Source organism: Elephas maximus, chromosome 20 (genome assembly GCF_024166365.1).
Source record: "Elephas maximus indicus isolate mEleMax1 chromosome 20, mEleMax1 primary haplotype, whole genome shotgun sequence".
NCBI lineage: Eukaryota > Metazoa > Chordata > Mammalia > Proboscidea > Elephantidae > Elephas > Elephas maximus.
Genome location: NC_064838.1, coordinates 34,585,377 through 34,844,409, shown reverse-complemented (window position 1 = coordinate 34,844,409; position 259,033 = coordinate 34,585,377). Strand labels below are relative to the sequence as shown.

The following is a 259,033-nucleotide window of genomic DNA, read 5'->3' as shown; positions in this document are numbered from 1 at the left end:
TGGTATAGTGCTTTCTCAAAAAGCTAGAAGTAGAAATATCTTATGATCCAGCAATCCTACTCTAAGGTTTATATCCACGAGATATGAGCAGTGACACAAATAGACATATGCACACCTATGTTCATTGCAGCATTATTCACAATAGTACAAACATGGAAACAACCTAAGTGCCCATCAACAGACGAATGGATAAACAAATTGTGGTACATACATACCATGGAATACTACGCAACTATAAAGAATAATGAGGACTCCACAAAATATAACATGGATGAATCTGGAGGACATTATGCCGAGAGAAATAAGTCAATCACAAAAGGACAAATATTGTATGGTCCCACTATTATAAAAGTCAAGAATAGATACACACACAGAAAGAAACATTCTTTGATGATTACCAGGGATGGGAGGGGGAGGGGGAGAAATCACTTTTTAGGTAGTAGACATTTCTTATTTTTGGTGATGGGAAAGGCAATACCAAACATGGGCGAAGTCTGCATAACTTGACCAAGGTAAATGAAGACACTAAGAAGTACACGAGAAAAAGGGACAACTTTGGTAACTGCTATAACATATACAATTTTGTAACAACATTAATTTGTTGCTGTTAGGTGCTGTCGAGTCGGTTCTGACTCATAGTGACCCTATGCACAACAGAATGAAACACTGCCCGGTCCTGTGCCATCCTTACAATTGTTGTTATGCTTGAGCTCATTGTTGCAGCCACTTTATCAATCCACCTTATTGAGGGTCTTCCTCTTTTCCGCTGACCCTGTAGTCTGCCAAGCATGATGTCCTTCTCCAGGACTGATCCCTCCTGACAACATCTTCAAAGTATGTAAGACGCAGTCTCGCCGTGCTTGCTTCTAAGAAGCTTTCTGGTTGTACTACTTCTAAGACAGATTTGTTTGTTCTTTTGCAAGTCCATGGTATATTCAATATTCTTTGCCAACACCACAATTCAAAGGTATCAACTCTTCTTCGGTCTTCCTTATTCATTGTCCAGCTTTCACATGCATATGATAACAGTGAAAATACCATGGCCTGGGTCAGGCGCACCTTCGTCTTCAGGGTGACATCTTTGCTCTTCAACACTTTGAAGAGGTCCTTTGCAGCAGATTTGCCCAATGCAATGCGTCTTTTGATTTCTTGACTGCTGCTTCCATGGCTGTTGATTGTGGATCCAAGTAAAATGAAATCCTTGACAACTTCAACCTTTTCTCCGTCTATCATGATGTTGCTCATTGGTCCAGTGGTGAGGATTTTTGTTTTCTTTACGTTGAGGTGCAATCCATACTCAAGGCTGTGGTCTTTGATCTTCATTAGTAAGTGCTTCAAGTCGTCTTCACTTTCAGCAAGCAAGGTTGTGTCATCTACATAACTCAGGTTGTTAATGAGTCTTCCTCCAATCCTGGTGCCCCGTTCTTCTTCATATAGTCCAGATTCTCGTATTGTTTGTTCAGTATACAGATTAAATAGGTATGGTGAAAGAATACAACCCTGATGCACACCTTTCCTGACTTTAAGCCAATCAGTATCCCCTTGTTCTGTTTGAACAACTGCCTCTTGATCTATGTAAAGGTTCCTCATGAGCACAATTAAGTGTTCCGGAATTCCCATTCCTCGCAGTGTTATCCACAGTTTGTTATGATCCACACAGTTGAATGCCTTTGCATAGTCAATTAAGCACAGGAAAACATCCTTCTGGTATTCTCTGCTTTCAGCCAGGATCCATCTGACATCAGCAACGATATCCCTGGTTCCACGTCCTCTTCTGAAACTGGCCTGAATTTCTGATAGTTCCCTGTCGATATACTGCTGCAGCCGTTTTTGAACGATCTTCGGCAAAATTTTGCTTGCGTGTGATATTAGTGATATTGTTCCATAATTTCCACATTTGGTTGGATCTCCTTTCTTGGGAATAGGCATAAATATGGGTCTCTTCCAGTCAGTTGGCCACGAAGCTGTCTTCCGTATTTCTTGGCATAGACAAGTGAGCACCTCCAGCGCTGCATCTGTTTGTTGAAACATCTCAATTGATATTCCGTCAATTGCTGGAGCCTTGTTTTTCGCCAATGCCTTCAGAGCAGCTTGGACTTCTTCCTTCAGTACCATCGGTTCCTGATCACATGCCACCTCTTGAAATGGTTGAACATCGACTAATTCTTTTTGGTATAATGACTCTGTGTTTTCCTTCCATCTTCTTTTGATGCTTCCTACATTGTTTAATATTTTCCCCATGTAATCTTTCACTATTGCAACTCGAGGCTTGAATTTTTTCTTCAGTTCTTTCAGCTTGAGAAATGCCCAGTGTGTTCTTCCCTTTTGGTTTTCCATATCTAGCTCTTTGCACATGTCATAATAATACTTTATTTTGTCTTCTCGAGAGGCCCTTTGAAATCTTCTGTTCAGTTCTTTTACTTCATCAGTTCTGCCTTTTGTTTTAGCTGGTTCACGCTCAAGAGCAAGTTTCAGAGTCTCCTCTGACATCCATCTTGGTCTTTTCTTTCTTTCCTGCCTTTTCAGTGACCTCTTGCTTTCTTCATGGATGATGTCTTTGATGTCATTCCACAACTCGTCCGGTCTTCGGTCATTAGTGTTCAATGCGTCAAATCTATTCTTGAGATGGTCTCTAAATTCAGGTGGGATATACTCAAGGTCATATTTTGGCTCTCGTGGACTTGCTCGGATTTTCTTCAGTTTCAGCTTGAACTTGCATATGAGCAACTGATGGTCTGTCCCACAGTGGGGCCCTGGCCTTGTTCTGACTGATGATATTTATCTTTTCCATCGTCTCTTTCCACAGATGTAGTCAATTTGATTTCTGTGTGTTCCATCTGGCGATGTCCATGTGTATAGTCACCATTTATGCTGGTGAAAGAAGGTATTTGCAAAGAAGAAGTCATTGGTCTTGCAAAATTCTATCATTCGATCTCCGGCATTGTTTCTATCACCAAGGCCATATTTTCCAACTACTGACCCTTCTTCTTTGTTTCCAACTTTCTCATTCCAATCACCAGTAATTACCAATGCATGTTGATTGCATGTTCGATCAATTTTCAGACTGTAGCAGCTGATAAAAATCTTCTGTTTCTTCATCTTTGGCCCTAGTGGTTGGTGCATAAATTTGAATAATAGTCGTATTAACTGGTCTTCCTCGTAGGCGTATGGATATTATCCTATCACTGACAGCTCTGTACTTCAGGATAGATCTTGAAACGTTCTTTTTGACGATGAATGCAACACCATTCCTCTTCGGGTTGTCATTCCCAGCATAGTAGACTATATGATTGTCCAATTCAAAACGGCCAATACCAGTCCATTTCAGCTCACTAATGCCTAGGATATCGATGTTTATGTGTTCCATTTCATTTCTGATGATTTCCAATTTTCCTAGATTCATGCTTCGTACATTCCAGGTTCCGATTATTAATGGATGTTTGCAGCTGTTTCTTCTCATTTTGAGTCGTGCCACATCAGCAAATAAAGGTCCCAAAAGCTTTACTTCATCCACGTCATTAAGGTTGACTCTACTTTGAGGAGGCAGCTCTTCCCCAGTCACCTTTTGAGTGCCTTCCAACCTGGGGGGCTCATCTCCCAGCACTATATCAGACAATGTTCCGCTGCTATTCATAAGGTTTTCACTGGCTAATGCTTTTCAGAAGTAGACTGCCGGGTCCTTCTTCCTAGTCTGTCTTAGTCTGGAAGCTTAGCTGAAACCTGTCCTCCAGGGGTGACCCTGCTAGTATCTGAATACCGGTGGCATAGCTTCCAACATCACAGCAACACACGAGCCCCCACAGTATGACAAACTGACAGACATGTGGGGGATTTTGGCTGTTAGAGGAGCTGAAAAACTTCAGGGTGGCTGAAGCATTTGAAGGCTGCAGTAAAGAGTAAGGACTCTATTCCAGGGATATCGGGGAGCCATTAAAGGATTTAACCAGAAAAGTGACATAGTTTTGCATTTTTAAAAGATAAGTCTAGTTGCTGTATGAAGAATGGGTTGAAGGAGGCCAGGACAGAAGCAGGAGAGCCATGTGAAGGCTACTGCAGTAATTCAAGCAAGTATGAAGGTGGCTTGGCCTATAGGGTCACTAAGAGTTGGAATTGACTCAACAGTAACGGGTTTGTTTTTTGGGTTTTTTTTGGTTTTTGGATTAAGGGGGTAACAGTGGAGAGGAACAGGAAGTTTTGAGCTCCTTGGGATTTAGCACTGGAGGTGGGCAACAAAAGCAAATATGACCAGCAGGGGATCACATGTAGAGGTAAGTCTACGTGTCTGGGATCTGGGAAAGAACCCTTAGGCTGGGTTCTCTTTTTTTTTTTTTTGCAAAACTAGTGAAACATATACATAGAGAGAGAGAGAGAGACAGAGAGAGATTTATATCAAGGAAATGGCAGTTACAGAGGCTGGAAAGTCCCAAGTCCATGGGTCAAGATGGAGGCTTCTCCTAACTCATGTAGCTGCAGGGGCTGGCAAACCCAAGATTGGTAGGTCAGATAGCAGGCCTCTGGCTCACTGGCTGAAGAGGCCAATGAACCTCAAGATCAGCAGGTAAAGTGCTAGCTCAAGTTCCAAGAACCAACGGTCAAATGAACAGGAGCCAGCTGCAGCAGCCAGAGCAAGCAAATTCCACAACCGTTGGCAGAAAGTCCACCTATACTGGATGTAGGCCACACCCCCAAGGAAACGCTCTTTCAACTGATTGGCTGCTCATAACAGATCTCATCATGGAGATGATTACATCATATCAGATCTTATTATGGAGGTTATTACAGCATTACATAGCTGACAAACTACATCATAACTGCCAAACCACTGAGAATCATGGCCCAGCCAAGCTGACACACAACCTTAACCATCGCAGCAAGCAAGAAGAAATCAGCAACGTTTATTGAGTACCTACTATATTCTAGGCATAGTAGTACACATGAACTCATTCTCTCTTGCCAATACTCTGGTAAGGTAATTACTTTCATTGGCATTATCTTACAGAAGGGAAAACTGAAGCTCAGAGAGGGGAAGTGACTTGTCCAAAGTCATACAGCAACAGAGCTAAGATAAGAACTGAGACCAAGGTGATTCTAGGACCTGAGATTTTTTACTACCAGGGCTGCCCCTGATTGAGGGAAAACTGAGTGAGTTCAGGACCAACTGAGGAAAATTTTAACTTTCTGGGGACATGGGCTGTGAATTTCTGTTCCCTCTCTCCATGCCCTCTAGAATATCCTTCCTTGTCCGATGGGTCCTGCTGACCCTTTAGGACCCATCTCACTACTCCAGCCAAAATCACCTGCTCCCACATCAGCTCCCACAGGTTTTGGTCAGTAGGCTACAATTTTGTTAAGCCAGGTCTAGGACCATCTGTGATAGAATCACCCAGGTGCTTGTCAAAAACACAGATTTCTGGGCCCCACCCTTACCCAAATCAATCAATCTCCAGAGTTGGGCCTGGGAATTTGTATTTTAATTTGAAGTTGACTAGGTAATGCATTTACATGGTTCAAAAATCAAACAATATATAATTTATGCACGATAAGCCCATGGAGACATGCTCAATATCATTTGCCAGCAGGGAAATGAAAATCAAAACCAGTATGAGATGCCACTTCACACCAACTACTATAAACCAAAAAATCCAAACCTGTTCCTGTCAAGTCAATTCTGCCTCACAGCGATCCTATGGGGCAGAGTAGAATTGCCCCATAGGATTCCCAAGGAGCAGCTAGTGGATTCAAACTGCTGACCTTTTGGTTGGCAGCCATAGCTCTTAACCATGACACCACCAGGGTTCCCCAACTACTATAGCTAAAATAAAAAGACAGGCAGTAACAAATACTGACAAGGTTGTAGAGAAATTGGAACCCTCATACACTGCTGGCAGGACTGTAAAACGGTGCAGCCATTTTGGAAAATAGTTTGGCAGTTCCTCAAAAAGTTAAATATGGTGTTACCATGTGACCTAGTAATTTCATTCTTAGTTATATACCCAAAAGAACTGAAAACATATGTCTGTACAAAAAGCTTGTACACTAACGTTCATGGCAGCATTATTCACAATAGTGAATCCAAATGTCCATCAGCATTGGGCGTGAGATTTGTAGTCTGGACAAATAGCTCTACAGTCTGGACATGACAAGTAGATCTACAGTCTGGATTCCCAGGAGTAGCATTGTTCTTAATTTTTTTTTTTTTATTAACTTTTATTGAGCTTCAAGTAAACGTTTACAAATCCAATCACTCTGTCACATATAAGTTTATATATATCTTACTCCTTACTCCCACTTGCTCTCCCCCTAATGAGTCAGCCCTTCCAGTCTCTCCTTTCGTGACAATTTTGCCAGCTTCCAACTCTCTCTATCCTCCCATCCCCCCTCCAGACAGGAGATTCCAACACAGTCTCAAGTGTCCACCTGATATAATTAGCTCACTCTTCTTCAGCATCTCTCTCCTACCCACTGTCCAGTCCCTTTCATGTCTGATGAGTTGTCTTCGGGAATGGTTCCTGTCCTGTGCGAACAGAAGGTTTGGGGACCATGACCGCCGGGATTCCTCTAGTCACAGTCAGACCATTAAGTCTGGTCTTTTTATGAGAATTTGGGGTCTGCATCCCACTGATCTCCTGCTCCCTCAGGGGTTCTCTGTTGTGCTCCCTGTCAGGGCAGTCATCAATTGTGGCCGGGCACCAACTAGTTCTTCTGGTCTCAGGATAATGTAGGTCTCTGGTTCATGTGGCCCTTTCTGTCTCTTGGGCTCTTAGTTGTCGTGTGACCTTGGTGTTCTTCATTCTCCTTTGCTCCAGGTGGGTTGAGACCAATTGATGCATCTTAGATGGCCTCTTGTTAGCATTTAAGACCCCAGACGCCACATTTCAAAGTGGGATGCAGAATGTTTTCATAAGAGAATTATTTTGCCAATTGACTTAGAAGTCCCCTTAGAGCATGGTTCCCAAACCCCCACCCTTGCTCCGCTGACCTTTGAAGCATTCATTTTATCCCGGAAACTTCTTTGCTTTTGGTCCAGTCCAATTGGGCTGACCTTCCATGTATTGAGTGTTGTCCTTCCCTTCACCTAAAGTAGTTCTTATCTACTAACTAATCAGTAAATAACCCTCTCCCACTCTCCCTCCCTCCCCCCCTCGTAACCACAAAAGTATGTGTTCTTCTCAGTTTATACTATTTCTCAAGATCTTACAATAGTGGTCTTATACAATATTTGTCCTTTTGCCTCTGACTCATTTCGCTCAGCATAATGCCTTCCAGGTTCCTCCATGTTATGAAATGTTTCACAGATTTGTCACTGTTCTTTATCAAAGCGTAGTATTCCATTGTGTGAATATACCACAGTTTATTTACCCATTCATCCGTTGATGGACACCCTGGTTGCTTCCAGCTTTTTGCTCTTGTAAACAGTGCTGCAATAAACATGGGTGTGCATATATCTGTTTGTGTGAAGGCTCTTGTTTCTCTAGGGTATATTCCGAGGAGTGGGATTTCTGGGTTGTATGGTAGTTCTATTTCTAACTGTTTAAGATAACGCCAGATAGATTTCCAAAGTGGCTGTACCATTTTACATTCCCACCAGCAGTGTATAAGAGTTCCAAACTCTCCGCAGCCTCTCCAACATTTATTATTTTGTGTTTTTTGGATTAATACCAGCCTTGTTGGAGTAAAAAAAAAAAAAAAAAAATTTTTTTTTTGTTGGAGTGAGATGGAATCTCATCGTAGTTTTAATTTGCATTTCTCTAATGGCTAATGATCGAGAACATTTTCTCACGTGTCTGTTAGCTGCCTGAATATCTTCTTTAGTGAAGTGCGTGTACATTTCCTTTGCCCACTTCTTGATCGGGTTGTTTGTCTTTTTGTGGTTGAGTTTTGACAGAATCATGTAGATTTTAGAGATCAGGCGCTGGTCGGAGATATCATAGCTGAAAATTCTTTCCCAGTCTGTAGGTGGCCTTTTTACTCTTTTGGTGAAGTCTTTAGATGAGCATAGGTGTTTGATTTTTAGGAGCTCCCAGTTATCTGGTTTCTCTTCGTCATTTTTGGTAATGTTTTGTATTCTGTTTATGCCTTGTATTAGGGCTTCTAGGGTTGTCCCTATTTTTTCTTCCATGATCTTTATCATTTTAGTCTTTATGTTTAGGTCTTTGATCCACTTGGAGTTAGTTTTTGTGCTTGGTGTGAGGTATGGGTCCTGTTTCATTTTTTTGCAAATGGATATCCAATTATGCCAGCACCATTTGTTAAAAAGACTATCTTTTCCTCAATTAACTGACACTGGGCCTTTGTCAAATATCAGGTGCTCATATGTGGTTGGATTTATATCTGGGTTCTCAATTCTGTTCCACTGGTCTATGTGCCTGTTGTTGTACCAATACCAGGCTGTTTTGACTACTGTGGCTGTATAATAGGTTCTGAAATCAGGTAGAGTGAGGCCTCCCACTTTCTTCTTCTTTTTCAGTAATGCTTTGCTTATCCGAGGCTTCTTTCCCTTCCATATGAAGTTGGTGATTTGTTTCTCTATCACCTTAAAAAATGACATTGGAATTTGGATCAGAAGTGCATTGTATGTATAGATGGCTTTTGGTAGAATAGACATTTTTACTATGTTAAGTCTTCCTATCCATGAGCAAGGTATGTTTTTCCACTTAAGTAGGTCCTTTTGAATTTCTTGTAGTAGAGCTTTGTAGTTTTCTTTGTATAGGTCTTTTACATCCTTGTTAAGATTTATTCCTAAGTATTTTATCTTCTTGGGGGCTACTGTGAATGGTATTGATTTGGTTATTTTCTCTTCGATGTTCTTTTTGTTGATGTAGAGGAATCCAAGTGATTTTTGTATGTTTATCTTATAACCTGAGACTCTGCCAAACTCTTCTATTAGTTTCAGTAGTTTTCTGGAGGATTCCTTAGGGTTTTCTGTCTATAAGATCATGTTATCTGCAAATAGAGATAATTTTACTTCCTCCTTGCCAATCTGGATGCCCTTTATTTCTTTGTCTAGCCTAATTGCCCTGGCTAGGACTTCTAGCACGATGTTGAATAAGAGCGGTGATAAAGGGCATCCTTGTCTGGTTCCCGTTCTGAAGGGAAATGCTTTCAGGTTCTCTCCACTTAGAATGATGTTGGCTGTTGGCTTCGCATAGATGCCCTTTATTATGTTGAGGAATTTTCCTTCAATTCCTACTCTGGTGAGAGTTTTTATCATAAATGGGTGTTGGACTTTGTCAAATGCCTTTTCTGCATCAATTGATAAGATCATGTGGTTTTTGTCTTTTGTTTTATTTATGTGGTAGATTACATTAATGGTTTTTCTGATATTAAACCAGCCTTGCATACCTGGTATAAATCCCACTTGATCATGGTGGGTTAATTTTTTGATATGTTGTTGGATTCTATTGGCTAGAATTTTGTTGAGGATTTTTGCATCTATGTTCATGAGGGATATAGGTCTAAAATTTTCTTTTTTTGTAATGTCTTTACCTGGTTTTGGTATCAGGGAGATGGTGGCTTCATAGAAGGAGCTGGGTAGTATTCCATCATTTTCTATGCTTTGAAATACCTTTAGTAGTAGTGGTGTTAACTCTTCTCCGAAAGTTTGGTAGAACTCTGCAGTGAAGCCGTCCGGGCCAGGGCTCTTTTTTGGGGGGAGTTTTTTGATTACCGTTTAAATCTCTTTTTTTGTTATGGGTCTATTTAGTTGTTCTATTTCTGAATGTGTTAGTTTAGGTAGGTAGTGTTTTTCCAGGAATTCATCCATTTCTTCTAGGTTTGCAAATTTGGTAGAGTACAATTTTTCGTAATAAGCTGATACGATTCTTTTAATTTCAGTTGGGTCTGTTGTGATGTGGCCCATCTCGTTTCTTATTCGGGTTATTTGTTTCCTTTCCTGTATTTCTTTAGTCAGTCTAGCCAATGGTTTATCAATTTTGTTAATTTTTTCAAAGAACCAGCTTTTGGCTTTGTTAATTCTTTCAATTGTTTTTCTCTTCTCTAATTCATTTAGTTCAGCTCTAATTTTTATTATTTGTTTTCTTCTGGTGCCTGATGGATTCTTTTGTTGCTCACTTTCTATTTGTTCAAGTTGTAGGGACAGTTCTCTGCTTTTGGCTCTTTCTTCTTTTTGTATGTGTGCATTTATCGATATAAATTGGCCTCTGAGCACTGCTTTTGCTGTGTCCCAGAGGTTTTGATAGGAAGTATTTTCATTCTCGTTGCATTCTATGAATTTCCTTATTCCCTCCTTGATGTCTTCTATAACCCAGTCTTTTTTCAGGAGGGTATTAAATTTTTTTTTTTTATTGTTCAGTTTCCAAGTATTTGATTTCTTTTCCCTAGTTTTTCTGTTATTGATTTATAGTTTTATTGCCTTGTGGTCTGAGAAGATGCTTTGTAATATTTCAATGTTTTGGATTCTGGAAAGGTTTGTTTTATGACCTAATATGTGGTCTATTCTAGAGAATGTTCCATGTGCGCTAGAAAAAAAAGTATACTTTGCAGCAGTTGGGAGGAGAGTTCAGTATAAGTCAATGAGGTCAAGTCGGTTGATTGTTGTAATTAGGTCTTCCGTGTCTCTATTGAGCTTCTTACTGGATGTCCTGTCCTTCTCCGAAAGTGGTGTGTTGAAGTCTCCTACTATAATTGTGGAGGTGTCTATCTCACTTTTCAGTTCTGTTAAAATTTGATTTATGTATCTTGGAGCCCTGTCATTGGGTGCATAAATATTTAATATGGTTACATCTTCCTGATCAATTGTCCCTTTTATCATTATGTAGTGTCCTTCTTTATCCTTTGTGCTGGATTTAAGTCTAAAGTCTATTTTGTCAGAAATTAATATTGCTACTCCTCTTCTTTTTTGCTTGTTGTTTGCTTGAAATATTTTTTTCCATCCTTTGAGTTTTAGTTTGTTTGTGTCTCTAAGTCTAAGGTGTGTCTCTTGTAGGCAGCATATAGACGGATCGTGTTTCTTTATCCAGTCCGAGACTCTCTGTCTCTTTATTGGTGCAATTTAGTCCATTTACATTCAGCGTAATTATAGATAAATAAGTGTTTAGTGTTGTCATTTCGATGCCTTTTTATGTGTGTTGTTGACAATTTCATTTTTCCACATACTTTTTTGTGCTGAGACGTTTTTCTTAGTAAACTGTGAGATCCTCATTTTCGTAGTGTTTGACTTTATGTTTGTTGAGTCGTTACATTTTTCTTGGCTTTTATCTTGAGTTATGGAGTTGTTATACCTCTTTGTAGTTGCCTTAATATTTACCCCTATTTTCCTAAGTAAAAACCTAACTTGTAATGTTCTATATCGCCTTGTATCACTCTCCACATGGCAATTCTATGCCACCTGTATTTAGTCCCTCTTTTTGATTATTGTGATCTTTTACATTTTGACTTCAGTGATTCCCTGTTATGAGCATTTTTTTTTAAATTAATCTTAATTTGTTTTTGTGATTTCCCTATTTGAATTGATATCAGGATGTTCTGTTTTGTGACCTTGTGTTGTGCTGGTCTCTGATATTATTGGTTTTCTGACCAAACATTATCCTTTAGTATTTCTTGTAGCTTTGGTTTGGTTTTTGCAAATTCTCTAAACTTGTGTTTATCTGTAAATATCTTAATTTCGCCTTCATATTTCAGAGAGAGTTTTGCTGGATATATGATCCTTGGCTGGCAGTTTTTCTCCTTCAGTGCTCTGTATATGTCGTCCCATTCCCTTCTTGCCTGCATGGTTTCTGCTGAGTAGTCTGAACTTATTGATTCTCCCTTGAAGGTGACCTTTCTTTTCTCCCTGGCTGCTTTTAAAATTTTCTCTTTCTCTTTGGTTTTGGCAAGTTTGATGATAATATGTCTTGGTGTTTTTCTTTTTGGATCAATCTTAAATGGGGTTCGATGAGCATCTTGGATAGATAACCTTTCATCTTTCATGATGTCTGGGAAGTTTTCTGTCAGGAGATCTTCAACTATTTTCTCTCCTCCCTCCCTGTTCTGGAACTCCATTCACACGCAAGTTATCCTTCTTGATAGAGTCCCACATGATTCTCAGGGTTTCTTCATTTTTTTTAATTCTTTTATCTGTTTTTTTTTTTTCAGCTATGTTGGTGTTAATTCCCTGGTCCTCCAGATGTCCCAGTCTGCATTCTAATTGCTCGAGTCTGCTCCTCTGACTTCCTATTGCATTGTCTAATTCTGTAATTTTATTGTTAATCTTTTGGATTTCTACATGCTGTCTCTCTATGGATTCTTGCAACTTATTAATTTTTCCACTATGTTCTTGAATAATCTTTTTGAGTTCTTCAACTGTTTTATCAGTGTGTTCCTTGGCTTTTTCTGCAGTTTGCCTTATTTCGTTTCTGATGTCTTGAAGCATTCTGTAAATTAGTTTTTTATATTCTGTATCTGATAATTCCAGGATTGCATCTTCATTTGGGAAAGATTTTGATTCTTTTGTTTGGGGGGTTGTAGAAGCTGTCATGGTCTGCTTCTTTATGTGGTTTGATATTGACTGCTGTCTCCGAGCCATCACTGGGGAACTTGTTTTTCCAGAAATTCCGCTGACTGGGACGCTGGCTCCAGGCTCCGAAAACAGTCGCTGCTTCCCCGTATTTGTTTGTTTTTCGTCTCTAAATCTGTGTTTGTTGTTCAGGGTTCGTAGATTGTTACGTATGTGATCGATTCACTTGTTTTTCCGAGGGATCCGGGGTAGCGTCTACCTAGTCTGCCATCTTGGCCCCGCCTCCTGTTCGTAATTTTTATGTTTGTAATTTTGACAGATCTGTCCAAATAGCCTTCCATACTGATTACACCAATTACTTTCTCACCAGCAATGTCTGATTCCCTGTATCCCCCGTGGCCTTGCCCACAATGTTAGTCTGAGGGGTGAAGAATGGCATTGCAGTATATTTCTATTTTTGTAAGTGAGATTGAGCATCTTTTCATATGTTTAAAGGCCCATTTGGTTTTCATTTTCCTGAACTATGTTCATATCCTTTGCTCATCTTCTGATTGCGTTGTTGGTCTTCTTAATTTATACATACATACATACCCATGGAGATTGAGAGGAGATTAGCTCCCTGTCTATATTACTTACAATATATTTTCCCCATTTATTATATGACTTTTGACTTTGCTCATGATGTTACAAGTTGAACACGGAGGATATTTTTTAAAATATCATTGGATCTATCGATCTTTTGTTTTATGGCTTTACAATTTTGAATCGTACCTAGAGCCCTTCTCCATCCCAAGGTGTCTGAAATGATTTTTATTCACTACAGTGTTTAACAGCCACACTCAGACATCTGCCTCCCTGACTAGAACGTGCTTCCCAAAGAGAGGAACAAGAACTGAGTCATCTGTGTCCCTAGCACCCACAATGGGCCTGGCATAGTGTAAAAGCTCAAGAAATGGTGGCTGAATCAATACATTCCAACTGAGGCAAAATCATCCTCTTCTTCTAAGCACTGTAAGAACCCTCCTAGCCCAGACATTCTCTGGCTTTAGCTTGTGGCTGCCTTTGCCTCTTCTGTGTCTGCTTTCCACGATGCACTGGGTGCTTGTCAGGATCAGGCTGCTTCTGAGTCATGCATTGGCCTGCCAGAGTACACCAAGCACACACTGGATGTTCAATAAATATTTAAGGCACGGATGTCTGAGGGAGGGGCCTAACCCTTTCCCCAAAACTTCCTCCCTAGAGTATTTTCCCTGTAATTTTCTCCTGGAGCCTGGTCTGTCTTAAAGTCTAGCTATTTGTGTTCCTGTCTACTCACCCTGCTCATCCCCTTTTCAAGTCCTTTTCCTTGACTGTTCCCCAGAGCTTCAAAAGACTGGCTTCTCCCCACTCAGAATTTAGTTTTAAAGCTCACCTCCTCTGAGGCCTTCCGTGTGCCACAGGAGAATCTAGCTCCCCAGCCATTTGCTATCATGGAACGTTGTCATTTTCTTCCCAAAACATCACTATCTGAAATTATTTGATTTGCTTATTTATTTGTTCATGGTCTGAGTTCCCCCTACCCCCAGAAATGTTAGCTCCTTGAAGCATGTGATAAGGCTATCTTGTTTCCTGCTGTATTCCCAGTCCCTAGAAGAACTGGAAGGAATGCAAACAGTTAAAATGCTTGGCTGCCAACCAAAAGGTTGGAGGTTTGAGTCCACCCAGAGGTGCTGCAGAAGAAAGGCCTGGTGATCTACTTTGAAAAATCAACCATTGAAAACCTTATGGCACCCAGTTCTACTCTGATGCACGTAGGGTTGCTGTAAGTCAGAATCAACAGCAACTGGTTTTGAGGGCAACTGGCACACAGTAAGTGCTTAATAAATATTTGCTGAATGAATGAATGAATATTGGTTGCCTGAGAGCTCCTCCAGGGAAGGATTTGGGTCCAACTTTTAATAATGATAATTAAAAAAAAACAAAAACCTGTTGCTGCCAAGGCAATTCTAACTCATGACAGCCCTATAGGACAGAAAAGAATGGCCCCATAGGGTTTCCAAGGAGTGGCTGATGGATTTAAACCGCCGACCTGATGGGTTTAAACAGCCAAGCTCTTAGCCACTGTGCTACCAGGGCTCCAAATAATAATACTTGCTATTTATTGAGTCCTGAAGGTGTACTGGGCTCTGTAGAAAGTACATTTTATGATTATCTCATTTAATTTTAAAGGCAACCCAATAGGAGCTATTTTTATCCCCATTTTTCAGATGCAGAAATTGGAGCTTATAGAAGTTAGATCACACAGCTCACGCTAAAGCACTGGTTCTCACAGTGGGATCCCCAATCAACCAGAGCATCAACACCATCTGGACGCCTGTCAGAAATGCCAACTCTTGGGCCCTATCCCGGACCTGCTGAGTCAGACACTCAGGGGTGGGGCCTAGCAATCTGAATTTGAACAAGCACAGCAGGTGATTCTGATGCACTGAAGTTTGAAAACCCTGTACTACAAGGAAAGCTGAGCTTAAGCTTTTTTTAAACAGATGTATTGAGATATAATTTACATACCATACAATTCTGCTACTTAAAGTGTACAATTCCATGATTTTCAGTAGAATTCACAGGGTTGTGAAACGGTCACCACAATCTAATTTTAGAACATTTTCATCCCCCTAAAAGAAATCCCTTACCTGTTAGCAGTCACTTCCTGTCCCCCCAAGTCCCTGGCAACCACTAACCTACTTCGGTCTCTATGGATTTGCCTATTTGGGGCATTTCTTATAAATGGAATCATACAATATATGGTCTTTCGTTGACTGGCTTCTTTCACTTAGCATAATGTTTTCAAGGTTCATCCATGTATCCTTTTTATTGCCAAATAGTATTCCATGGTATGGATATACCACATTTTTTATCCTTTCATCAGTTGATGGACATTCAGGTTGTTTCTACTTTTTGGCTATTATGAACAATAGCTGCTGTGAACATTTGTTTGCAAGTTTTTGTGCGGACATTTGTCTTCATTTCTCTTGAGTATATAACTAGGAGTGGAATTGCTACATCATAGAGCTTATACTCTTAACCACTGGATGTTTCAACTAGTCTTAGCCTCTGCTATTATTAAAGAATTATATTACCAATAATACCAATAATTGCTTCCACCTATTGAGTGCTGCAAAGCCCTTGACTTTTATTATCACTAATCCACCCGACAACCCTTTAAAACAGGAATCATTATCCCTGTTATACAGGTAAGAGACACTGGGGGTCACAGAAGTAAGGCAACTTGTCTCAACTTAAATAGCCAATATGAGGTGGAGCTGGAACTACAACCAAGATCTGCCTGTTTTCTGTGCCCTCTGTGCTTGATATCATATCCTGGACCATATCCTTTCAAAGCTTTCGAAACATGCCCCCTCCCCTCCTTTCAGCCTTTTCTGGAAGTCAGGCTAAGCTGAAATCCCAAGGGTGAGAGCTGCAAACTCACTACCCATGCTCTTTTCCCCAGCTGGGGCAGAAGGCCAGGGGAGGGGCTTTATTGGGAGCTGGAAATAAAATGGAGGGAGGGCTGAGCTGAGCAGGGCAGTATTGCAAGGAGGCTGTGAGAGGGAGGTAAGGATTTTTTTTTTTTACTCTTGGAGAGCAGGTGAGGTGGGACTTGGAGTTTGCTAGGGACAGGGAGTGAAGCCAGAGCGTAGTGGGCTTTGGTAGTGCTAAGGGGGAGAGGGCTTTCTGGCCTCTGTGGGGGCTGGCCTGGGGTGTCCCTCAAGTTGTTAGAAGGAGAAAGTGATATTACCTGACGGAAGGCAGCTTTCACTCCGTGACCATCCCTTGAGTCCCTTGTTTTGTGCCAGACCTTCCCTGTGCTGGAGGCTGGAAACAGGGAGAATACCTCAGAGCCAGCCACTGGGAATTGGGGGGCTAGAGCAGAAATGGACCTTGAGGTGCACTTGGCTAGGAAGGGCAGAATGAAGGGGTACTTCTGTGAGCCGTCCACCTTTCCAAAGATGGAGCAATGACACTGGGGCTTCAAGGCTGCAAACGGTTAGCCCCAAGCCAGAGGAAGGTATTGAAGGCTGAAGGAACTACCTGAGCAAAGTCTTGGAGCATGGAAGGGCTGGAGAACAGAAGTTTTGGAGAAAAAATGGTGGCAGGTGAGATCATGTCTATCAGCCGAGGCCCATGCCATACAATATGGTCACCACTAGCCACGAGGTACAGTGGCTACTTAAATTGAAAAAAATGAGAAATTCAGTCCCTCAGTCATACTAGCCACATTTCATGTGCTCAACAGCCACATGTGGCTAGGAGCTACGGTATTGGAGAGTACAGACATAGGACATTTCCATCATCACAGAAAGTTGTCTTGGCCAGTGGGAAGCCTCAGGAGGGGTTCATTCCCCAAGGACCCACGGGAGAGAACAGGCTCAGGCCGGGCAGCCGAGCATGGACTACAGCTGTAAGGCTGTCCTAGCCTGGTTAGGTCTCTGGACTATAGGTGATAGGACGGTCCCCAGCAGAGTGAGGTGGTATCTTAGTTATCTAGTGCTGTTATAACAGAAATATCACAAATGCATGGCTTTAACAAATTTATTCTCTCCTAGTTTAAATTCAGGGTTTTGGCTTTAGGGGAAGGCTTTATCAGTTCTGGAGGAAAGTCTTAATATCTTTTAAGCTTCTGCTCCTGGGTAATCTTCACATGGCTTGGCATCTCTCTTCTGGATCTCTACTTTGGCACCCTTGTTTAATCTCTTTTATATCTCAAGAGATTGACTCAAGACACACCCTACACTAATCATGCCTCATTAACATAACAAAGACAACCCATTCCCAAATAGGATTATAACCACAGGTGTAAAAAAAAACAAACCACTGCTGTCCAGTTGATTCAACTCATAAAGACCCTACAGGACAGAGTAGAACTGCCCCACATGGTTTCCAAGGCTATAAATCTTGACGGAAACATCTTTCTCCTGAGGAGCAGCCGGTGGCTTTGAACTGCCCTACCTTCCTACTTTCCAGTTAGCAGCTGAGCCCTTTGACCACTGTGCCATGAGGGTGCCACCACAGGCATACCAAAAACCAAACCTGTTGCTGTCGAGTCGATTCCAACAGACTCATAGTGACCCTATAGGACAGAGTAGAACTGCCCCATAGGGTTTCCAAGAAGTGACTGGTGGATTTGAACTGCTAACCTTTTGGTTAGCAGCTAAGCTCTTAACCACTGCGCCACCAGGGCTCCAAGTACCACAGGTATAGAGGTTAGCAATTGTAACACATATTTTGGGAGGACACAATTCAATCCATAAGAAGTGATGTGACTAATCTCTGCCTGGGCCACCTCCTGCCAGCGTAATGTGGACTCTGCCCCAGGGACAGTAACTAACCAGGGAGGGCCTCTTCAGCCCCAGCTTGGGATTCCTCATCAGTGTGACCAGAGCCAGGGTCAGAGAAACATGGCGTGAGTGGGGCTGGGGAGGGCAGAGCAGCAGCTGAGAGGGCCTAAGCCTGAGGACAGAGGGGTGGTCTCTGGCTTAGTCACAGCTGGTGTGCATGGGGTTTGGAGAGGAGAAGGCTGGGGAAAGCATGTGTGAGGGGGGATAAGAGACCAGGGAGGAGGCCTTCTGGATGGGAATGGAGTCACATTCTGTCAAATGATGAGGGAGAACCCTCCCACCCTCACCCTAATGAGCTGTTTCTGCCTCCTTCCCAGGTCCAAATCAGTCCAGCTGACAAGGATGGAATATGCCATGAAATCTCTCAGACTTCTCAACCCCAAGACCCTCTCCAGGTGGGAGAGACAAGGTGGAAAGGGAGTGGAGCTACCTATGAGCTACAGACCAGGCCTTTTCAAAATTTAATGTCATATGGGTCACCTGGGGATCTTGCTAATATGCCGATTCTAGTTCAGAAGATCTGGGGTGGAACCTGAGATTCTGCATTTCTGATAAGCCACCAGGTGAGGCTAATGTTCCTGGTCCCTGGACCACACTTTGAGTAGACAGAGGCTAGATATTATGCTTAATGCTTTAATTTCTGATATCATTTAAGCCTCACAAACCTTTGAGAAGTGAGAATTATTATTACGCCAAATTAATAGATGAGGAAACAGGTACAGAGTGGATGCTCTCAAACCCCCAAAAACCCACTGCCATTGAGTCAATTCCAACTCATAGTGACCCTATAGGACAGAACAGAACTGCCCCACAGGGTTTCCAAGGCTGTAAATCTTTCTCCTGCAGAGCAACTAGTAGGTTCCAACCTCTGACCTTTTGGATAGCAGCTGAGTGCTTTAACCACTGCGGCCACCAGGACTCCTGGGTGCTCTCAATCACCTAGCAAATTGAGTGGGGCCAGGATTTGAGCTTGGACCTAACTCCAAAACTCAGGTTCCCTTCATGAGTTTGGTTCTGCATTGTCTACCTCCAACCCATTGTCATCGAGTCGGCTTCGACTCAGAGTGACCTTATAGAATAGAGTAGAACTGCCCCATAGAGCTTCCAAGGAGCACCTGGTGGATTCCAACCACCAACCTTTTGGTTAACAGCCATAGCACTTAACCCACTACACCACTAGGGTTTCCTTGTCTACCTCAGAGCTCGAAAATATCTTAAATTGACTTCAGGCTTCTTTACTTCATCCCACTTTACAGGTTAGAAGAGTGAGACCACGATAGCAAAGTGGTAATTGAGGGGTGGGGGATGGGTCTTCCATCACCTTGCTACTTGTCTGGTCTGTTTACCCAGCAGGATCAGCATCACCTGGGGACTTGCTAGAAATGCAGATTCTCAAGCCTCACCCCAGCCTACTGAACCAGAATCTGCATTTTAACAAGATCTCCAGGTGACTCTATGCCCACTAAATTTTGAAATGTACTGATTTAGAGAGGCTAGGTGGGAGGGTAGGGGAGGACTACGATGAGCGCCCTCTAGAGGTCACCATGAGTCTGGCCCACTCCAAGGCCACTGGTTTTGGCCTAGAGGGGTGGGGGAGTGAACTCGGCCCGCAGTCGGGGGAGGGCTGGGAGGCAGCAGGCAACTCATCTAGATGCTACAAACCTCCCCCAGGTATGTGGCTGTGAGTACCTCGGTGATGACCCAGCAGCTGCTGTCAGAGCCCGGCCCGGAGGCCCCCAGAGCCCGGCCCTACAGAGTAAGCAATGCCGACAGGAGCCTGCGGAAAGGCATCATGGCGCACAGCCTCGAGGACCTCCTCCACAAGGTGAGGGGCGGCCGCCTCGGCACAGCCAACCGCTGGGGCCTGGGCTGAGCAGGCCCTGTCAGCTACCTTTGTCTTCCGGGTCAGGAGCGGGGAGTTCAGCAGGTGCGGCGTTCATGGCATCGACGATGAGATGGTTTCCGCTCTGGGGCCAGCTCCAGTGGATTGGTAGCGATTGCGTGGAGGAGAGCTGTGGCCATCAAGCAGTAATGTATGTCTGGTGACAGGAGGCGAGCAGCATTTTGCCATTCCACGTTAACGATTCATCAGTGGTATTTTCAGAACGTATGTTCTTGTTCTTACCTTCCCTTTTCCAGTAGTTCTTAAGCTTGAAGAAATGCCTGAAAGTTGGGGAACTGAACAGGATTTTAGAAATTCCCTTCCCCATTGCCCACCTTCAGCCAGGGCAAAACAAAAATAAACCAACAAAAATCGTTGCCTGAGTCAACTCTGACTCATGGCAACCCCACCTGTGTCAGTAGAGCTGTGCTCCACAGGGTTTTCAGTGGCTGACTCTTCAGAAGTAGATCGCCAGGCCTTTCTTCTGAGGCACCTCTGGGGTGGACTCAAACCTCTGACCTTTCAGTTAACAATAGAGTGCATTAACCATTTGTACCACCCAGGGACTCCTTAAATCTGTCTTCCACATTGACCTTCTATGTAAGACTTTAGTAACTGAAAGATTTTCTTGGATCAGGCATATTTCCAGAGGTACAAACCAAGGTCACACAGCTATTGTGGATGCTATTCTCAGCTGGGAGGAATGCTAGGCTTCCCCATCTCCATCCTCCCTCTTCACTCAGTTGGAAGCGACTTTTCCCTCTGACTCTCCTACAGCCTCATCTACTCTTATTATGTATTAGTCATGTGACCATGTGTGTCACTGCCCCGTTAGTTTATCAGTTCCAGGGACAAAAACCCACTCACCTGTAAGCCTAGGTGCCTGGCACAGATCAAGCATTTGGATTAGACTTCCAATTACTAGTCTGTTTAATGCATAAAAATAATAGCTGACCTAACCCCATATTCTAGGCTTCCTCCCACATTTCTCTTTATTAGGTCTGTTCTTCCTGGTAGCCCATTTCCCACCCTTTTTGAGGCTTCTGAGTATGCCAGATTATATTTCTTATTCCTTGAATCAAAAGGGCTCTTTCACATTTTAGTTTGGACCCAGGATTGTTGTACAATTTGGGGCCTGGGAATGAACCTTGAAAACATTATGCTAGGTGAAAGAAACCAGACACAAAAGGCCACATATTGTATGATTCCTTTTATACGAAATGTCCAGCATAAGCAAATTTATAGAGAAAAAAAGTAAATAAGTCGTTGCCAAGGGCTGGAGGAAGAGGAGAATGGGAATGGCTGTTAATGGACATGGGGTTTCTTTTTGGGATGATAAAAATATTCTGGAATTAGATAGTGGTGATCGATGCACAACCTTGTGAATATATTAAGAACCATTGAGTTGTACACCTTAAAAGGGTGAATTTTATGGTATGTGAATTATCTATCAATTAAAAATTATATATGTGGCCCCTATTATACTTTTATTGGACAGTGCCGTTAGAATATTTGCCATGAAGCCAGGTACCAAGAGGTATCATGACAGAGTTCTTGGGTTGTGATCCCACAGCTGAGAGCCTGGGTTTCAGTTCCATCGCATAGTGCCTGGCTCCCTGTTCTTTCTCTACTAGGTCACCCTTTGCCCTGACAGCTGAGGTAATGTGGGTCTCCCCCCATCCCTGTTCTGTGGCTCTATGGGGATGGCAGAAGCAGCATTGACCTTATTCCCCAGGTCCGAGACACTCTGATGCTGGCAGACAAGCCCTTCTACCTGGTGCTAGAGGAAGATGGCACAACTGTAGAGACAGAAGAGTATTTCCAGGCCCTGGCAGAGGACACAGTGTTCATGGTGCTCCAGAAGGGGCAGAAATGGCAGTTCCCATCAGAGCAGGTGAGGGCCTACCTGTAGAGAGAACAACTGGGCACCTGAGAGAAAACCTTGGGGGGAGCCAACCACCTTCTTGTCTTGATGCAGCGGGCTAGGTACCAACTCTTCCTCTCCCATAAGCCTGCCAAGAAGATCGATGTGGCTTGTGTGACCTTCGACTTGTACAAGACGAACCCTCAAGACTTTATTGGCTGCCTGAGCATGAAGGCGACTCTCTATGGCACATACTCTGTTTCCTACGATCTGCACTGCTATGGGGCCAAGCGCATCATGAAGTGAGTGGATTGGGGTTAGCTGGAGACAGGGTGGGTATTCAACAATGGGAGAGCCCCTATCTGCTCACAACCACCTCTACCTTCTCAGGGACTGGGGCCAGCTTAGGTGCTGAAAAAGCATAACAGTATTTGTCTAATACTTGAATGGCTTACCTAAATGCTTTGGATTACACTATTGTATGCCAAAGGGCTACACATACTTCTCCTGGTGGAACCTGGTCATATTTAGTTAGTTTGTTTTTGTGAATGTTAAAATGAATTTTTATTTCCTAAAACTTACTAAAACAAACAATCCCGTTGCCATTGAGTCGATTCTGACTCATAGCAATCCTATAAGCAAAACTAAACCAGTTGCTTTTGAGTTGATTCTGACTCATAGTGTGACTCAAGGCTGTGACCCTCAAGAAGCAGATTGCCTTGCCAGGCCTTTCTTCTGAGGTGCCTCTGGGTGGGTTCAAACCACCAACTTTCTGCTTAGTAGTCAAGTCCTTAACTGTCTGTGTCACCCAGGGACTTCTGCTATAGTGGAAGGTATTTATAAAAACTAAATCTATCCAAAAATAAATAAAAATCACTGTGATTCCACTATACTTAAAAAAAAAAAAAAAGGCAGGGGGTGATGGGTCTGAAGTCTAGGCTTGGTTTCCTGTCATTCTCAGGTCTCAATTATTATGTCTCTATGAACAGCATTTAAGGGGGAACTATAAGGTCACTGGAAACCCTAGTGGCGCAGCGGTTAAGAGTTATGGCTGCTAACCAAAAGGTCGACAGTTGAAATCCACCAGGCGTTCCTTGAAAACTCTATGGGGCAGTTCTACTCTGTCCTATAGGGTCGCTATGAGTTGGAGTCGACTCAATGGCAATGGGTTTTTTTGGTTACAAGGTCACTGGAGCCCTGGTGGTGCAATGGTTAAGTGCTACGCCTGCTAACCAAAAGGTCAGCAGTTTGAATTCACCAGCTGCTCCTGGGAAACCCTATGGGGCAGTTTTACTCTGTAACACATGGGATCGCCATGAGTCAGAATCAACTCCATGGCTACTGGTGGTGGTGGTAGTCCACTATAGCAACTAATTTTTTTTTCACTCAAAATAGTAAGTTCTCCTAAATGGTATTCTAATCAACTTTTTAAAAAATGAACACGTGTCAAAGATTTATTTAACTCATTAATAAAAGAACCAGCAAGAATTTTCAGTCAGTTCAAAGCAGAATTCAAAGTCCCACACGTATATAGGTTCATCAAGAATGCTAAAATAAATTTATAAATAAGTACAAAACTAGCTTTTTCCAAGGAAGTGGAAGGGATGAATATCAATTGCCCCTCCATAAGATAGACTTTATTTGGATGTCTGTAGACAAGAGTCATTTGTAGTCTCTAATCAACTTTTTTTTTTTTTTTTTAACTTTTTCTTTAAAAGGAGTCTTGGTAGTGCAGTGGCTAAGACCCCTGCTGCTAACCAAAAGGTTGGCGGTTCAAATCCACCAGCTACTCCTTGGAAACACTATGGGGCAGTTCTACTCTGTCCTATAGGGCTGCTGTGAGTCAGAATCAACTCGATGAAAACAGGCTTTCTTGGTTTGGGTTTATGTAAAAAGTCGACCAAACTTTTTAAAGCATCACAGGAAGCATGAAAAAAAACAAAAAACCAAACCTGTTGCCGTCGAGTCAATTCTGATTCATGGTGGCCCTATAGGACAGAGTAGAACAGCCCCATAGAGTTTCCAAGGAGCACCTGGTGGATTTGAACTGCCAACCTTTTGGTTAGCAGCTGTAGCACTTAACTACTACGCCACCAGGGTTTCCCAGGAAGCATGTAGAAAATCATAAGACAAATACTATTGTGGTAGTGTTTCCCAAGTTTAACTGCTCCTGGGTTGCTTTTAGAACATTCTTACCCCATTAGGTGAGTGTAGCCACTGAGACTGAGGTGATATAATTGGTCCAAAGCCACAAAGTTAGGGAAGAGCAGAGCATGGTCTTTAGGCAGCTTCTTCTGGTAGCTTCCACACTGCCCCAGTTGCTAGATGCCAAGTGACTTCGAAAGGCCTGGGAGTCTAGGAGAGAGTGTCACGAAGGGCAGAGACGTGCTTTATAGATCAATCTGACAGGTCCAAGGGAGTATTTAAAAAAAAAAAAAAAAAAAAAGCCTTATTAAATGGGCTTGAATTTTGCATGAGAAAGTAGGGAGGTTCCAGACATCCGAATGATCTTATGATTGCGTGTAATGCCTGTAGACCCTTTCCATTCGCTGAGGCGAGGCAGCATGGGTTCCTGTTTGCATATCACTCTGTAATTTATAAAATGTTTTTAGTCCTACCACCTCAGTGCCATTCACAATTCACTGATGATGCAAATTACCAAAATGAAACAGATTTCTTCCAGGACAGATTGGGAGTATAAGGGTGGAGGCATTTAAGGGGACGAGGGAGAGGTATTGTTCACGATTTGTCCCAGTGCCTTCTCTTTCTACCCAGGGAAGCTCTTCGCTGGGCCCTCTTTGGCATGCAGGCCACGGGCCACTTATTGCTTGGCACCTCCTGTTACATGCAGCAGCTCCTGGATGCCACAGAGGAAGGGCAGAACCCCAAGGCAAGGCCTTGTCCCTCATTTCGCCCTGTCTGAAGATACTGCAATGAAGACTCAAGTCCTTGGAGGCCTTCGCCTGCCAAGAGCTATGCAGGGGACCCTATGCTCAGCCTCAGAGCCCATAAGCCTAACAGCTAGCTACAGAGCTTCTTAACTCCCTACACCTTCCTCAGCTCACAGGACATGAATGAGAAAGCAGGAGGAAGGGCTGGAAACCTGGAGTGGGCTGGCCGAAGGAGAACAGCAGGTTCAGGCTTTGTTCCTTCCTGCCCAAGGTAGCTTAGCTGACCAAAAACTGGTCACCAGCAGGCTATAGCGTGAAATGTGTCCTTCGGCAACCTGTGTTCATGTCCTACACTTTCACTCCCTCCCTCCTGAATCCCCTATCCTGAATACTCCTGTGTGAACTGTCAAGCCCGCTAGTGTATAATATTAGAGTATGCAATAAATTATTTATGCTGATACATATTCTTTGCCTGTGTTCTTTGAGGGCGAGGGTGGGCTTCTGTTTGGGAGGCTGCAAAGGCCTGAAGAGAAGAATCTGTTCTCAAACCATTTACCATAACATGAGATTTAAAAAAAAAAAAAATGTTAACGCTGACTCATGGTGACCCCACATGTGTCAGAGTAGAACTGTGCTCCACAAGGTATTCAGTGGCTAATTTTTTTTGAAAGTAGATCACCAGGTTTTTCTCCCGAGGCATCTCTGGGTGGACTTGAACCTCTAACCTTTCAGTTAGCAGGCAAGTGTGTTAACTGTTTGTACCACTCAGGGACTGCAACATGGATTGTAGGATTATAGGAAATTGACAGTACTTTCTACAAAAATAAAAAATTGTGGCTGATTTTGGAACTAAAGTCTGTTTAATCTGAGATTTGAGCAGATCATGTAATCAATATAATAAGTGACAATTTCCCAGTTAAATTGCCTATCAGAAGGTTTAGAGTGGGAAAATGGGATTAAGGCTCTCTTCTAGTTAAGTGTTTAAGTTGGAATGCACTAATCAAGCTGTAACACAACTCTCCATCAATGCTTGCCTTAGCTTGCCAGTCAGTTTACCTTTTTTGCATTTAGAGCTTTCAATCTCAGGATTTCGAAGCAAGCTGTTAGGGAGCCACAAAGAGTATTAGTTTCTCATCAGTGTAAGCTGGCATTTCTCCAGAATGGGCAACTCAAGAGAAACGTGGAAGGCTGGATGTGTAGGTGACTGCTTTAGTCTGTGACTCTCTGATTCAAAAACTGTCATTTTGTGACCCTAACTATAAACCCAAGGAGCCCTGGTGGCACAGTGGTTAAGCATTGAGCTGCTAGCCAAAAAGTCGGTGGTTCAAATCCACTAGCGGCTCCAAAGAGAAAGATGTGGCAGTCTGCTTCCATAAAGATTACAGACTTGGAAACCATATGGGGGCAGTTCTACTGTCCTTTAGGGTTGTTATGAGTCAGAATCCACTCGACAGCAATGGGTTTGATTTTGGTTTTTACTATAAAGCTTATTTGGGTTTACTAAATATTAAGACAAAGGGTGGGTAGTAGTTAAGTGCTATGACTGCTAACCAAAAGGTCAGCAGTTTGAATCTACCAGGCGCTCCTTGGAAACTCTATGGGGGAGTTATACTCTGTCCTATAGAGTTGCCGTGAGTTGGAATCCACTCGATGGCAACAAGTTTGGTTTGATTTTTTTTTTTAGACAAACCTAGGTTATCAAAGCTAGAGTCTGGAGACTTAGTGCAGGCAGCTGACCCAGAATCCTGCAGCTCTGTGTGGAAGGAGCTGCCAAAGCTGGTAGAGAAGCACTTGCTATTCTGGGCTCTCCTGCTCTTGCAGTTTTTGCTGGAGGCCTGGCTCAGGGTCAGGCTGCCTCCATGGGCTGGCCTTCTTGCAGGAAGCCCCAATGTTTCCCCAGCACAGAAGGTATTCCCATCAACCCTTGCTGAAGCCGTGGTCTGCCTGTCCCTCATGTGAAGTTACTGATCGATGATTTAGGTTAGGGTGGGGGTGGAAGCTTGGCATTTGTCCCAAGCTCCTTCAAATGAAGAAGAACGCAGCATCAAGATTGGATGAAAACTTATTAACAACCTGTGATATGCAGATGACACAACCTTTCTTTCTAAAAGTAAAGAGGACTGGGAGCACTTACTGATGAAAATCAAAGACTACAGCCTTCAGTATGAATTACATATCAACATAAAACAAAAATCCTCACAACTAGACCAATAAGCAACATCATGATAAATGGAGAAAAGAAAATGTGAATCATTTTACTTGGATTCACAATCAACACCCATGGAAGCAGCAGTCAAAAAATCAAATGACACATTGCATTGGGCAAATCTGCTGGAAAAGACTTCTTTGAATGTTAAAAAGCAAAGATGTCGCTTTGAGGATTAAAGTGTGCCTGACCCAAGCCATGGTATTTTCAATCGCCTCATACGCATGTGAAAGCTGGACAATGAATAAGGAAGACTGAAAAATTGATGCCTTTGAACTATAGGGTCGCTATGAGTCAGAATTGACTCGACGGCAGTGGTATTTTTTTTTTTTTAATTATAGTATTGGTGAATATTGAAAATACTATGGATTACCAAAAGAACAAACTAGTCTGTCTTGGAAGAAATACACCCAGAATGCTCCTTGGAAGCAAGGATAGCGAGACTTCATCTTATGTGCTTTGGACATGTTACCAGGAGGGACCAGTCCCTGGAGAAGAACATCATGCTTGGTAAGGTAGAGGGTCATCAAAAAAGAGGAAGATCTTCAACAAGATGGATTAACACAGTGGCTGTAACAATGGACTCAAACAGAGGAGTGATTTTGAGTATGGCACAGGACCAGGCAGTGTTTCATTCTATTGTACATAGGGTCTCTATGAGTTGGAACCAACTTGATGGCACCTCCCAACAATAACAATCACAGTATAGAGCCCATGATGTACTTTGCTTTTTTTCACTTATCTTCTCATTTCTCCTCATTGCTCCCTCCCTCTGCTTACCCCTTTCTTCTCCCCCTCCCACACCTTTTCCTCCTGGTGGATTTTTGTTAGTTCTTCACAAGTCATCTCAGATGGCCCTTTGCTTGGAAGCTTTCTCTGATCTGTGATTTCACCTCTGCCCATCATCGCACTTCTCTCAGCGTCTCCACAGCGTTTAGCAAGGTGAATTGTAATGCTATGACCCCAATCTTCTGTCAACTCAATGACCTTCTGTAGGCAGGGCCTGAGTTTTGTGGATCTGTGTTTTCAGCACAGAGATTGCAAGGGTCTTGCAACCAGCATAGAGTTTGTTGTTGTTGTTAGGTACCCTGCAGTTGATTTCCACTAATAGCAACCTAATGTGAGTGGAACTGCCCTGTAGGGTTTTCTTGTAATCTGTATGGAAGCAGTTGCCAGGTCTTTCTCCTTCAGAGTTGCTGCAGTGGGTTCCACTGGGTGGGTTCAAACCACCAACCTTTCAGTTAGCAGCCCAGCACTTAACCATTTTGCCACCAGGGCCCCTGGCATAGAGTTAGCATTAAAAAAATATTGACTGACTTATGTATTAAATTTATTTTGGAAACCCTGGTGGCGTAGTGGTTAAGAGCTAGGCTGCTAACCAAAAGGTCGGCAGTTCGACTCCACCAGACGCTCCTGGGAAACTCTATGGGGCAGTTCTACTCTGTCCTATAGGGTCGCTATGAGTCGGAATCGACTGAAAGGCAATGTTTTTTGGGGGGGGGAGAAGGGGGGTTAATAGATTTCACCACTGGACAATTTGTTTCCTAGTTTTGAAATTTGTTTTATTTTGCTTTGACAAGTAACGCTGTAGTTAATGTCTTTCTGCCTTTTTGGCCTTTTTCTCCGTTTGGATTATGCAACAGGCTGTGTTCTAGGGACAGGTTTACTGGACCAAAGGATGTGGGATTTTTTTTTTGCCAATTTGCCTTACGAAATTGTGCTTCAGTGGTGTTTTTCTGAGGCCAGGAAGCTCCTAAAAGTTGGAATGATGATCAGAGAACCTTGAACTTTCGTCCCAGTTTTGGTCCCGCCGTGCGCCTCAGTTTTCCCGAAAGCACAAAGTACGGATTTATTTATTTCCTTCTACCGACTCGACAGTAGTGGGTTGGTGGGCGGACCGGCAGAGGCAAAGCTCCGCCTCCTCACGGTTCTGAGCGCAGTCTCCTCGCTTATTCCGATTGACAGCCAATCTGACCAATCAGCGCACTGCAGGTGTGTGGGGCTGTCCTTCTGGACACACATGCGCACTGTCTTCGCAGCGGAGATGGTGGGCTGCTGTATTTGGGGCCGGAGCTGGGTTGGCTGGCGGCGGGGCCCTGGGGTCCGTGCAGCGCTCGCGGCCGCAGGCTTTGGCACCAAGGCTGGGTGATTACGCTCTACCCTCGTGTCGGAGAGAGGCAGGGGCGGCTCTGTGCAGGATCTGGAGCTAGATAGACATGGACTCTAATGCCGGCTCTGCTGTGTGCCCCTAAGCTAATCATTCGGCCTGAGTCTCAGTTCTCTCCTCTATAAAATGGGGCCAGTTGAACCAGACTTTTCGGGAAGCTCAGCCCAGGCATTCTGAAGAGGAGGCAGGGTTTGGAGAGAGGTGTGTGGAGATAGGAATGCGGCACCGCGAAACATCCACCGGTTGCTTCTCTCATCCTTTCCAGGCATCAGCTGCAACCTCAAGGCTCCAGTAAACGGTCGGGACCCCGCAGGGACCAACCATGTCCCGGGCTACTACGGCCAGAGGACCTCAGTCGCGAGGAGCTGGTTGATGTGCTGACAGCAGCCGTGGTGGATCAGAAAGGTGAGGGGTGATAAGCACAGCTGCACAGAGACCCGCGAGGGGAGCCTGCGGCTTCGAGCCTTCTAGGAGGCTGGCTGGGTTCGAGAAGCCCTGCGCTCAAATCCCAGTTCTGCCTTCCACTAGTAGCACGAGCTAAGGCGAGCAACGTAACCTCTCTGAACTTCATCATCTTGGGATAGGGGTGTGTGTGTGTAGGGAGTGGGTGTGTGGAGGGGATGCAAATAACTAGAGAGCCTTGCACTTACTAGGACTCAGTTATGGGAATTTCTATAGTAATAAATTATTTTTTATCGACAGACAAAACCCAGGCTTTGGAGTCAGATATCTAGGCTCTATACCAGCTTGCTATGTGGCTTTAGGAAAATCACTTAATTCCTCTGAGCCTCAGCTTCTCCATTCAGTGATTTATTGATTTTCTTAACTACTATTTTTGAGCACCTGCTATGGTCTGAGCACTGGCTGTACAGTGCTGAACAAGATAAATATGGTTTCTGCCCCCAGGGAGCCAACATTCTAGCAGGAGAAATGGATTAACCAGAAAATAAATGAACAAGTTACTTAACGGCGATCAGTGCTATGAATAAACTAAAACAGGGTGTTGTGATGGTGAGGGGCTGGGGAGGAAGGAGCAAACATTAGATTGGGGCTTCAGGCCTCTTTGTGGTGGTAATATATGAGCCAAGATGATATAGTAGGAGCCAGACATGTAAAAATCTGGGGCAGAGGAAATGGCAAGTGCAAAGGCCCTGAGGTGGCCTCAAATGGCATATTTGAGGGACAGAGAGAAGTTCAGTTTAGGATGGGGTTGATACCTCTTGACTGAGAGTTGTCATTGAGCTCACATGCTAACATACATGAGAAAGTGCTTTGTAAACTAAGGGTTGCACAAAGGTTAACTGTTGCTTTTGCTTCTGCCAGTGGTCATGTAACATCATGTATTTCAGGACCTCTAGTGACAGTCAACAAGCCACAGGGGCTGCCAGTAACAGGTAGGGATAGAGGGCAGGGGAAGGGAATGCTGTGAAAGGGGGTGTGACATCTAGCTATGGCCTCTGGGAGCAACCTGTAATTATCCTTCTTCTTTCCCAGGGAAACCAGGAGACCTGACACTGCTCTCAGTGCTGCCAGAGCTAAGCCAGTCACTGGGGCTCGGGGAGCGGGAGCTCCAGATTGTCCGAGCACCTGGGAAGTAAGTGGTAGGGGGTAATAAGAAGGTAGAAACAAAATAAAAAGCAAACCCATTGCCGCTGAGTCGATTCTGACTCATAGAGACCCTATAGGATACAGTAGAACTACCCCATAGGGTTTCCAAGGAGCGCCGGGTGTATTCAAACTGCCAACCTTTTGGTTAGAAGCCATAGCGCTTAACCACTACACCACCAGGGTTTCCAAAATAAGAAGGCAGGAGGCCAGGAAACCCTAAAAAAAAAAAAAGGTAGGAGGACAAGGAGCCACCTGGGGCGAGGAGACAGATGCTTGGGAATAAGCAAAGACAATTTCCAGACAAAGGTTTGGGATGACAGAGGTACGATGTGAGGGCTATGAAAAAGAGCAGGAAACCGACAGATCTTGGGTTCAAATCCCAACTGTTTTATTTACAAACTGTGTGAACCTGGGCAAAGAACAGAACCTCCCTGAGCCTCACCTCAGTTCCCTTAACTGTAAAACAGAGATAATAATACCTACCTCATGCTCACTGTGCAGGCATTTTCCCAATGCCATACCCATGGCAGGCATTGTTGGTCAATCCATGATACTCTTTCCTCCAGCTACCGTCAACTAGAGATGATACTTGAGATGAAATCTTTCTGCAAGTCCACAAACTCATGGGCTTGTGAAGAATTTGATTATTTAAGAGCTAATATATAGACCCATCAATCCCAGTCCTCAGTATATACCCAAAAGAAGTGAAGGCAAGAATGCATACAGATATCTGTATACCAGTGTTCACTGCAGCAGTTTTCACAATAGCCAAAAGTAGAAACAACCAAAATGTCCATCAGCAGATCGACTGATAAACAAAATGTGGTATATACACACAATGGAATATTATGCAGCCTTAAAGAGAAATGAAATCCTGCTGCATGTCACAACAAATGAACCTTGAAAACATTATGCTGAGCGAAATAAGTCAGTTGCGAAAGGACTGATCCCACTTATATGAAATAAGCAAATATATAGAAGCCAAAGATTTTTAACGGTTACCAAGAGTGAGAAGAGGGTGGAAGGGGGAGTTTTTGTTTGGGCGGCACTGGGTTTATGTTAATGGTGGTGGAATATTTTGGAAAAGGGTAGTGATAATGGTGGCCCAACCTAAAAAATATAATCAATGTCATCGAATTGTAAATATGGAAGTTGTGTTGGCAAATGTTGTAGTGTGTCTATTTTCATCACAATAAAAAGAAAAAAAGACCTAACATGTAAAATTCCTAGTACAGTATCTGGCATGTGGCAGACACTCAGCCGTGACCCCATGTGACAGAGTAAAACTGCTCCATAGGGTTTTCTAGGCTGTCATTTTTACAGAAGCAGGTCACTATGTCTTTCTCCCACAGAACTGCTGGGTGGGTTCGAACTACCAACCTCTCATTAAGCAGCCTAGCGCTTAACCATTGCACCACCATGGCTCCTTAGACACTCAGCAAATGGTGGTAATTTTTATGACATTTGGCTCTGAGCTCCCTGGTGGCCAGGGCAAAATGAGAAAAACATTGAGGTACACAGTCTTGTTATCAAACAAGGGGAAGCCTTACCTGTTCCTCAGGAGGATATCTGGGTTATTATAGTTCTGGTGTTACTGTTTGGCCTTCAGCAGGTCAGTGCCCCTTTCTAGGGGTCTCCTTTTTTGTGGGTGCACCCCTCAGAGACTTTAAGTTGTGTGATTTGTCCTCTTCCTCCAGGGATTCCTCTGGGCTTGTACTCCTTTCCAGTTGTCCCCAGACTGCAAGTCGCCTCCAGAAGTTCTTCACTCACTCATGCAGAGTCCAAAGACCGACAGCCACCTACTGGTGAGAAGCCCTGGGAGGCTCCCAGGGCAGTAGGGAGGTCCTAGCAGGCCACTCTGCAACCTCCTCCTGCCTTTTTCTCCCTGCAGTGCCATCACTGATGGGATCCCAGCTACCTCTGAGGGAAAGATCCAAGCGGCTTTGAAATTGGAACACATTGATGGGGCCAATCTTGTGAGTAAGGGTCTGACTGAGGAAGAGAAGGGTCCTTCCAGACAGTGTCCCTGACAGAGGAATCAGGGGTATAGACTTGGGGTGGCTGGCTCTCCTGTCCCCTAAAACAGGTAAGTGACCACTGCCCACACTGTGGCCCTGTCCTGAGTCTGCTCAGGAAGGGTCTGGGTATAGCTCCCAGTCATGTGCAAAGCTTATTTATTTTGGGGGGCTGGCATTGCAGGTAGTTCCAGTGAAGCCTCCTTCCCGGAAGGACATCCTGGAAGGTGTCAAAAGGACTCTCAGCCACTTCCGTGTGGTGGCCACAGGCTCCGGCTGTGCGCTGGTCCAGCTGCAGCCATTGACAGGTGGGTATGGAGCTCCAGCCAGCCTTTGGAAGTGTATTTGACTGGGGGAGGTAAGAGGAAGGTGGTGGTATTCAGTGACAGCCTGGGGAGCATTTGATGGACCCCAAGGGTATATGTGACCAGACCCAGCTGCAGGAGGTAGCACTTGTGATACCAGTCTAATCATCGTTAATCTGTTTTTTTCTTCTGTTATTTATGGCTCTCAGGATCTTCTCTTTGTGGTGTTCTGCAGTTTCACTATGATGAATCATAGTGGATGGATTTAGTTTTATTCATCCTGATTGGGATTCACTGTATATCCTGAATCTGAGGATTATTATATTTCATCAATCCTGGAAAATTCTCTTTAAGTGTTGCCCCCTCTTCATTCTCTATTCTCTTCCTTTTAAATTCCTGATGGAGATGACTGACCTCATTTTACTCGCTATGCGTCTCTTAACTTTTCATGTTTTCCATTTATCTCTGCTGCATTCTGGGTAATTTCTTTAGATCTATCTTCCATTTGAATAATTTTCTCTTCATTTGGGTCTAATCTGCCAGTTTAATCTGTCCATTGACTGTATTTTTCATTTCCAAAGTTCTATTTCATTCTTTTCCAAATGCAAAATTTTTTTAAGAAATGTAGCACTTTCTCATCTCATTTTTTTATATCTGTAATAATTTTATACATACTTATATTCTATTTCTGATCATTTCATTGTCTGAGATCCTAGAGGGTCTAATCTTACTGTATTTCCTGATGACTCTCACACTTAGTGGGCTGTTTTTTTCATTGTTCTGTGATTCTGGAGTGTGAATTCATGTTCAGCTGGGCCTTTATCTATGGGAATATTTTGTTACCTGGATTAGAGATGGGGCCTTCTCAAGAGGTTCTGCCTTGGCTTATGCTGGAAGCCCCAGGGATATCATTACTCCAGAGCCTCTCTAAATAGTGTCTTAGATTGTAGTTCACGGATCACTCAAGTAGTGTAAACTTTAGCCCCAAACCTATGTGAGAACAGGCCTGTGGTTGTGAATTCTCAGGGGAAAACTTTATTACCCCATCCAGACCTAAGGTGATCATCTACCTTCATTGGTGGCTGGCTTTTTCTCCTGGTCCAATCTTTCACTGAAAATGTTGTCCCTCTAGGGTTTCATTTGGGCACAAAGGCCTCACCTCTGGCCCTAGGTAACTATTAAAACCCAAGCCCCCTGGATGCCAACTTTGGCAACACCCCTAGGAGAGGTAAAGTGTAGTCTGTCTTTTGTGCCCTGGGTTTGTTTTCCTTTTTGTGTTTTGCTCTCAGGGACCTTACTTGTCTGTGTGCTCAGCTGTGTATTTAAAAGGATGATTGTCATATTTTCTCCAGTGTTTCTAGGTAGTTTGTAGCAAAGAGAGTTTTTGGATTGTCCAGTTGCCATATTGCCAGAAATGGAAGCAGAGTACAGGTCCTAGGTTTCAATCCCAGGTGGTAGGCAAGACGCTTTTTTGTGACCATTAGTTTTTCTCTCTGTAAGATGGGAATGATGGTAGGACCTGCTTTATAGGGTTGTCATGAGGATTAAATAAGTTAACATATATGAAGCATTTTGTACTATGCCTACCGTATAACCCCCCCATTTCTGTGTCTGTCAAGGTACTCTTGGTTGCAAATTTCCTCAAAAGCAGTTCATATTGGTGTAAGCCAATAAAGGGAATTATTGGGTCACATAAACTGACAGTTCAGGAATGGCTGGATCCAGGGGCTCAGAGAATGTCATTGGGAAACTGTTTCCCCATTTTTTGGTTCTTGCTTCCAATGTTGGCTTCATTGTCCCCCAGACTCACCCCTGGTGAGGGCATAAATGGCCCCCAGCAGTTCTAGGCTTACATCCAGCCAGTTTAGCCACCTCAGCAGGGAAGAGAGTTCCTTAGTCCCAGTAACTTCAACAGTAATTTCAGGATTGGGTCTCATCATGAAGCAATCACACGGGCCAGGTGGATTGACTGCTGTGACTGTCCTGACCTGGCCATGCTCTACTCTCTGGAGGCAGGGTTGGTAGCATTTCCCTCACTGAAACCACATGATCTGAGAATCACTGAGTGTGGGGCAGGGGCTCCCCAAAGGAAAGGGGAGGGACAATACTGGGTGGGACAGAAAACAGCTGCCCACCATCTGTCCTGTCTCCTCTCACCCAGTGTTCCCCAGTCAGCTACAGGTGCACATGGTTCTGCAGCTCTGCCCTGTGCTTGGGGATCACATGTACTCTGCCCGTGTCAGCACTGTCCTGGGCCAGCGCTTTCTGCTGCCAGCTGAGAGCACCAAGCCCCGAAAACAGGTACCTAAGCCCACCTGCTTGCTGCCTTCTAGAGGGGTGGGGGCAGTGGGCAGCATCTCCAAACATTAGCTGTACAGCCTGGGACTAGGCAGCAGCCTTCTTGGCTTCCAAGGCTGTCTGTAGCCCCTGTCTTGATGTGTCACCCTGAACAAGTGACACGGCCACCCTTGGGCCTTAGTCTGCATATCAGTTCAAAAAGGGAATTGTACTGGCTGATTTCTAAAGGCCCTTCTGAGGCTGTCACTCTTTGAGTCCATGCAGTATAAGGGGAAGAAGAGGTTGTGTGTGTGTGTGTCTGTGTGTGTGTCTGTGTATTAAGGTAGCTCGATCTGCTGTAACAGAGTAACCTCAAAAGTACCAGAGTCTTAACACAATAACTTCCCTCTCATGTTAAGTCTAATTAGTGTGGTGGGAGTGGGAGACTTTGCTCCAAGCAGTCACTCAGGGATCCAGGCTGTTGATATCAGCCAGCAGGTGAAGTGAGACAGTACAGGTTCATGTAGGAGGTTTTTTTATATACTTCCATTCACATTCCATTGGCTAGAACTCAATCATGTAGCCTCACCAAAGTGCAAGAGGCTGGGAAACGTAGCTTAGCTCTATGCCCAGGAAGAAACTGATTTGGTGAATCCCTAGCCAGTCTCTGCCACAGTGTGAGCATGGGGGTGTGTGTGTGGGTATGAGTGAGTGTGTGGATGTGAGTGTGTGGGTGTTTGTGCGCAATGAGGAAATAAATATAACGCCACACAAGGGAGGCAGGGAGGGAGAACTTGCCTCACCCATTTCAGCTAGCTCTGAGTACTCAGCTTGTTGGAACATACATGGCTATATGCTGACATGCCTCTCCCACCCCCAGGTCCTGGATGAAGCCCTCCTCAGATGCCTTCGCCTGACCCCCTCCCAGGCTGCCCAGCTGCCCTTGCACCTCCACCTGCATTCTCTCCTTCTCCCAGGCCCCAGGCCCCGGGACACCCCCATTGAACTTCTAGCGCCCCTGCCCCCTTATTTCACTAAGACCTTGCAGTGCCTGGGGCTCCGCCAACAATAGTCATCCCACTGTCCCTGACACCCTCTGGAAGGGGAGAGGGGACCTGTGGCCAGGCCCATGGAAAATGAGATCAGTGCTTAGCATGCAGTAAGGCCATGGTTTATGATGCTGGGCTCTGCAGGCAGACAGACCTGGCTAGGCCACTTGCTGTGTGATGTTGGGCAAGTGACTTCACCTCTCTGGACTTGAGATAATAAAAGTATCTACCTCATGATATTGTTTTGAGGATTTGCTGAGAAAGTAAATGCTTGCCATGGACTATACTTTCTGCTGAGTTGAATATGTGATGTTTTTAGTTGGCTGTTTCTGACCCCACCCGAACTGGGAGGAGACTGGTTAGCTTTTTTACTTAAAAAAATTGTGAAATGTATCAAACATACAGAAGAGTGCATAAAACACATCTCTGTATTTTAAAGAATAATTATGAAATGATACCCATATAGCCGGAAACCCTGGTGGCGTAGTGGTTAAGTGCTACGGCTTCTAACCAAAGGGTCAGCAGTTCGAGTCTGCCAGGCGCTCCTTGGAAACTCTATGGGGCAGTTCTGCTCTGTCCTATAGGGTCCCTGTGAGTTGGAATCGACTCAACGGCACTGGGCTTGGCTTGGGCTTGGACCCATATAGCCATCACTTGGGCCAAGAAATAGAAGCATCCCTCTCCTTCCTTGTACAGCCTTTCTCATCCCTGGCCCCACATTGGAAATAATGTCCTCTGCTGCTAACCAAGGTTGGTGGTTCGAGTCCACCCAGAGGCACCGTGGAAGAAAGGCCTGGAGATCTAAGAAATCAGATATTGAAAACCCTACTCTGACACACATGGAGTTGGAATCGACTCCATGGCAACTGGTTTTTTATCCCCCTGAGGAAGCTTAAGAAAATCCCTATGCCTCTCATGATTCTGTACCCCAAAGGTTTGGGTTTAATTGGTCTGGGGTGGAGACCCTAGCATCTGCCTCGGTGAAATCTCCCCATGGGGTTCTAGTGTTCAATCTAGGTTGAAAACCATTGCTCTGACTTGGAGTAATGATTTCCTTGCTTTTATATGTATCCCTAAACAATATATTTCATTTTTCCTGTTTTTAAAGTTTCCATAAATGGAACCATGCTGTATATATTCTTTTATGATTTGCTTTTACTCCACATTGTGAAGTGCATCCCCATTGTATTGCGTGTAGCTTGAATTCCAGTGTTTGAGTATACCGGTTTACCCCTTCTAGTGGTTTTGTTTTTGAATATCTTATTGGGGTTTGGGTGAAAGTTGACGGGGTAAGCCTTTTCCAGCTTCTGGCAGTTTGTGACTGCATTGCGCCAGCTTCTGCCTCTGTCTTCACATAAGCTTCTACTTTGAGTCTGTCTTCTCTTCTGTCTCTTACCAGGACATTTGTCACTGGATTTGGAGCCCACCCAGATAACCTAGGATGAACTCATCTCCAGATCTTTAACTTAATCACATATGCAAAGACTTTTTTTCCAAATGAAGTCACATTCACAGGTTCCAGGTAGACATATCTTGGGGAGCCACCACTCAACCCACGACAACTAGGAAGTACTACACTTTTTCAGATGGGTGCGGCTTGTTGGCTATTTCATTTTCAGGTGACTTTGGCCCACTGCAAAGGAAGAGACAAGTCCACACCCCTTGGAGAAGGGGTCTTCTCTACGTGTCATGTTGTAAGTGTTTCTGTGCCCATTAGATTTCATTCTGTCATGAGTCCTTGCCTCCTGTTCACTGCCGTGTGACCTTGGGCGAGCCCCAAATTTTCTTTCAGACTCAGTTTCCTTATCTGTAAAATGAGACTTATCTCCTCATCCCCCACCCAAGGATCAGAGATACCATGGGAGTGGCTAAACCGGAAGACCCATGTCTTTGTCACTAAGTAAGAATTCTGGAGTTGCTCCATGCAGAGTCCCTGATGGCCTCTGGCTCTCTAGGATGATGGCACACTAGGACTTGGAGTGCAGGCTCCTGCCTCCCCTCCCCCATCCTCTGCAGCCTCCAATAGAAATGGAGCCAAGCCCAGATGACTTTACTTGCTCCATTTTATTTGACCCTGAGTCCAGGACAGGGGCAGTGGGGACTGAAGCAGGGGCTTTTCTAGCCTCGCATCCCCCATGCCCCCCAACATCTGTTGGGCACCAATAAGGGGTAGAGGTTTTGGGTGGCTCAGCCCCTTCTTGAGGCATGCTTCAGTCATGGGTTTGTTGTAGAATGTGTCCTTGAACTCGCCTTTGGCCTTGACATTCCTGTGGGTGACAGGAAGTGCTCCAAGTTCCAGGGACAGAGGCCACAAGGCACTTACAGGACGGAAGCCACGAAAGCTCTGGGGTACAACAGCCTCGGTGTGAAAGGAGGGGAGAGGGAGAAGAGACATCAGGCAATCTGCCTGGGAAGGGAGTTCCAAGGGAAACAAGCCCTTCCCTTGGGGCTCCAGCCAGCCTAGGAGCTGCCCTCTGCCTTTGCCCTCCAGCCCCGACCCCAGTGCTCAGCCTTGCCTGCCAGCATGCAAATCACAGTTGGAGGCCCACCTGGCTTGGTCTCTTGCTGGGTGCTGGCCTGACCTCAGGCTTAGGTGGGAGGACAATGAAAACCTTGGCCATAGGTAGAGTCATCAAGGCCTTGCCTGTGGTCGACAGGGCCGGAGAGCCCACCAGCTTGTGCTGCAGTCTGAGGCCCCGCCCCTGGGGTCGGAATACATGGGGAGAAGGCAGCACAGCCTTGGTGTGGAGGCTGGGGAAACGGTAAGGGGCTGTGGGAAACAAGGGAGGCTATGAGGGCGGGCCTGAGGAGGGCCCAAGGCTGGCCAGCTGCCCCACAAAGTAAAAGCGGAGGGCAGGGTGGAATGGGGGCAGGACAGGGCAACTGGAGCCCTCCCAGTTCCACCTCCAGAGAGGCCTTGGGAAGAACACAGGGTTTGGAGTCCAACAGACCTGGGTATGCATCCCAGCTCTGCCCCTTCTGAGCTGTGCAACCTCGGGCAACTTCCTTAAACTTCCTGATTCCTCAGCTGGAAAATGTGGATAAGAGCACCTACCTGTCTAGGTTGTTGTGAGGACTAAAGGAGCTGATTAGGTGGTGACCCAGTGTAAACTATAAAGTGCTGAACAAATATTAGTTCCTATCCTCCAGAGGCAACTTTGCTTTGCATGAAGGCAAAGGCAGAATACTGCAGCAGCAAGAGCTTGGGCTCTGGAGAGACAGCAACCTGTGGTTGAGTCCTGGTCTCTTGGAAATAAGTATAACTGCCTCGCAAGAGCCTGCTTTGAAGGGGACAAGACTCACTTGGTTGTGTATTTTAAAAAAATACTTAGGAGGTGATTCTTGCTTGCTGGGTGGTTCCTGGGTGGGGGTGGGAGACATGAAGGTCATTGGCAGGGTCTTGGAGAGCAGGAAGGAATTGCCTTGGGACCCTGGGGGGTTTGGGGGCAGTGGTCTTACCCAGGGCCTGGGGGTTCTTCAGACTCAGTGGCAATCTGTTCAAGGGGTGGGGTTGCCTGTCCCCACTAGCAAAGGTCATGGTGAAAATGTAGCCCATCCTGACGCCAGGGGGTTCCCACTTCCGGAGATTGGGGCAGACCAGAGCTGTGGCACTTTTCGCCTTGCCTTTCTTCCCCTTTCCGCGGGCTGAGGTGGTGGCAGTGGAGTCTGGCTTCTCAACGTGCCCCAGGCTCCTGGCCCCAGCAACTTTCCTAGAAGCTGACCTGTGGGTGAGGGCCCCTGAGTCCTTGCCTTCCCCAGAGTCTTGCTGGGTGAGCAGGTGAGGGAGAGCCGGGCAGATCGTCATCCGCCGGTGTGCTGTGGGCTTCTTAATGGTGGAGCCCTCTACCAGGAGCCGGATACCCACATACTGGGGCACCTCCACAGCAGGCTGTGGGGAAGAAGAGGAATTGAGGCCCGCGCAGACAGGACCCAGGGCAGACACAGATGGAATTAACTTCTCAGGGCCTCTGGTCAGGAGACGTTTCTGAGCTGAGAAACAGGAAGCCCACCTCTGTCTTCCAAGGGATCTGGCCCTGGAGGCCTGAATCTTAATCTAGAGGGTCTTGCAGCTGTCAAATGAGGGCCTCAGGGATTGGTAACCCAGAGAAGGGGCGAGTTCTAGCCATGCCCCCACTAGCACCCTCCACCCTGCTGCCACCCGGTTGTCACAGGGTTCCACTCCCCTGGCCCCTGCTTGTGGACAGCTTCCTGAGGTGAGCCAATCAGATTCTCTGCAGGGAGAAGTTGAGTAAAGACACCCAGACAGATAAGAGAGCCCTGGAGCCTGTCTAGAGCCTTGCATGAATCCAAGTTATGGGAGAGCAGACACTAAAGGCTTTAAAGAAAGCAGTCTGGGGAGAGGACGAAGGAGCAAAGAGTAGAGGGAGGCAGAGAAAAAGGCCCAAGAGAGGAGCTCTCTTACAGTTCTGAGCTTCCAGTAACCCACACTATACTTCCCGCAGCTGTGCTCCAGAAGAGTCCCTACTCTTGCTAACAACCCTCCTTTAACCTTGAGCTAGTTTGAGGCATTTCTGTGTCATCAAAAGACCCTGATTCAACTCTAAGTATTAGAATCACTTGGAACTTGCTAAAAAATACAGATATCAGAGTTCTTAAATAGCCCCAGATGATAAGGGAAAGCTTATCTTAAAAAAGAGGAATCTTAGCTGATAAATGTAGAAGGAAGAATAGAATTAGAAATTTACCATTTTACAACTCTTAATAAAACAGGCAAGAATCAACATTGGATATCAAAACAATTAGGTGAAAAGGATGACAAAAAAATGTGTCATGTGTATATAGTCAAAGTATCCCCTTACGAATGAATTGGTAATTGCAAAGGAGAGGGTGTGGCTTACAATGGAGAGAACAATGGAGAGATCTGGTAGCCACTACCTTAAACCCACGGTCAGACTTAGCATCACCCACTGTGAGGCCCTCTGACAGTACCTGCCTCGTGATGCCGTAATGCTGTATGAGGTACCTAGCACCACTCTGAAGCATTCTTGCCAAAAGTGTTTAACCTGAGCCTCATCAAGCTTTTTGACCTAACTTCTAGTTTACAGGACATTGAGATGACAGAAGAACAAGTTAGACACCACTACAAGGAAACCATCAGATAAACCCAGAATGTGGGGCAGTTCTACAAAACAACTAGCCTGGTCTCTTCAAAAGATCAAAGCTATGGGGGAAAAAGTGGCAGAGCTGTTCTAGATTAAAAGAGATTAAAGAGACAAAGCAACCATTGCAAGGCGTGAACCTTGACTAGATTTTGGCTTAAAAAACAAAAATAAAAAATCAGCCACAAAAAACATTTGGGGGCAACCAAGGAAAGTTGGCAAATGTAGATGCGTAGTCTGTCCCCAAGCCAGGCACTATATATGGCTTAGTCTCCAGAGGTAAGCCCTCCTGGCATCCCCGCTTGTAGAAAGCGTCCCAGACGATTCCAGCCTGTGAACCAGCATTGAGGGAACCAGTACACTGCAACATTACCTTCCCCTTGCTCTGTATTATTTTCCTGTCCTTATATATTTCCTCATTTGCATTTTTTGAAACCAACATATTAATTTAAAATACGATCAGTCTGTGACAAAGACCAGGACACTTGGGTCATGTGATCAGCATGTTCTCTCCCTGTAGCCAAACTTTGAGGGAAGCTGAATCCTAAGCCAAAGCAACTTAATTAAACTGCCACAAGAAATTATTGCCACAGAGCTCAGAAACCCTTAAAATAGGTTTTATGATTGAGTTTTTAAAAATCTTATCCTATTCCATAAGTGGACTCACTTTTTTTTTTTTTTGGAATAATTGCAAGATGAGTAAAATAATAATAATAGCAGCTAGCATTAATTGCCTGGGCAACATATATGTAATGCCATTTGCCATGAAACGCCTAACAACTTTATTAGGTAACAACAATAGCTACACCTTGTATGGCGTTTACTCTGTGCCAGGCACTGTTCTAAAGTGCTTTAATTATGTCAACTCATTCAATTCTCACAATAGCCTTACGGAGTAAGTACTACTCTTATTTCCACTTTACAAATGAGAAGACTGAGGCCCCATCAGGAACGTGTCCAAAGTCACACTGCTTGTAGTTACTGAGCAGGGGGATTTGTACCTAGAGAGGTCCCAAAATCCATGCCCTTAACACCACACTGTACTGCATCTCTGGAGTCCCTGAGTGTTAAAAATGCCTAATGTGCTCAGTTGCTAAATAAAAGGCTGGAAATTCGAGTCCACCCAGCAATGCCTCAGGAGAAAGGCCTGGCAAACTACTTCTCAAAAATCAGCCATTGCAAACCCACATGTTCTACTCTGACACGTACATGGGGTTGCCATGAGCCGGAATCGACTTGACAGCAACTGGTTGTACTGCTTCTCTAAAAATATTATCCACATACAATACTCAATTCATCCTCCCAAATCTCATGAAAAAGATAGTAATATTGTTTCCATTTTACAGATGAAGAAACTGAGGTTCAGGGAAGCGAAGTGGCTGTAATAAGTCACTGTGGCCAAACTGCAGAGCCCTTGTGCTTCACTATGGGGCTGCCTGGAAGAGGGGGCCGATACCTTGGGGAGTGTGAGACCAGAGTCCTATCTGGGCGCGGCCACCTCACCTGCTTGTAGATGAGCTCAAAGGCTCCTGTGTCACAGTTGCGGTCCTGCCGCCGGTCGATGACCACACGCAGGGTGTCGGCTTGCACGCCAGCACAGAGCCGAGCTGTGACCGCCGTGGAGGGCGCCATGGTGGGGCTGGCATTGATCTCAATCAGCCAGGGCTGGAAGTCCTCCCCGAACACAAAGTCTGCACCGTAGAGCTCGAAGCTGCCCTTCCGACATTGCACAGTGTCCTGGGAGGTCTGCAGCGCATGGATCACAGCAGCCTTCATGCCAGGCACAATGACGGTGGACCAGGCCTCCGGGGCCCCCATCTCCCGCAGGTGGGCCTGGAATTTCTGGCTTGACCACATGTTGTCTGGGGGCAGCTGGGGATGCCGGTGGCATGAGTTCTGCAGATGTTTCTGGATGGAGTTGTTGCACAGGTGCACCGAGCTGGGGCAGAGAGCAGAAAGCTGAGACACTGGCCCATGGTGCCTCTGCCACCCAAACTCAGGGAGGGCAGGTAAGCCGTGGAGCCAGCCCTGGGCCACCCTTGACCACTAAGCTGGAGATGGAGCCCTGCAGGGAGGATTAAGGGGGAAAAGGCAAGCTTAGGTCTGCTTAGGGCCCTGGGCCCCATGACACCTTTCTGGGGCCAGAACAAGCTAACTACAGGAACTGCAGTGTTAAGTGCTTTGTGCAACTCAGTTAACCCTCCCAGTGCCTGGAAGATAAGAAAGTGGATCTTATGGATTGAATTCTAACTGCTGACCTTTTGGTTAGCAGCCAAATGCTTAACCACTGTACCACCAGGGCCCCTAAAATATGTATTAAAGTCCTAGCCCCTGTACCTATTGTGATCCTGTTTAGAAACAGGGGTTTTCTTTTATTATGTTAATGAGGTCATACCAGAGCACAGTGCATCCTAAACTTAATCACTTCTGAGTGATAAAAAGCAGAAGGGACACAGAGACACACCCAGGGGGAAGACAGGTGCCAAAGAATGCCAAGGAACTCCTGGGGCTAAGGACAAGGTAGGACCCTCCCCTAGAGCGGGATTTGGACTTCTAGCCTCCAAAACTGTGAGACAATAAATTCTGTTCTTTAAATCACTCACTTCGGTATTTTTTGTTGCAGCAGCACCAGGTAGCTAAGATGTTGTAAGAGGCCTGTAGTCACCAAGAAAGGAGCCCTGGTGGTGCAGTGGTTAAAGCACTCAGCTGCTAACTGAAAGGTTCGTAGTTTGAACCCACCAGCCACTCTGTGGGAGATAGATGAGGCGGTCTGCTTCCATAAAGATTTACAGCCTTGGAAACCCTGTGGGGAAGTTCTACTCTGTCCTATAGGATCACTGTGAGTCAGAATTGATTTGATGGCAGTGGGTTTAAGTCATCAAAATGTGTTCAAGTCTCATCTTCACCACTTATTTGATCTTAGGCAAGTCATTTAACCTCTCTGAGTTCTCATTTCCCGTCTGTGAAATGTAGGTAATGATAGTGCCCACTTCACAGGGTTTGTGTGAAGAATGACTGAGATGATATGCATGGTGTCCCCAGCACCTGTCACAGACGAAGCACTCAATAATTGATAGCTATACTTATGAGTTCATATTTCTGCCTCTGTTCTTCAGCTGTGGCAACTGAGGCTTAAATAAGCTTTTGCTTGATCAAAGTCACACAGCTTGGACACTGCAGGCATGGAATTTGTACCTAGGCCTCAACAAGGGATCTTCTCACCTCCCAATTTAACCCTGCAACTTGTCTCCTCTGGTGCTTCTCCTGCTGCCTCCTTTTACCCTACTCTACTTTTTCTTCATAAGATGTATCACCGTTTAACATATCAGATCATTTTACTTCTTATGTGCATTGCTTGTCTGTTTCTTCCTGCTAGAATGTGAACTGCTTGAGAGCTGGGATCTTGGTTTGCTCACTGCCTGTTTTAATTACCTGGAACTGCCATAACAGAAATACCACAAGTGAGTAGCTTTAAAGAACAGGAATTTTCTCTCAGCTCTGGAGGCTAAAAGTCCAAATCAGGGTCTTGACCATGTTGACCAGTTCTGTGAGCCTCTCTCCTTATTTCTGGTGACTGTTAGTGATCCTTGGTGTTCTTTGGCCTTTAGATGATCCTACATGGTATTTGTCTTTCCATGTGCGTGCGTGCGTGTGTGTGTGTGTGTGTGTGTGTGTGAAAGAGAGAGAGAGAGTTCTGCCAAAATATCTATTTATAATCTGCAGGCGGAACACACCCTACCTAGGGAAACCCCCCTTTCAACTGATTGATTGATTACATTAGATGCATTATGGAAGGTAATTTGTTTGCTTAAGGCCAACTGATTTAATCACATATAACTACTCCATAACACTAGACTAGTGTTTCGCCCAACAACTGGAAACCGTAGTTTAGCCAAGTTGATACAGACATTACTAAGTCACTGTGGTATCCCAAGTGCCTAGAACAGTGAATGGCACATGGTACACAATAAGTATTTGTCAGATGCCTTTAAGGACAGTTGGATGGATGGATGGATGCCTGGCCTGGCTGCCTGCAGAGTCTGAATTTGGGGCCCCAGTGCTGTGTGATTCCACTGTGCTATAACTGCCTGTTTGCCTGGCACCTCCCTTCCTAGACTAGGAACTTATGGGAGGTGAGTGGTGAGGCTCACTTGTCCAGGTTCTTCAGGGAGAAGGGCTGCGTTGAAAAGCGGATATAGCTATCACGGTAGAACCAAACAGTAAGCGGGTTCCAGTCGGTCACCAGGAACCACTGTCTCAGGTCAAACTTGGTGCCAAAGATGAGCAGGGGCCGCTCAATGTACTTCTGCACCACCCATTTGCCGTCTTTCATTATCATGGGGTTGCAGTTGACCAGTTTCAGCATCTCCTCCAGGTGGTCCATGCATATGATGCCTAAGGGGGAAAGGGGCAGCCTCAAGTTAGGGGTCAGGAGATCAGGCTAGGCCTGGAAGAAGGGTCCAGGACCATGGTCTGCTCACCACAAGATCTTATCCCCACAAAAGGATAGGGTCAAGGAGAGAAGGCTGCCTCCCTCAATCAGACCCCTTCCTTTTGGGAAAGTGGAGAACTTGCCAAGAATTTTATTTTAGTTTTTAACTAACTAGTTTGTTTAATTGAAAAGGAATATATGCACAGATAAAAACTCAAACAGTATTTACTCTTGAGGTTTTTTTAATCATGTGCATATATTACTTTGATTAATCTCCCCCACAGCAGTTAACAGAATATAAACAACAACAAAAATCAGGCAGTATGAAAGGATATACAATAAAAAATAAGTCTCCTTCCCCAGTGGCAGCCAACTGCTGCTTTCAAGTCCTTGTGGATATCCTCCCAGGTCATGTGAGTGTCTATGTGTGCCTCTGTTTCATAGGACTATGTACATGTCAGGGATTTAGAATAGGCTTGGTACATGGTAAGCATTCAGTGACTGTTTACTCATATCACCGTTATTATTCAGTATCGGTAGAACGATCAGGTTCTAACAGTAGAATTGCTGGCTCCAAACGTATGTGCCTTTTTCATTTTTATATTATTAAATTGACCTCCAAAGATGTTCTATCAATTTTCACTTCCAATAAGAATGTATGAGGTTGTCTGTTAACCACCACAGCCTACTCAATATTGTCAATTATTAGGTTTTTTTTTTTCTTTTTGCCGTCTCCTAGGTAGAAAAGGGTATCTCATTTTTAATTTCATCTCTTTTATGCTTATACGGCATGAGATGTTGGTAAATAGCAAAACCACTTTACAAAGCAAACACACAAATCAATCTCATTCCTTCATTGTTTGGACCCATGAAGCAGCCAGATCACCTGCCAGTGGTACAGAATAATTTGTGCCAAATCCTTTTCCAAATGATCAGACTGATCCCCAAGATTCCCAAGAACATGCTGCTTTGTGTAACAAAAAATTAAGGTGGTTCAATTTCATTTCTAGTAATTTATCCCAAGGAAATCAATGAAACAGGCCACAGAGATATCTGCACAAGATGTTCATCACAGTGTTGCTTATAATAGCAATAAATAAATAAGTAAAAAATCTAGGGAAAATCTAAATGCCCATTAGAAGAGGATTAGGTAAATGCATGACAGTACATCCAACAAGATTAGACCATGAAAGCTGCAAAAAATAATGAGGGAACAGATACACAACTGTGGTATATCCATCAATGGAATATTATTCAGCCATAAAGAGAAATGGGATTCTGACACAGGGTACAACATAGATGGACCTTAAAAACATCATACTGAGTGAAATAAGTCAGATACAAAAGGACAAATATTATATGATCCCACTTAAATGAAACAGGCAAATGTATAGAGACCAAAGTTCATTAGTGGTTACCAAGGGCTGGGGGGAGGGCAGAATGAGAGCTGCTGCTGAAGGGGTACTGGATTTTGGTGTGGGGTGATGACAAACTTTTAGAAATAAATAGTGGTGATGGTTGCACAACATGGTGAATGTAACTAACACCACTGAACTGTACACTTAAAATAGTTAAAACGGTAAATTCTGTGTCATGTATTTTTTACCACAATAAGTTTAAAAAGTAATAAAATAGGCAACCCTAATCTATGGTATTATGAGTCAGGATAGTCGCTACTACTGTGGGGGAGGTAGAGATTGGAGGAGTCATGGGGGGGATGTCTAGGGTCCAAGTATGTAATGTTTTGTTTTTTGATTTTTATCTCTGGTTACATGAGTATGAATCCATTAAGCTATATACTGACAATATGTGCCCTCTTCAAGGAAGTATAGCATATATACATTTCAATTACATTTTTTAAACGGGGAGGAAAAATAGGCAAATCTACAAGAAAGCAAGCAGATTAGTGGTTGCCAGGAGGTGGCGGGAGGGAGAAGTGAGGAGTGGCTACCCCACCAGTATAGGTGTTCTTCTGGAGTGATGGAAAAGTTTTGAAACTACAGAGAGGGAGTGGTTGCACAGCCGTGGGAGTGCACTAAAGACCACTGAATTCTACACTTTAAAACGGCTCACTGCAGGTTATATGAATATCACCTAGATTTTTTTAACTGGAAGGAAAATGTTAAAATTTGGTCATAGGTACATGGAGATTTATTGTATTATTCTCTCTATTTCTGTATATGTTTGAAAGTGTCCATAATAATAAGCTAAAAACAGGGGAAAAAATAAAGCAGATCTAAACTGAAACCCACTGCCGTCGAGTTGATTCTGGCTCATAGCGACCCTATATGACAGAGCAGAACTGCCCCATAGAGTTTCCAAGGAGCACCTGGTGGATTTGAACTGACAACCTTTTGGTTAGCAGACGTAGCTCTTAACCACTATGCCACCAGGGTTTCCAAAGCAGATCTAGATGTACTGAAATGGAGTGATCTCCAAGATTATTGCTAAGAGAAAAGAAAGAAAGGTGCAAAAAAAGCAATGAGTTATACTAACTGATATGGAAAGATACAGTAAATGGGAAAAGCATGTTCTTATTTAAAATACACACACATACACATGTATACCAAATGCACAGAAGAACGTGTAGAAAGAAACACACCAAAGGGTTAATAGTAGTTATCGCTCAGTGAAATTGGGGGCCGGGGGGAGGAGAGCAAGAGGGGTGGAGAAGAGGGGGCTTTTACTTTCTTCTTTCCACTTTTCTGTATCATCTGATTTTCCTTTACAATGAACACATACCGTTTTTACAACTGGAAAAAAACAACCCAGCTCTTTCTAAGGTAGAAAAAAAGAGAGCCTGCTGCTGGTTTTGAAGTAATGTCTGTAAGAAGAGTTTCTCCAGAGTCTGGAGCTGAGGCAGCTCCACTGGGACATGCATAGACTCTTCCAGGGGCAGGATTTAAAGGAATCTGGTGCCCAAAGTATGTTTTCTGTCTCTCAGGAATCCTAAACCAGTCTTTATAAGGCTGGGCTAATGCCCCCGGCTCCCCTTTTCAAATTTCCTTCATACTTGCTTGAGCAGCCAGGGTAACAGCTAATAATCATAGCCCACAAATATATAGCAGTTACTATGTAAAGGCACAGGATCTAAGTACTCTACATATCTTAGCTCATTTAAGCCTCTCAGGCAGGTATTACTGGCTCCATTTTACCAAAGATGAAAAATGAAGCACAGAAGAGGTTAACTAACTTGCCTGAAGTCTTACCAAGACCAGGAGGCAGAGCTTGGGTTTGAACCCCAGCAGTCTGGCTTCCAGCGTCCATGTCCTTAACTCCTGTGCATACCTCACGTGGATGCACTGATCAAATCTGTAAGCCCTTAGATGACAAGGACCTGCACGAGTCATACCTGAGCATCACCAGACTTCTAAGGCATGAACCCAAACTCTGAAAGCAGGTGAGGAGATGGCATCATCATTACAGCCACCAGTGTTTGTGGGGTGCTTACTCTGTGCCAGGCACTGTGCTGAACTGAAAACATACTTTCTCATTTAGATGTACTTACCCCATTTCACAGAGGAGGAAACTCAGGTTCAGAGAGGTGATATAACTTGCTCAAGGTCACATGGCATATTAGTAGCAGAGCTGGGATTCAAACCCAAGCAGTTTGTCTCCAGAGCCTGCACTATTCACCTCCCTGGCCTCTGGTGGGGGAGGCAGGCTGCGGGGTGTGGGTACACGAAGCAGCGGCTGACCCCTACCTCGTCCACGCGACTTGGCTCCTGGCTTCACGATCCAGATGTTGCGATCCCCTTCCATGTCGATCTGGGGTACCACGGTCCGCAGCTGCTGTAGGATGTCCTCGCAGCGCTGGACCTGAGTGTCAAGGTGCTTGAGCTCTGCCCCCTCACTGTGGGGAGATGGGGGGACTTGGGCAGACCCAGGCCTGGGGGGCAGGTGGGTGGACAGGGCAAGGGGAGACATAAGCCACCCCCCCCCCCGGCCATGGTCCAACCTTCTTTGGTCGTGTCTTCTCCCCAGAGATCTGGACAGGCTGCTCCTAAATCTCTGTCCCAGCCCTCAAGCTGGCCCCAAACCCTGACTTGCCCAGGGCTCCGTCCCAGGCTGCTTGGATGGGAGAGGATGGGAAAATTCCACTTACTGCACCCCCTCCCACTGCAACATTCCACCTTCCACCACCTCCCTTCCCATTTGATTAAAACTGCCTTTGGCAGAATATAAGCATGGCAGCTCCTACTGATGGTGCACCACTATGCCAGGCATTGCACCAAGGGAGTGACATATATGATCGCTAAGCCTCTCAGTGGTCCCATTTCAAAAACCAGTGGTTGTCGAGTCTATTCAAGCTCATGGCAACTCCATGTGTTACAAAGTAGAACTGAGCTCTGTAGGGTTTTCAGTGGGTGATTTATTGGAATTTTAGATCACCAGGCCTTTCTTCCAAGGCACCTCTGAGTGGACTCGAACCTTCAACCTTAGTAGCCAAGCACAAACCGTTTATGCCACCCAGGGACCTTCATTTAGAGGATTTCATTTTAAAGAAGTGTAAGCTGAAGCCTGGAGAATTAAGGGACTTGGCCAAGGCCACACACTGAGTTCAGTGGCTGAGCCACAATTCAAACTTAGTTCTGCCTGGGTCCTCTACCCAGAGGTGCGTTTTGGGCCCACTCCCCTCCTAATCTAGACCTAACATTGGTTGATAAGCGTGTGCCTTCCTCATCCAATCCTAAGCACATCTGTCTCATACATCTCCTTGCTTCATTTCTCTTCCCGTCACGTATTCCCACCTGGCACATATGGTTATTTGTTTATTGTCCGTCTCCCCTCATGAGAATGTAAGTGCTACAAGAATAGGGACGTTTGTTGTTGTTCTCTCTTGTATTCTCATCACTTAGCACCGTACCTGGCACTTTAACACACGCTCCCTAAGTGGTTGTTAAATGAATGAATTGTTGGCAGGGGGTCGTCTCAGCAACTAGACTATACAAATGGGGGCTCATGGACCAAGAAGGACCTGTTCAGAACTAATCAAGGCACAAAATACTCTTCTTCCGACTCAATAGGAAGAAAGCCTCCTTCCTATGTGCTAACCTGTCTTTAACATCTTAGCCCCTTGGACTGTCTCCAGCCATGGAGCACTGCTGACCACTCTCTTAATGAGGAGGCATCAGCCTCTGTAACAGTGCCAGGAACAGGCAGCAGTCAGGTGGAGGGGCCTGGCAAAGCCTCCTGGGAATACTCATGCTAAGTCCTGACTCTGATGGAAACTTTTCCCATGGCCGGTAGCATAAAGCAGCTGCTTAGTAAATCTATGATTCGGCCCAGAGAAGTGTCAAATGCAGGCAGCAGAAGCATGTGTCATTTGAAAAAGTATATTCAATAATGACAATATGATTTTATATTTAGCAAAAAGAAAAAAACAACCAGTGTTTTTGCGGAAAGTCAAGCATGACAGAAGCCTGGCTGACGAGGCATGAATTATTAAATTACAAACAAAAAATCTGAGAAGCATAGCTGTAAATATTGAATGAAATAATCAATGCTACTTTCTTAATTGGGGCAGTGATGTTTCAGTGGTAGCATTCTACCCTTCCATGTGGGAGACCCGGTTTTGATTCCTGGCCAATCCATCTCATACACAGCCTCCAGCCATCTGTCAGTGGAGGCTTGTGCATTGCTAGGACGCTGAGCAGGTTTCAGTGGAGTTTCCACACTAACTAAGATGAACTAGGAAGAAAGGTCCAGCGATCTACTTGCGAAAGTCAAGCAATGAAAACCTTATGGGATTCAATGGTCCAATCCACAACTGATCATGGGGATGGTGCAGGACCGGGCAGTGTTTTGTTCCATTGTACACAGGGTCACCATGAGTCAGGGGCCGACTTGACAGCAGCTAACAACAATAACATGTTCTTAATGATCTGCACTAAGCAACTCAACACGGTATATAACTGTTATGTGATGCAATATTTTATGTAATCCCTGTTTTCGAGAGGTTGAGTGGTTTCCTAGAGCAAGGACTTCACCTTGTTTCTGGAGTCTAGCACAATGCTCAGCACATAGGAGGTGCCCAGGAAATGCCCGCTAAATATTCTCCCTGCCTCTCCAATCCCTCCCATACACCTCTACTAAAGTTAACCTCCCTGAGACAGCACCAGTCTCATCTCTTGATCCTCCCTCCTCCTGCTCAAGAACCTTTTCCCAACATGTGTTCTGAAAGCCCTAACCCTCAGGATGCTCAGAGGGCAGGACTGGGGCCACATAAGTACAGGATATACTACACACTCTACCTCTCTTGGAGGTTTACTCCACTGATTACATATTCAAGGTTCGGAGAAGTCCTGCATTGGGGACACCTGTTCAACTTTGTTTAACCCAATGTTTTCCAAACTTGATTGACCACAAAAGCTCTTTGTTCGTAAAATCCATTTATAACCTGTAGAGCTATCATCCTGTGCAACACATTTTCAGAAACACTAGTCTCCAGGATAAAATCTAAGTGACTTAGTAGATTTCTATTTTGTGAGTCACTATGAGTCTGTTTTGAGCACATAACACAGGTTTTCCTGTCTAATCCTACCTTGGAGGTAGATATTATTTTCAAGTCTATTTTATATTGAGAAAAGTAAAGCTCAAAAAGATGAGAGATGTTCGCAAGGTCACAGAGCTTGGAAGTCACAAAGCCAGGACTTGAACCATGATCTTGATGACTACACTCTGCCAAGAACCAGGAAGAGTGGTTTGAACCCAATCATGAAGGCAGTGGGAGCTCTTGAAGGTTCTTGAGCAGAAGAGTAGCAGGGTGAGCAAAAGGAGAGGCTTGGGGAAGAGGTAGGGGCTATACTGGACAGAGAAAAGGTCTGTGCCTAAGTATCAAGTCAGAACATGGAAGACCCATGTCCACAGCCCTGGCTGCAGGGATACTCACTGGACCACTTGGTAGTAGCGCTGGAGGAAGAGGGACCAGCCCTCAGGACTGAGGTACAGTGGGGCCTCCAGATCCTTGTCAATGTCCATGTGGGCCAGGTTGCTAAGGTGCTCCTCACATGCACACAGAGCCTCGTCCACAAACTCTGGGGACACTGTCACTGGCTTTTTCTCCTGTTTCTTGTGCTGCTTGCCTCCTGCAGAGATAGGGAGAGACCTGTCACTACACCACATGCACGGCAGGTAACCTGACACATGCCCTGGCCCCCACTAACCCGAGGCCTGTTATTTATCTGAGGTCTCACCCTAAATACATCTGAGGCCCAGTACATGCCTATATCCCCTACTCCCCAGGACTTGTCCCTTACCTGATGCTTCGTCCTGAGTATACCTGAGACCGAGCATATACCTATATCCCCTATTGCCCTGGGACCTGTCACTCACCTGAGGCCTTGCTTTAAATTCACCTGAGACTCTAGTGCTCACCCTCAGCCTCACTATCCCAGGACTTGTCACTCATTTGCAGCTTTATCCGAAATGTCCCCAAGGCCTCTATGCCACCTATAGCCCCAGGACACACCTTCAGCCCCTCTGCCGCTGGGACCTCTGACATGCCTAAGGTCACCTTAAAATGCACCTGGGAGCCTTAGCCTAAATGAAGCCCAGATATACATGAATCCCTCTCCCCAATCTGACATGACTTCTTAAGTTCATACCCACCCCTGACATTCTACCACATACCAGAAATCTGGAGCCACCCCCAGAAGCCTGAAACATATCTATAATCCTTAAGCCACTAAGGTGCTAAACTACATGTGAAATACTACCACACCTGAGGCCCTGACACACACCTAGAATTCTGACACACTGTACAAGTCCTGACACACACCTGAGCATGATACACTAGAAACTGACACCTCAGATGCACACATAAAACCCCGACATACACCTGAAAAGCTGTGGTCCTGACTCACCCTGAACATCTACCAGGCTCCTAAACTCCTGATGCACAACAGAGGCCCTCTGGGCCCTGGAGCCTGACCTGCGCCTGGGCCCAACACCATGGGAGCTTAAGCACAGGGTCTCCAGTTCATACCTGAGGCTCTCGTGCCCCTGATCTTGATATGCAAGAGTCTTCCTTATATGGGGAGCACACACTCAGGAGACAGCATGGGAGAGGTCTCCCTGCAGAGAAGGCAAGTACTTTCCACCTCCAGCAGAACTGCCCCATACTTTCCTGAATCCCTAACTAATGGGACCCTGGGATTTCAGGACTGGGGGCTTTGAGGTAGGAGCTAAGTCCAGAAATAGCAAGCAATGAGTTGGGCCAACATGCAATGAGGCTTCCTCTGTATCCCTGTCCCCTGCTACTTCCAGGTGTTCCTGATTTTCAGTCACAAAAGGTCCTCAGGCCATGAGTAAATTGCCCAGGTTGACTGCTTCCTCCTCCTCAGAGAACTGAGCTCCCCATGGGCAGGGGTGGACCATGGCTTCTTAGTGCGTCCTCTCTAGAGTGCTTGGCTACATGCTAGGCCCATGGGAGGGTGAATGAGGCAGTGGACCAATTAACAAATGGATAGGAAGACAGGTGGGTGGGTGGGTTAAGAGAATGGAGGAGTAGATGGACTGGAGGATAGATAGGTGGTGGATAGAAGAATGAAAAAGTAGGTGGACAGATGGGTAGATGGATCTGTAGAAGGATAGGAAGGTGGCAGAGTCAACAGATGGATGGGACGTATGCAGCTGAAGAAAGAAAGGTGGGTGAGTGGGTAGGTCAACAGTGCGTGGACAGGTGGGGAGATGGATGAGTAAATGGATTGATGAGTGAATAGACAGACAAATGGATGGAAGGATGGATGGGGGATAGGTTTATGGATGGGTTGGTGGAAGTGGTGGATGGGTAGATGGATGTGGATGGTACATGGATCTGTGGATGGATAGGTGGGCAGGTGGATGAATAAATGGATGAGTGGGTGGGTGGGTGGGTGGGAAGAAAAACGAGTGGGGAGTGAAGGAATCCATAATACTTACCTGGGGCCTCTCCCTCTTCTTCCTGGATAGAGTATGGCTTCCACTCGGACTTCACCACCAGTTTGAGAACGTTGCGAGCAGCTGTCAGCCAGAAGTCCTCTGCTCCCGGGGCAGGGGATACCCTGCTCAGTCCCTAAGCTCGAGGCCTGTTCTGGTTCCGGAACCTGATCATGATCTGCCCCATTTTGGATCTGGAACCTGACTCTACCTTTTCTGACTCTAGAACCTTGATTAGAACCTGGCTCCTATTTCAGTTGTAGAACCAGCCCTAGAATCTGACCTCACTTGGCTCACATTCTGCCTTGAGAATCTGGCCTGAACCTCTTGCCTAATTTCTCTCTTCTGTTCCGATCCACTTTTGATACTTACTATGCCCTCAAAACCAGATCTTGGTCCAAAACCTATTTAAGATTTGGAGTCTATTTTAAACCTATTATCTAGTCTGGACCCAAATTTTGGCCTTAATTTAGAACATATCTAGGCTTGGAAATGACCCTACCTTAGAAACCCGAAGTCTAGAGCCTTGTCTAGATTTGGAACCTGATCTAGCCAATAGAACTTGAATAGGCCTGGAATCTATTCTGGATTCCAAACTCCACCAACCGACCAAGTTTTTTAGAACCTGCTCTAATACATATCTGTCTAACCTCTTGTGGAGCTCTGGGCTGACCAAGCTAGGAGACTCATAAAGGGAGGGCACATTAGGAAAAGGTAAGGATCAGAGATGGAGAGGAAAATCTGCTGGGGGTACAGGAGGGCATGAGAAAAGGCCCATTCTTCTCAACCTGAGCCAGGGCTTTAGCTCTGTCCCTGCAGCCTGAAGGATCCAGGTATGGGGCTGGAGGTCTCCTTACCTATGAAGGCTCGTTTGTCATCTTCAGCCCCCAGGCGGTAGCAGCGTGGGAAGAAGGAGTCAGCATCAGCCTCATCAAACCAGGGCAAATTCCGGAGATTGAGACATAGACCCACCTATGGAGTTAGCCGCTGAGGGGGCAGGGTGGGACTTGCCCAGACAGCCTCCAAGGGATTCTGCCACACTCAGCACCTACATGGACAGCTCAGGGAGACTCTGCCTGCACATTCTCAGAGCCTCTCCCCACTTGCTGTGCCTGCTTTGCTCATCTCCATCCTCATATGTTTGTCCTCTAGCACGAGTGCCCCACATCCCTCCTGCCCACCCTTCCACATTCATAAAGACCTGCCTCTTCTAGGCATCCTTGCCAGCCCACACCAATAAAAGAATAGCAGGGCCCAATTATAAAGCCCCTCAACCTTGCTACAACCCTGGGAGGTAGGTCTTACTGTTATCCCCATCTAAAGATGAGGAAACAGGCTCAGAGAGGTGAAGTCATTTGTTAATAAACCCAGGTAAGATAAGAATGTATCCATCAGCCAGATCCATTTCCTGCTTAAGGGGTAAGGGCCCTCTTGCTCACAGTCATTGGATTTGATGTTTCTTCTGTTTCCAGTTTGAGTTCTAAAGCCTATTTTATCCATTATGTCTGCACATACCAGGCACTGTGCCTGGGGTTGGGTTTGAACGCAAGCCTGACTTTAAATCCTGCTGGATGATACACCTTCTCCTCTCCGAAGAATTCTTCTCCAGACAAGAGGAGCAGGGATCAGGGATGCTAGCCCAGTGATAGGCGGGTGGGAGGCTGCCTTGCCTGCTCCCCCTGTGGGGCCCACCTTTGTGGTGAAGGAGCCGGCCCGAGCGTAGTGGTTGACCATTTGATCCTTGGAGAGAAGGCGACAGTCCAGCACATCGCGACGAGTGGTCCAGATGAAGTAGGGGGTCTCATTCCGAACCATGCGGGACTGGGGAGTGGGGGTGGAGACAGAGGAGGCTGGTGTGAGCAGCACAAGGCCTGAGGGGGCTTCTCCCTGCCCAGCTGAGCAGGCAGGTGAACAGGAAGGAGGGTAGGGTTCCAAGGTGGCCTCCAACACCCATGCCATCTTTGCATATAGTAGGAAAAGATAGCTCTTCTTCCAGGGCACACACTGGGGGAGCAGAGAGCAGGCTGGCTTTCAGCCTCCCTTGACTGAGTGCCCCTAAGCAATGACCGAGCTGTACCACTGTGCACTGCACCCTATTCTGGCCCGTGGACATTAGGGACTTGCCCAGGACAGCAATTCCAAGCTGACGGGCACACAGCATGTGACAAACACCATCTCTCAGACCCTGCCTCTCCACCCTCCCTACAACCCTGGGAGGTAGGATGATTAATAATCAATAACACCATATGCCAGGCCCTGTTCTAAGCACTTTGCGTGTCTCAATTCACACCACAACCCCAGGAGGTAGGTGCTTTTGTTATCCCCATTCCACAGATGAAAAACTGAGGCACAGGGAGGGTAAATGGAAGGGCTTGCAAGGGCTCACAAGCTATTAGTAGGTTGAGCCATGTGAAATTGCCAGCTTTCAACCTTTCCTGACATTTTTTATAGTCCAACTTAGAAAGCGGTGGTGCCAAGATTTAAACCCAAGTGTCCTCATCTCAGCATGCATATCCTCTACACTGTCCTGTCAGCCTCTTCCCGAGCTCTTTTAGCCCTTCCTTCCATCTAGCCTTCACTTGCCAAGGGCAATGCAAGGGAATGAATTGTGGGGTTATATTTGGAAGGGGGATTAGAGGCTATGCTGGCTTCTGATGCAACTTAGCAGAATTCTGAATCCCAGGCTAGCCTTGTCTGAGCCCCGCTTCGTCTCCCCAACTCTGCTGGCCCATCTAGCCCTCAGGGAAGCCATCTGTTTTTACAGTGGATGGGGAAGCTGAGGCCCAGAGAAGGACAAGAACTTGTCTGAGGTCACCCAGCTAGATGCCAGCACTCTCTCTCTAACCTGGAAACCTCCTGTCACTCCCTGCTTCATCTTGGCCCCCAAGACCCTTACCATCAGAGCATGGGTCCCATCCAGGTCATCAAATTCCAGTAAACCATTGAAGTCAAAAAGCTGTGGTGGCTGGAACTCCTCATCTTCATCTTCATCCTCTGAGGATGCAAAGCTTAGGCCTGATGAGGCCCCAGTCCTTGACCCATATGCCCGTACCAGGGCCTCAGCCCTGGCACCATGGGAGCCACCGAGGGAAGGGGATGCAGGAGGGGCAACTGGGGAATGGGAGGGACATGCTCACCATCCTCGGTGGTGTCACTATCACACATCACTGAGCTATCCAGATCCTTCTGGGGTGGTGGCAGGGTGGTGGTACCTGTGTGATGGGCCATCTTCTTCTCCACCCAGCCCCTCTGGCGCAAGAGGCACCGGATCACTGGGTAGCAGCCTTGGATCATAAAGATTTTCTTCTGCTATAAGGTGAGAAAAGGATACTTGTTCAATAAACATTGCCTAAGTGCCAGGCATAGGGGATATAATGGTGAGCCAGACAGTCATGGTCTCTACCCTCAGAACATTTTTATATTCCAGAAGAGCAGACTAAACAAGCATAAATAAATAAATGTGTATAGTAATAATAACGCCAATAGCTAATATTTACTGAGCACCTACTATGTGTTAAGCACTTATATACATTACTACTACTAATAATATGCATTTTAATAGGTACTATTATCCTCATCTTACTGGTAATGAAACAGAGGCACAGAGAGGTCGAGAAGCTTGCCCATGGCCACACAGCAGTTAAGTCGAAGAGTAGGCTGGCTCCAGAAACTGAATATTTAACAGGCACCCAGAGAAACTACTTAGAAACACATGGTCAGGGAAGGTTGAAAAGGAGACATAAACATGCAGAGCTGGGGAAATGACAGTTCAGGCAGCGGGAATAGCACATGCAAAGGCCCTGAGGTTGTAATGAACTGAAGGAGCTAAAAGGAGACCAGAAAGAATAGAATATGGAAAATGTGGTAGGCAATGGCTAGACTGTGGCAGGCCCTGTAGGCCTTGGAACGGACTTAAGGTATTATACTAAAAGTAGCATGATGCAACAAAGGTAAGAGAGGGAGTGACATGATTGTGTGCCTGATAATCACTATAAGTTTGGCTTGCTGCTGTATGGAGAACAGATGGAGGGGACAAGGACGGGAGGTTAGAAGGCTAAGTGAAGACGGGGAGAAAGTGATGGAGGTTTGTGTTGGAGGTCGAGATGACTGGTTTTACCAATGGAATTAGTGTGGGATGAGGGAACAGAAAGATATTTCTGGCCTGAGCAACTGGGAGATGGGGAAGACAGAGACTAGGGGGGAGGATGTATTTGGACAGGAAAACAGAGAATGTGGTTTGGGACAGGAGTTGGAAATGCCTGTGAGTTCTCCAGGTGATGTCAAGGAGGAGTCTGGAGTGTGTGGGTATGGAGTTCAGAGCAAAGGCTGGGCTGGAAAGGACATTCGGGGGCGGAGGTGAGGGAGAGTCCCCATGCTACTGGACTGGGGCAAGAGGAGAGAGGAACTTGTAAAGGAGAGGCATGGGCAAGGACCCAGGAAACCACAAAAAAGCAGCAGCCAGGGAGGGAGAAACGAAAACCAGGAGTCTGCAGTCAGCCAGCGGAGAGGGCGGGGTGGTCAGCGTGGAATGATACCGAGTGGCCATCTGAGATCAGGACAGAAAAGGAGCTTCTGGATTGGGCTCCTTGGAGGTCACTGGGTAACCTTGGTTAGCGTGGCGTTCAGTGGGAGAGGGGAAGGGGCAGGGAACCAGAGTGGAATGAGCTGAGAAGGAGTGAATCCCAGGTAAAGAAGTAGAATTGTGAGTGTAGACAATTCTGCCAAGAGGTTTGGCTGTGAAGGTGGAATAAAATATGGGGAAGTAGTTGAAGATTGGTGTGGGGTCTGGGTTTTTTTTTTTTTTTTTTTTTTTTGGTTCGTTTGTTTTTAAAGGACAGAAGAAAATAGCGCAGTAACGCAGGCTTAGTCAAACCCAGGGCCCTTTCTGGACCTCTTCAGCCCCCTCCGACCTTGACAGCTCTCTCCACGTGGATCTTGGCATTTCTGAGTCGGCCCATGTGGTGAGATGCCTTGGAGAATCCTCGCCAGAGGACGAACGAACCTGCAGAAAGACGGGGAGGGGGCGGCTGGGGGCTTAGCTTAGGCCTCTCCCAGCCGATGCCCACACCTCCCCTCTTTCTCCACCCTTCATCCGCCCACCCTCTGGCACTCTCCTCCCGACTCCCATTCCTCCCACCCCATCGTCTTCTCATCCTTGCAACCACCATGGGCCAGCATCCCCTGTTGCCTCCCGGAGGGCGGGCCCCTCTGGGCCTCACCTTCCTGCGGTTGGGGATCATCCAGAGCCGGGGTGTGCGTGGGCCCGAGGGGGTGGGGATCCGCGGCGCCCTTGGCTTGGGCGCTGCGGGCGAGCGTTGGGAAGGCGCAGTCCAGACGGAGCGCAAAGGCGGGGCTGCCGGCCTGGCCTTGGCCGCCTACGCTGGCCCCGTCGGGACCGGCGGAGGCGGGTCCGGGGCATGGCAGCGTCCCAGGCAGCCGGAACTCGGAATGGTGTGCCCAGGGCCACGGGGCGGGGGAACCGGTGCGCTGCTCAGGCGGCTGCGGCTTCTGCGACCAGCTGCACACGGGGCCGCCCTCCTGGCGGTACCAGGAGGCAGAGCCCGGGCGCACAGACCCCAGCTGACCCCCGGCCAAGAGCAGCGCGGCGCCGGGGCCCTGCATGCGCCCCTCGCCGCGCGCGCCCTCCCAGAGCCCCTGCGCCCGCCACCGCTTGCGCACCGCCGCCTCTTTAGGGAGGTTCCTGCCCAGGCCCCAGCTGGGCCCTCCGTTCCGAGGCCCCGCCCTCTGTTTGCTGTCGCCTTGGAAACCATTCCCGGTGCACAATCAGAAGAGAGAGGCGGGTTCCGTTCCCGGGCGGCTGTGGGCCCCGGGAGTCGGGCGCCGGATCTCAACTGCCCCAGTTCCCTGATGAGCGAGACAATGAACGTGGAAGCGCAGAGCACTGAGCTGCTACTTATCAGTGTCATGGTTCCTTACCGAGCGCCTCCAGGGTGCCAAAGGCCCTGGGGGTTGGGCTACTCCACATATTTATAGAGGATCGCGTGGTAGGCTCTGGTCTAGGCGCTGGGGACCCGCAGAACAAGACAGGTCCCTGACCTCATGGAGCTTTCAGCCCAGTGGGGGTAAACAAGCAAAAAGCAAGCAAACGAATAAAACAGTTGCAGGTATGATAGTGGCCACAAACAAGCAATGAGCTGAAATCAGGAAGGGGACACACTTTGGGTCAGGTGGTCAAGGATGTCGTCTCTGAAGAGGTGACGTTTAAGACGAAGCCTGCAGAATACAAGTAAGTCCACCAGGGGAAGAAGGGCAGAATAGCATTCCAGGCAGAAGAAACAGGCTCTGCAGGGTCTGGCACATGGGGCTAGGGTAAGGCCGTTGGGAATAGATCTGAGAGCCAAGGCAGTATAGAGAGCAACACTGATAAAGTGCAGATTCCTCCCCTCTGGTCCTCCCCCCAAAAACCTTAGAAATAGAAAACTGGATCATCGTTTGAATCAACTGAGGAAGAAATCTCATAGATCGTACAGATCTCAAGCCAAGACTAAGTAAACTTAAGGCTCTGAGATGTTAATTTGCCACATATCACACAGCAGAGCCATCATCAGAACCCACGTCTGACGCTAAAGCCCCATCCTTTAACACTAGGCTATGTTGTTTGATCATGGAAGTACCAAACAGACAGTCTGAGGGGTAAGCTCTACCAGCGCCCGTTCAAGCAGTCTAGGGAGCCAGAGAAACCTGGTCCAAGAAACTGCATTGTCAGTCACTGGGCAGATCTGTTCCTATGTGGGGTTGGGTCTCCCACCTTGCTGGAGAGATGACTCCAACCACTGAGATCCGCCTTCCCAACCCCATTTGGCTGATGACTGGGCTTCCCACAAGGCATGCCCTCAGGAGAGGACAGGGTGATCAGTAACCACTCAGTCCACAAATCTGGTTTTAGGGGCTCTGGACACTGAGAGGTGGATCTGTGACAAATGAGGGTTCTGGCCAGCTCACCCGGGCAATGCCGTCCTGTGGGGATGGTTGAGTAACCAGCTGCCATAACCCTAGTGGGCATCCAGCTTCGCTGTGAGCACCCTTAATATGAACACTGCAAAGCCAGAACAGAGTCATGTGGCCAGGAGGACACACCTAACTCTGCAAGGTGGAAGGGGAGGTCACAGAGGTAATGTCACAAAGGAGGTGACAGCTTCCAAGCTGCCCCCACCTCTAGCCCCTCCTCCCTTTAAGAACATTACTTTGTCCTCCCCTCCAAGGGACCCCTTTAGCCATCTGGAGAAAACCTCTTTTTGAAAGCTCAGCTCCAAGGCCACCTCTTAAAGCTTTCTCTAACACCTCCTGTAAATATACGTCCCAGAGTTTCATCGGGGAGTATGAAACACTTCAGCGTGCCTACCTACCCACCTAGCTCTTTTACCCCAAGTGTCTTCAAGGCAGGGATAGCATCCTCTGTGCCTAGCACGCTGTAAGTTATCAGAGTTCAGATACCGAGCTGGTGGGAAGAACTTGTTTATAACATGCCTGTGTGGCAGGTACTGTGCCAGATTGTTTATACTCTTTCTCTTTACAGATGAAGAAACTGAGGCACAAAATAGCAAGAACTTGCTCAACTTCTGCAACAAGAGTCAGAACACAAAGGCTTTTTTTTTCTTCCCTAACTTCAAGGCCTCACCCAACAGGTCTAGCCCTGTCCAACAGAACTTTCTGTGATGACGGAAATGTTCTATAAGGGTGCTGATATGCAGCCACTAGTCAGTTGTGATTACTGTGGCTAGTGGGACTGAGAAACTGAATTTTGAACTTTATTTAAATTAGTTTAAATAACCACACGTGCTAATAATGGCTACTGTATGTATTCGACTGGATTTGAAGTCTACCTCTTGTTCACTGGCTGAGAGATTTGGGGCAAGCTGATGCATCTCACAAAGTGCAGTTGTTCCCACAAGGCAACAGTGGGAACACTTCCTGAAGTTACCTTTGGGCCCACTTGAGATCATTACGTGAGAAACGCTAAAGCTCTGTATCAGCAGAGAGTGCAGTCTCAAAAGTGGATGGTGCCTAGGCTGCGATGAAGGGATATCTGAGTTGGAGCCCTTGGCAGGGATAATGTCAGGATCTGCCTTGGGACCCAAGTACCAGCCACATGGCCTTAAGGAAGAAAAAGCTTCACCTCCCCTCCGTTCACATATACACACAGGGCACAGACCTCATGCAGCCCCAAAGGGGCAAGAAGAGACTTTAATTAGGGGAGGAACGATCCATCAGATAAGAAAAGGTACAGCTAGCGCAGGAGCAGAGGAGCTGGAGCAGGGGGAAGAGGGCCCGGCCCGGAGCTCTGGAGGACTCACCTCTCCACGCCCAACTCAGGCACTACACTGACAGACAAGGCGAGACAGTGGCCCCTCTCCACTGGGAGGGCGTGAAATGGCCCCAGTGGCCAGAGGTTGCCTGGCTTTCAGGCCCCAGCTCCTAGGCATAGCTGGTAGCCACTGATTCAGTTCTTTTCCCCAGAGTGCTGGGTGGCCACCTTCAGGCAGAGCTCAGGAAGCCAGCAGAGGGTCCCCACAGCTTCTACTTGGCCCAACAAGGCTTGGAAATAAGAGTGCAGGGGAGAAAAACTAGAGTCTGAACCCTCCCTCCCCACCTGGGGCTGCACCCGGGAGGAACAGTAGCCGCCTTCTGGCTCCAGGCCCGCCTAGACCCACAGCGACCAATAAGGTACAATCACTGGGACCAGTCACAGTCACTGGAGGTGGAGGTTGTTTGTTTAAAAAAAAAAAAAAAAACACAACAAAAGGTTACAGTCTCCTACAAGCACAGAGTATAAGTTTCAAGACATTAAAAAAAAAAACCTGTCCCAGCCCAGGGGACTGAGCATCAGAAGCCAGCCTGACCAGGCACGTGTGGCCTTGGGGCAGGTCCACTGCTGCTTTCTTGCCCAGCTAGCAAGCACACCACCCCCCTCCCTCATCCAGTGCCCACCCCGACCCAGCACCCCACTCCCGCTGCTGTTGCTGCTGCTGCCACGGTTCCGGGAAGCAACTCCAGGACGCCTTCGCAGAGACGCGGGGGAGGCGGAGAGGGAAGGCCACGAGATCCAGCCAGATGGTTTAAAACTGTCAAGAGAAACAAGAGGCAGTGAGTGGTAGTTATTATTATATCCTGGCAGGCCTGCTCTGCAAAGGTGGGCTGATGTCAGAGCAGCCACTGTGCTCAGATCTCTGAGGGGCGAAGCTGGGTCCCATGACACCTGGCAGACATACTCTAATTGAGCAGTGTTCAGCAGGGATCTATGGGGCGCTGGCCCTAGACGGAGCACTAGACCAGGAAGAACACTTAAGGGCAATGTGGGCTTCTTCACAGCTCCCCTTGGCCTTGGCACGGAGGCTGCTATAAAGCCCTGATCCACTGCTTTGCTTAGTGTTACCCTGTTTGGAGATGGAGGGCTCATACAAGGGGCTTGGTGACAGGAGCCCATGATCTGGTTCTTTGTGTTAAGCTCTGGTTGATCCCCAACTAGAACAGGGCCTTGAAACTTTTCTACCCTCAGGTATCTGCCATGATGCCTAGAACAGTACTGAACATTTTGTAAATCAGAGATTGTAAACTGATGGCTCATGGGCTGAACTCAGCCCACAGAGGAGTACTGTTGGGCACACAGAGTGGTTACAACAATATTAATCACGCAGTTGCCAACTTTCAAAACATGCCACATACGAATCCAGATTTGGAGATTCTTTTGAAAAGTGGGACAATGAAGCTATGATGGGCTACAACTGGGTGGCAGTGATCCTCTTTAGACGAGGCATGTGCTCACCAGTGCCCACCTACCCCGCTTCACTCATGTACGTTACCTGCCCAACCCCCGCGTGCACCTGAGTTTGTGAACCCTGTCAGGTGCTGTGGTGCCATCTTAGTTCTTCGAGTCAGAAAACCTAGCTTCAAGCCCTGGTTCCTCATTTATTGGCTGGGGGACCTTGGGCAGGTGGCTTAAATTCCCAGAGCCTCAGCTTACTCTCAGTATTAAAGGAGACCTGTGAATGTGCTTTTTTAGCTGTATTAACTCTATAGAAATACAATTATAATAACTAAATGGCTGCTCAATGAATGAGCATACTAAATTAGCACGAGAACTATTTTTCCTCAAAATAAAATTTTGGTGCTACAAAAGATGGAAAACTTACTATGTGCCAAGTGCTATGCTTTACATATGCAGCTCATTTAATGTTAAACTACTCTGAAAGGTAAATACTATCCCCATTTTACAGCTGAGGAAACTGTGTCGGTAGTAGAGCCAGAGTCTGTGTGATCTTAACCACCACACCATCCTGTACACACAGTACAGCTACTTTCTACGCTGGCTGCCCTCAGTATAATTAAACCCCCAGGGAAGTGGGTGTAATTTCCATTTTTAGGACTCTAAGCTCCTTCTGGGCTGGGTCTGTGTGCTCTGGTAGGAGTAAACACTAAGTCTACCATCTAGGGATCACAGTCAGCTCTGAGTGGGACATGTCAACAAACCAAAGATTGTTTGGAAGAAAAAAAAAAAAAAGGAGGCATGTCCTGAATATCAAAACGAGAACAACTATGTCTTTATTTCATCAGTGTAAACAATTCCTCCTCTTTGGAGGACTGTAGTCCTTTCAGTTAGAAAGGCACAAACAATTTAAAGGGGATCTGGAGGACTTAAGGCATGAAAGTGATGGAAAGCAGGCTGAGGAAATCATGGCCTTAAGCCTAAGAAACAGGCACTGAAGGAAAATATTCAAGTCTGCCTGAGAAGTGCAATTACATCATGATTAACTGTTCTATATTCCTAGAAAATTTGCATGTGGATTACCTTACCTCACTTGGGTTTGAACTAGATATAGGTAAAGACTTTGTGTACATTTTGAGATGTGAAATAAGCCACACTAAGAGAGGTGTCGCCCAGACACCCAGAGATGGAAAATTGCCTCCAGCTCCCAAAGCTGAACTTCAGGTCTTCTAGCCCCAAAGCATCTGGCTGACCTGCCACACAACAGTCCTGGGGCCCTCCGGAAATATCAACACACCACTTTCCTAGCAGAGCGGATGCCCCACGGGTCCTCCCACCTCTGGAAGGAAGCTGAAAAGGCCTCCCGCTCACATTTTTGAGGAACTCCTCAGCCACAATGCGCGCTCGGGCATTGACTGACAGCTTCATCTCACTGATCTCTTTGTCAATCTCCTCCATGAAGTGGATTACAAAGTCCACCAACTTGTGTTTGTACATCTGCTCTGTGTGGAAGTTGGTAATCAGAAAACTGATGTCATATCCCTAGAGAAGGAAGATGATAGGGAAGAGGAGAAACAAGAGAGAATTAGCATTCTTGGAGCACTTAGCCAGCCATGTCCCCTACTTTCCCTCATCCACATACTTCCAGGTGGCGGTGATCCTCTTCCAAGCTACACACCATTTCAGTCATCAGCCCCTGCTTTGGTGGGGTGCCTATGCTGGATCTGAGTGACAGAACGCAGCTTTGAATTTTTGTGTATAGATGTCTCTAGAAGACTATGGCACAAACAGTTGCATTCAGAATGAATTAGAGGACTGTAAAGGGTCTTGAAATCTTATTATAGAAGACTCGAATCAAACAACCGCAAACGTTAAGTCTAGAGAAGAGATGATATGGGGAGGGATGGGACTGAGGTCTGGAACTATCTGAAGGTTGCATGTGACACAGCAACTTTCTTTATTCACCGTTGGCCCCTAGAGGTTAGATCTAGGACTGGCAGAGAAAGTTTTGGCTCATTTTAAGGAAGAACTTAGCCAACGTGTCTGATGATGGCATGTGCTGCTCTGCATGGTACTGCTCAGTCATTGGGGATTAAGTCGAACTGGTAGGGAGTCTGTGCAGAGGATTCAAATATAAAGTCACGCAACAAAAGATCCAATATCATCTGCAGCTCTGAGACACTATGATTCGTTGGTGGTAGAGCTCAGAATTCCTAATTTTGCTTTTTCTACGCTGGATGGTAGGCTCTGGAAAGATGAGCAATGCATCTTTTTTGCCTTTTCTGTGGTTGAGGTGGACCCAGTTTCTCCTAAGCTTCTGACTCACTTTCCTCTATTCCAGTTGAAATGAAAGCCAACTCTCAACTCAGTCAATGGGTGCCCTACAGCCAGAGAAACAGCAATTCTGGGTCTATACGCAATCTCAGACCAGTGACAATGAACTCAGAAACCAAGGCTGGTCTGATGGAATGCCTGGGTATTACAAATATAGGTCACAGGCCACTGGGAGACAGCGGTGAACCCAGGACAAAAGTTCCAGTCCCACTGGGTCTCACCTCCACTGGTTTCCTTCGAAGGATAAAGAAGTTCTCTGCTCGCATCATCATGAAGCGCATGAACTTGTGGCATAAGATCTTCTCGATTTCATCAGCCTGGGAGGGCAAAGGAGAAACAGATTTCTCTAAAGTGCCATCTGAAGGCGACAGAAACCCATAGCCTGGTCTTCAGACTCCAAATTCCCCCAGGCTTGATGAAGGCAGAGGGCTTTGGTATCGAGAGCCATCACTGCCTGAAATGTGGGGGAACTGGATGTCAACTGAAGAGGGTCTACACAAGGGTTTCTCCAACTCAGTAGGCTATTATCATGATCTTGTCTTCCCTCATTCCAGAGAGGTAATTCTGGCAGACCTGAGTCTTTTACCAGCTCCTGAGTCCACACCTACGTTCGAAGCTGCGAAGCTGCCTCTCTCTTTCTCACTTCACTTTCACATTCACTAGTATGCAATGTGTATCACCTGGGGTATCAGACATACTCTTAGGTGGCCCCCACTTTAGTTAACACTCAACATCAACCATCCCCAAAATTTCTCCCTTCTGAATTCTCCTCCCATAATTCCAAGGAAAAGACTTTGCAGCTGGGTGCTGGTATGCCCTTAAAAAAAAAAAACCCAACACATACTTTTGTGGTTACGAGGGGGGGAGGGAGGGAGGGAGAGGGTTTTTTATTGATTAATTAGTAGATAAGAACTGCTTTAGGTGAAGGGAAGGACAACACTCAATACATGCAAGGTCAGCTCAATTGGACTGGACCAAAAGCAAAGAAGTTTCCGGGATAAAATGAATGCTGCAAAGGTCAGCGGAACAAGGGGGGGGGTCTGGGGACCATGGTTTGAGGGGACTTCTAAGTCAACTGGCAAAATAATTCTATTATGAAAACAGTCTGCATCCCACTTTGAAATGTGGCGTCTGGGGTCTTAAATGCTAACAAGCGGCCATCTAAGATGCATCGATTGGTCTCAACCCACCTGGAGCAAAGGAGAATGAAGAACACCAAGGTCACACGACAACTAAGAGCCCAAGAGACAGAAAGGGCCACATGAACCAGAGACCTACATCATCCTGAGACCAGAAGAACTAGTTGGTGCCCGACCACAATCGATGACTGCCCTGACAGGGAGCACAACAGAGAACTCCTGAGGGAGCAGGAGATCAGTGGGATGCAGACCCCAAATTCTCATAAAAAGACCAGACTTAATGGTCTGACTGTGACTAGAGGAATCCCGGCGGCCATGGTCTCCAGACCTTCTGTTGGCACAGGACAGGAACCATCCCCGAAGACAACTCATCAGACATGAAAGGGACTGGTCAGTGGGTGGGAGAGAGATGCTGATGAAGAGTGAACTAATTATATCAGGTGGACACTTGAGATTGTGCTGGCATCTCTTGTCTGGAGGGGGGATGGGAGGATAGAGAGAGTTGGAAGCTGGCAAAATTGTCACGAAAGGAGAGACTGAAAGGGCTGACTCATTGGGGGAGAGCAAGTGGGAGTACGGAGTAAGATGTATGTAAACTTATTTGTGACAGACTGATTGGATTTGTAAATGTTCACTTGAAGCTTAATAAAAGTTAATAAAAAAAAAACCCAAACCAAACCCAGTGCTGTCAAGTTGATTCCAACTGACAGTGACCCTACAGGACAGAGTAGAACTGCCCTATAGAGTTTCCAAGGAGCAGCTGGTAGATTCGAACTGCTGGCCTTTTGCTTGGCAGCTGAGCTCCTAACCACTGCACCACCAGGGCTCCCTTAACACTTCCCAGTTCTTATTAATCTCCTCTTTTAACAAAGGCAGCAGGCCCCAAGAATCAGAGCTTTCTATAGGCAGTAGTCTCTAGTCTGAATTTAATACCACTGTTTTGTTTTCATTGTGTTTATTTTTAGAGTTGTCCTCTATTTGTGGCATGTGATTCTGTTTTTCTATTTATGGTTAATGGCATAAAGTTTCTTTTTCTAACAAATTTAAGTAAAAGAAAATAAGCCCATTTAAAGAAATCTTTTTTTTTTATTAAATAAATAACCACCCAGATGGCTATAAGTTTGGCAGAAATTATGGGGGTTGCAGGGACTGACAGACATTTATGAAATGTCGCCTGAGGAAACATGTAAGAAATGACACTTTGTCTATTTTTTTTTTTTTTTACTGTAAATCTCAGTCTGTATCCAGCTATCAAATTGGTACTGTTGCTGCTTATTTTTCTGAACTGGACTTACTTCTCATTCCTTAGGAACAAATCTCTGATCTGACACCTAACTGGTCCCGTGGACTAAGCCGCTGTATTTCCTACATTCTCTACTACAGCAAGGCCTCAAAGGTGGACATATTCTCTCTCTCCTTGCTTTCTGTTCTACTGATCTGCTCAGTTTGGCAAATCATATCCTGGGCATATTCCAGGAAATAGAACCTAGATTTCCTGCATCCTTAATCCGGGATGCTAACCTCTTGGATGGGGTCCCCAGCTTTGGAGAAAGCTCCCAACTTCAGACCTCCTGGGGAGGTAGGGGCCCTGTGGTGAGCTCACCTGTTTCACAGCGATGCTGACCCGGACAGAGTTGATGGAGCCCTCAATCAGAACCTTTTCCTTCTCATTCCTGCTGATGGTCACAGGTTGCAACAGGAGCTCTTTGCTACTCCTGAAAAACAATGCCACAGAGGCCTCTGTCTACAGTCACGGAAACCTCACAGCAGAAATCATGATCTGAGATCACTGACTCCAAGGAGTAGGAAACTCAAAACCAGGGGTGTTCTCAGATTGGGGCCAAGGAGTGTATTCTCCAGTAGAAAGAGCACAGGCTCTGGAGTCAGGGTGAAAAAGTTTTGAGACTCAGCCCCTCTGTTACTTTCCTTGGGTGAGTTACCCTGCCGGAATCTCAATTTTCTCATCTGTAAGATGACTCTGATTCCTATTTCACTGGTGAGGACTGATGGAGATACAAGAGAATCAAGTGTCTACTAGTGTGTCTGGCACATGGCAGGAGTTTCACAGATGATAGCTCTTATTTTAATAACTACACGCAAACTCATCTGCCATTTAGGGAGTGAGAAGAAAAAGCCTACTTTTAGAGATAAGGACAAATGAATATGGAACTGCTTCTTTAACTATTGATCCAGAATGGTTTACTGTTTACCACTGAGATCCCTCTCATCTGAGGCCTCACATCAGTTCTCTGAATCCTAAATATTTGTAATGGTAGTTAACTGTGGTGGTGGTGTCTGTGAGCTTTCCTCAGCATTTCAAAATGCCTAGTGGAAATCATACATGTTAAGCAGCAGAACACGACACATCCTAACTACCACGTCAGTTATTCATTTCTTTAAAGTTAAGCATATCTAGTCAGTTATATAAATCTCTGATTAAATTTTAAAAGGGAAAAAGAATAATTTTTTACAAAACATAAACTAGATTAAAAAAAAAAAAACCTGAAACATGAACTATTTAAAGTAGAAGGTGAGAGATAAGAAATAAGGCTCTAGGGAAAAAAAACACCTTGGTCCTGAAGTTAGAAAAGTATGGCATTAGCACCTCAGATACTGAATTTCTCTATCCTCTCTTTAAATTACTAGTGGGTTCAATAACGACACAGGAGATGCTACACAAGCAACCCACTCTGCAAAGCCACACCTATGTCAATCAATCTTGGTTCCAAGGTAGCTTCTCCCCTGGGTTTTGTCCTGCCAACCCAGTGACCCTATTTTCTGAACTCCAGATCAAGAACCATTGTTCAGCTGGTGGCAAGACAAAATATGTGAACTGCACTGTCCTGACAACTCCAGGACCCAAGTTCATGGTATCCTCTAGACAACAGCCACCCCGGCCTTTTCCCTCCCTACCTGACTTCCACTTCCGGTTTGTTGTGTCGTTCCACGACCTGGGAAGAAAAGTTCTCCAGGCAGAGGGCAGCCTGCAGCGTGGCCCGCACGGCACTCAGGTAGGGGCGGAGAGTGGCAGTCTGTAGGAAAAAACCCACGGAACAGGGAGGGTCAGAATCCATAAACTCCCCCCACCCAAAGCCACTGGTAGTCTCCTCTCTAGCTAACACTGGAGCCAGACAGTACCAAGGGTGCTTGCATATGGGTCCCTGGCTCTCAGACACCACAGTGAACAGAACGGGCCTGGCCCTCAAAGCACTGAGTCTAGAGTGCTGGTGGCAGGGTTTTGCCCCCAGAGGACATGTGGCAACACTGCCGTATATTTGATTGCCACAACTGGGAGGCGGGGTGCTACTGGCGTCGGGTGGCTACAGACCAGGGATGCACTAAACAGCCTATGATGCACAGGACAGCCCCCACAACAAAGGCTCAGCCAGCCTCAAATGTTAATAGTGCCAAGTTGAGAAACTCTGTTCCAGACATAAAGGTGAGCGACTGTGTCCTCAATCTGTCCCCTGAGCCAACAATGTATAGCTCTACTACTCTGTGCCAGGCACTAAGCTGTTGTGGTCTGCCATCAGGTCGACTCCGACTCATAGCAACCCCCCGTGGCAGAGAAGGGCTCCACAGGGTTTCCTCGGCTGCAGTCTTTATGGAAGCAGACTGCCACGTTTTTTCTCTCCCACAGAGCGGCTGGTGGGTTCAAACCGTTCAGTTAGCAGCTGAACTCTTAACCATCGCACTGCCAGGGCTCCTTACACACTGAAATAGGTGCTGGGGATTCAAGATGATCGAGACCAGCTCTACCTTCAAATTTCTCTCAACCTGGTCGGGGAGACACCGAAGTAAATGACTATGATACAAAGAAATGTGAAATAACTAGATTTATAAGTAATCCACCTGCAGAAGAAACTGAGTTTGATTTGAAGATAGAGATAGGATTAGCAGGATTTAAAAGCAAAAAATAGAACAAGAACGTTCCCAGTAGACCTTCCAGGTACATTGGCCTATCTTCAGTTCCTTACATTAACCAAGTTTTTCCTCACCCCAGGGCTTCCCACATGCCGATCCATCTATTGATAAGACATTTCTCTTCTCTTTGCCTAACTACCTTTCCACCTCCGCTTATTCAAGAAAGGCCTCTCCACTGTATTCAATCTCATGTCTCAGGTTTTCCTCCTTTATAGTATTTATTACAATTCATGATGGCACATTCTTCTTGTCTTTTGTAGTTTTTCCTTCACAAACTCTAAGCCTCATGAGGGAAGAGACCGTGTCTGGTTTATTCACAGCAATATATCCTGCATCTAGCTCACTACCTAACACAAAGAGCCTTACTCATTCTCTGTAGGGTGAATGAATGACAGCGATAACGTCAGCAGTATCTAACACAAAGAGCCTTACTCATTCTCTATAGAATGAATGAATGACAGAAATACCGTCAGCAAAGTTAGAATGACACAAAGGGGTATTAAGAGTTCCAGAAGTGGTAATGACTACAATGTTGCTGTATATGGGAATTTGATTCTGTAAAAGAGGTGGCAAGATCGTGGAGATTTTCAAATGCCAAGTTACTGAGTTCAGCTTTTTTGGGGCAGTAAGGACTGTTGGGGCTTTCTGAGGAGGAAGTTACATGACTGCAGCTGCATGGTGGCTCTGCAGAGAATGGATTAGAGGGGGAAGTGAGACATAACGCAGAAAGGGGTATTTAAGAAGTGCTGTTGAGAGCCTGGCCTGGGGCAGTGGAGAAAGAGGGTATCACAGAGATTAGACTAACAGATGTAGAGCATAAGAGGATCAAACAACTGCCCAAAACTGTGCTCCCATATGATGGAACACTATACATGAATGACTTCCAAATGTATTATGGGAAGTGAAAGAAGCCAGACTAAAAAGACTACAAAATAAAGAACTCCATTTATACGACATTCCGTAAGAAATAAACCTATACAAAAAAAAAAAAATCAGCAGTTGCCTAAGGTGGGGGGGAAGGAAAAGACATTATAAAGGGGCTTAAGGAAACTTTTTTGAATGACAGAAATGTTCTAAATGTTGACTGTGGTAGTGGTTACATGCCTGTGTTTGTCTAAATTCACACATGGTAAAAGCCACCACCTGTCAATTTGCTGTACTACTGCATCGGTATTTGAAATACCAGAAGGGGCACCCATGATAGACAGGTTTCAGTGGACTTCCAGACTAAAGAAGACCAGGAAGAAAGGCCTGGCGATTTACTTCCAAAAACTAGCCAATGAAAACCTTATGAATCACAAAAGAACACTGTCCAACATGTCATCAGGATGATCAACAGCTGAAAGAGAACATCACGTTTCGTGAAATAGAGGGCCAGCAAGACCCTCAGTGAGATGGACTGGCACAAGAACTGCAATGATGGACTTGAACATGCAGATGATTGTGAAGACGACGCAGGACCAGGCAACATTTCATTCTGTTCTGCATTAGGTTGCCTTGAGTTGGAGTCCATTCGACAGCAGCTACTTATCTATCTAAACCTAAAAACGGTGAATTTTAGGTGGCCCGCCCCTGCCCTTTCGTTAATAAAATAGGCATAGTTTTTTTCTAATACCTCGATAAACTTGCTTTAAAAGAGCCAATTACAAGAGTTAAAAAAACACACAAAACCTCGCAGGTTCTAGCTGAGGTCCGAGAGGACACAAAATTAGGAAAGAGAACACAGGTGAAGATCAAGCAAGTTTAGGAGGGTAGATGAGTTTTGATCTGGAGATCTGATTTCCAGGTATGTTCAAGATTTCCAAAAGAACCTTGATAGAGAGGCCAGAGCAAGGGAGGCAGATTCAAGACTCACCAAATACACAAGGTCACTGAAGCCATGAGACTACACAGGTGTCACCAGGAAGTGTAAAGAGAGGAAGGTAGTGAGCCAAAGTCACAACTCCCAGAAACGACCACGTTTATCAAACGGAAGATCTCCAAGGAGGGAGGGATCAGCAGTATCATATCCTAAAGTAAGGCTGACACTGTTCAGTTCTGACCAGGGCCGGGCCTGAGAGGAAGCAACACAAACGGATCCTTCAGTGGGGTAGCAGCAGCGCTGGGGTACCAAGAAGAGTGGATAAGGAAGTGTGAACGCCTCCTTTGGGAAATGGTGGGGTCAACTGGCTAGGAGACGAAAAGTTATGTGTACTTACTGCAGTTCTACTATGGGTGGGGAGCTGGCCCTTCTACATGCCTCAGCGGCCCTACTACGGGCTATGAGGCCTACTACGTGTCTGCCTTCCACAGGCCTAGGAGGTCCCACTTCCGGCTTCCTCCCTGCCTCGAGTATTCCCGACCTGCTCCGGGAGCCGGACCATGAAGCGACAGGCCTGCTTCCTACCAGGGCGTCCCCCTCAACCGCTCACCTCCTCCTCACAGCAGCCCCCGCCCCACCCTCTTTCTCCCAGCCCCATCGCGCCCCCACACTCCCCGGTATCCCTCGGCCCCGCGCCTCCTCTGCTGCAAAGCTGCGTCTCCCCTAGACCCAGAGCTCTGAAGCAGAACGGCGGGGGTCCCTGGCCCGGGTCCCGGCTCTCTCACCATCGCGGGCTCTGGCTGCGCCGGAAAGCGGAAGTGCGGAAGTGGCCGGCCCAGCGACGCCTGCCCTTTCTCGAGAAGCGCAGCCGCAGTCTCCGCCCGGACTTCCGGACGATACTATCTCCGCTCCAGAGCGGGGGGAGGAGGATCCTAGGAACACTTAGATCCTTGGCAAGTTTTCCCGCTAGAACTATCATGGTATTGGACTACGGAAGTTGCAAATCGAAACTCAAGCTTTTCCAGGTATCCATATAGTTCTCGCTTATGCCTTTGGCCTTCTTGTCGCCTTAGCCACAATCTCTTCCTATAGTTATGCAATGGTACATCCCAGTCTCAGGTTGGGCACCATATTAGGACAGGGTGAGGAGGTGAATCCTTTCGTTCCTTCCGGTTCTGCGCCCCTATCCTTTCTCCCGGCTCCTCCTACCTGCAGCCCCCGGGACTAACTGCCGCCTGGCGCCGAGATCCCGGCCGCTGAGCCCCGCCCCTAGCCCCAGGCTTTCTAGGGTACGCCCTAAGGGTACCATTCCACCCGCAGTGGCCTTGCTGGCGGTCTGCACCCCCTCTTGGAGCCACAGTGGGATTGCCCGAGCCGTCTCCCCGCCCCCGGGCGAACTGCAGGGGGCCCGCCCATCGCCAGTTCCGGGGCGGTTGCTCCCACCGACCGGAACTCCTCTCCCCCTCCCGCGGCCCCGGGCCGTAGGAGGCAGCAGTGAGGAGGTAGAGGGGGCGGGGGCCGCGTTAGAGGGTACCTAGAGGGCGGGCACGGGGCGACCCATGGGTGAAGCCAGTCATTATAACAGTCCCACTTTTTCTGTGCCAGGCACTGAGCTGAGCTCTTGACGGGCCTCATCTCTTAATCCTCAGAACATCCCAGGGAGGTATGTACTGTTGTTATCCCCATTTTACAGACTGGGAAACTGATTCAGAGAGACAAATAGACTTGTCTTCTTTTGTCCCCATTTTACGGATGGAAAAAGATTAAATAACATGTTCAGGGCCACAAGCAGAGAATGGTAAAAGCTGAGCTTGAACTCAGGGCTGCTTGGGTACCCAGCGCACATTCCTGACACTATCAGGGACATAGATAAAGAGAATTGGGTAAGGGGAGGTGGGCAACGGAGAGCATGGGAAGCACAGAAAACTTTGTAAAAATGAGATGCTTGGAAACCAGGAGAGATGAGACAAAAAGGAACAGTGTCAGGAAAACAGGGTACATTGTATTGTTGTGATTAGGGCCACAGACATGAGACTTCCTGGGTTCAAACTGCATTTCTGTAAGCTTAGGCCTGTGCCCACCCTTACAGAGTCTCAGTTTCCTTGTCTGTAGAACAGAGATGACAATGGTTGTTGCTCCTGGGGTTGGGTGATGAATTCCACAAGATAAGCCTATAAGTACTCTGCACCTAGTTTGGTACACAGTGGGTACTCTGTGAGTAGGAGCTGAGCCACCAGCATTGTCAGAAGGTACTGAAATCTGACTTCCTTGTTGAAGCTCTCTCTAGTGGAAGGAGCCCTTGGGCTTTTCTCGTGACAGTTTGTCCCTCGTCAATCTTTACTCTCCAGCTACACAGGGCTCCGTATCCTGGGCCATGAGTGAGCTGAAGGACTGCCCCTTGCAGTTCCATGACTTCAAGTCTGTGGACCACCTGAAGGTCTGTCCCCGCTACACGGCAGTGCTGGCCCGCTCCGAGGATGATGGCATTGGCATTGAGGAACTGGACACCCTGCAGCTGGAGCTTGAGACTCTGCTCTCCTCTGCGAGCCGGCGCCTACGGGTGCTGGAGGCAGAAACCCAGGTGATACCCCACCTGCTGGACCTTGTCATGGAGCGGGGGGATTGCCAGGGGTGGACTGTGACAAGATAGCAGGATGGGACATTGAGTTAGCTCCACCTGCTGGGGCTTGGGGTACAGGGCCTTATGGGGGTGTGTAGACTAATACAGGACCCAGCACGTTGGGGGTTGGGAGGTAGAAGGATGGGACGTGGGGGTAAGGTAAAAGCTTAGTGAATTACAGGTTTTGCAGTTTATGAAGATCATGCACATTCATGCGTATTGTATCTGCAAGATTGTGCGTGATCCTCATAACTTGCAAGATTTATAATTCACTAAGCATTTATTGGAAACTCTGGTGGCATAGTGGTTAAGTGCTACGGCTGCTAACCAAGGAGTTGGCAGTTCGAATCTACCAGACACTTCTTGGAAAGTCTACGAGGCAGTTCTACTCTGTCCTATAGGGTTGCTATGAGTCAAAATCGACTCGGTGGTAATGGGTTTGGTTTTTTGTTTAAGCATTTATTTACCCCCCATTATGAGCTGAAGGAGCCCTTGTAGTGCTGTGGTTAAAGCACTCGGTTGCTAACTGAAAGATCAGCAGGTCGAGCCCACCAGCCACTCCTAGGGAGAAAGATGTGGCAATCTGCTTCCCTAAAGATTTACAGCCTTGGCAACCCTAAGGGACAGTTTTACTTGGTCCTGTAGGGTCCCTGTGAGAGGGAATCCACTCCAGGGCAATGAGTTTTTTTCTCGTTTTGAGTCATGTGCTAATAATTAAAGGAGTAATTAAGACAATTCTGGTCCTCAGGCAACTCGCCAGTTAAAGGGTGGGGGAGGTCAGACACGTACCAGATAACGTGTTGTAGTTAGGGATACTAGGAGAACCGGAGCAGGGAGATCTGGATTTGAATCCTGGACTGAGCTCTTGCTACTGTTGTTGCTTCCTAGTTATGTGACCTTCAAAAAGTTACCTCACGTTTCTGCTGAGCATCCATTTCCCCGTCTGCAAAATGGGCTCAGTAACAGGACCTACCTAAGAGCATTAAAAAAAAAAAAAAAAATTTTTTTTTTTTTAGTGAGGATAAAAAGAATTCTTGCAAGGACTCAGCTCTATGTCTAACACTTAGGAAGCATTTCAAGTGTTATTTATTGACTCTACTTTGATTATTTTTATTCACTATATAAATGTCTCTCAAGTCCTATGTCCCAGGCACCATGCCAGATCCTGGGCAATGGAGATAGTGAAGATGAGCTTCCAGTCTCTAGTAGTTTATAATCTAGCTGAAGTGAGAGGGTGTGCCATATTCCAGTATGACCAAGCAACATGTTTGGGTCTGCAGTGGAGGTCTGAAGCACCAGTCTCACAAAGGAGGGGGATGCCATTTCCACTGGGCCTCACAGGATATATAGATGTAACTTGTGGCCCTTGGGAATCCATGATAGATTTTGAGCAGGGCTGTGGCACAGAGTTATATTTGATCATCTAAGAAGTTGAGTGACTGGTATGATGAACACTTCCCAGCTGTGGTGACGTTTGAAATAAAAGGTTGCTGGGAGACTTGCTTGCCTTCGCCAAAAAGTTACCACCAGAATACTTCCCCAGGGTTAACATGTCCTGGGACGTGAACATTTATTTGACTCCTTTACTAAACATGATGTGCCTTGCTTGGGTGAGGCAGAGAGGAGTCAGAATAGAGCTAAACAAGTGAATGGAACAATAAGTATGTGAATAAAGTCCTGTGAGACAAGGGCAGAGAAATGAAATTGGATCGTGAAGGATGAGTAGGAGGATGGTGGAAAGACTTGGAAGCCTTATTGGTTTCTAGATCCTAGTTTATTTATTAGGGAAAATGTCCTTTGTCTTTCCATCTCCCCCTGAGTGATAAGTCTCTGTGAATTTCAGATCCTCACAGACTGGCAGGATAAGAAAGGTGATCGACGATTCCCGAAGCTAGGTCGAGACCATGAACTTGGCGCTCCTCCCAAACATGGAAAGCCCAAGAAGCAGAAACTGGAAGGGAAGGTGGGACATGGGCCAGGCCCTGGCCCTGGGCGGCCCAAATCAAAAAATCTTCAGCCCAAGATCCAGGAATATGAATTCACTGATGACCCCATCGACGTGCCACGGATCCCCAAGAATGACGCCCCGAACAGGTTCTGGACCGGAGGACATAGACGGGACCTCAGGATTCTGGGAGTGGAGGGGTCCAGGGCTGAGGCTGATAGGGCAGGAAGTGCCCATTCAGGATCTGCTTTTCTCCGCAGGTTCTGGGCTTCAGTGGAGCCCTACTGTGCAGATATCACCAGTGAGGAGGTGCGCACGCTAGAGGAGCTACTGAAACCCCCAGAAGATGAGGCTGAACATTACAAGGTAGCAGCCCTGGACCTCAGTAGACATGGTAGAGAGCAAGGGTGCGTGAGAGACGCGTCAGAGATCAGACATCAAAGACATGTATCACTTTCCTTGTCCAGCCCTGCCCAGCCTCTGTCCCTAAACCCATCCAGACTCCATGCTCGACCTTGACTTTTTCCTTGTGCACGCCTCCCCTCAGCCCCACCCAAGTGGTCTCCACCTCCTGCAGTGTCTACATCAGTGGAGTCCTCCTTTGTGCCCTCATCCTCTTCCCTTCTGTTTGGTTCAAGCCTTCATCAGCTTTTACCCATACAGCCTCCTAACACCATCCCTACTTTTAGGCTTCCAGGGGCTTTTTTTTTCTTTGTATAGGTATAAGGGTTTATTTTTTGTGATGAGAATAAGGCACGTTTCGCTAAATAAAACGTGGAAAATACAGAGAAGTTGCGGGGGGGCTCCTATAGGTCACCTGTCATGATGGGATGTGCTCATGACCCAGCCCTGCTGCCAGGCCTCCCCTGGCTCCCACTACCCACAGGGTGAAGTCCAAGTGTCTCATCCTTGGCAGCCCAGCCCCAGCCCCAATCTTTGTTCCTCAGCTACACCCTTCTCTGTGGCTGCGTTCACCACCTCCCCAAGCACCTTGCCCTGGCTCCAGGCTCACACGGGCCTTCAGGGCTCTGGGTCTCTACACGTGCTCTTCCCCACTTGACAGACTGACTCACCCTCAAGGCCCGGATCTTACCAGAACGCTTTTTCAGGGTTTGCAGCGGCAAGTTGGTCTCTCTTTTGTGCCGCCACAGCACGTTAATTATCTCTTACTGATTATCTGAATGGTTTTTTAAAAAATCTACTTGATAAAGCAGTCCATATAGGCAGTAATAAGTTCAAACAATACAGATGGCAATTTTCTCTCACCCCTCACCCTAAGGCCCCTGGCTCTCCTTTCTAGAAGCCACGGCTGTGACCAGGGACAATCCATGTATGTATACTGTTCTGTGAGTGTACAGATTTTATCTTCCTCATCTCTTCTTACTTATATCTGACACAGGCCCCAGCTCTGGGCTAGGTACTGGGGAAACGAATGAATGAGGCAATGAATGAATGAAGAGCTTACTGGCAATGCCCAAGTGCACTGAGAGCCCCCACACACCCCAGGCATGGCTGGCCAGTGTCTACCCCTTGGGGCTGGGTGGGTCTCCCCACAGATCCCACCCCTAGGAAAGCACTACTCCCAGCGCTGGGCACAGGAGGACCTGCTGGAGGAGCAGAAGGATGGTGCCCGGGCGGCGGCTGTGGCTGACAAGAAGAAAGGCCTTATGGGGCCACTGTCTGAATTGGACACTAAAGGTAGGCCCCTCACCTCCCTGCCCACCCCAGGCCAGGACTTGAGGGCCGTATGTGCTGATTCCCAGAACTTCAGCCCACATGCCCTCCACTTCTCTGCCTGCCCCAGATGTGGATGCCCTGCTGAAGAAATCTGAGGCCCAGCATGAGCAGCCGGAAGATGGGTGCCCCTTTGGCGCCCTGACGCAGCGTCTTCTGCAGGCCCTGGTAGAGGTGAGCACCCCAGCCTAAACAGGAACCATGTTTACTTCCTGTTAGAATTTTTTTAAAGTCTTTGTAAAAGTATGTCATGTGTTTAGAAAAATGCATAGATTATAATCGTACAGCTTCACAAATTTTTACAAATGAGCACACTTATATAACCAACCCTAAGATCACACAATGAAACATCACCAGTATTCTAGAGCCTTCACTCATGCCCTTCCAGTCTAACCTCCCCAAAGGTAGCCACTATTCCACAGTTACTTTTACTACATGTTGGCTAAGGGCTGAGCCCTGTGCAAAGGGCTTTCCACACATCTCTCAGTGGCAGCAAGGACAATGTTATATATTAGAAGACTGAGGCACAGTGGAGGGAACTGTGTGCTTGAGTTCACACAGCTAGTAGAGGCAGGATTCAAACCCCAGGTTCAGAGCACCTTTCTTTGTACCCACTGGCTGACCTTAGATACATCGCTTCACTTCACTGAGCCTCAGTTTCCTCTTCTGTCTCAAATACAACAGAAGTCTATTTTTCTCTCATGTAACAGTCTGGGGCACATGTTCCAGATTGGCTTGAGGTAGGAGGTCAGGGCAGGACTCTGTTCCACTCTCATCAGACAGGGGCCTCAGCTGATTATAGCTTTGCCGTCTTAAACATGTGACTTCCAGGGTAACGCTGGGCGTGGATGCCACTCCAAGTCCACAGAAAAAGAGTATGGAAATGTGTGAGGCAAGTTTTATGGGCTATGACTGGCTGTGGCTCTTGTCTCTTCTGATCACTTTCCACTGGAGAGAATTTGTCACATGACCACTCCCGTGAACGCAGGGGAGGCTGGGAAATGCAGTGTAGCTGGGCAGCCATGAATCCAGCTACTATGAAAGAAAGGAGAGAATGGTGTTTGGGCATCTAGCACCCTCTGCAACCCCATGCTTAACGCAGTGCCTGGTGTTTTGCAAATGCTTCACAACCCTTAGCTATTCTCATTACTGTTGTTGATTGTTATCACTCTTCTGTGCTTCCTTCTTTCTGTGGAAATGCAGAAAAAAAAGTTTTAGAATGGTCAGAGCTGTTTGAGATCAGTTTGGGAAGACTTCCTGGAGGAGGTGGGATGGGAAACAAAAAACGATATTTCTGGTTTGCGAAGACTGTCCATGTAGGTTAGAGATGAGCAGGAGAATGGAAAGGCTACACCTCTTTTTTTACTCCACCTCCTTTTGATGGTCTTCCAGGAAAATATTATTTCCCCCATGGAAGATTCTCCTATTCCTGACATGTCTGGGAAAGAATCAGGGGCTGACGGGGCTAGCACCTCTCCCCGTAATCAGAACAAGCCCTTCAGGTGAGTGGTGTCCTACCCATACCCCACAATCCAGCCCTCACGTCTGTCTTCTCTTCCTGTCCATCTCGATGTGAGGAGGTCCCCGCTAATAGAGAGCTGGGGGCAGTTCGGTGAAGCCCAGTAAAGTCTGAAATGGGAGTTCTGGCCCAGCATTTCCACTACACGGACTTGACCTGGGGTTGTTTATCGCAGCACCGCTTGTAATGTAAACAGTGGAAAGGGTTTGGTTGGCCAAGTTGTTTTAACACCACGTGGTGAAATAACTTGCATTAATCATATTAGAGTAATTTACTTAATTGACATGAAAAGACAGAGAGTGCTGGGTGGAGGAAATGTCAGTTGTAGCACAGTACAGACAATATAATTCTGTTTTCACTTAAAATATACTTAAACATACGCACATAATTAAAAAGCTTGAAATAATATATAACAAGAAATTGGGAAGAACATACGACAAAACCTGAGATACGTATATCAATAGCATTTAATGAAATAACAGTTGTTCTCTCTGGGTTGTGATACACATTTTTTTGTGTTTCTGAAATTTTGACGATAGATACACGTTATTCATGCTTAAAAACAAGACCAGATGTGCCTGTCTTTTTCTATTTTTATATCCAGATAGAGGGAGGGGGCCGACAGAGAGAGGAGGGTGTTCACTAACCTTAGGAAACCCTGGGAACCTCTCAGGTGGACCCCCTCCGAGCTGGCCCTTGGGCTGAGGAGGCTATTGCCCAGAGGCTGAGGGGGCTGCCTTCCCCTGCAGTGTGCCGCATACTAAGTCCCTAGAGAGCCGCATCAAGGAGGAACTGATTGCCCAGGGCCTTCTGGAGTCAGAGGACCGCCCAGCGGAGGACTCTGAGGATGAGGTCCTTGCTGAGCTGCGCAAACGGCAGGCCGAGCTGAAGGCGCTCAGCGCCCACAACCGCACCAAGAAGCACGACCTGTTGAGGTGAGTGTCAGTGTGATGCGTGCTCCATGGGGTGGCTGAGGAGGCCTTGGCCGCTGCTGATTACCTGCCAAGGGCTTCATAATAGGCTTCCCAAACCTGGCTGGGCTTCACAATTATCTGGAAAGGCTTGAAAAACACATGGATGCCCAAGCACCTCCCCACCAGTTATAAGTCTCAAACAGGTTCTGATTTCTCAGGGTAGGGCTCAGGCATCTGTGATTTGTATTTGCAGCACTATTCCACGTTTAGTTTATTTCCACACCGACGTCTTATTATAAAATATTTTAAGCACATGGAAAATTTGAAGCAGTAGGTTTACCAGCTATTAATATTTAGTCAGACATCTGTGATTTTTATTGGCCCAGCACCAGAAATTGACCAGTGTTCTGGGACCAGTTCTTTAGGGAATCGGTAGCAGTGTCATCAGTTCTATATCTACTCCATCATGCGTCTAGCACTGCATGGGTCACAACAAGGGTAGAGGTGACATTTGGAGGGACCATGGTAGTAGGTACTTTTTGTTTAGGGGATAGAGAAGCAACCCAGCCAAGCCTTCTTGCTGCTGACAAGCAGGTGCTATGTCTTAACCTTATGGAGTCCCAATAGGGTAAGACGCATTCATGCATTTGGCTAACTCCAGTGTCTCTTAGTCAGACATTGTGCCGGGGGCCAGGGAGAGAGGTAGAGCATAGGACTTGCAGTCTACAAGTGGATGATTGATAAAGACACGCACCACTAAAAGGAGACATAGTTGCTGACAAGCTGCTAAGGTATTTAAGCATACTGAGTGCCTAATGTATGCCAGGGACTTTTTGTACACCATGTCATTTAATCTCAACAAGACAGGGTAGGTGGTATTTTCCCTGTTTACAAGATGAGGAAATAAAAGCCCAGAGAAGTGGAGTGCTTTGCTGAAGGTCATGGAGCCAATAAACAGCCAAGCTGAGACTTGAGCCCAGGGCTGAATCCACAGCCTCTTTCTGGTTCATACTTCCTCTCAAGGGCAAGAAGAGGAAAATACAGATGAAAGAGGCAGAGATGGAGAGAAAGAAAAGAGTGTGCAGAGAAAAAAGGGGAATGTGCAGTGAAGAAAATAGCTCAGGGCTATCAGAAGGCCAGGAGTCCCTGGGTGATAGAGATGCTTGTTGCACTTGCTGATAACTGAAAGATTGAAGGTTCAAGTCCTGGCAGTCTACTTCTGAAAAATCAGCCACTGAAAACCCCATGGAGCACGGTTCTACTCTGATATACGTGGGGTCACCATGAGTTGGAATTGACTCAGCAGCAACTGGTTTTTTATCAGAAGGCCAGACTGCAGCTGTCAGCCCTGCCATGGAGCAGCTGTGGAGTCTTAAGGAAGGTACCTCCTGCCCTGAGCATTAGCTTCCCCTTATGAATATAAACAGATTGGACTACATCTCTGACCTTCCAGCTCTACCATCTTTGGAATTTCTAGGTCAGATCCCACTTAGAAGGGGTTCATTTGGCATTTTCACTCACCTTGTGTAGACCTCAGGGCTACCTGCACCCTTAGGTTGCTCAGCATGTCTTCTACTGGCACTTGGACACCTTTTAAAGAATGGTCTTTAAAAACAGAGTTTGGAGCCTGCCTGCCTTGGTTCAGATCTTGTGTTCACTAGCCGTGGGATCCTGAGGCGTTACCTACCCTCCTCGAGCCTCGGTTTCCTCATTGGTAACGGGAATAATAGTATCTACCTCATATGGTTGTTTTGAGGATTAACTGAGCTAATATATTAAAGAGTGCAAAATAGTGCCTAGCACACAGAAAGTGGCATATAATTAAGTGTGATGTAGTAACTTTGCTTTCTTGGTGATGATTGTATGAAATGGTCCACAGGATGCCAGCATGGGGTAGTGGATGGGCTCAGTTTGGAAGAGGAAGGAGCTAGCTGGGCTGACCGTGGCATCTGGTCTGCTGGGCCCCACAGGCTAGCCAAGGAGGAGGTGAGCCGTCAGGAGCTGAGGCAGCGGGTCCGCATGGCAGACAATGAAGTCATGGATGCCTTCCGCAAGATCATGGCTGCCAGGCAGAAGAAGCGGACTCCTACCAAGAAGGAGAAGGATCAGGCCTGGAAGACTCTGAAGGAGCGCGAGAGCATTCTGAAGCTGCTGGATGGGTAGCCCTCACCCTGACCTCAGGCTGTCTGCTGCCTGGCCTGAGGGAGGGAGGGGCGGGAGGCCCACTTCCGTCCTTGGGCTGCCAGGAGTCACAGCTGTGGCTGTCCTATCAAATGAGGATGGTTTCTCTAGAAACTGAGGACTGTGGCCCCTCCCTGAGATCTTTTGGCCTGGCTCTGTACAGCCAGGACACAGGAGGCCTGGCTGGGCTGGGCTGGTTTGGGTCCTGGTCTCTGCTTGGTCCCTCAGGTGAGGGACCTTCTTTTTTGGGGCTTCTTCTTCCCCCTTCTTCACTTCACCATGTCCCACTCCCCTACTCCCCGCCCCCCTCTCCCCTTCATGGACTTCTCCCTTGTGGTTTTGTAAAGTGCAAACTTAAGGTTAAAGTGACTGCTGTGGTTTTTAAAAAACTACCCAGAGTCTTTGAGTTCTGTTATTGTAGGGTATTGTGGGGTAGAAAGGAACCAGTGTGGGTGGCAAAGGTTCATGAGGGGACGCCTGGTTGCTCTCAGCCTGTGGCCACTCGCCCATGTCATTAATTCAGGGAGAACTTTCTGAGCATCTTTTTCTGAGGATACTCGTGGCTGCAGGTAACAGAATACCCCCGGCTCAGAGTGGATTAACAATAAGGAAATTGTTGGCTCAGGGATTTGGCCATGCTCTGGGGCAAGGTGGCCTTCAGGGTTGGCCGATGTAATGACTTAAAAGGTTCTCACGAGTCCAGGTTCTTCAGGAGCCTCCACACTGCCCTTCATGGGGCCAGCGTCCACCTAAGGTGGGTTCCCTTCCAGCTGTGGGGTGGCAACCAGCAGCAGTCAAGGCCAAATACTTCCTTATTCTTGTCCAGCAAGAGAGGGCAGGAGCCAAATGGCTTCCTGTGCCACCCAGAAGAGCAAGAAGCCCCTTTCTCAGACCCTCTTATGCCTCAGTGGCCCAAACTACGTGTCACATGCCCATTCCCAAAACAATCACTGTGGCAAGGGATGACTCTAATGGGTTTTAACTAGCCAGAGTGGAGTCTGCTACCCTACTAAGCCCAAGGCAATGGAGAGAGAGGGTAGAACCCCACAAAAATTTGAATAGGAAGGGGGAAGTGGATGCTGAGTGGTTTACCAGCAATGCCCCTTCCCCATCCTGAACAGGGAGCTAGGCTTGAGGGGTACCAAAAAATAGATAATGGTCTCATTTCTGCCTGAAGTTGTTCCTAGCTTAGCATGAGAGAGTCAAAATAATTACCAATTAAATGTGAAAAGGTTGAGGTCCATGCAGGAGTGGGGAGGGGAAGATTCCCTGAGAAAGTGACCTATGACCTGAGCCATGAAGAAGGATGGTAAGGATAACCAACATTTTTGTATGCCTAGCACCTCTCTGTTGTAGAATTACCCCTTCTCTATACCATGTGGCTCTTGTGGGGCTGTCAAATGAGGGTGGACACATGTCTTTAGCTTGGTCAATCACAGTACCCATCCCTCTAGCCATGATGATTGGTCCAAGGAGTGGGCATGTGACCCAAGCTGGACCAGTCATATGTCTTCCAAGAAATTTGCTCTGTGGGTGCTGAGAGAGTGTTTCTCTTTGTCTTGGATCAAAAGCCATAAAATGTAACCTCAGATCACTCAGTGAGTTGCCTTCCTGTCACTTCAAAGAACTTGCATGAGAATAAAGCCAACTCAGAAGCAGAGCCAGGAGATGGAGAAGGAGTCAGAGTCCTAATGGTAGAGCAGGAGCCCCTGGATCCAGCCATGCCTGAAGCTAGCCATCCCCTATTGGACTTCCTAGTTACACAAGCCCACAGTTGCTTCTTTTGGCTCCAGCTAGTTTGCTTTAGGTCCTTCCCTAGATGGTGCAGTTTGCACTCAACCGCTAACCGAAAGGTTGGTGGTTTGAACCAATTCATTTGTGCCGTAGAAGAAAAGGCCTGGCAATCTACTTCCATAATATTATAGTCAAAAAAACTCTATGGAAAGAGCATACAATACAGGAGAGGTCAGCACAACTGGACTAAACCAAAAGCGAAGAAGTTTCCTGAATAAACCAAACGCTTTGACGGCCAGTTTAGCAGGGGCAGGGGTCTAGGGGCCATGGTTTAAGGGGACAACTAGGTCAATTGGCATAATAAAATCTGTTAAGAAAATACTCTGTGTCCCACTTTGGTGAATGGCGTCTGGGGTTTAAAACACTAGCAAGCAGCCATCTAAGATGCATCTCAACCCACCTGGAGCAAAGGAAAATGAAGAACACGAAAGACACAAGGCAATTATAAGCCCAAGAGACAGAAAGGGCCATGTAAATCAGAGACTATGTCAGCCTGAGACCAGGAGAACTAGATGCTGTCTGGCTACAACCCATAATGGCCCTGACAGGGAACACAACAGAAAATCTCTGATGGAGCAGGAGAGCAGTGGGTTATCGACCTCAAATTCTCGTGAAAACACCAGACTTAGTGGTCTGACTGAGACTAGAAGGACCCTGGAGGTCATGGTCCCCTGATCTTCTGTTAGCCCGAGACTGGAACCATTCCCAAAGCCAATCTTTCAGACAGGGATTGGACTGGACTATATGAAAAGGACACTGGTGAGTGAGTTTCTTGGCTGAAGTAGACACTTGAGACTGTGTGGACAGCTTTTGTCTGGGGGGGAGGTGAGAAGGCAGAGGGGGACAGAAGCTGGCTGAATGGACACAGGAATACAGGGTGGAGAGAAGGAATGTGCTGGCTCATTCAACTAGGAGTACATAGCAAGGTGTATACAAATTTTTGTATGAGAGACTGACTTGATTTGTAAACTTTGACTTAAAGCACAGTAAAAAGAAAAACACTGTGGAGCACTTCTACTCAGTAACACGTGGGGTCACCATGAGTCAGAATCTACTCAATGGTAACTAACAGCAACAGTTTGCTTTGGAGTTTTGTTATTTATAACTGAAGTCTGACTAATAAAAGCAGATTTGGGCAAACAGAAGGATGGAGTAGGATCCTGAGAGAACAGTGTGAGGCTTTGCCTTCCACTAGGTGCAGGGCCCAGCTGTTGCAATTTTTCAGTGACTTATGTCCCTGGGTTGTTACAGCCTTCTATAGAAAAGGCATCCACACGTGAAATGATAAGAAACCAGTTACAATAATGATGTTAAGTGCTCAGGAAATGTTAGATGTGTACCAGGTACTGTTCTAAACTTGTTGAATTACTTACTCTCTACCATCTCACATGGTCAGAACCGATAACATTTCCATTTACAGATGAATTGAGGTTTAGGAGATTATATACCTTGCTTGGTTATACAATTGATAAGTGGTCGAGCTAGGGTTCCAAGTCAGGCCATTTGCCTTGCAGACAGAGCCTCTTCATTACACAATTCATTGGGGCTGTACACAGTCATGAATGATACTCCCTAGGCTTGGGCAGTGCACAGCCTGTGCAGCCATACACAGCAGTCCTGCTTGCAAATACCCAGCTCTTTAATAGCCACTCACTTTCAGGTTTACTAGGCCAGACCATAAGTACTGTAGGCATCATTGGTAGAGTTCCAGGAACTCTGAAAGTTTTGTGGAGGAGGTGGGATGGGAGCTGAGCTCCCAAAAATAGGTGGAATTTTGAGAGGAAGAAGGTAGATATTATAAATAGAAGAACCCTAGAAGATTGCTTGGGCCTGGTTCATTAGGGAAGAGACTTTCAAAGATCAGTCCAAAGAACTATAGTTACTCTATACTGCATACCTACTACCTGCCTGGTACTGTGTTACACCCTTTACCCATGTAATTTATCTGATCCTCGCCACACACCTACAAAGTGAGTTATAATAGTCCCACCTTGCAGAGGAGGACGCTGAGGCAGCCCAAAGAGGTGTAATACTTGCTGAGGCTCTACATAGCCTTGGTGCAGGAACAGACACCGCCCCACCATCCCTGATAGGTGACAACCAGAGTAGGACAGAGTTCTGACCTAAGGCCATATTAGTACCTGCCAGAGCTAAAGAAGGCCTCCTTTCTGGGTTTCTTTGGAAGCTGAGATCCCCGTGAGGAGAAGGAGACTAGTTCCGGCATCTCAAGGGTCCAGTTTAATTTGAAACCATCCTGACGCCATATCACTAGTTTGGTGAAAAAGCCTTTTGTGACTTTGCCCTAGAGGCATTCTCCATGTATAACAGTGTCTCTCCAGAGTCTCAAATGCTTTACAACTGACTTTCAGAAACACCAGGGTGAGTGAGAACAGGAAGAACTGGGGAGGTTAAGCCCTGAGAATGGGAAGCTGACCCACCATGTGTCCCCAGCCCTTGTCAGCCTTTAAACACTCTGGGGGACTGAGTCCCAGCTAACTCCTGCTGAGAAAAAAGCCATTTGAAACTGTGGAAGCATGATCAGGAAATCAATTCCTGTCCTGGCCTGGGGCTCAAGACTCAATGGAGAGATCTAAGCATAAAAGGACCTCTACTAACTCATGTTCATGTATTAATTTGTAAATCATTTATTCTCTTTACTCATTATTTCAATCACTTATTCACTCCTTCACTTATTCATTCCATCTTTGTTGTTAGGTGCCACTGAGGTGATTTCAACTCATAGCAACACCATGCAACAGTAGAACTGCCCCATAGGGTTTTCTAGGCTGTAATCTTTATGGTTAAATTAAAAAAAAAAAAAAAAAAAATTTTTTTTTTTTAATTTAATCTTTATGGTAGCAGATTCCCAAATCTTTATCTCACAAAGCCGCTGGGAGGATTCGAACCACCAGTCTTTTGGTTAGCAGCCGAGAGATTAAGCATCTACTCACCTCTGTTTTGGAAACTCTGGTGGCATAGTGGTTAGGTATTATGGTTGCTAACTAAAAGGCCGGCAGTTCGAATCCACCAGGTGCTCCTTGGAAACTCCATGGGGCAGTTCTACTCTGTCCTGTAGGGTCGCTATGAGTTGGAATCGACAGCAACGGGTTTTTTTTTTCTCACCCCCATTTCCTAATTCGTACTTTCATTCCCTCACTCAGTGACCCTGCTGCCATGGCTGAGAGCTAGTGAAGTGACTAAGGCTCCAGAGATGAGGAGACTCTGGGCAGACAATCACAACACAAGGCGGTAACAGCAATAATAGAGGAATGTACGTCTGCAGGGAGAATGACTTAGCAACAACTTAGTGGGTTGAAAACGCTTTCAGGTAGGGCTTAGAGAAGAAGTTGCCAGGCAGAAGACATTCCAGACAAAAGGAAGAGCACGGCACAGAGGTGTGAACAGCTGGTCTGCTTAGACAGAGGTGAGAACTTCAGTGTGACTGAAGGCCTCAGTGTGTGGAGGGGGAGGGGAAGGATAAGAGAGATGAAGCCAGAAAGTAGGTTGAGACCAGACCAGGACAGGATTTGAATAGCAGGTTAAGGAGCATGGACTTTATTCCGTAGGTCACTTGTTCTCAAAGTGTGGTCCCGGGGACCAGCATCACCTGGAAACTTGATAGAAATGCAAATTCTCAGGCTCCAGACCTACTGAATCAGAAACTCTAAGGGTAGGGCCCAGCTCTTCCCTATGCACCTGAGAGTTTGAGAACCACTTTTCTAGGTAGTAGAGAGCCAGAGATGGTTTGTGGGCAGGGGAATGCCATAACTGTACTCTATATCAGAAAGTACTCTGATAGCAGCTTGGAGGCTGGAGTGATTAGAGGAAGCGAGAGTGAAGTCAGGCTAGACAGGAGCATATTCATGTGCAAAGAAAAACATCTGAGATGATGGATGTGACGGAAACTGGTGATGTCTTCCAAAATCTGTTCTCCTTTCCTTCTACAGTAATAAATCCATTTCCGTTAAGTCGATTCTGACTCATAGTGCCCCATAGGACAGAATAGAACTGCCCCATGGGTGTGTAATCTTTACAGAAGCAGATTTCCAGGTCTTTTCCTCTGTGGAGTCTCTGGCTAGGTTCGAACCGCAGACCTTTTGGTTAGGAGCTGAGCTCTTAACCACTGCGCCACCAGGGCTCCTCTGTAGTAACAGAACCCCTGATTTTTAGTTGAACACTCAGCTTCTCTTGCAGTTAGGTATGACCATGTGACTAATGTTTGGCCATCAAGTGTGAGTAGATCAGATGTGTGTAACTAGAAGGTCATGAGTCCCAAGAGGTATGCCCTCCATGTCCCCACTTTCTCCTGGCTGAGATGCACACATGGTAGAAAGCCATCTTGAAACATGGGTCGAAGATAACACCATAGGAACAGCAGAGCAACAAGATCTAAGAATCCAGTGTCTCTCTTACCATGTAGTCATACCAACTTGGGACTGCTTATGGCCAGATTATTATATACTTCTATTTTTATTTAAGTCACATTTGAGTCTCTTTTAGAGAAGCCAGATCTATATCCTAGCTGATACAGGTGGCACATGGCATGCAAAACACTGTTTTCAAACTTTACCTGCTCGATTGCCTGCCTCCTTCCTTTCTTCCTTTTCTCTTTCCCTCCCTCTTTCCCTTCTTTCCTCCTTTTTTCCCTTCCTCTTTTTTTTCTTTCTTCTTCTATATCCCAGAAGTATTTGAGATGGCTTATGATCATGGATATTTACAATGAGTTTCATAAAACGCAAATATAAAGTTAACCCCTTTAGGCTTAATGGAGCTGCTATCATTAAGAATCAGATTTAGCTTTAGGCTTCCTGGAAGCCCAGGCAAAAATGAAAACAAGGCGAGATCAGCCTTAGACCTTTTGATATCAGAGGAAAGGGCATTTCTTGGTTTTCCTGACAAAAATTCTAACAATGTCTCTTTTGGAAACTGGAGTCATACATCAGAAAATATTCTCCATAAATATGACAGTAAATGAAGATTTGAGTTTCACGTGGTAACCTCTTAATAGAGCAAAACCTGTGAAAGCCAGAACCTGTAGAAGGCGGAAACCTGCCAGAGAAGGAAAACTCAAATATTTTCCACTAAAATGAGCAATAGAAAAAATGTAAGACTGCACCCTGCCAAAGATGGAAAACTTGTGAGACTCTAGAAACAAAGCAGTCCATTGAATTCCAGCTTTCACGGGTTTCACTGTACAACCTTTGATAAAAGGTCAGGATGTTTTGTTAAAACACGACTCTGCAAGGATGATTTTGCAAGCTAGAGTGGTGCCCAGCACTTTGCAAGTATTATCTCATTTCTATCTCTCAGCAAGCCTATGTCAAGCAGGTACTGCTATTAGCCTTATTTTACAGATGAGGAAACTGGGACTCAGAAAGGGGAAGGGCACATCAGATAACGGGTGGCGAGCCAGTTTTGTAAGCCAGTTCTCAGGCTCTAGAGGTCCTGTCCTCTCTGGGCCTGCCAGACCACCACACACAAAATTACAGGCATTGTGGGTTGAGGATCAGAGGAAAAACACTAGAATCCTTGCCCCACAACAGGCCTGTTTTAGCCCAGAGAAATCAGTGAGACTTAGTAAGTACTGGAGGGATCCTTAGTCTCCTAAGCTGGGTACTCCTAATGGGGTGACAGGTAGCGGTAGGAACCACAGGGCAGAAAGCAAACCCGAAATTTGGAGCTTGAATAGAACATGTGTGGCTTCAAGAATGGAAGAAGAAATGATCATTTGGAAAACAGCTGTCCTAGGACAGCTGAGGGCACCCTGGTGACGCAGTGGTTAAGCACTCGGCTGCCAACCAAAATGCCCTTGGTTCAAACCCACCAGCCAATACACGGGAGAAAGGTGTGGAAGTTCCATAAAGATTGGAAAAACCAAACTCATTGCCGTTGAGTCAATTCCGACTTGTAGCTACCCTATAGGACAGAGTAGAACTGCCCTGTAGGGTCTCCAGCTGGTGGATTCAAACTGCTGACCTCATGGTTAGCAGCCAAGCTCTTAACCACCGTGCTACCAGGCCTCCAGCCTTGGAAACCCAATGGGGCAGTTCTGTTCTGTCCTATACAGTCACTATGAGTCAGAATCAACTTGATAGCAGTGGGTTTTTTGTTTTTTGGTTTTTTTTAGGGTAGCTGATGTCCAGAACAGCAAACGGGAGCTAGCCCTTCTGTCTCATTCTTTACTGAGCACCTACTATGTGCCAGGTAAGTGCTAAGGCCCCAAGTGACAACAAAGGAACTAGCTCTCCTGGGTGAAAGGCACTTTCTAAGATCTCAAAATAACCTTGCAATGTTCGCATGACTATGCCATGTTATAAGTGAGGAAATTGAGGCTTGGCGCAGTGAAATGACTTGCCCAAGATCCCACAGCTGGTAAGGGTGGAGCTGTGATTTGAACCCAGGTCTGTCTGACTCCAAAATTTCTTTTAATGTGCCTCAGTGATTAAGAGCTCAGCTGCTATTCCAGTTTGAATCCACCAGTCATTCCTTGGAAACCTTATGGGGCAGTTCTACTCTGTCTTAAAGGGCCATTATGAGTCAAAATCAACTTGACAGCAACAGGTTTGGTTTGCTTTGGTCACTGTTTCAATAGAAGGAGAGAAAAGATGTGATGGATACACGGTTTAGATCCATTCTTTTTTTTTTTCTTTTAATAAATTTAAATAATTGAACACCAAGTTGGTATACACCCATCATCTTTTGGCATAACTTTTTTAAAATTATGAAGTCAGTAACATTAAGCAAAGAAAATTTGGAGAATACAGACTTAGAGAAGTAAAAGAAACAATGACAGATCTGATACTTTTCTGACCATTGTTAACATTTATGGTGTTTCCCACCACTTTTTTTGGTATAAAAAATAAATTTGTGGTTAGCATATTACACTGGAATTCTCACACTGCATATGCATATTTGTATTCTATCTGCTTTACCTTATAAGCGTTTTTCTCTTTTATTACATAGGCTGCATTGCCATCAATTTACAGGTTTTGAAATAGTTCATCTGGTAAGTGTAACTTATGTTTTTTAATATTCCTTTCTTGATGATTTTTTCTAAATTTTGCTGTTATAAAAATATTTCTTTAAACATCTTGGAGCTATAACTTTGTCCTAATTTAGCATTGTTTCCCTGAAATAGATTCCCAGGAAGAGTAAATCCCAGGTCAAAAGGTCTAGATTTTTTTAGCCTTTGATGCATAATGTCAAATTGCTTTCCACAAGATTTCTAGCAAGTCATTTTCCTATCAGAAACGTAGGAATGCTTATTCCTCACACCAACACTGGCTTTTCGTGTTAACAGTTTTTTAAGCTTCAAATTTAAGAGGCTACAAATAACCTCTTCTTTTGATGTGTATTTCTTTGATTACTAGTGAGCCAAAAAAAATGTCCATGATTACTGTGTTTCTTCTTTCATGAATCATCTGTGTCCTTTGACTGTTTATTGGGTTCTTAGTCTGTTTCTTATCAATTTGTATGTGTTTTCCATATAATAAAATTGTTAACTCACTGTCTATAAACATTTCCCCAGCCTGAAGTTTGCCTTTTAATGTTGGTTATGATTTTGGAGTAGGGTAATTCTGTCTTCATTATTTAGTGTTGCTATAACAGAAATAGCACAAGTGGGTGGCTTTAACGAACAAGTTTATCTTCTCACAGTTTAGAAAGCTAGAAGTCTGAATTCAGCGGGCCGACTCTAGAAGAAGGCTTTCTCTCTGTGTCGTCTCTGGGGGAAGGTCCTTGTCTCTTTTCAGCTTCTGTTTCTTATTAGTTCCTTAGCCATCTTCCTGGGCATGGCATTTATCTTCGCCCATCTCTGCTTGCTTCTCTGTGTCTAATCTGCTTGTTTCTACCTCAAAGGCGAGTGGTTAAAATATACCCTATACTGTTATGGACTCATTAACATAACAAAGAAGACCCTATTCCCAAAGGGGATTACATTCAAAAGTATAAATCCATTGCCATCCAGTCAATTCAGACTCATAGTGACCCTATAGGACAGAGTAGAACCGCCCCATAAGGTTTCCAAGGAGCGGCTGGTGGATTTGAACTGCCAACCTTTTGGTTAGCGGCCTAACGCTTAACCTTGCACGACCAGGGCTTCTTTACAAGCAGAGGGGTTAGGATTTATAACACTTATTTTGGCGGGCCTCAATTCAATCCATAACAAGTTTTTTTTTTCCAGCAACAGAAGTTACAGAATTTTATGTTTTGACAATAAACCTGTCCATCTTTTCCTTTGTGATTTCTTCTATGTTCTCTAATCTTAGAAAACCATTCACTCCTGTCAGGTATAAGAATGGATGGATATGCCTGAGCTCTTTTGTTCTCTTTTTAATAACAGGAGAGAGGAGAGGGTTATCCCTTTTTTTCCTACATATAACTGACTTTCCCTGACTGACTTTTGATTTGTACCTTGACCTATGTTCATTGGGGTTGGGGGCTGCAGGAGGAAGTGTATATATGTATATGCATCCAAAGAAGTCTGGCAGAATCTGTAGCAAAAATGTTAACACTGTCTATCTCTGGTTGTTCTTCTTGCCTGCCTGCGTAGCACCCTATTTCCTTTGGGTGAGCTGCCCTTACTTTATCTTTGTGACTCTGGTATGGCTGCCCATCACAATAACTTGCCCAACCTGGTACTTCATCCCCTTGGCAACAGTTATGGGGGCTATGGGGTAGGCATGTCACTAAAGCAGAACCAATCAGAGTCCTTCCCTGAGACCGATATACAAAAACTGCGTATAACTCTCCTGCTGGGTTTAGTTGGAAAGCTGGGGCCACACTTTCTGCCAATTAGAGAAGATCATTCTGCAGAGGAAAGGAGGCCAACGTGCAAACAGAAATTGAGACAAGGAGAGATGAGAGAAAGCAAATCCCATGAGTGCTACATCCCCAGTTCCAGTACCTAAGACCCTGGGCCGTGGTGTTTTCCCTTCAATCTTCTGCCAGCTATGTGAGCCATAGGTTCCTTTTTGGTGAAGCTGGCGTAGGTTGGGCTTCTGTCACTTGGCAAATGAAAAGAATCTGGCAATGGCAAGGATGGTCTATGTGTGTTTTAATACTTTATGTGATTTTCCTATAATGACCATTTATTTGTTTGACAGAACATTAAAATAAAGACAGAATGTGTTTATTTGTTAAAAAAGAAAACATACGAGCCCTTAGACATGCTCAAAAGCAGACAGAAGGTAAAACAGAGCATAATGTGACCAATTTACTCCATGAACAACTGCCTCCTTTGCCGTGAGACCAGAAGAGCTGGATGGTGCTCAACTACCATTACTGAACATTTTGAATAAAGATTCTACAGAAGAATCCTGATCAAAAGGCGGAAAATATGAAAGAGAATTTGGAATTCTCATGGAATTCAGACTTTCTGGAGCAGTTGAGGCTGGATGAACCCCTGAAACTGTTGCCCTGAAATAATCTTTAAACCTTATTCCAAAAACACCCCCTGAAGCCTTCTTTAAACCAAACAATAATTTAGCTGAATTAGTAAAGAATGTCTGCCTCAAGCACTGTGCCCTTTTAAAGAACTGTTTATATGGGATCAAGTTAACATCAGCAACTTGAAATATTAGATATTTCTAGTTAATGGGGAGGACCAATCTGGAAAAGGAGAGTCAGAATGGTTGTACAACGTGAAGAATGTAATCAATGTCAATGAATTGTACATGTAGAAATTGTTGAATTGATTATGTTCTGCTGTATATTTTCTCAACAATAACAATAGCAACAAAATAAAATAGATTGTTCTAAAAAAAATAGCATAAAGTTGTATATGTCCTCAGAAGGGCTGAGACCATCTTAATCTTGAGAATGTTGTCAGTGAGATAAGCAGGAATTTATTATAAAACAACCCCCAGCTTGGTGGGTATGCTGGGTAGGTGGAGGCGAGAGTATGAATTCAGCCTTGGGCCTGAGGTATATTTTTTTGTGTGTGGGTTGGGAAGTTGAAGTAATAAGATTTGGAAAAGGGAAACTGCCCTTCAGTCGTTTGGAGTCTGATATACTGAGATGTAGGGGAGGGAAATTATCCCTGCATTTTCTGTCCCTGGCCAAATCAGGTCCCTTCCCTGAGCCTCTCTAGCTCTTATGTTTTATGCTCCTACTGTGTTTCAGGCACTTCACATCCATAAACTTATATAATTCTCAGGAGAATTCTATGAGGCAGGCATCAATATTTCAGATAAAGAAATGAGGCTCAGAGAGGTAAACGGTAACTCTAGCCAGTGGGACTCTAAAGCCCTCTACCAGCCTCAGCTGTCCTCCTCTCATCTGTAAAATGGGCATAATAAATTGACCAACTTCTCACACAGTCCCAGTGATAGGGAGGGAAAACGAGTTGGGGTAAGCATTGTCTTCTTGTCATCTCCAACTGGAAAGCACAGTAATTCTGGGGTGGGTAGTGGTACTGGGAGGTCGAGGGAGGTGGAGTGGGGGTCCGCAGCAGCGCCTCCAGCTGGCAGTCCACCCCCACCGCCAATCCTGCGAGGAGCTGCTCCCCCGCCCCCCCCCCCCCCCACTGCTGCATTTCTTCCCAGGGAAGGCCTTTCGAAAGCTGACGTGGGTCAAGTCCCTTGGCTCCCTGCCCGCCGCCCCAGGAGCTAGCTTGGCGCCCCCCTCTTCCTCACCCTGGCTCCCAGCCATCTGTCCCTGGCGCCTGCACATAGTCACGTGGCACTTAGGTTCTCTTTGGCCGGCTTTCTCTTGATTTGCCACACCCCTTTCCCCTCCCACCCCCCACCTCCAACCTCAAGACACCACACCACTCAGAGGGGTAGTGAGGAACCTCAGGTCTCAATTTTTCCACCTGTCAAATGGGGTTTGGAGGGAGCTCCCACCCTACGGCTGCCTCGACCCTCTTCATTGCCTTCTCTTGCCGGGCCCTTTCCCTACTAAAAGAATGCCTCTCCCCCACCCCCCTAGTCTTTCTAGCCCTTCCGCGGGTCTAATTCTTTTCTGGGCACCGAAGGGAGAGGAGACGGAGCCCGAGGAGCCTTAAGGGAGCACCCAGAATGATCTGAAAGAAAATCCGCGAGGCAACAGAGTGAAACTGGTCTGCCTCTGGCATCAGACAGCCCTGGGTTCGAATCCTACTCTGCTACTGATCAACTGCTGATTTGGAACCCTTCATCTCTTTGGGCCTCAGTTGTCTCTTCAGTGAAATGGGGGCCTGCCTGAGAACGAAGGGCGGGAAGGGTCCGGGAAGGGGCTGGCCAGGATCCAGGGGTCCCTCACGTGCCCCTTCCCTAGCGGGGAGCGCCGCCTCGCCTCCTAGCCCGGGTCCCTCCGCCGCAGGCTCCTCCCTCACTGACATCAGAGCTGCGGGCAGACGGGCGGGGGGAGCGTGCCAAGCCGGAGCAGAGCCCCAGCGAGAGAGCGGTCGGGAGGGCGGGCCAGGCGCGCAGCGGCGGTAGACCGCGGCGGGAGCTCGGCGCCAGCCACCTCGGGCCTCCCAGCCAGCCCCGCGGCGGGGCAGCCGCAGGTACGGCCCGGGGCCGGTGCAGCCCCGCCTGGTCCCCTGGGCGCTAGGGGTCGGAGGGACCCCCTCGCAGCTGAAAGCCCTCCCCCAGGAGTGCGAGGGGCGCTCGGACGGGCTGGACCCTGGACGGGCACTGGGCCTTTCTCCTCCACCTCTGCCCAGGCCCAGCAGGTGCCGGGCAGGCTGTGGGAAACTGAGTGGGTCATATAGGAGGGTGAGAAGGGTGTGTGTGTGTATGCGTGTTCAGCTGCTCCTGAATGTGGAAGGGCATGGGCATTTGGAGGTATATATGTGGGGGTGGGGCCGGGTTAGGGAGTACTGTGTCTTAGTACAGTGGTGTGGGTCAGGTAATGGGGTGCAGTGGGTTAGTGTGTGAGGATATTCTTATGGGTGGAGATGTCTGGGGATTGGTGTGTTTTTGGCAAAACTGTGTGTCCAGCTAGGTGTGTGTGCTGAGAAGTAAGGGTATCTGGCTGTAAAGGTAGTAACTCAGAGTTGGGCTGGGGTACCGTTGTGTACTAAGGATGTTTGGAGTTAGGTGTGTAATGAGTTGGGGGCTGGTTTAGGGTATAGGAGCTTCTAGGGTGTGGGATGTAGGAGCTGGAGGGTGTAGAGTGTGCGTGAGTCTGGGGTGTCTGGTATACAGGTGTGTGTGTCTGGGTGTCATCTTGTCCAGGTGTGTGGGTGTGTGTTTTGGGGTATAAGAGGGTCAGCATGGGGATCTGGGTGAGGAGTATTTGGGCAGACAGGCTGTAAGGATGTCTGGGGGCAGTGTGAGTTTGGAGATGTGTGCTGATGTATGGGTATATGCATATGATTAGGCATCAGGGTATTTGAGTGTAGGGTGTGCTGGCTCTGGGGACAGGTGTCTGGATTCAGGGGTGTGAGTGGGGCTTGGTATGGGGTGGCTGGGTACAGGCATGTGTGAAACTGTGACAGGCTTATTTGCCAGCCCTTCGAGTTTAAGACTGTGCCTCTAGAGTTCACTATCAAGTCTCTTTTCCTAGAAGTTTCTGCTCCTGGGATTGGTGACTATGGCCCCCTGGGAACATGGTCCCACCCAAGGGGTGGGATTTCCCCCCAGGGGCTCTAGTCAGGGCACCTTCCACTCATTCTTCCTCAGAGGAAACAGAGGAAAAGCACCCTCCCTGAGGCCACACAGCACACAAGGCTTTGTTTTGGCCTCATCCTCTGTGGGCCTGGAATGGGGTTAGGAAACTGTTTTCTAATGGGCCCCAGCCTGGCTGCAAATGGAAAGGAGCAGCTGAGGGAAGCTCCCTCCATGGCCTTTGCCCTCAGCAAGCTTAGCTGGGGCCCCGGCTGGGCATCATTTGGGGAACTCTGGACCCAACCCCTACCCATCTGCAACCTCAGTCTCCCCATTCTTCTGATAACTGGGGAGATAATGCCCATCCTCTCCTGTTGGATGAGACAGAGGCCTCAGTGGGGGAAGGTCCAGGTTGGATCAGAGTGAGACAGGGCCAGGTGGGACAGGTTGGGTGGGACCATTTCTCAGGCTGCCTGGACCCAGATGGGGAGTCAGGAGGAAGGGGAGAAGTAGGAGGCCTGGGGAGCTCCAGCTGTGGCTGTTGTTGCCGGGGTAACAGTGCAGAAGGAGCTATTTAAAAACGTGGCTGAGATATTGCTGGAAGCCCAAGCTGCCGGAAACCTGATTTCCGAGAGAGGCTGGGGCAGGGGAGAAGGAGAAGGAGGGAGAGGAGACACCCCAGCAGTTCCCAGGGTGGGGCTAGGACATTGCTGGTTCTGGGGACAGGGGCATCCTCCCGGGCTGTGCACTTCTACAAGCTCCTCTGGAGTCTTCTCTGCTGTCCTTCCAGAGGTCAGGGTCCCCCTGGATGTTTGCATTTGGAAAGGGAGAAACTGGAAAATGAGCTGGATAAATGAATGAGTGAATGAATGACTTTTTGAATGAAGAATTTTTCTTCCACCATAAAGGATGTTTGTTGAATGGACAAATGACTGAGCAAATGAATGTTTGTTAAATGACTGTGTAATGACTGAATCAAGGAATGAATAAATGCATGTTGAATGACTGAATGGGACCCAGGTAAGTTCCCAGAGAGAAGGCTGTGCCCCACTGAGCCCCCTCCCTCCATTCTCTTTCCCAGGAGCCCTGGCTGTGGCCAGTGGGCAGTGGGCCATGCCGGGGGCAGTGGAAGCCCCCAGCTGGAAGCAGGCGGAGGACATTAGGGACATTTATGACTTCCGTGATGTTCTGGGCACGTGAGTGATCCCTCAAATCTCAGGGCAGGAGAGAAGGGGGCTGTCCCTGAGATGGCCTGATGGTGGGAGGGGACTTGGGAGGTCCTCACTTCTGGATCTGGATGGCTGGGTCGGCTGGGCCTAGGGTGACGCTTCCTCTGGTCACTTGATCACTGCTTCCTGTTTCCTACAGCCCAGGCCCTGTGGCTGCCTCTCTGTGGCTCAGGCCGGACTCGGCTTCTCACTTCTGTCTGTCAGTGGATGGGACAGGAACTGCTCTTGCTGCAGTTCTGGGTTGCCACTGAAGAGAAGGGAGTGGGGAAATGAAGGGGCCAGCTTATCCAACTTGCTACCAACAGCTGGGGGCCCCAGCCTACACTTGGGAACTGAGGCTGAGCATGGCTCTGTTCTCAGTGGTGGGAATCCAGAAATAACTCACGCCTCTCTGCCTCTCAAGCGGATCCCAGGCACGTGTGGGAGACAGATCCATGGAAGATGACACAGTGTGTGTGCTGTGCTCCAGTTAAGGATGGGCCTGAGAGCTCTGTATAGCCCAGTGAGGGCTATGGCTTCTGCCTTGGGGAGGGGGAATTGTTCATGGGAACTGAAGGACGGGTAGAGGTGCACTTGTCAGAGAGGGCAAAGGGCGGTCCCGGCAGAAGGAATATCAGCAGAGGCTCAGAGGTATGGTGGAAAGAGGTAAGGAGCCTGGTGGGGCTTAAAATAAGAGGCTTGGGGAAGAGTGAAAGAAGAGGCTGGAGAAAAGCAGGGACAGGCCATTCATGCGGGGCCTTGAAAGCCAGACAACTGAGACTGGACTTTATCCCACAGGCCAGAGGGAGACATTTAAGACTTTGGCAGGTTTGCAATTCAAGAAAGTTGGGTCGCTGGCCACAGGATAGAAGATAAAATTGAAGAGGGACAAGACTAGAAACTAGTGATGAGGCTATTACCAAAAGAAAAAAAAACTAAACCCGTTCCAACTCACAGCGACCCTATAGGACAGAGTAGAACTGCCCCATACAGTTTCCAAGGTGCGCCTGGTGGATTCAAACTCCCGGCCTTTTTGGTTAGCAGCCGTAGCTCTTAAACACTACACCACCAGGGTTTCCGAGGCTACTACGGTCACTAGTTATTCCTGATGACTGAAATTTCACCATGACAGATACTTTTCTTTGGCTTATGACTTCTCATTCTCCCAAGGAAAACAAACAATCTGAGAAAGAACACTCTAGTAAACCCTCCTTACGCAGTGAACTTTAGTGTAAATTAGTTTGTTCCTTTCTAAGTGTTTGTTCTAAAGCAGTGTTCCTCAAACTTTAATGTGCGTACAGATCACCTGAGGATCTTGTTAAAATGCAGATTCTGATAAAGTAAATCTGGGGTGAGACCTGAGATTTTGCATTTTAAAAAGCTCGCAGGTGATGCTGGTAGTTCTTCAAGGTTCTAAAGGATGATAAATTAAAAAACCAAACAGACCAAACCCAGTGCCATCGAATCAATTGCGACTCATAGTGACCCTATAGGACAGAGCAGAACTGCCCCATAGAGTTTCCAAGGAGTGCCTGGTGGATTTGAACTGCTGACCCTTTGGTTAACAGCCGTAGCACTTAACCACTATACCGCCAGGATGTTAAATTACCCACTAACATTAAATTAGTGAGACTAAAATCAATTATGCATCAAAAAGGTCAGGGGTAGGTTTCAGGCATGGCTGGATCCAGAGGCTTACATGATGTTATCAAGAAATTGTCTTTGACCATTTCTTAGCTCTGATTTCCTTTGTATTGGCTTCATACTCAAGCAGGCTCTCCTCAAGTGGCGGCAAATTAGTTCCAGGCGTACATGCTACCAACCTAGCAAGAAAGAACACCTCATTCTCAAAGTGCCAGTAACCTGGTATATCACATGACTTAATTACTGTGGCCAGGGGATAGATTAGTCTGATTGGCCAGATGTGGGTCTGTGACCACTTCTAGAGCCAGGAGTAGACGAGTGATTGGGAGAGGCTTATCCCACTTCCTTGGTCCAGAGGTGGTCACATGACACATAAGGTTAGAGGAGAGACTGGAGGGAAGGTGGGGTTCCAGTTCCCTACCTCAGGAATTCCCTCTCCCTGCAGGGGGGCCTTCTCGGAGGTAATCCTGGCAGAAGATAAGAGGACTCAGAAGCTGGTGGCCATCAAATGCATTGCCAAGAAGGCCCTGGAGGGCAAGGAGGGCACCATGGAGAATGAGATCGCTGTCCTGCACAAGTGCGTGGGCCACAGCCTATCCTTGTTCCACGGTGACCCTGCGCTGACCCCTCCTCTCTCGTCCCTTTCCCTCTGCTTCAGGAGAATCATTTAACCTCTCTGAGCCTCAAATAGCTTAGTTATAAAATGGGGGCAATAATAGCCCCTTGGTAGGATGTGGGAGGTATTAAACCAAACCAAACCTGCTGCCATTGAGTCGATTCCAACTTACAGTGATGCCCTATAGGAAAGGGTAGAACTGCCCCATAGGGCTTCCAAGGCTGTGATCTTTATAGAAGCAGACTGCCACATTTTTCTCCTACAGAGCTGTTGGGGGGTTCAAACCACTGACCTTTCAGTTAGTAGCTGAGCGCTTAACCATCAGGCCACCAGGCTCCTTTGGGGAGTATTAAAATACGAAACCTGTTGCTGTTGAGTCGATTCTGACTCATAGCGACCCTGTAGCACAGAATAGAACTGCCCGACAGGGTTTCCAAGGAGCAGCTGGTGGATTTGAACTGCCGACCTTTAGATTAGCAGCCGAACTCTTAACCACTATACCCCCAGGGCTCCTTGGGGAGCATTAGAAGTCCTTTATTTCAAGTGCTTGGCACAAGAACTAACATGACAGATGTGACTGAGATAGAAGGGCTATTTACATTGGATGACTGTTCTCTCAGGTCTAAAGGTCAATCCTTGAACATGACTGAGTTTATGAATCTTAGCTAGTGTTATCTCTAGACCTACCTCAAGATCCCCCTCACTTATTAAAGCTGCTCAGGAAGTTAAAAGATGCCTGTCTGCTGACCCTGGGACCAAGTCAACAACCAATTGGTATATTTTGAAATGCTCATGCTGATATAAACTTCCGGGCCCTCACCGGGCAGCTTATAAAAATCTTCACTTCCAGACTCTCCCTGAAGCCTTCCAGCCACCCTGGGTAGAGAGATGGGCAGGGAAGAAATGATCACTGCTACTTTCCAGGGGAGGAAACTGAGGCCCAGGAGGGCAAGGGATTTGCCCAAGGTCACACTGCAAGTTTGTGGCACAGCCGAGCCTTCCTCTTCATCATGACCAGTCACCATGATTGGTTCATTTATTGGGCATTTACTGTGTGCCTGGCCCTGTGCCAAGCACCTGACCTGCATTGGCTCACATGATCTTCACCCCAACTCTTTGAGGGAAGTACTATCATTAGCTTCATTTTGTAGATGAAGAAACTGAGATTCAGAGAAGTTATATTCGATTCAACAGACATTATCGAGCACCTAGTTTGCACCAGGTGTTGACAGGTGGTGAGCAAGTCAGAGTTCCTGGCCTCATGGCGTTGACCTGTTGGGTTAGAGGGTGTGGTGAATTTTTTAAATTCAAACATTTTGATCAGTGTGATGAAGAGGAAAGCCTTGTCCTCAGATGGCATGTGGCAGAGGCAGGATTTGAACCCTGTTCTGTCGGATGCCAGAGCCGAGTGTTTATTTACTCTTCTGCCTCCTGATAAATTATAACAAATCATGGCAAACAAGCTTTTCCCTTTGGGGTCCAGATCCTTGGTTTGTTCTGCTCAGGTTTGCAGGCAATGGGAGGTGAGGGTGGGGAGGCAGCTGAGCTGTCCCCAGCTCTGAGCCACTTCATTTCTGCTTCCAGGATCAAGCACCCCAACATCGTAGCCCTGGATGACATCTACGAGAGTGGGGGCCACCTCTACCTCATCATGCAGCTGTGAGTGGCCCAACCTCTGCCCCTTTCCTGGGCTTCCTGCATTCCCTAGCCTGGGGGACCTTGCCCTTTCAGCCCCACTCTCTTGGCCAGACTGCCTTATACTCGGCTGCAGGGTGTCCGGCGGGGAGTTGTTTGACCGCATCGTGGAGAAAGGCTTTTACACAGAGCGAGACGCCAGCCGCCTCATCTTCCAGGTGCTGGATGCCGTCAAGTACCTGCATGACCTGGGCATCGTTCACCGAGATCTCAAGGTGGGGTGTGAGGGTGTGTGGTAGGTGAGGGCACCCAGGGCTCAGGCATCCTCACTGTATGGCCTTGAGTAACTCTCACCCCTTGCTGAGCCTGGGCTTCCCACCTGCAATAAGGACCTTGTAATCCCTAAACTGCTTTCTCTCCTTCCAATTACGACACTCAAATGAACACAAAGGTGAATTGTGCTGCTATTTCATCCTAGAACATTTTATGTCTTTTTCTGATAATGAAAGTTCCACTTACTCTTTGTAGAAAACTTGGATGGGACAGAAAAGAATAAAGAAGAAAGCTGGAAGTCCCCAAACTCCTATTACTCAGCTAATAATGCGATTCACATTTTTAGTACATCTCATTCTAGTCTAGGAGAAGAGCGCTGGGCTCAGACAGACCTGCGTTTGAATTCTGGTCCCGCTACTTTCTAACTGTGGGTTCTTGGGCAAATTACTTTGCTCTCTGGCCTCAGTTTCCTCATCTGTAAAACGAGATTATTCAGACTGACCTGTAAAACGGGATGTGGTAAGGACAAAGTGAAATCTAGCACTAAGACAGGGTATGGCATGCAGTAGGTACTCAGGGATTCTTTCTTTTAGACTTCACAATACATCCCTGAGGTTTATAGAAAATTCTCTCCCCCACCTCCTCAGTCCTTTGTCCTTTCTGGAACTTTAAACATTCTTGAGACCTTCCTTGAGATTCTTGTGCCTGTAACCAGGATGGCATGCTGTAGGGGACATTGTTTCTCAAGGTGTGCTCGGGGAAGCAGAGGTCTGACTAGCCTCTGGCCACCTCTGACTGCCCCTTCTTCCCCCTTCTGCCCTCCAAGCCAGAGAACCTGCTGTACTACAGCCTGGATGAAGACTCCAAGATCATGATCTCTGACTTTGGCCTCTCTAAGATGGAGGACCCAGGCAGCGTGCTCTCCACCGCCTGTGGGACCCCGGGATACGTGGGTGCGGAGGGCCCTGGGCTGGGGCCAGGGGCAGGGGAGGAACCAGGCACTGCAGGGCAGAGATTTGTCACCACCGTGTCCCCTTCCCTCCACAGCCCCTGAGGTCCTAGCCCAGAAGCCCTACAGCAAGGCTGTGGATTGCTGGTCCATAGGGGTCATCGCCTACATCCTGTGAGTAGGGGCTTGGCCATTGGGGAGTGTGGCCCCAGGGTAGTCCTCTCCCCTAATTTCTTCCCTTCCTCTCCTCTGCCCTTTCTTCCTTTCCTCCATATTTATATCTACCAATTCATTACTTAATTACTTCATTCAATAACTACTTAGCACCTGCTATGCTTCAGGTGAGGAGCCGTGGTAGGGTCTCGTGAATGGCACAGATGGTTAAGCCCTCGGCTGATAACCAAAAGGTTCGAGGTGCGAGTCCACCCAGAAGTATCCAGGAAGAAAGGCCTGGTGATCTACTTCAGAAAAACCAGCCATTGAAAACCTTGTGGAGCACAGTTCTACTCTGACACACATGGGGACGCCACGAGTCAGAATCAACGTGTCGGCAACTGGTTTGGTTTTGTATGTCTCAGGCACTGTGCCACGTCCTGGGGATTTAGCAGAGAACAAAAACGACAAAGGGCCTCCCCTCAAGGAGCTGATATTCCAGTAGGGGAAACAGACAATAAACAAATAAACAATGTTACGTGGTAAAAAGTACTATGAAGAGAAATCGAGCAGGGTAGGAGGTGGGGATGGTTGCCATTTTAGATGAGGTCAGGAGGTCCTCTCTGAGGAGGTGAGATTTGAGTGGCATCCTGGATGTAGTGAGGGAGCCAGCCGTTTGAGGTCTGGGAAGAATAGTTTAGCAAAGACGCTGAGGAGGGAAAGATCAGGGCATGTTCAGGGAACAGAAAGGAGGCCGGTATATCTGGCCTTTGTAAGAGGGGGCGCTCCTTCCTGTGGGTCCTGCCTGACTCCCGGGATGGCCCTAAAGCTCCATCCTGGAGCCTGCAGGTGCACTGAATGTGGAAATGAGGACAGGTTTCTTCCTGTCCAGGCTCTGCGGTTACCCCCCCTTCTATGACGAGAATGATGCCAAACTTTTTGAACAGATTTTGAAGGCTGAGTATGAGTTTGACTCTCCTTACTGGGACGACATCTCTGACTCTGGTATGTGGGGCCCTGCCTTCCTCCCTGGGGCCCTGCCTCTTGTGCCTTCATCTGTTTTGGGAGTCACCAATTCCCCAGCTCCAGTCTAAGAGCTGGCTTCAGGCCCAGACATCCCTGCCTGGCCCCAGCCTGAGACACTTGTAGGCATGCATTCATTCATCCTTTAAACGTAGTATTTTGAAAAGACCTCCCCTTGCTGACTTCCTACTGCCTCAAACACCACCACGAAATGTTTTATCCCTCCTTCTGTGCCCCTATTAGGAAGCAGACTGTGAAGCTATTATCATTCACAGACGTTTTTTCTAAGAGCTAGTTTTTTCTTAAGGGAGAGAGGAGAGGGCTTAGAGAAAGAGCACAGATGAGGTGGCAGTGCAAGGACAAACCTGGCCTCTTGCTTTGATGCAAGGCCAGACCTGAGGGGGTGGGCTCTGTCTTGGGGTGCCCATGGGTACTCCCACCCTGTCCTTGCTTTGTCTTGGGGGTTCAGCCAAAGATTTCATCCGACACTTGATGGAGAAGGATCCAGAGAAGAGGTTCACCTGTGAGCAGGCCTTGCAGCACCCATGGTGAGTGCTTCTTCAAGCTGTGGACTGGGGTGGGGTCTGGGGCCCCCAGGCCTGTCTCTGCCTCTCACAGGCCCCTTCACACACCCCATCCTAGGATTGCAGGGGATACGGCTCTAGATAAGAATATCCACCAGTCGGTGAGCGAGCAGATCAAGAAGAACTTTGCCAAGAGCAAGTGGAAGGTGAGATCATGTCCCAAGTCCTGGGTTCCAGTCTCCCCTGAACCCATCCTGCCCCCCACTATCCAGGCCTAAGATCACACAGCACCTAACACCAATTTGGGTATACGGTAACTGCTCAGTGATACTGAAGGCTCTCATTGATTCACCAAACACTGATACCTACGCTATTCCAGAAAGACACGGATTACCCAATTAGCAAGGTATGCATGGGCTTACTTGTGCTTACTTATTAATCTGTAGCGCAAAATTTCACATGGGTTTTACCACATCAGGTGAAATTGTGTACTACAGATTAGTAAGGACAAATAAACCCATGCTTACTGGTTAATCCACCCGATCCCTGTCCTCCAAATTTAGAGGGAGAACAGTCTATAATTCTTAAGGAAGCATCTAATCAAGCCTAAGGGGTCCAGGAAGAGTCATAGAGGTGGTGATGTGTAAGATGAGACCTAACAATTGAATAGGAATTAGCCAGGCAAAGAGGAATAATATTTGAGGCAGAGAGAACAGGTGTGCAGAGGGCCAGGGGCAAGAGAGTGTGGCCATTCAGGGAAGTTCAAGTGCTGAGCCTGCTGGACTGGAGGGGCTTAAGGGGATGAGGAGCAGGAGCTGAGGGTAGAGAGGCAGGCAAGGCCTGGCCGTTCAGGGCCTCGAATGCCACAGTGGAGCACTGCCTTGATTCTGAGGGAGCTGAGGAGCCCCAGAAGGATTTAAAGCAGGCATCTGCCCGCTGAAAGGGCTCTCAGGCTGCAGGAGTGGCACGGAGTGGAGATTGGGAGATCCATTAGGAGGCAGTAGCGGAGATGCAGGCAGGAGGCGGTGAGGGCTTGAACCAGAGCAGTAGCAACAGGAATAGAAAACTGGTTGATCAATCAAGAGTCATTTAGGAGGCAGGACTGACAAGATGTGATGATGGAATCAGTGTTGGGGGAGAGAGATGCCAAGAAGTGGTCCAAGTTTCTGGGTGGGGATAGAGTAGATGGTGGTACAATCATGGAGATGGAGATTCCAGGGACAGAAACAGGTCTTGGTGGGATAGTTTTAGTTTTGGACATGGTGAATTTGAGGGGCCTGTGGGATATCTAGGTGGCTGTGTTGAATAAAGACACACACACACACACACTCCCCACACACCTGGGCAATTTACTTAACCTATGTGCCTTGATTTCCTCCTTTGAAAATGGTGATACTAATAGTGCCTACCTCAAAAAGCTTTGTGAAGATTAAATGAATTACCATGTAAAGTGCTTAGAGCACTGCCTGACACATAATGCTATAAAAGTGTTTGCTATTATATATAAATATGAATTATAGTTATATGTCTGTTTATATATACATTCCTATATATATGTATGTATATGTATACATAAATATTTGATTAAATATAATAAAGCTTTTGAGGAGCCCTGGTGGTGCAGTGTTTAAGAGCTTGGCTGCTAACCAAAAGGTCAGCGGTTCAAATTCACCAGCCACTCCCTGGAAACCCTATAGGCAGTTCTACTCTGTCCTGTAGGGTTGTTATGAGTCTGAATGGACTCAGTGGCAACGGGTTTGGTTTTTGGAGTCTTTTTTTGTGGGGTCTTAAGGGATCAGTAGATAACACCTGAATGAAAATAAAAGAACCACTGCAAGAATCCTACCACCAGCCCCTGCCCCATGAACCCCACTCTCTCAAAAGCCCTCTCTCCCCTCTCTTCCCACAGCAAGCCTTCAATGCCACGGCTGTGGTGCGGCACATGAGGAAGCTGCAGTTGGGCACCAGCCAGGAGGGGCAGGGACAGGTGGCGAGCCATGGGGAGCTTCTGGCACCAGCAGCTGGGGGTGAGGACTGGGGCTTTGTGGGAGCACAGAGGTGGTCCGCACAGAGGCACCCAGGCCAGAGTGGAGGGTCTGTCCCTGCAGCCAACTCTGTTCTCTCTTCCTGTGCTAGGGCCAGTGGCTGGCTGCTGCTGTCGAGACTGCTGTGTGGAGCCGGGTCCAGAACTTTCCCCTGCACTGCCCCCCCAGCTCTAGGTCCTGGAGCCAGGGTCAGGATACCCTGCCGGGGAGGGTTTGGGGGACAGTCTGTTCCCCTTTCCTCCCTGAACTGAGTGAGGAGTTATCCTGGCCCACTCCCTTCCCTACTTCTCCTCCATTGCATTTTCCATACAAATGTTTCTATTTTATTGTTCCTTCTTGTAATAAAGGGAAGAGGATAAAACCACAGGTAGCTCTGTCTCCCGATAGCCTCCATCCAACCCTGTTGTACAAACTGACTGCTTGATTTGGGGGTGCCTGAAGATTGGAAGACAACAGCTGCAGGGAGCCCCCACCCCAACATGCACCTGGGTGGGGAGGGGGAAGAGAAATGGGGGAACACGTTTGGGGATTCCTTTGTCCAGAGTCCCCACCTAGCCTTCTGGCCCTTTGGACCCCTTTCTGCGCTTTGCCGGTGGCTCCTGAGCACGGTGGGGTTGGTGCAGGTCAGCACTGAACAGCACCTGCAGGAGCAAGGAGTTTGTGTGGGTGGGGGCATGTACTGGGGTCAGGGCTGATGGGGCTGGTGGCAGTGTTAGGAGGTAGAGGAATTCATGGGGAACAGGGCTGGGGGCAATAAGAATCCACGGGGAGATGGGTGCAAGTCCGCTGGGGTCAGGGCTGGGTGGTTGGGGGTCCTTTAGGGCCACTTGGGATGGTGGCAGAAGAGTCCATGGGGATCGGGGTTGGGTTGTTGAAATAGACCACTGAGTTAGGACTAGCGGAGAAGGGAGAAATCCTGTGGGATCTGGGTTAATGGCTGGAGGGTGGGGGAAACCTGGGTATACTCACCGCTTGTGCCCAGCCAGCGTAAGGTCCCCAGAGACTCCGGAAGAAGTTTCCTAAATCAGAAATGATGAGTCTATTTAATTGGCCCCTCTCTCCCTGCTCCTCACACACAGAGGATGTAGGATTTAGGGAGAGGTGACCAAGAGGGTGAGGGGTCTGTCTCATCTCAACCCCACTGCCAGCCCCAACATCCCAATTTCTTTCCTCACCCAGTTCCTTGTTAGCCGGGGGGCTCGGACCCTTGGCCTGGCTTGTGGTGGGATGCCAGCTGTAGTCATACTGGGCAATATGCCACATGTGGATGTCCACAGGCACAGCCTGGGGCTTGTCTAGGGCCATCAGGCAGATGCAGTCAGCCACCTTTGACAGACATAGAGTGAGCCACCGAGGCTGAATGGCAGGATCCCGCCAGCATCCTGCTTCTAGCCCCAAAGACCAGCTGCTGCTTCCTCCACTCCGAGGTTATTATTAGTCTATATTTTCAATCAATACAAAAAACCAGTTGCCATTGAGTTGATTCTGACTTATGGCAAACCCATGTGTGTTAGAGTAGAACCGTATTTAATAGGTTCTTTTTTTTTTTTTAATTTTTAAAATATAATTTTCTTCATTCTGTTGTTGAGAATATACACAGCAAAACATACACTGATTCAACAGTTTCTACATGTACCATTTAGTGATACGGATTACATTCTCATCCTCCTTTTCTGAGTAGTTCCTCATTAACATAAACTCATTGCCCCCTAAGGTTCCTATCTAATCTTTTGAGTTGCTGTTGTCAATTTGATCCCATATAGGTAGTTCTTAAAAGAGTTTAATGCTCAAGGCAGACATTTTTTACTAGTTAAGTTAAACTACTGTTTGGTTTTAAGAAGACTTTAGGGGATGTTTCTGGTTTAAGGTTTAAAGATTATCTCAGAGCAATAGTTTCAGAGGTTCATCTGACCTTCATGGCTCCACATGAGAATTTTAAATTCTGTTTTGTATTGCCCCCCTTTTGATCAGAATTCTTCTATGGAATCTTTGATCAAAATGATCTTTGATCAGTAATAGTAGCTGGGCATCATCCAGTTCTGGTCTCATGGCAAAGGAAGCAGCTGTTTGTGGAGGCTATTAGCCACATATTCCATATCCTCCTCCTATTCCTGACTCTCCTTCTTCTGTTGTTCCAGGCAAACAGAGACAAATCGTAGTGCCTTAGATGGCCGTTTGCAAGCTTTTACGACCCCAGGCACTCCACACTGAACTAGAAGGTAGAACAGGGGCACTAAGTATGTTATTAGGCCAATTCACTGGGATGTCTCATAAAGCCATGACCCTAAACCTCTAAACCAAGAAACCAAATCCCATGAAGCTTTTGGTTGTACATAATCAGCCTCAGCAGCTACTCGTCCTTTTTGTTGTTGCTGTACATAGAGTTTTCAATGGCTGATTTTTGGACACAGACTCCCAGGCCTGCCTTCTGAGGCACCTCTGGGTGGACTTGAACCTCCAACCTTTTGGTTAGCAGCTGAGTGCATTAACCATTTATACCACCCAAACACTCCCTCAATCAATACATACTATGTATTAATAATAATAATAAAACCTATGATGAGAGCTGCTACTGAGTAAGCACCTATGTAAGGTAAGCCCTTATCATAACCTAGGACAAAGGTATTACCAATCCATTTTACAGATAAGAAAACCAAGGCCCCAAAAGCTGAAGTGACTTGGCCAAAGTCATACAGAGCCCGTTAAAATTTTTTCTTTAGACAAAAATTCATTTTTTAAATTAGAGAAATAAGAAAAAAAAAAAAAAAACAGATGCTAAATTTTGTCATCTTACTGCTAGATAACCCTTTTGACGTTAAACATAAAGTTTTGTAAGTACCCTGTATGTGTAAATTCAATAAAAAAAAAAAGTAGAAACATCTTACCATTTGTCACTCCAAAGATAACCACTATTAAGTTTCCCGTGATTCCTATGTGAAAAATTTTGCATACATATAGCAGCATATATATGCACCTGAACAAATGGCCTTTCTAAAAATGCATTCAAAACAAAATGGCCTGTATACCCTTCCAGCACTCTGTATTTTTCTCTCATAGAACATCTTCATGTGTCCTTTCTCCTTTCTGTTCTGCCTCCAGAAGCAGAGCCTGTACCCTGCTCCCAGGCCTGCCCTCACCTCCTACTCTCAGTGTGGGTGGTGAGGGCAGCTCTCACTCCCTGGGGCATCACCTTGGTGCCCACCCCAGGCAGGGTGCAGAGGGCCTTGTGGGCATCCTCGTAGGGGGCCTCACGCAGTTGCTGCAGCCAGGATGGCCCACGCTGTTCTTCCAAGATGGCTCGGGCACTGGCACTCACGTAGCGGGCACGATACCCCAGGCCCAGCTTCCGGAGGTGGGCCTCCACCTCGGGCCCTGCGGAGAGTGGGAAGGACAGCAGGGGTCAGGAGTCCTCACATCCTCCCTGTTCTCCGGCTAGTATGAGCCCTCCACCCCACAAGTACCTTGGGAGAGAGTGGACACTTGTAAGTGCACAGGGAAGGGCTAATGCCTGGGATTTGCTACTCTACAGATGTTTTCTGAGCGCCTTCTATGTGTTGGACGCTGGAGCAGGCACTGAGGAAGACTTGCTGCCATGGAAGGGCTCCCCAGTTGAGTTCTTGCCCTTTCCTAAGAGCTTTCATGCCCATGATCTAAAGTCATAATCATAATAACAACAACAGCTTCTATTATCAAGTGCTGGGTTTTGAGCACTGGCAAAGTGCTTTAGGTATGTGATTACTTACACTTCTCAAGGATCCTGAGGAAGCACTGCTGTGTTTCCCATTTCACAGATGGAGAAAATGAGGGCTTAGAAGCGGTTAAGGAACTTCCTCATGAAAGACCATGGTGGAGATGGGATCTTGTACCCTAGTCTGGGACACCAATGCCTGTGCTCTTAACCCATTACACCACACTGCCTCAAGGTTGCTTAATTCTCTCCCAAACCCTCCCAGACGGAAACTCTTTATCTCCATTCTATAAATGAGAGAAGCTTGGAGAAGTGAATGAATTCCTTGAAGTCCTAAAACTGCTAAGATAGGAACTAAGACTAAAGACTGGGTTTCTAGGCATCAAAAACATGCCTCTTCTCAAGACAGGCTGTCTCCTCACTATGCAGTCCCCAAGCATGTCCCCTTGCTTGGTTTTCACATCTGTCAACTGATATACTTGCTTCTGTAAAATATTTGCCTCACCAGGCTGCTGGGAAGAACATGTGTGTTCTCAGATGCAAAACTGTTGGGTCCACTGCAGAGTTGGCAGCTTGAATTTTCTGCATACTTCTTCCATGCCAAATACTGTGCAGGTGCAATATGCATTCTTTTATTCGCCCCTCATGACAACTCTGATAGGTAGGAGCTATTATTACCCCATTTCACAGATGAAGAAACTGAGGCACAGGGAGGCTAAGTAACGTGCCCAAGTGCACATAGCTAGAGGTCAAGTGGCAGAGTTAGCATTCAACCCGAGCAGTTAGTCTCCAGAGTCCATGCTCTTAACTCCTACACTATACACTGTATACTGTGTATGGATGTTGGCAATGGTTTTTTCTGATAATGCATTGGACCCATGGGACAAAAATCACAGACTAATGAGTTGCTGGCATTTTAAGGATAAACTGAGAAGGCAAGGTATAATTAGGGCTGATCAGACCAGGCAGGGTGATTCTGGATGGGGACAGTGTTTGGGAAAATTGGAAGTTCTGAGATGGTGACAGGGAAAGCTGATGGAGGGCCTGGGCATGGGGAACCCACCCACTCACCAGCCAGAGCCTGTAGGCTAGGGAAGCCATGGTAGGTGACATCATCAAGCTGGATGAGCCGAGGTCCGAAGGCCTGGCAGAGCCGCTCTACCATACCAGTGATGCGGGCAATGTTGTTGTTGGAGGAGCAGATGAAGGAGAAAAGACACTCAATGGGGTCCTGCCGCAGAAGCCGCACACCTGGGGCGCAGAAAGGTAGGAGGTAGGAGAAACACCTGCTATTGAGAGTGGACTCTTCCCAGCCTCAGATCCTAGGCACCAAGGCTCCAGGGAGATCCCAGGAAATGAGGGACCGCATTATTAGAGAAAGTAACACCAGGCCTGTCATTCTTCATAGCAACTTGTGAGTCTGGGTTATCATCCTGTTCCGTAGATGAAGAAGCCCCTTGTAGGCACCATGAGGGCAGGGGTTTATGTCTGTTCTGATCATTGCTACATCTCTAGTTACACAGCAGATGCTACAGAAATATCTGCAGAATGAATAAGATACCTGCTGCAGGTCACACAGCCAGGATTTGGCTCAATAGCCTTGTCATTCCACTGTGGTGATCAGCAGAATAATAATAGTAATAATAATAATTAATATGTGCCAGGCACTTTTCTAAACACTCTACATTTTCATAATCTCCATTTTGTTGTTAGCTAATGAGTTGGCCCCAAATGATGGCAACCTCATGCACAATGGATCAAAATGCTGCCTGACCCTGGGCCATCCACCCCCAACTCATGAAAATCCATACACAATGGATCAAAATGCTGCCTAGTCCTGCACCATCCCCATGATCAGTTGCAGATAGGACCATTGTGAGCCACATTTTTTTTCCTTGCCAGGCCTTTCTTCCTAGTCTTAGTCTGGAAGCTCTGCTGAAATTTGTTCAGCATCATCACAGCAACACAAAAGTTTCCACTGCCAGACTGGTGGTGCTGTGCATGGGATGCACTGACCAGAATCAAACCGGGTCTCCTGCATGGAAGGCGAGAATTCTATCACTGAACCACCACTGCCCCATTAATCTCCATTTTACAGGTGGGGAAACTGAGTCACGGAGAAGTTAAATGTAGCTTGACCAAAGTATAAGAACCCCAGTTCCTGTACTCACCTTGGAATTTCTGGGCCACCTCTTGGAAGTGGGGGTCCACAGAACTCCAGTGGTAATACAGTTGAGCCACGCTGACATCCAGCTGGAAGTACTGGCGAACGGCCTGCAGCTCCTCTTGTGTGGGCTTGCCTACCTGGCCCTTGTTCCCTCGGTACACGGTGCAGTAGAGCTGCTCCTCCGTCTGGGTCAGTGTCCATACTTGGTCCGCCAACACGCCACTCCAGTGCGCAGGGCTTTGCTCCCTCCACCTAGCCCCCAGGCACAGCCCTTGTACTCAGTTTCCCTTCCTGCACCCTTTCCGGTCCCGCCCACCCGACAACCACTCCATGTACAAAAGTAATTTGCTAATTGCAAAGTAAAAGTACTTTCTTTGACATCAGTTCTCTTTTGATTCGTACAACACTGCACAGAAGGCTAATTATCTCTTTCTGAAGGAGAGAACAAGCTCGCCACCTGCACCTGTTTCTCTCATCACCCCCAACATTCCTTTGCACAACAGGAAGAGCCAGAATCCAGGGTCCCAAAGGACGGGCCTCCCAGGCGCAGTCACTCACCGGAAGGACTGTCCAGAAGCCAGAACCAGGTCCAGGCGCAGCTCAGAGCGTAGACAAGGGATGGAGGCCCAGAGGGCTGGGGCGGCGGCTAAAGTACGATGACCCATGCTACTGGGCAGGAGGGAACCGACTAACCTGTACACACAAGGCTCCGCTTTCTAGCGGCCCCGCCCACTCAGCACTGGAGCGGCTTGTCACTATATGACCCCGCCCACACAAGACCCGCCCTTTATGGCCTCGCTCACCGGGGCCTTGTCTTCCTTAATTTTATTCAAGACCCCGCCCAGTTTCATTTAATTTCTCCATTCCCTGAAGGCCCCGCCCCTTGCAGTTCACCAAAGTCCCGCCCTTCCCACTCTCTGTCCCCACCTCCTGCCCCTAGAAAAAAAAAACCCATTGCCGTTGAGTCGATTCCGACTCATAGCGACCCTATAGCATCCTGTATTCCTGGCGCTGCAGGCCCCGACCCCCATCATTACGTTTTCGTGCCCCGCTCCCCACGGCCTTTCAGAGCTCACCACTTCTCCCGGAGCTGCAAGCACTTTCGGAAGCGTGAGGTATCGCATTCTTCCGGCTTCGCCAGAGGCCGCGTTCAATACCACCGGAAGTAGTACTCAAAGCCCCGCCCACTTGGTCCAGAGCTAGCCAATCCGAGGAGGAAGTAAGAAGCGCCAATGAGTAACCAGGAGTGGAGTAGATGGGCGGGCCTTTCCGAGGCGCCGAAGAGGTTGGCGCGCTCTGGGCTCGCTGCCCGCTCTTGACCTCTCCGCCTCTGGGTCGTCTGTGTTCGGCTCGCTGGATGGCACATCTCCGCGTCGCAGAGGACTGGGCGCAGGTTGTGGAGCCCCGAGTCCTCACTGCCTGTTCTCAGAGCACTTCGAGTCCTCAGACCCAAGTCCTGCTTCCAGCCCGTTCTGTTAAGAGTCTTTCTCCACCGAGTTTCTTCAGTCTCAGATATTTGCCCCCCTCAGAGCGCCTGACGTGAAGCCTCTTCAAAAGAATGGGACCCGAACACAGCTCCGTCCCTTCGAGTGCTCGTGAAGTGCCTCCTGAGGATTCTGCCCTCAGCACTCACCTGCTAACCTTCTCGCCTCCAAGGTCTCACTGAGCCCCTCGACCCCGCAGTCTTAGTCGGCCTCCACAGAGTGTCCCCGTCAGAGGCCTGTCTCCTCCGGGAATCACACAGCTATGCTGAGTGGGGCCTGTGTAGGGGCTTCTCCTGGAGCTGAGCCCAGACAAGCAGCTCATTACTTGGAGTCTTGGTTTTTAAGTCCCCAGGGACAAATGTGTGGCCCAGAGGCAGCCCCTAGCTCAGTTGCCAGTGCCAGCCACCTGGGCCCAGGGATGACGTATTCTGATTTCCCTTCAAGAGAAACACACAAAAATCAGAGACATAGGAGACATAAACTTTATTTAGGCCATTTTCACTTTCTAGCAGTGATACTTGATTGTGTCTGAATGATTAGACTGCAAGTTCACCTTTGTGTCCCACAGCACCTCTCATGGTGTACCCTGAGCATAGGATCATCATCAGACCAATGGTGTTTGTCTCGGTTCCACTCAGTAGCTCCAAGGCCTTGGGCAATTATCTTTCCCTGAGGTTGTCTTCTCACTCATAGGCATACCACCCCACAGTGCCAAGCACTCAGAAGGCATTCCTCCAATAAATGTTGCTTGAATGGTAATAGAAGGTGCCAAGGGTGGGAATGCACAAAAAGGAATCTTCTACAGTCTATGTCCTCAGCAAAGCCAGGGGACAGGGATGGAAAGATCACAGATGTAGTGACTCTGAAGCACTCGGGCCATCCTACTGGCAAAGGACTTGAAGCATCTGAAATCCAAAGAGGAATCTGCAGTTGACTCTTCCTCCACCTTCAGCAGTTCAGCAAATAGACCTGAGTTCAAATCCTAGCTCGCAACTTCCTAGATGTGGGAATTTAGGCAAGTTACTTAATTTTTCTATACCTCAGTGTCTTCGTGGGGATAACCACTCTATTATTAACTTACTCCATAGAGTTATTGCAAGGATTACATAAAATTGTGTATCTAAAGGTACTTTACCACAGGGACTACCAGTCATTAAGTGGATGGAAATGGGAGCTATCATCTTTGTGGTTGTCTTCTAAATGAGGCATGCAAAGCAGCCAGTAACCACTTGGGCCCAATTATTTACCATCCCTGGGGGACAGAACCTCCCTTTTTACCCCTTTTCCCTGGCAGAAGGCAAGAACCAAGAATTCCAAATAGACCATTTATTTTCTAAGAATCAATATATTTTCTTCCTTTGAAATAAATACAAACCAGTTTGAAAGGGGGAGGGTATCTATGGGAAGGAGAAAGGAAGTGGGGACAGGCCCCAGGTTTTTTCTTTTCTTTTTTTTTTTTTTAGTACCAAATGACTCTGGCGCGACCCGGAAACGCAGTTACAAATGAGAATAATTTAAATTCTCTGCTAATTACAGTATTTACAACAGCAGGGGAGGGGGTCACCTAGTGCCCCTCTTCCGGGCTGGACAGACATCAATCCCACTGCTAGGCTGGGCAGATGCCCGTGCACCTCACCACTTGCGGGGGCCTCAGGCCTCTAGGCAGTTACGAAGTCTCCTGGCACGAGTAGAGAGAGGTGGTAGCATGGCCTGTTTTATGCAGTGTCCTAACCTTGGCCCACCACCATGCCCTACAATGCCATGGGATCTCTGGGGCTTTCTGGCCTGTGGACCACCCCTCTACTTTCCCAGAGCCGCCACGGGCCCTTGGAGTGTTCTGTACAGTCCAGCTGCACTCAGGGCGGGAGGGACCTCCCCCGCCCAGCTTCCCCTGAGACTGGCCCCAAGACCAGGAATAAGTCAGTGCAGAGGCCGGTGCCACTCCAGGACAGTGAGCAGAGGGGAGGAGAGAATCACAGGACACTGGCTTGGGCTGTGCCGGGCAGCATCAGTCACTATCACTGGTCTCGCTGCTCTGCTCGCCCTGCACCTTGCTGCGGTGCTGCAGAGCCCTGTGGTAGGCGATCTGCACTGACTTCCGGATGTTGGACTTGCGGCCCTCCAGCATCTTCTCCTTGTCCAGGTCCTGGTTCACCCCCAGTGGAACGAGCTTGGTCCTGGGCAGCCACTGCCTGTAGGATAAGGTGAGGATCAAATAAATCATCTCAGGGAAAGCAATGAGCACCAGCCTTCCTTACTCCTTCATGCATTCAGACACACCTCCTGAGCACCAACACTGGGCCAGGTTCCGTAGGGGGCGCTGGGGGTACAGGGACCAACAGAAACAGTCCCTGCCCTTAAGAAATTGCTCACAGTCTAGTGATGAAGAGAACCCGGTCAACAGTCACACTAGGGGGTAATCACAGGGTATTTTGGGCACAAAAAGAAGAGCCCTGACCTAACTTGAAACATAGGTTCCAGGGAAACTTTACTGACAATCTATCCTGACAATTCACAAAAAGACTAGATATGTAAATATGACAGAAAAGAAATTCAGAGCATGAATGTTTATGCTTGCTTTATCCCCACCTTGTTACCATGGAGGCAGAGGTGGAAAAACTAAGTCTAGAAGCCATGTGAGTCTGGGTGGGGAGCCACCCCCGTATCTGTCACAGTCATCAATGATCCTCTGGTTTCTAGGTATAGCTCTTGTCAGCTGCTGCCTACACAGCCTCTCAGACTCCTGGTCAACACAGTCCTCTAGCTCAAAGATCTGTTCTAAGTCCATATTGCACTGCTAAGTGATAGCCCAGTCTGTTGCTGGTGTTTCCAGCAACCACGCAGGGTTGCATCTGTGGCTATGAGTCACACCAAATGCCCCTCTGCTCCCTTACCAGGTTCGCTTGTTGTCAAAGAAGAGGACGAGGTAGAGATGCTCTCGGGCTTCCTGGGTCATCTGTTCCCCAAGTTTCAGCACCTCCAGTGGGGGCACAGGGATGGGAACCCCATGGTGGAACATACCCTCCCGGGGCATCTTTGGATCAATGATCTGAGGGTGTAATAAGAATCTGGTTTGGTTCAGTCCACTTCCTCCCCATGGTCAGCCCAGCCCGAGAATTTCGAGACTACCTTTGAAGTGGGGACACAGAAAGGTTATCATACTGCTAAAGCTGCAATGCTGTCACCTTGGCTTCTTCCCATGCCAAACTGTTCCAGGGCCCAAGGAGCAAGGGGACAGAAAAGGGAGAGATGGAGAACTAACTGGGAGCCTCTAAGTGGTACTCAAGCTGCATCTGCCCATCAGTTTGTCTGCTAAGAACTCCTGTGCTCTGCAGCTCAGCAGGGGTTAGGAAAAATCTGCTTATTGTGAGTCCTGCATTCTGGAATTAAAAGGCAAGGGGCATGACAGGAGAAAAGGAAGCCTACCAGAGCTGGGTACGATGGATACCCTCGGCATTTGGCCCACACAAGGTCCAGAGCGTCCAGAGGGGAGTCCTCATCCTCCGACAGCCAGCCAGCTCCGCGGCCCAGACTCTTCCTCACCACTTCACAGGAATGGGAGAGAGGGGGCGGATCAGCTGCTGGGAGACTGGCGAGGCTCTGACACTGGGCCCCCGGCATCCCTGGCCTTGGGCGAGGGTACTTACTGCTGTGGCCCACGCCGCGGCCAGTGCCCACGGAGTAGGCCTCATTCTCAGTGCCTGAGGTATCCTCACTGCTGTCCTCTGGGAATGTGCCCCGAGAGAAGGAGGGCTTGCCCCGGCCTTGTTTTGAGGGCGTTGTGCTGTGGGCAAGACACAGGAGGCAAGACACAGGAGCTCACTCAAGGGAGGGGAGGAGTGAGGAGTGGTATGGTAGGTGTCTTCTCTTTAAACTCTCAAGGCCCTAGACGTCTGGAAAGCAGAGGCTACACAAGGAGTTTCAAACTCAAATGTCCTCAAGGCCAGGCTGATGATCTGCCTGAAGAACTGGCCTGCTTTAACAGCATAATGGTGGTGGGGATGAGTGCATTCCCCCTTTAAAGGCAGCAGCCACTACTCAGCTCCCACCTGATGCCACTTGGCCATACTAGTCAGGTTCGCCAGATCTTCTAATTTTTTAGAGAGAATCCAGAAACTGGGCATTTTTCATGGCATTTCCTGATGCATTTTTTAAAAACTGCATGCTGGCCAAACAAAATGTGTCTGTAGGTCAAATCCAGGCCATAGGCCACCAGTTTACACCCTCTGCTCCAAACCATCAGCTTAACCCGGGATGGTTCTCTCAGTTCTACTATGGTGATCTTTAATCTATCCCATTTAACCTGCAGAGAACCTGGAAATGCTGTGAGCCCTGGAAGGGTACCCTAGAGGCGTGCCTTGACCTAGAGGGCTGGTACCTGGTTCGGTCTGAGGCAGCGCTGCTGCTGCTACTGCTGCTGGACTCAGAGTCTGAGCTGCTCCGGGGAAGGCTGCAGTCATTACGGTATACCAAGAAACTCTTCTTCACTGGCTGATTTCCACTGCTGAAGCCATTAGCTGGTAAGTCTTTGTTGGGGGGAGGGAGAGGAGAGAAAGAAACAGTCAGGAAAATGTAGATCAGCGATGGCACTGGGGCTAGTAGGGACTTAGAACCTGGGCTTCCCTCTGTGCTGGAAAAGTCCTCCAACTTTGGCCAGCAGAGCTAGCTCTGGGCAGTGTCAACTACAGTTAGTTGCCCACAGCCCTGCCCCACCCCTCATAGTTCCCTTGGCAGTTATTGGCCTTAGGACACAAATGGCTTAAAAGGCAGGAGATTCCCCAAGGAGGATAAGAAAAGAAAAAGTGAAGTAGTAATAAAATGGAAGGGGGCCCTGGATGGGAATCTGGCTGGGTCAGTGTCTCTGGGCTTCAGTTTCTCCATCTGTAAAATGAGGGAATTCCTAAAGGCCCTTCTAATTCTGACATTTTACAGGCAAATGAAGGGATTAGCTGGGAGTTATGTTGGGGAGAATGACAGTTCTGCTCACTCTCTTGGGGGGCTGGGTGATGGTGAGGCTCACCCATTGGGGGGTCTTCTGTGGACTTATCACTGTCGCTGTCTGAACTCGAACTGGGTCGGGGGCTCCTACCCCGCTTGCGCTGACGCAGGGAGCCCATGATGGGGAGCTGGGGGGGCCCCACAGGACTGCCTCCGTGGCTGGGGGTCATCTGGCTCTCCCGGTTTTTGGGGGGCCGGCCCGGCCTCTTGGGCGGTCCAGCTGTCTTCGGGTTCTTTTTGGAGAACAGAACTGAGGTTCTCCTGCCCACCTCATGTGCGGGGGTTGAGGACATGTTGGGACCCAGGCCTGGAGCAGAGAAAGAGAGAATGAGAGTTGGTGAGGGGTCTGATGTGGAAAGGCTACATGTCCAGGGGCATGCCCTGGGTGTGTAAGACCATTACTCCAGCTACAGTTGGGGAGATGCTCTCAGGGGCATGGAATAGGGAACACTGTCCTCTTATACACATAGCCAGAGGGGCAGCTAAGAGCCCCTCACTGGGGAGTAGGGGAGAAAGTGCAGCTAGCTGTGCAGGAGGGACCTCTGCCTGGAGAATGGTAGGGGCTGGGTGTGTGCTGCAGAGCCGGTGTGGCTTGCTTTGGGGTCCAGACCTTTGCTCGTCTCCTGGCTGCTGCTCTCCTCAGCGGCGCTGTCTGTCTGCCCATCCTTGTCGCAGGCTGCCGGGTGGGGTGTCAGATTGCCCCGGCTTGAGGGGCCATGCCGCTCAGGCCCATCCCGTCCAGTCTCCCGCTGATGGGCCAGCTTCCGCCGCAGCGCCGTCATCTCCTTCTTGATCATCTTTGCACGCCGTGAGCGGCCAACACTCTGCTTGCTGGCATTCACCTCATCTAGTCGCTCCAGCAGCAACTTCAGCTGCTCTTCCACTGGCAGGTGCTTCTGGTTCTCCAGTAGGACTAGCCGCTCTTCTTCTGCTGCTATGGATGAGGGTCGGAGGATAAAGGTCAGACTCAGGGCAGCCCTCTGGACCCCTTGAACCTGGGCAGACAGCAAGTAACCCAGACTCTTCCCACCTCAGCTTTTCACCCAGAACAGCTATAAATGGGAGCACCAAGCTGTGGAATGGTAAGCATTACCCTGCATCCACTCAGTCTGGCTTCTTGGGGAGCATTCCTAAGGCCAGCTTCCACTGCTCAGCCTAGCTGCTTCCTGCCTACACTGCCTGCTCCCAGGAGAGGACTTTTGGAAAACTGCCTACCCAGGCATTGGCCGGTGTGTGTGAGTGTGAGAGACTTATCACCCACCATCTTCGGCGTGATGTGAGGCCTCATCTCCAGCCAGGCTGTGGGGGATATGCATGCCCGTCTCGAAGTCAATGCCCATTTTTTCTGCCTGGCGCCGGGCCTGGCGGAGCACAGCACCACCCTGCTCACGGAGCCGCACTGCTGCCCGGTAGAAGATGGTGTCCTTGGCATTGTACTTGAGGCAGTTGCTGACAATGAGGTTGAAGTCCTCCTCAAAATCATCAAAGTTCAGGTAGCGGTAAGCTTCCAAGTTCTGCTTCATGGTGAAAAAGTCCATGGGTTTTTTGATGTGGTCTAGGTAGTCAGGTACCTGGGAAAGCAGAGTAGTTGTGGCTAAGTGGAGATAAGCCCCTTACTCCCTGAGCCCGTACTCCTAACAAAACCCCCTGATATGCATCCAGCAATCTCCTCCCACCACAGATAGAGACAGGCATATAGCACAGGGGAAGAGAGAGCTGGATTCTAATCCTGACTTCACAAATCACAAGCTATGTGACCTTGGCAAATCTCTTAATCTTTCTGGGTCTTCATCTTCTCTCCTTGGAAAAGGTGATAAAATACAGCCAAATATACCTTCTAGAGCCATGTGAAGTTTCAGTAAGAAAATGGCTAGCAGAATCCTCTGGAACTACCACTATCTTGTATTCCTTCCATTTTTACTTATCATTAAACTTATAAAGAGGCTATTGCCTCAGGCCTCTCATTTTATACCTTTTAGAGAGAACAGTCTGCCAGTCAGGACCTAGGGCTTCGGAGCTGGTTCTTTGGGTGCTAAGCCTTCTAAAGTCTCCATTTTAGGGTTCAGCACCCTGAAAGTGTCTTCCTGCCCTGGTATTATTCATCTGGCAGGCTCTGTCCCTGCCTCTGGGGAAAGAGTGAACATCACCTCCCATTCTGGGCCCTTGGGGTGTGACAGGGACAAGACAAAGTCCAGGTGATACACTGCGTGGCTCCATTTCATCTTGCCCCAGAGCCACCAGCCCCTCTTCGAGGTCCCCTCCTAGTCCCTGGCCCAGACCTGCAGCAGGGGTCCAACTGGGAGAGGAAGAGAAAGAAGGTGGAGTGAGGGGAAGGGATTCTTACTTCATTCAATTCGGTTACCTCAGACAGAGGGACCGGCTCGCTGAAGATGTTGCCTGTGTCCTTCTCTTGGAGCTGCTCTAAGGTTTTGCGAAGGAGGATGAGGAAAGGGGTCAGCTGCATCTCCATGGCGATCTGCTGCACTTTGATCTGATGCACACAAAGGCCCAATCAGCCCAGCCCTTAGCAGAGGCATCTGAGACGGTCCCAGGCTGGCTTGGGAACTCGCCTTCCTGCCCACCCCTACAGCTGGGTGGACTCACTCAGGTCTACCATTCTTTAAGGCGCCACCCAGTGAAACTTTCCCCAACTACTCTGGCCTTCACCTTCCCCTGCCTTGAACTCCCAGCACTAGCTATCTGTATCACATAATTTAGGGTCCGTTCATACTCTCCTGTGGCATTTCGCTTCTAGTAGGCCCAAGGGTATACTGAGAGCCAGGAGACTCTAGCATCAGCCCTGTTGCCACGTGGCTATGGAATATGCTTTTTCTTCTCCTACATCTGTTTTCTCCTCTGTAAAACAGGGCTGGCCCAGGAGCACTCACCATCTCCCTTTTGAGCTTCTCCCGCTTGCGGATCAGTTCTACCAGCAGCCGAGCTCGCTCCAGATCGTGCCGGAGGCGCTGCCAGGACTTAAGCTGTTCTTTGAGGGCCCAGTTCTTATCCTCAGAATCTCTCTGTAGAGGCAATAGGGAGATCAGGAGATGGTGAAGGAGCCAGATGAAAGCCAGAGGTGGGTAGAGAGCCCAGGGGAACTTGGGTCTGCAGGCCAAGCCAAAGGAGGGAACACAGTGATTTACTGGCAGACATGCCAGCTAAAGCAGGCGTGCCTCTATCTGCATGTCCCTGGAGTCTGGCATATGCTTAGTAAATATGCTTAAAATGAATGAATGAACATGTAAGAACAATGCTTATCCATCAAGCTGATAACCTATAAGGGCTTCATCCCAAGCCTGGTTTGAAGGCAGCTTAATGGAAGAAACAGCCTAAGCTCTCTGACACTAGAAGCAAATTTCTGTTCTTTTTCCCACGTCCCCAGTCCCCAGAGCCCACAGGGAATCTGACACAGTACCCCAATTTGGTCACAGTTCCTCTGAGACTGCAGGTGTGTCTGCAGGCGACGCAGCAGTGGGACCCCATTTCGTGACTGCCGCTTCAGTGTCCAATAGCTGTGAAGCCTCTGCATGAACTGGCTCTTCCTCTGGATGGTCAGGCGGTTGGTGATTTTGCTTAGCCTGAGAGGCAGGGGAACAAAGAGAAAAACCTGCTGGGCCCTGCTTCTCTTAAGCAGAATTGGGATCTCTGGCCAGTGAGAGTTCCTGAATGAGGCTGAACAGGGAATAAGTCTCCTGTCAAAAACCTGAGACACTCGGATTAAAGCAAAGAGGAGCAACGGGTATCAATCAATGGCACCTCCGTAGGCAGGAAGCCAAGCTCCCAGCATTAGGCCAACATCCCTAACCTGTATACCACAGAGTCAGGGGGTTCTGCCCCTAAGACTGCTCATGTCACTGCAGCCCAGAGTAATATTTGACCCTGAAATACCCAATTCAGATTGACCCTTTGAAAATTTTAAGATAAAGCACAACTGTACAGCAGTAAACTATAGTATATCATCTAAATAGCACAAGAGAGTTAGAAATAAGTGATGATCACACCCAGATGAGTGACAGAAACCACTTTACAATTCTTTCCTTTCCTTCCTCCTTTTTTATTCCATTTGTCCCTTCATAGATTGTTTTCTCCTTTGTGGCTGGTGACTACCCATTCTCTTTCTTCCTAACTTAATCACATCACCAAGATGAAGGGCAGTTTCGACCAACTATTAGGTCTACCAGATAAAGGTTTAAGTTTCTGGCTCCTAAGGTAAGAGGTAACCTGCTAGAGAGACCTTTCTGGAATTTGCAGATCCTGATAGGAAGAAGATAACTCAGCCCTGCCACTCCACTCTGGGACCTGTCAGTTCCTCCCCAGGAGGTCTTCTTCTTCCCTCACCTGCCTGTCCACCTGTGCCCGGCATACCTGTGTGGTGGGATGCATGGCACCGACACCACAGGTGCTGCTGCTCGCTTCTCTGCCAGGATCTTCCGCGCCTTCTTCATCTTGATCCGAGACTTGGCCTTGGCCTTCTTGACTTTCTCTGAGCTCCAGCTTTTACCCTCTTCCTCCTCTTCGTCCTCATCCTCTTCACCCTCACTATGCGACAGGGCAGGCAGGCGGCGTGCTGAACCTGGGGGTGTGTGGATGTCGCAGTAGGCCGTCTTGCGGACGCTGAAGGAGGTGCCGTTGGCACCTGTCTCCCGCACAGGCTCCATCTTCATGTAAAGGCCAGCCTGTTGGGCGCATGTCACGTGGAAGGCTGTGTAGCAGTTGGCCTTGTGGCACTGGATGCAGGCCCCTGAGCCCCGCTGTTTGCAAATGTAGCAGGTAAGCTTCCAGCGAGCTGGTGGGATGTGCTCGATGCTGTCGATAGGCTCTAGGAAGACTGTGTTGGCAAAGCAGACCTCGGGGATCCATAGGGCACACACCACATGAGCCCACCGCCCATCATCTGTCTGCTTGAAGGCACCACCCTTGTTGGGGCACAGGGCACAGTCCACAGCGCGGGAGGGTGACTGCAGGCAGCGGCGGCACAGCCACTGGCCCTCAGGAATGTAGGGTACACCGTAGCACTCCTGGTGCACGGCCAGGTTGCACATGTCACAGAAGAGGATGACATTGCTGTTCTGGCACTCACCGTCATTGCAGATACAGCACACGGCATCCTCATCCACTAGTGCATTGGGGTCGCCTTTATTGTGGCTCTCAAAGTATGACTCCTTCTCCAGCCGGTCCATTAGGTACTCAAAGATCTCCTGCGGGATGGGACTCACACCCTCTGTCTTCCGCCGCTCGTTCATGATGTCCAGCCAGATGTAGTCCTCCTCGTCCATGTCATACTCTACTTCCTCGTCCAGCTCCTCTGCTGACTTCTCAATGTACCTGCAGTGCACACAGGTAGCTTAGCATCATATAGTTGAGATTTCTTTCCCTTAAAAACAATGAGTTACATCTGCCAAGCACTTCCTCTGTGCTAGGCCTGTATCTTTACACATGTTGTCTCATTCCATCTTCACCTTTATCCTAGGCACTATAATCATTCTAATTTTACAGAAAAGGAAACCTGAAGCTTGGGATAAGTTAATTCACCTGCCCCAGCTCACTTGTGAGAATGTGGTAGAGCTGGGACGTGACCCCAGACCTGCCAACACCAAGGCTCGTGTCCTAGCTGCTACATGACACTGCCTCCCTTGGGGTGCAGAGGCTCAGCTAGACTCCGGAAGGGAGGATGGGCCAGATGGGACCCACTGGGGTGGTCTGGATGACAGTGCAGAGAGTCAGGGAAGAAAGGTCCTTGATGTCACTTGTAAATTACATACAAGTCGTTTTAGTACCAGCTGGCAGGGCTTGGAGCTGCTCTGGGTCTTCAGTTAGCTGGTCCCTGAATCAGCTCAGGACACCCTCGAACTCTAGGTACCGGTTTGCTATGTTTGCTCACTGGATAGCCTTAGGAAATCAGAGTCATAACAGCTAAGATTTACAGGGCATTTCTATTAGCCAGGCATTGTACTAAGTTATTACATGTAATTCGCACCACAGCCATACAGTCCATGTTCTCACTGCCCCATTTTACACATGAGGAAACCAGGGCTTCGAACCAGTTTGGTCTTGTGGGAACCCCCGGTGAGAATTTGCTTTTCCAACAAGTTCCCTGCTGAGAATTTGCATTTCCAACCCAGATATGTTGAATCAGAATCTACAGTTTAACAAGATCCCCAGGTGATTCTTATGTATAACTTCCTGGGACCTTGTTAGAAATGCAAAATCAAAGCAGGGGCTGGAAGCCCTAGAGGAAACCAAAGTTTTGACAGGTTAATTTACTGCCCAACACAACTAGGTCACACAACTAGGGAAGTCGCAGAGCTGGGACTTTAGCCCCAGCACTCTTAACCCCCACGCTACAGCACTCACTGGGTCAGCAGGACTGCAGTTGAGGGCTGCTCCAGGTGCCTGTGACACAGAGACATGCCCTTGGCATGCTCTGGGTAGCCTGGACTCTGGTACTGTAAAAATACAGTGCATGATGCTAAGAATGGGGTTTTGGCTTCTAACAAATGTGGATTTAAATCCTGGCTCTGCCGCTTTGTGACCTTCAGGACATCACTGCTCTTCTCTCAACTCACTTTCAAAGGTGACAGAATAAAGATGATACTATCTATTCACAAAGAGGAAACCCTGGTGGCATAGTGGGTAAGTTCTACGGCTGCTAACCAAAGGGTCGGCAGTTTGAATCCGCCAGGCACTCCTTGGAAACTCTATGGGGCTGTTCTACTCTGTCCTATAGGGTTGCTGTGAGTCGGAATCGACTCGAAGGCACTGGGTTTGGTTTTTTGGGTACTCACAAAGATGCTGCCAAGATTAAACGGAATTACAAAAATGAATGGGCTAAATCAAGCAGCACATAGTTCCTGTCCCTCCCCTCCCCTCTCCACATGAAAAGCGGGGTTCTGGGTGCTACAGCAGGCCAGGAGAGCACAAAATGCGGAGCCACATTGCCCGGGCTCTGTATTTTGGCAGGCAAGTGACCTAATCACCCTGGGCTTTGGTTTCCTCCTCTTTAAATTGCGATGCTAATCTGAACCTATTTCACATTCTGTTGTGAGCATTAAAATGAATAAATACAAGTACTGAGAGCAGTGCCTGGCATGTAGCAAATACTCAATAAATGTTAGCTTTATCATTAGCTTTTGTATAGCTTTTCCCCACCTTGCCTCGTATTATATAGTTTTTTATGTGTCTAATTCTTCAAATACAGGATAGAGACAAGAACCATATCTGATTCACTAATAGGATAGAGACAAGAACCATATTTCATTCACTGCACAGAAACAGGCACTCAATATTCATTTAAAAAGCATTTTGAGGGTAGGAGACAAAAACACTGTATCTATAGGAAGCAGCTGCTTCTGCAGCCTTTACTTCTTCCCCAAGGTAACTGCAACATCCTCATTCTTGAATGAGAGTGAGGCTCAGGGCTTGTGTGAACCATCTGGTCCCTTCCAGACCTTGGCACCAGCTCTCACGAGCAGCAGTTCTCAACCTTTTCTCTGCCATGACACACGTGGCATTACGTGATGGTGCGCAACACACTCCCATAGGGCACCCAGATTACAGGCTGTGGCCCAGATAAGGTAGGCTGTATGTCATGTACAATTCCTGGCACACCAGCTGACACCCAATCTCTCTCTTCCCCTCAAGAAAGCATATCAGGATCCAAGTAAGAAAAAATGTTATTAGAGAGCTGACCTCAAATCTTCTTTAATTTGTATAAAAAGTAAATCATTTCCAAAACTTGGGCAGTTCCGCTAACAGCAGTTACAAATTCCATGCAACACCATCTCCCAACTGATAAAGGTGCACCAGCTGAGAGCTGCTGCCCCAGAAGGCAAAAAGTGAATCTGCGTAGAGGGAGGAAGAAAAGGAACTGAACGCCCATCAGAGCAGAAAGAGCTGAAGAGCCATTACAAGGGAGGGGAAGCCCAGAGAAGGGAGTCTGCGTGTTGCGGGGGTCAGTGGTTGAGGGCATGGCAGTCAGTGCTAACAGAAAGACAGCAGAAGGAAGTGAGCTGGGCTGAACAGATGGAAGAACGGGAGAGAGGAAAGTGACATACTGGGCCATATCATGTGGGTTACCACAGATTTACTTTTAAAGAACTAAGATTTAATATAAGATGTGGATTACAGTTTTGGTAAAAACGGTCTTTAACATAAAAACCTTTCTGACAGATCCTTGGCCATCAGGCCTTCTGATCAGTTGACAACAAAGACTGCTACCTAGCTCATCAGAATGCTCTCTTTGCCTTGGATGCTAAGACTCTCAGAGCTAAATTTTATACTTGGTTTTTGTACCATCCTTCAGCTTCACAGCCCACCCCATTCAATTTTACCTCATGTTAAAGGAATATAGCCTTTTTGTACCTGTGCCTTTATTAGGAGCCACTGTGACTAATTTTGGAAAGAGCTGGGGTACAAAGAAACAATTACATGAAACAAAAGGGCCACTGGAGGAGTACAAAACACAAAGCAATGAAAATATTGCTTAAGCGTGCTAAATGATGAATGACAAAAGCAGAAATCATAGGAAAATTGCCTGCAAATTTGCAAACTGTTTTTATAACCTTATGAAATCAGTACTTGCTGCCTTTAGGCAGGCAGAGGAACACTGTCCACTCTGCAGATGGGGTTTCTATAAAACCAGAAGTTGCATGAGTTAACCAAGTCGCACAGTGAGTGAATGGAGAGGGTCAGGATCAGAAACAGGATCTTTGGTACAGTGGAAATACTGCAGCTTTAGAAACAGAGGTGCCTGGATTTGAATTCCAGGTCAGCTAGCCACTTGCATGTGACTTTCGACCAGGCTGGTCCCCTTTCTGGACTGCAGTTTGCTCATCTGGAAATAAGGACAATACCTACCTGAGTGGTGATGTGGGAATAAAATAAGGGAGTGGCTATAAAGCACCCCACAGAGGTCCCTGTGTCCGCAAACAGTTTGTGCTCAGCTACTAATTAACTGAAAGGCTGGCGGTTCAAACCCATCTAGTGGTGCCAAGAAAGGCATGGAGATCAGCTTCTGTCAAGATTACAGTCAAGAAACCTCTACGGAGCAGTCTGTAACAGATGAGGTTGCCATGAGTCAGAATCGACTCAGCAGCAGTGGGGTACAAAGCACTCGATGCAGGGCCTGGCATGAGGCAGTCAAGGCCATCATCACTAGCTGGGGCAGTTTCTCTCACTGCCCTGGTAGAACCAGTGTGCCTTCTCTATCCTTTATCCCTGCCACTCTCCTATCTGCTGCCTGCCACCTCTCTGGCTCCTGAGCCCTATTTGACCGTTTTCCCAGAGTTGGGGCCAAGGGTGGCCTTACCGGTAATAGGAAGTTGGCCGGGGCGGGGCATCAGGGGTATCCTGCTCCAGCTCTCGGTATACCACCTCTGGCAGCTTGGGAGTGGCACTCGCTGAAGCATTATGGTGGTGATGGTGGTTGGAGTCCTTGCGTTTCTCCTTGTTCTTATGCTTGCCCGACTTAGGAGTGGCAGCTGGTGTCTCCGTGTTCTCCTTGTTGCTGCTGTTCTCGGGGGCTTCTTCTGGGGCCTCCTCATCCTCTGACACTACATCCAGGTTATCGAAGATGCTGATGCGGTGGACACGGCCATGCAGGTCCACCTCCACCATACGCTGGGCCTGTGCGTAGCTCATCACCTCACGGCCTGGCGACTGTGACACCTCTGAGGGGCTAGGTGACTGCTTGTTGGCTGGGCGTGACTGACGCCCCTTCTTCTTGTGCTTGCGGAGTGGAGTCTGCTGCGGGGGCGGCGGGTTCTCGTGGTCATAGTGGTACAGATGGTACTCGATACCACTGTAGCTTTTATAGACCTTACGGCAGGTCTCCACGGGACACTCATATGGTGGCTTAGTTGCCCGCAAGTTGTGGCAGAAAGTCTTCACATCAAAGTCCACCCCCATGCTGTCACAACTAGAACACAGAGATCAGTTAGCATAGGTCTAGGGAGGGGTTCCTGGCCACCTGCATCAGGGACCCCACTTTCTCCTGCCGTCCCCCTCCCCAAAAGTCACTAGGTCCTGGCCAACCTACCGCTACAGCATTTCCAAATGCCATCTCTTCCACCTGGTCTAGGACTTCACTGCCTCCTGCCTGGTCGACCTGCCCTATGTCTAAACTCCTTTAGCTCAATCTCACATAATGCAGCCAGAGTGATCTTTCTACCAAGTACCAACAATAATGCCAATCTCTTGATTAACACTCTCCAGATGTTCCCCACTCCCTTCAGGGTAACATTCAAATTTCCTCTGATGGCATTCCAAGTCCTCTGTTCATTGTCTGGCCCTAGTTCTCCTTTCCAGATGCTTCACCAGGTACAGCTGTGCTTCTGTTTATCCCAGGCAACTGGTCACTCTCTGAATATGTTATAACCTCTTAATTCCTGCAGATGACTTCTATTTGGAATGCCCTCCACCCTTTCTGATTTGTGAGCTCCTACTCAATTCTTCCAAACTCAGCTCGAAAGTCACTTCCTCTGTTATGACTTTTTTGACTCTCCTGTGGGAGCTTTGTTTCCAAAGCATCCCATTCTCACCTCCACCATGGCACTTATGTGTCAGGGAGACTTATCTGCCTCCTGCCACTAGACTGGGAGCTTGCATAACGCAGACATGTGCCTACTCACCTCTGTATTCTTGAAAAACCTGTTGCCATCGAGTCGATTCCGACTCAAAGTGACCCTACCGGACAGAGTAGAACTGCCCCGTAGGATTTCCAAGGAGCAGCTGGTGGATTTGAACTGCTGACCCTTTGGTTAGCAGCCTGAGCTCTTAACCACTGTACCACTAGGGCTCTATATCCTTAGTACCAGGCATACACTGAACACTCAGTTTTTGGGGAATGAATGAATAACCCGTCAAATGAATGGCTGAATGACAGAATCATCAGATCTGGAGCTGAGAGAGATGGAATGAAGGCTAGTGTTAGCCCATGTAGAAACTTGAATGAGTGGCCAAAGTCTTGGTCCTGGACTCCCACAAAAATCACTGGATTATAGAAAGCATCAGTTCATTTCTGAGGCCTTTAGGGGGAGCCTATGCCCTTGCCCTGGGACTGAGTTGGGGGATGTACTATGGAGCCAAGTGAAAACTGAGGTCATTTAGTCAAGGCCAGTAAGTAGCATGTTTTACATTTGCACTTTTCATTCACCCATTCCTGTAACAACAACTGAGTGCCTACTAAGTGCTATGTCCTAAGGGTACTAACACAACCATGACAATTAGGCACACTCAGCTCCATGCTGCTCCTCAGGGGCCCTCCCTTCCTCCTCCTCAGTGTTCCTGGGTGAGTGGAGACAGCAGATGGTAACAGCCCCCAGAAAGCCCAGCTTGGTTAGAGGCTGCCCCAATTTCTCTCAGCCTAGTTGAGTTCAACGATTCAGCTGGGGGCTTGGCTCCATCCCAGGCAAAGCCACCCTGAGCTCTGGGACAGTGACCCTTCTTGGCGTCTCTCCTCCTGAGGCTTAACCAGGTAAACGTGCTGCTCCAGCCCCTCTGTCAACAAACCCTGACTCCCACACTGAGTAACGCTACATGTTCAACTCCAACTTGCTTCCACTGCCTACCTGCGGATGTGCCTTTAAACACAAACCAACAGGAAGCACAAACAAGCTCTCCTCTTTCGGTGCTGGGTCCCTGGTGAATGTTTCGACTCTGCCATCCTGGCTTCTGACCCGGCAGCAGAGGCATAGGGGACAGAGATCAGAACTTAACCTGAAAGCCCGTGGGGAGGGCCCGGGGCCCAGGAGTGTGGCGGCCGCAGCTGCTCCCGTAGCTCAGAGGGCCGGAGGAAGTAGGGGGCGGGGGCCGGAGGGACCAGGCCGGGCCCCAGAGGTGCCCGCAGCCCTCTCTCCCGGATGCGGCGGCGTTTCCCCTTTGTCGAAGTGTAACAACTTAAACAAGGCTCCTCTCCTGCCATTGGCCCAGGCGGCCCCGAAGGATACAATGTTGCCCCTAGAAGTCGGCGGGGAGCCAGCGCACTGTCAGTTCTCCCCGCTGGAGCGGCCCGAGGGGCACCCGTGCCGGGCAACTCAGTGCGCGCCCACGAAAGTAGCTTACCCCTTTCCCGTTGGCCACTCCCGCCCATGTCCCGGGCCCGCACTCACCGGGCACCTCGAGTCCGGGCTCATCGCCGGGGGCGCCCGCCGGGGCTCCGACCCCTCTTGGGGAGGCCGGCGGGGAAAGACGGACCGGGAAGCTGGAGCCCCAACTCTGGGACCACAGACCTCGCCACCCCGGCCCCCCGCCGCCCCGCACTCTGGCCGCGGCTCCCCGGGATTCCCGCGCTGATCCCTGCCGCTCCCGGTCCCGCCGGCGCCTGGGTGTCTCGACTCCGTCGGCCGCGGCTGGCCGCCGCCTTTTTCGCGAGCCCCTAGGTTGCCCGGCCTCGGGACCAGGCGCTGCCGAAACAATGGAGCCTCCGGAAGGCAGCGCGGGGACGGCGGCGGCGGAGACCCTGGCGGCAAAGGCAGTGGCAGCGGCGGCAGCAGTGGCGGCGGCGACGGCGTCTGCGCAGGGTAAACGCGGCGCCGAGGCCCTGCTGAGCTGCACTTTCGCCATGGTCCCCCACCCGCTCGCTGAGGCTCGATGACTATTTTCTGAGACTCGGAAGGCCCTCTGGACACACTGAAAGGCTTCTCTGGCCCCTCTCTCTTAGAGTTGAGCTTTTGGGGGGATGAATTCATGGTATTATGGACCTGGGGGCGCCAGGCCGTTTGTGGCGAATCTGCAGCCACGGACTGTGAGCGCGGGGCTGGGCGTAAGGATCCCGCCCTTCTCCCCTCCCCCTCTACGCCCTCCTCCTCTCCTCCTGCTGGCGCCACGGCTGCGGTAGGGACCTGGCGTCCGAGAAAGGGGACGAGGCGGGGCGGGAGCCACGGGGCGGAGCTGGGGGCAGAGCCCAGAGCAAGAGCTATGGGGCCGTAGCCCAAGGGGGGCCCCGCGTTATGGATAGGGGCGGTGTAAGGCAAGAGGAGAATGGACCGGTTTATGGGGCCAATAAGCAACACCTGGACTAATAAAACAACATCACGATAAACGGAGAAAAGATTGACGTTATCAAGAATTTAATTTTACTTAGAACCACAATCAGCGTCCATGGAAGCAGCAGTCAAGAAATCAAATAACGTATTGCATTAGGCAAATCTGCTGCAAAAGACCTCTTTAAAGTGTTCAAAAGCAAAGATGTCACCTTGGAGGACTAAGGTGCACCTGACCCAAGCCATGATATTTTCAGTTGCCTCATATTCATGTGAAAGATGGACAATGAATAAGGAAGACCGAAGAAAAATCAATGACTTTGAATTGTGGTGTTGGCAAAGAATATTGAATATACCGCGGATTTCCAGAAGAATGAACAAACCTCTCTTGGAAGAAATACAGCCAGCATGCACCTTAGAAGCAAAGATGGCCAGACTTCATCTCACTTACTTTGGACATGTTATTAGGAGGAACCAGTCCCTGGAAGAGGACACCATGCTTGGTAAAGTAGAGGGCCAGTGAAAAAGAGGAAGACCCTCAACCAGATGGATTGACACAGTGGTTGCAACAATAAGCTCAAACTTAGCAATGATTATGAGAATGTCGCAGGACAGGGCGGTGTTCCGTTCTGTTGTACATAGGGTCCTTAGGAGTCGGAATGTACTCCAGGGCACCTAAAAATAGCAATGGGGCGGGGTTTGCGGAGAGTGGGTGGAGCTTTTTGTATAGCGGGGCCCAGTAAGGAGAAGGATAAAGGCAGAGCTGAGGTAAAGAGCGGGGTGGGGTTAATCAGAAGAGTGGGCTTCAGAAAACGTAAAGGGGCGAGGCCTTGGATAGGCCTGAAGGGCGGGGCTGGGCTAGAGAGAAAGGATAGACCTGGGACAAACCTAGGGAAGCTGATTGGGGGTTGCGGGGGTGGGAAAGGACAGAGCTTGGAAAAGGTAAAGGGGCTGGGCTGGAAGGAAAGGGCAGCGCCAGTTAGGGATAATGGGGCGTGACTGGAGGAAAGGGAAGGAGCTTGGGAAAAGGTAAAGTAGGGCTGGAGGGAAGGTGTGGATCCAAGGGAAGAGGCGGGATTTTGAGAGGAGCTGGGGAGCTGGTAGGGCGTGGAAAGGCTTGTGTAGGTAAACTGATGGGATTCAGGTATTAGAAACCTGCGGGTCGGCGGCGAAATGCAATATGCTGCTTGGAAGATGGTGTCAGAACCAACAGAGCTGGTTTGAATGTGACTGGGTTACTTCCTGACTATGTGAACTTGGGCAAGTTGTTAAATTCTTCTATCTCAAGTTCCTTATTTATAAAATGGAGCACAAAAACTCTGTTGTCAGTTCTTCGGGGCTTCAGAGAACTTGGATGCCAGGATGCAGGTTAAGATCTTAGGCTCTGGAGTCAAACTGATGAGTTCTATTGAGAAAAAGTGACTTCACTTCTCTGAGCCTCAGTTTGCTTATATGTGAAATAGGGATAATACATGTTACCTACCTCACAGGATTGTTGTGAGGATTAAATGAGATGATGATTGTAAATCACTTAACAGTGTCCGATATGTTGTAAATGCTCAAAGAAAACTTTTTTTTTTAAATCTTCATTCAGAAAACTCAGAATAAATGGATCAGAGCAGAGTCATACAGTCATCTTACAGTGGACCCCTTTGGAGGTCAGGAACCCCTCTGAGAGTCTGATGAAAGCTGTGGTCCTGTCTCCTCAGAAAAAAATGTACAGAGACACACAAAGTTTCACTTATCTTTTCTGCAAGTGTTTGAAGAATGTAGAAAGACGTGATTGGATGACTGTGGCGTAGGATGGAGATGAGTCCTTGCTGAAGCCATCCTTGCTCCCTCCCTCCCTTTCTTGGTGTGGCCCCAGGCCCTGGGGCCCTGGCAGAAGCCCCAAGACTCATGAGACAGAGATGGACTAAAGATCAGCTTTATTATTGGCATGAAGGCAGGGGGGTGGTGGTAGCGCCTAGCCCTTCTGTGGGTGACAGGGTAGGGTGGTCGGCCAGCCAGCACTGATCCTCCAAGCTGGCTAGGTCCAGGGCTCCAGGTCCCTCTGGCTTTCAGCAGAAGCAATGGGTGAGCAGGCAGATAGACTGCTAGGCATTGGATATCTGGGCTTCTCAGGGCTGCTCTGGAATCGGGGTTGCGCTGGGGTTTGTAGGGGCTGGGGGCCGAGGCTGGATGTCCCTGGTCCGCATGTAGGACAGCAGCTGCTCTGGGATCTCAGCCAGCACATCCTTGGCCAGCCGGGCCATGCTCAGCACCTGGTTGCCTGACCGGTCAACATAGTCTCGGAATGGGACGAACTGGGACAGGCACAGAAAAGGCAGGTGTGGGTGGCAGGGAGAGAGGGGAGTAGGGGTGGGAATAGAAGGTTTTCTCTCTTCTGGACAGTTTTCTACATTTGCTGTCCCCCTTTCTTTCTTCCTTTTTTCTTTTTAACTTTCGGCTGCTAATCAAAAGCTTGGTGATTTGAACCCACTAGCTGCTCTATAGGAGAAAGATGTAGAAATCTGCTTCTGTAAAGATTATGGGTTTGAAAACCCTATGAGGCAGTTCTACTCTGTCCTACTGGGTTGTTATGAGTTGAAATCAACTCGACGGCAATGGGTTTGGTTTGGTTTTTGGTATTCACCCTCACCCCACTCCAGTACGGCTTTACACTCTACTGAAACTGCTCTTGCTGATGTAATCGATAGCCCCATGTTACTTAATCAATTCAGTGGACAACAGTATTGTCATCATCTTGCTTGGTTTCTCTTTAGGTTTCCATTACATTTGGCTATAATCCTCCCTGACACACCACACTCTTGACACTACACTTTTCTGGTTCTTCCCCTACCTTTCTGGATGCTCTCCTCTTCCTTCCCCTCCATTTCTCCAGATCTCCCTGGTTGCTAAACCTAGTCCTTTCTCTCAACTCTTTTCCTGGGTGATTTCATACACTTCCTTGACTTTACAAACTGTTCCTTCATGACTCCCAAATTTATATATCTATCCTTGGCCTTAATTTTAAGGTCCAGAACCACATATCAGACTGCCCGTATCATGTCTCCATTCATTTGCCTTACACATACCTCAAGCCCAGTGTGTTCAAAACCAAATTCTAGCTCTTTCTGCCAAATCTGCTGCTCCTCCAGCCTTTCCCATCCCAGTAAGTGGAATCATCACTCACCCAGTTGCTTATATTAGAAAACTGAGTCATCCGTGATGCCTCCTTCACCCCCCACCATCTAATTAAATCACCAACTCTTGTAAATTATTTTTCTTAAATATCTTTTGAAACTTTGATTTCTCTCCATCCCCACTGTTTCTGCCCTGGTCTAGATCCCTGTCATCTTACCTTTACTACTTCAAAGGCTTCCTCACTAACAGGTCTACCTGCCTTCTGTCTTGCCCTGCTACGGTCTGCCCTCCAAGCAGCAGCCAGAGAGATCCTCTTAAAATACCAGTCTGGCCATCTAACTCCCCTATGTAAAGTCCTTCAAGAACTTTCCAATGTTTTTAGAACAAACCCCAAATCTTGACCATCACCTGCAAGGCTTTGGCTCCCTCTACCCCTTGTTCACTGTGGCCCTGCCACCCTGGCTTCCTGCCTTTTCTTTGACTGGGGCAATTCTTCTAAGCGTCTAAGCCAGGGCTTTCTCCTGTGCTGTTCCTCTGCCTCTAAGCTGGTACCCTCCTATTCATCCTTCAGGTCTCAGCTCTAATGTCATTTCCTCATAGAAACCTTGCCTGACTGTCCTATCAAAGTCAGGTCCCCTTTCATAGTGGCATCTGCTATTCCTCTACAGCATGTACCTCAGTCTAATAAGATGTTTATCTGTGTGATGATTTGTTTATTGTTCATTGCCCCACTAGATGGCAGGGACCTTGGGTACCTCCTTTACCAAGAATCCACAATGGCTGCAGCAACTTTCTGGTTTCACAAAGAGAATTTGTTCAGTGAATGCAGGAAGGATTGAAAAGTGAAGGGGAGAAAGGTGACTGAGAAGTCAGTAAGGGAAAGTGGCTCCCAACTTAGCCTCTCCTTCCCACCATGCCTTTCATCTCCATGAACTCCTCTCCCAGGCCAGGTCTACCTGAACGATGTCCCGCTCTGCGTAGCGTCCCCTAGAGGACACGCGCACGTCATCACCGTCCAATTCTTCCATTGCTGCAGATAAGACACCTCTCAGCTGATTGACTACTTCCATCCCAACTCCTGCCACCCCTCTCCCTCATATCTCCCTTCAGAGTCATCGTGAGAATGCCTAATGGTTGCATCAAAGTCCTACAGATATTAGGCATTGTGATGATGTTATTATGCTTTCCCACACATCTCATTCTCCCAGGAACCTCAGAAAGGAAGTGTTAGTATCATCAGTCTTGGTTATGATGAGGAAACTAGGTTAGGGAGGTCTGTGACTTTGCCAAGTTCCTATAGGGGTATCCATCCTGTCTTTTCTGTGAGGAAGGTCTAGGTTTCCCTGTTTTTCACCTCCCTGGTTCCTTTTCCATTGGGAGACCTATCCCTGTTCTCCCAAGTTTTTGGTCCCACTCATGAACACCCCCACTGCAGCCTACTTACCCTCAAACATGGCTGGTCCCACACCAACAATGATGATAGACATAGGCAGGGAAGAGGCCTGTGAGACAGAGAAAGTGAATGGTTGAGGCAAGTAGCCATAACAAGACAGGTAACTTTGAAAAACAGTTCTCCATGGGTCTCTCACTTTTCTGCACATCTAGCCGAGTGAGGCCCTGTAGGGTTGCTATCAGTCAGAATCGAGTCTACAGCAGTGGGTTTTGTTTTGTTTTGTTTTGGCCGAGGCCCTGACTCCCTTTGTTCCAGACTTTGATCTTTTCAACAGCGTTTGTGTAGCAAACAGGTTTGAAAGATACAGTGTCTTCCTCTGGAGCAAAAGGCAGCTTTGTTCACTGTCCAGTGTAATAATTACCAAACAAATTGTCTCCTGGAATAAAGGACAGGCATACTTGCTGTAATGCAGCCCTGTAATGCAGCCCACTACCTATGCAGGTGTCACCTGGCCCATCATCCTGTGGACATGGATACTTAAAGAATCAGAGCAAATGCTGATAGTCTGGCTACTGCTGTTGCTGTGAATAACAAAGTCCTTTGTCTCTGATCCAGGAGTCTCGTTGTGTCTTTTTCCAGAATCTATAAAACTGTGGCAGGCTAACTTGTTAACTTGCAAGTAGGGTAAAATCTTAGACCCCTCACAGTTGTTGTTTTTTTTTTCCCTTCATAGTCCCCTCTCTGCCAAGCCCTTCTCCTCAGACTCACGCTGACAATGGCCTCCTTAGTCTGCGTCATGTCAGAGATGACCCCATCGGTGATGATGAGCAGGACATAGTACTGGGAACCATCAGAGATCTTGGCTGCAGCCCTAGGTGAGAGGGCAAGATCAGACTCCAGCTGAAAGCCTAGAGAGGCCAAGGGACCCCCCCGCCCCCAACAGCCCAATGCTTTCATGGCCAGTGTGTGAGCTGCAGGCAATGACTGGGGCTTCTGAAGTCCATGCTCCTTCACCAGACCTGGCTGCCCACTCCTGCCTGCCATCCGACCAGTTATATTTATTGAGCACTTACCATATGGTAGGCGCTGTATCAGGCACTGGAGATACATGATGAGAAAAAAAATCCGTCCTAGCCCAGTTGGGGGAGGCAGACATCAAGAATCACACAAATAAGTGTAAAATGAGTGTTGTGATGAATACTGTGATGGGGAAGGGCACAGTGCAATGGCAGTGTATAACAGGGCATCCTGACCTAGTCCAGAAGCCAGTGAAGGCTTCTTTAAGGAAGTCGTGTCTGAGGGTGAAGGACGGAACTAAGTGAAGGGGGGACCCCTCTAGGCAGAGGAAACAACATATGCAAACATTCTGTGTTGGACTGAAAGGGGCCCACCCCGTTGGGAGCCAGAAAGCCGGGGAAGCAGATTGAACCATGAGGCTGAAGGGTGGGCGGGGGCCAGACCACACAGGGATTTGCCAGCCCCTATGAAGATTTTTTTTTTTTTTATGAAGATATTTATGGTCATACAAGAACAAGAGCAAAGGCTGAAGGCTCCCTTCTTTCCCTCTGCCTCCTATTTCTTCTCTCTTGGCTCTACCTTCTTCCATCCACATCCCCCTGCCTGAATTGCTGGGTCCTCTGCAGTCCTCCCTCAGCTGGCCTAACAGCTGCTCCCAGAGCTCCTTACCCTTCTCTCACCATCAGTCTTTAAGTCCAAGATATTTCCATCTGAAAAAGACTTCAGAAGTCATTGAGTCCAGTCCTGTTATTTTACATGTGGTTTTATGTGTGGCTATTTACACACAGTACCTGGGTAATGGAAACCCTGGTGGCGTAGTGGGTAAGTGCTACGGCTGCTAACCAAAGGGTCGGCAGTTCAAATCTACCAGGCGCTCCTTGGAAACTCGATGGGGCAGTTCTACTCTGTCTTATAGGGTCGCTATGAGTCGGAATCGACTTGATGGCACTGGGTTTGGTTTTTGGTTTTTTTACCTGGGTAGTGCAAACTGTTACTGTGCATGGCTGCTAACCCAAAGGTCAGAGGTTTGAGTCTACCCACAGGCACCTCAGAAGAAAGGCCTGGCAATCTACTTCTGAAAAATCAGCCATTGAAAACCCTATGGAGCACTGCTCTACTCTGACACACATAGGGTCACCATGAGTCAGAATTAACTTGTCAGCAACTGGTTTTTATTTACACATGTAGCTATTAAATTTTTTAACAAGTTAAAAACAAGCTTTTATTTTACTTATTTTAATTTAAAAATTGTTAAATTATATGTATTATTATTATTTTTTATCACCCCAGACAGAAACTCAAACCATTTAGCAGTAACTCCCCAGTCCTCCCTTGTGGCTATTTAAATTAAAATTAAATAAAATTAAACAATCAATTCCTCACTCTAGCTATATTTGAAGTGCTTATATCATATGTGATAGTGGCTACCATATTGGACAGCACAGATACAGAGCATTTCTACCAATGCAGAAAGTTCTATTGAATAGCACTGGGATGGAGTCAGCAATAGTACTTGCTGGTACTTTAGCCTAACATAAAAAAAATCAGAGGAAAGAAATGATGAAAGTGGAGAACTCAAATAGCTATGGTCCCTGGGTGGCACACAGTTTTTGCTCAGCTACTAACCAAAAGGTTGGCAGTTTGAATCTGCCCAGCAGCTCTATGGAAGAAAGGCCTGCTGATATACTTCCATAAAATCACAGCCATTGAAAACCCGATGGAGTACTCTGATACACGTGGGGTTGCCATGAGTTGGCATCAATCCCCTAGCAATGGGTACTGGCTCAGTTTGCCCAGATCCAGGGTGGGAGTCAGTCATGATCCTCCTTAGCAGACCCTACTCCCTTCCTGAATTCTGGCTTCCAGCTCCTCATAGGCCTGGGCTGGTACCTTCTGTCATTCCCTTGTTTCACAAATAGTCACTGCACACCTGCTATGTGCTGAGCATTCAGAAGAGGTTACGGCTTTCAGGGAGTGATATCTAACCTAAGACCTGAAAAATGAGTAGGAATTAGCCAGGGGACAATATGGGATGGAAAAGTAAAGGGAAAGGTATTCCAGAGAGAGGGAATGGCATGTGCAAACCGATACTCTCATAGTGTGTTCTAGCATGTAGAACTACAGAAGAGAGATGAGGTTGGAGTGGTGAGCAAGAGCTAACTCATGAAGGGATTTGAGGGCTAGGGACAATGGGAGGCGTGGAAGGGTTTTGGAGGATGGGAGGTACATCTTTGGCTCCCTGTAGATACCTGGCATTCCCAAGCCCATTTAGACCTATAAATTGGCTGAGGAGGTAATGACTGGCTGAGTGAGGCCAGTCTGTGCCCACCTGGCTGTTGGATGGTAGGCAAGAGTCCTTTGTGATCATCAAAATCACAGTTGTGCATTTGACATACATGATCTACTTTAATCCTCACCAAATTCTATGAGGTAGGTCCCTTTTTTGAAAATGAGAAAATTGAGGCTCAGAGAAGTTAAGTAGCACCTCCAAGTAGCGGTGAAGCTGGGATTCAAGACCCTGCTTGACCAACTGAGCCTAAGGCTGAAGCTCTTGATCCCATCACTTTCCACTTCCTCCTGCTGTCTGCATACTCTTCTACATACACTGCACACTCTGGTCATATTAAACTGTTCGATGTTTTCTAACCTTGTCTCCTTATACCTCTGTGCTTTTCACATGCTGTTCTTTCTACAGGCCTACTGTGTCCCACTCTGATAAAGTCTAGCTCACCCTTAAGACACAGTTCTTCCGGTAGGCCTGCCTTGGGTCTCTCAGGCTAGGTTACACCCTCACCCCTCTTCTAACCTCAACCCCATAGGATGCCACCCAGCATGGTGGGCTGTCTGCTTCTCCAAATGGGCTCTCATACCCTGAGGGTACCAGTGTGTGTGCCAAGGGTGGCCCAAGGCCACAGGATAAACTTGGAGCATCCATCCTACTCCATGATCTGGTGGATAAAGCTAGATGACTGCAAGTACACTAAAAATGCCTTTTTAAAAATTAAAGCAAACATGGATGCAATCTGAGAAGAATGTGAAAAATTTGCATGCATTTTTAAGGTAAAATATGGAGACTTCAAAGACATTTACAGGCCGGCTGCTTTGGGCTGTGCCCCCAGGCTCCCCCAGGGATGCAATCACTTGCCTTTGCTGATGGGCAACTTGCTGGAAAGTCTGGGAAACTCTGGCCTACAGAAGGTAATGATTTATTTATATTTCTGTCTCCTGCACCAAGTTGGGAGCTCCCAAGGGCAGGACTAGATCTGATTCATCTGTGAGCCTCCAGTGCCCCAGTAGAGAACTGAGCACATAGCCGATGCCCTTTGAATAGTAACAACGATAATTATAGTAACAGCAATAGCTAACACCAAAAGCGCTTACAAAGTGCAGGCACTGTTCTAAGTGCTTGACATATATTAAGTTAGTCAATCCTCACAGCTCTATGATGTATATAATATAATATTATTATTATTAGCCTCCATTTGGCAAATAAGGAAGCTGAGGCACAGAGAATTTAAGACTCACACAACCAGTTAATGAATAGCAGAACCAAGATTTCAACTTAGCTAGTCTGGTTCCAGGGCCCACACTCACGCTATCTTGCCCCTTTATTGAATGTTTACTAACTGAATGAATAGATGAATCTCTACTTGCCCAAGATAATATTTAAGGAGTCTGTGTAACAACAACAAAAATGCTCAGGCTCCAATATTACGTGAAAAAAGCAGTAGTGAAATGTTATATGTAATTTGACTGTAATTATGGATGCATAGGAAAAACACTTTCAGGAACTATATATATCCACCATTCCCACAGGCAGTAGTCTGGGTGATTTATTTCATTTCTTTTGTCAGATTGGCCAATGGTTTATCAATTTTGTTAATTTTTTCAAAGAACCAGCTTTTGGTCTTGTTAACTCTTTAAATTGTTTTTCTGTTTTCTATTTCATTTAATGCTGCTGTAATTTTTATTATTTGCTTTCTTCTGGTACCTGAGGGTTTCTTTTGTTGCTCTCTATTTGTTCAAGTTGTAGGGATAATTCTTTGATTTTGGCCCTTTCTTCTTTTGGTACGTGTGCATTTATTGATATAAATTGACCGCTGAGCACTGCTTTTGCTGTCTCCCAAAGGTTCTGATAGGAAGGTGTTTTCATTCTCATTGGATTCTATGAATTTCTTTATTTCATCCTTAATGTCTTCTATAACCCAGTATTTTTTGAGCAGGGTATTGTTTAGTTTCCAAGGGTTTGATTTATTTTCCCTGTTTTTTCTGTTATTGATTTCTACTTTTATGGCCTTATGGTCAGAGAAGATGCTTTGTCATATTTCAGTGTTTTGGATTCTGCTGAGGCTTGCTTTATGACTTAATATGTGGTCTATTCTAGAGAATGTTCCATGTACACTAGAAAAGAAAGTATGCTTGGCTGCTGTTGGGTGGAGTGTTCTGTATATGCCTACGAGGTCAAGTTGGTTGATTGTGGCATTTAGATCTTCCATGTCTTTATTGAGCTTCTTTCTGGATGTCCTGTCCTTCACCGAAAGTCATGTGCTGAAGTCTCCTACTATAATTGTGGAGCTGTCTATCTCACTTTTCAATGCTGTTAAGAGTTTGTTTTATATATGTTGCAGCCCTGTCATTGGGTGCATAAATATTTAATATGGTTATATTCTCCTGGTATATTGTCCCTTGAATCATTATACAGTGTCCTTCCTTGTCCTTTGTGGTTGATTTAACTTTAAAGTCTATTTTGTCAGAAATTAATGCTGCCACTCCTGCTCTTTTTTGATTGTTGTTTGCTTGATATGTTTTTTTCCATCCTTTGAGTTTTAGTTTGTTTGTGTCTCTAAGGTGTGTCTCTTGTAGGCAGCATGCAGATGGATCGTGTTTTTTTATCCACTCTGTCAGTTTCTGCCTCTTTATTGGTGCATTTAGTCCATTTACATTCAGTGTAATTATAGATACGTATGAGTTTAGTGCTGTCATTTTGATGTTTTTTTGTGTGTGTTGTTGACAGTTTCTTTTTCCCACTTAGTTTTTTGTGCCGAGTAGTTTATATATTGTCTTTTCCTCTTATTCATTGTTGATTTTGTTTATGCTGAGTCTCTATTTTTTTCTCGTTTTTTATTTTGATGAGTCGGATAGTTAGTCTCCTTTGTGGTTACCTTAATATTTACACCTATTTTTCTAAGTTTAAACCTAACTTTTATTTCTTTATATTGCCTTGTCTTCCACTCCATATGAAAGATCTATGACTACATTTCTTAGTCCCTCTTTATAGTTTTAATGTTGTCTTCTTTTATATAATGACATTGCTGTTTCCCTGTTTTGAGGGCTTTTTAAGTCTTGATTTATTTTTGTGATTTCCCTGTCTGGGTTGACCTCTAATTGCTCTGTCCTACTGTTCTAGTCTCGGGTTGATACCTGATATTATTGATCTTCTAAGCAAAGAACTCCCTTTAGTATTTTTTATGGTTTTGGTTTGGTTTTTGTGAATTCCCTAAACTTCTTTTTATGTGGAAATGTCCTAATTTCACCTTCATATTTGAGAGACAGTTTTTCTGGCTATATGATTCTTGGCTGGCAATTTTTTTCCTTCAGTGCTTTATATAAGTTATCCCATTGCCTTTTTGCCTGCATGCTTTCTGCTGAGTAGTCTGAGCTTATTCTTATTGGCTCTTCTTTGTAGGTGACTTATTGTTTATCCCTAGCTGCTCTTAAAATTTTCTCTTTATCTTTGGTTTTGGCAAGTTTGATTATAATATGTCTTGGTGACTTTCTTTTAAAATCTACTTTATGTGGAGTTTGATGAGCATCTTGGATAGAAATCTTCTCATCTTTCATGATATCAGGGAAGTTTTCTGCCAACAAATCTTCAACAATTCTCTCTGTATTTTCTGCTCTCCCTCCCTGTCCTTGTACTCCAATCACTTGTAGGTTATTTCTCTTGATGTAGTCCCACATGATTCTTAAGGTTTCTTCATTTTTTAAAATTCTTTTATCTAATTTTTCTTCAAATATATTGGTGCCAAGTGTTTTATCTTCAAGCTCACCAATTCTGCCTTCTACTTGCTGAATTCTGCTCCTTTGACTTTCTACTGAATTGTCTAATTCTGTAATTTTAGTGTTAATCTTCTGAATTTCTGATTGCTGTCTCTCTATGGATTCTTGCAGCTTATTAAATTTTTCATTATGTTCTTGAATAACCTTTTTAATTTCTTCAACTACTTTATCTGTGTGTTCTTTGACTTGTTCTATGTATTGCCTGATCTCCTTCCTAATCTTGTTCCTGATATCTTGAAGAATACTGTATATTAATCTTTTGAATTCTGCATCCAGTAATTCCAGGAGGGCACATTCATCCAGAAGATCTATTGATTCTTTGTTTTGAGAGCTTGTTGAGGCAATCATGGTCTGTTTCTTTATGTGACTTGATATTGACTGTTGTTGCCAAGCCATCTATAAGTTATTGTATTAATTTTATGTTTGCTTACTGTATCCTGGCTTATTGTTTGTTTTGTTTTGATATGCCTAAATGGGTTGCTTGAGTGAGCTAGCCTGATTATTTTCATCTTTGAAGCTTTGACGTTCTGTCATCAGATGGCTAGAGCTGTTATCAGGTATATTGGTCTAGGAATCCATTCACTTTTCTTGTATGAATTCAGCTCAGGTGTCCAGGTAGCTGATCAAATGTGTGGTACAGGCTCTGTCCTACAGTCTTAGAGGGGCAGGGGTGATTGGTATAGGTACCGGTATCTGGTTGCAGGAGGGGGTCATGCTCTGAACAAGGCAGGCAGCTGAGAACCGTACCCTGGATGTCTGTGAGGAAAGCATGTCCCTGTTCCCTAGGGTGTACAGGTAGGTGGGTTCTGCAGACGGACCTTGGGCACCCAATGCTTTTGGTTGTAAGGACTGGGAGGTACCAGTAATCCTTGGGCCCCTGTCACAGGTGGCTGGGTTACCTGAGTGGAGCCACCAGTCCTTATGCCCCTGATGTAGGTAGGTGAGGACCCTGCTTTATAGGCAAAGCGGTGTCAAATATCAAACACCCACCTCTTTACCAAATAGCTGAAATGGTTGCAGTCTGCCAACAAGGGCCTATTCTCCTGAAATAGGCCCACAAAGGACCATACAGGGGGAAAAGGTATTTGAAGTCCACAGTCCGTTTATGCCTGGACAGGAGCCGCTTCTTTCCTGGGCTCCCCGATTAGTGGAGCTGGCAAATTATCTTTTCCCTCATTTGTGAGTTTATTCCTACTCCAAGACCAGGAGGATGGCTCAGGGTACTTAATAGGACCTATCTCAGGCTCAGGGAAATCAACAGCCCCTGAAGCTGGCTTGGGGGCTGGGGGCCCAATAAAATATATGCAAGTACTTAGCTTTTGCTGAGAGTGCGGCTCTTCTCTGGTTCTGGAGGTGTGAATTGGCTGTGCGGCTGGCTGCTTCTCCCTGAGGAAACTGTAGCAGAATGCTACTACCAGCCTGCCGCAGCCGCTCCTGGGAATGGTGCCTGAGGGATCCCAACGATTCAGATCTGGCAACTCCTCTGCTTCTGAACTGTCTCTCCCTCCCCCTGCCACTCAGTCCGTTTTGTAACTTTGCCTTTGATGTTCAGAGCTCCTAGCTTGTCATAAATGTAATTGTTTCACTTGTTTTTTCCGGTCTTTGTTGTAAGAGGGATCACAGGAAGCGTCTGGCTATTCCACCATCTTGGCCCCGCCTCCTTATTTCATTTCTTCATCCTTCAAATTTTCTATAGAGATGTTATGTTACTTTTATAATTAAAGAAACAATCATCCTGATTATGAATTAGAAAATACGTCTTTGTTAGGGAAAAAGGAAGTCTGTGAGCATATGAATTTCCCTGCAATCCTTCAAATGAATTTTTTTTTTTTTTTTTCCTGCATCTTTTTATTTTCAAGCCTTCTTGACTACTTTGTTTTAGCTGGGCCACTTCTATTCAAAACCTATAGTGAGTGGGTTTACTTTTTTTTTTTTTTAATGCAGTGAGAGAATCCTTGTAACAGGTGAGCTTTTCTCATTTGTGTTTCTTGATATATGTTTGATTTTAGTTCTGTCATTTTATTTTATGTCACATTTTTAATACCTTTGTTTTTTAAAAAAATTATTTTATATATGATGTGGGTTTTCTTTGCTTTCTGTATTTTCCTTCTGAAAATTTGGAAAGTTAACTTCTATTTTGTAATCTATCATTTATTAAGCACTTACTACGGCCAGGCACTGTGCTAGTAACTCTTATATTGTTATCTAAATTTAACCTCCCAGTAATCCTGTAAAGAAGGTGCTATCGTTATAAATTATTACACCCATTTTACAGGGATGAGTTAGAGGCTTAGAGAGGCTAAATTGCTTAAGGTCACAAGGGCAATAAGTGGTGGAGCCAGGCAGGGGCCTCTCTACGGAAAGTTGCGTCTATGGCAATTAGTTTTAAATTGCTGAATCATGTGTCATACCTGGTGATGTAAACTGGGATGGCCAATACAAACTGTCCATTAGCATCCCTCCTCAAGCAGCACCCAGGGCATGCACCTTACCTGCCATACCTTGGTTCCACCTCTGCCCAGGATCACAGCCAGGTCTGATACCAAAGCTTATGCCTTAATCAGTGTTCTATAGGCCCTTCTCTCTTTCACCCAAACTTGAGGCCTGGGCAGTCATTCCCAGGAATTGGGGTTGGGGTAGTCTGTTGGTACTCTCTCTGCCCCAGAATAAGGATTTATGTAACCTCTTTGTTCTAGGGCCTGGCCAATACTGAAACTTTCACCTCCTCCCCAAAGATTAAGTTCACCCAAGAGTGGTCCTAACTACCCTTGGGGAGTCAGCCTCCTGTCTGGATGCCCTGATTCTCCCCCAACCCCATGCAGCTCCCTTACCTGGCCACCTGGTTGATGACAGGAGCAAAGTAGGTGGGTCCGTAGAGCTGCACTGTGCGCAGGCTCTGGAAGTAGCTCTCCAGCACTCCCTCAATGCCCGCACAGTTAGGGTCCTCATCGTTGTTGTTCTGTCAGGGAAGATACCCTGCCAGGCTGAGCCCATGCAGGGTACACCTAGGAGTGCTCTGATCCCAGCTCACTCCTTCCTTTTCCCATCACCCCTTTTCAGGCTCCCCTCCAAACCCCAGCCCTGTTCCCTTCCCTGCTCTGCCACCCTCTTATAACTTCCTGCTCTTTTGCAGGTCCTTGACCCTTTGAAGAAATGTAAATAGAGGAAATTCATCAACTTGGGTGGGCTACATGCCAGGGCACAGAGTACAGGCTCTGAACCATCCCATACCAGGGGGAACTGGTGGGAGATCCTTCCTTCTGGGGGCAGCTTGGCCCCAAAGCCGTAGGCTGGGAAGAGCTTGTCGCTGTCATAGTCTTGGATAATCTCTCCCACTGCCTTGAGGGCCATGGCATAGGCGCTGAGCTGGTAGGGACTCATGTAGTGTAGGGAGGTAGGCTGCAGGGGATTCCCTATAGGAACACAGGAGCCCCATGGTCACCTGGTTTATCCATCTATTCACCTTCCTATCCTTGCATGCATCCATCTACCTTTCCATTCATCCAGCCTCTATCCATCTGTTCCCTCATTATTTCACCTGTCAATCTGTTCACTTACCCATATGTCTACTCACCCATCCCTATATCTATCCATCCATTTATCCAACTACCCACATATACATCCACCCATTCATTCACTCGGCCATACAGCCGTCTTTCGATTTACTACTTATCTATCTCTATCCATCTACCTCTCCGTTCTATTATTTAACTGTCTATCCATCCATCCATCCATCCATCCATCCATCCATCCATCCACCCACCCACCCACCCACCCACCCACCCACCCACCCACCCACCCATCCATCCATCCATCCATCCATCCATCCATCCATCCATCCATCCATCCATCCATCCATCCATCCATCCATCCATCCATCCATCCATCCACTTGTGCATTTTTATTCTTTTATCCATTCAGCCATCTATCCATCCCTATCCATTCCAAGCATTCGCTCACCTGTCTTTCCTCATATAGATCCATCCACCTGTCCATTCATCCATTCCCCCATCTACTTATCCATTCTTTCAACAACTTAAATATCTGTCCATTTGTCTACCCACCTACCCATCCATGCATCCACTGGTCCAGATTACTGTACTCACTCACCCATCCATCTACCTACCCTGTTTATTCATCATTATACCCATCCATTCATCATTCACCACCCATTCACCTATCCATCTTTCCTTACACCTCCATTTACTGCCATTGGTCTATTTACTCATCCACCTATTGAGCCCTCTATTCTTTCAACCTTCTGTTATCTGTCTACCCATCTATTTTCCTATACCCCATGCCCACCCTTATCTCCCCCAAAACCCCTACCCCAGCACCAGCCTGACTGGGATGTGCCTAAGGGCTGGGCTTCCTGGCTAGGTGGACTTTTCCTCAGGCAAGGATCCAGCCAATTCCTAATGACTCCCTTGTAACTCTGTTCCCCCATCCATGCCTCACCATTGGAAGCTGTGAAGTCAATAGCTACTGTGAAGTTCAGCTGTGTCCTGTTAGAGAAGTAGATGAGTCAAGAAGTAAGGGACTAATACTTATTAAACCAGTATTTCTCAAACATTTTTGTGCATGTGAATCACCTGGATATCTTATTAAAATACAAATTCTGATTCTTATGGGCTGGTGGAGCCTGACATTCTGCATTTCTAACAAACTTCCAAGTGATACTGATGCTGCTGGTTCATTGACTTTGGGTGGCAGAGTATTAAATGCCTACTAACCCTGGTGGTGTAGTGGTTAAGCGTTATGGCTGCTAACCAAAAGGCTGGCAGTTTGAATCCACCACGTGCTCCTTGGAAACTCTGTGGGGCAGTTCTACTCAGTCCTATAGGGTCGCTATGAGTCGGAATCGACTTGATGGCAATGGGTTTGGTTTTTTTTGGTTTTGTGTGCCAAGTGGAGCCCCAGTGGCGTAGTGGTTAAGAGGTGGCTGCTAACCAAAAGGTCGGTAATTCAAATCCTCCAGCTACTCCTTGGAAACTATATGGCAGTTCTACTCTATACTATACAGTCACTATGAGTCGGAATCAACTCAATGGCAATGGGTTTGGTTTTTTTGTTTGGTGTGCCAAGTGTATTATATTTAATTTAATCTAACCCTTCCTATAGCCTTGAAATAGTAATTAATACCCACACTTTACAGAGGAGAAAACTGAGGCTTAGAGAAGCAGAGTGCCTTTCCAGGTCTGCCTGCCTCCACTCAGCCAACTGGAGTGAGTGTCCCCTGTAGTCTGGCTTGGCTTTTCTTTCTCTTTTAGCCTTTCCCTCTTGCTTGGACATAGCTTTTTTTCTGGGCCTCAGCCAAGTTACTGGGGCCACTGTTGAAGATCATGGGTTTGGCATCTTACTGGGGATGGTGGATGAGAGGACTGGAAGCTAGGAATGTAAGGTAGCTCTGTGAAGAAAGCCAAGAGTGGCAATACTTTATAGTTTACACAGAACTTCACAGTTTACCAAATGTTTCAGAGTGTACCTCCCTGATCTCATTGGATGCTCACCATTCATAAATAAGAAAACTGAGGCTTCAAAGTGAGAATAACTCATTGCTGGGCTTTCAGCCCCGAGCTTGGCCTATGACTCACCCGCCCTTGATGTAGTCGACAAAAGTGAATTCAGAATCCACAGAGAAGGACAGCAGTGTCACCTGTGGGACAGGAGAGGCAGCCCTGGCACTTGGGAAAGGGAAGTGGGAGTGGCAGAAGGGAGAGAGGCATTGTAGAGCTTCGGAGAGAGGCATATGATGGGAGGTACATGATTTCCATCCCCACCCTGTCCCATCTTACAGTTTCTTAAAGGGGAAAAAAGGGAAGCTGTCAGAAACATATTTATATTTCCAAAAGCATATTAAATTGGGAAATACAACTTAGGGTTCTTTTTATTCTGCAAAAAAGTAAAAGTCACAAAAGAACCAAATAGCACCACCTGTGTCTGCTGTATCCAAGTAATCTGTGCCCACTGCCTTCCCCCACCCACAACATTTATCATGCTATTTCAGTGGGCTTGGAAACAGAAGGATTCAGAGAGGGCCAGAGCTCCAGGAAGCACTCACAGTTCCTGAGTTGACATATTTCTTCTTCTTACACTTCTTCCGAGGGTTAAGTACCTAAAGGAGGAAGATAACTGTGAAGGTGGAAACTGAGGAAGGGAGCTGCAGACTGTGTATTCGGGGATGGGCATGGGTAACCTGGGTAGGGCTGGAGCTCTCACCTCATAAACCGTGAACTGGTTCTGGGCCTTGCTCAGCTCCCGGTAGCTGGTGGTGAACTCACCGATAAAATCATGGCTGCAATGAGGCCAGGCATGAATGAACAGTAGCTGCTGCTGGTTTGAAACCAGCCCCGAACCCAGTCTTTATTCCCCTTATCCCTTGCCCCTTCTCCAGCTGCAGGGTACTGGGGCTTCAGCCAGAAGAGGGGCCAAGATAAGGGGAAGAAAAGGGGAGAGACAGTACACCAGAGAGACAACAGAGGAATCAGGTGTACCCAAGGTCCTGGCATCTGCAAAATGGGGATAGCTATTATCACCCTTGCCTGGGTTCCTTTGAATGTACTACATATTAAAAGGGATTGTTTGGGTTAAGTACAGGAGAGGGAAATATGTGGGGCAGTTCCACCTTCCGTCCCGGTCCCAGTCGTACACGTCAATCTTCACAGTTCTGAAACACAGAAGATAAACAGGCTGGTTGTGTGTATGATAAATTCCAGAGGCATCCCACCTGCTTAGCCATATACAAGTCATCTTATTCCATCCACCCATCTGCCCTTCCATCAACCTATTAATTTTCTAACCTATCTCCGTCCATCCATTTGTCCTATCCATTTAATCATCAGTCAATGCATGTATCCAACCATCTACTACCACTACCACTATTATCACTACTATTGCTATCATTACCACTATTAAACAAACAACCAATAAGTTAGTATAGAGTTGATTCCTACCACTATTACTACTACTTTTACTACTTATGGAGTCTTACTGTATTCAAGGCATTGTTCTCAGCACTTTACACATATTGTCTCATTTAATTTAACAACCACCTTATAAAGTAAGTACTATTATTATCTTATTTTTGGATAAGGAAACTGAGGTACAAAAAAAAAAGTAAATTGGCTAAGGTCCATAGCTAGTAACTGATGAGCTGAGATTTAAGCTTGGACAACCTGATTCCAAAGTCCTTGTTCTTAACTACTATATATGTTATTCCATATATCCATCTGTCTATGTGTCAGTCTATCCACCATCTATCTCTCCATTTACTCACCCATTTAACCATACATTTGACAATTCAATTACCTTTTAAACCATCTAATTATCCACCCACTTAACCCAAGTGAATCCACCAATTCACTTACTTATTGATATACACGCATCCATCTATATGTCTGTCCATCCATCTATCCAATCAAAAAACCCGACCATCTGACATCTGTTCATCTTATCATCTGTTCATCTGCCTAACCATTCATCTACTCATTTGTCTGTGTGCACATCCATCCTTCCACCCACCCACCCACCTATCCACCCATCTACATGCTGCCCATTTATTGGTTCATTTATGGTTAACTTATCCATATACTTTACACCCGTCCATCAACTCATTCATCCACTAATCCATCCATTCATTTACCATCCTTTCATCTGTCTACCCATCAATCCTCCTGTCATTCCACCTATCCGTCTGCTTTTTCATTCATTCATCTGCCCACCAAACTTTCATGTATCTATTCATCTACTTATTCACTCATCAGATCATCTATTCATCTATCCTTCATCTGTCATCTTTCCATGCACTAATCTACCCATCAGTCCACCTATCCATTCATTCATTTCCCCCTGCATCCACCCACCAATCCTCTTATATACCCGTCTACATACCCATTCATCTGTTCACCAGTTTATCATCCAGTTGCCCTTCTATCTATCCATCTATTCATCCTTCTATCCATCCATGTATGGATGTATCTGCCCATAAATTTGCTTATTTTCTGTTTCATTTACCCATCTGCTTATCTATCCATCCATCCATCCACGGATAATCCATCCATCCATCCATCCACCCATCCCTCTGTGGATAATCCACCTATCCATCTATGTGGATATCCATCTGCCTCCCCATCCACCCATCTCCTTATCTAGAACCCTGTCTCACTGAGAACCCTCCAACACTGTTAGACACCGCTGCCATTATTCTGGGACCCAGGAATCCCACTCTTGTAACCTCGTCCCCTTACCCCCCAGCTTATGCTGAAGCAGACCTGTCATAGTCTCCATTGCACAGTGCCCGCACAGGGATGCTGAAGGGCTGCCACACAGGGTTCAGCGTGTTTTTCACAACCTCTGTCTTGTGGCAGATGGTGAACCTGGACAGGAGCAAGAAGACTGGGACCTGCCTTAGGGTAGGACTGAGCTCAGAGACAGAACTTGCCCAGAGACAGACAGTATTTAGTGAATGGATACTCTGGGATTCCCCTACTTGTTAAGCATATATTTTGTGCTGCCTTGAGTAAATTCTAAGCTCAGGTCCTGGTGGATCCCAAGGTGGTGCCCCTAACCCAGCCTAAGAGCACTGATGGGCCCATGGTCATGGGGCAGGGGGAGAGGGAGCAGTGACTCACGTGCCATCTTCATTGCTCCTATAGAACACAAGGAAGGGGTCTGACTTCCCAAAAAAGTCCTTCTTGTCGAGCTTGTTGGCACACAGCTGCATGGTGGCAATGTCCTGAAGTGGATGAGGTCAGACTATTGACATCCAACTTACCCATAGACTTCAGTCATCCCACTAAAGAGAATTTGGGGCGAAGGGACAGGAGTCTCTTGGATCTAATGTGTGGCACCTACTAACCCGACAGTTGCTAAGCTCTTCTGCAGTCAGCAAGATGGTCCCACATTTCTTGCCTGGTACACCCCTGAAAGCAGAAAAGGTCTCTTGGTAAGAGAGGTTAGAGTAGCCAGCTAGGACTGGGTTGGTCCATAGGGGTTTTCCTGGGGAATCAATGCACCGTTATTTACTGACAGCCCTCTGAGTGTGTCCCCTTCTGTCCTGGTTGGGTCCTGGTAAGGAAGGGACTGACTTTGACTAGGGTAAGCATCTGTAGTCTGGTAGGAAGGAGTTAGGCAAGTGTAGGCAGACATCTCCCAGTGGTAGCGAGGGAAAGACATGGAACTTACAGTCAGTGGACTCAGGGTGGATTTTGTGATTTCCAATCTGTGTGACCCTGGGCAAGTTACTTCCCCCTTTTGGGCTTTAGTTTCTCTTCCATGAAATGGGAATCATGCCCACCTCTAGAGACCGTGAGGAGGTTTAAATGAATACATGGAAGGAAAGCAATTTGTAAGTTTTTTAGGTATAAAGGTGGTTGTATTTCTCAAAGCAGGCCCTGGTATCTACTATGCGCCAGACATTGTGCTAGGCTCAGAGGACATAGGTATAAATTGGCCAAGGACCCTGCCTTCAGGGAGCTTCCAGGGAGAGGTGGGATGTAAAAGCTAATAGGCATGTGGAGTGTGATGTAGCATTATAGAATGGGAGAGGGGAATTTCTGTCCAGACCCAGGGGCAACAGGGATAACACGTTAGATCAAAGCTGCTATGTTTTTTTCAAGGCTATAAAAAGTGAGATTAAAAAAAAGATAAGGAAAGCCTTCTCTTTTCCTGACCCTAGAAGAGAGACTTCCATGGGCTTGCAGGGTGAATACAAGGACTCCACCCCAATTTTCCTTGGATCTCCAAGCAGTCAGGGACCTTGCTGATAGGGCCTGAAGGATCTCATTCCCCAAAGGATCTAAAGTATGGCAGAGAGAAAGCTAGGTAAGGAAGGTCCTGGATTCAAGTCCTGGCTCTAATGGCTATGTGGCTTTCCCATTCTTCAAAATGAGAATATTGAACTCTTTCTTTGACTCCTTCGGTATCTGACTCTGCAATTTAAAAAGACAGAGTGAATCCCATCTGGAGCAAAAGAGAATGAAGAAAACCAAAGACACAAGGAAAATATTAGCCCAAAGGACTAAAGGACCACATGATCCAGAGACTCCACCAGCCTGAACCCAGAAGGGCTAGATGGTGCCTGGCTACCACCACCAACTGCTCTGACAGGGATCACAACAGAGAGTTCCGGACAGAACAGGAGAAACAGGTAGAACAGAATTCAAATTCACAAAAAAAAAAAGACCAGATTTACTAGTCTGACAGAGACTGGAGCAACCCCCGAGCCTATGGCCCCCAGACATTCTGCCAACTCGCAACTGAAACCACCGCAGAAGCCTACTTTTCAGACAAAGATTAGACAGGCCTATAAAACAAAAAATAACATACGTGAGGAGCGTGCTTCTTAGTTCAATCAAATATACGAGACCAAATGGGAAACTCCTGCCCCAAAGCAAGAGGAGAAAGCAGGAAGGGACAGGAACTGGATGAATGGCCACAGGGAACCCAGGGTGGAGAGGGGGAGCATGTTGTCACATTGTGGGGATTGCAACCAATGTCACAAAACAATATGTGTATAAATTTTTGAGTGAGAAATTAAAATAATAAATAAAAAGAATGTGATGAGGACAGGGACTGTTCGCCTGCACATCCGGAACCACTAAGTCATTGATTCTACTGCCTTCTCACTGTCCTTCCCCTCCTTGATGTCCTCCCTCACCTCCTTACCAAGTCTGAATTCCAGTCAATGATTATAATAATCACTCACTTACATCCTGCCTCTTCTTCCTTGCCCTTCACCCTCTTCGACATACTAGTTTGGCAGAACCACAGCCCTAGTTAAATCCAACTCTCTGCATAATCCATACTGCACCCATACAGCTGAACACATCAGAGAAAAACACAATAGTGCCCACTGGTCCCATTTTAAATGCATGACCACAACCTCAAGAGGGTCTTGAATACTGTATAATTCCCAGCCCATTCGCTCTCCAGCTCTGCTAGATGGTGGTTTCACTCCTCTTTCCTCAAAATCTCAAGACCTCAATCCTCACTCTCAGCTGATGACCTTGTTCCCTACTTCACTAAGAAAATGGAAGCAACCAGAAGGGAATTACACAGGCCCCACCACCACACCTATTCTACCACCAGTATCTTCACCCACACACTCTGCCCTCACCTCCCTTACTATAGATGAACTGGCCATGTGCTTATCTGTTCCTCCACTAGGCACTACATTCCACATATTCTAGCCTGCTTAAATACATCAGTCTAGCAATTCTCTCTCTTTTTCTTACATCAAATTTTCAGTTTCTACTGGGTCTTTCCTATCAATATACAAACATGGTATAATTTTTTGAGAAAAATGAACTATTCCTCATATTAAAAAAAAAAAAAAATTTTTGACCGCACTTCTTCCCTCCAGCCACTACTCCATTTTTCTTCTCTTTATAAAAAAACTCCTTGAAAAATCCCTAACTCCAATTCCTCTTCTCCTATTCTTTTTTAAGCCTCTTCAATCAGACTTCCACCTCACCTCTCCTTCAAAACTATACTTGTCAGAGTTACCTGTGACCTCTGTCATGCTAAACCCCATGGCCAGTTCTCAGCCCTCACCCTACTTGACCTGCAGCAGCATTCTACATGCTTGGCCACTCTCTACTCCTTGATAGACTTTCTTTACTTTGCTTCCAGGACATCACCACCTTCTCTTGGTTCTCCTCCTAGTTCATTAATTGCTCCTTTTCAGTCAGTCTCCTTTTCTAGCTCTTCCTCTTGGAGTCTCAGTCTTTCGTCTTCTTTCTTCTCTTTTCTAGTCATTCCTTAGTACAGTATCTAAGACTCATGTATCCTATTGTGATTTCCAAGCTGTTTGACATCTCCCCTTAGATGTCTAATAACACGTATGAAATGCAACATGTCAGGACTGAACTGCTGATTGGATCCTTCTTTCCCCAACCTATTCTTCCTTCAGTTCTTTACCATCTCAGTTGGTAGCAACTCTTTTCTTCCAAAGACCTTGGTAGCATTCTTGACTTCTCTCTTCCTCCCACATCCATATTCAATCTGTCAGGAAATCTGTTGGCTCCACCTTCAAAATATATCTAAAATGGATCCACATCTCTCCACCCTGGTCCAAGCCACCATGATCTCTCACCTAGATTACTGTAAAGACTTCCAATTGGCTCTCTGCTTCTACCTTTGGTGACTCAAGGTTTATTCTCAACCCAGCAGCCAACATCATCCTTCGAAAGCGTAAGTCAGATGATATCGCTCTTCTGCTCAGAACCCTCCAATGGCTGCCATCTCATTTCAGAACAAAAGCTAAAGTCCTTATAGAGGCCTACCTGAGCCCCTGTTAAGTGTCCAACCTCATCTCCCCCTACTCTCCCCCTTGCTCACTCTGCTTCAGCCACACTGGCCTCCTTTCTGTTCTTTGAAGGCACCAGGCTTTTGCACTGGCAGTTTCCTCTGCTTGGAACACTCTTCCTCCAGATACCTGCTTGGCTCACTCCCTCACCTCTTTCAGGTCGTTGCTCAAAAGTGACCTCTCCATCAGGCCTACTTGACCACCCTATTCAATATTGCAGTCCCAACCAATACCCTTTAATGCTGCTCTACGGTGCCTTTTTTTCCCCACAGCACTTAATGCCTTTTAGTATATTATGCAATTCAGTTATTTGTCTCTTTTGTATTGCCTCTCTCCCCCTGCCAGAGTATAAGCTCCCTGAGGGCAGGAACCTTTGTTTTGTTCACCACTGCAACCCACCCCCTTGAACAGTGGCTGACAAGAAAGAGTCTGTGCCCGTAGTACTGTATTTGTGAAATGGATGAGTCCCTGGTGCCTAGCACAGGGCATTGCATACAAAACATGGTAATAAGTATTTAATGAGTGGATGTGATAGGAACTTCTGAGGGCGTGATTTAGTTAGAGAAAGTATCTCAGAGGAGAGGGGCTTGGAAGTGGACTTCAAAGGTTGAATCAGACTTAGAAAAAGAGTGAGTAGAGTGGGAATCGACTCCATGGTACTGGGTTTTTTTGGGAGAGTGTGGACATGTCAGGCCTGAGAGTGACTTGGGTAGAGTCCTGGCGATTAGACTTGAGGTGATGGGAGCAGCGAGGGCCCCTGACAAGGGGAAATCCCAGCCTATGGCTCTCAGTTTGTAGTGTCCTTGGGAGGGAGAATTTGGAGGTGCCCGCCTCCCCACACCCCTTCCCATTTGGCTTACGTGAGGGGTCTCTCTACGCGGCTGCCCTGGCCTCCGATCACCTCTCCCAGGGCCAGAAACGTTTGTCCCAGGAAATCCTGCGCGGGGACACGGAGTCAGAGAGACCAGGAGGGACTGGGGGCTCACAGTCTAAGCCCAGCTCTGGGGGTGCTGCTGCTGCACACTGCCAGGGAGGTTCCGAGGCGGTGGGACGATCCACAGCCTGCACGTGCTCCTCTTCCGGGTCTCACCATCAGTCCAAGGCCCACCCCAGCGCCGCCCAGCCCCGCCTAGCCTCACCTTCTGTGGGTCCCAGCGGCGGCCGAGGAAGGAAGAGGAGCAGTGAGTAAGAGGCGCAGGTGGGAAACTGAGGCCTGGGCAGGAGTGGAGGGCCGGGAGGGTGGGTTCGGTGCCGGAGAATGATGGGGTTGGGATCATGCGGTAGAAGGGGTTCTAATGGGGGTCCTTTAATACATTTGAGCGCCTCCTGTGTGCCTGGCCAGCCCGCGAGGGGACGCTTGCTTACCGGTTTGGAGATGTTGGTTTTGGAGTCAACGTTGTACCTGGGAAGAGAGTGGAGCCTGTTGGGTGTGGGGTGGGCGCCGGGCCGGGTGGGAGAGAGGCTGAAAGGGGTCGGGCTCCGAATTCAGGTCAAAATTGTGGGTGGCGGGAGAAGAGGCCTTGGTCCTGAATTTCATCCAGGATCTTGTTTGAGGCAGGGGTCAGGGTCAGAGAGGGTCAGGCAAGGCCAAGTAAGGGGAAGCGATGGGGGCTGGGCCATATCGGGGGAGGGGCCTAGACGGAGGCGGAGCTAAATTAGGTAGCTGAGTTGTGGGCCGGGCCAGGCCTGGGGAGTGAACTGGATGGGGTCTGATCTAAGGGCGGGGCCGAGGTAGACTTGGGGGCGGGGATAAGACGAGTGGAGCCATTCAGAGTGAGACCGAGCTGGGCCCGGGGAGGAGCCAGACGGGAGGGGAGGCAGGGGTGGGGCCGAGGCAGAACCCTGGGCTGCTCCAGATCGGGGGCCGGGCCGGGCCAGAGCTCTGGGCGGGGCCTCACACATCGAAGCGTAGGTTTTGCTTTTCCTCAAAGAAATAGTCGAGGACGAATTTGCGCAGGAAGTCTGGGTTCAGCGTGTTGTCGATCACCTCGGTCCGTCCGAACTGGGCAGGGAGGCGGAGGGTCAGCGCGGGGATCTGCAGGGTCAGGCGATTTCCGGGGGCAGAGCTGGGCTGGGAGGGGGCTCTGGGACTCACCTCCCGCCACTCCTGGCTGGCCCGGCTTTGCGTGTAAAGCACCACCACTGCGGGTGCGGACGGGGGGAGGGAACGACATCAGGTCGGCCCGTACCCGTTCCTCATTTCCCTGCCCCTCCGCCGCTCCCGGACCCCTAGTTCCCCCTCCCAGCCTTGGGGCTGCCTACTCGGGTCGGACTTGGAGAAGGTGTCGAGGTCCAGCAGGTTCCTAGAGAAACCGACAGACAGACGGATAGAGGGTGGGTTACTCGGAGCTCAGCTCCTCGACCCTGTCCTAAGTCAGGCACCTGGCGGACGCAAGAGGTTCAAGTCGTACCCTCCGGTCCCGGCTCCCTCTCCCTACGCTTCGCCGGTGGTCCGCGCTGTCAGTACCATGGACAGCGCCGGAAATATCAACCCAGAACCGTTTCTCTGCGGATGGGACGTGTACGCGTTCACACTGCCTTCAAGAGCCAAAGACAGGGGGGTCGCCCCAGAACTTTGTCCTCCTGGGGCACAGGTCCTCCTGAATCCCCACGATCTACTCCTTGAGCCCACAGGCTCAACCCTCTTTTGTGGGGTGGGGGCTCAATCAAGGAGACCCCCTCCTCTACCCTGCCGATGGCTCCTCAGCTACGATTTTCCGGTCCCAGGTGCCTTTCCCCTGGGGTCCAGACCCTTTCTCTGCCGAGCCCGGGGCCAGCTGAGGCTGGAGCAGAGCCTAAGCCCTCCCCGGCACGGCCCACTCACCGGCAGGATACGGTGATTTCAATCTTGGTGGCCGGGACGCTGCGCTCGGAGATTCCGTTGAGAGACATGGCTGGTCCGGAGGCTGCGAGACCGAGGCCGCCGGGGGCTAGGAGCGGCGGCGGTGAAACCGGCCCATGTGCAGCGACGGCGGCGGCGGCGGCGGCTGCACTCCCTGCAGCCCTGCTTGCGTTCCCGCCGCTCGCGCCCGGAGTGTGGCCGCCAGGCAGCAGAGGCTCCAGATGACAGCATAGCCCCGCCTGGCCCTGCAGGCGGCCCCCGCCCCATTGGAGCAGTATCAAGCCGGCCGGGAACCTTACCTAGACCCCACACCCCAATTCACACCTTGGGAGAGTCCACCCCTTGCAACTCTACCAGGTACTGAATCCCACGGCCACAGATGTTGTCTGCTGTGCTGGTACATTTGGGGCGCCTGATGTGTGTCGGGGTCCTCCCCCTTCCTGAGCCACTGGCTCAACAATCTGCTGCCTCCCCTCCCACTCCCAGCCTGCCTAGCCTCTGAAGAGTTACACGTTTTTTTTTTAGCTGTGTGACCTTGGCAAGTTACTCAACATCTCTGTGGCTCAGTCTCATCGGTAAAAAGACCGTAATAGCAGCTACCCAGATGTAGACTTTTATGGAGATAATCCATAGAAAGGGCTCAGAACAGGGGATGTTACTGTTGGTTGCCATGGATTTCAACTCATGGTGACCTCATGTGCTACAGGGCAGAACTGTGCTCCACAGGGTTTTCTTGGTTGTAATCTTTATAGAAGAAGCATATTACCAGGCCTTTCGGTAAACAGTAAATGCTCAATAAACATTCACTGGTATTGTCTTCTGGCATTCTTTTGTGTTAAGAGCTCAAGAGATGGTGGCTGTTACAATCAGGCGCTGTGCAAGGCCTTTAGAACCCTCATGACTTTATGGTGTTAGTGTCGCAGACACACTCCATGATGTCCCATTGTGGACAGCCAACACCCCCTTCCACACAAACACCAACAGCAGTCTCCAAAGCCTGGAAGCCAGTCACTCCACCAGACAGGACTCTGCAGGCCACCTTAGCAGACTATGCTGTCTGCAGAACGTGTTATAATGAAGACCCCACTCCTTCCCCCAAAGATCCCAGCAACTAGAGGCTAAACCTCAGGCAGCCCTGCGATCTGCACAGATAAACAGGCTCCCAGCAGACAGGCTCACGCAGACCTGAGGACCAGGACCCCTCTTGACAGCCTGTGAGTACAGGTCCCCACCTCACTGAGGGCTCAACCATGGCTCAGGAGTTAAGGGCCAAACTTAGAGCTCTGGTTCTCTCCCTGCTTCAGCCCTACTTCCAGTCCAAGGGAGGACACTGAAAATCTCCCAAATAGCTACATGAAGACACAAGCCAAATGAGGGTACAAGAGACGGCTGTTCAAAAAGATTAACTTTATTTTGTGATCTGTGTCAAACTGCCTCATTCTCAGTGCAGGTGACCCCTCCTTCCCAGGAAACAAGAATGAGGTCCGGTTGTGGGGGGGATGTCTTCTGTGAAGTCATGGCCTCCACAAGGCCCCAGGGAAACCCCATACAGTTCTGAGAGTTATGGGGGGAGTCCCAGCAAAGGCTGGGGTAGGTGGGAGGCAGTGACAAGAGGGGGTGGTGGTCACCAGTCAGGAGGCTGGGGGTTCAGAACCCTGTCCTTGGCTCTGCTCTGGCTTTGGGCTGCCATGTAGATGATGGCAGAAGGGAGTGAGGAGATCTTCCCCCTTTGCAGTCTCCCTTGCCTGGACATGGCTTTGATTCCACTCAGGGCTCAGCTGGGAGGGGAGCAGCAAACTGTCGTAGGGCGGCTGGTTCACAAGGTGCCGCTGCTGGTACCCCGGAGTCCGACACCACGGGCGAACTGCTCCAGCAGACCCCCAATTGCACCAGAGGGACTGGGGGCAGCAGCTCGAAGCCCCACTGTGCTGCTGTACGTGGCCAAGAAGGCTGAGCGCACCTCCTGCAGCCGAGTCTCCCGATCGCTCAGGGTTGCCAGCCTATGAGGAGGGAAGGACAGAATAAATCCATTACCCTGGGACAGGACCCAGCACCCTCATCCTCAGGGGAGCAGCCCTCACGCCAGACACTGCCTCTCCTGACCTGCATAAGGCCAGTGGTTCTGCGGCCATATTAACCTTCAGGTCCAGGCACAAAATATTTGGTCCTGTTACCCCCATTCTTCTCTGTTCTCACTTAGAAGCAGTAACTTTTATTGGGTTCTGACCTAAGGATTGGGAAGGGGAAAATAAGCGGTGAGTCTGCCCACAGCTGTCCGCCTTCACTCCTTAGTGAAAACAAGCTGAGGCTCGAGTCTCACATCTAACAGCAAGGAGGGGGCCACCTATAACAGTGAGTGACCCCCAAGATCAGATATCAGGCCTTGGCTGATTAAAAGGCTCAACATTCTGGGGGCCTGGACCTGGAGCACCCTGGAAGAAGCTCTTTGGCAGTGTCCTGGCAGAACCCACCGGTCAGGGTCCACTTCCTGGAAGCCCCTGTGGCTCCAGCTGCACCTCAGTTGCTGTGGTCCCTAGGTAGGCAGCTGGGAAGGGGGTCAGCTTTCCCATCAGGATGCCTGTTCTGATTCTACTATCTCCTTTTTCTCCCCTGGCCTCCTTAGGTACTGATCACAGATGGAGGACAGCAGGAAGCCCCTCTTCTCTCCTTGGCCTGGAACTACAAGAGGAGGAACATGCACATGCAAACTCAGGCCTATCAAAGCATGACTTCTGAGGCTGTTTGATGTCTTGAAGATTCTTTATCAGAAGAGACCTGAGATATGAGCCACACCCAACCTCTGGACTCAGAGGTGTGTAGTCTAGGGCCAGGACAGACGTGGAGTCAGGGAAAACGTCAGTACTCGTATGGTGACCCCCATTCCTGGAGGACTCTCTCCAGGGGTCAAACACTGCAGGAGATGAGCCCTCACGTTCTACTGACCCCAGGCACTAAGATTAGCCCTGACTACCACCAACTTCACTCCACATTTCCCCCCAAAAAACCAATCCCTGGACAATCCCTCCCCTAGGGATTTGTCAGAGGCAGTGGCAATGTACCCAATTCCCAAGCCAAGCACAACTTGCACCCTAAAGCTTGATGCTAAATGGAAGCCCTGGGTAAGTCTGGGAAGACAGACCAGGCCTCAGCGTTGAGGCTAGACAGGACCCTAGGGAAAGTGGATTGGTCAGGGTGATGTGTGAGAGAGAAACAGCAGCAGCAGGTTCTGGGGCAAGGGAAAGCCAATTAGCTGTGGGAGCAGCACTAGGGAAATGGAGCCGATACCGATTCCTACAACACCATGAGCAACCCTAAAATCTCTCCCGGAACCTGGGAGAGAGGCATGGCCTTAGATCTTTACTTTCTAATTAGGTTTCACACAGGCTGGAGGCCATATGTGCTTCCTCAGCCTCCCCTCATTGCATAAACGGGAGGACTGACGTTAGTGGTTTGCATTCACATGGGAGCATCTCAAGGTACATACACATGCACTCCCTCCATCCTTCACTTCCGGGGAGGCAGAGGGGAAAAGATCATCCCATTTAGAGACAAGAAAACCAGAGACCCGAGAGGACATGTGATCCAACTGAGGACCTACAACATCAAAGGTGGGCAATGGGCAGACAGGGACTAGAACCACTCTAAGTGCTATTTCCTCTCAAGAGATGAGCAAACAGGCTCAGAGCAGTCAAGGCTGATACCCCAAGACACAGCAGGTACACAAAAGAACTAGGATGTGGACCAAGTCTCTTCGATAACAAAGTCTAAGCACTGAACCCATATACTATGTTATCTTGCCAGGACTTGATCCTGACCTCACCCTCTCCCCGCAATCTTGGGAGGCCATGAGATCACACAGGATCTAGCCCTCCTCTAGGGTGACAGTGGGCTAGCAGCTCAGAGAGCTGCCTAATCCCTGAGTGGCAGGTTCTGGACAGGGCGGTCTGAGGCTGGAGTTGCCCATTTCAGTGGGTAATGCCAGGTGAGGGGTGCTATCAAGCAGAGGCAGAGAAGTCTGCGCTTCCTCTAGAGATGGCTTAGGCCACTTTGGCTGATGGAGGAGGAAGTCTCTACAAAAAGGCAGAATTTTTTTTTTTCCTACTTCAAAAAATGAAGATACAGATCTAACAAGATCTGGCTGAGGGGCATGGCTACTGAAGAGGCTATGCCAGGCACTAGTGGCCTCTGCAGCCCTTCAGCTACTCTCTGGCTGCAGGGCCAGGACCTGCCAGCTCCATCCTGAAATCCCAAGGCCTGGTCCTGCCTGTCCTCAGTAGGTTCCAGGGACTCTTTTCCTTCCCCACCCCTCATGCTTTTATGGGCATGAGCTGGATTCTGGTTGGGAGGAGGCGGGGAGGGATGAATCCCTAGCATTTGAAGTTCATCTAGCCTATGGTGTAGAAGCAAAAGGAAGGCTTGCTGAGGGGTCCTCCAGCAGCCACATCTGAGGAGTAGGCCCTGCTCCCCAGGCTGCCGGAGGCTCTCCCCTGCCTGCCATCTGTCGGGGGCAGAGCAAGCAGGGAGCAGGTGGTTTCTACAGAGGCAGTCATGCAGGTGGCTGTGCTGTTAAAGGCTGAAGCCCAGTACTGACGCCTTGGAGGCAGAGGATTTTCCAGGCTTGGGATCTAGTATGCCCAACCAATTCTCTTTCCTGCCCAGAGGCAAAAGCAGACGACAAAAAGAGGAAGAGGCAGTAAGGAACCCTTTGTTCTGGCTCAGAAGAACACAGCCCTCTGGCGAACCCAGCTTCTTTTTGGCTCTGTCTCCACCATACACCTACCTTCACTACCACCCCCACTGTTCTGCTTTCAAAGGATTCTCATGTCAAGCAATGTTTTGGACAGAAATAGCATTTTCTATAGTTACAGTCCAGCCAGCTTTCCCTTAGGGAACGCCCCCAGACACCCGAGGATGGCTTTAGAGGCTGGGGTGAGCGAACACACCCCCCAGTGCACTTCCTGAGCAGCCCATAAGGCCTCCTTCATACTTCAGGGGTCTGGTCGCAGTGAGGGTTACGAAGCTGTCAGGAGGCGCAGGCACCCTAGGCCAGCTCTCTGGGGCCAGCCTCTGCTTCATTCCTATTTTTGTTGTTGTGCAACCATTCTCACCTTCCTTTTGAGTTGTTTCTCTCCCATTAACATAAACTCACTGCCCCCTAAAGTTCCTATCTTTTGAGTTGCTGTTGTCATTTGATCCCATGTAGATAGTTCATAAAAGAGCACAATGCTCAAGGCAGACATTCTTTACTTGTTAAACTGTTTGGTTTTAAGAAGACTTCAGGGGATGTTTTTAGCTTAAGGTTTAAAGATTATGTCAGAATTATAGTTTCAGGGGTTCATCCTGCTCACCAGCTTTTGATATGGGCAGGCAAGCATCCTGCCTTCTCAAGCAAGACACTTACAGACAACTGTTAGGGAGCTCATCCGGGAAGCTGAAAGGGAGAGAGGAGTCTGTGTGCAGGACAGCCCGTTCCTGAATACTGCCACAGCCCGTTACCATCTGCCAGCTGCCAAAGTCTGTGGAGAGAGAGGATCCGGGCAGGGGATGGTCCACTGATCTGGGGCAGAGAGGAGAGAGAGGGAGACGATGCACAGTCAGTCATATGCCTGACAGGGCCTTGGAGGGGACAGGAGGCTCGAGTGGCCCTGGGCCACGACCACAAGGTTCTGTTGGTAGAGTGTCTGCAAAGTTAACCACTATCTCCGAAGTGCAAAAAAAGCTGGATAGGTCATGACCAAAAAACAGCAGACCATAAGGCAGGCTCAGCCGAGGGAACAATGCTTCATGCAAAGACTTCTGGGAGCAAAAGAACAACAGCAAAGCTTGGGGACAGGAAGTGAACCAGCAACCAAAGCCCGGGGTCAGGGCATGCCTGCCCTGGCGATAGACACAGCAAGTATATACAATCAACAACACCGTAAGGAAGGGAGGCAAGGCTGGAACCAGGGAGGCAGGACCACCTCACACCCTTGGCATGGAGATCTAAAGGGTGGAGAGTGTGGAAGCCAGGGCCACCAAACGACTGTGGTGGTGGTGACCTGGATTGAAGAGTAGGGTGATAAGAGCCCCGAGGCCCCCTTTCCTCTGCAGCTGCCATTCCCAGAGCCACAGTTTGTATTCACAAGCATCAGCCCAGCAAACTCATTGGGCCATGCCCAGAGGGAAGGGATGAATCAGGCAGCCAACTTAACAGCTTCATCAGGCCTTTCAGATGGAGGTTTAGGGGGAAGGGAGGGAGAGAAAGAGCCATACTAGGAATCTACTGCTGCCATCTCCTCCCCACAAACAGCCAACCCCTCTTCCTGAGCCTTCCTGCCCCCTCATGGAGGGGTGGTGGGGAGACATCAAAAAAGGCCTTTCCATTGCTACCCCAGTCCCCAGGGCATATCACCTTTGACGTGTCTGCCTTTACGAATGGCCGAAGGTGCTTTTGTAGAGACCCAGAAACAGGGCAGAAGCATGAACAGTGATGGTGGTGGGGCGGAGAAAATCATTCAAGCGACCTAAGCCCACCCAGCTGGCTGAAGTCAAGGGCTTCTAGTCTGAGGCCCTGTTGGGTCACCAGGTCAGCCTTATCTCAAGCAGCTGCCCTGAGTGCAACTCTGGCAGTCCCTAGCCAGCCCCATCTTAGAGATGAGGAAATGGCAGCCCAGAGAAGGTAAGACATATGCCTGTGGTCCCATAGCCAGTGAGTACAAGGACAGACTATCAAACCGAAGTCTGACTGACCCAGTACTGCAGATTTGTCCTGAAACAAACCACCTGGAGACAAGAAAAAACAGATGGCTTTCAACAGCAAAGCTGCCTTGAGTTGGAATTCCTGCAGCACAGACTTGCCGCCTTCATTATCTCTGCTCAGTTCTAGAAGGTGTACAGCAGCAACACTTTGAATGACAACAGGATGTGCTCCATTACCTGATGGAAGCCCCTAGTGCTGACAAGGCAGGACGTCCTTGTTTCCAGACAAGAGGAAAGTGGCAGGGCTCAGGCGGTCTGTAGATAAGAGGCTGCTTACCAGGCAAGGGCAGGCCACAAGTCTGAAGTCTGCCCTGCTCTTCCTCCAGGTCACATGGGGACTTCAGTCTGTTCAACCTTTCTCTGAGGGGCAACCTGACTCCACAAAGCCCATCTGCTACTATTCGAGATTGAGGGTAGACTTTCTAGTTTTAGCAGTTTGTGGGAAAACAACTGGTAAGAGCCAGAGTGCTGAGGGAATGGAAGAGATGCTGACCAGAAGAAGGCAGGTAGGATGAGGCCCTTCTTAGGCCAGAAACAAGGGGAAGTTTCTATGTCCCAACCCCACTCCAATGGGAAAAAGGCAGATGGATGCAATGTGGCTACAGACAGGTTCCTTCAAGGATTCCTGGCTCCCTAGATCAATCACTTCTTTGCTTCTCTCAAGTACCCAGCAGGCAGCACCAACAGGCAAGACCTGTGCCTGGAGCAGCCAGGGGCAGCTATTGGGGCGAATTAGGCAGCATAAAAAGCAGCAGGGTACTCATTCCCAGGAGGACTGAAAGCCGTCGTTGCTCAGGGCACAGCCATCTCTGAAGACCCCTGTATTTTTCAAGATTGAGGACACGAACTCCAAGCAAATGCTACTTGAGGCTTTTGTCAAAGAGAGTTGCAAAGCACAGCTCTGTTCTGCTCCTGGGTTTGAGATCAGGGGCTGTGCTAAGCAGAGATGTACTCATAAATGCCAGTCCGGGTTAGCTGCCTGGAGAGGACACCTAAAGAAGAGACAGCTGCCAGAAGGACAGACCTGCGCCTACGTACTGAAAGGGAGGAAAACCTGCAAGTCAGCCGGAGCGCACAGGTAGCTCAATTTGCCTTAACAAGATCTCAAACTATCCTTCCCTGCCAACAGAGCAGCAGAAAGAGGTCTGCACTCCACCCCCTGCCCCAACCCGCTGATTCCCTACTATGGGACTGGAAAGAACACGTGACCAGTCCTCAAACTGCAGGCCTGGACTTAGTCCAGACTGCACAGCCAGTAGCGCTTCAGAGGCCGGCTGTCCAAATCTCTGGGCGCTTGGAAGGCCTACACCTCTTCCCAAGAGGAGGGCTTCTCAGCAAAATGGCTTTCCTTAGAGAGATACAGCCCCTCTTCACAGCCCTCAGAGAGCAGCAATTCCAACTCTCCCTTCTATCTCTCTGCCAGATGCCCTGTTGCAGGCCAACTTTGAACAGGCTGGAAGGAGGCATAATCCTCTTCTGACAAGCAGAGCTGGCCCAACCCACACAATAAGAAATGGGTCTGGGTGGGGTACTGGCCCTGGCCTTTTACCCAGTTGCCTAGTGCTGGACGTGGCCCACAGGCCCCGATATGTGACTGATGAGGACGGGCCCTGAGCCACAGCTACAGTTTACTGAGTACAGGAAATGTTCACGGTGTACCAATACTTTGCTCCAGTATCTCATTTAAACCCAAATTTATGGCATCTAGGATCATTATTCTCACTTAAAGATGGGATAAAAAAACTGAGCTCACAGACGGGAATTGACTTTCCAAGTCACATGGCTAGTAGCGGCAAAGCTAGGATTCAAGCTCAGGTGGTATGACCAGAGCCCATGTGGCAGCCCCCTGATACATTGATTTTCCTTCTCATGAGGTGTGCAGGAGGCCTCAGGAATTGGTTCAGGGATGGGCACATAACCTCTAACTAGATTAAAACTCAGTGCTTCTGATCTATGGCTGGAAAACAGGGCCTCACGAGACCCATGGATGTGCAGAAGGAAGCAGAGTGTCCCAGGAGTTGCTACTGGTAACCATTTTGCTATTATTAGAGAAAGTGGTCAGAGAACAAAGCTGATAGGTAGAACGAGGCAAGGAGAAAGAATCACAGGAAAATGAAGCTGAAGACTTGATCAGGCTGTGCCTGAAAGCCACCTTTCTACCAGACTTTTCCATATGAACCAACAGTTTTCCTTTTATGTTTAAATTATTTTCATCTGAAAGCATCTGAACTGACATAGAAAGCTTGAAGGTTACAGCCAGGCTGCCAGTCTAAGCCCCCTGATTAGTGTCTAAGTCCCTGATTACACAGAGGAGAAAATGGAAGCCTAAAGACATCAAGTCACTCATCTGAGGGCACAGAGTAAATTACTCTTTGACCCAAGACCTAGAATCTTTTATGTTAAGGGGTGGGATTGTCACCTAATCCAAACTCTCCCCACCCGGTTGACCCCCAGTGTCTCCCTCTGATGCTGACAGATGGCTCCACAGCCCCTGCCAAGTGAATGCCTCCAGGAACTGGACCCTGGGGAAAAAGTCTTTCAGTTCAACAAGGGTCTGAACTCAGGAACTGACTTCCAAAGATACTGAGGACAGAATTTCATAACACATTTAAAAGAAACCTCTCTCCCTACAGCATCCATAGGGAGTGGAGGGGATGGGGGTGAGAATGGAAGAGAAGTGTCAAAGAACCACGGACCTATGGGATTCCTTGCACCAGTGTCACAAATATGCTGGGGTCCCAAGTTTTCTCTTCTGGGTCTGGAGCTACAACGCCTTTAGACTTCTCACCACTCATTCCTGGTGTGGAGCTGTGGCCCCGGACAAGAACACATCAAACATGGGACAGGAATATTATGTGTTGCAGAAAGCAGTTTGGTTTCTTTGAGGCAGAGAAAGACATTAAAGACAGCCTGGGACAGGGCTCATTGCTAGGGGAAGTTAGCTGGTGGTGGTGATGGGGGTAGCAGAGATTGGTTCCTATGTTGCTACTTAACTATTTAGCCAGGCTGCAGGGTGTCCCTCAGCCACATGTTCACTGCTCTTCATGCAGCCTGACTTCATGCTGGGCTCAGTGGTGGCACCATTCCTCCTCGGCACGGACAATACCGAGCTAGCAATCCCACTGCCCCAATGGATGTCTGACTCCTGAGCAGAGCCTGAGGCCACAAGCCACCAACGCTTGGGGAGGCATGTCCGCCAGAGCACTGGCCTGCCCCTTCCCAGCCCCAGCCTTTTGAGCGATGAGAGATTTAACAGCGGTCCAAAAACGCAGCTCAGTCAGAAGCTGTTGCAGTGGCAGCTAATGACACAAAAACCACCAGTCTTCCCAATGAGAGGGGCACGGGGCTGAGGCTGGGTAAGAATCAGTGCCCCAGAAAATCGGAAGAAAGGCAACAGGGAGCGCAGAGCGGAAATGGGGGGAGTGCTGACAACTGCAGGGAATGCAACCAATGTCGTAAACACTTTATGTACAAACTATCGGATGGGAAATGAATTTGCTCCGTAAACTTTCACCTAAAGCAGGATAAAAAAAAAAAAAAATTAGTGCCCCACAGAACTTTCTTCCCAACCTGGCCACACCTACTACTGAGGACAAAGCTTTACTGATTCCTTTCACAGGTGAGACCTGCTTTGAAAGCAATACATCCTTGTGGAATCTGGAGCATATAAAACCCACATAGCTCATATATGAGAGTTCACATGTGAAAATTCCGGTTGTCACAGACAGCTTTACTGAAGGGTTTCCTTCCACACAGCTCCTCCTACTGCACCTAAGAGCTGATTGGCTATTGTTACCTAAGAGGCAGGGAAGCTAATGATAGGATCCCTCTGGCACTTTCAGACTAAATTAATTTTTAACGTTAATGGACGTACATAATTAGAATGCTCCAAATCTGAATAATCTGGTCTTTCAAAACCTATTGCAAACTGGCATCTGATCCAGGAAAACCTTGTTGCCAGCCCAACCCAGCTCCAAGGGGGCATTCCCAGATGAGAGTGGCAGAACCAACTAACATCTCACGCAGCCCACCCAAAGCTTGCAGAAGCCTTGCATCCTGCCGTCTTTGGTCCAGCTACCCTGGGCTTGGCCAGGCTCCTGCACACAGGGCTGCAAGGCCAGGAGGACACCTCCAACCCTCCTCAGCCTCCTGAGGGGGCCATACTGGACCAGCCAAAGAGTCTGAGTCACCCATGGCAGGCAGGGAGAGAAACACCGGTGAGGCTGAGGGAGGTGGGTAAGGGCTGCCTTCTCTCTCCTCCCCGGAAACAATCACAAGATTGGAAGGGAGGCTCTTTGGCAGGCAGAAGAAAGGGATGATAAAAAGCTAGAGATCTGGGGAAGGGTGGTGGGACGGTGCCTTGGCTTGGGAGCCGCCAGCAGTTTGGCCAGCTCAGATTGGGGCAGGACCCAGGGGATAATGGGCATCTTTTGGTTTCTGCCCCAGTTGTCTAGCCCAGCTCTGCAGAGAGAAAAGGAGGCAGGGACGATAAACAGGAGCTCAGCCCAGAAAATGAGGGTCATGCAGCGCTATGGCAGGCACGCATGCCAGCCCTGCACAGAGGGTGGGAACGGAACGAGCACAGGCCAGGTGTGTTTTTCTGCCTGGCACCATGCCTCTCTGCTCAGCCATGTACCCCAAACCTCCTGTGCGGCTAGAGGATCTGTGGTCTCATTTAACAGACTCAGCTACAGCACTCACTGACACATTCACGTTCGGAGTTACAGGGCTCCCCCTCAGATGTGAGCACACAGGGTCTCCCCTGAACAGTGCAGCCAGGCGTTCCTCCTCGCCTCACAGCTTATCCGTTTTGCCTATGTGGGGAGGTTCGCATCATCTGCCATTGACTGAGAAAAACTAAAGAGGATGGTGATGGGAGAAAAGTTCCAGAAGTTTCAAAAGGTCTTTCCTTAACAGGCTGATAAGACTATTACCAAAGAGGAAATTCAGCCCCAAAGTCACATGACCACTATATGGCAGAGTTGGGCTTAAATCTGGGATGGGCTCCAAAGCTCATCTCTTTCTGTTAAATGTCCCTTTCTCCCTGGAGCTTATTAAGGATCTCTTACGTCCCATAATGCTTTGTTTTCCCCTTCTGGAGGGACATCCTCAAGACTTTAGAAATTCACAAAATTCTGTCCTGAGAGTATAAAATGGAAAAAAAGGTACAGGGTAGCTAGAATATGCTTTCTCCAAGGACTAAACCCTATCCTTCAATCCTAGCCTCTGGCCCAATGTGCTCAGCTTTCTTGCCATCCAGGACACATCATTCCTGCAGCACACCCAGCCACACCTCTGCTGCATCCATCCAGACTGCGCACTCCCTGTCCCCCTGTGTGATCTCCCAGGGTTTGCCCAGCCACATAACACCTAGCCAGCTGCCTAGCTCCCCTCACTACCCCTACCAACTCAGACATGGAATGTGAGAACAGCAGGGACTCAGAGCATCTAGATCCATCCTTCTCAATCAGAACATGCGGTCCAGAGGGGGCTGGGCCCTGCCAGAGGCGACAGGCGGAGGCCTGCCAGCTCCTGCCCATCACATCACTGCCATCTTTGGACTCCCCATCTGCCAAGCCCCAGGAAGGAGAAGCCTCTCAAACCACTCTACGAACTAGCCCTTGCTCTGTGCCAAAACACGTCCCCATCCTCCCAACAGTGGCCTGGCCTACAAAGCTTGTCAATCTCCTCTGGTCTCCTGGGTACCACTGCCCACCAGGCCGAACACCAAGGCACCAGATCCTAAAACACCAGCAAAGGCAGCTCAGGTGCTGGAATAGCCACCTCCAGCCTTGTTAGGAGGGGAGGCCTAGCCCCCTCCACCAGCAAGGAGGGGGGCGGTGGCTCTGGAGCTCCTCACCTGGGTTTGGGGACCTCCAGGGGACTGCTACCCATCCTGAAAAAATTGTCAGAATGGTTTGAGGATGAGGAGCTGGAGGACTTGGCCTCCACCAGCCCCTGGTGGGAAGGCAGGCGGTCCTCCGAGGGCTGTGGCCGGCTCCAGAGCACACTCTGTGGAGAGGAGGAGTAACTCTTCCTCCTACAGCGGGAAGAGATGGTTGTCGGGCTGGGAGCCGCCCCTACCCCCGCTAACACTCAGGGCCCCGCCTCTCCTTCCACCGGGACGGGGCCTACAGAGGGCCAAGGAAGCAAGGACTGGGTCTTCATGAGGACTGGCATCCAAGTAACACTGGCCTGCTGGCCTCAGAGTCCATGGGAGAAAAGGGATTCTTATCTTACAGCTCAGAAACCCTCTCCGCTCTCAAATGTTATGCAAAACTTGAGCTATTTGTCTATAAAGTCTCTAGTTCTCATGAGAATTTCAAAGGAATTGACTCTCAAAACAAGTTCCGATTCCCAATCATCACGGTGCCCTCACCTTTTGGCTCTCTCTTGTCTGTTTTCTATACTGGGGGTTCTTTTAATACCAGCCCCGCTTCCCTTCACCAGCCTACCTGCCCACCCTAGCCCAGCTCTGCAGGTTCTTCCTTCATGCCACAGGGAGCCCCCAGCCCCTTAGATACCTGGGTCAGCATGGGCAGTGCTCCTCCCCAACCAGATGGCTGGCCCCAGAGGCCCAGCAGAGACAGCAGGAGCACGGAGCTGTGCTCTCAGGCCTGCTGTCGGGGGCCCTTTTGTTCCTGGGGCTCCCACCCCACTCCCCAGAGCTGGTGCCCTGGGCCACAGCTGTAAGCAAGCCTGGCTCCTCACCAAGCTGCCTGAGTCTGTGCTCCTGCTTGGACCAGCTCCACGGCCTCATAGGTGAAACTCCCAGCTGCTCCTGGGGAGCTCTCCGTGACCAAGGAGAAGTCGCTGCCAAGGCTGGTGGTGCTGCCACGGTCCCTCCGTCCTGAAAGAAGTCAGTGCCATCGGTCAGCACACTGTCTTCTCCCAGTAGTGGTCCCCACCTCGTCCACACCATACAGTTAGAAAGAGGGGCTTCCAGAACAAGCAGTTCCTACAGTCGATACTCAAAGACGTGCAGAGAAAAGAAGTCTGCTGGGGCATGGAACTCACTCAACATGTAGATATCTTCCAGGGTGAAACCTGCATCCCGGGCTGGCAGACTCTTCCTCCTGTAAGAAGATACCCAGAGCAGAGAATTCCAGATCTAACTGGGGTCTCCTTTGCTCCTACCAGAAAAAAAGCCTCCAAGTAGCTGACAGTTCATGGGGACAGTCCCACCTAGGGTGTTATAAAATGCTAGGCCTACTTCTGGGCCCCACTACCTGGTTCTGATCAACATATGGGTGCAGATTTCTGAGGCCAGCAAAGCACGTTTCCCTCTATCAGCTTGGTCTTAAGAGTGCAAGTCTGGGAGCTTGCATTAGGCTGGCATGGGACTCAGAAAAGACACTAACTCCCAGAGGGGCCCTATTGCAACTGCCAGCCAAGACACCCATTTCCCAGGCTGAAAGCACTTCTGCCCCATAGTGGTGGGCGGCACAGTGGTGCAGACATGCCCCCTGTGGTAACCCAGGGAGGGTGGGCCAGAGACTCTGCAGGGGCAAGGAACCTGAGGAAGTGGCAGAGAATGGGAGTTGGGATCTTCCTGTCCTTGGGCTGGCTCTACTCTGCAGCACCCCGCCCCGCTCTCCTAGTCCCCACACACCACTCACCCGGTCCCAAGCCTTCAGCTAGTGTGACTCCAGGAGGACCCCAGCACTCGGCCTCTCCTGCAGAAGTGCTTCTCTCACCTCCTGGCCCTCCCCAGGGGCCCCTACTGTGGCCTCAGGCAGCAGTCAGGGAGGCGAGTGCTAGCCTGCCAGACAAGCAGCGAACTGGGCAGAGTAGGCTGGAGACAGCGAGAGCGGCCCTGCCCAAAGTGCAGGCCTCCCCTTACCTGTATGTCTTCAGAGCACAGAACTCCTCGGAGGTAATATGCTTCAAAAAATTGAAGCAGAAGAAGAAAATCTGAAAGAGACCAAAAAGCAGCATGCAATGAGAAGACTACCTTCCTCAGGAAGAAGACTCATAATGGCACGATTCCCAGGGACAGGAGCCAATCTGGCCACGGCCTGCAGCATGGCAGCCCTGCTCTGGGGACTCTGGCTGGATATTCTGGTCTAGGAATGGTCTGGGTGTGGAGAGGCTGCAGGCCTGGCAGATGCGCTTTGGCTGGGGCAAGGAATACAAGAGGTTAAGCCTGAGATTTTCCAAACTCTACCTTCAAACTCAACACACATGTTCCTGTGCTGTGGAAAAGGATAAAGGAAACGATAGCTTCTCCCCTCACCTTCCCTCTAAGAACCTCAAGGAGAGAGGCTAATAGGGAAGAACAGCTAAGAGAGAGAGGTAATTTGGGGGTAGGGAGATTAATGGACACAGCAGAACATGAAGTGAAAGGCATCCAGCTGGGGGAGGCAGCCAGAAATGGAGGGTCAGAAGGGCTGCAGCCTGCATGGTCAGGAGCCAAGAGTTCAGATCCGGAGCTGAGGCAGCCCAGGAAGAAGAGTGTCTGGCTGCAGCCCCTTCCACGAGCAAATCCCCTCTTCTCCCCAGTCCAGCAATCTCCAGTCAGTGTGCACAGAGTTTCTGGCTCTGCAGCTTTTAAACAAACTCCCCAAGTGACCCTGATATGTGGGGTCCAGAAACCCCTCCCTCAGAGAAATACCTACATGGTTTCCCACACAGCCCCAGAAGATTGCCTCAAAAATCAAAACCACCCAGGTTAGATCAGCATCAAAATGTTGTGTTACATAAAATAGGTGTGTAAGTCTTTAATTTTAAAGTCTTTAATATTTTAAGTCTTTTAAGTCTTTGCACTGAACTGTGCATTTTAAGTCTTTAATATGCTAATGACACTGAACCCTGAGGTGGGGGAGGGGCAGAGCAGGTGCGGTTTCTCCAGTAGGGTGCCTAGTTTTCTTAGTTTAAGAACACAGTTTTAAAGCATCCCTATTTTTTTTTTTATATAAGTGGCGAAAACCCTGGTGGCATAGTGCTTAAAAGCTACAGCTGCTAACCAAAAGGTCGGCGGTTCAAACCCACAAAGTGGTCACTGGAAACTCTATGGGGCAGGTCTTCTCTGTCCTACAGGGTCACTACGAGTTAGAATTGACTCGACTGCAGTGGGTTTGGTATAAGTGGCTGGTGGGGGTAAGAGGGCAAGCCCTCACCCTGAAGACCAAGTCTCCCAGTTCCACAGACCCTCTGGCTTATGTGGAGAGTGGCCCCAGTCTCTGCTCAGATCTGAGGGCAGCTGCTGGCCTGCTTTGGGGGAGGGGGGCGGCATCCACAGAGGGCAGAATGTCCTGGAGTGCCCGGGTTTCTATGCGCTGATTTCAGTGCCAAAGTAGCCGCCTCTAGCGGAGCTCCCCGGAGGGGCAGGCTTTTGAGCTGTGCAGCCCTGGCAGATGCGATAAGTGCTCAGAAAAGATTTGGAGGCAGAGGAGGAGTGAGAAGGAGAAGAGGAACAAAAGGAGGTGGCACAAGGTAAGAAGCCTGGGAGGAGGGCAGCCCGGGGTGGGGGGCAGATGAGAAAGAGGCTGCAGGAACACGGGGCGGGGAGGGGGTACAAAAGAGAAGCCCCACACCAGGCGTCCAGACTCGATCCTCAGATGCCACATGTTCAACACCAGAAGCCGCAGGCACAGAGGTTAACGACATGACCCAAGGTCACCCAGGTAATAAGGATGACTGGGATTCAAACTCTGCGTGACTCCAGGTCTGTGAGTGAGGAAAACAAGCACACCAGTCAAGTTGCTCAAGGCAGTGAAAAGGCTGGGGGTGTGGAGGGGCAGGGACAGTGATGATTCGTGAATAGGAAGGAGGAGCACCAGGTGGGAGGGCAGCGCCTGATCACTGCATGGGTGCGTGGGGGGTCTCGGGGCTTAGAAGCTGCTGAGTGAGTGTGATGGGGAAGAGAGGACTGAGAAGAGCTTCTATGCTTTGGAGATAAGGACAGGGATGCAGAAAAGGACTTGTAAATTGGTCCCACAGTTCAGTGCAAAAAACCATGTCACCTGTAAGAAGGATGGCAGGAAAACAAAGGGGAGAGAATTGACACAAAGGTTGCAGGCAGCCCTGCACCCTGCCCAGGGGTGTCTGCCGAGGAGAGGGGTCTGAGGCTTAGAAGGGAGAAAGCATTGCCCTGGGCTGTCCCCACCAGACTCCCTGTGGAGAGTGGCATATAGACAGCAGGCCTGACCCCAGCACACACTGAACATTCTCTCCTCTTATCAGCAACAGAGCCGGGGTGCCCTGAGCTGTGCTCACAGACCAAGACTCACCTCCTCTCCTTTGCTGAGCCGATCTACCAACATGTGTCTGGAAAAAGGAAAAGGGGGTCAAAATGAGCGCACCAAGACAAGAGGGACAGCAGGGGACCAGAGTCATGTGGGATAGACCGCATCCTTGGGACCAGAGCATCGAGTGGGGCCTGATCAGCGTTTTCAATCCTGCCAACGGTGTGGGCTTGGCCTCGCCTCCGAATCCGGTCACGGGAGCCCCTACACCCACTCACGTGCAGAAACTCAGTCACCAAAGCATCGGCTCCACCCTCTGATCCCCACCCAATCCCCAAACCTGCATTCTTCAGCTTACCCAAAGAGGAACCAATCGTAGGCCACAGTCAGGTAGAGGATCTCAGCAGGCTTCAGGGACGTGTGGATCAGCCCATCCTGGACAGAACAGTAAGACATGACAAGATCCTATAGCTGCTTTCCCATGGAGTAAGCAAGAATGCCCCACCTTCTTCTCATCCCAGTAGCCAGACCACAGTCACAGACCCAGTTGACAGCCCAGGGCCCTGGGAGAGTGGGGCGTAACGATAACCAACCAAGCAGAACACCTGCTCTGAGCATTGGGGGTCCTTCACCCCAAATCTCTACTTTCTGGAGACAATGCTAGTGATCCCAAGAGGTAGATCTTGGTAGGAGACTCTGACTGCCCCGACTGCATCTGCTGCCCATTCATACTCACGGCCCACAAGGAAAGGCGCAGGAGAGAGATGAAGAGGGGGGTCCGATCCCAGCCCGAGATACAGTGCACTAGCAGCCCGCTGTCATCTGCACAAAACCACAGGAGGCCCGATAAGATGGGGCTGGCATGAGGTAGCCAGCCCACCCCAAGTCTCCCTCCTCCATAGTGGGCCTCCCCAAGATTCTTCTTCAACTTAGTACCAGAAATGGGAGGGGTGATGGGCATCTGTCTTTTGTCCGCAGCACCCCTTCTTCTACTGGCTACAGGTCTCTGCACCTCTGGGGAGTTCAGCCTGGACAGTCCTCTCTGCCCAGGTCATTTAGTGGGTGGGCCTGCATCTCCTGGCCCAGCATTTCTCGAGGGGACATTACAGGTATTTGGGAACGGGATAGTTCTTCACTGTGCTGTCCTATAAACCGCAGGGCATTTATCCCTGGTTGACACCCACCAAATGCTAGTAGATCCCACAGTTCCTACAAGGTCCAACGCTCCAGACACATATTTCCAGAAGCCCCCTGGCAGGGCGGTGTTGCCCCACTGTAGAACCGCTGACTAGCTTGGGCAATCCTTTGCAATCCTGGCCTGGTTCAAGGATGGGCACTGGCACTACGGGGACAGAAGCGGTCTCCTCTGCAGAAGCTAAGAGGGTAGGAAGTAGGTCTGGAATGGCTGCTGACTGTGGTGCTAACAGTAAACAGTGGGCATGAGAAATAGAGAAAGAGTCCTTATGATATTCTTCAGGTCCCTGGATCTGCTCTTAGGACTTCTTGGTTACATTAATCAGTAGATTTCCATTTGTTCAAGTAAGTGCAACTCTGAAGAAGCCCTGAATGGTACTGACGGATTAAAGAGCCAGCCTGGTCTAGACACACGGCACATGCACAAGCCAGGCCGACAAAAACAGCCCAACAGCCCTCTCTGGGCTGTGGTAAACACCTCCTCTCAGGCCTCGTCTGTCTGTGTTAAGGCCCGTTCTGGACCACACACAAAAGGGTGTGTGTGTAGTTACGTGATAATAAATCTTTAATTTTGTTTTCCAGGGTTTTGAGGAAACAATAAAGCTGCCAATAGACAAATCCCACCCAGCCTGGGGTTTCTAAGAAATTCCCAAATCTCTCTCACACAGAGCAATAAGTAGGTACGTGGCCTTATATGTGGCAAAAAGTAGGTATACGGGGGCGTTAGGAACTGGCCACGTACCACCTGAAGACACAGTGGCTCAAGGGCTCAGGAAGACAGACTCACCGTCACTGTTGATTATGGAAAGCAGCAGTTTCAGGTAGTTTTGTGTTTGTTGCACGAGGTCCCAACTCTGTTGAGGAAAGATAAAAGGATCTAGGGATTGATGTCTAATTCAGGTTAGGCATTTAAAGCATTCAAAAATAAAATGCTAAGGATTATTCCAGAGCAAAAAGTACACAAGCCCTTAGGCACAGGACGTAGGTATCAAGCCTCACGTTCCCCAGCACCAGCAGCTTCCTCAAGCCTCTCCCTGTGCCCCTCACACCCTGTATGCTCTAAGCTGGTGTGCATGCCAGGGATGGGCAGCCCACACCTCACACCCCACAGCGACAGCCAGTAGCAACGGCATGTGGCTTCCTCTGGCCCCTGGGTTCCCAGCATAGTCATCTAGGAAGTAAGGAAGAGAAAGGGCCTTGAGCCTGTGGCCAATAGCTCAAAAAAGCCAGATGGAAAAAGTCGCTCCTTCCATTGCCACATCACAGAAGCCAACTCAAATACCAACCTTCTCATCAAACACGTCTCATTCACTTTTTACTCTATTTATCGCATATACTGTCTTTTGATGAATAATAAATGCTGTTTGTTTGGCAGACAAAATCTTTCAAAACATAAGGTCCATGAGCTAGGAGTAGGAAAATAAGCAAAAGCTGCAAAGTGGCTGGAAAAGCCCAGGTCAGCCTCTGAGAAGCAGCCCACTTGGAATCTGGGATTCCGCGGAGGGCCTGACCCAGTTCTGCGGTCCCTTCTCCCTGGCTGGGGGCAGCCTCTCCTCACAGCTGCTGATCAGTGTGCCGGGCTGTGCAGAGGGCAGCGATGCCAGCAGACAGCACTTCTCGGGAGAAGGGCAGACACAGCACCTGCAATTGGAATGGTTTTCCCAGGAATTTAAAACCGGCTCATTTACCTGACCCTCCCACGGCCCCCAGAGAGTTCTGACCCACTTTCTGCGGCTCTAGAGACAGCACCGCAGCATTGCGCTAATAAAGTCATTACCCATAGCAGCACGAGGGGTCTCTAAACCCATCTGACTCAACGTGCCACACACACCATCACCGAGGGACCTCCTCAGCTGTGATTCTTGCAGGGTGAGGAGAAGTAGGAGAGGGAGGCAGAAGCTATGCAGCCAAAGCACAAGGTGTGGCAGAAGGGCTGGGGGCACTACAGCTACTAGGGGAGGGCGGGAAGTGACCAAGCCTGCAGAGCTGCAGAAGGTGAAAAACTATGGTGACGATCTCAAGGTGACACTGGTGATCAGAAAGCAAGAAGTTCACACTGCTTCCAGTGCTGGCGTACGAATCACAGGCCTGCGAGGGTGGGGCTGGGATTGATAGGGGCCCACAGTCACACTGCTGGGGCACGCACCAGCCCTGCCAGACTCCCACGTTCACACTTAGTCACCATGCTGCACTGAGGGACTGTCCCACAGTAGGAGAGTTAAGATGCAGAAGTCTGAGAGGACTGCTGATCCTGAGGAAGACCTGGGAGACATGCTCCATGAGAAGTCCCTGGGGGCAGGGCAGAGTGCCACACCTTGCTGCCTTTCCAGATCTGAAACCCTTTCTCCTGGCTGGCAACACCTACTCGTCCATCAAAGGGCCAGCCCAATCTTTCCCTCCACAGCTGGCCTCTGTGGCTGCCCAGTCAATAGCTCTACTAGACATGGCTTGGTTAGTTTTTTGCCTCTCCTACACTGAGCCCTGCCAGGGCAGAGGCTGTGTTTGCATCGCTGCCATCTTCAAGGTGTAGAGCTGAGGGACAGTCAACACTTGCAGAGCAGTTCCTCACTGACAGGCCCTGTCATGGGCCGGCATGTACAGGGCCACAGGGCCAGCAAAGGGCCAGCGTCCTTCTAAGGGTTTCAACACAGTTGCCTGGAGGGCAGCAGAGCGTACATGGACTGCCATGCTGATGCCCTCGGATTCCTTCAGGAAACATCACTGATTCTGAGGGCCTGGCCCTGGGGACACATGGTGAATACTGCAATGCTGGCCCTCAGGGGGTCACAGGAGAGGGAAGACAGCACAAACCAATGCACGTGTGCTGACTGAAAAGAAGACCTCTAGGCTATATGGAAGAATGTAACTGGAGAACCTAACCTGACCTGTGGGACCATTAGGGAAAGCTTTTCGGGGATGATGACATGAGAGTCTAAGGAAAAGAGGGAAGGAATGGGACAAGTGTCTCTGGGGACAGCACCCGCAAGCCTAGAGAGAACACGCTGCCTTTAAGCAGCTGAAAGGAGGTGAGGATGACTGAAGGGGAGCAGGGAGAGTAACAGGCAAAGTGGGACTGTGTAGAGCTGGGTAAGCCACATGAGGTCTGTGGACTGTCTCCTGAGGAGAACTGAGTCAGCAGTGGGTTTTAAGGCAGGGCAGTGGGTTTTCAGGCAGGCTGACAGTGACAGCCCTGACCTATCCCTGAAGTGCTTGCTGTCTACTAGGTCTCAGTCTGAGAGCTTCCTATTACCTTTTTTAGTCAGTCTTAAGAGTGGCCCATGGTCAGGTTGAGATACACTGAGATGATGGAGTGGACTAGACTAGCTAATGGCAGAAGAGATGGAGGCCAGATGGCTTTGACAGCTTCAGAAGAGCAGAGATTGAGAGATTGGTGGGACTTGGTGATAGACATATGGGAGAAAGGAACCCATGGTTCGGGCCTGGGTAAACAGTGGTGGCCTGTCTTGCTGTAGGGGTGAGGGTGGGCTGGGGATAGGTGGCAGCTTGAAGGGACACTTGCAAAAGGTTAATGGGGGAAGAACAATGGGAGGCCTAGCAGCTCAGCTAACAGAGTGATTGATAGACGAGATTCCTTGGGGAGACAGCGAGGAGTGAGAAGTTCTGAGGACCCTAATGCTGAAGGAATAGAGAGTGCAGAGTCCATCCCTGCTAAGGCAGAGGATGGCTGGAGGCCCAGTGAGGTGAAGTGGGCTGAACAACACTGAAGGGGTGAGCCTCATCGAAGTAGGGCCTCTGGAGAAAGCCTTGCCTCCAAAAGTCCAGCCCTGCCCTCCTACCTTTGTGTCTGGAATTTTTTTAGTGTTCATTCCCTTGAGTTAGCTGACAGTCTGCTTTTAATTATTACCAGTAAGATCTGTCTGGTACTTCAGTCTGGAGAACACTGTCACGCAGTGATCATATCTGAACCTTGCCACCACTCTGAAATAGCGTCAACTTCACTTTATAGAGGAAGGAGTGAGACCATTTTGCTCATGGCCACATAGCTGGAGTGAAGGGCAAGGCCAGCCAGGCCTAGGCCCCAGGCCTCTCTCTACAAGCAAAACTCCTCCTCACTGGCCACTGGACCTTTCTAAAGACGCAAACATCGTTGGAAGGATCAGGACACTGAATCCTTACAGTCAAGCCTCATCTGATGAGTAGTCTATCAGACCCGGCTTGTACCTGCAAAGTAAGAAAAATGGTGCCAGAAGGGACAAGAAAGATGGTTTGGGGTAAGGCCTACTAGAGCCCTCTGCCAAAGCCTAACTAGGTACAGGCTGGTACTTGAGACAAGGGGACAGGCTCCACCAAACCTGTTCCTTCTCCAGGCCACAACAAACAACTGGCATGCTCTCCTCCCCATGGCCTTCTCCTAGGGAGACACCTGTGTAGAAGACCTGCCGTCACCCAAACTCACTCATTCAAACGCTTGTTGAGCATTTGCTTTGTGACTAGGTGCTGGACATACAGAAACAAGAAGATCACAGCCCCTTCCTCTATGAACCTCTCTGCTATCGGGAAGAGCCAAATACAAAGTGATATGACAATACATGGTTCCTAGCACAGGCCGGGCCGGGCCTCCGAGAAAACCAAAACAAAAAGAAAACAAAACAAAAACCAAACCCATTGCTGTCGAGTTGATTCCAACTCACAGAGACTCTGTAGGACAGAGTAGAACTGCCCCAGAGAGATTCCGAGGAATGCCTGGTGAATTCAAACTGCAGACCTTTTGGTTAGCAGCCGTAGCTCTTAGCCACTATGCCACCAGGGTTTCCCTCTCAGAGAAAGGGGGACCTCAAATAGATGGAGGCTATCCAAACCTGGGGACAGAGGAAAAGAGGGAAAGGCGTGTTTCTAGGTATTTCCTAGCTCAGTCTTTCAACCTCTTGGCTCTGTGCCATCTTGTGAGTTGGGGACATCCAAGCAGATCTATAAAGCAGCGATCACAGCACAGGGGAAAAGTCAATGGCAGAGGTGCCCAGGGGGTTAATGGGAAACACAGATGCAGGGACCGTACCCACTAGGGGCAGGGGAGAAGAGGCAGATCAGGGATGTCGTTCTGGAGCAAACCGCTGAGCCTGATCCTAAAGGGCAGTGTGTCAGCCAGACCTGAGGAGGCTGAACAGTGGCAGCCAGGCAGGGGTACAGAACATGGGGAGGGTAGTGGGAAGAAGCAGCCCACTTCATCCTGGCTGAAGCAGATGGCGAGCGAGACTGCTGGCAGCCCCTCTGGGCCTGCGTGGCTTAACATCGTAGAGAGACAGTGTTACGGATTGAGTTGTGTCCCCGCTAACATGTACTGGAATCCTGACTTCTATAATTGTGAATGTAATCTCATCTAATCTAATCATCTTCCATAGCGCAATCTAATACAACGTAATCAATCAGCTGCAGTCATGTCAGTGAAGGGTGTATCCAAAATCTGAGTTACATAAAGAGCAGACTAGATACAGATGTGCGTGCGGACCCAAAGGGAAGAGAGAGGCCATCTGGCAATGAGGCAGGCAGATGCATCCACATGTCCAGGAACTGAAGAGATTTCCAGCAGCTACTAGAAGCTGAAACAAAGAAGGACCTCCCTCTAGAGCCATGCCCTGAATTTGGACCTCCAGTCTCCTGAACTGTGAGAAAATAAATTGCTGTTCTTTAAAGCCACCCACTTATGGGATTTCTGTTACGGCAGCTCTAGGAAACTCAGACAGCAGATGGATATTCAGTAAGACCCTGGGCCCTTCCGTGGTGGACAATGTGAGAAGAGAAACACAATGGAAATAATTTTAAAGCTTCTTATAATCAAATGAGGTCAGGTAGCTCTGCAGTTCCTCTGGCAGCATACACATTTAAAAGGAGAAAGAAAAAAAAAAAAAGGTCACTTAAGCTCAGATATGGAGAAACAAACTCCAAGAGGTCCTTTGGAAATAGAACCCCCTGGTGGACACAAATCTTTGAATAAGTCACTTTCAGAAAGCTTTGGTTATCTGGGCTAAGAGCTGATCAGGAGAGAGTCCCTCCTTTTCCTGGGTTGTTGAGGTCAGGGGAGTCAAAGGGGTCCGAGGACAGAAGCCGGCCACGAGGCATCTGTGAGGGACCTGTCAGTCCCCTCCCTTCCCCTGCCCCCCCTTGATTCAGGCCCCTCACCTGATACTGGCTCCAGTCAATGTTCAGAGAGCGTGTCAGGGCGTCGGGGATGCTCAGTGGGGCATCAACATAGTCCTGGGGACAGAAAGACACCGTGAAATGTGGGCTGGCCATAAAAGAGGCTGCGGTGATGGGGGCAGGTAGTGGCCCTGTTACTGAGCTGTGACTAGGGGCTAGGAGGACCACAGGCAGGAGGCCTCATCACGGCTCTTGCTTTCTCCAGGCCAGATGCCTGTGCTACCCTGGGAGAGACAGTTAAAAATCGAAGTGGCTGACCACGGCGGCTAAATGGAGTTTGTCAGTCAGATGTCTGAGCATTTGCTGCGGAAATAGGCCCATCAACTTGTATTCTGCCCCCAGCAGCTCTCCTGTAGCCTCTCCTCTCGACTGGGGAAGGAACAGAATGGCTCCCGGTCTTTACACAGATAGCTGGGAGAGGAAAGACTTTTCCGCTTTCGTCCTATAAAGAAACTCCTTTAAAGAAAGATGAGATTAAAAAGAGGAAACTATACATGATGAGAACTTAAACACATACGTACACGGGAAAGGAGAGAAATACTGAGACTCATTTAAGAAAAAGGAGAGAAAGGAAAAGGATAGTTGTTTTCCCCGAGAAGATTCCTAGCGGTTCTCCTTGGTCTCCCCTTACAAACTTTAAGACCCAAGGTAACGAATGTTATTGCTCATACCTGCTTCCAGTTAAAAATGAGCCCTTCAGCCACATAATCCCGATCTTTATATTCCTTGAAAAATTCACAGCCTGGAAAGGAAGGGCAGAGTTATGATACCCTACTTCCTAGCCTGAGGTCTCCTGAGATGCCCTTGGCTGAGCCAGGGCCCTGCGTGCTGACAGCCTGAGGTAGCCATCAGCTAACACGCTTCTCCACACTGACGGGCCTTAGAAGAGCCAAGGCCAATATAAACAGGGGCTGGACTGGGTGGGCAGGTGGGCAGGCAAGAGTCAGGGAACATGCATCTATTGCTCTATGGGGTGCTGCCTGTCTTCACACCTCTTAAAAGCTCTCTTTGCTTGCTCTCCCCAGTGTTGGGCACTTCTGCCTCCTTTCAGGACCCTCAGTTCTACCGGTCCCTGCAGTGCCAATAGCCAGCAAAGAAAAGCATGGCTCACAATTTGAGCCCCAGCCACCCTTCTTGGTCACTTCTCCAGTTATGGATGATCACTCTTCCTCAGTCCTAAAATGGGTGCTAATCCAGTCCCTTGATGAAGGACTGAATGTTACAACGTGCTGGAAAGGACCAAGTACAGTGCTGGAAAAGTGGCAGGTGCTCAAGGGCGTTTCCATCTCCAATAAAGCTGATGCTGGAAAAATCATAAACTCCACTAGGGCAGGCCCACAGGGACAGAGAGCAACAGTGGAGAGAACAGGTCTTTGGCAATATTCCCAGCTTTTCACTTAGCTCTGCGACTGTGAACAAGTTGTTTAGCCTCTAAGCCTTGGTTTTCTCATTTGTAAAATGGCTGTTTTAGGACAGAAACGATGAGACACAAAGCACGTAGCAGAGCACCAGCATATTGTGGCATTCAAATTGCAGCACACTACTGCTGTCACTGCGCTGCTGCATTTGCAAGACCCCTGTGGCTGTCCGCGGCTGGAAGTCCACTGCTCTGCTCTGCAGCTCACTGCCTTTGGTCAGAGAGGAGTCTTGTGCGTGGGACTGTGGTTCTCACTTGCTGAGTCTGACCACACAGAGTACACACATATCCTGGGCCCATGAAGGGGTTCGAGCCACAAGGCTGGGAGAAGGCACTTGGAGAGCAGCTTCCTGCAGCTGTTACTCTCAGTTCCTCAAGCAAGGCGACCCAAACTTCAGAGGTCACATGGCTTTGGCCACATGTCCAATTGTGGTGAGGTCCCTGAAGGCAATGAACAGTTGTCTGAATCCTGTGGAAGTGGCCAAAGGCCAAAAAACTTCACATGGAATCCTCCAGCAACTCCTGGGCTAAGTTCCTGTCTTAGCCCATGCCAGGCAAGCTCGGAAAGGTTCCCAGTGAGAGGAAGGTCTGGAGGGTGGGGCGCTGGAGATTCTTCTTGGGCTGAAGACCCACCCACGTATTTTCCACTCAGCTCTCATCACGCATACACCTCTGCTCACTAATCCCCCCAGGCCTCACTACTGATGGAGAAGTCAAGAAGAAAGCCTCAGCTGTAATACTTCAGCCTATTCTTGGGTGCCTCACTGGGAAGGAGAAAAAATATCAGTATCAGACAGAGGTCCTGAGCTTATGAGCCCAGGTTTAGAAGAGGCACCAATTATCTCAAGCGCCTGTGAAGTGCTGTTTTCCCAACTCTGGCTGCTAAAATCAACACCACAGGCTCCAGGTTGAGCTCAGACCAGCCCATAACATAGACGCAGTTTTTGTGAGAAACGAATAGTATCAAACCTGGCTGGGCTCCAAGGGCAATGGCCGATGCTCACTGCCTAAACAACCGAGAGCCATGCGACGAGGACCAAAAAGGGTGTGGGCAGCAACTCGCTCATGGAGGAGACAGGTCAGGCTCGTTCTGCTCAATTCTTAGCCTGTCTATTTTGGTGTCCAGAAGGAAATGCCCACAGAACACTTCTCATTTTTAGGGGCCAGCTTAAACCCAAGTGAGTCCGATATAGCTAGAACTGATACTATCACAGTTCCTGCCTGGGCTTCAAAGTTTGGGTAACAGCGCTTTTTTTTTTTTTTCCCCTGGTAATGTAAGTTGATAAACTGGCACAGAAAAAAAAATTCAAGAACATTAAGTTTATCAAGTTAACAAATGTTTTCCTCCATCACTTTACCTGGGTGTGCAATGCCACTTCCCCTGACCCCCCAGTTTTTTTATTTTTATTCATTGCTCTTTACTTCCCTGCCCATCTCCCTGCTCCCCACAGCTCATGTAACTGTCAAATGTACTACATAAACAACGGTAATAGGAAAAACATTCACCAAGATCTTATCACCTCACCATTTTAGCATATTCCCTTCTAACCTGTAAGCTCTTTCTTCCTTTACATAGTTGAGACTGTACTATACATATAATTTTGTATCCTGCTTATCTTAAACATTTTTCCATGTCCAATAGCTTAGGCATTTTTCTGACTAAAATATATCATTCTACCAGTGTTGTACATCATTCAATCATTATTCCAGTTAATGGAAACTTTCCAACATTTTGCTATGTAAATATACATCACAGTGATCGTCTTCAGCCACACATCAACTAGATTATCGTCTGATGACAGATTACTCGAATAACTGGACCAAAAGGTTTTAACATCTTGGGGTTCTTGGAACAAGTTGCCAAACGACAGCGGATAGGGCACTGTGCTAATATTATCCCGAAGCAGTGGTATTCAAATTTCCAGCAAAACTAATTTTTCTAAAGCAAGCCCCACTTGGGCCCTAAATATCAACAAAGAAAGTGATGCCTGGTCCCTCTGGCAACACAGAACTTGATCATTGGCGGCGAGGGCTTTGTGGTCTGTGGGCCTGTAATGCCTCTCCTGGGAGCCAAGAGCAATCTAAAACCAGTTCAAGAGCTCCCCGAGGGCTCCATGCAGACACCCGAGGCTGGACACTCCTGTGACAATGCAGCTCTGACACCGTCAAGCCCATGAGAGTCAGGTTTTTGCATCATCACTATCGTCTGCTTGTGCCCAAAGTGGCTTCTAGGGAAGAAGAGGCTCCCTGTGTCTTCTTCTCCACCCACCACCCTCAGGCCCAGTCCCTTCTGCCTATAATGTCCTGAGCACCTATTATGGATGGGTCTGACGTTTCACTCTGAAATAAGCACTATTTTCTGGAGGATGAAACCAATGCTCAGAAGGGTTAAGGGACTTGTTCCAGGACACACAGTGCCGGAGCTGGGATTCACACCCAGCTCCGATGGCACCAAACACTACACTGGCAATAGTGAAGAGAGACTCGGGTGGAGGCCACTGAGAGAGCACCAGGTCATCAGGGTATGGTTTGAACACCTCCAGCTGACATCTCATGAGGACACCCTTTCCCCACAAGGCACTGGATGAACCTGCAGTTCTAATGAGGAACTGCTGTTCTGGCTACACGTTGGCCTGCTGTCACTAAGCATGCTCTGGCTGCTGGCTATGTGGCTCCAAGAGGAGGAGAGAAGATCCGACACAGGATTGAAGGCAGATGTTGGTGCAGAGAAAAGGAGAGTGGTTTCAAGGAGAAAGAACACTCCCTACTGTCTGCTGACAAAATCTTACATGGATGTTAGGTCCCTGGCCTCCCCTGGTGAACAAGGAGGGATCACCAGGGAGTGTAAATGTTTACACACTGGACTACTCCAGCTTTAGTACCCACTGCAGAGAACACTAAGGAGCCTCGGTGGGTCGGCTGCTAACCGAAAGGTTGGCACTTCGAACCCACTAGCTGCTCCATGGAAGAAAGACATGGCGATCTCCTCCTGTAAAGATTACAGCCTAGGAAAACCTATGGGGAAGTTCTCCTCTGTCCTATAGGGTCACTATGAGTTGGAACTGACTTGATGGCACATAACAACAACAACGCAGAGAATACTGCCCTGGTCACAAGTTACACGCACTTCTGTGCGCCAGAAACAAACGCAGCTCTGTGGACACCTGGTACTTCACAGCATCGTGAGGCCACTGAGTAGTTACTGTGGATGGGGCCAGTGTATCTTCTTCCACCATGGGAACAGCCTCACCTGGGGCAATTCCCATCAAGAACTCGATCAGGGCAGCCCATACGTGCGCAGGTTCACGTCCACACGGGCTGGAGTATCATGGCTAGTTTCTGACACAAAGTACTAATAATGTCATTTTACACTTAAATAATACCTTATGTGCACAGAGCACTTTAACATACATCATCTCATCTAATCTTCACCACAAAACCCTGAGCTAAACCTTTCTAAGCTCCAACACCTGAGAAAACTTGAGGCCAGAGAGGTGAAGTGACTCACTCGAGGTTTTATAACTAGTGTGTACAAGTTCCAGCACTCAATCCCAAGACCCCCTGCAAGTGGAAAGCCCTAAGGTGAGAACCTTCTTAGCTCCATGCTGACTGACACAAGCTGCCCTCCTGGGATGCTCTTGGTGCTGAAGTGCAGAAGGCCTGTGTGTGGCTTCCTTGGGTCCCCAGTCCTCGACTAGTCCCCCAAAGAGCCCCCTACCTGGATACGGGATGGAGAGGAGAGTGAAGTCGGCATAGCGCTGGGCTTTGTCCACCTTCTCAGAGGAGGTTACACTACAAGACAGGGACACAATGTGTTACGGCATCACAACACACGCGCACATACACACACCATCCCCCAAGTGAGCATTACGATAACTTAAAATGAACTTCTGCTAAAGAAGCTAGTCTTCAGAGAAAGAACGATTCCCTTCAGTGGTGCTTATTTTGAACAATTACGAAATCTAATTTCTCTGCCCCCTTCCCTAGCTTGTCAGGCAAGACAGCTTGATCTCCCTCTAATATTGCGGCAGACCTCAGGTAGCACCTAAAGCCCACAAAGGAGGCAGCACGACCACCTTGACCCGGAAGGGTGGACAGCCCCTCCTTCTCTCTCCCCTACAGTTTTCTCCAATATTCACTGAGACTTTCTCAACAGGGTGAGCACAAAGCATCTCAAAAGGGAAAACTCTGAGACTACTCTGACAGAAAGGAGCCCTGGTTGCACAAGGGTTAAGCACTTGGCTACTAACCGAAAAGTCTGCAGTTCAAACCCACCAGCCACTCCACAAGTGAAAGATGTGGTAATCTTCTCCTGTAAAGATTTCAGCCTAGGAAACCCTATGGGGCAGTTCTACTCTGTCCTATAGGGTTGCTGTAAGTCAGAATCAAGTCGGTGGCACACAACAATTCTGACAGATGAAGAAGGGCAATAAGGGAATATTCATACAGCTACAAAGAGCTCAGCTGGGACTTTAGCTTCACTATGCCTTATTTTTAAGACTACCTCAGGATAATTAATATTATATGTATAATTTAAAAAGCATTAAACACATTGGAAAAAGCCCCTATAATTTCATCACTCTAATCCAGGTTCCATTTTAAAAAAGTCTGCCCAATTATATGAAGACTTGACCCGTATATGTATTTTTATATAACAGTAATCCTAAAACTATTGGGTAGACGTTGATTTTTTATTCCATTTTAAGAGATTCTAATCTGCCAGAGATCGAGCTTGAAGCCAGGGGAAGAAATAAAAAGGCATCTAAATGGGAAGCAGTAGAGCACTGTGATTAGTGTCGTGCCTCCCTCGGTTACTAGATGACGACCTTGAGAAAGCTACTTGACCTCTCTGTGCTTCAGGTTCTCGTCTGTAAAGGGGGATAATAGGACCTACCTTCAGGGCTGTTCAAAGATACAATAAGATGCACATGAAGTGCTCAGCAAGAGGCCTGTCACGTGGCAAGCACTCAACAACTGTTATTTACTACCACTGTGTCACGAGTCTGTGGACACATCAGCCCCTTTGCTTCCTTGCGGGTGCCCGTACTTACTTCATGCCAAACTTCACCTTCTTGTTCTCTACCATCAGGTCACAGATGTATTTGACTGACAGGTACCGAAGCAGCTTGATGTCATGGCCTCTGACCTTATCAAAAAGATGCGTGTCGGCACTTCTGAAATGAAGAAGAGCCAAAGGAGAAGTCACACAAGCACATTCATTCAGAGAAGCTGGGGGGCAGGGCTGCTCAAGAGAGCACGGAGTCACTGGCAGGAACGTCTTCTCTTCTTCAGAAGCTGGAGGGAGAGCCAAGACAGGCCAACTGGCTCCAGAAGGATGCAGAGAAGGTGACTTTCTAAGAGATTACCCAGCTCTCTGGGACATATTTCAAAAGAGGAGCAATTTGCAGCCTGGAAATGGGAAAGGCTTTTTGGCACTGCTTGACATTAAGCCAGAGACTCAAGATAATCTCAAAGTTCTGAAGAGCAGCAAGCTGGTGGCTGATAGTGCCTCTGAGCTCCATTAGCAGTTTATCTCCCTCCACCCCACTTCCCCCGGCTTATGACCAATTTTAGCCACATGACTTGTTCATAACGTAACAGACTGAAATTCTTGCTGGGAGATGGACTCTTAGAGCATTTTATCAACTGATTTCCAAATACTTGCAAGTGAATTCCCTCTACTTAGCAGGCCTATGAAGCAGAAGAAAGAAAGTTTTTCTAATCCCCAGGCTGCCCTCTGATTGGCCATGCAGACACAGGCAAAGTGGAAAGAATAAACAGTCATCATTGTTTTTTAATGCCCACTGCTCTGGTGTCCGGAGCACAGTGTATGCTGCAGAAGATGGCCTGGCTGACTGACCTCAGAGGGAGAGCCAGGCATTCCTGAGCGCAAGTCCAAGCTGCTGCCCCAGAGCTAACAGGCAGACCCTGGCCCAGCCAGTCTCCCTCCCTGGACTGAGTCTGATTTTGGGCAGCTGACTTTGCTAGGGTGCTCGTGTGCATTCCAGGGACACTTTACACCAGTTAAAGACATTCACAGGGTACAAGCTGTGCAAACCAGCTTTTCCAAAATATCCTACAGTATTGTTTTAGAAAGAGGGTAGGAAGAGTGTGAACCAGCCTGTTTCTCTCCCTTTACTGAAGCTCAATGTCCTCCCTTGTATGGAGCTTTTACTTAGGGTACCAGTCACACACCTGTGATACTTCTCTACATTCAGGCTACACCATCTGCACGCAAGTAGAGCCTGTAGCCCCCACACTTTGCCCTGGCACCAGGTGCACCGTGTGCACTGGCAGTCAGGGGTCAGCACCTGGCCGCACAAGGGAAACTCTCAGGCTTTCAAACTGATAGATGTCCGGGCTCAGTCTCAGACCTTCTGTACCAGGAACTGGGGGCTTCTGAGATCCTGCTGTGCAGAAAGACGAAGACAGACTTCTGCAGGTATTCAATAAAGTCAGCTTTGGTGTGAGGCCACCAGTGGACTTCAGCAACCCTATTTCCAGGGCATGGGCACGGTGGACAGGAGAAAAGGAGCCAATCTATTCCCCTGGGACAGTGAGGAGTACACGCTATCAGTGTGAAAATAGGCACCCTAGTCAGACCTCCCACCCCAATCCCCAGCACTGACCGGAGAGTGCAGTCCTCCTCCGTGATGTCCTCTGCATCTGCCCAGGCATCATCTGTACCCCCTGTCAGAGAAGCCTGCGTCAGCAACTTCATCCAGGGGCCTTTGACCAGCTTCCACCCCACAGCGCCGAGGTGGGCTGGGACACCCTGGCTCCCCCTTGAGGGGCAGCCACACGTCTCTTTCCACCCAGCAGTTCTCTTTACCCAGAGCATCTCCTCGTGTGAACGCCCATTTGTCTCCTGGTCCCCGATGAAAGGGAGGTTCTAGTCTCCACCCCACTCTCCCAACCCTCTAGCTAGGCTTCCATGGCAGTGGGTGGACAGTCTCTGTCTGGGTTCTTGTTCTTAGTCCTGGAGGATGCTGCTCGACATTCACCTGAGAAAATATAGTTGTAGCCAGTGCGTCCATACAGCTCCCCCCATCCAGCCAGCGTGGCCGACCTGCAGATGTGCTGGGAGAGAGACAGCATTGTCAGGGTCAGACGGCTCTCTGAGGTACACTCGCTGAAAGGGCAGCTAGGACTCCTCTGACACTTCCAGGCCAGCACAATGGGTTAGGGTCACCCCCACAGCTTCCTTAGCAGCATGGCTGCAGGAGTCGGTCTGAGGCACTTCTAAAAACTAGCCCACAGCCTCCATCCCAGCACCAGAGTCACTGAAAGCAGCAGTGGGAGCTGACGGCTGTCGTGTGCACACTGTGTGCTGGGCACGGCACTGCATACTAACACCCACCCTCTCGCTGGACAAGCACGTCGGGTAGAGATGCCCAGCAGCATTTTTTTTTTTTTTTTTAATTTTTATTGTGCTTTAAGTGAAAGTTTACAAATCAAGTCAGTCTCTCAAACAGAGACTTATATACACCTTGCTATGTACTCCCAGTTGCTCTCCCCCTAATGAGACAGCCCGATCCCTCCCTCCACTCTCTTTCTTCGTGTCCTTTTCGCCAGCTTCTAACCCCCTCTACCCTCTCATCTCCCCTCCAGGCAGGAGATGCCAACATAGTCTCAAGCGTCCACCTGATCCAAGAAGCTCACTTCTCACCAGCATCCCTCTCCAACCCATCGTCCAGTCCAATCCATGTCTGAAGAGTTGGCTTCGGGAATGGTTCCTGTCCTGGGCCAACAGAAGGTCTGGGGGCCATGACCACTGGGGTCCTGCTAGTCTCAGTCAGACCATTACGTCTGGTCTTTTTACGAGAATTTGGGGTCTGCATCCCACTGTTCTCCTGCTCCCTCAGGAGTTCTCTGTTGTATTCCCTGTCAGGGCAGTCATTGGTTGTGGCCAGGCACCATCTAGTTCTTCTGGTCTCAGGATGATGTAGTCTCTGGTTCATGTGGCCCTTTCTGTCTCTTGGGCTCATAATTACCCTGTGTCCTTGGTGTTCTTCATTCTTTGATCCAGGTGGGTTGAGACCCATTGATGAATCTCAGATGGCAACTTGCCAGTGTTTAAGACCCCAGATGCCACTCTCCAAAGTAGGATGCAGAATGTATTCTTAATGGATTTTATTATGCCAATTCACTTAGATGTCCCCTGAAACCATGGTCCCCAAACCCCTGCCCCTGCTATGCTGGCCTTCGAAGCATTCAGTTTATTCAGGAAACTTCTTTGCTTTTGGTTTAATTCAGCTGTGCTGACCTCCCCTGTATTGTGTGCTGTATTTCCCTTTGCCTAAAGTAGTTCTTATCTACTATCTAATTAGTGAATGCCCCCTCCCACTCTCCCTCCCCCCGCCCCCTCATAACCATCAAAGAATATTTTCTTCTCTGTTTTAACTATTTCTCCAGTTCTTATAATGGTGATCTTATACAATATTTGTCCTTTTGCAACTGACTAATTTCACTCCACATAATGTCTTCCAGATTCCTCCATGTTATGAAATGTTTCACAAATTGATCACTGTTCTTTATCGATGCGTAGTATTCCGTTGTGTGAATATACCATAATTTATTTATCCATTCATCTGTCGATGGGCACCTTGGTTGCTTCTACCTTTTTGCTACTGTAAACAGTCCAGCAGCATTTTTGCAGTTTCACAGACGAAGTAAAGAGAAACTGGTGCAGGGAAGTTATGTGATGCGTCAGGTCACACAGGAGGGGCAAGGTGGGCTGAGAATCCAGACCCACCAACCTCCCTAGCCTTGTACTCACCACTACTTGGAGCTGTGCAGCACAAGGAGGAGCAAGCTCTGTAGTGGGCGGACCAGTTAAAGAAATGTTTGGGTTGTCTTTAATGTTAGGATTTCTTTAAAAAAAGACAACCCAATCTTCTGTCTCTTCCTCACAAGGATATGAAATAGCTATAACCTTTTAAATATTCTTTTACTGTTTTCGCCATCACTAAAGCATCAGTTAGAGGGTTTGAATTCCAGAAACTGGCCAATCAGCATGGACATCAATATCCAATTTTAAGGCGGCCCCTTTGAATAAGCTGTGTGTCATGCGCTCCAGCAGGGCTGGGGGGAGAAAGGACATCCCTGGTGGTGGGGAAGCACCAGAGCAGCCAAAGGCTGGGGGGTGAGAGGGCTGGGTGGGAATCCAGCCCCACTAGGGGGTTGCTACGGAGTGGGAATGCTGTAAGGTGACAGAGGGTGAAGTTCATTTTGGAATGGGTCACACAACCTGGCAATGTAAAGTGGGTCCCTGGAAGATTGCAAAATCAAAGATCAGGGTGTGAGTGGGAACCAGATCCTCATCTGGCTCTCTGGGGTAGCAGCTGCTTGGGGAGGGTGACGACCTGCATATGACATGGAATGGTGTGGGGTGGTTTTTCAATAATGGGGTGAGAACCAGTTAGTGAAAGACTGTTCTGGAAGCCTAAACAGAAGGACCAGGGTTGAGATCCCATGGGTCTAGCAGGATGCCCTATGGTGGGGGCTGTTTAACTTTTCTGGGTCCAAGAGCACTTTGAAAATCTGATGAAAACTTTAAACTTAGACTGTCTCCAGAAACAAAAATGCACATCATGGTTTACCTACATTTCCAGGGGTTCCTGGACTCTCCCAGGTCCACCCATCCACTCCCAACCCTTGTTAAGAGCCGCTGTACTCCAGAGAATGAGAAACAGTGAGGTGGCCTCAGCAGGAACGTGCCAGTCCCCAGGCTGAGGAACTCTAAGACGTCAATGGTAAGGGGAGCTCCGATTCCCAAGGGCAGATCAGAACAGGAGGCTATCCAGCTGGCTGCAGTGTGATCCTTGCTGCAATTTGATTACCATGCTCATCTATTCATCTAAGCTGCTGGCACCCAAACCTCACTCTCCTTTGCATTTTTTTTTTTTTTTTGTTAAATTTTCTCAGAGCAGACACATCTCCCTCTTTGGCTGCTGAGCTTTGAGACAGATTCTGGAATTCTTTTCAAGATCCGGAATGTTCTGCTCCCATTCTTCTCCCAAGTCCCTCCTCTCTGTCCTTGTCTTTTTTGTAACCTAGGCAGCTAGCCCTGGGCCCAGCAGGATGTGTACAGAGTCAGAGAGGGAGAGAGAAAGCAGTCTGCCAAGTCTCCAAGTAGGCACGGAGCTCTGCAGAGAGGAACCAACCCGCCCACAGATTCTAACACTGGACACCTGCTCCTAGGCCCCACGGTCCCATTCCTAATCCATCATTCTGGCACTTTCGGCTTAGCTCCTGACTGAAAAATGCAACATCTATTCTGAACGCTCTCCATTCTTCTAAACAGGTTGTTAGGTGCCATCAAGCCGGTTCCAACTCACAGTGACCCTGTGTACAATAGAACGAAACACCACCTGGTCCTGCACCACCCTTAAAATTGCTGTCATGCTTGAACTCATTGTTGTAGTCACTATCAATCCATTTCACTGAGGGTCTTCTTTTTCACTGACCCTCCACTTTACCAAACATGATGTCCTTATCCAGGGATTGGTTCCTCCTGATAATACATCCAAAGCATGTGAGACAAAGTCTCGCCTTCCTTGCTTCTAAGGAGCATTTTGGTTGTACTTCTTCCGAGACAGATTTGTTCATTCTTTTGGCAGTCCACGGTATACTCAATATTCTTCGCCAAAACCGTAATTCAAAGGCATCAATTTTTCTTTGGTCTTACTTATTCATTGTCCAGCTTTCACATGCTTATGAGGCAATTGAAAACACTATGGCTTAGGTCAGGTGTACTTTAGTCCTCAAAATGACATCTTTGCTTTTTAACGCTCCAAAGAGGTGTTTTAACGCTCCAAAGAGGTGTTTTAACGCTCCAAAGAGGTGTTTTAATGCTCCAAAGAGGTGTTTTAACGCTCCAAAGAGGTGTTTTAATGCTCCAAAGAGGTGTTTTAATGCTCCAAAGAGGTGTTTTAACGCTCCAAAGAGGTGTTTTGCAGCATATTTACCTAATGCAATGTGTCATTTGATTTTTTGACTGCTGCTTCCATGGGTGTTGATTATGGATCTAAGTAAAACGAAATCCTTGACAACTTCAATCTTTTCTCCATTTATCATGATGTTGCTTATCGGTCCAATTGTGATGATTTTTGTTTTCTTTATGTTGCGGTGCAATCCATACTGAAGACTGTGGTCTTTGACCATTAGTAAGTGCTTCAAGTCATCTTCCCTTTCAGCTAGCAAGACTGCATCATCTGCATATCGCAGGTTGTTAATCAGTCTTTCTCTAATTCTATGCCATGTTCTTCTTCATATAGTCTAGTTTCTCAGATTATTTGTTCAGCATACAGAATGATTAAGAATGGTGAAAGGACACAACCCTGATGCACACCTTTCCTGACTTTAAACGACACAGTATCCCCCTGCTCTATTCAAACAAATGCCTCTTGGTCTAAGTACAGGTTCCTCATGAGCACAATTAAGTGTTCTGGATTTCCCATTCTTTGCAATGTTATCCATAATTTGTTATGGTCCACACAGTTGAATGCCTTTGCATAGTCAATAAAACACAGGTAAACATCCTTCTGGTATTCTCTGCTTTCAGCCAGGATCCATCTGACATCAGCAATGATATCCCTGGTTCCATATCCTCTTCTGAATCCGGCTTGAATTTCTGGCAGTTCCCTGTCAAAGTACTGCTGCGACTGCTTTTTATTTTATTTTATGTTTTTTTAGAAGGCTCTAATTCTACTCTCAAAACAGAATCAGCAGAATTTGCTAACAGAATAGTCAACTTTGGCACGAAGAACCAAAGTGGCTGACCTCTGCTCTCCACCTCTTAAGAGAGGAAACAAAGAGAAAGATGAACTGTCCCAATTTTAATTGTCTGAAAGCCAGGTACAAGTGTTGCGGGACAAAATGGTACAGGAGAATATCTTACCCTTCAGTGCCTGAAATTGGTTTTGAAGGAATAAGGAAGACCTTTGTGGGCAAACCATTACTTAACATACCTCCCCTTTTCCAACCTGGCAGAGCCAAGTGCCTCCAAAGCAGGGTTGGGGATAAACATTGCCACCATCACACAAGTTACCAAGTGTCACAGACCTCTGAGGAAGACACTATTTTACAACAGAGAACCCCACACTCCTGTCCTTCCCAATTTCCGTCTCAATTGCTTGTTCACACGGCTGCCTCCCTTGTTCCCCAGTAACCGAGAACTGTTGAGGACAAGACTCTCCCTCATTCTGGTGTCACTAGAACCTAGCACAGGGCCTGGTACTGCTTTATCCAAGAACTACCCAAGCTCACATTTACAAGTGGGCACTTCACTAGCTGCTGGGAGTACAGCAGTTAAGACAAAGCCTCTGCTCTCAAAGGGATTACAGCAGAGAGAAAAGGACATTTAAACACATAATCAGAATAAAACGCAAGCAAGTAGGTACTGGGTAAATTAACCTCGACCGAGTCAGGAGAAGTTAAGAGGTATGAAATGGTATCATACTGCCTGGAGAAGGAGCAAAGGAAGAAGAAAGCAGGATTAATAGCAAAGTCCTCATGGACATTTAAGAATGCCAAAGATTTCTCACACTAATCCTACAGTGCAGCCACTCACCACCATCCCTCTGAGATCAGTGGCCTGAGGGCTCTTAACTCACAGGCCTGCCTACTACATAATGTACAGCTCCATCCCCAGACTAAGCCTCAGCCATTCGGAGATGTTTCATGAAATGTATTCAGGAAGTTCTTTACTCATGGTCTGCAGACCACTGAGTGAGAAACCAGATCTGACACGGTTACCCGGTCTCTGAGCTACAGGACTTCTCAGAGCCTCTACTACATCACTGTACCTTATGACTCCGGAGACTGGAGGTTAGACCAAATTCAGATTGAATATTTTTCATGCTCATTTGACAGGCACTCTTTCCACAAGCATATCCTTAAGCTACCGTTCCATGGAACACACATTTGGGAAACACTGGTTTGTGTATTTCATATGTAACTTCTAGTGACAAGCGCCGTGCTCCAGGTAGCAACGGTCTTTAAACTGGGAAACCTATAAACTTCTGAGCACATGAACATTTTCAGAGGAAGTAGGAACAAATGGCTTTAAGAGATCCATTTCCAGGGCACACTCTTTTCTAAAATCAACCTGCCCAAGGAAGCCTTCAGGTGGGTCCCCTTTCCCAATTGCCCTTACCCCATTTTACAAAGACAAGCACGCTGAGGGACTGAAGCAGCTCTCAGATCTCTTCCCCCTGCCCTGGGCCCCCAAGCACCAAGCTAGGTGCCTGTGGCAGCATCTGTAAACCCCCGTAACCACAGCACCATGACCAGTTCCTGCACCTCAAGCACTGAGCTGTCTGTAAACCAATAAATGGACTGCATCTTTGCTATTCCCTCCTCCTGGCGTCCTCTGCTTTAGCCACTTCTCCTGGACTAACCTTTCCAACAACATTACTTTCATTCTGTAGGTCCCTGCTCAAAAGGTACAGCGGCACTCCTGGCACACGTGAATACCTCAGCTGGCTTTCAGTCACCCCCATTCCATCCCTGCCACCTTGTGCTCCAGTCTGGGCCTCTACCACAAGCACGCACAGTCCTGGCTCTCTCTCCTTCCTGCCGCCATGCCTGATCCAATGCTGCCAACCTGCCCCTTCCTGCCCAAATAGCGTTCTACATGGCCTCCAAGACATTCACACCAAGTCCTACTCTCGTCGTGAGGCCATTGGTCTGTCAGTCCACACTGCTGTCCCTCTTTGGTGACTCTTACACTTAAGAGTTAAAACCATACCACATGACCCTAAATTACAATGTGCTATGCTGACAGTGTTTGAGATAAGAACAACCTAGGTTCAAAACCCAGTTTTCTACCTGAACTTGGGAAAGTTATTTAGCCACACATAGCCTTTGTTTCATCTGCAAAATGGGAACATTACTTACACCAAAAGACAATAAGACAAGTGAAATGAGACCATACTGAAGAGACCAAGAGAAAAAGTCACTAGAATATAAGGTCCACAAGGGTAACGGTTTTAGTCTGCTTTAAACACTGATGTGCGTCAAGGTCTGGAACAGTGCCTGACACGTAACAACCACTCAATAAATTCTCGGTGAGTTATATGACTTGAAGAATGAACAACCAACAATGTATTAACTCCCTTAATTTAATCCATACCATAAACCTTTCAAGTAGGCATGATTATTACTTCTATTTTATACAGGGGAAAATTGAGGCCCTGAGAGACTAAGTATTTGCCCAAGGTCTCAAAGCCAGGAAGTTAAGAGGCAGGATCTGAATCTAGGCAGTCTGGCTCCAGAACACAAGGAGAGGTCCTCTGGTGGGAACTTCCCTTCCCTGCTTAGTCTCATCCTTGAAGGCGATGCAGAAATGGTCAGCTTCTCTGGCCTGCTTCCCACAGCACCAGGACCCCAGTAGCCACTCTACACTCTGTGGGCAAATGTGGAGAACATAAAGACCCTATACTTTGCATTAAACTAGTCACCCCAGAAGAGAGCCTTAGGTAGTGTGAAGGACATGGTAAGGACCTTACCTTGCCCTTGAACAGGATTACTGGACACACAAACCGTCCTCTGCATCTGGCCATTTTGCTGCGGTTGATGAGGTCTTGCAGTTTGCTCACTTGTACAGTGCTCTCAAACCTAACACACAGGGGAGAGTAGCAAGTCAGTCTGGCTTCTAAGTAGACATCTTGTGTATATGTATACATATACACTCCCACACCAGGGCTGTGTGTGTGTGTGTTGTGCGTGTGAATACTCGTTTGAAATTTAATAGTATAATTCCTACATTCTAGATTCACTGATACATTGAGTTTTTCAAGGAAAGAAAAAAATGTTAATCTATAGGTATTAGCATTAAGTCATCCTGATTTCAGAATCTTTAGTTGGGAAAAGAAGGTAAGCTAAACTGAAGATGCGGTATATAAAATATAGAAATACACATAGCAAACTGAGTATTGATTACATCTAGAGTGTCCAGTGTTTTACTCCGAGGGTAAAACAAGTGGTGCCCTGGAGACCCTCCGGAAACGGCAAGACCATTTTTGTGACGGGATAAACTTAAGATCCATGTTCCACAGGTCTGTAAGCCCTCTGATATCTCACTACCACTCCAATCATCTTTAACAATCTAAACAGACAACAGGGCAGGGAACACTGGTACAAAGCGGGGGGAAGGAGTATCTGTGACATTGAGAAGCTTAGTAGTTAATGGACTGGGTTTGGTAAGGGAACTCCTAGAAGAAGAAAGAATCAGTTTAGTAATGAGCTCCAGTAAGTCACACCCACAGCAGATGGTACTTCCCTAAAGTAAGGATCTTCCCTCACAGGCTTCACCCACCAACCCTTAGCAAAGGCCCCAAGTCAGCCTGTCAGAGCCTCTGGCAGCAAGACAACCAAGAGGCTAGGCAAGTTATAGAACGGGAAGCAATCCCAGCAATGCAGAGTAACCTAGTAGAAGGAGGTAAGACACTCATGGTCACTCCTTAAAAGGGCTTCAATCTCAGGCCCACTCCTCATGGGATTTAAACCTTTCACACCCTAACCCTTCTAGGTGTCTCTTGTGTTACTGCATGGCACCACAGGTACACATGCACACACAAGTTTCAAGAACAGTAAGGCAGCGACTCCCACACATCTGTGAGTACACCTTTTTAGGTGTATCGGGATGCTGCTGGGGTTAATGATACATCTTTTAAGAACATTGCTGAGTTCTTAGTAGCCTTTTTATAAGCGGATATATTTTCAAGACAGCTACTAAAATTACAACTACTATTAGGTGGGAGTCTGAAGCAGTCTTCAAATACAAGTCAAAACAAAGAACCAAATAATGGACCCCAAGTACCACAGTCTCCACCAGACTGAGTCCAGCACTACTACATGGTGCCTGGCTATCACCACCGACTATTCTGACAGGGATTACAATAGAGGCTTCCAGACAGAGCTGGAGAAAAACGCAGAACAAAATTCTAACTCAAACACACACGCACACACGCACACACGCACACACACACACACACAGAGACCAGACTTACTGACCTGACAGAGACTGGAGAAACCCCAAGAGTATGGCACCAGACTCCCTTTTAACTCAGTACTGCAGTCACTCCTGAGATTCACCCTTCAGTCAAAGATTAGACAGGCCCATAAAACAAAACGAGACTAAGTGGGCACACTAGTCTAGGGGCAAGGACAAGGAGGCAGGAGGCGACAGAAAAGCTGTTAACAGGAACCCAAAGTTGAGAAGGGGAGAGTATTCACATGTCGTGGGGGATGGCAACCAATGTCACAAAACAATGTGTATTGTTTAAAGAAAAACTAATTTGCTCTGTAAACCTTCACCTAAAATTGAAAAAAAAAAAAAAAGGGCCAAAGTCCATTAAATGGGAAAGACAGTCTTTTTAACAAATGGTGCTGCCAAAATTGATGGCCATCTGTAAAAAAATGAAAACAGGACCCATACCTCACACCATACGCAAAAACTAATGCAAAATGGACCAAAGACCTAAATTTAAAATGATAAAGAACATGGAAGAAAAAATAGAACAACGCCAGGGGCCCTAATACATGGCATAGATACAATACAAACCATAACTAACAACGTACAAACACCAGAAGATAAACTAGGTAACTGGGTGCTCCTAAAAATTAAACATTTATGCTCATCAAAAAACTTCACCAAAGGAATAAAAAGAGAACCTACGGATTTCGAAAAATTTTTGGCTATGACATATCCAACAAGGGTCTAATCTCTAAAGTCTACAAAATAAACACCTCAGCAACAAAAAAACAAATAATCCGATTTAAAAAATGGGGAAAAGATATGAAGAAACACTTCATTCACCAAAAAAGACATTCAGGTGGCAGCAGATATATGAAGAAATTTTGGCAATCATTAGCCATTAGAGAAATGCAAATCAAAACTACAACGATATACTGTATCATCCCAACAATGCTAGAACTAATAAAAAAAAAAAAACAGAAAATAAATGTTGGAGAGGTTGTGGAGAGACTGGAACTCTTATGTACTGCTAGTAGGAATGTAAAATGGTACAACCACTGTGGAAAATGATATGGTGCCTCAGAAAGCTAGAAATAGAAATACTATATGATCCAGCAATCCCACTCCTTAGAATATATCCTAGAGACATAAGAGCCCTCACATGAACAGACATATGCACACTCATGTTCATTGTACCACTATTCACAAGAGCAAAAAGATGGACACATCCCAAGTGCCCATGAACAGACAAATGGATAAACATACTATGGTACATACACACAATGGAATACTATGCAACAATAAAGAACAATGATGAATCCGTGAAAGATCTCACAACATGGACGAATCTGGAGGACATTATGCTGAGTGAAATAAGTCAATCATAACCAAACACTTCGACGGACCAAGTTACTGGGGCTGAGGGCTAGGGACCGTGGTCTCATGGGACATCTAGGTCAACTGGCATAACAGAGTTCATGAAGAAAATGGTCTACATCCTACTATGTGAATAGCATCTGGGGTCTTAAAAGCTTACATCTAACATAAATCTATTGGTCCCATCCTGCACGGAGCAAAGAAGAATGAAGAAAACCAAAGACACAAGGGAAATATTAGCCCAAAGGACTAATAGACTATATGAACCACAGCCTCCACCAGCCTGAGCCCAGAAGAACTAGATAATGGCCGGCTACCATCACCTACCAGTCTGCAAGGGATCAGGATAGAGGGTCCCAGACAGAGCAGGAGAAAAATGTAAAACAAAATTCAAATTCACAAAAGACCAGACTTACTGGTCTGACAGAAACTGGAGGAACCCCCAAGACTATGGCTCTGGACACCCTGCTAACTCAGAACCGGAGCCACTCCTGAAGTCCACCTTTCAGTCAAAGATTAGACAGGCCTATAAAACAAACAATGCATGTGACAAATGTGCTTCTTGGTTCAATCAAGTATACGAGATCAAATGGGCAACACCTGCCCAAAAGCAAAGACGAGAAGGGAGGGACCGGAAAACTGGACGAATGGACACAAGGAACCTGGGGTAGAAAAAGGGAGAGTGCTGACACATTGTGAGTTTTGCAACCAATGTTACAAAACAATGTGTGCATAATTTTTTGAGTGAGAAGCTGCTCTGCGCTGTAAACCTTCACCTAAAGCACAATAAAAAAATATATATATGTTTAAGTCAAAAACAGCTTGATAATCTTAGAAAGAGAATGAGGGGGTAAAAGAGGATTTACGCTTTCCATGGTATATTTTCTGTTTTAAGTCTTAAGATGTTATTTTTGTAAGTAAACTTTTTTTTTTCTTGATTGGAGGAAGAAGAATGGAAAACTTGAAGAGGCTGGGTGCCTCTTCAGAGTGCCTCTAGGGTGGTGTGTTCCGGGCAGGCAGAGCCTAGACATACATGGGTCACTGAGAACCAGAATGCTGTCACGCCCCCCCGCCACGCCCCATTTCTCTGTGAAATAAAAAGGTACTCCGTACAAAACACCTAACTAAAGACTCCGAGAAAAGAGAGAGCACATACAGTCCTGCTCACAGTATCTTCCTTCCCTGAACTCGAGGTGCTTTTCCCTCCCACCTACTGGGGGCCCCAGGCCATTTCCGCAGATTCTGGTCAGCACCTGTTATAGCTCAAGCTCACTTGGCTCCTCCCAGTAGCTCCCTCAAAGCTTCAAGTGCCTTGAAGCTGTATTTGATTCTCCCAGGTTAAGTCCAGCAAACATGGTCCCTAAAACCAAGGTAGCTAGTTCACTCTCAGGGGCTCTAGGTCGTCTTTACAGCAGAGGCACACCTCTTCTTGTTAAGCTAGCCAGTGGTTTACTGTACTGGTTCCCCCCGCCTAAGGAACCAATTCAGTTTCTGTTCTTAGTTCTTGTTATTTTTATTATCTCTCCTCCCTAGGATCTTTTTTATCACAGGGCTAAGCACTGAGCTGTGTCGGCACATGATACCATATTTGAATGTATACTTATTCATGTTTGTAGTATACGCACTGAAGTTTCTGGCAAGATGTTACCAGGTGGTGAGATTTAAAAAAATTGTTTGATGAAATCTTATTTAAACACAAATAAGACTATTTTCACACAAGACAAAAATGCTGCTGTCATGTAACTTTCAATGTGAACCCTTTCTAGGCCACTACCATACTCCCCAAACCAGGTCAGCTGCTCCCACCATGTGCTCCAAAACTTCCTGCAACAAATGTGCCTGCTGCTAGCATTCAACAGATACCAGACACAACACAGGGCTTACACTTGTATTATCTCCATTAGATTTCATAGTCCCTTTTTACAGATAAAGAATTTGAGGGTCATTGAGATGAAATCACCGGCCCAAGGTCTTGGCAGTAGGGGAGGTGGGATTCTAAATCCTGGTAGGTGGCCACTGGAGCCCAAGGCCTTAACGACTATCCCCCACTGCCTCACCTGTACTTCTACCAATTCCAGTCTTTGTCAATACTCTGTTATTGCTTGTTTAATGGTCTGTGTTATGTATGAAAACTAAGGGTAGGGACTTCATCTCTCTGGCATCCAACTGTATCCCTGGTGTCTAAACACATGCCTTGGCTGTTCAGATATTCCCTTCCTGGTTTATACTCCTAGCTGACAGGCTATACTGGGGAGATAGGTTAACAGGAGGAAATCACTTCCTAAATTCAGTTCTAACCTGTTTAAATCAGTCCAACTGGTGTCATATTAATACCAAAGCCAGATACATAAGGAAGCAAAAAATCTGATCTCTTCCAACCCGAACATACACATGCTCTCTTGCCTTCAACAAACAGGCACCTTCCACTCAATATCACTTCAAGGCCTTACAAGGAGTGAAAGGTAAAGACAGACTGATAATTCCCCTAGGGTTAAGGATGTTATAAGGAGACTGTGGCTGGAAGGTGAGGTCTTGCTAAACAAGGTGAGAGTGGTAGTGGTGAAAGAAAAAAAAAAAAGTTAAACAGGCAGACATAGTAAAGACCTGGCTTTTAACCCCCATCTACTCACTACCTGTGACCTTGGGCAAAGACAAATTACTCCTCTGAGTCTCAACTTTCATCTGTAAAATGGGGATAAATCATCTTCACTGGGTAGTTGTAGGACTTAAGTGAACTAGGGTATGTGAAATCCCCGCCACCTGGCAAAAAGTAAGCTCTCAGCAATGATTAGTTTCCTTCTCTTTAAGGGCTAGACTGAATCAGCATAAACTTGTTTCCTTCCTTCCTTCCTTCCAGCTGAGGGGCAACCAAGACTGAGTTCCTCACCATTGCCACTCAAAGTAGTTTGGCGTTACCTGCGAGCTTGTTAGAAAATGCATAATCTCTAGACCCACCAGATCTACTAACCCAGATTTCTGTATTTTAACAAGATCCCCAGGTGATTAACGCCCAGGGCAGGTGTGAAAAGCATCACCTTGACTGAGCTTACTATCAGACTGCCACAGCAGCACAGTGAAAGCACCAGCCAGTCCTGAATCAGGGCGGGGAGAAAGGAAGGGCAACTGAGAAGAGCTTGTGCTCGAAAACATTAACTCTAGGGCTTAGAGGATGCACAATTACCTGGCTATGAGAAGGGGAGTTAGAAGAGATAAGAACCACAAACTGGGCGATAACAAAGCCCAATTCTTTAGGCCTGGAATTCTTTGGTTAAAAATTCCTGTGATCTAATTACAACAGTCCTTAATACATTCAATTTTCTCAGTGGACCCCATAACAACCTTGCATGTGAGACGGACACTCTTCCAGACATTCCCATTTTAGAGATGAGGAAACTAAGTCTTAGTCCTTGAACTCCTCTGACCTGGTTGCTCCTCTGCTTGAAAGCCCCCTCTGGTTCCCTGTGATGGTTCTCGGGCCTCAGGAGATAAGACTTATCTCAGGAGTGTTCTGAGAATGGAGATCCTGATTCAGAGGGCCTGGGAGATACCCTAGAATCTATAATTTTAATTAGTCTCCAGGGAATAAAGCCACTCTTAACACCCACACACAATCCATATGTCCACACTCCTCAGCCTGAGGATCAAGGCCCTACACGAGTTGGTCCCTAAGGACACTTCAAGGAAACTCCTACTCATCCTTCCAAATTCAGTTCTAAAGGCATCTCTAGCATGAGGTCTCCCAAACACCTCCACACTAGACAGAATCCACCACTCACCCAGCCTGCCTATAGCAGTGCTTCTCAGGTCTTAATGTGCATCTGCATCACCTGGGTGCCTGGTTACAACTGTGCCTGCGATGCTGTGTTTCTAACAAATGCGCGGTGCTCTGATGACTATGCTTTAAGCAGTATGACTCTACCGCAGTAATCATCACAACAGCACACCATAGGGCCACATTTTCAATAGGTGCTGTGGACAACTGCTCCTGGAATCCCTTCAAAGTCAGCAATGAGCAGGAAGATTAGGGAGTTAACTCTGAGATTAACATAAGGCACTTTTTAGAGCCTCAATGCCTTTTGTGATTATTTGTTAAGGTCAATCAATCGTTACCATTTATTCACTACCTATGGACCAGGTGCTTTACATCTGCTCTGTATCAACTGTTATCTCACATGAAGCACTCAGTCCTTGATAGGCTTCCAATAAACAGCAGCTCTTATTTCTAATTCTTACAGTAACAACACCAGGCTTGTGTTAGCCCCATTGATCATCAGGGACTACACCAGCTACTTCTCCAGGATTTTAATTAGCCCTTACAAGAACCACACGAGGTAGACTTACTGCTGAGATGACTAAGAAACGAAGAGGTTCAATAACAAGCCCAAGGTTGGTTACTGGCAAGCAAGAGGGATAGTCAGGATGTAAACTCATGCAGTCTGACTCCAGAACTCAGGCTCTTAAGCACTGCATGTGGTAAAATGCTCTTACGTGTGTCTTGACACAGCATACCTCCCCATCCTACACTTCGCCAAAAGGACACTGAGGTTCAGAGCGGTCAGTTGTGAGGTCAAATGTATGGACAATGAGCTCTGGGTGAAGACAAAAATCCAGAGCTGTGACTCCAAAGCCCTCATTCTACACCACGCTACGTGGCCAATGTAACTTATCAAACCCTCAAGTAAAGATGCCCATAAGGCTTAACACCCAAGGAAAATGAGCCCGCCCTGCCCAGCTGCAGCTGGACTCCCTGGAAAGAACATCAGGGCCTCCCGAGACATGTACACCATGGTCACATGATGCTCACGTGTCTTTCTCCTTCTCAGAACTCTCATACTCCAGGAACACGATGTGCCGGGGGTAGTGGCCACAGATCTCTCCATTCACATTTTGGATCACGCTGTAACAGTAATCTCGACCAAACAGCTCCAGACATCTCTTCTCAATGCGCTCAACCTGTATGGAGGAGAAAACCTGAGAGTGAAGGAAGGGAAGATCCTGGTGTTCTGAGTGAGAATTAGGTGGTCCATGACCTGAAAAGGTCACTGGGAATGGTATGTGCCTCCGTGATTATGATTCAATGCTGGGAAGATGCATGTTGCCGGGTCACAGGCCCTAAACATGCAGTACTTTAACCCATTATGTGGTACATACGGGGGGAACTCAGAACCTGTAAACACTGCATGTGAAACTGCACGTTAATTATTTGGGGAAGAATATTACAGCTTTCACTAGATCCTCAGAAGGATCCACAATCCATAAAACAGTAAGAATTCTTGCTGTGGGTTCCTTTAACTGGCACTAACCCGTTATCTTGTCTTGGCTCCGGATAGCTCCACATTCCCCAGCTACAGACTAGCACCTAGAAGCTTTAATCAGTGTTAGTAAGTACAAGCTGCAGACAAAGCTGTCTCCTCACACACCATTTACTTATGAAACAGAAGGAATAGCTCCTCCTAAATTGCTGTTTTGTTCACAGTTTAGGGAAAGGTGTACTAAAAAAAAAAAAAGGGCATAAGGCCTGTAACATCTTGAGAAGTTTGCAAAAGATCAAGGAACCTGAACTCTTATTTAGAGAGGCATATGGAAAGGTATTAAAGATAACTGCAGTGAAAGTCAGGTGTAACTTATGACAACCCTCATCTTTGGGCCTGGAAGAGGGGTCCAACCAAACTGATGACCTCCCATAGCCACTCATTGGAAGAGCAATGTGGCGGGGGGCGGGGGGGAAGCAGTGGCTTAAGCCAGTAATTTTCAAATTTTAAGATGCACGAGGATCATTCAGAAGCCTGTTACAGAACAAATTCCTGGTTCCCAGCCCCAGGTATTGTGACTCTGTAGGACTGCGGGAGGGCCAAGGAAATCTTTAACAAGAACCCTAGTTGATTCTGAAACAGGTGGTCTTCCGACTACACTCTGAAAAATACTTGATCATCTGGATAGTGGGGAACCCCTATTCCCACTGAAGTCTTCCCTGGGTTACCCCAGAGACTAGCAGATGTCAACTGCAGTGCCAGCTTAGGTAACCTCTGGAGCAAAACCAGAGTTTGTTGGCCTAGAATGGAACAAAATCTCACTGGAAAACCTGATGCCAAACCTGCCAAAACTACATGCGGAAGAGGAGATGGCAAGGTCAGCAAGACACCCATGGACTGCCAGGCAGTGCACAGGCTGGGAATGGCCTAACCAGATGGGAAGCCTGCCGGGTATGTCTGTAAGACTGAGGGAAATCCCAAGGGGGGAAAAGGGAGGAATCAAGCTCTGCTCTTGGTAAATGAACACAGAGGGAGTGTGGGCTGTCTTTCTGCTCTATAAGGAGAGGAGAGGGTCAAGCCTAAGTCACCCTGAGGGGGCAAGTTTATCTCCTGGCTCCATCCAGCCTCACCACCCCAGCCCCTTCGTTCTGACCTATGACCCTAAAGAATCCTCTCCCAACTTTTATTTAGATTTGGAGGCTTTTGCCCAACACTCTCCCCTCCCATACTCCTACCTAGGCACCTGACCCAGAGAAATAACCTTCCTCAGATTCTCTTCTGTAACCTTTGAACCTAGTCCCAAACACGTTATCTCAAAGCAAAAGAACCTTCTTCCTTGGCTTATTCTGATTCTTGTTCCTTCTTTTGTGATTTTAAAACACAACTCTTGCTCTCCGCGTCCAGACTCGGGAAACTCTCCTTCCTTGGATGTGTGCGTGTCGGGGTGTGGGTGTGTGTGTCGGGGTGGGTGGGTGTGTAACCATTCTTGCCGTCCTGTGACCCTGACAAAGCTCAGTCTTTTCTCCGTTAACTCCTAAAGCCAGGCGCCACCTCCTCCTCCTCATCTCTACCCCGCGCTCACCTTAGTGCCGCCCATTCCGCTCCCATCCTTGGCCCGGTACTGAGTTCGGGAGAACTCCTCCAGCAGCTCCCCGAGTCCCGGCTCCTGCGGCGGCGGGTTGCCAGAAGAGGCAGAGGACGCTGCTGAGGCGGCGGCGGCGGCCCGAGCGCCGGCCATGGCCCAGGACCGCTTCCCCTTCAGCGCCCCGCGTGCCCCTCAGCGTGCCTCTCCCCGGCCCATGACACCCACGGGCAGCCACTCCTACCGCGGAACCTCCCGAAGCGCTTCTGCCGCCGCCGCCTTCTTCTACTTCCGGCCCCGCCCCACCCTACCGGATGTTTACTAGCGTCCTGACCAATCGACGCTCGCGACTCGGGCCCTGCCCCACGACTACCGGCCCACCCCCAAAGTGGAGCGATCCAAGTGGTCTCGGGGGAGGGAACGCGGGCACTCGGAGATACGGCTTGCTCCACCCCAAGGGGTTTCCCCTGGGGAAGCCGGGACAAACCATTGGGGCTCTCGAGTGGAGGGGGGGCCGAGTGCGGGAACTAGGAGGAAGGAACCATTGGAAGGAACCGGAGAAAGAGTGGAATAAAGCATTACCGTGAGGGGACGAGGGAACTCTTGGAAGGCAGCAAATCAGTGTTGGGTACCATAGTAATAATAGTAAGTAATAATAAAGCAGCATTTCTTAAAGCACTTTTCTTGCACTGCTTCATTAGCTCCTCGGAACGTCCCTGGGATTATAGTGCTAGTTTCGTCAACCCCATTTTACGGAGGAAGAAACCGAGAGTCGGGGGGAGTGAGTGGCTTGAAATTCTGTAATTCAAAAGCACTGTATTTTTCTTAATGGAATATTTTCAACATTCACAAAAGCAGAGAGAATAGTAAAGTGAACCCTTATGTACCCATTAGCCAGTTTTGACAGTAATTAACAGGTACCAATCTCGTTTACATCAGTCCCTCCCCATCCAGAGGAATTGTTTAAAGCAAGTCCCAGACTTCACAGTATTTCATCGTATCCTTAAGTGTTTATCTCTAAGAGATTGGACATTAAATGAATAAATTAATGGCCACAAGGCCATTAATATGTCTAACAAAATTAACAATAATTCCTCAGCATAGCCTAATTACCCGGTCTGTGTTCCAATTTCTGATTGTCTCACAAATGCAAATTTTTGGTAAACTTTTTATTGAAATATGTACACACCACCACCACAGCAGCAGCCCAGAATCCCCCTCCCCCCACTCCCAGTCATTACCTTCTCCAACCAAGTAATCATTAACCTGACTTTTAATACCGTAGATGAGTTTTGTTAGGCAAAACTACGTGGAATGTGGAATGACACAACATGTACTCTTGTGTTTGGCTACTTCCCCTCGATAATATCTTTGAGGCTAATCTATGTTTTTGGATGCGATTAATAGTTTCTCATTGCTATTCCATTCCATGAATATATGACAGCTTATTTATTCTGTTGTTGATGGACATTTATATTGTTTCTAGTTTTTGACTTAAACATATGCTGCTGTGAATAAAAAAATATATTTTATTTTATTATTATTTTTTATTCATAGCAGCATATGCTGCTATGAATAGTTTTGTATATTTTTTGTGTGTGTGTGTGAACCTATATGTAAACCCTATGGGGCAGTTTTACTCTGTCCTATAGGGCCGCTATGAGTCAGAATTGACTCGATAGCAGTGGGTTTATAGGGTTGCAATCGACTTGATGGCAAGGGGTTTTGTTTTGGTTTTCTATGTATAGAAATGCCTTTGCATTTCTTTGGGCTCCTTTTTACTATTTGCTCTTCTTTTGTGAATGTTCAAAATTAGGTATATGCCTAGGAGTGAATTGCTAGGTTATATGGTCAGTGTGTCTATAACTTGATAAGAAATTGCCAGTTTTCTCAAGTGGTCGTACCCACCAGCAATATACGAGAGTTCCAGTTGGCTCTGCATCCTTGCTAACCCTTGGTAATTTTCATTTTAGCAGTTCTGGTGAGAATGTAGTGGTACCTAACTGTGCTTTTAGAAATCAGCTTCATTGAGGTATAGTTAGACTACATACAATAAAATGCACTCATCTTAACTGTACATTTTGATGAATGTTGACAAATTATAAAATCACCACCATAATCAAGTTAGTAAACGTTTGCATAACCCCTAGAAAGTTTCCTTGTGTCCCATCCCAGTCAACCTTACCCCCGGTCCCAGGCAACCACTGATTTGTTTTTTTGTCACTAGAGTTTCATGTAAATAGGATCATACAGTATGTCCTCTTTTGTCTGGCTTCTTTCTGCATAGCTAATTTTGTTTTTAATTTGCATTCCCTTCATGATTAATGAGGTTGATCACCTTTTCATATGTTCATTGACAATTTTGTGTTTGGCTGCTTCCCTTCAACATAACGTCTTTGAGATTATGTTTTTGGATACAATGAATAGTTTCTAATTCTCATTGCTGTTCCATTGAATAACTACGTAGATGACAACTTATTTGTTCTATTGTTGATGGACATTTAGCAATTTTGGGAAATACTTGTTAAACTCTTTTGTCCCTTTTTTTATTGGATTGTCTGTATTTTTCTTATTAATTTGTAGAAGTCCTTTGGTTATTCCAGATATGAGTTCTTTGGTAAAGTATCCATATTGCAAATATCTTCTACTGTGTGGCTTGACTTCTCACTCTTCTGATGGACCTTTTAAGGAGTGCTGGCGCCACAGTCGTTAAGTGTTCAGCTGCTAACTGCAACATCAGTGGTTCAAACCCACCAGCTACTCCAAGGGAGAAAGATGTGGCTGTCTGCTTCCGTAAAGATTACACAGCCTTGGAAGCCCTATGGGGCAGTTCTACTCTGTCCTACGGGTCTCTATGAGTCGAAATCACCTCAATGGCTCTGGGTATAGTTTTGGAATGTGCCTTTTGATAAAGAGAAGTATTTAATTTTAATGTACCAATTTTTTTTCCTTTATGCTTAGCACTTTGTGTGTCTAGTTTAAGAAATCCTTGCCTATCCCTGGAGAAAAATGTAAAACAAAATTCTAACTTACAAAAAAAGACCAGACTTACTGGCCTGACAGAGACTGGAGAAACCCCGAGAATATGGCCCCCAGACACTCTTTTAGCTCAGTAATGAAGTCCCCCCTGAGATTCACACTTCAGCCAAACATTAGACAGGCCCATAAAACAAAACAAGATTAATGGGGTACACCAGCCCAGGGGCAAGGACTAGAAGGCAGGAGGGGACAGGAAAGCTGGTAACAGGGAACCCAAGGTCGAGAAGGGGAGAGTGTTGACGTGTCATGCAGTTGGTAACCAATGTCACAAAACAATATGTGTACTAACTGTGTAATGAGAAGCTAGTATGTTTTGTAAACCTTCATCTAAAGTACAATTTAAAAAAATCTTTTGTCTAGCCTAAGATCCTGAAGATATTTTCCTATGCTTTTCTTCTAGAAAGTGTCATTCCATTTATATTTAGGTCTGTGCTCCATCTGGAATTGATTTTTTTTCTTGTTACTCAAGTTTTTTTTTTTAATTGATTTTTGTATTTAGTGTACAGTAGGAGTAAAGGATAATTTATTTCCATATGGATATCCAATTGACTCAGCACCATTTAGTGAAAATGTCCTATTCCCACGCCCTGCCGTCATAAATCAAGTGGTCGTATATGTGTGGGCATAAATGTTTTATAGGTGGATTGTTCCAATCAAGATCCAAAAAAGGTCTCCACACTGCATTGGGTGATAAGTCTCCAAAGTACCTTTCATTTCCTAACAGTTCCTCTCTTTTCTCTTTTGTATTTTTAAGCATTTACTTTTTGAAGAAACTGGATCATTTTCCTATAGATTTTCTATATTTTGACTTTGACTTTTGCATCCCATGGTGTTATTTTACTTATACTTCTATCCCCTATAATTTTATAAACCGGAAATTAGATCTAGAGGCTTGATCAGATTCAGGTTTGATCAGATTCAGGTTTCATAGGTGGTGCTGGGCACCACTAGCTGCATCGAATCAAGTGTGTTTAGCTTTCCTTTTTTTAAAATGTTATGATTGATCGGAGGGTTCAGGTGTTGTCAGCCTGCCAGTCTCCTAGTACAGCCGTAACAGAAACACCACAAGTGGGTGGCTTTAAAGGACAGGAATTAATTTTCTCACAGTTCAGGAGACTAGAAGTCTGAGGTGAGGGCACCAGCTTTAGTAGGGGCAGGCTCTCTGTCAGCTTTGGGGGCAGATCGCTTTCAGTTTCTGTTGTTGTTGTTAGGTGCCGTCAAGTCGGTTCCGACTCATAGCGACCCTACGCACAACACAACGAAATACTGCCCGGTCCTGTGCCATCCTTACAATCATTGTTATGCCTGAGCTCATTGTTGCAGCCACTGTGTCAATCCACCTTGTTGAGAGTCTTCCTCTTTTCCGCTGACCCTGTACTCTGCCAAGCATGATGTCCTTCTCCAGGGACTGATCCCTCCTGACAACATGTTCAAAGTATGTAAGACGCAGTCTTGCCATCCTTGCGTCTAAGGAGCATTCTGGCCCCACTTCTTCCAAGACAGATTTGTTCATTCTTTTGGCAGTCCATAGTATATTCAATATTCTTCGACAACACCACAATTCAAAGGTGTCAGCTCTTCTTTGGTCTTCCTTATTCACTGTCCAGCTTTCACATGCATATGATGCGATTGAAAATACCATGGCTTGGGTCAGGCGCACCTTAGTCTTCAGGGTGACATCTTTGCTCTTCAACACTTTGAAGAGGTCCTTTGCAGCAGATTTGCCCAATGCAATGCGTCTTTTGATTTCTTGACTGCTGCTTCCATGGCCGTTGATTGTAGGTCCAAATAAAATGAAATCCTTGACAACTTCAATCTTTTCTCCGTTTATCATGTTGTTGCTTATTGGTCCAGTTGTGAGGATTTTTGTTTTCTTTTTGTTGAGATGTAATCCATATTGAAGGCTGTGGTCTTTGATCTTTATTAGTAAGTGCTTCAAGTCGTCTTCACTTTCAGCAAGCAAGGTTGTGTCATCTGCATAACGCAGGTTGTTAATGAGTCTTCCTCCAATCGTGATGGCCCGTTCTTCATATAGTCCAGCTTCTCCTATTATTTGTTCAGATACAGATTAAATAGGTATGGTGAAAGAGTACAACCCTGATGCACACCTTTCCTGACTTTAAACCAATCAGTATCCCCTTGTTCTGTCTGAACAACTGCCTCTCGATCCATGTAAAGTTTCCTCATGAGCACAATTAAGTGTTCTGGAATTCCCATACTTAGCAGTGTTATCAATAGTTTGTTTTGATCCACACAGTCGAATGCCTTTGCATAGTCAATAAAACACAGGTAAACATCCTTCTGGTGTTCTTGGCTTTCAGCCAGGATCCATCTGACGTCAGCAGTGATATCCCTGGTTCCATGTCCTCTTCTGAAACCGGCCTGAATTTCTGGCAGTTCCCTGTCGATATACTGCTGCAGCTGTTTTTGAATGATCTTCAGCAAAATTTTGCTTGTGTGTGATATTAACGATATTGTTCTATAATTTCCACATTCGGTTGGATCACCTTTCTTGGGAATAGGCATAAATATGGATCTGTTTCAGTCAGTTGGCCAGGAAGCTGTCTTCCATATTTCTTAGCATAGACGAGTGAGCACCTCCGACACTGCATCTATTTGTTGAAACATCTCAATTGATATTCCATCAATTCCTGGAGCCTTGTTTTTGACCAGTGCCTTCAGACAGCTTGGACTTCTTCCTTCAGTACCATCGGTTCCTGACCATATGCCACCTCTTGAAATGGTTGAATATCAACTAATTCTTTTTGGTATAATGACTCTGTGTATTCCTTCCATCTTCTTTTGATGCTTCCTGTGTCATTTAATATTTTCCCCATGGAATCCTTCACTATTGCAACTTGAGGCTTGAATTTTTTCTTCAGTTCTTTCAGCTTGAGAAATGCCGAGTGTGTTTTTCCCTTTTCGTTTTCCATCTCCAGCTCTTTGCACATATCATTATAATAATTTACTTTGTCTTCTCGAGAAGCCCTTTGAAATCTTCTGTTCCGTTCTTTTACTTCATCAATTCTTCCTTTTGTTTTAGCTGCTCAATGCTCAAGAGCAAGGTTCAGTCTCCTCTGACATCCATCTTGGTCTTTTCTTTCTTTCCTGTCTTTTCAGTGACCTCTTGCTTTCTTCACGGATGATATCTTTGATGTCATTCCACAACGCGTCTGATCTGCGGTCACTAGTGTTCAATGCATCAGATCTATTCTTGAGATGGTCGCTAAATTCAGGTGGGATATACTCAAGGCCATATTTTGGCTCTCGTAGACTTACTCTGATTTTCTTCAGTTTCAGGTTGAACTTGCATATGAGCAATTGATGGTCTGCTCCACAGTTGGGCCCTGGCCTTGTTCTGACTGATGATACTGATCTTTTCCATCATCTCTTTCCACAGATGTAGTCAATTTGATTTCTGTGTGTTCCATTTGGCGAGGTCCATGTGTATAGTCACCATTTATGTTGGTGAAAGAAGGTATTTGCAACGAAGAAGTCGTTGGTCTTGCAAAATTCTATCATTCGATCTCCAGCATTGTTTCTATCCCCAAGGCCATATTTTCCAACTACTGACCCTTCTTCTTTGTTTCCAACTTTCTCATTCCCATCGCCAGTAATTATCAATGCATGTTGATTGTATGTTCGATCAATTTCAGACTGCAGCAGCTGATAAAAATCTTCTATTTCTTCATCTTTGGCCCTAGTGGTTGGTGCGTAAATTTGAATAATAGTCGTATTGACTGGTCTTCCTTGTAGGCATTTGGATATTATCCTATCACTGACAGCGTTGTACTTCAGGACAGATTTTGAAACGTTCTTTTTGACGGTGAATGCAACACCATTCCTCTTCAAGTTGTTATTCCCAGCATAGTAGACTATATGATTGTCCGATTCAAAATGACCGATACCAGTCCATTTCAGCTCACTAATGCCAAGGATATTGCTGTTTATGCGTTCCATTTCATTTTTGACGATTTCTAATTTTCCTAGATTCATACTTTATACATGCTGGATTCCGATTATTAATGGATGTTTGCAGCTGTTTCTTCTCACTTTGAGTCATGCCACATCAGCAAATGAAGGTCCCGAAAGCTCTACTCCACGTCATTAAGGTTGACTCTACTTTGAGGAGGCAGCTCTTCCCCGGTCCTCTTTTGAGTGCCTTCCAACCTGGGGGGCTCATCTTCCAGCACTATATCAGACAATGTTCCGCTGCTATTCATAAGGTTTTCACTGGCTAATGCTTTTCAGGAGTAGACTGCCAGGACCTTCTTCCTAGTCCGTCTTAGTCTGGAAGCTCAGCTGAAACCTGTCCTCAATGGGTAACCCTGCTGGTATCTGAATGCTGGTGGCATAGCTTCCAGCATCACAGCAACACAGAAGCCCCCACAGTATGACAAACTGACAGACACGCGGGGTTCAGTTTCTGTAGCCCCTCTGTTTCTTGGTCCTTGGCAAGCTCCATGTGGCATCTAGTTCCCCCTCTGTTTGTGCTAGTTTGTCTCTGTGCCCGATCTATTGTTTTTATATCTCAAAAGTGATTAGGCTGTGAACCTAAGTACGCCAGTGTTCATTGCAGCACTATTCACAATAACCAAAAGGTAGAAATAAACTGAAATATCTATCAGCTGATGAATGGATAAGCAATATTTGGTAAATACATACGATGGAATATGAATTCAGCCGTAAAGGGGAATGAAGTCCTGGCATATACCACAACATGGATAAACCCTGAGGACATTGTGCTGAGCGAAATAAGTCAGACACAAAAGAGCGAATACTGTGTGATATCACTTATATGAAATTAGCAAATACATAGAAACCAAAAGTAATTAATATTACCAGGGTTGGAGGGAGGGGGAAAGAGAGGGTTTTTGCCTGGCATGTATTGTAGGTTTGTTAATGGTGGTGGGATAGTTTGGAAAAAGAGAGTGAAAATGGGTGCACAACTTGAAGCATGTAATGAACATCACTGAAGTGTACATACAGAAATTGACACTTTATATGTGTTGGGGTGTGTATTTACAAATTTAAAAAAGTGATTAGGTTTAAGACACATCCTACATTGATATGGCCTAATTAAAATAACAAAGAAAACCCTATTCCCAAGTGGGATTATACCCACAGGTATGGGGTTAGGATTCCAACATTTTTTTTTTTTGGGAGTAGAGAGTTCTAGACGCTACTTGCCTGCCACTATGTGGCTGCTGTCGGTCCTGACTGCATCTTCTATGCCTTGTTGTGGAGTCCCTGGGTGGTGCAAATGGTTAACACGCTAGGCTGCTGTCTTATTCATCTAGTGCTGCTATGACAAAAATACCACAAGTGGATGGCTTTAACAAAGAGAAGTTTATGCTCTCTCAGTCCCGTAGGCTAGAAGTCTGAATTCAGAGCGCCGGCTCCAGGAGAAGGCTTTCTTTCTGTCAGCTCACTAGGAATCACGGCCTAACCAAGTTGACACAAATTTTGGAGGGACACAATTCAATCCATGACAGCTGCTAACAGAAAGGTTGGCGGTTCAAGTCCACCCAGAGGTACCTCGGAAGAAAGGCCTGGTGATCTACTTCTGAAAAACCAGCCATTAAAAACCCTATGGAGCATGGTTTGACTCTGACATACATGGGATCACCATGAGTTGGCACATAGGCTGTCTGGGGCACAAGACCATGCTCTGTTCCACTATGCAATACTGCCTTGGCATTCACTCTGTGGTGTTAGTGCTAATTGAGCCCGACCTTATTTATTCAACATTCCCCAGGTGTCTACTCTGTGACAAGTCTTGTATTGAGTGCCAGGGATCCAGGGATCAATAAGACCCTCTTCCTGCTGACATGGGAAGAACTTAGTGCTCAAAAGAGGCTTCATGCCTGACTGATGAACAAAAAATAATTTTCTCTGAAACAATCAAAACTGATTGGAGAGTTTGTTTAAATTACAGATTCCTTGACCCCCACCAGAGGCCAGCTAATCACACCTGGCTCCCACATCGACCTACTTCCCCAGGTGAGAACCATTGCTTATTAACGCCAACACACTGGAGATTGCCTAGCTCTTAACGTATTTAGTAGGCTATCAAGTATAGTAAAAAGAGCAATAAAGCCAAGATGATTGGGTTTTCCAGACACGAGACTCTATGCTAAAACATACCCAGAATCTTCTGAATCCCAGTTGTTTTAGCCCAGATTAGGATGTTCAGCCACCCAAAGGCTTGTGCTTTCTCCTGACAGGTGCTCAGAGTTCAGCTCACTTCCTCAAGGCCATGCTCTCCTGGGATTACCCTTCACTCCACCCATTCCTACACACTTATCCTGTGTTCAGACTCACTCCTTTTCCCACCACGAAAACCCTGGAGACGTAGGTTAGGCCATGCACTGCCCTGAACTAAGTATTTAGGGGCAGTGGTGGCCAAGTTTGTAGAGACAACTATTAAAAGAAAGCAAAGTTCATGACAGTCTTATTTACCAGACAAAGGAGTATCCACCATGAAGAAAATTACTGAGAGCTGCCTGAAGGGGTGGACTCAGCAATCTTTAGGTGCCAGGAAGAGGGGAGTTCATTGTGGTTATGCTAATTAAGGACTGATCTTGCACGCTGGATAGAGTAGAGCGAGTTTAAGGAGGAGTCTTCAGTTAGGTCTGGTGGGGGTCTAGCTTAGAGGTCATAGTCCTGAATCTCCTTTGACTTTAGTTAGGTCAGTGTTTCTCCAACCTGAATGTGTATGTGAATCACCTGGAGAATCTTTTCAAAATGCAGATTTTGATTCAGATGGTCTGGGTGGTGCCTGAGTTTGCATTTCTTACAAACACCCAGGTGATAGCATTGCTCTTAGTTTTTGGATCACATTTTGAGTAGTAGAACCAGCTGTTATAAAACACATCATCTAGTTTTAATACGTTAGAGTGGCCTTATAGTGGCCAGTTCTTATTTTGTAATATGAATAAAAAATCAGTTGTCATCCAGTCGATTCCGACTCATGGCGTCTCCATGTGCCACAGTGAAACTGTGCTTCATAGGGTTCTTGCTGGTCGAGTTTTTGGAAGCAGATCACCAGGACTTTCTTCCAAAGCATCTGTGGGTGGACTCAAACCTCCAGCCTTTTGGTTAGCAGCTGATCACGTTAACTGTTTGCACCACCTAGAGACTCAGTAAAAAAAAAAAAAAAGCAAGGTCTATATACTCAAATCACTGAATATAATTTCTACTAAAAGCCTTTATTCCATTACACAGATGAAACTAAGCCTCTTTCAACTGAGGACTCCCCCCACCCCCGTTCTCCTTTATTGGGGTTGTATCAGAGTTCCAGGGACTTAGGCCACGAGGCATGTGGGGGTGGGGTGAGGTAGGGAGACTGCCACCACTTTAGCATCCTTGGAGCTGTCCTTGCTCATCCTGGTCTTCATTTTCTGGCCTATGCTGCCCTTGCTGGGCCCTCCTTATAGCCTCCAGGTCCCCCCAGGTTGGCAGCCACATCCCAGAGAGGACCGCCCCTCCACACCATTACTATTGAATTTGACGCGAACTCTGTGATCTTGGAAAACAGCGATGGTTAAAGAAATCTCTCTACCCTTTGTGTTCCAGAAAACAGTTGATTGAAAAAAAGCACCGGTCCCATATGCTTAGGTAAGAGTCACAGATGCCCCTTGTTTACCTGTGACAAGGCCAGACACAGACCCTCCAAATTCCCGTTCTTTGCCTCATAAATGAGTAACTGAATTGCTTGTCCCACTAATCAATCAGAAAGAGCTGGTTAACCAAACTTTGGTTAAGCTTCTCTCCTTCCGCCAAGTCCCTGAACTTTGGCCAACCCTCAGCTGAACCAACATACCAACCAGTTGCCATCGAGTCAGCTCCGACTCATGGTGACCCCACGTGTGTCAGAGCAGAACCGTGCTCCACACAGTTTTCAATGACTGATTTTTTTCAGAAGTAGATCACCAGGCCTTTCTTCTGAAGAGCTCCTGCGTGGACTTGAACTTCTAGCCTTTCAGCTAGGAGCTGAGCAAGTTAACTGTTTGTACTACCCAGGGCCTCCAAGCCAACATACAACCCCTTTTTAAGAACCCTTCCAGAAGATAGACTGGCCTCAGCATAAAAACTCTGATTTACTATTTGATGATGTCACCCACTCATCCCATTTCCCCACACCTGGATTTTTTTTTTGTTTGACTCTTGCTTGCTCTCCATCTCTATGAAAGAAAACGCTTTTCCCTAAGTCTTTGAGATGCTTGCAGGTCTCACGGTTGGTTTTTATTGTGGTAGTCCCTCCCCCACTGCTACAATAGTCCCTTTCCCCCTTCTCTTTCTGAGTAAAGCTTGTCCCTATCAAAGTCTGGATGTGATTTTTATTTGACAACGCATGCACACCCCAAGCCAAATGGGAGTGGGGAGGATCCAAAGAGAACTACTTATAGAGATTGGGATGCTGGCATGAAGGAGGGGGTGAACATCTCGTTCGTGGTCAGGTATCTTCTTATTTAGCAAATTTGCTGACCTATCCTCTGGCCTACTGAAGTGGAGAACAAAGGGAAACAAAGGGAGATGGTAGGACAGAGAGAAGGGCAGCCTTGTTGCTGTACGCTGTCTGCATAGAAGGAAACATGAATTCTCTGTGGGCAGTGTGGACAGAGCAGAAGGTAGCCCCATCTTGAGCCATCTCCTGGGTCCTCTACCCAAAAGGGTTCTCTGCCTTGTGAGGACTCTAGCAGCAAGAGCCTCAGGGTGGGTTCCATCAGGGATCAGAGCTGAGAGGAGGGTCAGAAGAGGCCCTTCTGGATTTCATCTCCCACATCTGGGAGCTATGGGTACGGATCTGTGTGGGGTCCCTGCAGAAATTTCCAAAGAACCCACACATGGGCTCCAAGAGAACTAGCATTTGATTCATGCAGGGGCTTCAGCAGCCAAGAAGGGACCTCACTGCCCTCTTGCCTCTTATCCCTCCTCCCTGCCCCAACCCTGGGAGTGTTAAAAGCAAAAGGAGCAAGAGGAGAGTAAAAATATCCGGTGGTATAGTTGGGAGGTTGTTGTTAGCTGCATTTGAGTTGGCCCCGACTCATTGGTGGTTCAGTGGGAGAGTTCTTGCCTTCCATGCAGGAGACCCGGGTTTGATTCCTGGCCAATGCACCTCATGTGCGGCCACCACCCATCTGGCAGTGGGGGCTTGTATGTTGCTGTGATGCTGAACAGGTTTCACTGGTGATTCCAGACTAAGATGGAGTAGGAAGAAAGGACTATCTACTTTTGACAACCAGCCAATTAAAACGTTACGGATCACAGTGGTCCAATCTGCAATCCATCGTGGCGATGGTGCAGGATGAAGCAGCGTTTTGTTCTGTTCAGACGGGTATTAGTATACTAATTTTACAGTTGGGGAAATAAAGAAAAGTCTCTGGGTAGCACAAATGGTTTGCTGTTGACTATTAGCTAAAAAGTTGATGGTTTGAACCCACCCAGTGGTGCCACAGAAGAAAGGCCTGGTGATCTGCTTCCATAAAGATTACAGCCAAGAAAACCCTACGGAGCAGTTCTACCGTGTAGCACATGGGGTTGCCATGAGCTGAAATTGATTCAACAGCAACGGGTTTGGTTTTTTGTTTTGGGGAAATTGAAGTTCAGAAAATTTGAGCCACTTGTCCAAAGTCACAAAGCTTGAAAGTAGGGTGTGGAACTCAACTCTGTTGGCCTCTAAACCATCATCCCAAGGTCTAACTCTTCCAACCTAGCACCATTTTTACTGACCAGTTATCTACTCTGTCCTCTAAGGCATCTACTTCTCTGAGCCCTTGACTTCTTCCTCTATACTCTGTGGAGACAGTTTGGCCTATCTGCCTTTTTTTACTGTAAACCACTGTTGTCTCCAAGCTTTTAAGAGTCATTCCAGCAGAAGGTGGAATTTTCTTGGATGTGGAACCTTAAATTACAGGAGATTGCTCCATACCAGTGATCTCTCTCCTATGCAGTTAATCCGGCACCGGTCTGTCAGTTTCTTGTACTGTGGTGGCTTGCATATTGCTGTGTTGCTGGAAGCAGGGTCATCCATGGTGGACAGGTTTCAGTGTAGCTTCCAGACTGACAGACTAGAAAGAAAGACCTGACAACCTACTTTCAAAAATTAGTCAACGAATATCTTATGGTTCACAACAGAATATTGTCCGACGTAGTGCTGCAAATTGAACTCCCCAGGTTGGGAGGCACTCAGATTACAGAGAGTTCATAATAATAAACTCAAGCATACTGGTGATCATGAGGATGGCACAGGACCAGACAGTGTTTTATTCTGTTATTCTGTTGTATGTGGGATCACCATGAGTTGGAACTGACTTGATGGCAACTCACAACAACATATAGGTAATCATCGTCTTTTCCTACTTTAGTACCCGTAAGATTCGTTCCTAGACATGTTCTGCTGATTTCTGCTGGTACATATTAGCCGAGTCCTGTAGCTCCTTTGGAAACCCTGGTGGCATAGTGGTTAAGTGCTACAGCTGTTAACCACAAAGGTCGGCAGTTCAAATCCGCCAGGCACTCCTTGGAAACTCTACAGGGCAGTTCTACTCTGTCCTATAGGGTCTCTATGAGACGGAATCGACTTGACAGCAGTGGGTTTGGCTTTTGGTAGCACTTTTGTGAATGTAGTAAGTCCCCTGGTTATGGAATGTTCAAGTTACGGACAATTCATAGTTGCCTTTTAATATTATGTAAATTTGCCCTCACTTTGCATTAATTGTAGCAACCCCTACTCCAACAAATTCATCACAATCACCTTCACTTGCTGCGTGTCCAGCTTTTAATTCATTGAAAAGCTTTCGAGCCTTTTCTTGCACTAAAACCTGTTGCCATCGAGTTAATTCCGACTCAAAGTGACCCTATAGGACAGAGTAGAACTGCCCCATAGGGTTCCCAGGGAGCAGCTGATGAATTTGAACTGCCGAACTTTTGATCAGCAGCCGTAGCTCTTAATCACTCTACCACCAGGCCACTTCTTGCACTAAAATAAGGTTAAATAAGAACCATATGCACCTGTTCCAAATTACCTACAAAATCGACTTAAAGACACAAAAACATCTCTCGTTTGTAACCCAGGGGCTGCCTGTAATCCCTTTCCTCCCAAAGCACAGACAGTACTTCCTTGCTCAGGCCAGGCTGTGATTTGACCCCATAGTTATTAGTTGAGAAGCAATGAGGAGGGCAACTGTTAGGAGGACAAGCGTCATCTTATGGGGGAGGTATGCCTCAGGCGAGGCCTTTGCATGTCCCCAGGCAGCACTCCCATAGTAAGCAGGAGGGGTCCACTGCTGGTCCAGAGGGTTCCAGAGAATTCAAGTGTTCAAGGTTCTCAAGTGCATCTATCTAGGTGTCGCCATCCCAGGTGTCAAGATCCTACCTCTTTCCCAGAACAATCTTAACTTCAGTGAAGAAGACTTGCCAGAGATAGCACTTCGGCTTCCTTTGTAACTCCCCTACCCTAACAACAAAGCTTGGGACCGATTTTGAGCATAGTCTGCCCTCCAGCTGCAGAAGATTAAGGTCTCTTTACACACCACTGTGAAGACCTTCTGATTTGTACCCAGCTTAGAAGTTGGCTGACTTGAACTTGTTATTTTCTTTCTTCAGGGTATCTGTAGAAGTGAATAGTAGTTGTCTTAGTTTCCTAGTGCTGCTGTAACTGAAATACCACGAGTGGATGGCTTTAAAGAACAGAAATCTATTTTCCCACAGTTCAGGAGTCTAGAAGTCTGAATTCAGGGTGTGGCTCTAGGGGCTATCCTTCCTTGTTTCAGCTTCTAGTAGCTGCAGGCAATCCTTGGAGTTCCTGGGTTTGGGATGCATCTGCCTCCTTTGTCTTCAGATAGTGTCTGTCTTCCCCTGTGTCTGTGAGTTTCTGTCTAATCTGGTCTTTTTATAAATCAGAAGTGATGAGGTGTAAGACACATCATCCACTGATATGGCCTCATTAACATAACAAAGGAAACCCTGTTCCCTAACAGGATCACATCCATAGGTATAGGGATTAGGATTCTAACACATATTTTGGGGAGGACACAATTCAGCCCATAACAATAGCCAGTCAAATCCTCAGTTCTTATAATTACAATTGCCCGGTGTATTTCAAGTGCTGGAGCTGATGCATACACTGGTGTGTTACCTTTCACTTGCACTGCATCTCGGTTCTCTACGAAAAAATTGACTCATGGTGACCCACGTGTTTCAGAGAAAAACTGCTCCATAGAGTAACCTTTTTTTTTTTTTTTTAACATTTTTCACATGTGCAATTCAGTAAAACTTGGCTGTAATCTTAGTGGAAGGAGACCACCAGGCCTTTCTTCTACAGCACTGCTGGGTGGGTTTGAACCACCAACCTTTAAATTAGTAATCGAGCACAAACAGTTCACACCATCTAGGACCAGTCAATTCTCTATAGTGATGCTACACCATGCCTGGGGTTATCACTATTCCTTTCACACCAGTAATAGGTGTTTGTCAGCATCCAGTTCCATAACACCATCCTGAAGGTCTGTTTCCTAGGACAAGTACGAGGACAAGCTGTTATAGTTTCGGTTCCCCCAGAAGCAGTCCACAAGATAAGGATTGGAGTGCAGGTAGTTTAATGGGGCCACCACTCATCTGTTAGTTTGTTGTACTGTGGTATCTTGCGTGTTGCTATAATGCTGAAAGCTATGCCAACGGTATTTCAAATACCATCAGGGTCACCCATGGTAGACAGGTTTCAGTGGAGCTTCCAGAATAAGACAGACTGGGAAGAAAGGCCTGGAAATCTACTTCTGAAAATTAGCCAATGAAAATCATATGGATCATAACAGAATAGCATCTGATATAGTGCTAGTAGATGAGCACCCTAGGTGGGAAGGGTCTACACAATAGCTGCTACAATGGACTCAGACACACCAATGATCATGAAGATGGCACAAGACCGGGCAACATTTCATTCTGCTATACTCAAGGCTGCTGTCTTAGTTATCTACTGGTGTATAATAGAAATAACACAGTGGATGTCTTTAACAAATAGGAATTTATTCACTCACAGCCTGGGAGGCTAGAAGTCTGAATTCAGGGTGCCAGCTCCAGGGGAAGGCTTTCTGTCTGTATTGGCTCTGGGGGAAGGTCCTCGTCATCAATCTTTCCCTGGGTCTAGGGGTTTCTCACCGCAGGGACCCCGGGTCCCAAGGATGTGCCCTTCTCCTGGCTATTCTTTCTTGGTAGTAGGCAGTCCCCTGTCTCTACTCCGTTCTCTCTGCTTTTATCTTTTGTAAGATAAAAGCTGATGCAAGCCACACCCCAGGGAAACTCAGGGCTGTGATCTGAATGAGGGTGTTGCATCCCACCCTAATCCTCTTTAACATAATCTAATCTTGCCTCATTAACCACAGGCAGAGATTAGGATTTACAACACAGAGGACAATTCCATCAGATCACCAAATGGAGGACAACCAAACAATACGGGGAATCATGGCCTAGCCAAGTTAACACATATTTGGTGGCAGGGGGCACAACTCAATCCATGACAGTTGCCATGAGTTGGAGCCGACTTGGTGGCAACTAACAACAGTTTAATGGAGCAGTGATCCCAAGAAGTAGATATGGAGAAGTGGAGAAGTAAGATAATTGAAGGAAGAATGCCATTACAGAATGCATTAATGAGCAAATTATTGCTGTGGCGAACAGGCTCAATTCTTCTGGGAGCCCATGCTAGAATTTTCCCCCTGTTAAGAGATGAGGGCTGCTTCTCAGGTCACTGACTCCCTGGTATGTAATAAGCCTTTTGGACAGACACAAGATGTTCTTCTGTGTCTAGAGAAAGCTCCTGAGCTTCAGTGGGAAGCTGTTGGTAGGAATAATGAGTGCTTAGAGAATACGGGAAGTGCACTGACAGTAGCAGCTGCACCAACATTTCAAAACTCTGGTTTTGAAGTTCCAGTTTACGCATGATGGAGGAGCTGGTATCAGTCTTAGCTACTCACTATAATTAACTGCCAGAGCTAGGCAATATATGAAACACTTGCAGCATTGGCTGTGATTCTTGAGAAAAGAGAAACACATAAGCTAAGCCCCACACACACACTGGTTCTCTCCCTAAGGACATTTTTCAAACTGTGGGGCGTGGTATAGAACCCAAGCATGGAGTGAGCATCTTACTAGGCAGAGTAAATAAAGATTGGCATTTGAGACAGTCAAGTGGCTGGGATTTGAGGGGCATGGTGCCAGAGAGAACAAAGCCTTGGAGAAGAGGCCCCAAAAATCTGCCTAAAAAGTCTTCTTGGCTCTTGGGGAACACCTTCGATGAGAATTCATAGGGCAAGATTCTGAAAGTTCTAGTAGAGAACAGTGGCTGGGAGACTGGGGAGATAAGCAGATATTTCAGATCCATGTGGTGCTAGGGAGAAACTGATTGTCAAGCCCAGCCAGAGTGGAAAAACATGCTGAACTTATATGGGGCTTTCAGTTGAGACACCAGAAAGACCATGCCCTACATATAAGGACCACGACTGTGATAGGCACCCTCCAAAGTGGCTGCCAATCATGCTCCCTCATGGTATTACTACACGTTACAAAATTGTTTTTTTAAACCACTACATTTTGGGTTAATATGCTACACAGATTTTGACACCAGCAGTAGGGTGATAAGGAGCCTTGGTGGCTAAGTGATTAAGGTGCTTGGCTGCTAACCAAAAGAAAGATGTGGCAGTCTGCTTCCATAAAGATATACAGCCGTGGAAACCCTATGAGGCAGTTCTACTCTGTACAACAGGGTTGTCATGAGTCAGAATCGACTTGATAGCAGTGGGTATTGTTTTGTTTTTAGGGTAACGCCTCAACCAAAAGGTAATATGTAGGTAGTTGAAGCTAAGAGGACTTTGAGGACAGTATTAAGGATTTTGAAGAAACAATTAGAAGATGCATCTGGCTTCCAAGGAGGCTGATGGTGAGGGCTTAAAGGAAAGTGAGTAAAATTATTGTAAAGTGGAAGAAAGGAGATCCTCCACTTTTTAGGCAGATACGTACTGGCAGAAAGTTTACCAACACTGTTGCCAGGGATAAATGGAAAAGTACAAAATATACCAAATAAATTGTGATCTAGCTAAGAAAATTTCAAGGCGGTGTTAAAGGAACCACCTGTGTTCTCTTTGCTTAAAGTAAAATGTGAGAGAGAGAAAAGCTAAAGGAAGGATTGTTAAACAAAACAGAGCCAGGAATTGTTGGGTTTGAAAATTCCTGGCTTCTCTAGATGGTAGATTATTTTAAAATTAAGAGATGTCTTTCAGGAAAGGATCAAATTCTGGGCACTCTCAGGAAAGAAATCTAAAGAGGGTAACGTTGTAAAATCTTTCGTTAAGACCCCAGAAAGATTCAAGGTAGTTCCTTAGAGAATTGTGGGTACAATAACTTCTAAGAAGCTTAAGTGTGTTGTCCCTCAGCAGTCTCTACAGAAGACTAAAATAGAGAAGGGCTTACCATGAAGATACTTGCAGCTGAGACTTTTGTCTAACAAAGGGAAACCCAATGAGATTCATAAGAGACCCGTAAACTTTTAAAGAAAGTTGTAGTGACAAAAACACTGCCACTGTGGACTGAAAGGGACAGAGACAATACAAAATAAAACAGATGTCTAGATGTCCAAATTTCTACAGGCAGGAAGAAGTTAGAGAAAACTACTTTGCTGAAAACACAGACTACCTTTCATGGAAAAGTAAGCAAGATCCCCGAGCCAAGAACTATGGAAAATATTCCCAGGCTTTGAGTCTTGTTCAGAGAATTACCAACAAGGGACCTGCTGGATTTCAGAGTTGCAATGGACTCCTTAGTGCCTTATCCCCTTTTCTTTTAAGTTTTTTGGTTAAAACAAAACATTTGCCATTTTAACCATTTTTAAGTGTACGATTCAGTGACATTAATTAGATTCACCATTGTGTGGAGCCATTACCATTACACAATTAAAACAGTTGTTGATCACCCTAAACAGAAAATCAGTACCCCTTAAGCAATAACCCCTCCTTACTCTTCCCCCCTGCCAGCCTCTGGGACCCACTAATAAGTTTTGCTCTATATGGATTTATCTCTTCTAGATATTTGGTGTAAGTATGATCAAACAGCATTATCCGTTTTGTGTCTGACTTATTTCACTTGGAATAATGTTTTTATGGTTCATTCATGTCATAGTATGTATCAGAACTTCATTTCTGTTTATGGCTGAATAATATTCCTTTTAAGTATATCCCACATTTTATTTATCTATTCATATGCTGAAGGACATTTGGGTTGTTTGCATCTTTTGGCTCTCGTGAGCAGTGCTTGGTGTATAAGTATCTGTTTGTGTCCTTACTTTCCAGTCTTTGTGTATGTACCTAGGGGTAGGGTCATATGGTAATTCTATGTTTAAATTTTTTAGGAACCGCCAAACTGTTTTCTATAGCAGCTGTACCATTTTACAGTCCCACTAACAATTGACGAGATTTCTAATTCTTCACATCCTCACGAACACTGTTGTTTTCTGATTTTCTGATAATAGCCATCCTAGTGGGGGTGAAGTGACATCTATTATACTTTTGACTTGCAATTCCCTAATAGCTAATGAAATTGAGCATCTTTTCATATGCTTTTTGGCTATTTGTATATCTTCTTTGGTGAACTGTCTATTGAAGTCCTTTGCCCATTTTTTTGATTGGGTTGTTTGTCTTTTTGTTGTTAAGTTGTAGGAGTTGTTCATGTTTTCGGGATATCATTCCTTTATCAGATACATAATTTGCAAATATCTTCTCCCATTCTGTAGGTTGTTTCTTCATTTTGTTGATAAAGTCCTTTGATGCTGTGGTGAAATGAACTCCTTTGTGTGGCCTTTTGCCTCGGTTCTTTGGAAAAAGAGTTGGAGAGATTTTTCTCCCCCTAAACCTTAAGGAGTTACCTTTGGTCTAGTTTTCTACTCCAGAGGGTTTGTTACTTTTGACCAGGTTGATTGACATTTCCTGGGTAAAGCTGTAAACAACTCGTGGCTTGATACTTTTTGTCTGGTCCTGGGCTGCAGCCTGCCCTGTGATTGGCATGCACCTTGCAGGAATTAGACAGTAGAGTATGCAAATGAGGTAACTATAGCCTACTATGCAAATGAAGTGTCCGTGGACTAACAAGAGGGGATTGGTCAGTTTGTGGCCCTCTCCCTGGGAGGGGCCATGCCTTGAAATGGAAAAGAAGTTGTATATACATGCAGCCAACCCCACAGAGGTTTTTCAGACAGAGGGAGGAAAGGAGGCAGCAGGAAGAAACAGAAAGAAGAAAGAAGAAGCAGAGAGAGGAGGCAATGGACCTCCTAAAAGAGCTGTAACACTAGTCGAGGGCTGTAACACTTAAGACAGCAAGAGACACAGTGGTGACAGGCCCAGAAGAAGCCCTGTGGCAGAGTTGGTGGTGACAGACTGCATGGACAAGAGGAGCCTGTCTTCAGGGGGCCAAGAGGAGCCTGTCCTCTGAGGGTGAGAAGAGGCCTGCATGGCCAAGAGGAGCTGAAAGAGTTGTCCTGCACTGAAGAAGGGAGACTTTGCTTCCTGACCTTCATCCTAAGTTGTAGCCTGTTGATCTTGACCCTGACTTGTATCCCCCCTGAAGTTAGACAGCTTCTGATAATGCTACTACTACTACCATTTTACAGATGTACAAAGTTTTTAAGTTTGATTAATTCCAATGTATTTATTTTGTCTTTTTGTTGCTTTTGCTTTTGGTATCATATCTAAAAATCCATTGTCAAAAACTAGGGCACAAGGCATTACTCCTGGTTTCTAAGAGTTTTATGGTTTTAGTTCTTGCATTTATGTCATTGATCCACTTAGAGTTAATATTCGCATGTAGTGTGAAGTATGGTTGGTCTTCATTCTTTTGCATGTGGAAATCCAGTTGTCCCAGCACCATTTATTGAAGAGACGATTCTTTCCCCTTGAATGGATTAGCACCCTTGTAAAAAATAAGTTGCTGAAGATCATTCAAAAGTGGTTGCAACAGTACGTTGACAGGGAACTGCCAGAAATTCCAGCTGGATTCAGAAGGGGACGTGGAACAAGGGTTATCATTGCCGATGTCAGGATCGTGGCTGAAAGCAGAGAATACCGGAAGATATTTACCTGTGTTTTACTGATATGCAAAGGCATTCGAATATGTGGATCATAACCAATTATAGCTAACATTGGAAAGAATGGGAATTCCAGAATACTTAATTGTGCTCATGACGAACTTGTACATAGACCAAAAGGCAGCCATTTTAACAGAACGAGGGGATACTGTGTGGCTTAAAGTCAAGAAAGGTGTGCACTAGGGTTGTATCCTTTCACCATACTCATTCAATCTGTATGCTGAGCAAATAATCAGAGAAGCTGGACTACATGAAGAAGAATGGGGTGTCAGGAATGGAGGAAAACTCATTAACAACCTGCGTTACGCCTTGCTTGCTGAAAGTGAAGAGAACTTGAAGCACTTACTGATGAAGATCAAAGACCACAGCCTTCAGTATGGATTACAACTCACTATAAAACAAAAATCCTCCCAACTGGACCAATAAGCAAAATCATGATAAATGGAGAAAAGATTGAAGTTGTCAAGGATTTTACTTGGATCCAGAATCAATGCCTGTCATGGATTGAGTTGTGTCCCCCCAAAATATCTGTCAACTTGGCTAGGTCATGATTCCCAGTATCGTATGATTGTCTACTATTTTGTCATCCGATGTGATTTCCCTGTGTGTTGAAATCCTATCACTATGATGCTAAGGAGATGGATTAGCAGCAATTATAGTGATGAGATCTATAAGATTAGATAGTGTCTTAAACCACTCTCCTTTGAGATATAGAAAAGAGAACTGAGCAGAGAGACAGGGGGACCTCATACTACCAAGAAAGCAGTGCCAGGAGCGGAGTGCGTCCTTTGGACCTGGGGTTCCCTTGAGGAGAATCTCCTGGTCCAGGGGAAGACTGATGATAAGGACCTTCCCCCGGAGCCAACAGAGAGAGACAGCCTTCCCCTGGAGCTGATGCCCTGAATTTGGACTTCTAGCTCACTAAACTGTGAGAGGAAACCCTGGTGGCATAGTGGTTAATTGCTACGGCTGCTAACCAAAGGATCAGCGGTTTGAATGTACCAGGTGCTCCTTGGAAACTCTGTGGGGCAGTTCTACTCAGAATTGACTTCACAGCAACAAGCAGGCAGACTGTGAGTGAATAAATTTCTCTTTGTTAAAGCCATCCGCTTGTGGTATTTCTGTTATATAGCAGCACTAGATGACTAAGACAGTGCCCATAGAAGCAGCAGTCAAGAAATTAAACAACGCATTGTACTGGGAAAATCTGCAAAAGATCTTTTTAAAGTGTTAAAAAGCAAAGATGTCACTTTGTGGACTAAAGTGTACCTGACCCAAGTCATGATGTTTTCAGTCGCTCCCTATGCATATGAAAGCTGGACAATGAATAAGGAAGACCAGAGAAGAATTGATGCCTTTAAATTATGGTGTTGGTGAAGAATATTGAATATACCATGGACTGCCAGAAGAACGAACAAATCTGTCTTGGAAGAAGTACAGCCAGTATGTTCCTTAGAAGTGAGGATGGAAAGATTTTGTCTCACATACTTTGGACATGTTATCAGGAGGGACCAGTCCCTGGAGAAGGACATCATGCTTGGTAAAGTAGAGGGTCAGCAAAAATGAGGAAGACCCTCAATGAGATGGACTGACACAATGGCTGCAACAGTGGGCTCAAGCATAACAACAAATATGAGGATGACACAGTGCCCGTCAGCGTTTTGCTCTGTTGTACCTAAGGTCGCTATGAGTTGAAACCGACTTGACGGCACCTAACAGCAACAACAATAGGTGTATGTGTGTATTTCTGGACTCTCAATTCTAGTCCACTGATCTATATATCATTATACCAGTACCAGACTGTTTTGATTACTGTAGCTTTTCATTATGTTTTAAAATCAGGAAGCATGAATCCTCTTACTTTATTCTTGTTTTTCAAGACTGATTTGGGTTTTCAGAGACCCTTTTGATTTCATATGAATTTGAAGATTGGCTTTTTCATTTCTGTAAAGGTTGTTGGAATTTTCATAGGGATTTAATTGAATCTATAGATTCCTTTGGGTAGTACTGACATCCTAACAATATTAAATCTTCTGATACATGAAGACAGAATGTCCTTCCCTTTTCCTTAGATCTTCTTTAACTTCTTCTAGCAATATTTTGTAATTTTCAGTGTACAAGTCTTTCACATTTATGGTTAAATTTATTCCTAGGTATTTTATTCTTTTAGATGCTGTTGTAAATGAAATTGTTTTCTTAATTTCCCTTTCAGATTTCTCATTGCTGGTGTATAGTAACCCAATTGATTTTTTATGTTGACCTTGTACCCTGTCCCTTTCATTTATTGCTGTTAACAGCCTTCTTGTAGATTCTTTTGGATTTTGCATATATAGGACCATGTCATCTAAAAAAGGGATAGGTTTACTTTTTTCTTCCTGTGATGTTTTATGTCATGTGTCAACTTGGCTAGGCTATGATTCTCAGTAATTTGGCAGTCACTGGACTGCTCGTACTTTTATAATGTAATATAATGTAATCACATTCGTGATGTAATCTGATGTGATCAGCCAATCAGTTGAAAGGGGATTTTCCTTGGGGGTGTGGCCTGTCTCCAGTATATAGACAGATGTTTCCGCAAGGGTTACCCTTTCTCTTTCAGCCCTGCACTCTTGTCATCACCTGACCTCTGGTTCTTGGGATGTAAGCCTGCCCTCAACCTGCTGCTGGCCTGACCTGCAGATTTTGGATTCGCCAGTCTCTGCATCCTCGTGAGCCAGCAGAAGCCTTCAGCCTTCTGCCTGACCTTTCAGATTTGGGACTTGCCAGCCCCTACAATTTCATGCACCATTTCCTTGAAGTAAATCTCTCTCTGTATATTTGTACATATGCTTTACTGGTTTTGCTCCTGAAGAAAACCCAGACTAAGACACTTCCCAATTTGAATACCTTTTATTTCCATTTCTTGCCTAATTGCTCTGACTAGGACTTTCAGTACAATATTGAATAGCAGTGGTGAGAATGGGCATCCTTGGCTTGTTTTTGATCTTAAGAGGAAAGCTCTCAGTTTTTCTCCATTGAGTAGATGTTAGCTGTGGGTTTTTCATAAATCCCCTTTATTGTATTGAGGAACTTTCCTTCTATTCCTAGTTTTTCGATTTTGTCAAATGCCTTTTCTCCATCAGTTGAGATGTTCATATGGTTCTCTTTGTCCTATTAATGTAGTGTATTACATTGATTGATTTTTTAAAATGTTGAACCACCTTTGCATTCCCGGGTATCTTAGTTAATCTAGTGCTGCTATTAACAGAAGTACCACAAATGAATGGCTTTAACAAACAGAAGTTTATTCTCTCACAGTCTAGTAGGCTAGAAGTCCAAATTCAGGGCATCAATTCCAGGGGAAGGCTTTCTCTGTCGGCTCTGGTGGAAGGTCCTTGTCATCAATCTTCTCCTGGACTAGGAGCTTCTCCTCACAGGAACCTGAGGTCCAAAGGATGCACTCTGCTCCTGGTGCTGCTTTCTTGGTGGCGTGAGGTCCCTCTGTCTCTCTGCTCACTTCTCTCTTTTATATCTCAAAGGAGATTGGCTCAAAACACAATCCAATCTTGTAGATTGAGCCCTGCCTCATTAACATAACTGCCACCTATCTCATCTCATTAACCTCATAGAGGTAGGATTTACAACACGTAGGAAAATCACATCAAATGACAAAATGGTGGACAATCACACAGCACTGGGAATCATGGCCTAGCCAAATTGATACACATATTTTTGGGCGACACGATTCAATCCGTGACACCTGGGATAAATCTCACTTGATCATGGTATATAATTCTTTTAATATGCTGTTGCTGGTTTTTTTGTTAAGGATTTTTGCATCTATATTCATAAGGGATATTGGTCTGTAGTTTTCTTGTGGTGTCTTTGTCTGGCTGTGGTATCAGGGGACTGCTAGCCTCATAGAATAAGTTAGGAAGTGTTCTTTCCTCTTCTTTTTTTTGGAAGAGTGGAAGAAGGATTGTTGTAACTTCTATATATGTGTGGTAGAATTCCCCAGTGGAACCACCTCGTCTGTGGTTTTTCTTTGTTGTGAGGTTTTTTTATTACTGACTTCACTTGTTATCAGTCTGTTGAGATCTTCTATTGCTTCTTGAGTCAATGTAGAAAGTTTATGTGTTTTAGGAATTATTCCATTTCATGTAGATTATCTGATTTGTTGGTATATAGTTGTTCATAGTATTCTCTTATAATCATCTTTTATTTATGCAGGGTCAGTTGTAATGTCCCCAATTTAATTTCTGCTTTTAGGTATTTGCATCTTCTGTGTCAGTGTAGCTAAAAATTTTGCCTTGTACCATATATGTCCCTCATTTTGTCCAATACTGGCATCATTTGTATTTAGTTAATTTTTTGTAGTGAGCCATTTTGATTCCCTTTTTTTTTGTTTTGTGTATATATTTAAGATATTTTCTTTATGCTTACCATAAGGATTACATTTAGCATCTTAAATTTAAAACAACAGTTTAAATTGATACTAACTTAACTTTAGTAACATACAAAACTTTATCCCATACTGCCTTTCCCCCTTTATGTAATCGTTATTATAAATTATTGATTATACATTATATGCCCAATAGCCTAAATTTATAACTATATTTAATGTATTTGTCTTTTGGAATCATGTAGAACATAATTACTAAGATACAAACCAAAAATGTGGTAAAACTGGCCCTTGTATTTGTTCATTAGATTACCTTTAGCAGAGATCTTTGTTTTCTACACACGTCTTTGAGTTATTGTCTAATGTTCTTTAAGTTCTGTATAAAACACACCCTGTAGCATTTCTTCTAGTGCAGGTCTAATCATCACAAACTCCCTCAGGTTTTGTTTATCTACGAATGTCTTAATTTCATTTTCATTCATTTTTTAAAATATTTTATTATATTTTTGGTGTAAGTATTACACAGCAAAACAGGTTCCCATTCAACAATTTCTACACATACTTTTCAGTGGCATTGGTTACATTCTTCACGTTGTGTCAGCATTCTCATTTCTGTTGTACTTGTTCTATTCCCATTAACTTAAGTTTTACTGCCCCCCAAACTTCTCATCTCTGTTTTGAGTAACTGTTGTTCATTTGGGTTCATACAGATAATTTTTTTAGAGTGCAGTACTCAAGGGTGACATTCTTTTTTTTTAAATTGTGCTTTAAGTGAAAGTTTACAATTCAAGTCAGCTTTTCATACAAGAACTTATATACAGATTGCTGTGCGACACTAGTTGCTCTCCCTACAATGTGACAGCACGCTCCTCCTCTCCACCCTATATTTCCTGTGATCATCCAACCAGCTCCTGTCCCCTTCTGCCCTCTTATCTCACCTCTGGACAGGAGCTGCCCATTTAGTCTCATGTATCTACTTGAGCCAAGAAGCACATTCTTCACCAAATTCATTTTATGTCTTATAGTCCAGTCTAATCTTTGAAGAGTTGGCTTCGGGAATGGTTTTAGTTCTGGGCTAACAAAGAGTCTGGGGGCCGTGTCTTCTGGGGTCCCTCCAGTCTCAGTTAGACCATTAAGTCTGGTTTTTTTACTAGAATTTGAATTCTGCACCCCACTTTTCTCCTGCTCCATCAGGAGCTCTCTGTTTTGTTCTCTGTCAGTGCGATCATTGGTGGTAGGTGGGCACCATCTAGGTCTTCAGATCTCAGGCTGATGGAGTCTCTGGTTTATGTGACCCTTTCTGTCTCTCGGGCTCATATTTTTCTTATGTCTTTGGTGTCCTTCATTCTTGTTTGCTCCAGGTAGGTTGCGACCAATTGAAGCATCTTATATGGCTGTTTGCTAACTTCTTCTTTTTTTTTTTTTTTAACTTTTATTGAGCTTCAAGTAAACGTTTACAAATCAAGTCAGACTGTCACATATAAGTTTGTATACACCTTACTCCATACTCCCACTTGCTCTCCCCCTAATGAGTCAGCCCTTCCAGTCTCTCCTTTCGTGACAATTTTGCCAGCTTCCAACTCTCTCTATCCTCCCATCCCCCCTCCAGACAGGAGATGCCAACACTGTCTCAGGCGTCCACCTGATACAAATAGCTCACTCTTCATCAGCATCTCTCACCTACCCACTGTCCAGTCCCTTCCATGTCTGATGAGTTGTCTTCGGGAATGGTTCCTGTCCTGGGCCACCAGAAGGTTTGGGGACCACAACCGCTGGAATTCTTCTAGTCTCAGTCAGACCATTAAGTCTGGTCTTTTTATGAGAATATGGGGTCTGCATCCCACTGATCTCCTGCTCCCTCAGGGGTTCTCTGTTGTGCTCCCTGTCAGGGCAGTCATCGGTTGTGGCCGGGCACCAACTAGTTCTTCTGGTCTCAGGATGATGTAAGTCTCTGGTTCATGAGGCCCTTTCTGTCTCTTGGGCTCATAGTTATCGTGTGACCTTGGTGTTCTTCATTCTCCTTTGATCCAGGTGGGTTGAGACCAGTTGATGCTTCGTAGATGGCCGCTTGTTAGCATTTAAGACCCCAGACGCCACATTTCAAAGTGGGATGCAGAATGTTTTCATAAGAGAATTATTTTGCCAATTGACTTAGAAGTCCCCTTAAACCATGGTCCCCAAACCCCTGCCCTTGCTCCGCTGACCTTTGAAGCATTCAGTTTATCCTGGAAACTTCTTTGCTTTTGGTCCAGTCCAGTTGAGCTGACCTGTTTGCTAACTTTTAAGACCCCAGATGCCACTCACCAAGGTGGGATCCAGAACATTTTCTTAATAGGCTTTATTATGGCAATTGACCTAGATGTCAAGGGTGAGATTGTTTTTTTCGCTAACCTGCTATTCAGTTAAAAGGTGGCTTCAGGGATTAGTTTTGGTTCAGGGTTTAAAGAGCATCTCAGGGCAATAGTTTCAGGGATTCTTCCAGTCTCAATGGGTCCAATAAGTTTGGATTCTTTGAGAATTTGAAGTTCTGTTCCACATTTTTCTGCTTTTCTATTAGAATCTATCTGTTGGGATCCAGGATAAGGAAGTTTTAATAGAGGTTCTGGAAAGATTCCATGCATGAAGCATTCTTAGGAGTCAAGACATCACAGTGGTAGACCAAGAACAGCTTTAAGACACTGGGCATTGGAATGATTGATAGAGAAGGAGGCATATAAATGGGAACTAGAAATTAAACTTCTTATATTCAAACTTTTTATTCTTTTTTAAATTTTGTTATAATTTAGGTGAAAGTTTACAGCTAATTTATACACATATTGTTTTGTGACATTGGTTTCAGTCCCCACATTTATCTAGTTCATTCATCCAGTTCCTGGCCCTTCCATCCTTCTCATCTTGCTTTTGGGCAGGAGTTGCCCGTTTAGTCTCATATATTTCATTGAACTAAGAAGCACATTCCTCAAGTGTGTTATTTTTTTGTTTTATAGGCCTATCTAATCTTTGTCTGAAAAGTGGCCTTCGGGAGTGGTTTCAGTTCTGGTTAGCAGAGCATCCGAGAGCCATATTCTCTGGGGTTCTTCCAGCTTCTGTCAGACCAGTAAGTCTTGTCTTGTTTCATGAGTTCAAATTTTGTTCTACATTTTTCTCCCTCGCCCTCATTCTTTTTTTTTCTAATAATTTTTATTGTGCTTTAAGTGAAAGTTTATAAATCAAGTCAGTCTCTCACATATAAACTTATATACACCTTACTACATACTCCCATTTACTCTCGCCCTAATGAGTCAGACCACTCCCTCTTTCCAGTCTCTTCTTTTGTGACCATTTTGCCAGTTTCTAACCCCCTCTACCCTCTCATCTCCCCTCCAGACAGTACATGCCAACATAGTCTCAAGTGTCCACCTGATGCAAGTAGCTCACTCCTCATCAGCATCTCTCTCCAACCCGTTGTCCAGTCCAATCCATGTCTGACGAGTTGGTTTCGGGAATGGTTCCTGTCCTGGGCCAACAGAAGGTTTGGAGAACCTGACCGCCGGGGCCCTTCTAGTCTCAGTCAGACCATTAAGTCTGGTCTTCTTATGAGAAATTGGGGTCTGCATCCCATTGTTCTCCTGCTCCCTCAGGGGTTCTCTGTTGTGTTCCCCGTCAGGGCAGTCATCAGTTGTGGCTGGGCACCATCTAGTTCTTCTGGTCTCACGATGATGTAGTCTCTAGTTCATGTAGTCCTTTCTGTCTCTTGGGCTTATAATTACATTATGAGCTTGGTGTTCTTCATTCCTCCTTGATCCAGGTGGGTTGAGACTCATTGATGCATCTTAGAAGGCTGCTTCTGCTGCTAATTTTTAAAAGGGAACTTAATAAGGGACTCAGTCTTTTATTTACATATTTTTTCAACCAATATTTTTCAAGCACCTCTAGCTACATTAAAAAAATCAGCCACTGAAAACCCTGTAGAGCACAATTCTACTCTGACACAGTGGGTCACAAGTTGGAGGTGACTCAATGGCAATTGGCTTTTTTGTTTTACTACATGCCAGGCACTATGCTAGGCACTGGGGACAAAGCAGTGACTGAACAAACAGAAAGCCCTGTCCTCGTGGAGCCCACTGCTGGGGACCATGCAGATAATTAGTGAGATAAATGAGTTCCATGATGGTCTGTGTTACAGAGAAAATAAACCAGGCCAGGAAGCTATGGAAGGTCAGAAGAGACTGTAGAATACATGCCCACAGTGGCTGCTGGGGGCCCTGGGCACAGGGTGGGCCTGGCTCCAGGTCTCGGACCCTCGCCCTCATTCTTGACAGTTTTGCCAGATATAAAATTCTTGGTTGACAGTTTTTTTTCTTTCAGCATTTTAAATATGCCATACCGTTCCTTCTTTTTACAGTGAAAGGATTAGCTGAAGTTGTTCCTAAACTAAAACAAAGGCTTCAGTTTCTTGAAAACATGGACCCAAAAACACTTATCACTTTGCTAAAGTCAATAGGCAGACTCAGGAAGCAGTGAGATGTTACAATTTGCTTCTCTCTTACTGTTTTCAGGATTTTCTCTTTATCTTTGGTTTTCAAGAGTTTGACTATAATGGGTCTCAACATGAATCTCTTTGGGTTTATACTAAAGTTCATTGAGCTTCTTGGATTTATAGATTTATGTCCTTCATCAAATCTGAATATTTTCTGCCATTATTTCTTAAATATTCTTTCTGTCCCTTTATCTGTATCTTCTTTTTCTGAGATTCTCATTATGTGTATTGTCTTAGTCATCTGGTGCTGCCATAACAGAAATACCACAAGTGGATGGCTTTAACAAACAGAAATTTATTTTCTCACAGTAAAGTAGGCTAAAAGGCCAAATTCAAGGCGTCAGCTCCAGCGGAAGGCTTCCTCTCTGTGTCGGCTCTGGAAGAAGGCCCTTGTCCTCAATCTTCCCGTGCTCAAGGAGCTTCTCAGGCTCAGGGACCCTGGACCCAAAGGGCGCGCTCTTCTCCTGGTGCTGCTTTCTTGAGAGCTAAAAGGTGGTACAGGCCACACCCCAGGGAAACTCCCTTTACCTTGGAACAGGGAGGTGACTGGAGTAAGGGTGGTATTACAACCCCACTCTAATCCTCTCAATATAAAATTACAATCACAAAATGGAGGACAACCACACAATACTGGGAATCATGGCCTAACCAAGTTGATACACATATTTTTGGGGGGACACAATTCAATCCATGACATGTATCTTGGGTCACTTGATGGTATTTCACAGTTTCATTAGGCTTTGCTCAATTTCCTGACTTTCTTTCTTCCTCTGTTTCTCTGGGTGAATAGAGACCAATTGTTGTACCTTGGATGGCTGCTTGCAAACTTTTAAGATCTCAGGTACTACGTAACAAACTAGGAGGTAGAACAGAAGCACTAAATATAATATTAGGCCAGTTAATTGGGATATGCCATAAAACTGTGACCCTATACCTCCAAACCAAGGAACTAAATCCTGTGAGGTGTTTGTACATAAGCAGCCTCAGCAGCTACTCCTTTTTTTTTTTTTTTGTCATTGTTGTAAATATGTCTACCCCACAACTTTTGCTAATTCAACATTTTACAGGTGTACAACTTATTGACAGCAATCTCATTAATTGACTCTGCAACCCTACCCTTAATCAATGTAATCTTTCTATCATCCGATATAACTCAAATACCTCATTTAAAAAAATTTTTTCATCATTATTGCCTTTTGTTATCAGTATCTTTATAAGTCCGATCTTTATTTGTCTTTGGGGGTTGGAAACATTACATATAAACTTACAGATATATTTTAATACATACATACATAAAAAATATGCAGATTTACTCTGACAATAAAGAAGAGTTGGACGGTGTTGACATTTTGTCAGTTGCAGTAATAACTCCACTTGTAGAAGGTTCTAGATTATCCCTGGGAATGGTGTTTTCAGTCAGAAAATTAGTGAGAGTTGTCTGTATGGTCCTTTTCTTTTTTTCTTCATATGTCTTGCAGTAACATCTCACTGCTTCCTGAATCTGCCTATTGACTTTAGCAAAGTGGTAAGTGTTTTTGGGGTCCATGTTTTCAAGAAACTGAAGCCTTTGTTTTAGTTTAGGAACAACTTCAGCTAATCCTTTCACTGTAAAAGGAAAAAAAAATTTTTTTATTTTGTGTTTTAGGTGAAAGTTTACAGCTGAAGTTAATTTCTCATACAAAAATTTATACACATATTGTTATATGACACTAGTTGCAATCCCTGTAATGTTACAGCACACTTCCCCGTTGCACCCTCGGTTTCCCATGTCCATCCAACCAGCTCTTGTCCCTTTCTGCCTTCTCATCCTGCCTTTGGACAAGAGCCACCCATTTGATCTCATGTATCTGCTTGAACTAAGAAGCACACTCTTCATGAGTATTTTTTATGTTTTATAGTCCAGTCTAATCGTTGTCTGAAGAGTGGGCTTCCGGAATGATTTTAGTTCTGGGTTAACAGAGCATCCACGAAGGGTTTAGTTTTGGATTAACAGAGCTTCTGGGGGCCATGGCTTCAAGGGTTCCTCCAGTCTCAGTCACACCATGAAGTCTGGTCTTTGTTTGTAAATTTGAATTCTGCACCACACTTTTCTCCTGCTCCATCAGGGACTCTCTGTTGTGTTCCCTGTCAGTGAGGTCATTGGTGGTAGCTGGGCACCATCTAGTTCTTCTGGTCTCAGGCTGATGGAGTCTGTGGTTTAAGTAGCCCTTTCATTGTAAAAATTTTTGATGACTTCTTTCCTTCCTCTTCCTTATTCTTTCTTCTTCAGCATTTTCCTCTTCAAAATCTATTAAGTCTCGATCTGTCAGTTCCCTTTCTTCATGACCTATGAGCGGTTCCATGTTGGCAATATTAAGTTCTAAATTCAGTGTTCTTGCCACGTGAACGATTTTTCCACTGGTCTCTTCCATCATACTATCCTGATCAAATGCTTAGAGTGTGTTCACATAACTCAGCATTTTTTCCATGGCTCCTGCATGCATTTTCCCATAACTTTCTCCCAGGAAGATGCAGTGTTCCAGATACACTGAAGAATATTATAATTTTTCCAGAAATTGCATAATGTTACAGTGTCTCTATCCGTGCAGCTGTTGTGTGTGCAAACATAGCCTGACACCAGCTTCATTGTAGATCAGGCCATAGCCTGCTACTTGTCAGTGTTTTAAACAATAAATCAAAAAATTGAACATTTATGAGTGAACATCTGAGAATGATAACGTAAAAAAGTTATGTGTTGCCACATTGCATGTAGAATATATTACTAATGATAAGATGTACAAACCACCCCCCACAATGAATGCTGGTGAGTGTGATTTGTCATAGTTTGAACACGTTGTAAATAGGGGACTGTCTGTATTTCATAAGGAATAACCCTCACCTTCCCTCCTCCCTCCCGCCCCTGGTAATCATTAATAAACTTTGGTCTCTATACATTTTCCTGTTCTTGTTTTTTTGTATAAATGAGGTCACACTGTATTTGTCCTTCTGTGATTGACTTATTTCACTCAGCATTAATGCCTTCCAGCTCCATCCATATTGTAGCATGTATTAAGACTTCTTTTTTCTACTGGCTGAGTAGTATTTCATTGTATGTATGTTTCACATTTTGTTTATCCATTCATTTGTTGATGGGCATTTAGGTTGTTTATACCTTTGGCTATTGTAAATAGTGCTGCAATGAACAATGGTGCACTAGTCTCTGTTGGAGTGTGCGCTTTCAGGTCTTTTGGGCATATGCCTAGGAGTGGAATTGCTGGGTCATATGGTAGTTCTGGAAACCCTGGTGGTGTAGTGGTTAAGTGCTCGGCTGCTAACCAAGAGGTCAGCAGTTCAAATCTGCCAGGTGCTCCTTGGAAACTCTATGGGGCAGTTCTACTCTGTCCTATAGGGTCACTATGAGTCGGAATCGACTCGGCGGCAGTGGGTTTTTTTGATGGTAGTTCTATTTTTAGTCTTTTTGAGGAACTGCCACACTGTTTTCTATAATGGCTGTACCATTTTGCCTTCCCACCAGCAATGGATAAGAGTTCTAATTTTTCCATATCCTTGTTAACATTTGTTATTTTTTCTTTTTTTTTAAATCTTAGCCATTCTAGTGGGAGGGAAATGGTATCTCATTATGTTTTGGTTTGCATCTCTCTGATGACTAATGATGTTGAGCATCTTTTCATGTGTTTGATGTCCATTTTAATGTCCTCTTTGGTGAAATGTCTATTCGATCCGTTGCCCAGTTTTGATTGGGTTATTTGTCTACTTTTGTTAAGTTGTCAAAGTTTTATGTATTTTTATGTGTTATTTATTAGATTCTTATAAGATACGTGGTTTCCAAAGATATTCTCTCATAGGTAGCTTGTCTTTTCACTTTTTTTTGGTAAAGTCTGTTGATGAACAAAAGTTTTTACTTTTTATGAGGTCTCTCTTTTTTTTTTTTCTTTTGCTGTATGTGCTTTTGTTATTATATTAGATTACATATTTTTAAAAGCTAGGTCCGACAGTGTGCCCCTACATTTTCTTTTAAGCATTTTATGGTTTTAGTTTTCACATTTTGCTCTTTAATCTATTTTTATTTTATTTTTGTGTGTGGTGTGAGGCATGTATCCTGTTTCGACTTTCTACATGTAGAAATCCAGTTTTCTCAACATCACTTATTGAAGAATTTTTTCTTTCCCCATCAAATGGACTCAGCACTTTTGTTAAAAATCAGTTTACCATGGATATGTGGGTTTATTTCAGGACTCTCAGTTCTATTCCATTGGTCTGTGTATCTATTGCTATACCAGTACTAAACTGTTTTGATTACTGTAGTTGTAAAATATGTTTTAAAATCAGGAAATGTGAGTCCTCCTACTATGTTCTTCTCTTTCAACATTGCTTTAGCTATTCAGGACCTCTCGCCATTCCATATGAAGTTGAGGATTGATTTTTCTATTTCTGTAAAGAAGGCTGTTGGAATTTTGAGCAGGATTGCATTCAGTCTATAGATCACTTCGGGTAGTACTGACGTCTTAACAATATTAAGTCTTCCAATCCATGAGCATGAAACATCTCTCCATTTATTTAAGTCTTCTTTAACCTCTTTAAGGAGTGTTTTATAATTTTCATTGTATAAGTCTGTCATATTCCTTATTAAATTTATTCCCAGGTATTTTATTCTCTTAGAGGTGATTGTAAATGGAATTGTTTGCCTAATATCCCTTTCAGATCACTCATTGCTGGTGTACAAAAAACCCAACTTATTTTTGTTTGTTGATGTTGTACCCTGAAACTTTACTAAATTTCTCTATTAGATCTAGAAGCTGTCTTGCGGATTCTTTGGAATTTTTTATATAAAGGATCAGGTCATCTGTGAATAGAGATAATTTTACTTCTTTCCTCACGTAGATAATTTCTGTTTATTTTTCTTGTTTTATTGTTCAGTCTAGAACTACCAATACAATATTAAATAGAAATGGTAAGAGTGGACACCCTTCTCTTGTTCCCAATTTCAAGGGGGAAAGTTCTCAATTTTTCTTCATTAAGTATAATGTTGGCTCTTGATTTTTTATATATGTCCTGAATCATAATCAGGAACTTTCCTTCTATTCCTGTCTTCTTGAGGGTTTCCATCAAGAAAGGGTGTTGGATAAAGAGAACTTCAAAAAGGAAACCAGAAAGCAATACCATTTATAATAGCCACTAAAAAAAATAAAATACTTAGGAATAAACCTAACCAGGGATATAAAGGAGCCCAGGTGGCAAAGTGGTTAAGAACTCGCCTGCTAACCAAAAGGTCAGCAGTTTAAATCCAGCAGCCATTCTTTGGAAACCCTATGGAGCAGTTCTACTCTGTCCTATAGGGTCTCTATAAGTTGGAACTGACTCGATGGTACCTAACAACAACAACAGGAATGTAAAAGACCTGTACAAAGAAAACTACAAAACCTTACTGCAGGAAACCAAAAGAGACCTACATAAATGGAACCATGATCATGGATAGGCAGACTCAGCATTGTGAAAATGTAAATTCTACCCAAAGCAATCTACAAATACAATGCAATCCCGATCCAACTACCAACAGCATTCTTTAACAAGATGGAAAAACTAATCATTAACTTTATATGGAAAGGAAAGAGGCCCTGGATAAGTAAAGCATTATTAAAGAAGAACAAAGTAGGAGGCCTTGCACCACCTGACCTCAGAAGCTACTGTACAGCTACAGTAGTCAAAACAGCCTGATACTGGTACAACGACAGATATGCCAATGGAACAGAATCGAGAACTAGATGTAAATCCATCTACCTACGGATACCTGATCTTTTACAAAGGCCCAAAGTCCATTAAATGGGGAAAAGACAGTCTTTTTAACAAATGGTGCTGAAAAAACTGGATGTCCATCTGTAAAAAAGTGAAACAGGACCCCTACCTCACACCATACACAAAAACGAATTCAAAATGGATGAAAGACCTCAATATAAAACCAAAAACTATAAAAAGCATGGAAGAAAAGATAGGGTCAACGCTAATCTGTTGCTGTCAAGTTGATTCTGACTCATAGCGACTCTGTAGGACAGAGTAGAACTGCCCCATAGGGTTCCGAGGAGCAACTGGTAGATTTGAACTGCCAACCTTTTAAGCAGCCGTAGCTCTTAATCAGTGTGCCACCAGGGCTCTAATATATGGCATAAATAAAATAAAAACCATAACTAACAATACAGAAACACCAGAAGATAAGCTAGATAACTGGGATATTCTAAAAATTAAACATGCTCCTCAAAAGATTTCACCAAAAGAGTGAAAGGATAACCTACAGACTGGGAAAAAAATTTTGGCTATGATATACCTGACAAGGATCTAATCTCTAAAATATACAAAATACTTCAACAACAAAAAGACAAATAATCCAATTTTAAAAATGGGCAAAAGATATGAACAAACACCTCATTCACCAAAGAAGATATTCAGGCAGCTTGTGGGTTTTTGGGTAGCAGACACATGAAGAAATGCTCAAAATCATTAGCTATTAGAGAAATGCAAATCAAAACTACAATGAGATACCATCTTACACTGACATTACTGACAGTAATAAAAAAAACACAGAAATTAACAAATATTTGAGAGGTTGTGGGGAGACTGGAACTCTTATGTACTGCTGGTGGGAATGCAAAATGATACAACTGTTTCTGGAAAATGATATGGCACTTCCTTAAAAAGCTAGAAATAGAAATACCATATGATCCAGCAATTCCACTCCTAGGAATATATCCTAGAGGAATAAAAGCTGTCACAGGAATAGATACCCTTGTACATTGCAACATTATTCACAATACCAAAAAGATGGAAACAACCTAAGAGCCCATCAACAGATGAATGGATAAACAAACAATGGTACACAAACACAATGGAATACTACCTAACAATAAAGAACAGTGATGAGTCTGTGAAACATCTCACAACATGGATGAATCCGGAGGGCATTATGCTGAGTGAAATAAGTCTATTACAAAAGGACAAACACTGTATGAAACCACTATTATAAAAATTCAAGAAAAGGTTTCCACACAGAAAGAAACAATCTTTGATGGAGAGGAGGTGTGAGGACGGAAAAACACTAACTAGATAGTAGATAAGTGATAACTTTGGTGAAGCATAAGACAGTACACAATACTGGGGAAGTCAGCATGACTTACTAAGGCAAAGTCGTAGAAGATTCACAGACTCATCCAAACTTCCTGAATGACCAGGTTTCTAGACTGAGGGCTGGGGACCATGGTCTCAGGGACATCTAGCTCAATTGGTATAATGTAGTTTACAAAGAAAATTTTCTACATTCAACTGTGGTGAGTAGCGTTTTGGGTCTTAAAAGCCTGCAAGGAACCATCTATGATACAGCTACTGGTCCCATCCCAGCTGGAGCAAAGGAGAATGAGGAAAACCAAAGACAAAAGGGAAAGATTAGTCCAAAGGACAAATGGGCCTCAACTATCACAACCTCCACCAGACTGAGCCCAGCACAACTAGATGGTGCTGGACTACCACCACCAATTCTCGGACAGGGATCACAATAAAGGGTCCCAGAGAGAGCAGGAGAAAATGTAGAACAAAATTCAAATTCACACACACAAAAAGACCAGATTTGCTGGTCTGATAGGAACTGAAGAAACCTCGAGAGTAGGGCTATGAGACATCCTTTCAACTCAGTACTGAAGTCACTCCCAAGGTTCACCCTTCAGCCAAAGGTTTGATAGATATATAGGGCCAACAATAACACATGTGAGGAATGTGCATCGTAATTCAATCATGTATACAAGACTAAGGTACACCAGCCCAAAAGCAAAGACAGGAAGGCAGGAAGGGACAGGAAAACTGAACAAATAGAAACAAGGTAACTGGGATGGAGAAGGGAAGAGTGTTGATACATTGCAGGGTTGGCAACCAATGTCACAAAACAATTTGTGTATTAATTGCTTAATGAGAAACTAATTTGCTCTGTAAATTTTCACTTAAAGTGCAATAAAAGGAAAAAGAAAACCAAAAAAGAAAGAAAAGGTGTTGGATTTTTTTTTTTAATTTTTATTGTGCTTTAAGTGAAAGTTTAGAAAGCAAGTCAGTCTCTCACACAAAAACTTATATACAAGAAGGTGCTGGATTTTATCGAATGCTTTTTTTGCATCCACACAGATGATCATGTGGTTCTTTTCCTTTGTTCTCTTGATGTGGTGTATTAGATTGATTGATTTTCTAATGTTGAACCATCCTTGCATTCCTGGAATAAATCCCACTTGGTCATGGTGTATGACTGTTTTAATATGTTGTTGGATTCTATTTGCTGGTATTTTCTTGAGGATTTTAGCATCTATATTCATAAGGGATATTGGCCTGTAGTTTCCTTTTCTTGTGGTGTCTTTGTCTGGTTTTGATATCAGGGTTATGTTTGCTTCATAAAACGTATTAGGGAATATTCCTTCTTTCTCTCTCTCTTGCGAGGATTGGTGTCAATTATTCTCTAAATATTTGGTAGGATTCCCCAGTGAAGCCATCTGGTCCAGGAGTTTTTTGTTGTTGTTGTTGTTGGGAGGTTTTTGATTACTGATTCAATCTTTTCATTTGTTATGGGTCTGTTGAGATTTGCTATCTCCTCTTGAGTCAGTTTGGGTACATCGTTTGCTTCTACGAATTTGTCAATTTCTTTTAGGTTATCCAGTTTGTTGCTTTACAGTTGTTCATAATACTCTATCATAATTCTCTTTATTTCTGTCAGGTCAGTTGTAATGTCCCCTCTTTCATTTCTTATTTTAGTTATTTGCATCTTTTCTCTTGTATTCTTTGTCAGTCTAGCTAAAGGTTTGTCAATTTTATGGATCTTTTCCAAGAACCAACTTATGGTTTCATTGATTCTTTCTATTGTTTTTCTGTTTTCGATTTTATTTCTGCTCTGATCTTGGTTATTTCCTTTCTTCTGGTAGGTTTAGACTTAATTTGCTCATCTCTTTCTAGTTCCTCAAGTTGTAGAGGTGGGCTGTTGATTTGAGATCTTTTTTCATGTAGACATTTATTGCTATATGTTTCCCTCTGAGTACTTGCCTTTGCTGCATCTCATAAGTTTTGATAGGCTGTGCTTTCATTTTCATTTGACTCTTAAGAAATTTGTGATTTCTGTTTGACCCACTGGAAGTTTCATAGTGTATTGCTCTCTATGCTAGTATATTTTCCACTTTGTTTTCTGTTATTGATTTTTAGCTTCACTTCATTGTGTTCAAAGAAAATATTTTGTATGATTTCAATCTTTTTAAATTTATCAAGACTTGCTTTGGGACCTAACATGCAGTCTATCCTGGAGAATGATCCGTGTGCACTGGAGTAGAATTTATATTGTGCTGTTGTTGAGTGGAGTGTTCTATAAAGTGTCATTCAGGTCCTCTGTTTCCTTGTTGATCTTTCTAGATGTTCTGTCCAATATTGAAAGTGGTGTGTATTGAAGTCTCCAACTATTATTGTAGTGTTGTCTATTTCTCCCTTTCATTTTATTGGTGTTTGCTTTGTATGTTTTGGTGCTCTGATGTTGAATGCATATATATTTACGATTGTTAAATCTTCTTGGTGAATTGACCCTTTTATCCCTATGTAATGTCCTTCCTTCTCTGTTCTAATAGATATTGGCTTAAAGTCTACTTTGTCTGATGTTAAGATTGCCACTTCAACTCTATTTTGATTATTATTTGCATGGAATATTTTTTTCCTATACTTTCACTTTCAAAGCATAGTTGGATCATGTTTTTTTTTTAATCATTCTGCTACTCTCTGTCTTTTCATTGGAGCATTTAGTCCATTTATTTTTACTGTAATTACCAATAAGTGACTTACTTCTGCCATTTTCTTATTTGGTTTTTGTGTGTCTTAAGCCTTCTTTGTTTTTTTCGTTTACTACTGCTTGCTTTTGTGTTTGTTGGTTTATTGCCGTGAGCCGTTTTGATCCCTTTCTCCTTTCCTTTTGTGAATTTTTTAAAAATATTTTCTTAGTAGTTACCATGAATATTACATTTAATAGCTTGTATTTATTTATTTATTTATAACATCCTTGGGTAAGTTTGTACCAACTTAGCTTCAGTAACTGTCTTAGTTATTTAGTGCTGCTATAACAGGAATACCATAGATGGGTGGCTTTAAAAAACAGAAATTTATTTTCACACAGTTTAGGAGGCTAGAAGTCTGAATTCAGGGCTCTGGCTCTAGGGGAAGGCTTTCTGTCTCTGTTGGCTCTGGGGGAAGGTCCTTGTTCCTTGGTTCCTTGGAGATCTTCATGTGGCTTCGCATCTATCTTTCCCCAACTACTTCTTCTCTTCTGTGCTTAATCTGCTCTTTTATATCTCAAAAGAGATTGACTCAAGACATACCCTACTAACTAATACTGTCTCATTAACATAACAAACAAAACCCATTACCAAATAGGATTATAATCACAGGTATAGGGGTTAAGATTTATAACATATTTTTGGGGGACACTGGCACTGGGTTTTTTTGGGTTTATTCAATCCATGACATACATTGCTTTTCCTATGGTCATTTTGGAGTTAAGTTAGTTTTTGTATAAGATGTGAGGTTTAGGTTGAGGTTCTTTTTTTTTTAACATATGAATGACCAGCACCATTTGTTAAGAAGATTAGTGTTTCTCCATCCAGTCACCTTTTTACCGTTGCCAAAGATTAATTGACTGTATTTGGGTCTATTTCCGAACTCTCAATTCTGTTTTATTGATCTATGTATCTTTCCCCTCATCAATATCACATTGTCTTTATTACTGTGAAATTTGGTAGTGTGACATCACCACCTTTATTCCTTTTCATTAGTGTTTTGGCCATTCTAGTTCTTTTACCTTTCAATATAGATTTTAGAATCAGCTTGTCTCTGTATACAAAATGTCCTGCTGGGATTTTGATTGGAATTAAATCTTTAGATCGGTTTGGAGAGAATCACATCTTTACTACATTGAGTCTTTCAATCCACGAACACAGTATGTGTCTTCATTTTTTTTTTTTACATCTACTTTGATTTCTTACATCAATGTTTTGTAACTTGCAGTATACAGGTCCTATATATGTTTTATTAGGTTTATACCCAAGTATTTATTTTTTGGAGTGATGGTAAATAGTCTCATTTTGTTAATTTTGGTTTTTAATTTTTCTGTTTTCTGGAATTGATTGTGTAGCTTTGATGTTACTCAGATCATAAGTAAATTAGAAATCAACAACAATTAGAATATAATGATAGTGGAACATAGAACACTAAAACAGTTATTAAAAATCCGTAAATGTTTAGAAATTAAGTAAACAACCTGTGAGTCAAAGAAGGAATCACAATGGTAATTAGAAATTATCTGAAACTGAATGGAAATAAAAATGTGACATGCTAAAACTTCTGATGTGAAACTAATGCAGTGCTTAGAGGAAAATATACAGCTTCAAATGCTTACTTAGGAAAGAAGAAAGGTTGAAAACAAATTATCTACATTTCCATATTAAGAGACTAATAAAAAATACCATACTTTTCTGACAAAGATATTACCGTCCCACTCAAAATATTTAAGGGCCAATCTCTCATGACCATGGACACAAAAATCTCAAACAAAATATTGACAAATAAAACCCAGTGATATATAAAAAGAATACTACATCATGACCAAGTGTGGTTTAATTAATGAATATGGTATTTATTTAACATTCACAAATCAATCTATGTAATACCACATGTTATGGATTGAATTGTGTCCACCAAAAATATGTGTTGTAAATCCTACCATATTTGTGGTTATAATCCCATTTGGGAATAGGATTTTCTTTGTTATGTTAATGAGACATTATTAGTAGGGTGTGTTTTAAATCAACCTCTAATTGAGATTTAAAAGAGGAGATTAAGCAAGCAGCAAGAAAGCACAGATGGGAGAAGATGGTTGTCAGGCCACATGAGGCGTCTAAGGAACCAAGGAACAAACTGAAAAGAGACAAAAACCTTCCTCCAGAGCCAACAGAGAGAGAAAACCTTCCCCTAGAGCAGGTGCTCTGAATTTGTACTTCTAGCCTCCTGAACTGTGAGAAAATAAATTTCTGTTTGTTAAAGCCACCAACTTGTGATATTCCTGTTATAGTAGCACTAGGTAACTAAAACACCACATTAACAGAAAAAAAAGAGTATAATCATTCAGTCATTTTAATAGATTAAAAAATGCAAGCATAAAATTCAACAAATATTTGTGTTAAAAAACTCATAAAATTTCAACACCTGTTTAGCAAACTAGAAATAAAAGGAAAATCTTTAATCTGATAAAGAGCATCTGAAAAAAACCTACAGCTAGTGTCAGAGAAAATGGTGAAGTCATACATTCATACAGTATGTGTTTTTTTGTATCTTATTGTTAGTTCTAGTAGCTTTTTGTAGATTCTTTAGAGTTTTTTAAAATGTTGATTGTCATACTGTCTGCAGCTAAAGACAGTTTTATTTCCTTCTTTCAAATCTGTATGCCTTTTCTTTCTTTTTCTTGACTTATCTAGGGCAAAGACTTACAGTATATACTGGTTAGAGTGAACATCTTTGATTTGCTCCCAGGTTTGGGGGGAAAGCATTCAGTCTTTCATCATTAAGTGTGATATTAACTGTAGTTTTTTGTAGATGCCCTTGATCAAGCTGAAACAGTTCAATAAAGTTGATTTAAAAAAATCCCATTTGGGCACAAAGTAACCAATTCATTGTTAATGGCTGCAGAGTACAACGGTGAATAGCATTACTTCTGGAGCTAGACAGACCTGCGTTCAAATTCTGGCCCTACAACTTACTTGCCATGTGATCCTGTGCAACTCACTTCACCTCTAAGTAGGGTGAGCAATTCGTCCTGTTTTGCCCAGTACTTTCCCAGTTTTAAAAATTTAAGTCCCACATTTTAGGAACTCCTCAGTCCCGGGCAGGGCAGAAGACAGGTCCCTCTACCGCTAATCCTTAATTTTCTAATCTGCAAAATGGAGAATAATAATAATGTCTACCTCTGAGGACTGTGATGAGGATTTAACAAGATAATGCTCGCATACTCCTGACCCCTAGTAAATGGCAGCTACCATTATCGTATTATTATTGTCAGGAAAACACTCTCTAGTACAAGCACTCCATATGTTTTAGGGGCTCAGAACTTTGAGACTGAGTAGGCCTATCCTTCCTTCCTGCCTCCAGCTTGCCTACTGGCCTATCAGGGCTCTTTCCTGATGCCTCTTAGAATCTCTTCCTCAGCATCTCTTGCCAGTGACAAGTCTCAGCCTCCTCTAAGGAGTCCAGCACCGTAGCAAACCCCTCTTGCCCCATCCTCTTCTGCATTGAAAATCCTATAAATTACTTCCAGGAGCTTCTCTTCCCCCTCACCCATTCATGTCAGGGTCATAGCTATGGAACGGAAAGGTCCAAGGCTCTGGGTGACTGATGGTGGCATTGTCTCTGTGTCTTATCCTAGAAGATGGCAGATGGAGAGGGAAGTACAAAGACCTGCTACCACCAGTCTCTCCAGCTTCAAGAGTTTTGGATTTCAAGAGTACTGACTTGTAAATAATCTGTCTTTCCTTTCAATGGTATCAGTTCCATTTCTAACTACAGGGGCTGGACAGTCTCACAGGTCTCAGTTCCACCATGGGGACCATCTCTGAGCTCTCCCCTCTTACTCCTTCTCCATTCTCTTCTTTCTAGGATCTGCCCTCCTCTCCCTGGGACATGCCTTCAACTCACAGCTGCACACTGCTGATTCTAGAACTTTATTACCAGTCCCAACCTTTGGCACTGAGATTGGATTTTTAGCCACCCCTAGCCATGGCCATTTGGATATCCTCCATGCATTCAAACTCAACAGGACTAAAACTGGACTCATGATGCCACAGTATCTGCCTCAGAAACTTCTCTTCCTGCCTAGCTTGCCTCAGCTAATAGAGCCATTAACCACCTGTTCCCAAGCTAGAAACCTGGAAGCCTTCCTTGATTCTCTCCCCTCCTTCTTCACCGAAAACTGCCTCTCTGGCAAGGATCCTTCCAGCCATAAGAAAGTGTCTTATTGCAGCTAAGTTAGGTGGCGTAGTGGTTAAGAGCTATGGTTGCTAACCAAAAGGTCGGCAGTTGGAATCCACCTGGTGCTCCTAGGAAAATCAATGGGGCAGTTCTGTGCTGTCCTATAGGGTCGCTATGAGTCGGAATTGACTCAACGGCAATGGGTTTGGTTTGGTTTTCTCTTTGTCAGGGCTGTGTCAGACATCTTTTATGCCCTGTCTTATATCCTCTCAGCCCACCTTTCTGCTGTGGCATTGCTGTGGCAACCACCTGCATGCCAGCGTAGCCTGCCAACATCTCACTACAGTTGCACCCAGTTTTTCTAGTTCTCTGCCCTGGGTTGTTTCTCCTGCTGCTGCTTGGGACACTTGCAGGAGCTCATCAGCCATTATGGCGCATGCGCACACCTAGAAATACCTTCAGGTTGACACCTGACTTAGTTTCCTAGTGCTGCTACAATAAAATACAAGTGGTTGGCTTTAGAGAACAGAACTTATGGTCTCACAGATCTGGAGGAGCCCTGGTGGTGCAGTGGTTAAGTGGTTGGCTGCTAACCAAGTTAGCAGTTCTGGAGGCTAGAACCCCAAATCACGGTATTGGCTCTGAGAGAGGAATTGCTCCATGCCTCTCTCCTAGGTTCTGGTGGCTGCCAAGAATCCTTGGCATTCCATTGCTGCTTGTAGGTGTATCTGCTTCTGTCATCACATGGTATCTGTCTTCTTCCCTCTGTGTGTGACTCTGTTTCTGTGTTTTTCCTTCCCTTTATTAGGACATCATTCCTAAAAAATTAGGACTAGGACCTTCCCTACTCTGGTATAACCTCATTAAACTTAACTGGTAACAGAAGAAAAATCCTATTTCTAAACAAGGTCACATTCACAGGTTCAGGGGTTAGGACTTCAACATATCTTTTGGGGGAACACAATTCAATCCATAAGAATGTCCCTAAGCCAAGTCTTAACCCATGAGGGACAAGAGCTGGTGAAAAAGTATTCTCTTCTCCTCTGTCTTCGGAAGACAAGTCAGGGGCATATTCTACTGTGCCCTCTGGGTTTCTCAGCGGGATAGAGCCCCAGGTGCCCACAGTGGCCACCATCTCAGCAATACACCTTAGATTGGCTTTTTGACTTGTCTGTTGTCTCCATTTTACTCTTCCCACCCTAATTCCTGGGATGATTACTCCAAATAAACTACCTGCATTCAAACCTTTATTTCTAGGCTATACGTTTTGGTCAGGAATTGTGCTTGGCTGCTAGTAACAGAGACCAGAAATAATAAACCAGTGATTAAACAAGGTAGAAGCTAATTTTTCTCTCACATAAAAGCAATCTAAAAAAAGGCAGTCCAGGGCCAGTATGGTGACTCCATGATCCAGAGAGATGCAATCTCCTTCTATCTTATCTTCCGTCATCCTTAGCACTTGGTTCTATCCTTAAAGTTGCCTCTTGGTCCAGGATGGCTTCTGAAACTCAAGTATCACATCTACATCCCAGAAAAGAAGCAGGAAGAAGGAAATCTCACCCAATGACTCCCTCTCACATCTAATGGGTTTTCTCCCTCTGCCAGGTGAGGTTGAGAAATGCAGACATTTTGTCAGGTTCATTACCTTCCAGAATAAAATTTGGGTTCTACTCCTTAAAAGTAGATATTGTGGGAGAATGTATATTGTGCAGGCACAATTGTCAGAAACAGAGAATGAAAGTTCAGCATCCCAGGAGACAGACACCAGACACTATGTGCCTCCTAATATGATGCACTGTGAGTCACAGCACCACCTGTGAAGTATTCTTGGGGGAAAAAAAAAAATAGAATCTCAACCTGATTGTCTCTGTAGATATATGGGGATAGAGGAGCAAGTTTAATGACACCATGAGGAGACAATCAGCCAAATACTGAAAGTGGAATGTTCTACCAGACAACATCTGGTCTCAGCTTCCCTCTTATATCCCAGGATGATAGACGGTAATGACAATGATGACATCTAGTTCCAGTTGTCTCTTTTGGGACACGGAGCTGCAAGCATCTTCTATTCTCTAATAGAAATATTATGAAGAAGCGATCAATCAAAAATTCTTATAATAGAACAAAAGGTAAAGGCTGAAGGGCATTTCATGCTTTTGTTCCTGTCCCTTGTAACTTATACAAATTATTTCATGGGAATGGAATGCTCCAAGCCAGCAATTACTGTGTCTTTCTGGTGACAGCTCAAGCCTGTCTGCTCTAAGATGAAGGAAGAAAATGGCCAAGAAGTCTCCTTGCCTGCTGTGCAGGTTTTCCAAGGGTCCCATGAGACTGTAGACCGTCATCACCTGTATCAGTCAGGGTCCCAGCAGGAAACAAATGGCACATTCAAATGTGTATAAATCAAGGAAGATTTAATAAAGGGACTAGTTCCAAAGGTGTGGGTAGGGTGTAAGGAAAATACGAGGGATAATGCAGTGCCTGAGCTAGGGATAGGGAGCTGTTACCATCCGTACACCCAAGGGGTGAGGGGAAGAGAGAGTTGAGTAGAGAGGGTTGCCTTGAAGGGACCAACAACCTAGCCAGACCAAGATGACCTCACAAGTGGGAACATGAGGAACTTCGCTCTTATTCCTGTCACTTCTACCACTGGGTTGAACACGTCTGGAAGACAGAGGGTGCTGGAGCCTTTAACCCATTGCCATTGAGTTGATTACAGTGCATAGTGATCCTATAGAACAGAACAGAACTGCCCCATATAGTTTCCAAGGCTGTAATCTTTACAGAAGCAGACTGTCACCTCTCTCTCCTCCAGAGTGGCTGGTTGGTTTAAACTGCTGAACTTTCGGTTAGCAGACAAGTGCTTTAACCACTGCACCACCAGGGTTCCTTCCTGGAGCCTGTAGTGTGGCCCTCATAGGTCATTCTCTATATGACACAGAAAGCAGGGGGTGGAGGGTGAAGAGTGGATCTGGAGGGGCAAATAGAAGATATCAGTCTATCAACTCTCTTTGGAAGACTTCAGTCCCCTCCATTGTGATCTTTTGGACTTCATTCCTGACCCCCCCTCCCCCAAGGCTTTCTCCACTGAAGCACTAGAATGATCTTTCTTTAAAAATCCCAAATCAGATCAAATCACTTCCTCTCTGAAAATCTCACTGGATCCTCATTGCATTCAGATAAAGACTAGACTCCTTAACCTGCCATTGAGTATCTTCTCAATGTTGACCCTGTCCACCTTTTGAGAGGCCGTGTGCTTTCAGGGAGACAGGCTGTATGCCCAGCACCAACCTAAGATCATTCCAACCTACACATGGGGGTCCACTTCCCTCACTTATGATTCAGGCATGAGCAAATGATGCATGAAGCCAATGGAACATGAGGTGAAGTCTGCTGGGGGCTTCTGAGAAAGGTTTCCTTGTTGGGAGAAAGAGATACTGTTTGTTTTTCATTTGGAAGTTTTCATACCTTGAAATACAGCAGCTATCTTATAACCATGAGGTTGCTAGCCTGAGAGCAAAACTGCTGGGCACACTGTAGATGACAGAGCAGAGATGGAGAGAACTTGGGTCCTCCATGATATTACAGAGGCGCTGACTTAACCAATCCTGGAGCCAACTCTGGTCACCTTGTTGTGAAAGGTAATAAGTTACCTTAATGTATAGGCAGTGTGGTGGTTCCTCAAAAAACTAAAAATAGAGCTACTATAACTAAAACCAAACCAAACCCATTGCTGTCGAGTCGGTTCCAACTCATATTGACCCTATATGACTCAGCAAATTCCACTTCTAGGTATATAACCAAAAGACGTGAAAGCAGAGACTCAAACAGAGACTTGTACACCAATGTTCTTTGCAGCACTATTCACAATAGCCAAATGGTGGAAACAATCTAAATACCCATCAACAGATGAGTGGATAAACAAAATGTGGTACATACATACAATGGAATACTACTTAGCCAGTAAGAGAAATGAAGTCCCGATACCTGCTACCATATAGAGGAGCTGGAAGAAAATATGCTGACTGAAGTAAGTCAGTTACAAAAGGGCAAATATTGTATGATTGATACTATCAATATGTCCTGAAAGAACCTAGTTTATACAAAGCTTGCTAAGAACAAAACAGCAACTCCCTTCTCAACTTTCAGAACAATAAGCACAAGAGGTCACCTGTCAGATATTAGCCCTTACCCTACAGCCTTGAGCCCAAAGG

The 259,033-nt window shown here is 46.5% G+C and overlaps 10 protein-coding genes across 45 annotated transcripts; 4 read left to right on the top strand and 6 right to left on the bottom strand.

Annotated features, from left to right (window-relative positions):
- Positions 1-16,027: 16,027 nt before the first annotated feature.
- On the top strand, positions 16,028-24,917 carry CIDEC (cell death inducing DFFA like effector c). 3 transcript variants are annotated; one of them, XM_049862526.1, is made up of 6 exons: positions 16,028-16,045; positions 18,147-18,224; positions 19,501-19,654; positions 21,447-21,605; positions 21,723-21,877; positions 24,351-24,917. In XM_049862526.1, the coding sequence occupies exons 2-6, from the start codon at positions 18,172-18,174 to the stop codon at positions 24,496-24,498; spliced, it is 669 nt and encodes a 222-aa protein (XP_049718483.1). In that variant the 5' UTR covers positions 16,028-16,045; positions 18,147-18,171; the 3' UTR covers positions 24,499-24,917. The 3 variants fall into 3 exon arrangements, with proteins under 3 accessions (XP_049718483.1, XP_049718482.1, XP_049718484.1); XM_049862525.1 differs by having other exon boundaries at positions 21,690-21,877; XM_049862527.1 differs by lacking the exons at positions 16,028-16,045; positions 18,147-18,224 and adding an exon at positions 19,264-19,276 and having other exon boundaries at positions 21,690-21,877.
- A 3,775-nt stretch (positions 24,918-28,692) lies between these two features.
- RPUSD3 (RNA pseudouridine synthase D3) lies at positions 28,693-38,267 on the top strand. 5 transcript variants are annotated; one of them, XR_007514407.1, is made up of 10 exons: positions 28,693-28,817; positions 29,105-29,244; positions 30,189-30,233; positions 30,334-30,433; positions 32,145-32,252; positions 32,339-32,423; positions 32,647-32,770; positions 34,929-35,068; positions 35,925-37,615; positions 37,680-38,267. XR_007514407.1 is itself a non-coding variant. In XM_049862288.1 (9 exons), the coding sequence occupies exons 1-9, from the start codon at positions 28,693-28,695 to the stop codon at positions 36,114-36,116; spliced, it is 1,059 nt and encodes a 352-aa protein (XP_049718245.1). In that variant the 3' UTR covers positions 36,117-38,267. The 5 variants fall into 5 exon arrangements, 4 of the variants coding, with proteins under 4 accessions (XP_049718245.1, XP_049718246.1, XP_049718247.1 ...); XM_049862288.1 differs by having other exon boundaries at positions 35,925-38,267; XM_049862289.1 differs by lacking the exon at positions 30,189-30,233 and having other exon boundaries at positions 28,704-28,817; positions 35,925-38,267.
- A 7-nt stretch (positions 38,268-38,274) lies between these two features.
- Positions 38,275-60,340, bottom strand: TTLL3 (tubulin tyrosine ligase like 3). Of its 7 annotated transcripts, XM_049862275.1 has the most exons (14): positions 59,784-60,340; positions 59,475-59,566; positions 57,702-57,873; positions 57,461-57,558; positions 56,257-56,385; positions 55,422-55,536; positions 54,568-54,666; positions 52,538-52,733; positions 49,350-49,534; positions 45,365-45,608; positions 42,717-43,152; positions 39,553-39,982; positions 38,643-38,863; positions 38,275-38,360 (listed from the first exon to the last, which is right to left on the bottom strand). In XM_049862275.1, exons 1-14 carry the CDS (start codon positions 60,184-60,186, stop codon positions 38,304-38,306), a joined length of 2,877 nt encoding a protein of 958 aa, XP_049718232.1. In that variant the 5' UTR covers positions 60,187-60,340; the 3' UTR covers positions 38,275-38,303. The 7 variants fall into 7 exon arrangements, with proteins under 7 accessions (XP_049718232.1, XP_049718233.1, XP_049718234.1 ...); XM_049862276.1 differs by lacking the exon at positions 38,275-38,360 and having other exon boundaries at positions 38,367-38,863; positions 59,784-60,338; XM_049862277.1 differs by lacking the exon at positions 38,275-38,360 and having other exon boundaries at positions 38,367-38,863; positions 39,816-39,982; positions 59,784-60,336.
- Positions 60,341-62,738: 2,398 nt separating this feature from the next.
- On the bottom strand, positions 62,739-74,378 carry ARPC4 (actin related protein 2/3 complex subunit 4). Its single transcript, XM_049862293.1, has 6 exons — positions 74,272-74,378; positions 70,675-70,793; positions 69,365-69,476; positions 66,844-66,939; positions 65,660-65,830; positions 62,739-63,647 (listed from the first exon to the last, which is right to left on the bottom strand). The coding sequence occupies exons 1-6, from the start codon at positions 74,272-74,274 to the stop codon at positions 63,642-63,644; spliced, it is 507 nt and encodes a 168-aa protein (XP_049718250.1). The 5' UTR covers positions 74,275-74,378; the 3' UTR covers positions 62,739-63,641.
- A 275-nt stretch (positions 74,379-74,653) lies between these two features.
- Positions 74,654-95,922, top strand: TADA3 (transcriptional adaptor 3). Of its 6 annotated transcripts, XM_049862286.1 has the most exons (12): positions 74,785-74,988; positions 75,092-75,149; positions 75,835-76,067; positions 77,950-78,200; positions 78,312-78,417; positions 79,608-79,749; positions 79,856-79,959; positions 81,178-81,287; positions 82,054-82,239; positions 92,321-92,397; positions 93,157-93,199; positions 95,298-95,922. In XM_049862286.1, exons 3-11 carry the CDS (start codon positions 75,861-75,863, stop codon positions 93,189-93,191), a joined length of 1,218 nt encoding a protein of 405 aa, XP_049718243.1. In that variant the 5' UTR covers positions 74,785-74,988; positions 75,092-75,149; positions 75,835-75,860; the 3' UTR covers positions 93,192-93,199; positions 95,298-95,922. The 6 variants fall into 6 exon arrangements, with proteins under 6 accessions (XP_049718240.1, XP_049718242.1, XP_049718243.1 ...); XM_049862284.1 differs by lacking the exons at positions 92,321-92,397; positions 93,157-93,199; positions 95,298-95,922 and adding exons at positions 75,599-75,735; positions 84,189-84,791; XM_049862283.1 differs by lacking the exons at positions 74,785-74,988; positions 92,321-92,397; positions 93,157-93,199; positions 95,298-95,922 and adding exons at positions 74,654-74,775; positions 84,189-84,791.
- Positions 95,923-97,558: 1,636 nt separating this feature from the next.
- CAMK1 (calcium/calmodulin dependent protein kinase I) lies at positions 97,559-109,160 on the top strand. Of its 3 annotated transcripts, none has more exons than XM_049862655.1 (12): positions 97,559-97,681; positions 99,808-99,922; positions 102,024-102,155; positions 103,779-103,853; positions 103,966-104,104; positions 104,929-105,055; positions 105,150-105,225; positions 106,097-106,209; positions 106,697-106,775; positions 106,870-106,957; positions 108,661-108,778; positions 108,888-109,160. In XM_049862655.1, exons 2-12 carry the CDS (start codon positions 99,840-99,842, stop codon positions 108,968-108,970), a joined length of 1,113 nt encoding a protein of 370 aa, XP_049718612.1. In that variant the 5' UTR covers positions 97,559-97,681; positions 99,808-99,839; the 3' UTR covers positions 108,971-109,160. The 3 variants fall into 3 exon arrangements, with proteins under 3 accessions (XP_049718612.1, XP_049718611.1, XP_049718613.1); XM_049862654.1 differs by lacking the exon at positions 97,559-97,681 and adding an exon at positions 97,747-97,849; XM_049862656.1 differs by lacking the exons at positions 97,559-97,681; positions 99,808-99,922 and adding an exon at positions 101,673-101,800.
- Positions 109,056-115,808, bottom strand: OGG1 (8-oxoguanine DNA glycosylase). 7 transcript variants are annotated; one of them, XM_049862649.1, is made up of 8 exons: positions 115,728-115,808; positions 115,210-115,317; positions 114,656-114,903; positions 113,556-113,735; positions 111,987-112,168; positions 109,972-110,122; positions 109,766-109,815; positions 109,252-109,437 (listed from the first exon to the last, which is right to left on the bottom strand). In XM_049862649.1, the coding sequence occupies exons 2-8, from the start codon at positions 115,314-115,316 to the stop codon at positions 109,348-109,350; spliced, it is 1,008 nt and encodes a 335-aa protein (XP_049718606.1). In that variant the 5' UTR covers position 115,317; positions 115,728-115,808; the 3' UTR covers positions 109,252-109,347. The 7 variants fall into 7 exon arrangements, with proteins under 7 accessions (XP_049718603.1, XP_049718606.1, XP_049718604.1 ...); XM_049862647.1 differs by having other exon boundaries at positions 115,210-115,367; positions 115,728-115,802; XM_049862648.1 differs by having other exon boundaries at positions 115,210-115,344; positions 115,728-115,800.
- Positions 115,809-117,445: 1,637 nt separating this feature from the next.
- Positions 117,446-133,651, bottom strand: BRPF1 (bromodomain and PHD finger containing 1). 6 transcript variants are annotated; one of them, XM_049862876.1, is made up of 14 exons: positions 133,241-133,651; positions 130,441-131,049; positions 125,499-126,458; positions 124,549-124,711; positions 124,022-124,153; positions 123,478-123,624; positions 122,395-122,704; positions 121,744-122,067; positions 121,156-121,440; positions 120,514-120,661; positions 119,783-119,919; positions 119,562-119,680; positions 119,030-119,184; positions 117,446-118,327 (listed from the first exon to the last, which is right to left on the bottom strand). In XM_049862876.1, the coding sequence occupies exons 2-14, from the start codon at positions 131,037-131,039 to the stop codon at positions 118,144-118,146; spliced, it is 3,663 nt and encodes a 1,220-aa protein (XP_049718833.1). In that variant the 5' UTR covers positions 131,040-131,049; positions 133,241-133,651; the 3' UTR covers positions 117,446-118,143. The 6 variants fall into 6 exon arrangements, with proteins under 6 accessions (XP_049718833.1, XP_049718834.1, XP_049718835.1 ...); XM_049862877.1 differs by having other exon boundaries at positions 121,744-122,064; XM_049862878.1 differs by having other exon boundaries at positions 123,496-123,624.
- A 2,380-nt stretch (positions 133,652-136,031) lies between these two features.
- CPNE9 (copine family member 9) lies at positions 136,032-161,034 on the bottom strand. Of its 2 annotated transcripts, XM_049862232.1 has the most exons (21): positions 160,841-161,034; positions 160,279-160,319; positions 160,112-160,158; positions 159,915-160,018; positions 159,382-159,418; positions 159,156-159,158; positions 158,877-158,953; positions 154,567-154,630; positions 154,340-154,443; positions 153,980-154,084; positions 152,335-152,376; positions 151,929-152,004; positions 151,771-151,824; positions 151,304-151,365; positions 150,168-150,214; positions 148,941-149,122; positions 148,541-148,668; positions 139,401-139,503; positions 138,684-138,741; positions 138,196-138,269; positions 136,032-136,419 (listed from the first exon to the last, which is right to left on the bottom strand). In XM_049862232.1, the coding sequence occupies exons 1-21, from the start codon at positions 160,906-160,908 to the stop codon at positions 136,234-136,236; spliced, it is 1,662 nt and encodes a 553-aa protein (XP_049718189.1). In that variant the 5' UTR covers positions 160,909-161,034; the 3' UTR covers positions 136,032-136,233. The 2 variants fall into 2 exon arrangements, with proteins under 2 accessions (XP_049718189.1, XP_049718190.1); XM_049862233.1 differs by lacking the exons at positions 153,980-154,084; positions 159,156-159,158.
- Positions 161,035-162,245: 1,211 nt separating this feature from the next.
- Positions 162,246-211,021, bottom strand: MTMR14 (myotubularin related protein 14). Of its 5 annotated transcripts, XM_049862227.1 has the most exons (19): positions 210,744-211,021; positions 208,714-208,862; positions 201,064-201,172; positions 193,555-193,630; positions 193,180-193,240; positions 191,602-191,724; positions 190,269-190,342; positions 185,805-185,875; positions 185,116-185,190; positions 179,765-179,831; positions 178,520-178,605; positions 178,142-178,218; positions 177,829-177,865; positions 175,440-175,510; positions 174,614-174,672; positions 174,308-174,446; positions 173,457-173,636; positions 166,260-166,415; positions 162,246-162,858 (listed from the first exon to the last, which is right to left on the bottom strand). In XM_049862227.1, the coding sequence occupies exons 1-19, from the start codon at positions 210,897-210,899 to the stop codon at positions 162,675-162,677; spliced, it is 1,950 nt and encodes a 649-aa protein (XP_049718184.1). In that variant the 5' UTR covers positions 210,900-211,021; the 3' UTR covers positions 162,246-162,674. The 5 variants fall into 5 exon arrangements, with proteins under 5 accessions (XP_049718184.1, XP_049718185.1, XP_049718186.1 ...); XM_049862228.1 differs by lacking the exon at positions 166,260-166,415; XM_049862230.1 differs by lacking the exons at positions 162,246-162,858; positions 166,260-166,415 and adding an exon at positions 171,094-171,110.
- Positions 211,022-259,033: the final 48,012 nt, after the last annotated feature.

Bases quoted from the DNA above. Each gene is read 5' to 3' on its own strand.
- CAMK1 (XM_049862655.1), top strand. From the start codon at position 99,840: ATGCCGGGGGCAGTGGAAGCCCCCAGCTGGAAGCAGGCGGAGGACATT. The intron at 105,226-106,096 runs GTGAGTAGGGGC...CTTCCTGTCCAG, and splicing joins GGGGTCATCGCCTACATCCT to GCTCTGCGGTTACCCCCCCT. The intron at 106,210-106,696 runs GTATGTGGGGCC...TTGGGGGTTCAG, and splicing joins GGACGACATCTCTGACTCTG to CCAAAGATTTCATCCGACAC.
- ARPC4 (XM_049862293.1), bottom strand. The intron at 66,940-69,364 runs GTGAGCTCACCA...TTGCCCTCCCAG, and splicing joins TCAGCATCGCTGTGAAACAG to GCTGATGAAATCGAGAAGAT. The intron at 65,831-66,843 runs GTGAGACCCAGT...TTCCTTCTCTAG, and splicing joins TTCGAAGGAAACCAGTGGAG to GGATATGACATCAGTTTTCT.
- TADA3 (XM_049862285.1), top strand. From the start codon at position 75,861: ATGAGTGAGCTGAAGGACTGCCCCTTGCAGTTCCATGACTTCAAGTCT. The intron at 76,068-77,949 runs GTGATACCCCAC...TGTGAATTTCAG, and splicing joins TGCTGGAGGCAGAAACCCAG to ATCCTCACAGACTGGCAGGA. The intron at 82,240-84,188 runs GTGAGTGTCAGT...TGGGCCCCACAG, and splicing joins AAGAAGCACGACCTGTTGAG to GCTAGCCAAGGAGGAGGTGA.
- TTLL3 (XM_049862275.1), bottom strand. From the start codon at position 60,186: ATGCAGGGCCCCGGCGCCGCGCTGCTCTTGGCCGGGGGTCAGCTGGGG. The intron at 56,386-57,460 runs GTAAGGGTCTTG...CCCACTCCCCAG, and splicing joins ATGGGACCCATGCTCTGATG to TCCCGCATGGTTCGGAATGA. The intron at 38,864-39,552 runs GTAAGACCACTG...TGTTTCCCACAG, and splicing joins GAAGAACCCCCAGGCCCTGG to CCCCTTACCGTTTCCCCAGC.
- RPUSD3 (XM_049862288.1), top strand. From the start codon at position 28,693: ATGCGCACTGTCTTCGCAGCGGAGATGGTGGGCTGCTGTATTTGGGGC. The intron at 28,818-29,104 runs GTGATTACGCTC...CATCCTTTCCAG, and splicing joins GGCTTTGGCACCAAGGCTGG to GCATCAGCTGCAACCTCAAG. The intron at 30,434-32,144 runs GTAAGTGGTAGG...CTCTTCCTCCAG, and splicing joins ATTGTCCGAGCACCTGGGAA to GGATTCCTCTGGGCTTGTAC.
- OGG1 (XM_049862646.1), bottom strand. From the start codon at position 115,775: ATGCGATACCTCACGCTTCCGAAAGTGCTTGCAGCTCCGGGAGAAGTG. The intron at 114,904-115,209 runs GTGAGTGACTGC...CCTGGGGGCTAG, and splicing joins GCTTCTGGACAGTCCTTCCG to GTGGAGGGAGCAAAGCCCTG. The intron at 113,736-114,655 runs GTGAGTACAGGA...TCTGCGCCCCAG, and splicing joins GGTGGCCCAGAAATTCCAAG to GTGTGCGGCTTCTGCGGCAG.
- CIDEC (XM_049862525.1), top strand. From the start codon at position 18,172: ATGGAATATGCCATGAAATCTCTCAGACTTCTCAACCCCAAGACCCTC. The intron at 21,606-21,689 runs GTGAGGGCCTAC...GTCTTGATGCAG, and splicing joins GGCAGTTCCCATCAGAGCAG to CGGGCTAGGTACCAACTCTT. The intron at 21,878-24,350 runs GTGAGTGGATTG...CTTTCTACCCAG, and splicing joins GGGGCCAAGCGCATCATGAA to GGAAGCTCTTCGCTGGGCCC.
- CPNE9 (XM_049862232.1), bottom strand. From the start codon at position 160,908: ATGTCTCTCAACGGAATCTCCGAGCGCAGCGTCCCGGCCACCAAGATT. The intron at 152,377-153,979 runs GTCTGCTTCAGC...TCTGTGTTTCAG, and splicing joins TGCAATGGAGACTATGACAG to AACTGTGAAGATTGACGTGT. The intron at 151,366-151,770 runs GTGAGTGCTTCC...CCTGTCCCACAG, and splicing joins AATATGTCAACTCAGGAACT to GTGACACTGCTGTCCTTCTC.
- BRPF1 (XM_049862874.1), bottom strand. From the start codon at position 131,039: ATGGGGGTGGACTTTGATGTGAAGACTTTCTGCCACAACTTGCGGGCA. The intron at 126,459-130,440 runs GTAAGGCCACCC...TGTGCACTGCAG, and splicing joins CGGCCAACTTCCTATTACCG to GTACATTGAGAAGTCAGCAG. The intron at 120,662-121,155 runs GTGAGCCTCACC...CCCCCAACAAAG, and splicing joins CACAGAAGACCCCCCAATGG to ACTTACCAGCTAATGGCTTC.
- MTMR14 (XM_049862227.1), bottom strand. From the start codon at position 210,899: ATGGCCGGCGCTCGGGCCGCCGCCGCCGCCTCAGCAGCGTCCTCTGCC. The intron at 193,631-201,063 runs GTAAGGTCCTTA...TCTCTCTCCCAG, and splicing joins TAATCCTGTTCAAGGGCAAG to CACATCTGCAGGTCGGCCAC. The intron at 185,191-185,804 runs GTATGAGCAATA...TTCTGTCCCCAG, and splicing joins TCATTTTTAACTGGAAGCAG to GACTATGTTGATGCCCCACT.